The sequence below is a fragment of the Budorcas taxicolor genome, chromosome 9 (genome assembly GCF_023091745.1).
Source record: "Budorcas taxicolor isolate Tak-1 chromosome 9, Takin1.1, whole genome shotgun sequence".
NCBI classification, from domain to species: domain Eukaryota; kingdom Metazoa; phylum Chordata; class Mammalia; order Artiodactyla; family Bovidae; genus Budorcas; species Budorcas taxicolor.
In genome coordinates, this window is record NC_068918.1 from 6462362 (window position 1) to 6750719 (window position 288358).

Here is a 288358-nt window from a genome sequence, read left to right on the forward strand (position 1 = left end):
CAACCACTTGTAAAAGAATGAAACTAGAACACTTTCTAACACCTTACACAATAAATTCAAAATGGATTAAAGATCTAAATGTAAGACCAGAAACTATAAAACTCATAGAGGAGAACATAGGCAAAACACTCTCAGACATAAATCACAGCAGGATCCTCTATGACCCACCTCCCAGCATACTGGAAATAAAAGCAAAAATAAACAAATGGGTTCAGTTCAGTTCAGTCGCTCAGTCATGTCCGACTCTTTGCGACCCCATGAATCGCAGCACGCCAGGCATCCCTGTTCATCACCATCTCCTGGAGTTCACTCAGACTCACGTCCATCGAGTCCGTGATGCCATCCAGCCATCTCATCCTCTGTCGTCCCCTTCTCCTCCTGCTCCCAATCCCTCCCAGCATCAGAGTCTTTTCCAATGAGTCAACTCTTCACATGAGGTGGCCAAAGAACTGGAGTTTCAGCTTTAGCATCATTCCTTCCAAATAAATCCCAGGGTTGATCTCCTTCAGAATGGACTGGTTGGATCTCCTTGCAGTCCAAGGGACTCTCAAGAGTCTTCTCCAACACCACAGTTCAAAAGCATCAATTCTTCAGCGCTCAGCCTTCTTCACAGTCCAACTCTCACATCCACGCATGTCCACAGGAAAAACCATAGCCTTGACTAGACGGACCTTAGTCGGCAAAGTAATGTCTCTGCTCTTGAATATACTATCTAGGTTGGTCATAACTTTTCTTCCAAGGAGTAAGCGTCTTTTAATTTCATGGCTGCAGTCACCATCTGCAGTGATTCTGGAGCCCAAAAAAATAAAGTCTGACACCGTTTCCACTGTTTCCCCATCTATTTCCCATGAAGTGATGGGACCGGATGCCATGATCTTCATTTTCTGAATGTTGAGCTTTATGCCAACTTTTTTGCTCTCCTCTTTCACTTTCATCAAGAGGCTTTTTAGCTCCTCTTCACTTTCTGCCATAAGGGTGGTGTCATTTGCATATCTGAGGTTATTGATACTTCTCCCGGCAATCTTGATTCCAGCTTGTGTTTCTTCCAGTCCAGCATTTCTCATGATGTACTCTGCATATAAGTTAAATAAGCAGGGTGACCATATACAGCCTTGACGTACTCCTTTTCCTATTTGGAACCAGTCTGTTGTTCCATGTCCAGTTCTAACTGTTGCTTCCTGACGTGCATACAGATTTCTCAAGAGGCAGGTCAGGTGGTCTGGTATTCCCATCTCTTTCAGAATTTTCCACAGTTTCTTGTGACCCACACAGTCAAAGGCTTTGGCCTAGTCAAGAAAGCAGAAATAGATGTTTTTCTGGAACTCTCTTGCTTTTTCCAAGATCCAGCGGATGTTGGCAATTTGATCTCTGGTTCCTCTGCCTTTTCTAAAACCAGCTTGAACGTCAGGGAGTTCACGGTTCACGTATTGCTGAAGCCTGGCTTGGAGAATTTTGAGCATTACTTTACTAGCATGTGAGTGAGTGTGGTAGTTTGAGCATTCTTTTGCATTGCTTTTCTTTGGAATTGGAATGAAAACTGACCTTTTCCAGTCCTGCGGCCACTGCTGAGTTTTCCAAATTTGCTGGCATATTGAGTGCAGCACTTTCACAGCATCATCTTTCAGGATTTGAAACAGCTCAATTGGAATTCCATCACCTCCACTGGCTTTGTTCATAGTGATGCTTTCTAAGGCCCACTTGACTTCACATTCCAAGATGTCTGGTTCTAGATTACTATTCGCATCATCATGACTATCTGGGTCGTGAAGATCTTTTTGTACAGTTCTTCTGTGTATTCTTGCCACCTCTTCTTAATACCTTCTGCTTCTGTTAGGTCCATACCATTTTTGTCCTTTATCGAGTCCATCTTTGCATGAAATGTTCCCTTGGTATCTCTAATTTTCTTGAAGAGATCTCTAGTCTTTCCCATTCTATTGTTTTCCTCTATCTCTTTGCATTGATTGCTGAAGAAGGCTTTCTTATCTCTCCTTGCTATTCTTTGGAAGTCTGCATTTAGATGCCTGTATCTTTCCTTTTCTCCTTTGCTTTTCGCCTCTCTTCTCTTCACAGCTATTTGTAAGGCCTCCCCAGACAGCCATTTTTTTTGCATTTCTTTTCCATGGGGATGGTCTTGATCCCTGTCTCCTGTACAATGTCACGAACCTCATTCCATAGTTCATCAGGCACTCTTATCTATCAGATCTAGGCCCTTAAATCTATTTCTCACTTCCACTGTATAATCATAAGGGATTTGATTTAGGTCATACCTGAATGGTCTAGCGGTTTTCCCTACTTTCTTCAATTTCAGTCTGAATTTGGTAATAAGGAGTTCATGATCTGAGCCACAGTCAGCTCCTAGTCTTGTTTTTGCTGACTGTATAGAGCGTCTCCATCTTTGGCTGCATAGACTATAATCAGTCTGATTTTAGTATTGACCATCTGGTGATGTCCATGTGTAGAGTCTTCTCTTGTGTTGTTGGAAGAGGGTGTTTGCTATGACCAGTGCATTTTCTTGGCAAAACTCTATTAGTCTTTGCCCTGCTTCATTCCGCATTCCAAGGCCAAATTTGCCTGTTACTCCAGATGTTTCTTGACATCCTACTTTTGCATTCCAGGGACCTAATTAAAATTAAAAGCTTCTGCACAACAAAGGAAACTATAAGCAAGGTGAAAAGACAGCCTTCAGAATGGGAGAAAATAATAGCAAATGAAGCAACTGACAAACAACTAATCTCAAAAATATAAAAGCAACTCCTGCAGCTCAATTCCAGAAAAATAAACGACCTAATCAAAAAATGGGCAAAAGAACTAAATAGACATTTCTCCAAAGAAGACATACAGATGGCTAACAAACACATGAAAAGATGCTCAACATCAATCATTATCAGAGAAATGCAAATCAAGACCACAATGAGGTACCATTTCACACCAGTCAGAATGGCTGTGATACAAAAGTCTACAAGCAATAAATGCTGGAGAGGGTGTGGAGAAAAGGGAACCCTCTGACACTGTTGGTGGGAATGCAAACTAGTACAGCCACTATGGAGAACAGTGTGGAGATTCCTTAAAAAACTGGAAATAGAACTGCCTTATGACCCAGCAATCCCACTGCTGGGCATACACACCATGAAAACTAGAATTGAAAGAGACACGTGTACCCCAGTGTTCATCACAGCACTGTTTATAATAGCCAGGACATGGAAGCAACCTAGATGTCCATCAGCAGATGAATGGATAGGAAAGCTGTGGTACATATACACAATGGAGTATTACTCAGCCATCAAAAAGAATACATTTGAATCAGTTCTAATGAGGTGGATGAAACTGGAGCCTATTATACAGAGTGAAGGAAGCCAGAAAGGAAAACACCAATACAGTATACTAACGCATATATATGGGATTTAGAAAGAGGGTAATGATAACCCTGTATGCGAGACAGCTGAAGAGAGGCAGATGTACAGAACAGTCTTTTGGACTCTGTGGGAGAGGGAGAGGGTGGGATGATTTGGGAGAATGGCATTGAAACATGTATACTATCATATAAGAAACGACTCACCAGTCTAGGTTCGATGCAGGATAAAGGATGCTTGGGGCTGGTGCACTGGGATAACCCAGAGGGATGATATGGGGAGGGAGGTGGGAGGGGCGTTCAGGAGTGGGAACTTATGTACACCCATGGTGGATTCATGTTGATGTGTGGCAAAACCAATACAGTATTGTAAAGGAAAAAAAAATTTTTTAATTTTAAAAAATATTTTAAAAAAAGAAAAAGAAAAGAGTTTCGTGCAGTGTGTCCTATTGCCAACAAACATAAAGCCCAGATAAGTTGCTCTGGTTTCTCTATACCTAGAGGAAGCACCTGTTCTCATTAAAAGTGACTCTAGCTCAGGGCTCAGAGACAATATTCCATTCCATTCCAATTTGCGCATATATGATGGAAAGCCTGAGACCCCTTCTCCCGGGAAGTCATGAAATAAACAGTCTTTTGGCAAGTGCTCTCAAACCATGTACCCCAAAGGGCTCCACACCTCCAAGAAGAGAAGCCAAAGAGCTGTCCTTGTGGTCAAGACCCCTAACATCTGCAGCTTTCCTGTGGAAGGCATCTTTGTGGAGACAGCAGCCTTGCCTGGTTTTTGGATAGGTGTCTCTTTAAATAATAAATAAGAAAAACCCATTCTTTTGTCTCAAGGCAAAGATAAGTTTCAGGCTGGCTATGGCAATGGACCACCATTTCTGGCACAAAGCTGGCAAATAAAAGAGATCAGAGCACAACCCCACCGTCATCCCCACCCCACTTTTCTAAAACCATTATCCAGCTGCCTATGTGGGGGCTGGGCTGACAGTTGCTGGCAAAACCGCAGGAGCATTTGCTCTGCTGAGCAATCTACCTTTAGACAGACAGTGGAAGGCAGTGGGAAGTATCTGAATGTTGATCGACAAAGCATTTGGGGGAGGCTAATGGACAAGGGAAACCCTGTAACCAGTTCCATCTCTTGGTGTCTTGTAGGGACTCAAACCATGATATAACTCAGAGAAAAAGCCTCTCTCATTTTGGGAGATCTGCTATTTGACTTATATTTATTCACGTTGAAAAACACCATATTTTAAAGAAAATACGAAATGCAGAGGGGAAATCTATTTTAAAGCAAATAATTTTAAGTAAAAAGAAGGTCAAATATTCATTTTGAATGATTTTAATTTGATAACTATTATGTTCCAATTCAAAAAAGAATATTGCACAAATGCTTTTGTATCACAATCGTTATTTTTTCTCACCCTGGTGAGATTTTGACAAACATAGTTGGCTTTGGGAAATAACATAGAGAATGTCTTAATTGGCTTAGTAATATCAATAGCCTGTGAAAAAAATGAAAGTAGGATATTACATTCATAGAAAAGACAAGTATATATCCATAAATTCACCTGGGTGTAGTGAAAAATAATAAGCTTTTCATGGATTTAATAAAACTTACAGGAGACAAAATTGAGAATGCTGTGAAAATAGAATGCAGCTCACAAACTTTTCAATGCAATCTTTTGCTTTCAAAAATCCATTAAACCGGCAAGACTTCTAAGAATATTTGATCACATTATAAATCTCTTATATTGGAAAAGTTAACATCTGATATTTTTAAAGCAAAAAATCTAAATAAATACAGACCTGAATTGTTCAAATAACAAAATCTGTGAATGGTGAGGTAAAATTACCAAAATAACATAAACAAACAAAAAGAAAATAACACCAGGAAAAAAATGAATCTTGTCATGGCACCGATAAACATTTCTGTTGAAATTTATGAATATATGACAGTTTCTCTAGGTAACAAACACAGTTTTCATCAGTTATGTAGTAAATGCTGAAATTTTAAGAAAATAAAAATTTTAGTGGTCAGCAAGCAAAAATAATTCCACGAAACTTTCCCCATTTTTATGAATTCATTACAGCAATTTTTATTGTTCTTCTTTTTTGCCTTCGAATTAATATTTTTAGCAGAGGCATGGCACTGGAGTCCAGAGGCACATATATGCCTCAGGTGCCAGATGTTTTTTTAAAAAACTTCCATCTTGCATTTTTGGTGTTTTTAGAATTGTTGCTTATCACATTCATGAACACACCCTACTTTAGCTATACTTTTAATTTATTTCCAGGAAAATTCAACCACAGTATATAGAAAAAAGGCACAACCATATTAATTACATTGTTTAACACACCACTTTATACTTCCTTTGTCACTGGTTTTTAGAAGCTGTGAGTTACTTCAATAGTGTCGGTGTTTCTGTTAATCTTTAAGCTATATACTCCACATCATGATTTTTTTTCAAATGGTTGTCCTAAGATACAATTAATTCTTCACATTTTGTGACCATTCCAGGCATCTGATATCTGGAATATTTACAACTAACTTCATCAAACCTTAATGTTTTATGAAATACTTGAAAAAAACATCTTTGTAATCAGTACTGTCAGAACACATTCTCCTATCAAAAAGAAAGGGGCAACATAATGAATTAGTTCAACTACGCACCTTAATCTGGAAACACTGATTACAACTCTGCTTCAGAAAACATAATTATTCCATTGAAAATGGATTGTCATTCATACTGATGATTAGAGGTTTACTTAAAATAAAATATATAGAAATCATGTGAGCCTGGCCTGGGATAGTGCCAGGATTGAACACGGGGGCAGTTTTTTCAGTTGGATGTTGATAAGGGAATGGCAACCCACTCCAGTGTTCCTGCCTGGAGAACCCCATGGACATGGGAGCCAGGTGGGCTCCAGCCCATGGGGTCACAAAGGGTCCGACTCGACTGAGCAACTAACCCTTTCACACTTTCACTGGAGTATGACTATTTATAATCTTGTTTGTTTATTCACTAGATAAAGACTTCTGTGTTTATTTTCTATTCATTTTTTAATATTTTATTATTTTTGTCAAGACAATTTTTTATTAATGTAGATTAATTTTACTCATCTGTCACTCACATTCCATTAGAGTTTAAAGAAGGGACTTAATCATAGCAGGGGCGGAAAACAGCAACCATCTGAGTTGCCCTGATCACACCATCATCCCCTGCAAATTTCATTATAAATGCAGGAGAAACAAAATCTTTAGATCCAAATATACATAAGTTACTTGTAATATTTTAAGTTAACATCAAGTAGTATTTAAAGTTTTATCTTCTAGCCTTTTCACTCTTTGTGTAATAAAATTCTCACAAGTTAAGAAAGTTATTTGCTTCAAAATAAATTCTGTGGTATATCAGAATATTTTTGCCATCAGAAGTATAAGCATTGACAAATAGGGAATTTAACTGTGAGTCGAAAAATATAGCAATACTAAATAAAACCCCCTTCTCACTGAAATGGCCAGTTCAGAAACATTTTCAGAAATCAAAACCCATAACAACAGTTTTTAAAATCTTCACACATACACACTCTAGTTTCATCAATCAGTAATGAAAGCCCTGCATGTCTGTGATGCGTTCACAATTATTCATGCTAAGACAAACTTACTGTAACATTTCTCTTACTTACAAAACTCATAACTAATTTTACATAAAATACAGTTATTTAATTTTTAATACCTACTGAATGTGATTTGCTAATTCCATAAGGTATACCTTAAAACCTAATGTTTGTGTTCCATAGATTCAGTGCGTATTCCCCTCATGGCCTCAGGAACCTGGATAATGTTGTGGGCCAGAGAAATGGGCCAATAGTATTATCTGTGTACTTTCTAGTTATCCTTGTGATGCTAACAAGCATTCTTTCTTTAATCTCGATAAAGTGACATGATAGGTGATTTATGCTCCTAGAAACTGATGTGTCAACGCCTCATTTGTCTTCATAATGATCTTTTTAAAGACCTTATTGAAAACATATTCATATTAACAAAATCTTTTTTTTTTTAAAAAAGCTATACTATTAGAGTTTCAAGTAGTTTTCTGATGCATATTTTCACATAAACCTAAATTCAACAGCAGGTCTGACACTGAGATTTGATTAATGCATATTGTGCTTTGAATTTTTAAAGAATATATTATCTAACCTATAGGGGGTTATGAAAACATGTCCAAATTCTAGCTATCAAGAAAAAAAGTTTATGTATCGTGGGATTTCTTTTACCACTTAAAAAAAAATGCTGATAGTATCTAGGTCAGTTTTTATTTTTAATTTTTTCATTTGGATAGATTGTGAGAAATAATCTAATATCACAGTCCTTATTACACATCCTGTACATGTCAGTACATAATGCAAACAGAAATACAATAGAACTGTCAGTAAAAGCTGTCCCTTTAAGGCTTACTGGTAAAACTCACACAGCTCCTTCTATTAATTTGTTCCATATGAAAACAAATTCATCCAGGGTTTTGGGCACAGAACACCAGAAAGAGCAACTTTAGAAAACTGGCTTAAGTATTTTAAATTAAACTCTTAAATCACAGTGTTGTTTGTTAGTGGTGAACCATGATCAGAACCAGAGAATTGTACAAACAATAATAACAGATCTTCCAGGACCTCCTGCTCTGGTTTTACCTCTTGAATTTACCCTATAGAATGTTGTACTTTCTTTCTTTTTTTTTTTTTTCAGGAATAGCAAACTGATAGAAGAAAATAAGCAGAGCTTACGATTTTGAATACACCAATACCAATACTTTGGTGAACTGACAGTGTAGTCTACAAATATATGTGCCATAGACTATGAAGAAGGAAACACTTTAGGAAAGCTAATCACATTACAAAGTGTATTATAAAAATAAATTACACAGCATGTGCCCGTGGACCTGAAAGCTTTGCCAAAGGAAGAGAAATTTGACACAAAGATTGAATTGCTCTTGCTACCTGTTTTTATATTATCAGCAAAACCATTTTCAGCTTTTATGTTTATATCCTCAAAAAAAAAAAATTCACTGGAAGAAGGAAATTATTTCCAGTAGTGATCAGTAGCATGGAGGACCTTAGTGATGGTGGAGGGCTGGAGATATATTATCCATTCAACAGGGATTCAGAGGAAATACACACACCCAGTATGTGCTTGGTTTACCATTTCATCTTGAGTTCATACGTAACTGGTGGATGATGATGCTTTCTATAAAGAGAAGAAAGATACAGCATTTTCAATTAGACTGAAACTAACATCAGTAGTTTACGTGCAGGTCAACACCATATCATTTCACTAACAGACCATAGGCATTAAACAACAAAACAAAAACAGGTGCATGCACCCAGTAGCTTCTCTGGAAGTTCTGTCCTATTTTGGGGTAACTTCTTTATATTGACATAGGAGATCTACCTCTAACATTCTTAAAGCCTTTTAGAAACCATGTCTAATATTCTAACAACATTCAGTCAGTTTTACCCAAGGAAAGCCCTGAACACAAAGACAGTAATTACTACAGACAAGTTGCATAATGGAAACCAGACTATTTCCTAGAATTTCTGTTCTGAATAATATTCACATACTTTTATTTTTTTTTGTCCGTGGACTTGAATTTTAATAAGGAAATATTTATTTTATTCCCAGGAATTCACTAGATAATATTTATCTTTATTCTCAGGAATAACAATAATATTTATATGATTATAAATAATATTTATTCCCAAGAAGTCACCAAATACAGATGACTCATTCTTGTCTCTGCTTCTTTTTGTATACTCCACCTGGGAAGATGCTTTATAATTCTTCATATGCTTTTCAATTGAAATTCATTTTATAAAAGTAAATAAAAATAGATTGAGATAGTAATTAGAACAGCAGCAACAAGTGTGTAGTATTTATATTTATTTGATTTATTTCACTTTTATCTTAACCTTTATGCCTTTGTGAACATGTATCTTTTTTTTTTCTTTTTATTGTGTCATTGAGGTTCTATATGCCCATCACTGCTGGGCATGGGTTTCCCAGGTAGCCCTAGAGATAAAGAACCTACCTGCCAATGTGGAAGAGCTAAGAGATGCAGTTTGATCACTGGGTGGGGAAGATCCCCTGGAGGAAGGCATGGCAACCCACTCCAGTATTCTGGCCTGGAGAATCCCTTGGACAAAGGAGCCTGGCAGGCTCCAGTCCAAAGGATCGCAAAGAATCAGACATTGACTGAAGCCACTTAGCACTCATGCACTGCTGGGCATGGAACTACATTGGTGAGCAAAATGAAGCGTGATCCTGCATTTGCTGAGATTATAAACAGCAGAGGAAAGAAAGAACTAAGCCTCAAATGGTTTCTCTGCCTGAAAAATGTATTGCCTCCCTGTCACTGTCAGGCTTCCCAGGTGGATCAGTGGTAAAGAATCTGCCTGCCACTGAAGGAGATGCAGGAGACATAGGTTCAATCCCTGGGTTGGGAAGATCCCCTAGAGAAGGAAATGACCCGCTCCAGTATTCTGGCCTGGGAGAGCCCATGGACAGAGGAGCCTGGTGGCCTACAGTCCTTGGGGTTGCAAAAGAGTCCACACGATTTAGCGACTGAGCATGCGGTATGCTCACAAACATTAACTGAAACACACTAGTTCACTTTCACTTTTCTTCATTGGAGAAGGAAATGGCAACCCACTCCAGTGTTCTTGCCTGGAGAATCCCAGGGACGGGGGAGCCTGGTGGGCTGCCGTGTATGGGGTCGCACAGAGTCGGACACGACCGAAGCGACTTAGCAGCAGCAGCAGCAGCATGTTGTGGACCTAGAGGTTTACTTCACACTGACCACTAGGTGGAGATATTTCCACTCCGTCTCTTGACCTTTCTGAATTGAATTTGGGATAAACAGATAAGCAAAGTAAAATGAAATACATAAATGTTTTATATACTTAATAGTAACTAGTTATGAATGTTTTGCAAAACTTTTAAGACATATATGTGATTTTTCACTGTACCAGAAACTCGGAAAAATCATTAGCTCATTTTGTCTTTTCAAAGTTGTTCTAGCCTCAATTTTTTTCAACACTTAAAATCTTCAGGTAAAGACTAAAAACACTAAATAAAATATTATGTAGTTAAAAATCAGTCTCTTTTTTCACTTTTACAAATTAAAATGCTGTTTCCTACTCAACACTGTTTCTTTTTTTAATTGTTTAAAGTAGTTTTCAAAGAGTAAAAACACATAGGTCTCAGACCTCCCTAACAGAATGCAAGTATCTTCCCCATTTTCCTCCCCTAAGAGACTACAGGAAACATATGTTTAAAAGAGTGAAATCTAGAATTGTTCTTATTGCAGATGTAATTCAGAATGTGTTTGCCTTGTTTCTTCACTAAATTCTCTCTCAAGTCCCTGGCAGGACTAATATTTTGTTTTACTGTGATACCTTCTTCTCTCCTCTTGCATGTGCAAACCTCTAAATTCCTAGAGTTGTCTTCTCCTAATCCTAGAGTTTTATAGTCTTCGTAATAATAATAGCTTTTCAAGATACACGCACCCCAGTATTCCTTGCAGCACTATTTACAATGGCTGGGACATGGGAGCAACCTAAATGTTCACTGACAGAGGCATGGATAAAGGAAAAATGGCACATATATACAGTGGAATACTACTCAGCCATGAAAAGCACAAAATAATGCTGGATGCAGCAACATGGATAGACGGAAAGATTGTCATACTGAGTGAAGTAAGTCAGACAGAAAGATAAATAACAAATTATATCACTTATATGTGGAATCTTAAAAAAAAATGATACAAATGAGCTTATTTACAAAACAAAAATAGCCACAGATATAGAAAACAATTTTATGGCTACCAATGGGCAAATGTGGAGAAGGCAATGGCACCCTACTCCAGTACTCTTGCCTGGAAAATCCCATGGATGGAGGAGCTCGGTAGGCTGCAGTCCATGAGGTCGCTAAGAGTCAGACACAACTGAGCAACTTCACTTTGACTTCTCACTTTCATGCATTGGAGAAGGAAATGACAACCCACTCCAGTGTTCTTGCCTGGAGAATCCCAGAGACGGGGGAGCCTGGTGGGCTGACATCTATGGGGTTGCACAGAGTCGGACACAACTGAAGCGACTTAGAAAAAAAAAAAGGGCAAATGGGGAGGGGGGATAAATTGGGAGATTGGGATTAACATATGCCCACTACTATATATACAATAAATAATAAGGACCCACTGTATAGCACAGGAAACTCTACTCAAAACTCTTTAATGGCCTATATGGGAAAAGAATCAAGGAAATATATATATATATATTTCCTTTAATAATATATATATATATATAAAGCAGATTCACTTTGCTGTACACCTGAAACTAACACAACATTTTAAATCAACTATACTCTAATAAAATAATAATAATAATAGATTTTCAGATTAGTATTTGGTAAAAATACATATGGCAAAAGAGTCCATATATAGAAACAATGTCTTGGTTGGACCATTATATTTTATTATTATTTTTTAAGGTAACAAACTGGTAATCCATGCATGGTATTATATATTAATGCTATTAATCAGATTGTGTTACTAAAAAAGACTATCTCAAAAATACTTGATAATGCCAAATAAGAGAGCTTATTTTATTTAATTCAACTTAATAATAAAAGATGGCATTTAATATTTATGTACATACAATTTACTTAAAGGAATACAATTAAACCCAAGTTATTTTATTTTATATAAATAGGGACATATTTCACTTTGCTTCTAAATATAGTGAGACAAGATCTATATGACAGTGACTTTATCATTTGAAACTTATTAAGGATATTTATTAAATCTATGTTTGCTTGTTATCTACACTTTCTCCAAATCTATAAGCTGACTCAGATAAGAATCTCCCAGCCAATGCACAAACTTGTGAGAAATTTTTTAAAAGGTTGCTTTAACGCATTAAATTTTGAGGTGACTCATTACACAGCTAAGCTGTCTGATTCAGAAGGAGTCCAAGATTGCCAGCAAAAAATAATAATAATAATAAAATAAAAGTGCTTTAGGGATTCAATTCAGTTCATTTCAGTTCAGTTCAGTCACTCAGTCATGTCCGACTCTTTGCGACCCCATGAATCACAGCACGCCAGGCCTCCCTGTCCATCACCAACTCCCGGAGTTTACTTAAACTCACGTCCATCTAGTCGGTGATGCCATCCAGTCATCTCATCCTCTGTCGTCCGCTTTTCCTCCTGCCCCCAATCCCTCCCAGCATCAGACTCTTTTCCAATGAGTCGACTCTTCGCATGAGGTGGCCAAAGTACTGGAGTTTCAGCTTTAGCATCATTCCTTCCAAAGGACACCCAGGACTGATCTCCTTTAGAATGGACTAGTTGGATCTCCTTGCAGTCCAAGGGACTCTCAAGAGTCTTCTCCAACACCACAGTTCAAAAGCATCAATTCTTCGGCGCTCAGCTTTCTTCACAGTCCAACTCTCACATCCATACATGACCACTGGAAAAACCACAGCCTTGACTAGACGGACCTTTGTTGGCAAAGTAATGTCTCTGCTTTTGAATATGCTGTCTAGGTTGGTCATAACTTTTCTTCCAAGGAGTAAGCGTCTTTTAATTTCATGGCTGCAGTCACCATCTGCAGTGATTTTGGAGCCCCCCAAAATAAAATCTGACACTGTTTCCCCATCTGTTTCCCATGAAGTGATGGGACCGGATGCCATGATCTTTGTTTTCTGAATGCTTTAGGGATTAGTATCATTATATGTGTGTTTTTCTAAGGTGGGATTTCCAAGTCCCTTCCTGTTTCTTTATGATTTAGGACAATAAGATAATATTACAAACTTTATTGAAGTTATAAATTCTGTCAGCAAATCTTAATTTATCTGCAATTCTGTCCTCAACTCAGAATAAGACCCAAATAGAGGACCAAAGGCCACAGTTCAGCTTCTATCAGCAAACTCAAAAGAGCAAAGCACTTAAATTTGGGGCCCTCTGATGTGTAGGTATTTACCAACAATTTCTGTTTTTCTAACTGAAAGAAGAGCTGCTGCTACTGCTAAGTCACTTCAGTTGTGTCCAACTCTGTGCAACCCCATAGACGGCAGTCCACCAGGCTCCCCCGTCCCTGGAATTCTCCAGGCAAGAACACTGGAGTGGGTTGCCATTTCCTTCTCCAATGCATGAAAGTGAAAAGTGAAAGTGAAGTTGCTCAGTCGTGTCCAACCCTCAGCAACACCATGGACTATAGCCTTCCAGGCTCTTCCATCCATGGGATTTTCCAGGCTAGAGTGCTGGAGCGGGGTGCCATTGCCTTGTCCAAAAGAAGAACACAACTTCTAAATCTTAATCAACATATACACATGGGTTCATTGCATTCTTACATATAATTTTATATTAACAGTTGATCAAAGGACTTACAAACGTTTTCCATTATATATTTCTCTCAAGTGTTACCTTGAGGTTTTTTTTCTTAAGAAACTTCAGGTAACACATTAAATAATTGTTTGCTTTCATGATATTATTGTGAAATGATGTGGCTTATGAATTCATTCTTTTATTACACTAGCTGTTAAGTGACTTCCATGGAAAGGATGCATTGTTGTTGTCATTGTTCAGATGCTAAGTCGTGTCCGACTCTTTGGGACCCCATGAACTGAAGCCCGCCAGGATTCCCTGTCCTTCACCACCTCCCTGAGCTTGCTCAAAGTCATGTCCATGGAGTCAGTGATGCCAGCCCACCATCTCATCCTCTGTCGTCCCCTTCTCCTCTGCCCTCAATCTTTCCCAGCATCAGGGTCTTTCCCAATGAGCTGGTTCTTTGCATCAGATGGCCAAAGTGTTGGAGCTTCAGATTCAGCATCAGTCCTTCCAATGAATATTTAGGGTTGATTTTCTTTGGGATTGACCAGTTTGATCTCCTTGCAGTCCAAGGGACTCTCAAGAGTTCTCCAGCACACAGTTTGAAAGCATAAATTCTTTGGCACTCAGCCTTCTTTATGGTTCAACTCTCACATCCATACCAGACTACTGGAAAAAGCATAGCTTTGACTATGTGGACCTTTGTCAATTCCTAATTACACTTGACTTCTGTCCTTACAAGCATGACTTATTTATCCTCCATGGGTGGTATCCCCAAAACTCCTGGCCAGTCAGATGACTTGAGATCCAAAGCTGTATACATAAGACAGGATTGGGGGGAAATCTGGGGGAGAATGTCTCTTGAGTGCTAGAGTGGGGCAACCTGGCAACAAATTAAATTCTAATTCCTCCCAGGAGAGCCCCTTCAGCTAAGAAGTAAGAAAGATGTATTCCTTGCAAAGTCAGTGCCTTCCTCCTGAGCAATGCCTATGTTCACGCTCTGCCATACTCAAGGGAACCCTTGAGCTCTAAATTTTAAAAATCAGCTCTAGAAAATGAGACCACATCACTTAGAAAGCCTCCAAACTCACCCACCAGAGACAAAACAGAGCAAAAGTTCGACTGGTAGCAGGACTTTGCATTAGTAAAGAAGGGCTGCTTCACTCACAGGAAACCGCACACTAAGTTACAGGAAACAGTTTCTGTTGGTTTCTGCATCAGCTTGGCTGGCGGATGGCCTGTTCGCCTGTTCCATGGCCCCTGCTCCCAGGGGATCTGCCTAGAGAGCCAGACACTGGCTTAGGGCTCTACTGTTCCTCCTTTCTTCCTTCTTCCTGGGGTTTCCTTCTACCAAACCCCAGCTTTGAACTTGCTGCCTGCCCTCCAGCAAAAATGTCCTAGTTCTGTACACCTTTTGTAAGTAGGGGTGCCTGGATATTGTTTACTTTTAAGGTTTATTTTAATAAACTGCTTCAGTATTCACTCTTGTTATTATCACATTCAGACATTAATCAGAGTTCTGATAAAACATCTGTTTTAAATAGGAAGTCCAATAAACTTCCTCTGTGGACTTGGACTTGTAGTTCTTCTGGATTCAGCTCAACTAATTAAAAACACTTCTGCTAATCAGTTCTGTCATTTGTTTCAGGAAACTTTTGAAGCAGATGACACAACGTCTCTGGAGCTTTCTCAACCACGTAAGTTTACTTGCTTCCTTCCAGAACATTTCCCACTCCATCATCAGACCAAGTCCTCGTCCCCCCAATGCCCTCCCTGCTCCTAGGTGGCAGGAGTTACTAATCATCACAGTTATGACTGATGGCTTCTTTTCCAGGCAAGCTAGTTGCTCTCTCTCACACAGATTACTGTTCCCCAGATACAAACAAATTGGAACTAGTTATCCCATGCGTGCGTGCCTGATAAGTCACTTCAGTCATGACCAACTCTTTACAGCCCTATGAACTGTAGCCTGCCAGGCTCCTCTGTCCATGGGATTTCCCAGGCAAGAATCCTGGAGGGGGCTGCCATGCCCTCCTCCAGGGGATCTGTCTAATCCAGGGATTGAAACTGCATCTCGTACGTCTCCTGCATTGGCAGGTGTGTCCTTTACCACTAGCACCATCTGGGAAGCCCAGCCACCTGGGAAGCCCCGTTATCCCACAGGTAACATTAATTATAAATAAAAGTAAATGGTTGGAAAACATTAAGTGCTTGAGCCAAGCGTGCTCAGTTTCCACCTTTTGGACACAGGTGCTAGATACTGGATGCTGAGATCGACTTAGGTTGACATAAGTCTACAGCTGATCCTAGGATAGCACGGAATATAACATTACGTGTGAAAAATGAGTGGCAGCTGTGAGTTTTAGATAAGGCCAATATTTATCGAAGTGCTGTTTTGAGAACTTTAACACAGAGTTACCATGTGCTATGCTGTGCGACTATGCCAAATCACTTCAGTTGTGTCCAACTCTGCAACCCCATGGACTGCAGCCCACCGGGCTCCTCTGTCCCTGGAATTCGCCAGGCAAGAATACTGAAGTGGGTTGCCATGCACACCTCCAGGGGATCTTCCCAACCCAGGAATTGAACCTTTATTTGCTGCACTGCAGGCAGGTTCTTTACCTCTAGCACCACCTGGGAAGTCCCAAGAGTTTCCATGTAGATAGCTCAATATCTCAAACCTTTGGCAATATTATTTTGGCCCATTGAGTGGGTATTTTTATCTATAGATGAATATACACTTTGCTCATTTGAAGTGGTCTCATCATATGAAATCATGAATAAGATACTAGAAGAAACGGAAACCCTGGTTCCATCATCGAGAAGACAGACACTGTGAGCCTTGGGGTTTGTTTGTTTTGATTTTGTTTTCATCTTTAATAATAGGGATAGTTATCCTGTTGACTTCTAAAGTCTGGTTCATTTCTAAATAGTCCTTGACTTTGCAATTCTATCCATTACACATACATAGTATTAATACAAGTAAAGAGGTCAAAACTATTTTTGCTGGGTAAGCAACCTAACTATTAGTTTTTAGGAAAAGCATTATGACAGAATCTTTTAAATTGCTTACTGAATAAGAGTGAAGCATATCATATTATCGCTATAAGCAGGAATGTCAGAATCATAACAGATAATAGCTAAATGTAAGCCGGAAGCCAAGGTGAAGTGGTTTGCCAAAGGTTACACTGCCTTCCTCTGATCTCTGGTCAGTCCTATGTCCGTTCAGCAATCCACCTTAGCTCCCTGTTCACCTTAATAACTATCTGCAATCTAAATCCTGCATATGGTGGTGGTGTTCAGTCCTTTAAAAGGACAGCCTCTCTGATCTCTTCTGGAGGTCCGGCATGAAACTAAAGAGCATGACAAATCACCTGAAACCTTTTCTTTCCTGAACTCCTCTAGGGGAGTCAGAAAGGATGAGCTATTTGCAATTCATTCAAGTATGTTTATAATTCACAAGAAGCTCTCAGGTCCCCTTAGTTCTTCACATACATGATGGCTTCAGAGGTGAGAACTTCCCAATCTGGGACTCCTGTTTGTTTTGAATCCATTATCTGCGATGGTAATGATGCTTTCGAACTGTGGTGTTGGAGAAGACTTTGGAGAGTCCCTTGGACAGCAAGGAGATCCAACTAGTCCATTCTAAGGGAGATTAGTCCTGAATACTCATCGAAAGGACTAATGCTGAAGCTGAAGCTCCAATACTTTGGCCACCTGATGAGAAAAGCCAACTCTTTGGAAAAGACTCTGATGCTGGGAAAGATTGAAGGCAGGAGGAGAAGGGGACGACAGAGGATGAGATGGTTGGACGGCATCACCGACTACATAGACAGGAGTTTGAGCAAGCTCCGGGAGATGGTGACGGACAGGGGAGCCCAGTGTGCTGCAGTCCACGGGGTCACAAGGTCAGACACAACTTAGCGACTGAACAGCAGCCACCTGCCACGGTGCCTTTGAAGGGAAACAGAAGTGACTGACACCACCCAGGATGGCAGCACTTGGATTTTCCCCCAACTCCACCCACTCTTGCCCTCCGTGTCCTCAGGCGTGACGTGTTGGCACCCTCCCCGTCACTCTCACAGGTTTGTACTGCAGACCAAAGAGGAAGCAAGGACGCCTCTCTCTCCTCTAACTCCTAGCCATCCTTCAGCTGCTGGTTTTCTCCTCTACAGTCAAGTGCCTGGTTTTGTTTTGCTGACAACATTTTCCATAAAAATGTTAAAAAAAAAAAAAGGACAGGCTTTAAACCCTGACTTGGATTCTGAAAAAACAGTCTGTGACGAGACTTGTGACTAAACCACTGGCAGCCACCGCCACGCCTTCATGGAGGGCGATGCCTTTAAAAGAGACTTCGGAGAGAGAAAGACAGAACCACCCGAAGGAGATGCCGGAGGAAGGGCAGCTTCCACGGAGAGGAAGCAAGTCGAGCAAGTCAAGCGAAGGTGAGCTGGCTGCTCTGCAAGGCCTTCTGTGCGCCTGGGGGTGGGGGTTCAGCTGGGGGCAGGCAGGGCGGGGCGGTCAGGAGCCCGGTCACAGATCCTGGGCGCCATATGGCCTTTTAGCGCTGACTGATATTTTAACTATGCATGCGAATTACTTTAACAGAAATAAGGACGCATTAAAGAATAAGTGGGAAGCGGAGGCAGACAAGCCGGGGCATCCTGTCAAGGCTCCACGGCTCAGGGAAGACAGAGGAGTAACTCGCCATAGAGGATGGCGCGACTGAAGAATTGTGCTGAGATGGAGGGGGCCAGTGCACTGATGTCCTGTGTGGACATAACAGGTGGAAAAGGGAAGCTGAAAGAGCAGAGGGTGAAGAGATGGCCCATCATGAAACCCTGAAGGAGGTGGTAGCAAGGAAACGCTGACCATCGTCTGGGTTGGGGAAGTTGAGGAATGATACACTCTCGGGTCCTGGGAATCCTCCCTGGGCTGGTCTTGTTTCCTTTTCTCTCTGCCCTCCTGCCTCCCACATACAAGTGCCCTTCTTATCCGTGGGATTTTTCCAGTCAGGAAAGCCTCATTCTCTCCCCAGTATTTCCAAATCTATGAAGGAAGGAGAAATTCAGATCTCTGCACATCTTACATTCATGGGCAGGTTTTTGTTCCCCTGAAATTATACTCTTCCCACACTGCACATCAAAGCTATGTCTTCACTTCTTTCTTAAAGACATTCAAGTAAGAGGTCTGGTAATGCCCTACCCTGGATCAATACACAGAAACCTCCGGACACTCCAACTGCCCCATGTTAACCTGTCCTCACTGAAAATGTCATAAAGATGACAGTAGAAACTGAATGCCTCTGTTTAAGCAATTGACCCAGATGGGAAGGTTATTTTCAAGAAACTGTCAAGATCCTTTGGGCCACGCCTCATCTTGGAATGTTTCTGGTATATGCATGCTACATGGCCATGATCATAGTATGCAGAAACAGCCGACACACACAAATGATAGTTTGTGAGTGTTGGCTGTTTCTGCATACTATGATGGCCCATGGTAAAGAATTTGCCTGCCAGTGCAAAAGCTGCAGGAGATGCAGGTTTGATCCCTGGCTCAGGAAGATCCCCTGGAGGAGAGCATGGCAACCTACTCCAATATTCCTGCCTGGGAAATCCCATGGACAGAGGAGCCTAGCAGGCTACAGTCCATAGGATTGCAAAGAGTCAGACAGGACTTAGGGGACTGAAGAACAACAAGATCAGGGCTGCTCTGTAGCTCTGTGAATGGGGCCCCATGTGTCCCCACATTGTAATCTGTGGCAATGGTACCCCTCTCCCTCCCAGGATGATGTCTGATGGCATCTGTCCACAGTAGCCCTGGTGAGATCCCTGCTACACAATACTTTGTTCCAAAAGAGGGGGGGGGGGGGACTCTCACCTTTTCACCCCATTCACTCTTACAAAAGCACATGCATCTCAAAAAAAAAAAAAAAAAACATTAAATTCACACATGGAAGCCAAAGTTGGAGTGCACCGAATCCTCCACCTCCAACCCCCAGTGGATGTCACTTCTAATATGCAGTTTAAAACAAAGCTAGCCAATCAACGTGGAGTTGGAGCTAAAATTACGAAGGAAAACTGCCACAGCGGTTGCTCTTTATCATTTCTGAAAAGCAAATATGTGTGGTGCCGCCAAGTTTTCTTAGCGGGCTGTATCCCAAGACCCAGATGTATAAACATCCTGTCCATGCATGGTTAAGCGTCTTCTGGGCCTTCCCTGTGGATGGAATGAGCTTCCGGGCAGAACCCCTGTAAGCGTGACGTGTGCAGGTGAAAAAGCAAAACAGCAGCAGCGACAGTTGATTAGGAGGGCACTGAAGAACGGCAGGTAGAATAAAAAATGCAGCCTTTCATTCTCTGGACTCCTCCGTTTGTTCAGATACAACGTGTTATGGTACAACAACACGACACAGCCTAGATGCCAGGGAGGCATTTGAGTAATAGCGGAGCATCTTTGTTTTTGAAGGGGATGATGTCCACTCTAGAAAAGAGGGGCTCTCCCTTTCAAAAGAACATTGGGATGTCGATATTTCAAATGGCAAGACCTCTAGTTTAAACATGTTCCGAAAGTTTGTGTTTTCTTTTTTCTCATTCTCCCTCGTCTTCTACCTTGAAATTCCCTTATCAGGGCATGTCGACCATGGTTGCTTAACGTTTTAAAATACGTTTGCTGAGAACTGAGCTGTCGGCCACAATGATCTAACTGAGTGTGAATACGGAGACGGGTCTACCTCCTTCATCCACGATTTGAGTCCAGGTTCTGCAGGGAATAGGGTGTCCGGTGTGGAAAGAACTCAGAAGACAGTCTCTTTACCCTGAAGCTCAATGATTCCCTGGTGGCTCAGATGGTAAAGCATCCGCCTGCAGTGCAGGAGACCCAGGTTCAATTCCTGGGTCAGGAAGATTCCCTAGAGAAGAGAAGGCTAACCATTCTAGAACTCTTGCCTGGAGAATTCCACGGACAGAGGAGCCTGCCAGGCTATAGTTCATGAGGTCCCAAAGAGTCAGACTTGACTGAGCCACTAACACTTTCACTTTTTTTGTTTTTAAGGGCTTCCCTTGTGGCTCAGCTGGTAAAGAATTTGCCCACATTGCAGGAGACCTGGGTCTGATCCCTGGGTTGAGAAGATCCCCTGGAGAAGGGAAAGGCTACCCACTCCAGTATTCTGGCCTAGAGAATTCCATGGACTGTGTAAACTATGAGGTCACAAAGAGTCGGACATGACTAAGCGACTTTCACTTTTAAACAATGGGCTAAAAACTAATCATATATCTTAAAAAAAAAAAAAAATCTACCTTTACACAAATATCCGGAGCAGGGACTATCCAAATGATTTTGGAACCCTCACAACTGAGAAGTGGAAAATGGCAACCTGTAACTACTTACTGTGTTGTTGTAAAGTTGACCCAGTTGGCTCAAAGACTTGGAAAGGTGCTGGCTACCTGAGACTTCAGATGCTAAGCTGTGGGTTATCAGCCTTGAGCTCATTTGTGGTTACTCGACTATGATGCACCACGCCCACATCAACGCAGTTAATCTCATTGACAACAGCATTTTGCATTCACTCACTCTTCATGCATATTAAAACATGCTTAAAATAGACAACAACAATACAAACACAAGTAATAACACACTTCACCACACCACATCATACACACACACACACACACACACACACACTCTCATGAACTGGTTCCCTACTTGCAAAGTACTCCACTGTGAAAATGTTTCAATTCAATTAAGCTATGCATCATGTCATTTTATGTTGTGGCAACAAAGTGTCAAAATTTACTGCCGGCTATTTTCTATGCATTACAACTTCTGTTGAGTTATAAAGGGCTACTTGGCAGCACCACTCCACAATTTAAATCAACTGCACACTTGAATAGAGTGTGAGTCTGACATTAATGGTTCTGAAATTCCAAAATCTTTACAATACACACAGACACACACAAATAAGTAAAACTCTGTTTTCAGAATTCCATACATTATTTCCATTTTATTTCACATTCGAATTGTTCCCTGAAATTGGCTTCGGGGCTTTGTTTTTGCAAAACTTTAGAGGCCCAGGCCCTGTGGTAACTAGGAGATAGTTTCTGCTTTTTGTTTGTTTGTTTCCCACACACGAAGCAAATTTGGAGTCCGATAGAAGCAAATTACAATTGATAAACTATTTCCTATTTCAAAAAAGAGCTTCTGAAAAATCAATTATGGTGGAACAAGGCTTACTTAATTTCATTTACAATTAGGAAATAAGCCAGCAGCTTTGGAGAGGTGGTGATTCAGCTCCCCCACCCCAAGCCTCCCCAGTCTTACTGGTTCAACTGATGAGTCTACTTTCTTGAAGCAAAAATGGCTCTAGAGGTCAGGCCCTGCCTCAGGCCCAGCATTCTCTGCCAAGCACATAACGTACAGTAGTTTTGCTAGTGAGTTCTATGTCCCGGCCTCAAAACAAATCCACAAAATAGGAAAGACACATGGCTATTAGTTGATTATTTTATGAACAAGATATCGAAAACTCCAGTTAGTACACACAGCGAGTGGGCAGGGACAGACAGCAGCAGTAGCATCTGCTCGACCTACCCCCTCCGCCACTGCCCTCAGCCCTTCCCCCCTCCAGGAGAGGTAGCGCTGCTGGCTGCAGATTTCTTCAGCTCTATTTTCATAGACTGAGTCTCAGCTCGAGGCTCGAATTTGGTCAGATTTCCTGCTCCTGGGGCTGCCACTACTGGCTTTCCTGCTTTCATACCTTTTGACATAGGAATGCGGGTGGGTGTAGGCCGCTGGGCTGACCCGTCTTGTCCTGACTGCAAGAGAAGAAAAGATAGAGACACAAGGGCCACGTTGGTGAGTCTCCCCCTGGAAATGCCATCATCTGAACATAAGCACACCACAGGATCACCCACAAATGAGCCCGCCCCAGGAAGATTGTTGTTAGAAAGTCGGAGTTGCTTGCGGTCTAGCCCACTTTCGCCTTTTCCCTCTCCCTGAACGTCTATGCCCAGTGTCTTTCTGTTCTCAAGCCCCCAACCTTCACTCCTGTTTCGCAGAAAAACTACAGGCCACCTGCATACACTCGGGCCTTTGTAACCCTCCTGTCCCCAAACCACCTCCACTTTCTTTAGATGAAGCAGCTCTCCTTTCGCCTCCTACTGAGGCCAACTCCTCTTTTTTGTCACTGTTGACCACATCCTCCGTTTTGTTTTTATGGCCTTGTGGCAGGGCATGCTAGATCTAAGTTCCCTGACCATGAATCAGACCCCGTGCCCTCTGCAGCGGAGCCGTGGAGTCCTAACCACTGGACCACCAGGGGATCTCCCTACACCCTCCTTCTTGAAACAACACAGTGATCTCGGTTCATTTCCAAAGCTAACCATTCAACACCACGGTAATCCAAGTCTATGCCTCAACCACTAATGCTGAAGAAGCTGAAGTTAACAGGTTTTGTGAAGACCTACAAGCCTTCTAGAACTAACACCAAAAAGAGATGTCCTTTTCATCATAGGAGATTGGAATGCAAAAGTAGAAGTCAAGAGATACCTGGATGAACAGGCAAATTTTGCCTTGGAGTGCAAATGAAGCAGGGCAAAGGCGAACAAAGTTCTGACATGAGAACACACAGGTCATAGCAAATACCCTCTTCCAACAACATAAGAGATGATTCCTTCTTGAAGGAGTTCCTAAAACTCTCCTGCTGTGATATCTCACTTGGGTCTCACCCATTGCCCTCTTGTCTCTTATTCCTTTTCATTCCCAAATGGCTCCCAGTTCCAGCTTGCCTGCCTTCTAAATGTGGGTATCACCGTGCTCCACCCTCAGTCCTCTTCTCATTTTCCACACTCACCCCGAAAATTACCTGAGTTATCACCCACATGTGTCTGAGACCCTGAACCTTGGGCCATCAGTTCAGTTCAGTTCAGTCACAGTCATGTCCAACTCTTTGTGACCCCGTGGACTGCAGCACACCAGGCTTCCCTGTCCATCACCAACTCCCAAAGCTTGATCAAACTTATGTCCATCACGTCGGTGATGCCATCCAACCATCTCATTCTCTGTCATCCCCTTCTCCTGCCTTCAATCTGTCCCAGCATCAGTGTCTTTTCCAATGAATCAGTTCTTCGCATCAGGTGGCCAAAGTATTGGAGCTTCAGCTTCAGCATCGGTCCTTCCAATGAATATTCAGGACTGATCTCCTTTAGGATTGACTGGTTTAATCTTCTTGCAGTCCAAGGGACTCTCAAGAATCTTCTCCAGCACCACAGTTCAAAAGCATCAATTCTTTGGTGCTCAGCTTTCTTCATGGTCCAACTCTCACATCAAACTCTCACATAACAGGGCTCTTCTTAAATGCAGATCCAGATTTCTAACCACATGCTAGACATTTCCAGGGTCCCTGAGGCATCTCAATTAGAACATGCCCCAAACGTTATTTATCTTCTTACCCAAACAGTAATCCCCTGGGTTTCTCATTTTATCCACCCCTATGGCCAAGCCAGAAACCTCCGAGCTACCTTCTGAACTCACTGTCATGAAATCTTCAATTCTGTCTTCAGTATATCTCTGTGGCAACCCTCTTCAGTATTCTTGCCTGGAAAATCCCATCGACAGAGGAGTCTGGAAGGCTGCAGTCCAATGGGTCGCAAAGAGTCGGACATGCCTAAGCATGCACATATGCACATCCTCATTTTCACTCCCACAGTTCAAGCGTACATCTCCAGCCTAGAGAACTGCAACCATCTCTCTTCCCTCAGCCGCTGCTTCCTCCAGCTGATCCTTTAAATTGTTTTATAAACATATCTAAAACAGAAATAATGTCATTTTAAAAACCACTACCCTGTTTGTGGCTCCCTTTGCCTCCTCTCTGAGATTAAATGTCAGTTCCCTAATGAGACACATGCGTCTTCAGCATCCGATCCCGGCGTGCACCTCCTCTTCTGCTCCTGCACAGTGTCCCCAGGTCCGACCGCTGCAGCCCAAAGGGACTGCTCACTGTCTCCCACACGACATCTCCCCACACTGCCAACCCTGTGCACATGCTGCCCTCTCTCCGTATCTGTGAACAGCTCTGCCCCCGGGGAAGACTTCTCCGCTGGTTCCTTTGCACACCACACCCTCGCAGAACCACTAGGTGGGTTCCAATCCTGCCTCTCCCACTAAGCCAAGAACTTCAACAGTCCTCTCTACAGTCAGCACCCAACCTGGTGCCTGGAGTGCAGCTAAAATTGCACAAATGATCTAGTCACACTATTCATCCCAAACTTCTTGTTGACCTTGATTTTATGGAAGGTGATCTACCTAAAGTACGTGGGCCAGCATTTAGGCCTTAGAAATCTTAGACAGTTGTTTTAAAGTCCTACTTGCATATGGGCTTTAATCAGTCATCCAAAACGTTATTCCAGAAAGGAGGGCTGTTTCAATCTGACCCTTAAAATGGGAATAACATGTTCTAGCAGAAACTTTGCTCTAAATCACAACAATTACACCTCCGCTAACTTTTATAAAAAAAAATCCAAGCGATGCTGTGTTGTTTAAAAGAACAGTATTGAACCATTTGAGAAGGGTGAGCAGTTCTGAATGATATTTAGCTCCTGTGGAGCCAATAACAAAGAGCCTAACCAACAAAGCAGTTCATAAGTACTTCACTCTTTGAAGCCTGTTCTGGCCTATGCTTGTGCACAGAGAATTAAAGTAAATTATAGTGAAGATACAGGCAAATAAGCCACAGTTTCTATACTTAAATAATAAGCTTCCTGTCTTTTTAAGACTTTCTAATATCTGCTGCAGAACTTGCTCAGAAATTAGGGATCACAATTTCTAGTCTATTAGCTTAAACTTATACCTAAATAATACATGATCTTCTATAATTTCATCTACCAATTGTTCCCAATAAATGAAGAAAATCACTGGAGGTGTTTTGAAAAACAGAATTTATTTTTAAGTTCTGGTCTTTATACTTTGGACATGCTTTCCTATAATCCATTTAGCCTTCCAGCTGGTTTTAACTAAATATTTATCAAGCACCTGCTCTCTGCACTGTACTATTAATAAAATACAGTGTTTAGACATATAAATTCACTTCTTTTTAATTTACAAAAATTTTTTGATAGCATAATCTTTTAATCTTACTTTTCAAGTAAAGTATGACTATGACCATACATAAATGAATATCAAATGTCTCAGGTTCTAAAAATATAACCCAGGAATAGCTTTCATTTTTTTGCACATTGGCCAGTTTCTTCCAGCCTCCATTTTTAAAAATACTTTAAACATTAAAAATCAAATTCTCAACCTTATTATTAGCATAGGCTGAGGTGGTAAGAGGCCATCTTTGCAAAAGGGTTTCAGAGTCAACATGATTTAAGTGAAAAAAAGAAATTATCCCTCATAATTAGCTCAAATTAATAAAATAGGAGGTTCCTTTTTGTTCTCATTTCTTGGTGTAGACAGTCTCTTGGGAAACATCTGGTAGTGGGTTCCAGCGGAAGAGAGACATGTGCTTTGGTTCCCTTTTGGGCACTGGGTTATTCTGTCTTCACGTCCCCGCCTGACCCCCGCAGAGGCCTGAAGCAGGACCGCCCCCCCCACCCCCACCCCCTACTCACCACTGACTGGGTTCCTCTGGCTGATGAAGTCGTGACCGGGGTAATGGTGATGGTGCTGGTCACTTTGCTCGCACCAGGGCGTGGCGAGAGGTGGTTCCTGGGCGAGCGAAGGACGGTGCCAGTGGACACCTCCTTCTCGGCCGTCACGTTGACTGGTCTGACAGTGATCACCGGACTCGCCCCTTCAGCCGAAGTCCCCGGGCCTCGCTTAAACTGAGAGCCTAGGTGGATGTGGATTTTGTTGTCTTCCGTGGTGATGATATTGGCGTTGGCGTTGTATTTGCGGACTGGGGTTGGTCCAGGCTGCTTCTCCGGGGTGACCTTGAGGACCGTCCTTCCCACGGGCATTTCCTGGGATTCGGGAGGGACATTGATGTCTGTGGGGGCCGCCGACGTGGACACGGTCATGATCTGGATGGGGGACGTGGGCCGGTCGGCAAACGCCCCCCTCCCGCCCTCCGGGGTCTTCTCCCTGGAAAAGGTGGTGATGGTGACTGGAGACATGGCTCGCTCCGGGCCGAGGGTAGTGTCTGCGCCTTTCTGCTTCTGAGACAGGACGTTTGGGGAGGGGATGATGGTGATCCTCGGCTTCTGGTTGCCCAGGGTGGGGATGACGGTGGTGCTCGAGAAGAACTCTTCTGCCGTGGGGCTGGTGATCTCCAGAGTGGCGGTGCTGTTCTCGTGGTCCGGGGTCACGCGAATGTGCAGCGGCTGGCCCTGCTTGGGCGAGAGGACCAGCTCTCCCGGGTGCCCTGGGCTGGCACTGGCTCGGGGCCCCTTCTCCGGAGCCACCGGGGGCCCGTTCTCCCTCTTCCTCATCCACGGGATCCAGGACTTCCTCATGGTGAGCTCGTTGGCTGCGGGCGGATACCGGTCGAGAACCGACGAACGTTCCAGAGGCTTCTTCAGTCCTACCTGGCGAAGGTTGCTCATGATGTGGTTTTCCTCCTGAAAGGATTTCCGAATGAACACGGCCGGTGTGTCCTCCTCCGCCGCCTCACTGCCTAGGGCATCCGTCTGCACGCCCGTGGATGTCACAGGAACGTCCACCATCCTGCGCCCGTTCACGCTGGGGCGCAGGGCGCGGCTGTACCGCTTGGACAGCTCCAGCTCTTTGGTCAGATGGAGGACCTCCTGGCCCATGCTTTTGTTCTTATTTTCTTCTTCCATAAACCTCTGTTGAAGGACAGAGTAATCCACTTGGAGCTGAGAAAGCTGATCTTCTTTGTTCATCAGTTCGTGAATCTTCTCTTTAAGAGCTTGGACCTCAGCTTTTAAGTCACGACTCTTGGCTTCTTCCAGCCGAAATCTGTGTCTCAGCTCAGCTTCTTGGCTCACGGCCTCACCTTTCTCTATGGCTTTGTTCTTGGCGATTTGGTGTTTGATCTCCTCCAGTTGCTGAGAGAGGAAATTGGCCTTATCCTGCTCGGTTCTAAATTTCTGCTCCAGCTGATCATACTCATCTTCCGTCTTCATCAAGTCCCCTTCCACCACCTCCAGCTGCTGGAGACGGTTCTTCAGTCTCTCAATTTCCAGTGTTAGTTCCTTAATTTTGTTATCTTCGGGGCAGGTGAGCTCAGGTCCTTTTCGAGACCTTCCTCTTGTTATTTCCCTCTCCACTTCCTCTATTCCATCAAGTCTCTTCTTTAATAAGTCCACACTGCAGCTTAATTCAGAGGACTTTTCTTCTTCACTTTTCAGTTTGCCTATTAACTCATCTCTCTCTTTCGTTAAATTGTACACCTTTTCCTCCATTTCAGATTTCAGCTTTAAAAGCTTCTTACTTTCTTCGATGAGTTTTTCCGTGACGTCCATAACCTTTCCTTGCTCCACCTTAAAATTTTTGTTGAGTCCATCCACTTTTTTCTCCTCTTGCTTTATTTTTTCCATCATATTTTTCCTTTCATCCACCAGCATCACGGTAAAGGACTTCAACTTCGTAAGATCGTCTTTGAGGCTTAATTCAGCCTTTTCCAATCGACTTTCAGAACATTCCAGTTCTTTAACCCGACTCTTGACCACCTCCAATTCGTTGAGCAGGTCCTTGGTTAAATTCTTTTCTTTCTCCAGATTCAAGTGCAGCTGGGTGCACTCGGATTTACTCTTGCTAAACGCTTCTTCCAATTTCTCCAGTTCCGACATTCTCTTCTGTAACTTCTCAACTTCAAGTTTGAGCTCCCGGCTATGGTGTTCTTCCTCCTGCAGTTTCTTCCTCAGTTCCCGGCACTGGGACTCGGTTTTCGTGATCTCTTCGTCTTTACCCTCCATCTCAAGCACGCGCTTCCGTAGATTTTCCACTTCTGCCATGAGGCTGGAGTTGCCGCATTCCCCTTTGGCAATCTTATCTCTTAGTTCCTGAAGCTCTTCTTCTGCCTTCTGAAGGTTTTTGTTGGTCTCTTCCAACTCCTCGATTCTCTGAGTCAGGCCAACCAGCTTGAGTCTGAGTTGTCTGTTGTGGGACTCCTGACTGGCCAACTTAGCATTCATCTCTTCATGCTCCTGGGAAAACCTTGATGCCTTGTGTTCGAAGTCCACTTCCAGCTTGAGCAATTTCTGCCTGTCTTCTTTGGACTTGGAAGTGATGGCTTTGAGCTTTTCTTCCTCTTCCCTCAGTTTCTGAGTCAGGTCCTGTACTTTCTGGCTCTGCAGGCCAAGTTGCTCGATATGCATCTGCCTTTCATCCACAAGCATGAGTGCAAAGGACTTGAGTTTCACAAGCTCATCTCTCAGTTTGTTGAGCCGCTTAGCGTTTTCCTTTTCTTTGCGGGCTTGGTAAGCTTTTTCCTGTTCAAGGAGTTTTTTCAACCTAGAAAACAAAATATATTAAAATATCCTATTTTATTACATGATATTTTGTTTATGATATGTTTTTATACATATTAGAAGATTGCGTGCATGCTAAGTCTCTTCAGTCACGTCCAACTCTTTGTGACCCTATGGACTGTAGCCCACCTAGCTCCTCTGTCCATGGGATTCTCCAGGCAAGAATACTGGAGTGTGTCACCATGACCTCCTCCAGGGGATCTTCCCAACCCAGGGATCCAACCCATGTCTCTTAGGTCTTCTGCACTGGCAGGCAGGTTCTTTACCACTAGCACCACCTGGGAAGCCCATTGAAAGATTAATCAGCAATAAGATTGTCTTAGATATGAACTAAAAATAAATGTTATTGTAATAAATCCCCTGTCAATACTGAAATATGAAGGTTTAACATATAGCCATAAACTTACCCTTAGTGAGGGGTAGCAACTAGAAGGGTGCCTGGAGAAGGCTTTTCACTAGGTTCTGTTCCATAATCTGTGTGCCTTTTACACAGAATTATTCAGCTTCTGAAATTTCAGTAAGTTGAACCCTGATGAGTACCTTTCTACATATATGCTATACTTCTATAATATAAGGATGGAGTAAAATTTAGGTTTTGCAATAATAATGACTATTTATGTAGAATTTTCTGTGTTCTAGGCACTAGTCTTTATTTATCCTCATGGCAAGCCTCTGAGGCAGGTACCGCCACTGTCATCCCAAGGAAGATGAGACGGGACCAGCCCAGTCAGTCAGAAGGGAACGGGTCTGGGGTCTCAGGCGGTACAGCCCAGGATACTTGCTCTTCACCTTGCATCGTATGACTTCAAAAGAGAAATTTACTTTAACTGAAAGGGAAGGCTCAGAAAAGAAGGTGCTTTGGGTTTCCTTGTATTGTATGCAACTATCACCGGACAGGAACAGGGCAAGATGAGCTTTCTGATAGAGAGCCAAGCTACATAACTGACTTTAGTTAACACCAGGGCTGGCACAGCATCTTGTCTCTGTTTTCTGATTTAAACATTTCCTTTTAGATTGAGAGCTAGGTAGGGAGGAAACACAAATTCCTATCCATCCAAAAAGATGTGGCAGTCACAGGAATTACTGTTGTATATGCATGAAATGCATTTTCTCTATGGTGGTGGTGGTGTTTAGTTGCTAAATCGTGTCTGACTCTTTGCAACCCCATAGACTACAGTACTGTAGCACGCCTGGCTCCTCTGTCCATGGGATTTCGCAGGCAAGAATACTGGAGTGGGTTGCCACTTCCTTCTCCAGGGTTATGGTTTAATGTATAGATTTTAATGTTAATGTATAGCTTTAAAAAGTAGAAATATAAGTAGACCAAAGTATATTTACAGTACTTATGGTTGTCAGTTAGCTTACACCAATTTTTAACAGTTCTTTTCAATTATCCATAAAACAAAGTTAATATAATATTTACCATATGTAGTTACTAAAGTAATTTATGCTTATATGAGAAGCAAGTTATAAACAACCACTGATGTATTTGTTGTAAGTACATTTTTTTCTTTCAATATATTTTGAACTTTATTTATTATGAAAGATTTATTTCATAATTAGATGAACTTGGATTAGATTAGATTTACTTGGATAACAGCTAATCTGACAGCTGACAACAGCTAACAGAAGTTAATAGTGTCATATTGGACTGTTCAAGAAATGATTGAATGTACACAGAGTAACTATAATCAAACCCAGTGTCAGATAGTTACTATATAAATAGCTCAGCTGATGTCATTAAGTTTTTTTCATAGAATTCATTTCTGTAAAATATACCGTTGTATCTAAACATCTATTAACTGAAATGGGTAACTTCCATACTCATTATGGCTTTATTTATAAAATAAGACAAAAATATTATTTTCAAATCCATGAGTTGAATGAGTAATACTGTAATGGCATCACTAATTGTGGTTCTTACATGTGTAAAAGGGCATTTTATTGATTATCTTATCTTTTTACTTGGCGTCAAAACAACTGAAATGTCACCTTACTGTAGAATGAGACTTCAGGGGACATTTTCAAATCCCTTGACCTAACTAGATTGTTAGAGACAAATTCCTTTAAAATATCACTATTCTCAAATTTAAGGCTTAAAGTGTTGAAATTTCTAAAGATAGTTGTTGAAGAATCTTACGCTTCTGTGCTATTAGAGGCAGAGAGCTGGAATGGTTAAAACATAGGCTTTGGGGTCAGAAACAACTGTATCTGAATCCTGGCTCAACTGACACACTTGACCCTATGTTTTCCAGGCTGTAAAGGAAGGTGAAAGGGATACTAATACCTCCCTCACAGGATGTTCTAAAGACTGAGATAGTAACGTGACTGACACACAGACTCAACCCGCGGATGTAATAAAACACAAAAACAAATATAAGAACTAGAGAGTACAGTTTCCTCCACATGGGAAGTCTGTTCAATGCTTTTTGTGTGTAATCTGTAAGTATTTTTATGTCATTGTCTTGACTTTGATAGTAAAACCTGGGGCAGTGATGTTTCAACCAGAGAAAAGCATAGCGTTTTCTGCTCAGTAGACAATTCTGTGAGCCAAGGGCATAACCTTAGATCTTGGCTCCATAAAACCACATTTTTTCAGGTCCTCTTACCTGTGACTATTTCTCTTTTTCTAGGCCCATTAAACTTTCTCTCCTTCCCTCTTCTTTCACATTTTAAGCCATTCTCATCTTTTAAGGGCTTCCCTTGTGGCTCAGCTGATCAAGAATCTGCCTGCGATGCAAGAGACGTGGGTTCAATCCCTGGGTTGGGAGGATCCCCTGGAGAAGGGAAAGGCTACCCACTCCAGTATTCTGGCCTGGAGAATTCCATGGACTGTATAGTCCATGGGGTTGCAAGGAGTCGGACACCACTGAGTGACTTTCACTTTTACTTTCATCTTTTAAAGTGGACCTAACAGCAACACACAACCGATTCTCTGCAGGCGCCCAAAGCCCAGTTTCCCAGTTGGTGTAGCTGAGGGTTAGATCCAGGACTTGGTAGACTTGTGTGGCTCAGTCAGGACACTCTGGCAACAGTCTCTCTGCACAGAGACCTGCATTCAAGTGTCTGTAGGCAGGGCGTTGGGGATGGGAAGAATGGGATGAACTGCGACGACTTTGCAAAAGATAATGTGGACTTTGGGACTGCTCACTCACTGGCAGGAAGAGAGAGACAGAAAAAATTACTTCAGCCCTTTAGGTCTGAATAATTGCAAATAGTAGTGCCTTTATTAGAAGCAGGAAAAGAGATGAGAAAGGGTATTGGCAGAAATTGAGAGTTGAAGCAACACTAACTTGCAAAGTATACCAGACAATAGTTAACAATACTATATTGTATACTTAAGAAAAATTTTAAGATGGTAGATCTTGGGTTTTTATTTCAAGAAGGGAAGTGACAGTCCTTTAAACATGGGAACAAATATGACCACCAAAGGAGAAACTATGCACAGAGAGAAAAAGGAAAGGATGGAGAAAAAAAACTTTGGGAAATGCCCAGAAATAAAGGGCAAAAGGAGGAGGAGCTATGGGAACACATGTCAAGAGAGGGGGAGAGGGGACTGAGGTGGGGAGATATAATTTTCTTCAAATTATATCTGAAGAAAAAAACATTAAGAAAAAGCCCTGGAAAGTTTTCTAAGATGTCAGATAAAGGGAGAAAGCTGTAAACAAATACAAAGTGGAGTGGAGAGAAAGGTGCAAGGAGAGACCCGTGGAATAACACAGGGGCGCCAAAGAAAGAGAGGGCTTGTCTCCACTGACCTACCCTTTTGGTCAATTTTGGCATTGCATTTTCAGGTGTGTGTGTTTTTTTCCTTCTCCCATATCTACAAATCCTCCTTTTTACATTAAACAAGCATTGAGAAGTATTATCATATCATTGCACACACGTCACAAACCATAACGACTATGGCATGTTAGGTTTCTCTTTCAAACAATTTTCTAATAGTTACACTTTCACATTGTGCTTTAAACACTTAATTTGCTCTACATTACAGGGCACTATTTCCATGTAATTACATTATTGAAAGAGGAAATTAGGAGGATTTTGGCGCTTTATGTGCCCACTGGTCTTACTACCACCCTCTGCTCTCTTTTGTATCCGTCTTGCCTTTCTTCAACCATACCCTGGTTCTGAACATATTAACATTAAAAGGAAACAAACCAGAAGACCAAGACTAAGAAAGTGAATTAGTGCCTTAATTCTCATCAGCAGTTGCAAGCAGAGCACTAACTATTCTGAAATCAAATTTGTTCTTAGCAAGTTCTTAATTTTCTGCAAACATTTTATCTTATTTAGAGGACAAAAGGAAGACAGTAATCTAATAGATTCTTCAGAATTCTCTTGCCTTTCTTAATAACTATTCTTAAATGTATTCCTCATTTCTCTTCCATACCCAATAAAACTATGTGTTTTTTTAACTTACAAATTTGTCATTTATAAACATGTCCAGAAATTCAATAATTTTCACTAAGAAGATGTTAAAAGTAGAGGCTGAATTGTTCTGTTTATGAGGTACACATTTGTCAAGACTCATCAAAATGTCTCATTAAAATTGGTGAATTTTGTAATATATAAATTATATCTAAAGAAAAAAACATTAAGAAAAAGCCCTGGAAAGTTTTCTAAGATGTCAGATAAAGGGAGAAAATTGTAAACAAATATAAAAGAGTGACTTAAAATATGGTAGAAAACATAAAATAGGTTATTAATCTTAAGGCAGAAAAAGGTGAAAGCAGAATTTGAAAAAATTAAGAGAAGGCAGCCAAGATTTTCAGATGGAGTTTGGACTGACAAGAAAACTTGTTCTGGGGAAATAATGTTTCAAGTACTAGAAAACCTTTAGTTCTAAAATTAGTTCTAAAATTTCAAGAGGCTCTTAAAAGCACATCCCAAACTCAAATTTTTGCTAATACTTAATTCCTTAAAAAATAAGGGATAGGAAGAAAGGTGTTCTGATAATAAAACATTTTATTTACCAAGCGTCTATTATAATACATCCTTGGCTGTGTGTTAAGTGTTTTTATTAGTTGATTTCATTTTTATAACAATCCTTTGAGCAAAGGTTACTCATTACTATACTGTGTTATGAACAGGGAAGTTATTTGACTTAATCAAGGGAACAGGACTAAGAAGGTAAGATTGGGATTTTGGACCAGATCTGTCTGACCACAGTGCTTTTAACAATCATGTTATTGCTCAAGTAGGTACTGCTTGGAGAGCTGAAGTTTGCAAGACTGTTTAGGTTGCATGCGTGCGTGCTAAGTCGCTTTTGACTGTAGCCCCCAGGTTCCTCTGTCCTTGCGGATTCTCTAGCCAAGAATATTGAGTAGGTTGCCATGCCCTCCTTCAGGGATCGAACCCACATTTCTTATGTATCCTGTATTGGCAGGTGGATTTGTTATTGCTAGTGCCACCTGGGAAGCCCGTTTGTTTAGGTTAATTGTGTCTTATTTGATTTAGCCTATCTTTCTGGAATTGTCAAGATCCTCCTTGAACTGTTTCATCACCCAGTATATCAGTTTATATCCAGAATTTCGTCAATGGAAACGTGACCCCGGTGATTAATTAAAGGACAGGTCAATGCACAAAGCACTTTAAATACATTCAGTCTCTCCCTGCTGCTGACATCAACCCATTCAGCAGTAAGGACGTCACCACTGGGCACCCATGAGCCCGTGGGGCTGTTTTTCATCATCTTCCTGAGCTCCCAGTCCTCCCCATGTGCCTGTTCCAACCACATCTTCCTCACATCAGTCAACTACAACCAAATTCTCCCAGATGTTTGGGTCCCAAATCTAGTCATCCTTGAGTCCTAGGCATCCTCATTCAGTTCTTCAACAAATCTTGTCAACTCTACCTTCAAACTACAGCTCTACAAAATATAATCTACAGATGAATGGTTCTTACATTTTTAAAAGCTTGTAAAACATAACTAAGAAGAAGAGGCAGATACCGTATGTGGCCTGCTAAGTCTAAAGTAGGAGTCTAGTGGAAACTGCACGGTAAAAGCACACAATTGGGAAACAGACATAATAGGTGGCTTAACTGAAATGAAGGGTACCTGTGGAAGAGTATGGAGAAAAGAGGTTGGAAAGGAGGGACAAGCCACTCCAAGCCCTCTGTGGGCTAGCAGGATGGATCTGAACTTGGGTTTCAAAATATGAGGAAGTTCAACAGCTCTGGAGAAGCTGAAAATCAGGATGCTGCAAAAAAAGGAGCTGAGAAATACAATGAAGTCTGAACTAAAGTCATGTCATTGAAAAAAAAAGAAGGAGAAATAGGGTCACATAGTGATTCTTAGGAGACAGAGTTTATAGGGTTTGGTGACAGACTGAGTGAGGATGGAGAGGGGGAAATTTGGACAGACTCCCCACCTTCTGGACAGGGTTATTAGTTTGCTGTCAGTGCTTATCACATACAGGCTAGGAGAAGAGAACCAAACTTGGAGGGATAGCTCATGATGCTCCCAAAAAGGCACACTGACTTTGAGGTTGTCGAGAACCTACAAGTGAAATGCTTATTGGGAGCCTGGAGTTCAGGAGAGAAATCTGGACCAAAGATACAGACTGGGAGTGTCCAGTGACAGTGTAATCTAAAGCCATGAGAGAAGGACATCCCTGGAGGCCCAGTGGCTAAGACTCTGAGCTCCCCGTGCAAGGAGTCCGGGGTTCGATCCTTGGTCAGGGAACTAGATCCCACAGGCTGCAACTAAGTGTTTGTTTGCATGCCACAACTGCAACTAAGACCTGGCACAGCCAAATGAATGAATATTAAAAAAAAAAATTTTAAGTCATGAGAGAGGATGAGATGAATGAGAGGTATGAGACATCAGAGAGAAAGAGGAGCAAGGACAGAAAAAAGACATTGAGATGAGAAAACATCAAGGAACGTGATGAGAGAGGCTGAGTAGGGAGGGCCAGAGAGTTAGGAGGGAGTCCAGGAAATAGTGGGTTTGCAGACACCAACAGGGCAGGAAGGGGACATGTCCATAGCACAATACTCTGGAAGGATCAAATGAGAGATAGGAAAATGGCCATTGTTTTCATTTAAATTCAAATTTAAAGAAAACTCCTTCTATTGGATATGTCAGTATGCATATCGACAATTCTTTGCCTGAGCAGTTTTCATGGAGTTCAGGGGCAAAATACAGAATAAAGCTTAGCTGGGAAAAAAAAATAGAGACAAGTACCTGAGACAAATTATTTGAGATCTTGATTATGAAGGAAGGAGAAACAGGCAACTGGACACAGGACACAGGTAAGGTAGGGCCAATATCTTTAACGTCATATGTTGGATGTGAGATACTAGCTTGTTCCCACTTTAAAGCCCTTTGTTTTTCTTGATATAAACAGTTTAGTTAATAAATGAATAATTGTAGAATACATAAAGAGGTGATTATAAAATACCACCATTTTGCAATCTGCAATGAAATAATGGGCATAGGCAAGGCTCATCAATGTTTCCTACAAGATAGCCAGATACTGTGTACATATGTATAGACCTCCACCCAAGAAATATTCTTACCAAAAAATTGAACCTGAGTCAGATTGAGCTTCACAGGGGCAAGAAACATACTAAATGACATTATGATGATACAATCAGGAAAATACAAAATGTAGAGTCTATACAGTTAAAAAACCTAGTTTCGTCAATAAATAAATCCCAAGAAGAAAGAGTACGGGAGTTGAAGCTATGGATTAAAAGAAATTGAATCTGTTTCAATTCTCATCCAAATTTTTTGAAAAATGAGATAATTAGAAAAATTATGTTAGGAATTATTATTAAATTTTAGGTATGATAAAGGATCTTGACAATATTTTCAAAAGAATCTTTATATTTTAGAAATATATACTGAAATATTTACAAGTGAAATGATATGTCTGGAATTCACATGAAAAATAATCTAGGGGAGTTAGGATAGATGAAACCAGATTGTTCATAAATTGATTAATTGTTGAACTTAAGTACATGGGGGTTCATTATACTATTCTTTCTATTTTTGTAAGTTTTTTGAAGTTTTCATAATAAAATTTAACCCCTTATTGTATATAGTCTTTAGCTTTGCCCACCCAAGTCTCAGCTAGTTTGGAGACTGGCCAGATTTTCTCTTTCCTTACAGTACCACGTGACTCTCCTATTATTGTGATTGTGGGTGATTTTTTCATTCATTTCTATGTTTATTAAGGTAAGCTTGTTGAAGACTCTGACTTTTTCTTGCTTATTGGGATCCATTTACACTTACTCAAACTAACGCCAGGAAAAGCAGCTCATTCTGTACTGTTCCACAGATATTTGTTATTTCTTTCCATTTAGAGTAGAAAAATAGATTGTTTTGGAGGAAAAGGGGGAAATGAAAGATTTTTTAAAAGACTTCTTCTGCTTTTCCATCTTTGAGATAAACACCTTCCCTGAAATAATTGTCAGTCTTTCCTCCTAAAGACGCAGGGCCGCCCTGGACTATATTCATTCTCACTTTTTTCCTTGGAAGTAAACCACGTAAGACTTCACAGATCTTTTGCTCCGTCTTTCCTGGCACTCCCACTTTTTCAACCATTTCTCCAGATTTGTCAGCGTTAGCTCCAGACCAGCAATTCTAATTCTCCCTTTGTCTCCTGTCCCTCCATTGTCACTTGTCACTATCTTAACCCATCAGACCCCATTTGAAACTCTGAAGTCACCCTAGGTTTGTTTCTCATCCAGACCATGCTAATTTCCCTGCTCACTGTTTCCTTCCCTTCCACTATTTTTGCTCTTCACCTTTCCCTGTGCATGTGTCTGTCTTTCAAGGAAAAACACAGGTTAAAACCAGCAGGGGCATGATAGTAATTAGAGATGAATGAACCTTAGGAGTCAAGCTTGCCTACAGTTTGAAGTCTTAAATCACATGCATTTTCCCCCCAACTAGAACATATCAGTTCAGTTCAGTTCAGTCACTCGGTTGTGTCTGAGTCCTTGTGACCCCATGCACTGCAGCACGCCAGGCCTCCCTGTCCATCACCAACTCCAGAGTTTACTCAAACCCATGTCCATTGAGTTGGTGATGCCATCCAACCATCTCATCCTCTGTCGTCCCCTTCTCCTTCCGCCTTCAATCATTCTCAGCATCAGGGTCTTTTCAAATGAATCAGTTCTTCAAATCAGGTGGCCAAAGTGTTGGAGTTTCAGGTGCAGCATCAGTCCTTCCAATGAATATTCAGGACTGATTTCTTTTAGGATGGACTGGTTGGATCTCCTTGAAGTCCAAGAGATTCTCAAGAGTCTTTCCCAACACCATTCAAAAGCATCAATTCTTCAGCGCTCAGCTTTCTTCACAGTCCAACTCTCACATCCATACATGACCACTGGAAAAACCATAGCCTTGACTAGACAGACATTTGTTGGCAAAGTAATGTCTCTGCTTTTTAATATGCTGTCTAGGTTGGTCATAACTTTTCTTCCAAGGAGTAAGCGTTTTTTAATTTCATGGCTGGCGTCACCATCTGCAGTGATTTTGGAGCCCAGAATAATAAAGTCTGCCACTGTTTCCACTGTTTCCACTCTTTCCCCATCAATTTGCCCTGAAGTGATGGGATCGGACACCAATATCTTTGTTTTCTGAATGTTGAGCTTTAAGCCAACTTTTTCATTCTCCTCTTTCACTTTCATCAAGAGGCTCTTTAGTTCTTCTTTGCTTTACATAGTACAGAACTAAGTAGCTTGGTGGGCTTTCCAGGTGGCACAGTGGTCAAGAATTTGCCAGCCAATACAGGATATGCGGGAGAGGCGGCTTCGATCAGGTTCAGATACGTCAGGAAGACCCTCCGGAGCAGGAAATGGCAACCCACTCTAGTATTCTTGCTAGGATAATCCCATGGACAGAGAAGACTGGGGGGCTGCAGTCCGTGGGCTCACAAAGTCAGACGTGAGTGAGCGACTGAGCACACACACAACCTATCTTTAAAAGCCACAACTGGCAGCAACTGAAAGGCACGGGAAGCTCATGGCTGACAACAAATTCTTCTTCTTGAAGATGGTGAGATTTCCTCCTGCTAGGTGAGCACACGCTCGGCGCTTGCCAACATTTGGTAGCAACCAGACTCCACTGTAAAATTCAAGTTTATTCTTCATGAAAATCTAGTAAGATGCTAATTTAAATTTACAAATGCTATATTCAGAAATAAATCACTTACTATATTACTAGTATAATAAATTACTCTCAGTAACAGTAGAAATCAAAGTCTAGGAAATTATTTATTTTTGCCCCAAACCATTGAAATGACTGTTTTTCCCCTGTTAGTTTGCTGCCCAACAGGAGGCCCATATTTGAGAATCACTGAGAACATGCTCTCTATTCCTATATTCTGGTACAAAGCTCTCTGACTCACGCAGAAGATAGCTAGGATTCATTAATTCACTCAATAATTCAACAAAGATGGGTTGTAAAACATTATCATCATAAAACAATGTATCAGGTGCTTGGAATAAAGAAATAAATTGCAATGCTCTGTAAGAAATACCATTTATGCTCTAGAATTTAGGCTCCTCCATGCAACGGTGGAGATGCAATTGGAGGAAGTCATTGTTCATGTTCCTGTAATTGTTTTTCCATTCCCCTGCTGTGGGAGCAGCCCATATGGCCCCTTTGCGGGAACTACTTAAGGGTCACCCTCCTCCCTTGGGAACCAGGCCTGGCTTGATATGCTAAATGAGGACCAGATTTCGGCCCCATTACTGTTTGGTCAGGAGCTGCCACCTGCACAGCCACACACTATCAGCCCAGGTGCTCTTCTGTTTCATCCTTCAGGTTTCGGTTCACACTTCCTCCCCAGAGAGGCCTTCTCTAGTTAGCCTTTCGAAAACAGCTTTCCTGGCCACACTCCATCGGGACTCCATGTTTATTTCTTTTACTGCACTTGCCCTGTCTGAAAGGATCTGGTTCTTTTATTTGTGTACTTAGACACCGTCTGTCCACCACTGCACAAAACTAAAGCACCATAAGAGCAGAGGCCAGGGCTGAACACTAACCCTTCTCCTGCACAGTAGGTGCTCAACCAGTACTGGTACAATGAGTGAATAAACAAAGGTCGTTCTGAGGAAGAATGGAAAATACGCTATGCCCCGTAAAGGGCAAAGAGCATGCAAATGCAAGAAAATAGAACATCTGAAATTCAGTTCAGAACAGTACCTCACTACACACAGTAGGAGGTGGGACAATGTCAAGAGATGAGACTCCTGTGGAAGACGGAGGTCAGATCATCAGACAGTTTGGATGTGACTCCTAAGGAGTCAGGCACCATCCTGAGGGTTACACAGACTTCTCCAAGGACTTTAAGAACAGTGATAACAGCCAATTTCAATATTAGGATAGTCTGATGACAACATGGTACATGGATTGCAGAAAGGAGAGACTAGACGCAGGGAAATCGGTTGTGTAAGTATTGAAATTTTCCCAAGCCAAAGGAAAAGTAAAGACAAAACTAAGATAACACTGCAATATGAGAAAGGGAGATTATAGGAATAGTTAGGATGTAGGGTCCTACAGTCCTAGAGTACTCCAGTACTCCTGCCTGGAAAATCCCATGGACAGAGGAGCCTGGTAGGCTGCAGTCCATGGGGTCGCTAAGAGTTGGACACAACCGAGCAACTTCACTTTCACTTTTCACTGTCATGCATTGGAGAAGGAAATGGCAAACCACTCCAGTGTCCTTGCCTGAAGAATCCCAGGGACGGGGAGCCTGGTGGGCTGCTGTCTATGGGGTCGCACAGAGTCAGACACGACTGATGCGACTTAGCAGCAGCAGCAGCAGCAGAGTTGTCTAGTTTTGGTAACTGATAGAATGTGAAGGTTAAGGTAGAAAGAGACGGGATTCTTCCCACGTTTTGATATGGGTGAATATAGAAATGACAGTGCCTTTCCTTGATCACACTGGCCCCAGGAGCATCACAATCTAGCTGATTGATCTGATGGTATCACGGGAATCTTAGGAAGATGATTGCCCCCCTTTTCCTCAGTGCTTTACTGACTTGAGCCAAGGACAAACTTTTTGAAAAACTCAACTGACTCAGGATGGGCAAGACAAGTTTTGGGGTCTTTTCTAGAAATATGACTTTTTGAAACGTTCACTTTTAGACATCACTTTGCTTCATCTGTGAAAAAAAAAAAGCACAGTTTTCTCTTACAAACTTGTGAGGGATGCAAATTAGGGCTCAAAAACCTCTTGGGAGAAAGTATTTTTGAATAGGGACCCTGACTTAACTTAAAAGATCAATGTTATACACAGCTGTAGGAGAAAAAAAACCTATTATTAAAATTACTAAATTACCAAGCTATTAATTTGTATATTACTTGATAACATAAAATTCCACACTTCCCATTACCTTTTGTAAGACAGGCATTGTATTAATAAGCTCCTTCTAGCTTCGAGCTTGCTTTGGTCAGTAGGATGCACCAGGACTTCCCTGGCAGTCCAGTGGTTAAGACTCTGAGCTCCCAATCCTGGGAGCATGTTTGATCCCTGGTTGGGGAACTATGATCCTGCATGCCTTGCAATGTGGCCAAAAAAAAAAGGAGACACTGAAAGGAGATCAGAGAATGTATTAATTGCCTCTTGAGTCTTGGCTATTTGGCTTCATTCTTCTCCTAAGTGGAGACGGCAATGGCACCCCACTCCAGTACTCTTGCCTGGAAAATCCCATGGACGGAGGAGCCTGGTAGGCTGCAGTCCATGGGGTCGCTAAGAGTCAGACACAACTGAGCGACTTCACTTTCACTTTTCACTTTCATGCATTGGAGAAGGAAATGGCAACCCACTCCAGTGTTCTTGCCTGGAGAATCCCAGGGACAGGGGAGCCTGGTGGGCTGCTGTCTATGGGGTCGCACAGAGTTGGACACGACTGAAGTGACTTAGCAGCAGCAGTAGCAGCAGCTTCTCCTAAGGGCCACAGTCCCTGTTCAGAGCTCTTGCCTATAGATAGTTACTTTTGAGGGTTCTGATAATGACTGGTCCTGGTAACTAATTCTCTCTCTATGTGCATATTTTAATGATATTAAATTATCCTGTTTGAGTCTGCTGGGTTTGTTTTGTTTTTCTGTAACCTTGCATATTATACTGTATCTTGAACAGATCTTACAATATGTACGGTGCAGAGTTCAGGATCACTTCCCTTCTCTACCCCCAACATGCAACTGTACAAGGCATGATGTCTCCGAAGACAGCTCTAGAAGTTGGACTCGCAGGACAAATCTAAGAAGAGAGGAGTCACGGATAGCTCTGGTGGAGGTGGGTCCGTGGGTCCGTGAAGAACTGAGGAACAGGAAGAATGGCTGAGGTCAGCACAGGTGCACACGGCTAAGCATGGGGAGCTGAAGCAAGAAGCGGGAAGGCAGAGCAGTGCCCCACCTCCCCCAGACCAGACACAAAGGGGCCTCATCTGTCCCTGCCCTCAGGTTGGGCAGCGGGCACAGGCCTTGTCTGGGATCCCAAGGCAAAATTCCTGAAGCCTAGCTCCTTACCCTTTTTCATTTTGCACTGTGAGTTCTTTAGAGCTAGAACGTTTCTGGTTGATAAAGGTGAAAAACCACAAATACTGAAAGCTGAATGGGAATATCCAGGAAAATAAAAATAGGTAACAGCTGACAGAGGACCAAATAGGAAATCAGAAATATGAAATTGTGTATATAACTCATCTAACTCTGTAGAATTCCCAATCATGCCAATGATTTTCACTGACAGAGGATATATGCCTTTGGGGGGGCACTTGTCATTTCCGAGCTAACCCTCTGTTCAGTGTGGTAGTTCTGAGTACGTGCTCTAGAGCCAAACTATCTGGTTTGCGTCTCGCTCTGCACCATCCTAATTTAATCAAGTTTCTTAATTTCTTTCTTCTTCAGTTTTCTTCTGTATCAAAGCGGGATAATAGTATCTGAGCACAGGGTCATTGTCAGAATCACATAAATTATTATATGTAAAGGGATAAGTGCATAATAAATGTTAGATACTATTAGCAACAATGCTAAATTGAAACTCACTGCCAATCTGTATTCCCTGTCTCTCCACCTCTCCAATTCTCCAAAGCTATTGGGGGTGGGTGCCTCTACTATGCAAGAAAGATCACCTCATTCTTGAAACCTGAGAATGCTGTTGTTTCTTTGTGGACACAGATGAGCAGTTTCTACCCACAGTGTGTTAGTGTGTAAGTCACTCAGTCATGTCCTACTTTTTGTGACCCCATGGACTGTTGCTCACCAAGCTCCTCTGTCCACGGGATTCTCCAGATAAGAATATCATTTATTGTGTTTTCATATTTCCTAATTTGGTCAAAATACTACTCACACAACTTCAGGTTGATCAGATAACAGTAGGAAGAAGATGTCATTCTTTCCCTTTGATGTTGATGAAGAGTCAGCCAGGTGCCTACATTTACTGAAAGATTTTCAGGAGGAACAGAAAAAGCCATGAAGCAGAGAAATTTGTCTTTAATTGTGTGGCCTTGAGCTCTTTCTTCCAAGTGGCCCCTCACCCTAACCCAAAGACCCATTCCGTCCCCAAAGAAGATGTCACCAAGGTGCATCACAGCTAATTATGGGATGCGGCCTCTAGGTAACGAGGCTTTCCTGATGGCTCAGTAGTAAAGAACCCGCCTGCCAATGCAGGAGATGCAGGAGCTTCAGGTTCAACCCTGGGATGGAGAAGATCCCCTGGGAAAGGAAACGGCAACCCACTCCAGAATTCTTGCCTGGGAAAGCCCATGGACAGAGGAGGCTGGCCGGCTACAGTCCACAGGCTTGCACAGAGTTGGGCAGGACTTAGCGACTGAACACACACGCCTCTAGGTAACACTGTGCCTTATCACAAGAGATACCCTCAGACAACAAGCTAAAGGGACTGATTTACCAGGGGAGCCAGACAGTGGGGAGGGCTTTGAGGTCTCTGAAACCTCAGTATGAGGGGTCCTCGCACAGGCTAGAGAGGCCTCTCCTGTGTTCACTTAGAACATGCAGGGAGGGATGGAGCTGAAGTCAGATTTCCTGAGACTATTCAAACAAGTTGAAGATAATCCATAAGGGTACACACGTACCCCATTTTACCACTTTACTCTGTACATGTATTTATAGATTGCTGGGCAAAAGTCACATTTTAAGCTCATATATTATGGGAACTCACAATATAGAAACATATCCTGTGGCAAAGCCTTTTATTAAGATACGATTCGTCTGTCTCTTGGGTAAATCTATTTTCATAAATAAGATTTGTTTAATATAGACATGAAATAAGCAGCAACTCAAGTACATAAATCACTGATAGCAGTGCATTCACATGCATTTATTTACTCAGAAAAATAACCCTCTCCCTTTCAAAAATGCCAGTGGAATTTATTGCCATTGTATCCAAAAGTCTTTTTTAAAGTTTTTAAATATAAGCATATGTGAAATTGCATTAAATACTTTAAAACTTATTTTAGCATATATCTAATAATTACTTTATCCAGTTTTCAAGTTAACTTTAAAGCTAATTTAAAAAATAATAAGTCAAAACAAATAAAGTTGCAAAACTCAGACTTAATTTTTGTATTGATTCTATTGTTGATCAAGAAAAAAAGAAATGTGCCGTGCCCTTCTGTTGTGGAAAGGATATTTAGTCTTACAAGCAAACAGAAATTCATCCAGTCACATGGAATTAAGAATACAGGCAGATCAATGCAGTGAACCGAAGATTTTCATCACAGTTGAATTCAAGATTTTCATCACTTTAAACACAGAGACAAAACATTAACAATCAATCTTACACAAAATTAAATCTACACAAATGAAAACCATACCATCTGCCCTTCTGTTCAAATTTCTGTACAACAGGTCATATGGATCTGAAATCATGCTATAAGAATGATTAGGACCAAATGAAGGTTTTTCTTTTCTTTTTTTTTTTTTTGTGAAAGACACTACCTTCTAGCCCTATTGAATGCTAAACACAAGCTATTTGTTTTTATACACTCTGCTAAATTCAGACAGTGCTTTTTGGCAGTTTGAAAAATTACCAAAGCTGAACTTTTTACACAACTGTTTAACACGGTCCGAATTTTAATGCCATTTAGACTTTAAAATAAAACCTCCTGTTTGCTTTGTTATTCTTGTTATCACTGCCACACTGTTTCAGCATAAACACAGCTTTCTTTAGATCACTGTGCAATCCAATTCATTGCCAACTTTTGCAAGCCTCTCCACATGTGCAAAGAGACATCTGCAGAAAATCCGCATAACAAGAACAACAAAATCTTTGAAAATAATATTTTTACCTCAGATTAGTTTTTTGCTCCCCAAGAAATCATAAGTTAGAAGAGACATTTATAGCACATGGAAAGCTTGTTAAAAGCCTTCAGAACACATTAGTAGGACTGCTGGCAGCAAAATAAGAGATTTTTCCATTCTTATACAAACTCCCCAAGTTTCTGTAGGGTGAGATTACTGTTCCCCTCCATAGAAAAACAGGAGCACGCCTCATACCACAAGGTGCTTCTTGCCCATTTCCAATCGAGGAGCCTGAGGTACCAAGGAAAGTCACAGTAAGCTGGTCATTTTCAAGGGCTGTCACCGTCCACACTCAGTAAAACCTGTCGTGGAAAGTTGAAAAGGTTGTGGAGTCCTTACAGCCCTTGTCAGCTCTAGAAGTGTCCCAACTCAGCTTCCAAGATGCTCTTTGCACAAGACTGAGAAATGAGTTTACTGCCAAGGAAGCCTATGAACAAATGAAACGCGCACGGACCAAAGTAACTAGAGTTGCTTAAATCAGAACAGATCTTGACCTCCTTACCTTAATACTAGGAAGCATGGTAGCTTTTGGTTTTTTTTGTTTTTTGTTTTTTTTAAGGGGGTACTGAAGTTTGTTCAACAGCAGCTCAGCCCCTTACTCCATAGGGAATTACCCGTCACATTCCAGTCCTGTCATCAGAACAATGAAAGGTGACTGTTGTGCAAAACAGCCCGAGACCACTAACTGGTGATGTCATTCTTCCCTCTAGGGTTCATTATTGTGCAGATTTACTCTGGTCTGAGAAAAGGGGTGGAGCTGCCTGGGACAGGCGGGGAAGGCAGCTCTTAAGAAGCAAAATCAGTGAATGGGAATTACTTTCCACCCTGAGGGAAGCTCCCTGGGGAGAGTACCGAAGGGGAGGAGGAGGAAAAAGTTAAAGAAAGGACATGCATAAAATGTCAAATGGGCCTCACTCTGGATTTTTCAAACTACTTAAATGCCATACAGTTCTATTCAACCCACCCTGGAATTTAAATAAGCAGGAATCCCACTGGAGCCTTATCTACAATTCAGCCAAGAGGAGGGGATTCACTTTTCAACCAAAGTGCTGGTTAATTTATGTGTTATCTAAATGAAAACACTACAGAGTGTGCCAAAGAATGCCAAGTACCCATTAGTTTAAGAATCACTGTGTCTTGAAAAAAATGTTTACCTGTATTTCTTTCTTTCTTATAAGTGTTTTGAAATGAAAAAAAAAAAAAAAAAAAAAACTATGGCCATTCACACACACTCACAAAAGTCAGTGAATACATTCAGCCAAATTTCAAGGAGTATCTGTGACATTTACGTATTGTTCTCAAAATCTTCAATCACCTTCAGAACAGTTTTCTCTCTTTTATTCCCTCTTTCTTTCTTTCTTCCTCCCTCCCTCCCTTTCTTTCTTCTTTCATTCTTTCTGTTTTTCCTTGTTTCCTTTCTTCTTTCTTTGCTGAATCTGCATGAGTATTCAGTCAAAAAGCCATTAGGTAACTTAGAAGTTCCAGTATAATTTTTTCTAACCAATATGCATAGAATATGTATATCATTTGTGTTAAATTATATTTTTATTATAGAATAAAAGCATAATACCAGATAAATTAGTCACATTAACTTTAAAGTTAACAATGAAATGCTTGCAGAGCATTTTTAAATCCTCAGATAATTTTCTATTATAAAAATATAAGCTATTATGTTGTGGCATAGAGAAAAATATGAAGGAAAAATAGTTAAAGATAAATGTTTTCCTACCTCCCTGATGTTCACTCATGCTTTTTGCTTTAAGAACTTGTCTATCGTCTTAACAGCATAAATTAAGTATAAAGATTAGTGCATGTTGTAGGGTTGCAGTTCTGAATAAATGGGTTTTGATTATCAAGTTATTTTGGTAAAAGTTACATAAAGCAGCATTCATGATTAAGGTAAGATTACAGAGACTGAACCAATTAGTTGTTGTTTATGATTTTTTGGTTTTTTAATTTTGAGGAGGGTTCTTCCAAACTGTTTTCACATTGATAGGAAATTCAAGAAGAAAAGAAGAAACTGTAGCCATCACCTGTCGTACAAGTTCTTGTGAGTGTTGCAGAAAGGGGCTTCTTGGCAACTAATAGACCCAAGACTGAATCTTGGTTTGGCATCTACTTGGTAGGTCACTGAGAATATGTTTCATAACTCCACTGACTTCAGTTTATCCAGCTGTATAACAGGGATATGGGTTCTAACTTACAGGGTTATTATGAGAATTAGGTAGAACAATGTGAGCCAAGGCCACAGAATCTGATAATAGATAGTTAGTAATATGCTTATGCACAGTTTATTCATGCTGAAAATGGGAGGCACTTGGCAAAAATACAAAACTGTGGTTTAAATTTGACACAGACAACACAAATCCATGCTGGAAAGGGAATGAAAGAGTCAGCATCGATTACGTAGTCAAGTGGTATCTTGCATTCAGTCTGCGTAAGTGGTAGTCCCAGGACTTCCCTGGCGGCTCAGACTGGAGACCCGGGTTGGATCCCTGGGTTGAGAAGATCCTCTGGCGAAGGAAATGGCAACCCACTCCAATATCCTTGCCTGGAAAAATTCCATGGACAAAGGAGCCTGGTAGGCTACAGTCCATGGGGTCGCAAAGAGTTGGACATGACTGAGCAACTCCACTTTCACTTTCAGGAGTCATTGATTATGTTAAAAACTATATCAAATCAGGGACTTCCCTGGTGGGCCAATGGTTAAAAGTCCATCTTCCAATGCAAGGGAGATGGGTTCAATCCCAGGTTGGGGAACTAATATCCTACAAGCTATAGAGCAACTAAGCCTATGCTCCGCAACAAAAGCATGACCCAGCAAACACCAAGAGCAGCCTTTTGAGATATACATATCTCAAATCAATATGTAGAGACATATGATGTTAATAGCAAGAGAAAAGTCTTATCATCTTTGAAAAATCACTAAAACAATGCCATAAGTGTCAATCACAGAAGCAATTTTTTTCTTTCTGGCTTAATACCACTCAATAGTTTACATTCAAAATTAATTTAAAGCCTTATGATTAAGACTCTCCTAAAATAGCTGTATTTATCATAATTAATTAAGATTCTCTAGACAAATGATGTTACTTATTAGAAGCTTCTTAGAATGAGAGGAAATATTTAAATGGGCAATAGAACCCTCTTTAATGAGAGTCACAGTAGGTGTTGATAGAAATGTCCCATTATTGGATCCTGAAGGGGAGGGACCACACCTTTTATTTTTTTTAAAGCTTTATTTAGGTATAGTTGACAAATAAAATTGTAAGATATTTAAAGTGTACATCCTGGTGATTTGATATACATTGTGAAAGATTCCCCCCATCTGGTTCATCAACAGATCTCTCAAATCTCTCTTTTTTTGGTGAAATTTTAGTTCTATTGTCTTAACAAAGTTCAACTTTACAATACAGTGTTGTCAATCACAGTCCTCAATGTTTTATGTTATATTCTCAGGCATTACTCAACATACAGCTGAAAGTTTGTACCCTTTTACTGCTACTGCTGCTGCTGCTGCTAAATCATTTCAGTCGTGTCCGACGCTGTGCGACCCCAGAGATGGCAGCCCATTAGGCTCCCCCGTCCCTGGGATTCTCCAGGCAAGAACACTGGAGTGGGCTGCCATTTCCTTCTCCAATGCATGAAAGTGAAAAGTGAAAGGGAAGCCGCTCCATCGTGTCCGACTCTGTGCGACCCCAGGGACTGCAGCCCACCAGGCTCCTCCGCCCATGGGATTTTCCAGGCAAGAGTACTGGAGTGGGGTGCCATTGCCTTCTCTGACCCTTTTACTAACCCCTCCCTATTTCCCCCACCTGCTCAACTCGTGGCAACCAGTCCTCTACTTACAGTTTCTATGAGTCGACTTTTTTTTTTACGTTCCACACGTAAGAGATATCGTGCAGTATTTATCTTTGTCTGGCTTATTTCACTTAGCATAATGCTCTTAAGGTTCATCTGTGCCATCAAAAATGACACAATGTCCTTTTTTTGCATGGCTGAATGGTAATATTTCATTATGTACATATGTATATCACATCTCTTTATCTTCTTTATCCATTTACCCTTTGATGGACACTTAGGTTGTATCCATGTCTTGGCTACTCGGAACAGTGCTGCAGTGAACGTGGGGATGCAGTTATCTCTTTGATATCCTATCTTCATTTCCTTCATTTCCCATCCAGAAGTGGGATTGGTGGGTCATACGGTAGTTTTATTTTTAATTTTTTTGAGGGACTTTCCTACTATTTTCTTTAGTATGAAAGTGAAAGTCTTAGTTACTCAGTCATGTCTGACTCTTAGTGACCCCAGAGACTGTAGCCCGTCAGGCTTCTCTGTCCATGGAATTCTTCAGGCAAGAACACTGGAGTCGGTTGCCATATCCATAGAGGGTAAAGCAATTTACATTCCCACCAACAGAGATTCCTTTTTTCTATATCTCTGCCAATAATTGTCTCTTGTCTTTTTGATTGTAGCAAATCTAACAGGTATGAGAAAATATCACACTGTGATTTTGATCTGTGTTTCCCCACTGATTAGCATATTCACTCATTCTGAGTTGGCTGCCCACCAAGAACCAGGAATTGTATTAGGCACAGGGGATGTGGTGCAAATAGGACAGACAAGAAATATATAAATGTATTTGGTCTTCATCCTGATTCTGGCACAGAACTCCTAAAACTCTTAGAATTTCCTAAAGGTGTCTTGTTATGTTAATGAGGTATCTTTTGGAAAGCCTTAGGTAACCTAAGGATTAGGACTGGTTGTCAGGGAACTAACCCCATGACTAGAGGGTTAGGATTTTCAGTCCCACCTCTTGGACCCTTCAGTTCAGTTCAGTCACTCAGTCATGTCTGATACTTTGTGATCCCATGGACTGCAGCATGCCAGGCTGCCCTGTCCATTACCAGCTCCAGGAGCTTGCTCAAACTCATATCCATCCAGTCAGTGATGCCATCCAACCATCTCATCCTCTGTCAACTCTTTCTCCTGCTTTCAATGTTTCCCAGCATCAGGGTCTTCTAATGAGTTGGCTCTTCGAGTCAGATGGCCAAAGCATTGGAGCTTCAGCTTCATCTCAGTCCTTCCAATGAATATTCAGGACTGGTATCCTTTAGGTTGGACTGGTTTCATCTCCTTGCAGTCCAAGGAACTCTCAAGAGTCTTTGCCAACACCACCATTCAAAAGCATCAGTTCTTTGGTGCTCAGCTTTCTTTACGGTCCAGCTCTCACATCCATACATGACTACTGGAAAAACCATAGCTTTGACTAGATGGACCTTTGTCGGTAAAATAATGGACCCCTGAGGGAGGGGAAAGGGGAATGGAGATGGAGCTCAACTGCTAGTGGCTAAAGATACAGCCGATCTTGCAGGTGTAATGAAGCCACCATACAAGCCCCAGGGATGAGCCATCTGTTTTGGTGACCATGTGGTGACTTGGAAAGAGTGGCACACCTGGAGAGGGTTGAATCTGTCTGCAATGCAGGAGACCTGAGTTCAGTCCCCGGGTAGGGGAGATGCCCTGGAGAAGGGAACAGCTATCCCACTCTAGAATTCTTACTGAGAATTCCACAGACAGAAGAGCCTGGTGGGCTACCGTCCACAGGGTCAAAAAGAGTCGGACATGGCTCTGTGACTAACACTTTCACTAATAAGTATTAATAAAATGTTTCTCTGAATTCTGTGCAAATTAATGGAAGCCAAGGAGAAGTTTATTGGAACCTGCAATCTATAACTTCTTGGTCAGAAACACAAGTGAACAGGAGACGAGAGAACATGTGTCCTGAACATTTCTGGAAAAGATCTAGTTTAGCATATGGCAAGCTGGAATTTTCTCAGTGTGTGGGTGATCACTGGGCCTGCCAATTCATTGTGCTTTCATCACAAGAGACACATTTTGCAGCAGAGGGGGTTGTGTTCCAGAACTCTTAGAAGTGGATATCCTGAGGGATTGGAGTGGCAGGCTCGGAGAAGAAAGTCACAGGATGTGCTAGAAGCATTGTATTTGCATTCCTTAGTTGGGGCAGAACTATCTTCCAAGATCTCTCTCTGGAGTTTTGGTCAGGGTGTACTAAGTCCAGGCAGTAGTTTTGTACACAATTATCTCCTTCTTTGGGAGAAATATAATCCAAAACTTCTCAAATATTGCAGATTACAGAAGTCAGACAAATCTGTGAGCACTGGAGAGCTGAGAAAATCAGAGAGTACTAGAGGGAAGAATGATGGGTATAAACAAGTAGGTAAAGTTAGAACATCTGCATCCTTAGTATACTGCAGGATTTGGTGACATTCAACCCTGAATATTCATTGGAAGGACTGATGTTGAAGCTGAAGCTCCAATACTTTGGCCACCTGATGCAAAGAGCTGGCTCACTGGAAAAGACCCTAATGCTCAGAAAGATTGAAGGCAAAAGGAGAAGAGGGCAACAGAGGATGAGATGATTAGATAGCATTGCCAACTAATGGACATGAATTTGAGCAAACTCCGGGAGACAGTGAAGGACAGGGAAGCCTGGCGTGCTACAGTCCATGGATTGCAGAGTCAGACATAACTTAGCGACTGAACAACAACACGTACACCAGAGCATTCCCCTTTTCTAATAGCCCATTTGGTGTGGAGCAGTCAGAGGTCACCTCTTCAAGTTTCCTTCACATTTCAGGTCAGACACAATTACATCCTTAAGTATTTCAGAATGAAATAAATAACAGTAATTCTCAGTGAAGTCCTGTAGGATAATTGAGAGCCACACAGAAAATTTAACGCCAATCCTTTTAGGCACAGTATTTCTGAACTTAAGAGGAATGAGTTAAGATTAAGTAAAGTTGACCTGTAGTTTGTAGTTGAAGCTCACATTCAGCCCCCAACTATTATTTGAATAGTTCCTTAGCTAAGAGTTCACATCCAAGAACTGAATATGTTACACACTGAGTATGAAAGACCAAGGTTTTGATTAATCTTTTCTGTTTAAACTTTTCATCACCATGAAGTACTTTCCAAACACAAGCATTCTTGGGAAAAGAATGTACAGTTAGTCAAGGAGCCAGAAAGGAGCAACCCCCAAACACTGAAAACACACCTTCCCAAATTCCAACTCCCTTTTTGAAATCCAGGATTTGTAATGCTAATCTGAGTACTTCCTCCATCCTGGAAAAAAAAATTAATAGTTATTCATTATCGGTGTGAAGAAACAGCACGTTTTCCCAGGACTTTCTTAACTCTTTCCTGGAGTATGAATTTGTGCCAAAAAAAAAAAAAAAAACACCCCACTTTGCCTGGTATTTATTATGGCTGCCCATTTAGGGCAATATTCCCAAGGCTTTTCATTCCAGAAATTTTTCATTCCAATCTTACTTATTACTTTTCAATACTTTATTTTGTCCATGATGCTGAAATAAACTAATAAATAATTAGTTCAATTAAAAACTCAATCCAACTAACTTGGAATTTGAGGACCAAAATCAGCCAATCAGTTGTTAGAAATGTTCACTTTTAACCCACTTGTTTTTGCAACCTTGATTCAGGTGTTTTCTCTGGAACTTACATATCTCACTAATCCTTCAATTAGCTAAAAAGAATCTGTAGATTTTTATTTTGTATTTTCTCACTTACAGAATGCCTGTCAGAATCGATCAATTACCTAGTATTACAACTGCCTGAATTACAATGGACAGTCTCAGTGTATTGATAGATCAGAAATAATTTTTTTTTAATTTGTCACTACCTTGGAAATTATTCACTGTATTTTGCCACTTGGGTAGACTCTGAGGCTATAGTTATTGACTGAAAATCTGCCAATTAAAGTTCCATTCTAGCTTAGCTGTTTGATATTTCCTAATGATTTTTTTGGTGTGTTTCTTAAAACTTCCCATCTGCTCTAGTTCCTGAAAGCTTTCAGATTAACTGTGAAGATAGGCATGAGTTTTTATTTTCATACATATACTGTACCACTTACAATCAACTTTTTTACCTCAAAATTACAAGCTAAATCTGCATTAACTTTCAAAAGAAGTGAATTTGTATCCAAACTTCATTTAATAACTGATAATAACTTCTCTGAAAAATACATGCATTTAAATCCCTCAGTTCGATAATTAGATATAACTCTTTAGATTAGCTTTATTTTTTTTTTCTCATTGTTCTATGCAGCTGTTGGGGAAAGAAAATAATTATTCCCCAAATTATTCTAGTAAATCAGTCCAAACTGGGCTTAAGCTTTTATTCTTTTCACTTAATAAAATGTGTTGTCATTTCTTTTTAGTGTATTAATTTTTTAAATATACAAAGTTATAGAAAAATAGCTGTAAATTTATGACCTCCACAAAGTTACTATAGTAGTTTTTCTCCCAAAGGATACCTATAGTTACCACATATTTCACTTCTCATAAAATTTTATGTGGCTAAAAATCAAAACACTGCTTTTTTTTTAAGAAAATCATTTTCCTGCTATATATTTTATTCTTCAAATATATATATTTTTTATTACATGGGATTTATCTATCCTTTGGAAACTTAAAAAATAAATGCTAAATCTTCCCTTGAGATGAACCACAGCTATTAAATTGATGGTTCTCCTGAAATGGTAGAAACCAAGTCAGGACAGAAAAAAATAACCTTGGCTACAATGAGCAAGTATCCTCATGTTTACAAATAAGTCACCTATCCTATACATTAAAATGACTATAATTTAGTAATTAGTAATTAGCCATTACTAAGAGACCCATTACTGAGACCCATTAATAAGAGCCATTACTAAGAGATCAGTTTTTTCCAAACTGATTTGGAATGCTATCTTTAACAGATATTAAATTTTTATATGTACTATAATCTATTTCCTAAAATACATCAGCTCCATTGATCTGTCCATTCATGTACCAATGCCACACTATTTCACTTACTGTGGTTTTAATATGGGTTTTTTTTTTTCTGGCAACTTTTTTCCTGGAAACTTTTCTTCTCTTTTTTACTTTTCAACATTTGACTATTCTTGCTTGTGTATTTTTTTATATGAACTTTAGAATAACTTCACTAGTTCTCATGCTTAAAAAAAACCCAATGATATTTTTATTAGGACCACAGTAAATCTGTGGATTAATATATGGAGATGATAGCTTTGCAATGTTAGTTCTCCAGTCCTAGAATGATAAGCCTTTCTGTTGGTCTCAATATTTTTCATATCTCTAGGTAGCACTAACGGAGAAGGCGACGGCACCCCCCTCCAGTGCTCTTGCCTGGAAAATCCCATGGACGGAGGAGCCTGGTGGGCTGCAGTCCATGGGGTCGCTAAGAGTCCGACACGACTGAGCGACTTCACTTTCACTTTTCACTTTCATGCATTGGAGAAGGAAATGGCAACCCACTCCAGTGTTCTTGCCTGGAGAATCCCAGGGACAGGGGAGCCTGGTGGGCTGCCGTCTATGGGGCCGCACAGTCGGACACGACTGAAGCGATTTAGCAGCAGCAGCAGCAGCAGCAGCAGCAGGTAGCACTAAAACCTTTTCTTTATGTAGCTCTTTCACATTCTAAAGTTTATTCTTAAATAGTTAATATTTAATACAGTTCATACTATTTTGTCCTTTGGAAATATGAAAACTTGATAGTTGAATATTGACAATATGTAGCTTTATACTTTGCCACCTCATCTTTTTTTTCCCTCTCAATTTTTATTTATTTATTTGGCTGTACTGGTCTTTGTTGCTGTGTGTGGGCTTTTTCTAGTTGCTATGTTTGGGCCTTCTCTCTAGCTGTGGTGAATGTTCTCTTGTTGTGGAGCATGGGCTTTAGCGCGCACAGGCTTGGTAGTTGTCTTGAGCTGGCTTCTCCAGTTGCAGCCTGAGGGCTCTTTAGTCGCATTGCACAGGTCTTAGTTACCCCGAGGTCTGTGGGATCTTGAACTCATGTCCCCTGCATTGGAAGGTGGATTCTTAACCACTGGACCTCCAGGGAAGTCCCACTGCCTCATCTTATTGAATTCCCTCTTGGTAGTAGCTTTTCAGTTTTCCTATAATCTAAATACAAAACAGCAACCCCATGAGACAACAGTAGAGTTTACTTTTCTACTATTTTGCATTGTTCTCAAAATGTCTTAGTTTGAGAAAATATAAATTGTGATTTAATGGAACTGTCATAGTTTTCTTCTGAGTGTGTTTGATACACTAAGTGTGTTCGAGTGAGTTTGTAAGCAGAAGAAATGACCACCCTTAGGCATTATACCCTATGCCTTGTGGAAAGGGCTTCGTATTCATTGTCTCATGACCATAAACAACTTTATGAGATAGATTATCCCCATTCTATAGATAAAGAATCAGAGAGGTTAGATGCTTGTCCAAGACTTATCTGACTGGTCTAGTAAGTGGCAGTCAGAATTTGAATCCAGGGCTCTCTGGCTCCCAAAGTAAAGCAGGTGACTTGAGAAAACAACTTGTGCCTAGGTGGCAGATATTGAGGGGTTCTAGTACCACGTAGCTAGAGTAACCCAGGCAAGAAGTTAACTGTGACTGAAGAAGTTAAACTTAGCTCAGATGACCCTCTTAATTTCACAAAACATTCCTACGCCCACCCGCAGTACTCTGGTGCATGTGTGGTGCATGCTCAGTCATATCCGACTCTGCAACCCTGTGGACTGTAGTCTGCCAGGTTCCTCCATCCACGGAATTTTCCAGGCATGGATACTGGAGTAGGTTGCCATTTCCTCCTCCAGAGGATCTCTCCAACCCAGGGGTCGACCAGCATCTCCTTTTGGCAGCAGATTATCACTGAGCACCTGGGAAGCCCCCAGTACTCTGGAACCAGCCACGTGTGTGTGGGTTAAGTTCTTTCAGTCGTGTCTGACTCTGCAACCCCATGGACTGTAGCCACAGGTTCCTCTGTCCACGGGATGCTCCAGGCCAGAATGCTGGAGTGGGTTGCCATGTCCTCCCCCAGGGGATCTTCCCGACCCAGGGATGGAACCCGAGTCTCTTATGTCTCCTGTATTGGCAGGTGGGTTCTTTACCACTAGCGCTGTCTGGGAACCAGCCACGATACTACTTCTTTCTCCTTAGTACACAGGCACACAGAGGGATTATTACTAATGAACAGTGTGCTAACTGCAGGCCTCGAACTCATGTGTGCAAGAAATGCGATTATCTTCATATTTCTGTATCTCTTTATTTCTGTTATGAGCTCCCATTCCATTTTATCTTTTTTTTTTTTTTAAGTAAAACAGCAGTTCTTTCCTCCTTTATCTCCGAAGCAGGACCAGGCTGAGCCCCTGAGAAATCACGTCTGTGGATTCACTGAAGGATGGGTAGGTCAAGGCGGGGTGTCTGGCTGGAGCAGACACAAGCACGTGAGTGGCCGAGGCCCAGCACCCAGCTTCCTGTCTCGGGCCCCCTTCTGCCAGCGGCTGCTCCCGCTGTCCCAGGCCCAGCTGCCTCGCCCGCTGTCATCTTACACTGGCCGGCTGCTGCCACCACCACAGCCTCTGCCCCATCCTACTTTATCTTAGTTAATTCTGGGTAAACTCAGAGGTTTTTCTTTGCAAATCTAAAGACCCCTCGGTCAATCAGAGTCCCCTTCAGGACTCCATTTCTGGAGCTGGGGCTGGGTTCTGGGGCCATCGGGGATGAGGGAGAGGTCACGGAGGCATCATCCTTCCACGCTGGCATTCTCTGAGATGCACACTGTGGTCTCTGGCCTCAGTTGTCCTCCTGCTCAAACTGCCGATCCAAATGGGTCACAGTTCTGTTCTCACATCTGGCCCTGAATCAGCTATTCCCATGGCCTTTCGGGGACACAGGGGGAAAAAAGTCTGGATATCTCTTTAGGGTGGCAGGATACTGAAGCTATGCCACACTGTCTCCAACTAGACTCATCAAATACCAAGTTTTCTTCTCCTTCTCTTGAGTTATGGGAGAACCGCAAGTTTTGCCATGCCCTTTGCTATTTGCCCCTGAAATTCATAAATTGAAGGCGTACCCCCAGTGTGACTGTGTTTGGAGATACAACTTTATAAAGGTAATTAAGGTTAAATGAAGTCATAAGGGTAGGGTACTAATCCAATAGAACTGGAGGCCCTCTGATAAGACCTCTCTCCACGTCCACACGCAGAGAAAAGACTATGTGAGAACACAGCGAGAAGGTGGACGTCTGCAGGTCAGGAAGTGAGGCCTCACCAGACCCTGGCAGTTCTGGCACCCTGATCTTGAACTTCCAGCATCCAGAACTGTGAGAAAATAAACTTCTACTATTTAAGCCACACAGCCCAAGCAGGCTGAGACACTCTTGGACTCTACCTAGTGATGGCTCCATTCTCAAATTCTTCACACCCATATATCTGGGGTTTATATTTCTCTCCACTTTTCCACCCCCAACCCCACACCCCAAGTAAACTCAGAACAGAGCCTCTTCTTTCACACTGTCTTTTCCTGTGACATTGACTTCTCTTGCTGTCTTGCTCTTCTCTTAAGAGAAGCAGCTTATCTAAACAGGAAAGGAGGAATGACAAAAATTGAATCAACTTGATTATTTATTCTATCTCAAGCTACACCTATGTACTTGCTTCTGGAATCCAGGAGGCAGGCTATTGACTTCCCTCCTCCAGCTGTGGCCACTTTCCCTAGAGGCGATCATTTCTCTTGGCTGGCTGCTCAAATGAGGACCAGGTCACAGGGTGACAGAAGAAATTAGGTTAAAAAATCCAATTATTATCACACTGCAGTAAATTCTTATAATGGGGTTGGCAAATGAAAAGCTGTAACAATATTAAAATTGAATGACAGTCTTTGAAGTAGTAAGGGACAGAGTCACCCAGGGAATTCTGGGAAAGAATACCCCCGAATGATTTAATGCAGAAACCTGTCTCCACAGCCACTCAGGCCCTGGGAGAAGTGGAAGATTGTGTACCTGCGGAGCACACACCCGCAGCGGCAGTAATATTGAGAGCACTCACTTGTGACCCAGTGCTTGGCACCTGGTCAGAGAGAGGTGTCTACTGAAACCCAGTGCTGTGAGGGAGGTATTCCTTATTCTTCGAATTTCTGTCTCTGCTGAGCTTTTCCTTGGCTTCTGTTGTCTTTATTTCTTTCTGTTTCATATGTTCCAAGAGAGTGTCTCAATGAGCTAGTTCATCACCGTCAACAGAACACACTATTCAGCAGGATGCTCCTGTCACGCTTCCTCTGAGGCCCTAGCCTCCCTAACGTCTGGGTTATCAAGGTTCAAACCAGCTGCATTAGAGACTCAATAGCCAACAGGTGAATTCTGTTCACTACACATTGTTTTATAAATTTGAGTGAACAGTGACTTAGAAGATTTTACTCGAATCAGAGTTCTTCCTTTTCCTGAAAAATCTGAATTGGAGACCCTGAGCCAGGGTCAGCTGGACTGAGCTGGATGGTGACTTCTCCCGGTAGTCAGAGCTGGCTCTCTGCATCCCGGGAATCCCTCCATGTATGCAGTGTGTGCTAAACAGCTGGACCTGTGCCCTTCAGCTATTTCCCTGGCACCCAAGGCATCTGAGTGTGTGACCTCTGTGATTTCTGTCCAGACAGCTGTCCACTTCCGGGCTAACGGGGTGTGACCAGCATTGACAGAGTCATTCAACAGAAGGAAGGAAAAAAAGTTCTGTGAAAGAAGCTGCCTCTGTTTCTCGCAGAAGAGGCCCCTTCAGTGGCTCAGGTATCTAGAGTTTCCAGAGCTGTCTGGCAACTTCCTGAAATCAAGAGAACAATTTGGTGATTGATTCTGGTCCAGAGAGACTCTGATGAGCTGGCCACCCTTTATCTCTCACATTCAAACTACAGATACATTCCCTATTCTCACATTTCCCAGGACTTTCCTTTAATAAAGTGTATCGAATAACAGGACTGATGTATTCTTACATGCTAAAATCTTAGGCAGTAAAATACGTTTCTTGCCTGTTGTCTCTCAAGCCCTCCCTTTCAATATGTTTCCTTTCTCCTGGCCAATTTTCTTCAGCTATTATCCTGCCCTTTAGATTAGTATCAGAGTCCCTCTTGGTTCACGTTCTGTTGCTGTTGTTGTAAAAGTTCAAATATGCTGAATCTAAATTAACTAAAATTTTTGGTTAGCCAGGTTAAACCCTCATATCTGGAAAACATCTTCCACCATCCTATCCACAGCAAAATGCAGCCATAATTGACATTTGGATTTGAATCTAATCTAATAGGCCCTGAGGTTGTAACATACAGAATTACTCAGGGTGCAGCACTATAAGATCCTGAATCATCAAATACGACTTAATTGGATCTTGTGATATATTCAACATTTTCATAAAAAAGTAAAATATATTTGAGAAATATTTTCCAAAACAGAAAAAGTAAATTAATTCATATCATAACCTTTGATTAGTTAGAAAATTACATTGATCAGATAATCAATCTTCCCTGGTATATCTGTTCAAAGTTTTATTACTAAAACTGAAGAATCTTAGATCAGAGGCTGTTAATTCAGTGAGAATGAGAACTCTATAAAGCTTGGAAAACAGTTGCATCCACTGAAGGCTTGGCATTTCTGTATAGCTGGGATCTGGTGAAATGAACCTCAAGGGCATTTTTAGTGGGCTTATTCATATTTCATCCATGGAGTGCCCAGTTCAGGATGAGTAGCAGGCTCCTAGTTCCAAGTGCTAATAGTAGATAGGTTAATGACTGGGGTCTTTTCAGAGGACCAACTCCTTTTCCATCTTGCAACTTTGGGAAGTTATCTGAGTCACTGATTGACTGGTCCCTTTAAGTAAGACACATCACTTCCTTTACACAGTTCCCACTTACCCCTCAACACAAATGCCCTAGCAGTGCGAAGTCTAAATCACCTCAACCTCCATCATTTCAATCACATTTTCCATTAGGATTTGCATATCACAAGGGTAAGAGGAATTGGAAGGTGGAGTTTGGTCCTGGCATCGTTTCAGAAGGTCAACTGTCAAACTGTGATTGAGTCTCTGAATTCTAATTCCTCTCCTTTCTTAGAAGCTGTCTATTCCTAGTAATTTTCTTAGTCAGTAGGATATTGATGCTGCTGCTAAGTCGCTTCAGTCGCATCTGACTCTGTGCAACCCCATAGACAGCAGCCCACCAGGCTCTCCCATCCCTGGTATTCTCCAGGCAAGAACACTGGAGTGGGTTGCCATATCCTTCTCCAATGCATGAAAGTGAAAAGTGAAAGTGAAGTCGCTCAGTCATTTCCAACTCTTAGTGATCCCATGGACTACAGTCTACCAGGCTCCTCCATCCATGGGATTTTCCAGGCAAGAGTACTGGAGTGGTAGGTGGCATATCTCATGACAAGTTAAAGTCTATGAATTTGAATCCCAAACCCACAGACAGAATGGATGTGCCATCCAAGGAATCAACATTTTAAGTCATCTTTCCTTCCTCCAAACATTGGAGAAATGAGGTGTTCATTTCAATCAGAAGATAAGAACTTGGAAGTGGAAAAGGTTTCTTTTGTTGTCAGTTTTTACTGTAAGAAATTCAGTTCAAACATTGATTCTTCCAATAAACTGTTGGCAAGTGACCTTGGTGGAAGGAATTTAGTCTGCTTTCCCATCTTCTAGGGATAGTCACTACACTTCATACAGTTTTAAAAGATTTATTTATCTATTTTTAATTCGTTAATTTGGCTGCCCTGGGTCTTCTTTGCTGTGTGCCAGCTCTCTCTAGTTTCAGAGAGCGGGGGCTACTCCCGGCTGTGGTCAGGGGCTTCTCACTTCGGTGGCTTCCCTTGTTGTGGAGCACGGGTTCTAGAGCAGTGGCTCAGCCATAGTTGTGGTGCACAGGCTTAGGTGACCCATAACATGTAGAATCTTTCCGGACCAGGGATTGAAACCACATTGGCAGGCAGATTTTTTTTTTTTTAACCACAGGACCACCATGGAAGTCCCTTCATACAGTTTTATAAGGATTAAACAAGACGTGTGTGTGTCCAATGTATCAGGGGTGTCAATGACAGCTAACCCACTAATGAGCAGCATAAAGCCTCGGGCTAAGCACAGACAAGAAGGCTCTGCTGTCTCCTACCAATACCTCCCACCTATCGATTACTGTCTGTGTGATCAAACTTGATGGTTTACATATCAGCAGCGATACTTTTCTACAAAGTGCTACCAAGGAGAAAAGTCCATTTTATTGTGATAGAGATAAGGCAGCTAAATCGGAGAAACTTAAGGGAAACGTGCCAGGGAACCAGATGTGCATCTTCTATAATGTGGGCCAAGAATACCTCCTAGGATCCCAGGCCACTAGAGCGACTTCACAAACCTGCTCCGGTCATTCCTGGACACAGGCGAGAGCAATGGTGGAGCCTGTCCCCGCTTGCCAGGCCAAAAGGAACACCATCAGAACAGGGCTTGAAAATTTCCCCTTTATCAGGCCCCTGCTCCTGCATGCACTAGTGAAGAGATTTCTCTTGAGATGCTGGTTTGTAGTTTTTTTAAAAAATCAAACCTATACTTGGAAGGCTTGCTGCAATACTACACGATGATGTAATTATTTATATAGGCCCAGCTGAGCCTATAGAATCCAAAAGCTTTCAAATTTATAACTCTGGTTAAAGATTTAAGACAGCCCTCCTCACGTAATTTACACACACAAACATGTACATACATCCCCCTCAAATATTTCTGTAAGTTCCAAACTACTTTTTGATGTAACTGTATATTCTGTATTCTGACATTCTTGAGCCCTAGAGCAGTGCATGATTAAAATTACCAGTTTTTCAGTTCATACAGAGAATAAAGTTATAAACTCGGAGGGTGATCTCATGTGCTCAGAATTATGTCTTCTAAGGTCAAGCTGACTCAAAATATGGAGAATATAACAGTTAAAAATGGTCTTTATCTAATCTTAATGCAACGAAGGATACTTTCATGTATATTGTAAATAGTGCTAGCTAAGTGAGTGCATTTTTTATGCTATTTTCACTTTTTGATTTGGGAATATAATTATTCCCAACTTGGGAATATAACTGTAACTATTTGTAAAAATAAACATGAAGTAAATGATGGTAGTAGATTATGATCAGTCTTTTGATTTAGAGTAAAGGAAGCCCAGAGAAATATATTGGCCATGTTAGGCACTTAATTTGTGAAATTTTTATATAGGATGAATTTAACAACTTCTGAAAAGTGAAAAATAACTTCTGCTTCCTTAGTTTTTACACTTTCAGGGTCCCGGTCAGTGGCCACAACATTGGGGTAGCTTGGAGGGGTGCTTTATTTACCCGCGCTATAACCAGCATCAGTCTCCCATCAGAATGCACCAGAAGTGGAGTGTGCTACTCAAACTCTGCTCCAAAACAAGTCCCCAGGCTGCTCCTTCCAACAGATGCTGTTCCAAAGCTTCTCCTATCTTGACAGTGTAAAGACACCACTGGTCCTAAAATATCTGCTTATATCCTCCTGATAACCATAAGTCTGCCTTTTATTAATAAGATTCTGTGTCATAGTTTGGACATAAGAGCTTGGAGGTGGGGAGCCTACACGTACAAAGAAAACATAAAACAAGCCATTCTGCACAAGGGACTCATTCGTACAACAGTGCTGGCCCAGTGGTCTGCTCTGTGGTCTCAGTTGAGCCACGTCATTTATCCTGGGCCCCAGTTACTCAACCTGTAGAATGAGAGACTTGGAAGGGCTGACCTCAGAAGTCTTTTGCAATGCTCATTAAGCCAAAGCTTTTTTTTTTTTTTCAACCAAGGATTTCTCTGAATCTTGGTTGCTACTGATCCTATCTGCCTGCTGCTGCTGCTGCTGCTGCTAAGTCACTTTAGTTGTGTCCGACTCTGGACGACCCCATAGACGGCAGCCCACCAGGCTCCCCCGTCCCTGGGATTCTTCAGGCAAGAACACTGGAGTGGGTTGCCATTTCCTTCTTCAATGCATGAAAGTGAAAAGTGAAAGGGAAGTTGCTCAGTCGTGTCCGACTCTTCGCAACCCCATGGACTGCAGCCTACCAGGTTCCTCCGTTCATGGGATTTTCCAGGCAAGAGTACTGGAGTGGGGTGCCATTGCCTTCTCCGCTATCTGCCTGGGTCCCTTTTTATTATTTTTAACCATTTTCCAGAGGATGTGAGAAACACAGAGTCAGTTCAGTTGCTCAGTTGTGTCTGATGCTTTGCCACCTCATGGACTGCAGCACACCAGGCCTCCCTGTCCATCACCAACTCCCGGAGTTTATTCAAACTCATGTCCATTGAGCTGGTGATGCCAAGCAACAATGTCATCCTCTGCCATTCCCTTCTCCTCCTGCCTTCAGTCTTTCCCAGCATCAGGGGCGTTTCAAATGTAGGACAAGCACAGACAATGGAGCCTAGGTGCCGTGCATCTCTGGCGAGTCCCCTGGCTTTGCACCCCTTCCTCTGGCCACCACCTAATCAGAAAGCTGTCTAGATGGAGGCAGCCTGTAGAGCCGCACCTGCCGTAGAAGCTGGGTGATTCTAAGGAGCAAACCACCTGGGCTTATCTCAAGTCTCACTTTTTTCCTTCCCCGACTCATGCTCACAGGAAAAACAAAGGGAAATGTTTCTGAAGGAAAGTTCTTGGCTCTCTTTCTCTCTTCTCTTTTTTTCCCTCACAAAAAGGACTTTTCTGGACAAAGAGGGAAGGAAGAGCAAAACAAGCAAATGAAGTACTCGGAATAGTCTATGCCGGGACTCCCACTCAGGCTCGGAAAAGCCAGCTCTCCGTCAGCTGTAGTCCAGGTGCGGCAGCCACTTGGGGCGCTGGGGCCTCCCTGAGTCACGGCCCAGGGCCTGCGGGGGACAGGCCCCTAGTGACATTGCCCACAGGAAAGCAAGCCCCAGGTCAGCAAACTGCCAGCCCCCATAAGCAGATCTAATTATGATCGCTTACTTCAAAGAAGGATTTAACCCCAAGCAGATTTAGTAGGGCTGCTTCCAAAGGGCAGCAGGATTCCCGGGCCTGACCTTTGAGAAAATCCTAAAGGCTTCACTGCTCCAGGAATTCAGCAAAGCCAGTCACTGTGGCTGCTTCAGAACACAGAGAAATGCAGAGAATGCCACCTTAAGTTATCACAGTCCTCCTAGTGAGGGTGTCTAATTTAGCATAATGAGTGTCTGCTGAGCGTGGACCCACAGCATGTGCGCTGGCAATCAGTCGGGGGGTGGCCTGGACAGGAACACTAACAGGAAAATATATAAAGCACTGAAGTCTAACCTGTTGAGTCAAAAATACTATTTCAAAGCCGTGGAGTAGTTGGATAAGCATGTGCTTTTGGCGACATATCCCAGTAGTGGTCATCAGTGTATTACTATGAAAAACAGCTTGAGGCATATAATTTTTAAATGCAATTTTGATTTTTAAAACCTTCTACACAGTACTTTTGGAGGAGGAAATGGCAACCCACTCCAGTATTCTTGCCTGAAGAATCCCATGGACAGAGGAGCTTGGGGGACTACAGTCCATAGCGTCACAAAGAGTCAGACCCAACTGAAGCGACAGCAAGCACACACACGACACTTTGCTCATGAGAGATCATTGTGTACTTGCTCTAGTAAAATTAAACAACTCCAATGGAGGGATGGGAAATTGGAATTGTTAGTCTCGAATTGGTCAACATGAAGTTAGAAAATAAATACACTTGGGACAAGCTCATTGTATAATGACTATAAAAGTATTTTGTGAACTATAAAGCTCTCCATCAACTGTGATTATTTCCATGATTCTCATAATACACAAAAATTAGGAAAAGAAAGAAAAAGAAACAACTAGGTAAGTACAGTCTCTCTAACCACATGCTTCATTTATATCAGCCACTGTAGGTGAATTCACCTCAGGCATTTAGCTTAGATGGGAAATTGCAGAAAAAAGCAGACATACCTGATTCTAGACCAAATGGTTTACAAACAGATCAAAAAATAATTCACACAACTGTTCTCTAAAATTATTTGATTTCAGATCTTTAAAAGAAATATCGAATAAGTTGCTATTATTAGCTAACCACAGTCCAATACAAGACACCTAGATATACGTGATTTTACAACAACATTAAAATCTTGTTTTCACTACTTATACTTGAGGTTGGAAAGTTCATAGAAGTTGAGGAGGTGGAGTTTATTCTGGTTGGTTTCCCCAAAATATCAAATTAGACCATCTATTTATCCAAACAAGAAGTTGCTAAACTTGAGCCTCTAGGAACAGAAGACAGGCTTAAAGAAACGGGGTGTGTGTGTGTATGTGCAGGCGCACGCATGCATGCACCAGGTTCCTCTGTCCATGGGATTTTCCAGGAGAGAATGGAGTGGGCTGCAGTTTATTCCTCCACTGGGGATGGAATCTGCATCCCCTGTGTCTCCTGCATTGGAAAGCTGACTTTTTACCAGCTACACCGTAAGAAGAGGGTATGACACGTACTACTTCAGCCATTGCTCCCTCATCCATTTCTCCTCCCTCAAGGGACGTGCCAAGTCCAATAATGAGTAAACATAACCAATGACTTCCAAAAATTTTAACACAAACCTATTGTTTCAGGCTTTTAATTACTCTGTTATCAGAATAACTTTTTCTACAAATAAACTAATATGGGAAGATCAGATCTCCTTTTTGTAACTAAACAGACACAGCAAAGCTGGGACCGGTGAAGCTCTTTCCACATGGCTCTTATTTGCAAGCCCTAAACACAGACGCAGACACAGTTGGTAACTCAAAGCATCACGATTCAATGTTATTGGTTCAAAGATCGTGGAATTCACAGATGTTACCATTCAGCTGAAGGAAGGAAAAGGAAAAGAATAAGCTAAAAAGAAGATGCTGAAAAAGCTGGATAGTATAAAAGCCTTTCTATTTGAAGTTTCTGCTTCAAATGTGGCAATCCCTGCTCTAAGAAAACTACCTACATATTTGACGTCTGTGGGGTTGCAAAGAGTCGGACACGACTAAGCAACTAACACACATACACTGAATTTTTAAATTTGTTTTGTTTTACACCGAGTTTTAAGAGATACGCAACCCTGAGAAAGTTAAACAGGTAATTCTATTTAAGTAATTTATAACAACCAAATAGTAAGATTTTCCATAACCGTGTTAAGAATGGATAGGATTCATTTTATTAATAAATGGTTAAATTTTTAAATTTGTTTAAACAAGTAATTTGTTTCTCCAAAGAAGTGGATTTTAACCCCAAAGAGGAAAAATAGATTATTTCTAACAAACGGCAATTAGTAGAGAGGCTTTTCAAACGGAGGTGCTTCGTTGATCAAGTTAAAATGGAAGCTCCCTGAACATGGCTTTCTGGCTTTTCACATCAGTGTGTTGTCATACTTGTATGAACCCCCAACATGGTCACATTAATAGTTCCAGGCAAAGTCTGTCTCACTCTCTGCAAACCATTCAGAAGTTAGGAATTAGGCCCCACGCAAACGTCTCCGGAGTCACTGGATGGAAATCTGACCCCTGGCGGGAAGGGGGCAGGATGAGAGCACGGCCCCCCGACGAGCATGCGCAGTTACCTCTCCCGCTCCTGCTCCAGCAGGTTGGTGAAATCGTCGCTCTTGTTCATGTAGTCCGTGTGCTTGTGCTTCTCGTTCTCCAGCTCGTACACCGTGCGCCTGTGACACTTCTCAGCCAGAAGCAGCTGCTCGAGCATGCGCCGGTAGGTTTCCTTCTGCTTTTCCTCGAGTCTGTCCAGCTGAGTAAGCCAACATGGGAAAGAGCTTAATATTTTATTTCATTTACACACGACTCTAAATAAATAATCATTTGTCTCTTGATTTATCAGGGCCTCCCTGGTGGCTCAGATGGTGTAGAATCCGCCTGCAGCGTGGGAGACCTGGGTCGATCCCTGGGTTGGGAAGATCCCCTGGAGGAGGGCATGACAACCCACTCCAGTATTCTTGCCTGGAGAATCCCATGGACAGAAGAGTCTGGTGGGCTGCAGTCCATGGGTTCGCAAAGAGTGGGACATGACTGAGCAACGAAGCACAGTGATTTATTACCTGAAGGGGAGGGCATGGGGTCTGCTCCTCTCTGCTTTCCCCCCTATTCCATCATGTTCTCTGGGTCAGCTGACTATGAACTAGCGGTGGTAAAGCTATAGTAACTTCTGGCCTTTGATCTTTTTTCTATGAACCTGTGTGTGGTTCCTAAACAGACTCACTGTTTTGATGAGACAGTGCAAAGCCCTGTACTCAGAAATAAAGAGAAGAGCATCCCACCTAATCTCACAAAAATAAAGAGCTCGGCAGGCACATGTACCAAATTCCTCCCCTGGTAGAATGAAATTATCATCATTGCAACCATTTTTTTTTTTAAAGCCTGTAGTTAAGTGAATTTCTAGGAAAAGTATGTGAAGAACCCATAATCCTCTCCTTTTAAGAGATACTAAATATAGGGAGAGTCTCAGAATTTGTGGAGAGCACATATCTCAAACTAAGAGATCTTAAAAAATATTATTACAGAGCTTTTTGTGCCTATGTCTCTGGCCAGGCTATAAGATCTCTAAGGGACCATGGCTGGATCATCTTTTTAGTTCCCGGTGCTTAACACAGAGCTTGGGACAACGTAAGTGTTCAGTAAATGTTTGTTGAATAGGACCCAATCTTACAGTACTGATAGTTCCCCATCCTACTCTCCTCTCCAAACCCTGGTGCAGGAGTTCACAACCCTCAGCACTAATGACATTTCTGGCCAATTAATTCTTATTTCCTGTGCATTGGAGGATGCTCAGCGGCATCCCTGGCCTGTGACCTCTAGACGCTGGTACTAAAACCTGCAGTGGTGACAAAGCTATCCACAAACATTGTCAGATGTCACCTGAAGGGAAAGTCCCCATGCCCCCCCAACCCCCTGTTGAGAATCACTGCTCTGGGTGAATCAGACATATTTAGGATCCATTCTTTTTTTTTTAGCTGCACTGGATCTTTGTTGCTGAGGGCAGCCTTTCCCTAATTGTGGAAAGCAGGGGCTACTCTCTAGTTGTGGTGCTTGAGCTTCTCATTTTAGTGGCCTCTCTTGTTGGCGAGCATGGGCTCTAGAGCATGGGCCCAGTACTTGTGGGCACACTGGCTTAGGTGCCCTGCCACGTGTGGTATCCTCCCGGACCAGGGATCGAACCTGTGACCCCTACATTGGCAGATGGATTCTTAACCGCTGGATCACCAGGGAAGTCCTAGGACCCATTCTTAATCCCACAGCCAACTCCGTAAGACTCGGTGGAGTAGCTCCGTGGGGGTCAGCTCCAGAGCTATTCCTTGGATGTTCCATGTTTGCCCTTCAGTCATAAGGAGGATCTGAGGTTCCCTCCACAATTGTATATATCCCTTCATTGTGAATGAATCATTTATGGGGCCCAAAGTAAAAGAGATATCACCCCCACAATCCTCAGTGCCTTCTGATTAGACCTCCACCCCCCTTGCCTAAGAGCACGTGACCAACAGACTGGTGAAACCCAGGCTACCTGGTGGCCTGTCAGGCCTGAGATCATCAGGGAGGCTAACTGTACTTTTATGCATTCTGATAATGGGACAGTCTGTACAAGAGCCTTTCTCACTGAGACAGCTCCTATTACAAAATATTCTCCGCAAGCACTCTGCATCTCTCCACAAGTGTGATTTTTACCACATGCTATAGAATTTGTCAAGCATTGCTGGAACATCGTCAGAAATGTAGAAGGAGCAACTCTTTCTCCTTTTTGATCCTTCTGACTTCATGAAGCTGAAACTCCAATACTTTGGACACCTGATGAGAAGAGCCGACTTATTGGAAAAGACTCTGATGCTGGGAAAGATTGAGGGCAAGGAGGATAAAGTGGCAACAGAGGATGAGATGGTTGGATGGCATCATCGACTCGGTAGACATGAGTCTGAGCAAACTCCAGGAGTTAGTGAAATACAGGGAAGCCTGCTGTGCTGCAAGGCCGTGGGGTCACAAAGAGTGACCTGCTGAGACCAAGCGGCTGAACAAGAACTGAACAACAACTTTGTTGTAAAGTAAGGCCTTCCCTCCTTTTGAGACTATTTGAAAGAACAGCTTCTACCTGTTTCTTGATACCCTGACCCACTCCTCCCTAATGAAGGAAGGGTGACATCTTTGAAGGTTGTATTTGGGACAGGGAGCTGGGCATTAGAAGTCCAGCCTTTTCATTTCTCAGTTTTGACCCTGTCTACATAAAATGCTACTCTGTGCTCTGAGGATTCAAACTCTCCCTCACGGCTCCCTCCAAAGTTTAGGAGAGAAGCTAATAGGAACCTGGTGGTGGTGATCTGTCTATTTATGTCAATGCTAAAGCTAATCTTTCAAGTCATATGTCAGACTCCTGCAGTTATTCCTCCATCCTTTCAAAAGAGGAGAAGATGGGGGCGTTGTTAATTGGATGGTTGACTGAAATATCCAGAGAGAGACGCATTGTCGGGGCATCTAGAGAAAACACAGCGTATGCTGATATTAATTGCTCTGGGGCAGCCTAGGTGGGACTGCTCGGCCCTAGCTTAAATATGTTCTGTCCCTGTGGGCCTTTGGCTGTTCTGTTCTCAGCAGCTACCACGCTGGGGCTAGGCCCCTAAGTGGCTGGTGTCAGGGGCCATGTGCACCTCACCCGCATCAGCACTGCTTGACCTCAGTACTGACTGCATAATCAGGAAGACGGTCTTTTTGTCCCTGAATGCCTATGGAAGGATGCTGAGACGCTGATGTGTACACTGCATTTTCCACCCAGAACAGCACACCCAGATTTTAAACTGCAAAGCTAGTAAATTCCTCTTTGGCAACAAAGCATTAGCATGTGAGGATTTAGCTTTCAGTTTTAAATTCTGGATGTAAGAACTGACACGCGTAGCGATAGAGCAGCCCTGCCAGACCCTGTGACTCGTTACTTTGTTTGGAACGGCACGGAGCTCCTAGGAGAGAGCTGAGGTGGACTAACCTGCTGTATCTGTGTGGCTTGTCCTGAGACTCTGAAGACCGCCTCCCATAACTGTGAGCTCTGTAGATTCATTAATTGTGTACACTGTGTCCCATGGCTTTTGGTTTTCAGGCTCCAAACGGTGGCTCAACCACAGAGGAATGAGAGTTCTTATTACTGAATAGTGAAAGTGAAACGGGCACCGATTCCTTTGGAAATGTAGCTTCCACTTGGATGGAGGTGGAAGGAAAATTGAATGAGATCATCATAGCACCAAAAGCCAAGATTTACTGAGAAAAGAGTGTACCTGAATCAAGTTGGTGGAGAAGTTCAGAGACTTGAGATGGGGAGAAATTTCAGTATGTTTCAGATGAAAGAATCATGATTTAGGAACTGATTTTTAGTCTGTTATCAACATAGGGCTAAGGGGAAGAATATTAAGGAATTTAGGAAGCAAGAAATCTACTTGAAAGGAAATGGGAGGTCCTGAAAGACCAAAGTGTATTTACACAGAAGGAAAATGGATCTAAATGCTCTGAAAGATAAGGCTATAGAAAAGGAGATATTTTAGTCTTTGTTGAATCACAGTGGGTGACAGAGGAAGAAGAGGCTGGAGAGCCTAGAGAGCAGAGCAACATGACACCCGCCTTCACCAAGAATAGATGGAGTCAGGATCCAGGAAACATTTGAAGAGCACGCTGTAAAACTGCGGAGGTTCTTCATGAGATCACACGGGGCCCCTCTCTTGCAGACTGCAACAGCTATTCAAACTGGTTACATAACATGTAGACAGACTTAAGAATTAAAACTTGAAAAGATCAGGGTAGGATATTTGAAACAAGTTGGGGAGAGTCCCAGGGTGTCAGCTATGGCAGACGGGCTCTGAGTGAACACGCACAAGAAACTAAAAGATGTAGATTTTGAGGGAAAGATGAGAGAAGTGAAAGGGGAGTGGGGCAGGACAGCAGCAGGTGTGTCCAAGCACAGGTGTGTTGTGGAAAAACTCCTTAGGGGGCATCATCCAACTCAAGAAAGTAAACGTAGATAAGATTTGTGTTAAACAAGGGTTCCTTTTGGCAGACTCATTACTCCTTGGTTTTGCTTCTCTCATGGAGGGTGACCACACGATGCACAATGTGGAAGGTAATATACAGAAAACAAATGTCTGGGTCTGAAAGCATAGGGGGTGTGTGTGTGTGTGTGTGCGCGCGCGCACTCAGTTGCTCAGTTGTGTCTGACTCTTTTGCAACACCTTTGACTGTAGCCTGCCAGTCTCCTCTGTCCATGGAATTTTCCAGACAAGAATGCTGAAGTGCGTTGCCATCTTCTATGCCAGGGGATCTTCCTGACCCAGGGAATGGACCCACGTCTCTTGAATCTCCTGCCTAGGCAGATGGATTCTTTACCACTAGCACCACCTGGGAAGCCTGAAACCATAGGGTAAGTAGAGGCAAAAAAAAGAAAAAGGAAAAAACTGTACAGTCCCTAAAATAGTGATGGAGGAAGAGGGGGACCATTTGAAAAACTAGTCAAAATGTTGAAGACAACAGTAACAGTAAAACTCAGCTGAGCCTTCCTACTGGAGAAAAGTTGTGACAAAAGGAAATTCTTTTGTTGCCTTGAGTAGGACACGTTACTTAAGAATTAGAAAGTTCAAACACGAGAGAGAAGGGAAGTTCTGAGGAATGGTCACCTGGGTAAGGTATGGTTCCCACTCGGCACCAAGACAGGCAGGTTTCAGAAAGTCACCTGGGAGAAGGGGTGCTACCGCCTGAAATAAGGGGGCAGTAAGAAAAACCACTGGTATGAGATGGGCTGCCTAGTTCTGGGCACTGTGAATGAAAAAGGCAAATGATTTTAGAGGTTTTAAACATGCAGGTGGGAAGACCTAGGCATGTAGGATGTCACCACTCAAACATCCCTAAACTTTGAAAAAAGAGAGATGTGTTTCAAGTGTCACTGAGGGCAAGGATAGTACACGCAATCAGATTCCTCCACCCCACCCAAGGTTCGCCATGCCCCACAGTTATTAAGCTCTTGGCGGTGGCAGACTCCGTCTGATGGGGACAGCTGCCCCCATGCTGACTGGCATCCTGTCGGAGCTAAAGATTTCCTCTATCCACACTCCTTTCCTCAGACATCCCTGAAATCTCTGCTTCAGTCTTGGTAAAACTAACATGAGTCTGCGTTATGCTGAGTCCTGAGGTCAAGAAATATCATTCCTCTTGAGATAAATTGACCTTGGAGCTGCGGCTTTTCTTGCATTTTTAATAATTTATGAATGTGAGATTGATACTATGGTAACTGCATGTGTCTTAATAATCTTCAGCCTCTTTGAATAAACAGAATAGAGGACTTCATCTTTGAAAGATCTTTGAAAATGCCTCAGATTAAAATCTCTCTGGCTGAGGCTAAGCAGAATAAGAATTTGGGAAGGAAAGAAACCGAAAGCTTAATTTCTTTGAAATTTTGCTTAAGAATTAAGAATTTTGATATCTTATAATGTAATGTACAAGGGAGTTCTGGGGGATTTACTATTCTCTGTTTAATTTCTCCCCAGATACCTGGCAAGGGGGGGATCTACCATATTGGGTTCACTGCTTAGCCTTTAGCGGGTTCTGTTGGATGACCTAGTTGGGCCTAATTTGGTATGAAAAGTAGAATGAGCAGTGGTTTTTGGCTTGAGGTACAGCATGACTTCTGGGCTTCCCAGGTGGCCCTCGCCGTAAAGAACCCACCTGCTAATGCAGGAGACATAAGAGACACGGGTTTGATCCCTGGATCGGGAAGGTCCCTTTGAGGAGGGCATGGCAGCCCTCTCCAATATTCTTGCCTGGAGAATCCCATGGACAGAGGAACATGATGGGTTACAGTCCATAGGTTCACAAAGAGTCTGACAGGACTGAATTATCACAGATGCACGCAAATACAGCATGACTTCTAGGAACAAGAGCTAGGCTATCTGCTCATAGTCCCAGGAGGTAATGGAACAGTGACATATGAGATTCTTGCATCATGAACTTGGAAGCAACTCCCTTGCTCCTGAGTAGCAAGAACTTGATTATAAAGCCCAAAGGGTTAAGAAACCAAAAATCTATAAATGGTAGAAGGGAATCTTTTCTCCTTGCAGCATCCTCTTTCCCTCATTTTTGCCAGTGTTGGGAAAAGTAGCTTCTGTTTTTCCCTCTTCCTCATCATTCATTCCTCCCCAGGGAAGAACAATGCTTCAGACTGTTGAGGGGGGAAGGAACCAAGAAGCATCTTTATGTGGGCGGAAGGCAGTGATTCTGGGTGTGCGTGCTGTGAAGACCTATCTCTCCCCTTAGGGGTCATTCCAAGCTCTAACTTGGGAGAAAAGAATTAAGATGCCCAAATGATGCTCTTTAACCAAGCCGAGTTCTTCAATCCAGGTGGTTATAATGCCAATATAAAATTGATCCTTTCCCCTATGTCTTTTATTCCTCACATCCCTCCAAGTTGGGAACTGATAAAGACTGTGAGCAATTATCACCCTCAGCTCCCAGCAAATACTGATATTTGTTCAGTAGCTGGTATATTCCAGAAACTATGTTAAAAGTTTTCCAGTCATTGCTTCATTTAGTCCTCGCAAGTCTATGAGATGTACACGTGACAGAGAACCCCAAAGCTAAAAGAGCTGAAGTGACCTGCCCAAGCCACAGGCAGCTAATCACTGTGGATAATCTCAGATGTGAAATTGGATCCAGCCAGGTGACTCTATCCTATCATAATATGCATGCATGCTAAGTCGCTTCAGGCGTGTCTGACTCTGTGACCTTATGAACTATATAGCCTGCCAGGCTCCTCTGTCCATGGGATTCTCCAGGCAAGAATATGGAGTGGGTTGCCATGCCCTCCTCCAGGGGATCTTCCCGACCCAGGGATCAAACACACATCTCTTATGTCTCCTGCATTGGCAGGTGGGTTCTTTACATCTAGCCCCACCTGGGAAGCCCATCCTATCATATAATTATCTCTTATTGTTTACAGAAAAGATGAGAACGGAGCTCCAGTTCATTCTTGTTGCAGAAATTATAAAATTGTGGAGCCATCAATCTGTTGTGACTGCTTTCTAAAGCAGATCTTCCTGAGATCTTTCAAACTGAGTTGCTGCAAAGGCTTGTCTTAAGTTAAATTACAACAACTTGCTTCAGATTTTAATTCGGTGTTCATTATTCATTTATAATGGTAATTTCACATCTATGATTTTTTTACATGAATTCCAAAGGGTCAGTTTGGCTAGATCTATCAATTGTTCCCTGATTCTGCATCCAAATCCAACTTTGATGTGAGAGTATTTTTAACATGTACTATTATGAGTAATTAACAGCAATAGTTTCTAAGACAATCCTGTATAAAAATGATTAAATATTGTCCTATTAGATTCCCTGCTCTAAACCTTCCATTGGGATTTTGCCTCAACTTTTATGTTTTAGCCACTCACATGAGACCATTTAAATTATGACCAAGTCTTTTATAAGATATAAAAACCAAGTGGCTTTATAACCATAAATATCAATAATAAAATCAATTTAGTTTTAGGCTACCAGTTTGATAATAATCTGAAAATGCAATGGTAAAACCCATAAGCACCTCAAATTTTTACACATATCACCTGTTGGAGAAATAAAAGAATAAAAAACTGAAGAGCAGGTAACTATCATAACCACATGAGAAATATATTTTGGGCTTTAAGTATATTTAAGAAAATACTTCTACAATTCTTATCAGTGAACTGTATCCACAGTAATTCATGAATTATTAAATTATACTTTAATTCTAGATTGCATGCGAAAGTGTTAGTCAGTCTGTCTGACTCTTTGTAACCCCATGGACTATAACCCACCAGACTCCTCTGTCCATGGTATTCTCCAGGCAAGAATACTGGAGTGGGTTGCCATTCCCTTCTGCAGGGGATCTTCCTGACCCAGGGATCAAACCCAGGTATCCTGCATTGCAGGCAGATTCTTTACCATCTTAGCCACCAGGGAATAGGGCATCTTAAAGAAATGTTTGCCTTTGAAAGGAAATGTTGAAGTGTGTCAAATGGAAGGATGCAGAGACCTCCCTTTGAGGGTCCCTGCTCGGGGACTTGTTGGGGTAAGTTTTTACCTCTGAGATGGGTTTCTCATACACATCTTCTCCTATGGACTTCTCCTGGGCCAGGATGGCATCTCGGTGCAGGACCCGGAGCACTTTCTCTGGCTCCGCAGACCCGTAATGAGCCTCCAGAACCTCCGGCTTAGTTTTCTCCGTCTTCAGCATGTGGATCACATCTTCCCTGGCCTGTGATAGAAAGCACAGCAAGGTCAGACGGTTGACAACATGTATCCTTTGCAGGGCTCACAAAATCAACACGGAGTTTATTGAATACATCCCGTGTCTCGTCATGGTTATTGGCAAATACACTGGGTGCTTTTTGTTCTTCTTTTTTTTTTTACCAAAAGCAGATTGGCAAGCAGATACTCTGCTTCAGGTTGCTAGGAAGCAGGCAAGCAGAGAAAAGGGTTTGTGCTAATATTAACTACATAAAAATTGCTGTAAGTAGCAATGATTCTGAGAAGGGGCAGGACTGCTCCTGGGGGTACTTAGCCCATTTCAGTGCTCATGAGGTCAACGATGATGTAAAGTTTTCTATTTATGCCCTCAATGTAGTACTCAAATCTGGCTTAAAATAAAACCCTGTTCTCTCCCCTTCTGGTTCTTACTCCATGTATAATTAACAAAAACAACCTTTATTAGCGATTTCCTGTTTCCCATCAAGTGATTCATCTTGCACAGTAACACATGGTTGGCAGCTCACATGATGCTGGGTGGGGCTTCTCAATTTAATGTATTCCCACTTGAAGATGAAAAAAAAATTTTTTTTTTATAATAACGAAGGCATTTTGTATTGGGATATCAGGGACGATCCCCTGGAGAAGGAAACAGCAACCCACTCCAGTACTCTTGCCTGGAGAATCCCATGGAGGGAGGAGCCTGGTAGGCTACATTCCACGGGGGTCACAAAGAATCGGACACAACTGAGCGACTTCACTTCACTCACAATGAAGTCGATTAACAATGTTGTAGTTTCAGGTGAACAGCAAAGAGACTCAGCCATACATAAACATGTATATGAAATTTAACTCCTGTGATATCCAGACTGCCAGTCAGAGGAGTCAGGTTGGTGGAATCAGAGTTGTTCTTTTGTTTTTTTAGCGAAATTTTAAGAGTCTTATTGACGCTTTTGAGAAAACCACGTGATTATAGGCTTTCAGTCCTGTTGACTATGGTCCGCATCACATAACACAAATATATCTGAATATATTTCCTACTGATGAGGACTGATGAGCTTTGTAGCTATGATGGAACTGACATTTACTAAATGTACTCCCATTTGGTGGTATACCTGACTTCATCCTTGCTGCTGCTAAGTCGCTTCAGTCGTGTCCGACTCTGTGCTACCCCATAGACGGCAGCCCACCAGGCTCTGCCGTCCCTGGGATTCTCCAGACAAGAACACTGGAGTGGGTTGCCATTTCCTTCTCCAATGCATGAAAGTGAAAAGTGAAAGTGAAGTCGCTCAGTCGTGTCCAACTCCTAGCGACCCCATGGACTGCAGCCCACCAGGCTCCTCCACCCATGGGATTTTCCAGGCAAGAGTACTGGAGTGGGGTGCCATTGCCTTCTCCCACGGAGGAGCCTGGTGGGCTACAATCCCTGGGGTTGCAAAGAGTCAAAGAGTCAGTCTAAATTGTTAGGCTGAGCGACTAAGAATTCAACACCTGTGTGGTGTGAGGCCAGAAGACTGGACAGAATAGACGCTGGACTGTGGTACAAGCCCTGCTCACCGTCCAGAAAGCTCGGAAGCTATCCCAGCTTGTACCAAAGAACAAACTGGAAGCAACAGAATTTCAGTCTGTGACAGTGGCGGAGATTTTTTCCCCTGTGTTATGCTAATGGTGGGTTTTAAATCATAAACCTAGCTCATTATCACAGCATTCTAAAGAAAGGAGCTGCCTCTTGTCTATGAATGAGGACCCCTAGTATAAAGTTTGTCTTTCATGAGATTTCTTGCTTTTATTGCTTTTTCGTAGTCTCTGAATTCATCTAATTCCAAATGGCCAAAGATGAATTTATAACAGAAACGTCAGTGGACTGGAATTTGCAGATTTTCCCCATATTGTTTCTGCCACATATACATGTGCTCTTTAAAGACAAAAATGGAAAATATTAATTTTGAAGAAAACAGTGGTTTGGGATTAGTGAGAACGTGTAAGTCAGAAAATAGTTTAATGGACAGGCAATGTGTTTCCGTGCAGGGCAAAAGGACAAAGCACAGACAGCGTCAGGCTAGCTACACAGAGTTTTTTGCAAATTAGAAAGAGGTGCCTGCTTCTTCCAGGAGTCACAGCTCTGAGTCAGGGTGCAGCCTGCCTAGCTTGCAAAGTGTACTCCTACCGGGTCCCTTGCCAGGCACCCCTGTACAAGGCCCAGCTCCACATCTGTGTATGGTGATCTTGTCCTGAAGGAGTCCAAGGTATGTCCATTGTTATCAGACAGTGTAAACAAAGAGCTTTACAACTGTAAATAGGTAGCTATTTTAGTTTAAAAGTTTAAGCTATCTGGTTCAAAAATATGTAAATATTATTGGTATGTTTCTTTTTAACCAAATCTTTTGAATTCTCTTAGAAGAAAACACCCATTTCTTCTCTCCCTAAAAAATGTGCTTATGCTTGAACTGTATTGATTGTGATACACTACATATACCACACATTTCATTCTGAGTTCAATTACCCTAGACACCAATAACCAAAGGAAAAGAGGTTATGGTTATGTAACACTGTGCATTATATATTTAGAATCATATTATTCAGCAGGAACTAAAAGCTTTTTAATTGATATAATAATAATCATGGAAGGAATATACATGTTGCCTATAAATCACTGCTATTTAAAATGGTTTAATATGGTAAATCAGTCATTCATAATTCACCAATTAAACCATGGTATCTGTTTCATCAGTGAAATAATGAAGATGTGATCACAATAAATATTTATTACTTTAAAGATGATTCAGTAATTGAATCATGATTCAATTAAATAAAACCACTTTAGATCTCTGCTTTGAGAGTCTTGTTAATTTTTGTAGAAAGGAATGAAATTCAAAGTGTAAGGAAGTTCCTGTTGTTGAACAGGACTGTTTTCACATGGAAGTTTTACCACAAGCAAGCAGTTAAAGTCTTAGGGTTCTGGGAAGCTGTTAAATAAACCACTGTATTTAAAGATGTAAAACAACACAGAGGGAGAAATATTTTGAAGAGGGTTTAAGAAAGGAGAGAGAAGGAGATCAGAGGAAGAAGAGACAATGAAAATATTTAGTTGACTTAGCCATGATGATGGAGAATGAATAGAAGATTAGGGTACAGAAACAGGCACAGAGGGATCCCATCCTTTCTTCCATACTACATGGTCACCCTTCCCGCCAAGAGAGGCATACAGAGTCCAAGAACAAAAATGTCCTTGCTGAATTGAAACCACACTCCAGGGAACAAGGGGTTGTCTCCACTGGCTGCATAAAGAGCTGATGCAAAACATTTGAGGGCAGCAGAGAGCCGCTCTGCAGAGCCCAAGGCCAACAGTTGAATGTGCGATTCATTCACAAAGTGAAGGGTGGGTCCCTGGACTTCAGGGCTTCCTCAGTGGCTTAGCCATAAAGAATCCACCTGCAAGTCAGGAGCCGCAGGAGGAGTGAGTTCAATCCCTGGGTCGGAAAGATCCCTGGAGGACGGCATGGTAACCCACTCCAGTATTCTTGCCTGGAGAATCCCATGGACAGAGGAGCCTGGTGAGTCCATTGGGTCGCCAAGAATTGGACATGACTGAAGCGGCTTAGTGTGCACACACGCTGCGGACTTTGCTGTCCAAGTAGGGAGGGAGGCAACAAAATAAGACATAGGAGAGGTGGAGCCCACACAGGTGACACAGTTCGAAAGAGGGCTGAATCCAGTCATCCCTTCAATAAATATTTGTGCACATTCAGTATTGGAGATATAATTGCATTCTGAGGCATTGAAGTCTAGAGGGAAACCACAAAAACAATTGAAAGGCATTTACATTATAACATGGTAAGACTTAGGATGGAGGAGATATCAGAGACTAAGAACTTCAGAAGAATCTTTATGACTTGAATCTGAGCTGAGAGGAGGCTTCCTGGAGAAAGTGACATGAAATCTCACATGAGTACTTCAGCTGGAGAAAGAGGGGTGGAGATAAGGTAAGACTTCTTGGCCAAGGGAAGCCTGTAGGCAAAGGTCAAACTGAATAGATTTAGATGCCTGTGCTGGGGCCACAGGAGGCTAGGGTGATAAAAGGGACAACTCATGAAAAGCCTGTAAACCAGACAGTGAGTGTACATTTTATCATGGAACAGCAAGAAACCTTGGACTTTGTTTTTGTTTGTTTGTTTTATATGTGGCAGGTCACACAGGAACCTAGCATCCTTTTGGTTGTTTGTTTTGTTTTGGCTGAGCGGGGTCTTGGTTGCTGTGCCCAGGCTTTCTCTAGTTGCAGTAAGCCTAGTCTAGAAACTGGACTACGGGGGCTTCTCTCTAGTCGTGGTGCGCGGGCTTCTCACTACGGTGGCTTCCTCTGTTGCGGAACGCAGACTCTGGGTGCATGGGCTTCAGTCGTCGCAGCTTGCAGGCTCAGTAATTGAGGCTCGCGTGCTCTAGAGCGCAGGCTCAGTGGTTACGGCGCATGGGCTTTGTTGCTCCTCAGCTTGTGGAATCTTCCCAGAGCAGGGATTGAACCCGTGTCCCCTGCACTGGCAGGCACATTCTTATCCACTGGGCCATCAGGAAAGTCTGAGCCTTGGAATTTCTGAGCAACAGAATTGTGACATGGTCAGATTGGTGTGGTAGAAAGCCCATTCACTGTGTTAAAAATGCACAAATTCTGAATCAGCGTGTCTAATGGTGCAAGCCAGGAACTGTGATTAAAGCAGAGCTTCACTTAGACATCACTGTGTATGTGTGTTTGATCATGGCCAACTCTTTGGGACCCCTATGGACTAGAGCCCGCCAGAGTCCTCCCTGGGTGCATGAGTGCTAAGTCGCTTAAGTCATGCCCAACTCTTTGCGACACTATGGACTGTGGCCTGCCAGGCTCCTCTGTCCCAGGGATTATCCAGGCAAGAATATGGGAGTGGGTTGCCATGCCCTTCTCCAGGGGATCTTCCCAACCCAGGGGATCAAACCTAAGTCTCTTTACATCTCCTGCATTGGCCGACAGCTTCTTTACCACTAGCCCCACCTGGAAAGACCAGGCTCCTCACTACTTTAGGCCAATTCAACACCAAAAGCACTTAAATTATCTGCTATGTTAGCTCAAGCCCCCCAGCAAGATGTGCTTGCCCCAGAGGTTTCTCCTGTTCTCATTGGGTCTTCAATCCTACTGATCTTCACCAAGGAATCGTGGTCACTTGAGACCACCAGTATAAACCAGGAGGGTTGCAGGGAACTGGTGAAAGTATTTGCTACCTCTGTGCAAATGAAGGTGACCAACTCTCTCGTTTTGCCCGGGACTAAGAAGAACAAAATCTCACAAAGCTGGACTTTGGCAAATCAGGACAGTCCCAGGCAAACTGGGATGAGTTGGTTATCCAAGAGCAAACAGGGAGTGGACAGGAGACTGGATATTCCAAAATGTTCCTATATCTTACAGGGCAGCCATGATGGACTTACTCTACTCAAGAACTGAATTTCACTGACAGTGTTTCCAAAACTTAGCTTTCTTTAAAGGCAAAATTCCATTGTTGATGACTGTGTCTGGTGACAACTTTAACTATGTTTTAAACTTGTGGGATTTTTTAATCTTTGGGAAAATCCATAATGAGTAAGAAACAATATTTTGTGTTTATGCCCATATGACAAAGCCTTTCCGCACTTCTAAATAGGTACGTGTCTAACTCTGGGAGGATGGGGAATCAAGATGAGCCGTTGAACTTCAGATTCAACACTGTACCTCCTCTTGAAGCTCTCAGATTAGTTAAAGACTTGGGGTGGGTGGTAAGTAGTTTAAAACTCTTCCAGAACATTGATACAATGTTAATATTGACTTGAATGTTTACGGCAAAACAGAAGACTTAGAAAACATTTGCTTGAGGTGAACAGCTTGGGACAGCTTCTTAGATGGTGATCCCCATGATCCCCAGCATGATGGCCCACTTACTTGAGAGGGAACACAGCCAGGTGGGAAGTCTGAGATGCCTGCTCCTAACTGCTGACATTGCACACCTCAAACCAGCCATTCCCTGCTAAGAGCAGTTGACCTTGAATGAGGGATATATTTTGAGGACAGAATAAATTTATTTCTCTGCTTTGGAAGAACCAGAATGTCACAGTTTTTAAAAACTATCACTTTTTCATATATTTAATTTGCTACCTAAATAAGAATATGAATATCACTGCATTGAGCTAAGGGACCCTAGGAAAGATGGTCCTGGAAGACTAACATATACCCATTCTGTAAATACTTTCCCATTCTGGGAACTCAACTCAATATTCTGCATCTGTTTAAATAAGGTAATTGATTAGTTTACTTGGCCTACTTGTTTCCTAGGCTGCGAGCTGCTTTGAGGTCAGGGACTATGTCTACAATGTCTACTGAAAGAGTGCCTACCCGCATGATAGCAACTCAGTAAATATTTGTTAAAAGAAAGAAAATTAAAATTAATTGATGTGAAGTAAGAGAGGCATAAACTGACACTGAAAAGTTCAGAACACCCTTAACTAGCCTTGTTTAAAAGATCTAAACAATTACATTTTTCAACTTCTGCTCTTCCATCTGACATTCTTGTCTACAGTTTAGGAGTCACTTTCTTCTTCTGAAGTTTATTCCAAAAAGAAAATATGTAAACTGAATAAAGAAAAACAGTACATTCCACCAGACTGTCACTACAGGAAACAAACTATCTTTAAATCTCATACAAATTGAATTATACTCTTCTCTCTAGTTAGGTAAAATGGAATATTATAAACGTATTGGAAGAATAAAAGCTATGTAATTTATGATAGTATTAGCTATCACTATAGAAATTAGTGATTTTTTTTCCTTTTTTCCCCCATTTTTTCTTTCCTCCTCAATGTTAGAAAGCAAAGGGAACATAATTAGTGCCACAGCAACATACAAGGAGAAGATTCAGACATGGTTAAAGGGCCATCAGGATTGAAAATGTGTCTTTAAGTTTTTCTCTGGAAATTTCTCTCTATAACTCTATGGTTAATAGTAGCCTAAAAGTCTCTATACAACTTGTTCATTAAAGATCACTTCTTTGTAGCACTTCAGCTGAATGATCCAAAAAAAAAAAAAAGCTTTTATTAAAATATCACTCAAGACGGAGGGAACATATGTATACCTATGGCTGATCCATGTTGATGTATGACAGAAGACAACACAATATTGTGATTATCCTTCAATTAAAAATAAATACATCAAGAAAAAAGAAATATCACAAGCAGGATTTCCCTGGAGATCCAGTGATTAAGAATCTATTTGCCAATTTAGGAGACATGGGTTCAAACCCTGGTCCAGTAAGATCCCACGTGCCTCGGGGCAGTGAAGCCTGTGTGCCGTAACCACCGAGCAGGCTCTGGAGCCCGAGCCCCGCGGTGAGAGAAGCCGTGCGATGAGAAGCCTGCACACCGCATCAGGGCAGTCCCTGCTCGCCACAGCTAGGAAAAGCCCACGCACAGCAACAGAGGCCGACTGTGGCCACAACTAAGTAATAAAGTTATGTTTTAAAATCACAAGCAGATGCTATTTTCATATTAAAACTTGCTTTTATTAATATCATGATAGCTTGAATTATTTTAAAGGAAAATTCCTCAAAATTCCAATGGTTTTTTTTTTTTTTTCCCAGTAATAGAAGAACCCATTCTAAAGTGCATATGGAATTTCAAGAGACAACAAATATCCAAAGGAACAGCCAAAGAGCCAGTCACGAAAAAGAACAAAATTCAGGTCTCATACTTTCTAATTTCTAAACTTACTACAAAACTACAGCAATCAAAACATTATGATACTGGCCTAAATACAGGCATTTAGACCGGTAGAACAGAAGAGAGACCCCAGAAATAAAACCTCGTATACATCGTCACATGATTTTCAGTAAGAATGCCAAGGCCGTTCAGTGGAAAAAGGATAGTCTTTTCAGCAAATGATGCTGGGAAAACTGGATACCCAGAATGAAGATGGACCCTTACCTTATACAAAAATTAACTCAAAACAAATCAAAAACCTGAATGGAGAGCTAAAACTCCTAGAAGAAAACATAGGGGAAAAACTTCGTGATATTGGATTTGGCGATGATTTCTTGGATATGCCACCAAAAGCACAAGCAATAAAAGAAAAAAAAATAGATATATTGAACTATATCAAAATTTAAAACTTCTGCGTATCAAAGAACAGAATTGACAGAAAAGCAACCCATAGAATGGGAGAAATTATTCACATATCATATGTTTGATAAAGGATTAATACCCAGAATATATAAAGAATTGCTATAACTCAACAACAAAAACTGACTTTACAATGGGCAAAGGACCTAAACAGACATTAATTTTTTAAATTTTACTGAAATATAGTTGAGGTACAATGTAAGTTACAGGTATAAAATATAGTGGTTCACAATTTTTAAGGTTATACTCCATTTATAGTTATATAAAATATTGGCTATATTCCCTATGTTGTACAGTATATCCTTGTAGTTCACACCTAATAGTTTGCCCCTTTTAATCCCATGCCCTTATATTACCCTTCCCTTCCCCTACTGGTAACCACTAGTTTGTTCTATATCGATGTGAATCTGCTGCTTTTTTGTTGTTGCTATATTCACTAGTTTGTTGTATTTTTTCGATTCCACATATAAGTGATATCATATAATATTTTTGTCTTTCTCTGCCTGACTTCTTTCACTAGCATAATGCCCTTCACGTCCATCCATGGCGTTACAAATGGCAAAATTAAGGGGGCTTTTATGGCTCTGTGTGTGTATGTATGTATATGGGCTCAGTCCTGTCCAACTCTTCGCAACCCCACGGACCGCAGCACGCCAGGCCTCCCTGTCCATCACCAATTCCCAGAGTTTACTCAAACTCATGTCCACTGAGTCGGTGATGCCATCCAATCATCTCATCCTCTGTCGTCCCCTTCTCCTCCTGCCTTCAATCTTTCCCAGCATCAGGGTCTTTTCCAATGAGTCAGTTTTTCGCATCAGGTGGCCAAAGTATTGGAGTTTCAGCTTCAGCATCAGTCAATTTTCCTTTAGGATCGACTGGCTGGATCTCCTTGTTGTCCAAGGGACTCTCAAAAATCTTCGCCAACACCACAATTCAAAAGCATCAATTCTTTGGCACTCAGCTTTCTTTATAGTCCACTCTCACATCCATACATAACTACTGGAAAAACCATAGCTTTGACTAGATGGACCTTTATTGGCAAAGTAGTGTCTCTGCTTTTTAATATGCCATCTAGGTTGGTCATAACAATATGGTATATACATACAAAGGCTTTCCTGGTGGCTCAAATGGTAAAGAATCTGCCTGCAAGGCAAGAGACCCAGGTTCGATCAAGAAGATCCCCTGGAGAAGGGCATGGCAACTCACTCCAGTATTCTTGTCTAGAGAATTCCATGGACAGAGGAACCTGGTGGGCTACAGTCCAGAGGGTCACAAAGAGTCAGACATGATTGAGTGATGAACCCACACATATACATAGAATGCAATGTTAGTCATTCTTTTATAAAAAAGGAAATTCTGACCCATGCGCCAACATGGATGAACCTTGAAGACACTATGCCAAATGAAATAAGCTAGTCACAAAAGGACAAATACTATATGATTCCATTTATATGAGGTACTTAGAAAAGTCAAATTCATAGGACAGAAAGTGGACTGGTGGTTGGCAGGGGCAGCGGGGAAGGAGGATGGACAGTGGTTGTTCAGTGGGAACAGAGTTCCGGGTTTGGAGATGAGAAGCTTTCTGCAGATGGATGGATGGTCGTGATAATACACAAGGTGAATGCATTTAATGCTGATGAATGGTACACTTAAAAATGGTTGCAATGGTAAATTTTATATTATGTATATTTTGCCACAGTTTTAAAAAAATTAGAAGTACCACTTTGTTATCCCCATAAAAGTGCAAATAAGAAAATATAAATCACCCTCAATCCTTTATCTAGAGAATACCACTTTTTTGAATAAAAAGGTAAAATTCCATGTAATAAATTATAAACATAGTCATATTTTCCTTGTGGTTACTTAGCTGAACATCACAGTCATCCATGGATTTAAACATTTTCATGACTTGTGTGGTTTTTTTTTTTCTTTTTTACCACATTGGGATATTAATAGCCAGACAGCTGCTATGTCCCAGATTAGAAATTAGATAAGGCTACAGGTTGCCCCCTGCAGTGCTGTGATTCTGTAGTGTGTAATTTCTTAAATTCTGAAAGACTCCAGGCTCTTGGTACTGTGCTAATAAAGACCCTGGGCAGAGACCTTACACGACCCACCTCTATATGTAATCAGGTCCCGCAGACAGGGTCCAGCTTTCTGTGAGCCGGTTGAGAAGCTGAATTCCATAAAACGTGGGCGACGTGATGGCTAAGGCGCAACTACATGGTTGTTTTCTCACTGTGGCTCTTCATCCAGCTCCTTGAATTTAACCCTCTCAACAGCAGCCAGCCAGAGGAGACCCAGGACTGACGGAGCATCTATAGCAGACCCGACACCAGGCGTCTCTCTGCAGACCCCTCTGGTCCAACCCCGCTATTTATTTATGTAAATTTTGTTCACTTCCCCACTTCATCCTGTGATTGTCTCCTCCACAGATGGTCCCTCCAAGAATTTCCTCAAGCTTAAGTGAAATCCCTCTCTGTAATCTTGTCTGGAGGATTGACTGGCAGGGCTATTTGCATGAGGGACCGAGGCTCTTCCTGGGAAAGAGCTCGTCCCCGGTGGGGAGGAAGGGCGCCATTTTGGCCAAAGGACAATGGGGCAGGGTCAGAGGGCAAGGGTCAGTCTGAGTGCAGCCCAGCGCCTGTCACTCCAACGCGCCGCTCAGCCCAGCCCCCTCGACCCACGCCTGGGTCCCGGGGTGAAGGACTGCCGTGAAAGAACCCGGTAAGAACTAGAGGAATTGGTCAATTAGAACGCAGCAGTAAGCAGGAAAGGCGGGAAGGGGCAGCCCCTCTCTGTCGGGCATCCTGCTCTCAGGGTGGGCGCATAGGCTGAACCCCCTCCAAGAAGACATCAACTGACAGACACGGAGGAGCGAGGCCTGGATCGCAGGCAGCCGTGTGGGCTGTACCTTCAGAACAGCAGGCCTCATTGCAGTAGGCTCGAGGGGGAAAGAGCAGGGGCAAAGGTCAAATGGTAGCCCAGAGCAGGGAGCGCAACACGTGCGGTCCACCCACTGAGGACTCCCTGCACGCTCCGGAGAAACCTAAGGGGCCTGGCATCCCCACAGAGCAGGTGGGGGCGGTAGCAGGAGAGGGAAACGAGAGTTTCTTTGATCTTATTTTTATCCTCCACTGGTGAGGACTGGGAAACACAAGTAATACTCTTTCAAAGAGAAATTATTGCCAGTCAACAAGATAAGGACATATCGCCTAGATAAAATTTATAGGGGTGGTTTGTTTGAATCGTATAACACGAAATTCCTTTGGATTTGTTGTGCTTTTTGATGTATTCATTTCAGTCTCTGACCTAAGTGAATTCTATATTGATGGCATTTGACCAAATTAGAACAACTAGAGTTTCATTTTTTGAACAAAAACACAAGAAAATCTCAGCCATTATGAACCTACAGGGCATGAAGTAACTCAAAAATACTTACTTTAAAAAACAGAGATTTTTTCCATTGTAGGGGTTTGGGAGTAGGATGAACTCCCAAAGTGAATTCATTTAGAATTCAAATGATTTATGAAGGCTCTCTTCTCTTAAAGAGAATATAATATGTATAAGTTAATGTCTTTTTGAGAACTTGGAATGGTCATTCTAAGTATCAGCTCTTCAGATGTACTGAAGATGTTTATTGTTATATGCTTTCTTAACCCACTTGCTTTTTTGACTTCATCTTTAAACAAATTGCTGATGGTAACTTACAGCTAATTTTTTCTCCTACTCAGAGAAGCAGTGTGGTGAAAACAGTATGCGGTTGGGTCTCTTGAGTTGGGCTTCTCTTGTGGCTCAGCTGGTAAAGAATCCACCTGCAATTGAACCTAGGTTCAGTCCCTGGGTTGGGAAGATCCCCTGGAGAAGGGAAAGGCTACCCACTCCAGTATTCTGTCCTAGAGAATTCCTTGGACTGTATAGTGCATGGGGTTGCAAAGAGTTGGACATGACTGAGCGACTTTCACTTTCACCTTTGAGTTAGAAACATACATCAGTACTGCTGCTAGTGTGACCTTGAATGAATGAGTTAGCTTCTCTGAACTCAGTTTCTTCATCTGTAAAATGGGCACAGCAGTAGTTCCTTTGCAGATTTTACTTGAGCTGATGTATAAAAGGATCTGGCAAATGTTAGCTACCCTGCCTTTTGTGACCCAGTCACACTGTGGCTCTGCTAATGTGACCTTCAGCCGGTTGGCTCTGAACTTCATCTTCCCCATCTGTAAGAGACTGAAATATATGTGACGTGATAAATATGGTGCCTGGAGTACTGTGGCTGCCCAATAAAAGGCAACTTCCTCTTTTTTCTTTTCTCATAGGACTAAATTGACTGATGTGGAACAGCTAGATCTACTGAGCAACACAGCCAAAAGCCTTTCCACAGGGCCTTCCCTGATGGTCCAGTGGTTAAGAACCCACCTTACAGTGCAGAGGACGCAGGTTCAAACCCTAGTCAGGGAACTAAGACCCCCCCCACCTGCCTCAGGGCAAGTAAGCCCACAAGGCACAGCTAGAGAAGCTTCTGGGCCACAATTCAAGAAAGCCCGTGTGCCACAACGAAGACCCAGCAAAAAAAAAAAGCCTTTCCACAAACTGCACCAGTTAGTCCTCGTCCCGGTGGCTGTCTGTCCCTGTGACTCCCCAAACCACTCATAACAATCCTGTGATTCCCGGGCCTCCAGCTTCCCAGACAATGGCAGCCCCCGCGCCTCCGGACCTCCCGCACAATTTGTTGGTTATTTGAAGGAGCAGCTTCCTGTCTAATTCAAGAATCTGGACTCCACGGTTTATGCTAGAGTCTGCAGTTTCTTCATCACCCGATTCAAAAGTTTATACTGCAGCAGAGATGACTTGACAGTTTTTCCTAAACTTCTCTGGGTATTCTATTTAAAACCTGGCATCAATAAGAAACAATGTCAAACAGCGTGTCTTGTGCTAGGACTCAAGCTGGAAGCAGGCATTGCCTCTAAATGAAGGTGCAGCCGAAGTCAGGCCCTCTGATTTAGGGAAAAGAAAATAAAAAGAAGTGAAGAAATAGAAATGTTAATTTCTTATATTGCATCTTTGGTGTTTAATAAAATTCCTATGAGTTCCTAGTTGGAAAGCCCTTGTTTTTTTTTTTTTTAAAGAAAGGAGATCCCTGAAAAAGTCACAGTATCTGTTTGTGATTGGCTAATAGCTTTTATGGACAACATTTGGCTCTCTGCTGCCAAATCTCAGGTTGAAATGCCACATCTACCTTTCAAAAGAAAGAATGTATTTGATCATATCTGCTTATACAATTACCGTGCTTTTTCACTCTCTTGGGCCACATTCAAAATTTTTTATTAAGAAAACCTCATGTGTGCTGTTATAAGTGCTAGTGTTTAGGAACACTAGCTCTGCGATTTGAGAACAGGTGTGAAATGTGTAGACCTGCCCTTCCCGTCGCCTGATACTTCTCTAACCCTGTACTCATCACTTTGTAACCACCATTGCTTGTTTCTCCCTCTGGGAAGGACTGGGAGGTCAGAAGCCTCTTGTTCTCTTGTGGACCCAGCTGCTAGCACAGGGATCAACTCATTAACTGTTTGTTAAATGTGTAAGTAAAATGTTTGTATGTGTGTTTTGTGCATGTATCCTCTTTATTTAACACCAATGTCCTGTGTTTCCACACTTCTAAACATGTATATTTTCTCTTCTGAGGACAGAAGAGTTTCTTTAAAATCTACCTTTTACCTTTCACTTGGGCTTCCCTGGTGACTTTAGTAGGGAAAGAATCCACCTGCAATGTGGGAGACCCCAGTTTGATCCCTGGGTCAGGAAGATCCCCTGGAGGAGGGCATGGCAACCCACTCCAGTGTTCTTGCCCGGAGAATCTCATGGACAGAGGAGCCTGGCGGGCTGCAGTTCATGGGGTCGCAAAGAACTGGACACGACCGAGAAACTAAGCACAGCAGACAGAAAGCTTAGACCCCAAAGATGTTAGCTTATTACTTCTGCACATGTTCATGAAATCTCCATCAAATCTTCCCATGATTCAGGTTCCCTGTTGTATACAAGGAACAAATAGAAGTGAACAGCTGTTGATTTTCATTATCGGCAACGGTTGTTTTCTGTAAAGTTACCACAGATAGTGAGTTAGGGCACACAGAATCATTGCTCCTGGGAAAAATGTAGTTAGGTTCCCACAAGTCTCTCATCACAATAATTTCATCATCCATCAGTGTATAACCTTGTTTTATGTGTTTCTTTGTTTAAAGACAGATAAGTGAATGATTGAGGGAATATACATTTCCCCCTGACTTTTCAGAGGAAAAACTTTTTCCCTGAAATGACAAAGAAAAAGATTAGAGATTCTACTTGTTAAAAAAAATCATAGCTAATTAAGTGCCTACAAAACATGTTTGTAACAACTATGACGAACTTCTCTGGTGGCTTAGTGGTAAAGAATCTGCATGTTTTGTAGGAGACATAGGAGATGCAGGTTTGATACCTAGGTCAGGAATATCCTCTTGAAAAGGAAATGGCTACCCACTCCAGTATTGTTGCCTGGAAAATCCCATGGACAGAGGAGCCAATTCACTATAGTTCATCAGTTCAGTTCAGTTGCTCAGTCGTGTTCGACTCTTTGTGACCCCATGGACTCCAGCATGCCAGGTTTCCCTGTCCATCACCAACTCCCAGAGTTTACTCAAACTCTTCTCCATTGAGTCAGTAATGCCGTCAAACCATCCCATCCACTGTCATCCCCTTCTCCTCCTGATTTCAATCTTTCCCAGCATCAGGGTCTTTTCAAATGAGTCAGTTCTTTGAATCAGGTGGCCAAAGTATTGGAGTTTCAGCTTCATCATCAGTCCTTCCAATGAATATTCAGGACTGATTTCCTTTAGGATTGACTGGTTTGATTTTCTTTCTGTCCAAGGGACTCTCAAAAATATTCTCCAATACCACAGTTCAAAAGCATCAATTCTTCAGTGTTCAGCTTTCTTTATAGTCCAACTCACATCCATATATGTCTACTGGGAAAACCATAGCTTTGACTAGACAGACCTCTGTTGGCAAAGTAATGTCTCTGCTTTTCAATATGCTGTCTAGGTTGGTCATAACTTTTCTACCAAGGAGCAAGCGTCTTTTTATTTCATGGCTGCAGTCACCATCTGCAGTGATTTTGGAGCCCCCCAAAAAAGTCTCACACTGTTTCCATTGTTTCCCCATCTATTTACCATGAAGGGATGGAACCAGATGTCATGATCTTAGTTTTTCTGAATGTTGAGTTTTAAGCCAACTTTTTCACTCTCCTCTTTCAACAAGAGGCTCTTTAGTTCTTTGCTTTGTGCCCTAAGGGTGGTATATATCTGAGGTTATTGATTTTTCTCCCGGCAATCTTAACTCCAGCTTGTGCTTCATCCAGCCCAGCATTTCGCATGATGTGCTCTGCATATAAGTTAAATCAGCAGGGTGGCAATATACAGCCTTGACGTACTCCTTTCCCGATTTGGAACCAGTCTGTTGTTCCATGTCCAGTTCCAATTGTTGCTTCCTGACCTACATGTAGATTTCTCAGGAGGCAGGTTAGGTGGTCCGATATTCCCATCTCTTGAAGGATTTCTAGTTTGTTGTGATCCACACAGTCAAAGGCTTTGGCATAGTCAATAAAGCAGAAGTAGATGTTTTTTCTTGAACTCTCTTGCTTTTTTGATGATCCAACAGATGTTAGCAATTTGATCTCTGGTTCCTCTGCCTTTTCTAAATCCACCTTGAACATTTGGAAGTTTATGGTTCACGTATTGTTGAAGCCTGGCTTGGAGAATTTTCAGTGTTACTTTGCTAGCATGTGAGATGAGTACAATTGTGCAGTAGTTTGAGCATTCTTTGGCATTGCCTTTCTTTTGGATTGGAATGAAAACTGACCTTTTCCAGTCCTGTGGCTACTGCTGAGTTTTCCAAATATGCTGGCATATTGAGTGCAGCACTTTCACAGCATCATCTTTTAGGATATGAAATAGCTCAACTGGAATTCCATCACCTTCACTAGCTCTGTTCCTAGTTACACTTCCTAAGGTCCACTTGACTTCGCATTCCAGGATGTCTGGCTCTCGGTGAGGGATCACAGCATTGTGGTTATCTGGGTCATGAAGATTTTTTTCATAGTTCTTCTGTGCATTCTTGCCACCTCTTCTTAATATCTTCTGCTTCTGTTAGGTCCATACCATTTCTATCCTTTATTGTGCCCATCTTTGCATGAAATGTTCCCTTGGTATCTCTAATTTTCTTGAAGATACCTCTAATCTTTCCCATTCTATTGTTTTCCTCTATTTTTTGCCTTGATCACTGAGGAAGGCTTTCTTATCCCTCCTTGCTATTCTTTGGAACTCTGCATTCAGATGGGTATATCTTTCCTTTTCTCCTTTGCCTGTAGCTTTTCTTCTTTTCTTAGCTATTTGTAAGGCCTCCTCAGACAACCATTTGGCCTTTTGCATTTTTTTTTTCCTCGCGGGTGGTCTTGATCACTGCCTCCTGTACAATGTCACGAACCTCCGTCCATAGTTCATCAGGCACTCTGTCTATCAGATCTAATCCCTTGAATCTATTTGTCACTTCCACTATATAATCATAAGGAATTTGACTTAGGTCATACCTGAATGGTCTAGTGGTTTTCCCTACTTTCTTCAATTTAAGCCTGAATTTGGCAATAAGGAGTTCATATTCTGAGCCACGGTCAGCTCCCAGTCTTGTTTTTGCTAACTGTATAGAGCTTCTCCATCTTTGGCTGCAGAGAATATAATCAATCTGATTGCAGTATTAACCATCTGGTGATGTTCATGTGTGGAATCTTCTCTCATGTTTTTGGAAGAGGGTTTTTGCTATGACCAGTGCATTCTCTTGGCCAAACTCTATTAGCCTTTGCCCTGCTTCATTCTGTATTCCAAGGCCAAACTTGCCTGTTACTCCAGGTATCTCTTGACTTCCTACTTTTGCATTCCAGTCCCTTAAAATAAAAAAGACATCTTTTTTGGGTGTTAGTTCTAGAAGGTCTTGTAGGTCTTCATAGAACCATTCAACTTCAGCTTCTTCAGCATTACTAGTTGGGGTATAGACTTGGATTACTGTGACATTGAATGGTTTGCCTTGGAAATGAATAGAGATCATTCGGTCGTTTTTGAGGCTGCATCCAAGTAATGCATTTCAGACTCTTTTGTTGGCTATGATAGCTACTCCATTTATTCTAAGGGATTCCTGCCCACAGTAGTAGATATAATGGTCGTCTGAGTTAAATTCACCCATTCCAGTCCATTTTAGTTCACTGATTCCTAAAATGTCAGTGTCACTCTTGCCATCTCCAGAGTGCATCACACGCATATAATTTAAGTAAGCAGGGTGACAGTATACAGCCTTGATGTACTCTTTTCCTAATTTGTAACCAGTCAGTTCTGTCGTTTATGAGATTGCACCCAAGTACTGCATTTTGGACTCTTTTGTTGACTATGGAAGGATTCTTGCCCACAGTAGTAGATATAATGGTCATCTGAATTAAAGTCACCCATTCTTATCTGTTAATGTACAATGGTTTTTTTGAGGTGCACAAACCATTATGAAATTTAAAAATTCTTTACCCTTCTCTATGAACTAATTTTTAAGGGCTTCCCTGCTGGCTCAGTGGTAAAGAATCTGCCTACTAACGCAGGAAACTTGAGTTCAATCCCTGGGTCAGGAAGATTCCCCTGGAGGAGGAAATGGCAACCACTCCAGTGTTCTTGCCTAGAAAATCCCATGGACAGATGAGCCTGGGGATCACAAAAGAGTCAGACATGATTAAGAACTAAAACAACAACAAAGAACTAATTTTCACCCTATTGAGACCAATAGTGCTCTCATTGAGGACACATTTTTCTAAATGATCCATATTGAACTAGTTTTACTTTGATAATTAGATACAGTGTTTTTTAAAAGAAAGCTCTGGAATGGGTAGTATGAACTCAGAAGAATAAATCTCTAATAGTATAATTTCTCATACTCTGGTACCTGAAATTTTGAAGCAATTATCTTTTAATCATATGTAAAATTGCTTATATAAGTAAACATCTATTCCCACAAATATGTCTGTCTCTAATATGAAATTACTACGTATTTTTCAAAGAAGATAGAGTTGAATTTAATAACAACCAATTCTTAAATTATATCCAAGTGTGAACAAAATTATTTTCATGGACATTATTCATTTCTCTTAAACCCATTCTATAGATGAAGAAAATAAGGCTCAATGGATTAAATAGCTTGCCCAAGGTTACATGATTTGTAAGAAACAGAGTTATCTGATTTCAAAATATTTATTCCTTCCATTACAAGTTGTTCTGGGAGTCAGTACCAGTTTTCTGTGATAATATGTTATAAACACAAAGCAAGGGAAGACCCTGGAATGAAACTCTCTGGGCAGTGTTTCCTGTACTAACATTCATCCACAAATGGTACCACCACCATCTGGTCCAGTTTCCCCACACTACATAACTTGATTGGCTTTCCATGATCCTGCCAATGTTTTTTTAGCACTGTCATTTTTTTAGTAACTTCCCTAAAAATGTCACACTCCTCTCTTCAGGCCAGGGCACATGAGGTCAGTGAACCCAGTCCTGCACATTTCCTCCTCTGACTCTCCAAGACCCCTTGCCAAGCCACTGCTGCTGGGAGACAGCCTAGAGTTTGACTTCTTGCAGTGTCCTTTGAAGTAGATAAAATATGCACTCATGGACATCTGTCTGTTATTTCCTGCACTCACAGCTTTGTTCTTCTTTATTGCCAGAGAATTCTATGGATGATGTCACTTTTCTCTGAAGAGAACAGGCCATCAGAGCTTTTCACTGACATAATTCATTATCTGTAGCCTGATTCTGAGCCAGAACATTCTCAAGGCACAGCCCCCAAAGAATTAACTCTACTGTGCTTGCTATTCTTAAACTTTTAAAGAGACAGGGTGCCGTATCTTTTTTTTCTCAGCCCCTGATAATGGTATTTTTGTTCAGTGATATCAAGTAACAGAAAGTGAACCGGGGCAGGATTCTATGATTTCACAAGGAAGACCTCCGGTTCAATAGGCAGCAAACTCGAAAGGTCGCTACAGATCAAGCATACAAAGCAAAGCTTTTAGGCTTAGTCTTAATGGCTACAGGACCGCATCACAATTACTGAATAGACTCTTTGGGGGATCCTGTGAATCTGAAGCTAGAAAAATGAGATTGCAAGCAAAAGGAACCATGTTAAATTATTCACAAGGTGAAAAGTTTCATTTTATTAGTCACAAAGGCCTGGAACATCAACATATTTAAATTTTACAAGATATAGGAAGTTACCAGAATGATCATATATTTTGAGTTTTCACCTATGTCTTGGTATCAGTATAAGGCAAACTAGCCAGTTCATCAGAAAATGTCACTCACTACTCTGCTGGGTTTCAAGATTGTGTAAATGAGCTATTGTCTCTTTAAAATTGGGGCTCCATGGGGAAGGATCAAGACAGCACATTTCTGTGCTCTGAAGGTATCCAGGTCCTGAGTTCTGGTCCCCTCTTCATGGGGTGAGTGATAACATAAGATTCAGAAAGTCTCAACTTTCTCAACTTGGGTAGAAAGAGCAGTATCCTTTCTGACTCCAAAAAGTTTCTAAGATTGAAGATTTGATTGTGTATGTAACAGTTGCTGCCCCCAGAGGAATGATTATTTATGGCCTCTTGCTGCCTTGATTCTGCAAAAACTAGTTTAAATTGTGCTCTCTCTTAATTATTTTAGTTTGGTAAATTATCTCTTTAGATCTAGTGTCAACATTTTAAAAATTATAATAAATGTTGATGATTTTGTAAAGATCAATGTTACAGAATCAAGAGCCAAGGAAAAGTGAAGCTGTATGCCACTTTCTCACAAATTCTACTCCCCAGGGCTAATTCTATGAATAATTTGAAGTGGGTCTTTTCAGGATTGTTTTTCTCTATAAATATGGAAATGTAAGTGTCAGCACAGATGCACTGTCTCTGTCTCTCTCACTCTCTCCCTAGGATAATTGAGCACTTACTCTATGCCAGAAAACGTGCAAAGTGTTTTGGAATCATTGTCTTGTTTAAACTTCACAATAACTTTAACAAATAAGTATATTGTTATCACCATTTTGTAGATGAGGGATATGAATTGGTACTAAGCTTGGTAATTTGCCCAAAGTGGGTAGCATCAGGATAAAAATCTAGGCAGCCTAACTCCAGAACTGGCAATCATAACACTATGAATTCTCCCTATGGACCTATTAATACAGAGCCTCTCATATATGTACCATTTTATTTTTTCAAATAGAATGGAAAGCTTAAGAACAATAACATTCTTTTGATGCTAATGTTCATTTCACTGAAACTAACAGTTATGTCTTGCTTATTTGTTTTTCAATAAAGTGATTGTCTCTTCTATTTATACATGTCTGGCTCTCAACCGAGTCTTTTTCAGTTTTCTTAATTTTTCCTACCTAAATCTATAACCCAAAGTTTAAATTAAATACCAGTTATGCCCCGCCCCACCAGTTCTGAAGGAAAGACCAGATAATTGTGTTGGACTAGAATTCCACTGTGTTGAATTTGTTTGAAATAAAGATCTCTACTCTGATTATGCCTGTAGTAATTAAATAAAATCTCTACCAAACATCTCTCTGATTTGTTACCTTCTCTGGATGACAACTGCAGGGCCTGGTTACTGCTTCTTTTCCACTGATACGGGCACAGAGCACAGATAAAGCAGATAACTGTCTTTTTTCCCTCTCTCCTTCCTCCTTTCCTTGTTTCTTTCTATTTACTCATTTATTAATTTAGCAGCTATGTGTAAAGCTGTTTTGTTTTAATATTAATTTGTTTATTTGGCTGCACCGGTCTTCGTTACAGCATGAAGAATTTTTTATTTGCAGCATGTGGGATCTAGTTCCTTGACTGGGAATCGAACCCAGGCCCCCTGCATGGGGAGCTCAAAGTCTTAGCCACTGGAGCACCAGGGAAGTCTTGTTATTTTGTTAGCTGTTATGATGAATCTCACATGAGTAGGACATAACCCTATTCTTGCTGGAAACTTTATAATCCAGAAGGAATGTGAGTTGGAAAGGTAACTTAGAGCTACCTTTTGAGAAGAAGGGTAGAAGGAAAGTGCTACAGCATAGGGAAGTTAGGAGAAATGCATTTTAATTTCAGTTTTTTGACTAACATAAATGGCTTCAAGCCATAGCAGAACACTTAATTCAGAGGATCACAGGAATTCTGAGTAGGAAAGACTTCGAACCCTTTAATTGACAGCTAACGAAACAGAGGTTCCTAGAAGCCAATGACCTGCCCAAGGGATACAACTGGTTGGTTGTTGATTGTATACTGGCTGCCAGGTCTCTTGATTCTCAGACCAGAGAGCTCTCCATTATACTAAATCACTAATAAATATGTGGCAACAATCTCAAGTAGGAATTAATCTGTATGCTAATTAATTAGTTTTTAAAATGTGACCTGATCAATTTTTAAGCCAAATCAATTTTTTAAATAAACATGTGAATGCTGTTGGGCACACTTGAAGGAATCTTGGCATGCTATAAAATCAATGCCCTAAAAAAATACCTGATATTTCCCTGAAATTTGTTTATATATTCAAATATCTGTTCATGTATTCAAATATTCAAAAATTATTTGTCCATTAGCAATAGGAATATTGATATTGAGCTCAAAATATTGGATTCAACATTTTACCTAATTATCAGATCAGAGAGTACATATATAAAGTATTATTTATAGCATGCTTCTTCCCATATGCAGTTTCTACATCAACAAATTTTTTTTTATAGTCCTCTTGAGAGATGTTGGAAAAACTTGATTTTGTTATGTTATCAACAACTACTGCCAATAACCAATCATCAATCAAAGTGGAGAGCACTCTGGTTAAGCATGTTATATATCATTGTTTCATTACTTGCAGTCCCTTAGGATTTTTTTTTTCATGATCGCCTATCCTTGAACTTGATCTGACAGCATGACATTGATTCTGTTGTTTAAAAATCTGTGCCTTATTAACTTGTATAGTGTTTCCATTATATTAGCTTTTTCATAATAAATGACCAAAAACACCTGGCCAAGATTCATATTAATTCCTGGGAACTTCCAGGGGAAAATCTTTGATTATGTAAGAGTGAATAAAATGGCTTATGGTCCCCCTCATCTACTTCAGACCCCTGCTGCTTATCTGTAGTTATCAAATGGCCAAACACTGTTGATTCAGACAATTGTGTTGACCTCTACTGAGTTTCTGTGGTTAGGAATCTTATCTGAGCTGTCATTATCAGGCTTCATCATCCAAAAGCCAGTGGTCAGATGAAAGCATGGCGAAGATGACTAGACAGAAGAGGCAGGTGGATGACATCAGACAAGCAGTGTTGCCAGATGGCTCAATGCTGAACTCATCATTGCATGTTCTACTGTGGTTAGTCTTAAATAATATGATGGGAATATCCCCAGATTTCCAACTCTGTAGTCTGAATGGCCTCTTTCTATAGCCACTCTTCACACACGCTTAATCCCAAGAGCTAATTTAGCAAAACACCATGCAGCTGCAGCAATACGGGCTCACTCTTTCCAGCTGAAGCCCTAGTGGTCATCTCACAGATGGGGCCATTTGCATGGGGATCAGTTGAAAGGCCTCCATCCCAAGATGACTTAACCACAGCAAAACCATTCGAAGAATGTCTTCCTGACGTGTCTGGTGTGGCTCCTAAGGACTCACTAAAGTCATAAATAAAACAATTGTGACCTTCTGATATTGCAGCTGCTAAAGTGAAGGCACTTGGTACTTAAGGTACCACAAGTAAAACCCAGAGAAAACTCATCTCCCTTACCACTCAGACTCAAGACTGCATTTGGCATCTTTGATAATGCTGTATCTCACCAAATCCCCATCTCCTGAGACTCTTTCACTATGCTCTTTGAAATGCACTTTCAGCCACAAGCCACTTCTCGGTTCACAAACTCTTCTGAAAATGTTCCCATCACCTCCTTGCTCTAAAAGCAGTGATTCTCAAATTTGACAGCACACTGGAATCATGTGAAGCCTTTTAAAAAGTACAGATTCCTGTCTTCCACTTCCAGTGGTTGTTATTTATTTGGTGTGGGTGTGGCCTAACCATTTGCAGCCAAGTTGGCAAATTACTTCCCTAAGAGAACCTGGCTCTTCCCTGAAGACCCTACTTCTGTAAGGGCCCTCAGAAGAAGTGGGTAAGTTTCTCTCTCACTCTCCTTAGATTTCTCCTTGTTCCACATCACCACTTCCACATCATTCTCTCTCCCTTTTCCTTAAAATGTCCTAGCTTTGAATCTCATGACAATATCAGTTTGTATCTTTCTGTTTGCAATGACCCCATTCACAGCCCCAGAGCATTCACTCCCCTTTCCTTCCTTGAAGATGTGAGCTCCTGGTTTGTTGTTATGCGCTCTAACACTGACTCTGTCAAGTTTCTTGCTGATTTCGGTGTTCCCTTAGATGATTATTCTCATACCCTAACCTCCCAACTCCCCAGACTTCTCTCTTCTAATAATTCTGTCCTCCATACTATTTCAACCCCTCATTTCCATCGTCATCTATAGTCCTTGTCATTATTACCAAAAATTGCAACCAACTAGATCCACTGATTTTTATCATATAGTCACTGCCCTTTATACACCCGCCCTACATGTGCCCTTTTCCTTCTTATCCAGCTTCAAACTCAGCTGCATACCATCCTCAATTTCATGCCCCTTCTCTTACTTGCTTGTATTCTCTTGGTCAGATCATGGCCTTGGTTAAATCTAGTTCTCGGTTAAGTTCCATCTCTGAGGTACTCGTAGGCAGAAAAAACACATCATGCCAATCGATCTCATTAAAAAAAATTTTTTTTATTGATTTGGCTGTGCTAGGTCTTCGTTGCGTGCTGCGGCAGCACATGGGATCTTTAGCTGTGGCATGCCAACTCTTGGCTGTGGCACATGAGACCTAGTTCCCTGACCAGAGATGAAACCCAGTGCCCTGCATTGGGAGCATGGAGTCTTAACCACTGGATCACCAGGGAGGTGCCTGATCTCAGTTTCAATTCATGACCACTAACTTGACCCAGGCTGTTAATGTTACCAAGAGATCACACTATATCCCTCTCAGTTCAGTTCAGTTCAGTCACTCAGTCGTGTCCAACTCTGCAACCCCATGAATCACAGCATGCCAGACCTTACTGTCCATCACCAACTCCCGGAGTTTACTCAAACTCATGTCCATCGAGTTGGTGATGCCATCCAGACATCTCATCCTCTGTTGTCCCCTTCTCCTCCTGCCCCCAATCCCTCCCAGCATCAGGGTCTTTTCCAATAAGTCAACTCTTCGCATGAGATGGCCAAAGGATTGGAGTTTCAGCTTTAGCATCAGTCCTTCCAGTGAACACCCAGGACTGATCTCCTAGTCCACCCTTATTCAGTACAATTTAATAGCTTCTCTCGTAGCAAATCCTTCATACATCTTTCCTCTTGCCACCAAGAAAATTGAAACAATTATAGAAGGACCACCATAATCGCCCACCATCTCTGTACACTTACTGTATCTTTGTCCATATACACATAACCTTCTCTTCTGTTACTAGAAGTGAACTGTTTGTGTCTCTAGTTAACACCAAACTTCTTGACTTATCCATTAGATGCTATCCTCTCTTTATGAACTAGGACACAGTTCCAGCCTTTGCCCACCATTAATGTTCTCCATGCTAGCTCTTTTCATAAGTATGCAAACATATTGTTATTTCTACCATCATAATAAAGCCCTCTCTTGACTCCTACAATTCCCATTTCATTTTCTCCTTCTCTCTATAATAAAACTCACTGAAAGAGTTGCCTATACTTTCTGCCTCCAATAATCTCTTCTCCCAAATGAGTGGCACTCATTTGAGCCCACTTCAATCAAGTTTCTGTTCCTATCACTCCACTGACACCTCTGTTATCAAGCATATAAGCTCCCTGTTACTAAATGCAATGGTCAATTTTCATTCCTCATTTTCTCTGATCCATCAGCAGCATCTGACACCTGATCTTTCTCTCCACCTTGGAAAACTGCTCACTTTGACTCCAGAAAACTCTGTTTTGCTCATTTCCCTCCAACCTCTCTAGCTGCTCATTCTCATTCTCCTTTCCTGATTCTTCCTCCTCATCTTCTCAAACTCTCAGTGCTAGAACTTTCCCCGAGGGCTCAATCTTGGACCTCTTATCTTTTCTATCTAAATTTACTTTCATCATGATTTCACCCAGTTTCATGGCATTAAATACCACCCACACACAGGTGATTCCAAACTGATAACTCCAGACATTTCCCTTGATCTCCAGATGTATATCCAGATGCCTACTGGATGTCTCTCTCTACCTGAATGTCTAACAGCATCTCAGGCATAATGCAAAGCTACATTTCTGGTCTCTACTTGTCTACTTAGCTCCCCAGATCAGTAGATAAAGACCTGCTGACAAAAGAAAAGATCTCTGCATTTTCCCCATACACTACACCACTGTCAATACAGTAAAATTAAAACTGGCTTGGAGTTCTCAGAAATGGAATGAAAGAAGACACAATGACATTTTAAAATGTTAGACAGTGATTCCGTAAGTATTTAAGTGGCAATACTTAATACATAGAGGTCCTGATTACCATGAACAATGAAAATTATTCAAAAGAAAATAAATGTCTTTTTTTTTAATAACAAAGAGTTTTGGTTTTTAAAATCCTTTAAGATCCTTTGTGTATAGTGACTTCTTTTGCTTGCAAGGCATGCGAGATCCTAGTTCCCTGACCAGGGGTCGAAGACATATCTCCTGCACTGGAAGTGTTAACCACTTAACCACTGGACCATCAAGGAAGTCCCTAGAGTCGCCTCTTTTAAAAGGAAATAAGAAAAAGTATAATTAGAAAAGATTGGCCTTTTCACATATGAAAGTATAGTCCTTGAATAATTTAAACATTGTGGCATTGTGGCACTAAAATAGAGAAATTAGTAGCATAAAACGGAGAAATCTATGGACTAAACTCTAACTCAGAAATCGATTTAAATATTATACTATAGGATAGACCCATGGACATGGGTATGAGTAAACTCCAGGAGTTGGCAACGGACAGGGTGGCCTGGCACGCTGCAGTCCATGGGGTTGCAAAGAGTCGGACACGACTGAGCGACTGAACTGACATGAAAGTGAATTGTCTCATCTTAAACAGAGAGGAATTCCAGATGGATAAAATATTTTAATGGGAAAACTGGGGCAGGGGGGAGTACTAGAAGAAAATTTGAAAGAAATCTTTCATAATCTAAGAGTAAGTCACCCTAAGTTTGATACAAACCAGAAGTCATAAAAGAAAAGACTGATGTCCTACTAATAAGACTAATAATTCTTCATGGCAAGACATGCTGAAAATAAAGTCAAAATAAAAATAATGAGATGGGAAAATATTTTACTTACTCATATCATAAGCCAAGAACAAATTTCTTTACTAGCTAAAGTGCTAGTTCTAATAGGGAATGTTCTATTAGGGAAAGATGTTCTAACAGAGAAAGATGTTCTAGCGTTCTAATAGGGAAAGATTTTCAAGGCATATTTGATATCTGAAAAAGGCCAGTTGCAGAATGGTATATATTATATGCTCCATTTGTGTAAAAAAACAAGAATATATACATACTTACGTACATTATACCTTTTTCTAGCTTTTCAACTGTATGTGTGAATTAACTGTTCCAGTTTTCAAATAAAATATTTTTAAGTTACCTAGATTTACTGTGGTGACCATCTCACAATAGACATAAATATCAAATCATTACATTGTACAATTGAAACCAATACCATGTTATATGTCATTTTACCTCAATAACAATAAAAATGAAAGATAATAAAGATAAAATAAAGATAATTTTATCATACAAGAAGCATTTTTAACATAATATTTTTAAAATATATAAACTTTACCCCTAGAATTATGTTCCTATACCTGGTCTGATTTGGGACCTCAGGTTTACTACTGAATCAGGTCATGGCTCCATGCATACACTTATTTTATAATTAAAAGGTGATTCCTGAGCATGTAACTACAATCAGACTCCACCTTGGAAGAGGCAAAGAAATTACACAATCAAAATAGAAAAACCTCTGAACACCTGGACAGAACAGAACTTCTCTCCCAAGAAAGTCCTCAAGGAAACATGTGAACAAGTTATAACAGGTAATGGAATAAGCTTTTTAGCACAAACTTGTAGGTGTTTGTCTGGAGAATTGTTTTCCCTGCTAAGGACCTTCACTCCATGTGGAAAAATATTAAGAACAGAGTAGGACAAAATCAATGTATACAATTAATGCAATGCTCCCATTAGCCAACCTTAAACATGTGGAATGTTAGTGCCTTTTAGATCATTTGCATAACACACAATGAAAGAGAATAGTCCTCAGTAAAAAAAGGCTCTAACCATTACTGAGGACAGAAAATGTTCAGGGAACTGCAGACAAGTCTTTAGGGCAGAACCACAGACAGGAGATGCAATGAGAGATGAGCCTGAAGAGGGGAGCAGATGCCTGTGCAAGAAAGCCTCTCAGAGCAGCAGGGAGTGTGTGTGTTTTCAGCAGAGAAAAGACTTCACTGATGCGTGTTTTAAAAAGCTCATGCTAGCCATGATGTGGAGAACTGTGGGTGCAAGACAACAGGAAGGGAGTACCAGCTAGGAAGCTGTTGCAGTTAACCTTGTGAACGGAGGTAAGGATGCTGAAGTGAGGCACCGACGGTGAAGGTCATGTCCTGCAGTTATTTCAGGTCAGGGACCCTGTGGCTTTATTCCTCCCCCTCGCATTCCCTCTGCTACCCCGGCAGGATTCCATGACTGCCTGTCCATTATTCCCTGGTCAGCTGAATCAACTGTCATACGGTGGTAGATAGTCCACGGGAAGGACCAGGCTGTTGATCCACTCTCTGCTATAGAGGACGGCACAAGGCAGTGAGACTCAGGAGCATAAGGAACCTTATGGTCACTGTGTCTTGTCTCTTAGGTGAAGAAGGGGACCCTATTTCCCTCCCCCTTAAGCAATTAGAGCTCTGGAGAAGGGGAGTGGGACGGCAATGTTCACAGCTTCCTGTGTTCCACTCTTCAGTGATTCAGAAGTGCCTTTTGGGCAGGACATGTAAATTTCTTTTCAGGAGACGTCTGCCCAGTTATTTTGCAGCCAGCGAATCTGGCACTTCAGGCTGGCATGTTAGATCACAACCACCTACAAACAAGTAATATCAAATATTGCAAAGATAAATACTCAGGGCTCACCCTCTGTAGCCAACACTGATCTTATCTGCACACAAATGATTGTCCTTTGTAAACTCAAAGCCAAGAATTTACATTCCATTTTTTGTAAAGGCGTGCACATTTTGATTGTTTTGGCACACAGTTCATCTTACACATTGTTTGTTTCCAGGTTTTAAAAAAAGCTTGTTTTTTTTTTTAAAGTTACATGTATGTAATTCACATCATACATATATCACATATTAAATTTTTTCACAGATCCAGGATGGCAGGGATTATAATGTTCCACTTCAGGGTAGACCCATTTAAGGCTCAGAAACAGTAACACCTCTGTTCAAGGGACATTCAGTTTCATTGGTCCAATTGTTGGTTTTGAGCCCATTAGGCTATTTCCTACATCTGCTCAGGGACCTGCAAACACTTGGTTTATCACTGATTTTCCTCCTAAATTACCTATTCCCCACAGAGCCTTGGACTTGCAAATGTGCTTTCATTATTGCTATTTTTAAAAGGCAGCCAGGAGCAGAGTCTACTAAAATTTGTGCACATTGTTTCTTGTTTCCTTTCAGGCCCTTGATCAGGAAATGTTTAACATGGGAGTAAGTATTGCCAGGGATTAGTGGCTGCTGCTTGGAAAGGTTGATGGAAGTTCTTTCCTGCCAGTACAAAAATATACATCATCAAAGCGCAAGACTGTGTCCACAGACAGGATTACATGTGAGCTGAAAAGACCCAGGTGACAATGTTTTTCTTGAATCAGTCCATATTCTTTCTTTTGCTCATCCACTAATATCACTGTGAAATAATTTCAACAATTCTCATGAGTGCCCTGATTTCTCTTTTACATACAGATGGTTTGGAGACAAATAGCTCTCTGTTGACAGCCATGTGACTTGAGTCTCTCTGAGCCCTTCCTGTGTTTTGAGACTGGTCTATGACTGGTTGACGTGATGCTTATGAAGTCAGATTTCAAATCCCAAGTGAGCCAGTCAACTTTGCAAAGAAAAATTCTCCACACGTTGTCTGTACTTGAAACCCCATCTGGCAAACCTGAGGATGCCAAGGTCACTCGAGGTTCAGAACAAACCCCCTGAACCATCACCACTGCCCCAGGAAAGGTCTCCTGAAGGTCACTGGAACTGAAACAAAGGAAGATGAGGAAGGAAGTGCCTAAAAAAGGCCATTCTTTATTCACTAAGTCTTTGTCCGGTGAGTTTCAGAAGTATCACCATAACTGCTCAGAAGAGAAGAGGGAATGAGGAAGAGGTTACAGGCTGGCCAGGGAATTTGTAAACTGCTAGCAGTTATAAGCAGTGCTGCTACAGTGATTCGCACTAATCTGGACACCATCAGTTTAAATTCAATGTGGTACAGGTATGCAGCTGTGCTTTTGACTCTTAAAAACATTTAATAACTATAAAAATGTGTTATATGAATTTATGAACCAGAAAAAAGCACCTAAACTTAAAGTGAAGATTTCACTTGACTTTTCATGAAAAATGTTTCCAATCACCAGCTAGATGATGGTATTGGCATCATCACGAGTGGGTTCATTAGAAGTGATTGCAACTGTTCAGTTTGTTATGATTCTACCAAGAAGCATGAAAAAAGAGCAAATGCAGGTGAGGAGATAAAGCAGTCTCCTGATGATAGGGATAGTGCAGGATAATCAGTTCAGAAATCCCACTAGAGGGTTAAAGACAGTAGTGATATTTTAAGGGCATTTGGGAGGCTGTAGGCTAATGATCTGGAGAAGGAAATGGCAACCCACTCCAGTATTCTTGCCTGGAGAATCCCATGGACAGAGGAGCCTGGTCAGACATGACTGAAGCGACTTAGCAGCAGCAGGCTAATGATCACTCAAGAAAAGACTCCAGTATACCACCCTGAAGGAAGACCAGGTGCATCCAAGCGCCAGATACACTCAAGCCCCAAACCCTGAGAGGTATAAAGCACAGGACAACAGATATGGAGTCTGAGTCTTGTTACATGGAGTCAGGGATCTAATGGTTCTTGAAGACTAGCATTTCTGCATGTAGGAATATAGGTGAAAGGGGAAAGAAACTAGGTGAAAGGGGGACATTGTTCTCAAACTGAGACGAGTTACCACATTTTAGCATAGGTTACGGTGCTCAGTTGCTTCAGTTGTATCCAGCTCTCTGCAGCTCCATGGACTGTAGCCCACCAGGCTCCTCTGTCCCTGGGATTCTCCAGGCAAGAATACTGGAGTGGGTTACCCTGCCCCCTCCAGGGTATCCAACCGGGGTCTCCTGCATGGCAGGTGGATTCTTTACTGCTGAACCACTGGAGAAGCCCATATGTTACCACTCTTCTGCTAATAAACGTACGATTTAAACGGCGCCATGACAGTCCTGGTTAGATCATACAGGGTCAAAGGAGAAAGTAATGATATAAGCCTTGACGTCTACTCCAAAATGAGGAAGATTTTCTCACTTTTCTTTTGGTTATAAAAATGCAGCCTTTTGTTCTGGGGCTGCCCTCCCTGCCTGTATCTTCCATAACTGTCCTATGCTAATAAGCCTTCTCTTTGCCTATTACTTTGCCTCAGGCCGAGTTCTTTCCGCAACTAGACAAAAGAACCTTCAGTAAATCCTGACATCAGGTGAGTGGTTTCAGTTAAAAGACAGTAGGTTCAAGTCCCCTCCTAAGTCAGGGATCGTGGGTTCAAGTCCCAGTCTGAGTTTTGGCTGGGTTTAATCCCATCTAAGAAGCAGTGTGGTTTCCCTAAAAGGAACCTAAACATCAATTCAAGTTGTGATTTAGCAACCCCCCAAATTATCCCAAGTTGTACATTTTAAAATTAACTGTTTTACATGGAAATAATTATGCTGGCAAATAGCAGGTGCTTCTGATCCCTTATCTGTGAAATGAAGTCCTCTTTTCCAATGAGTCTGTTCTTCCATTTGGACTTAAAAAAAACAACAGGGGTATACTATTTTTCTGGCACACAATAGGCACTGACTTTAGGGTCAGAAAGGCATGGTACACCTTACTAGGTCATCCTTGGGTGAGCTTCCTTAAGCCAGCTAAGCTTCTATTTGTTTCTTGTCTAACTCTTTAGGGCTATTGTGATTATTAACTCAAATATGAAAGTCCTGGCATATAGTCGGTAGCACAGAAAGGAAAATGGGCAATATAGATATTTTTTTTTTCTCTATTTCATTGTCATTTATTCATTTCTTTAACTTCATTTTATGTTGTTGTTCGGGGGCTAGGTTGTGTCCAACTGTTTGCAACCCTATGGACTGTAGCACGCCAGGCTTCCCTGTCCTTCACCATCACCCTGAGTTTATGCAAACCATTGAGTCGGTGATGCCATCCAATGGTCTCATCCTCTGTCATCCCCTTCTCCTCCTGCCTTCAATCTTTCCCAGCATCAGGGTCTTCCAACAATTTGGCTCTTCAAATCCAGTGGCCAAAACATTGAAGCTTCAGCTTCGGCATCAGTCCTTTCAATGAATATTCAGGGTTGATTTCCTTTAGGATTGACTGGTTTGATCTCCTTACTGTCTTAGGGACTCTCAAGAGTCTTCTCCAACACCACAGTTCAAAAGCATCAGTTCTTCCGTGCTCAGCCTTCTTTATGGTCCAACTCTCACATCCATACATGACTACTGGAAAAGCCATAGATTTGATTATAAAAAGTTTTAAACACACACCAAAGTGAACAAACTAGTATAATGAAACACTATCCACCTCTTTATATACTTTTTTTAGGGAGGAGAAACTGAAGCATGTCAAAGGATATGCCAGACCCTTTCACCTAGCAATAAGGGGCTGAGGACAACGGGGTTTTCAGCGTACCATCTGGTCCCCAAGTGAGAGATGGTTCTGCCACTAGTATTGGCCTGCACATCCAACGAGAAAATGCATAAAGTGCCGCAGGGCACAAGGTACCATGAAATGTAGAACACAAAACCACAAAGTCCACTATCACCTGATGTTTCCTTGGAATATCCTCACTCTTGAGCACTATGCTGAAGGTTCTACCAAAACCAGGATTTAACATGAAATACTTCTAGAAAAAAAAAATTTTAAATAGTAATCCACTTAAAAAAAAACTATATTTCCCAATTGGGACTAAAAGTAATTTTTAAAAAGCATTTATCAAGTGCTTTACAGAGTCTTATCCTCTAGGAATTTATACTTTAAGATTGTTTTTAAAAAGAAAAATGTGGACAAATAGAAGTTTTGTTAAAAATAGCCAAGCGAGATAGAAAATGGTGGAGGTGAATGTATCTGTGTGAGGAGATTTGGAACCTGGATAGGATGCAAGGAGAAAAGGGAGTGGGCATGTAGTCAGGAGAAGACTGGAAAATAAGTGACCTAAATATTCCACGTGCAGACTCCCTGGGGGATGGAGACCATGCTGACAGACAACAATTCCATGTCTAAAGAAGCCCAGGAACTCTGGTTATTTTAGCTCCTCTTATGTGGAAAGTGGTCATGCGCCCAACAAGTTGCAGATCGTGGGAAGGCAAAGAGGGAGATTCGGGGATGGGAGCGGGGAGGGGAAAGAGTTGTATAAATCCATCTGGGAAGAAGGTAGGATCAAGTCAGCAGAACTAACCTTGATATAAAAGGATACTTCTCTCTGAGTGAGGACTTCCCTGGTGGCTCAGATGGCACAGCATCTGCCTGCAATGCGGGAGACCCGGGTTTGATCCCTGGGTTGGGAAGATCCTCTGGAGAAGGAAATAGCAACCCCCTCCAGTACCCTTGCCTGGAAAATCCCATGGACTGAGGAGCCTGGTAGCCTGCAGTCCATAGGGTCGCAAAGAGTTGGACATGACTGAGCGACTTGACTTTCCGTTTCTCTCTGCGTGAAGGGGAAGGGGAGAAAGGGAAGGTGAAGGGTGAAGATGGGGGAGGATGGAGAGAACTTGAGAAGACCTCCATTGTGTAAGTAAGAGAGAAGACTAGAGCATCCGGGAGTTATGAATCAAGGGAGAGCAAGGCATGGAGTCGGGGGGAATATTTGGGGAAGACATCTGTGTCTAACACCTACAAACCTGTTCAGGTATTCCCTTCCAAGACAGAACAAAACAAATGATAATCCTCCCCCCACCCCTACTATCCCCTGAGAGCTACCCCTGCCATCTTTCCCCATCCACAAACTTCTCATGAGCAAAGTTGGCCCAGGCACTTCCAGACACCAGCAATCTGACACCAACACTCACCATTCCTTTAAAGCTGCACCTTTTGAATGCTGGCTCAATAAAGGGCTGCTCTCTAAGTCTTCTTCCTGAAGTGCTCTCCTTGGCACCCACAAGGCATCAGGTCCAGGTGGTTGAGGTCTGTCTTCCTTTAACTCTAATCATGCCCTCTCTTCGTTTTTGGCCAGTTCTTTTCTCTCTCCCCATCTTTTTTTTTTTTAACTTGCCATGCAGTAATTTATTTAGCAATATCTATTATTAATTTCTATTTGCAATCGGATTAGATATATAAATATATCCATGCCTTGCAGTGCATCAGGATGACAAGACAAAGCAAAGATGTGGTTTCCAGTGAAGTCCACTGTATAGGTTTCATGTGAATGATGGCCTTGTTACCAAGTTACTATGCGAAGCAACTGCTTTGAGTTACATTGAACTGTCATATCATATGCCATCTGAATCATAGTTGTTCTCTAAGGCAGTGTCTGTCTTTGGACTTGACTTTTTCTTTTGTTCTCTATCCCTTGGCTTCAACGACTCTCTCTCCAGGTGAGGGCCCTGTTTTTTGTCCCATTTCCGTGATGTAGCCATTACATGTGGCTATTTAAATTAATTATATTAAATAAAGTTTAAATTTCTGTTCTTCAGCCATCTTAGCCATATTTCAAATATGGCTAGTGGCTACCATATAGGACAGAATAGATTTAAAACATTTTCTTTTTCGAAATGGCAACCCACTCCAGTACTCTTGCCTGGAGAATCCCATGGAGGGAGGAGCCCGGTAGGCTACAGTCCATGGGGTCGCAAAGAGTCGGACATGACTGAGCGACTTCACTTCACTTCACTTCTTCATAAAAAGCTCTTTGGGACACCACAGGTCTAGACCTCATCTCTCCCCTGAAACTGTCAGTATTCTAACTGACATCTTTCCTGGAATCACACATCTATTATGCCCCAAATCTTACTCCATTCAGTGCATTTTTTCTCACTACAGTGATCTATACAAACTCTGATTTCACTGAAAAGCAGAACATACTCCAAATAATTGAGAAATATTTACATAGGTGAGTTGGATATTAAGATGTAGTTTGTTTACAAATGAGGTCAGTTTCACTGAAAAAAAAAAATACAAGCTATTGTCATTTATAGGACAATTCTGTGTCTTTCACATACTACTCCTGTATAGTATTTCCCAATGTCCAGAGTGTCATAAATAATAAAAGATTTGTTTTACAGGGCATTTTCTTCATTAATTTTTTTTTTACATTTCTCATAAAATCACCCTTCTCCCCTATAGCATCAATGAGTATCTTATTCTCACTGCAGAGAAGGCAAATTTCTGATTCTAACAGGAGCACTAAAAATATTCTGCCTAACAGTGAAAATCAGCGGCCAAAGCTCTTTGGCAAAATACTAACAATACTACTGGATACATGAGATTCTGAACCATCACATTCAACAAAGATCAGACTTGGTCCTGATTTTAATCAGAGAGCAACCTGTCTCTTTGCTGCCTCCTAAACTTAGCAAAGACATACCATTCTCAGCATGCTGACCATTTTGACGGTGTGAGATTTCACTGGGCAGCCTTTCTCAGAGTGACCTCAGCCCCAGATTCTAAAGATGGAGCATATTAAGTACAGGTGAGTCATCAATTTCAAAAGCCAGCAGAGGAACTAAAAACCTCATTCTTCAGAAGCACAGAGATTCTTTGGGAAGTCCTACCATGTAACAAATGGAACTCAGGAAAAGAAAAGCCATCTCTAAAGAAAGAAATGATAAGTGGCACTCTTGTAGGATAAGCCTATCGTGCTTGGGTGCTCTTGGTAATTCCATCTGAACTGACTATTAGCATCCCCAGTGGAGTTATGACATCTCTTGTTAAAGATGACAGAAAGGTAGAATCATAGTATTGTAGTAGGAATATCATAAACATTTGGGACCATTACTATAAAATCAGTAACACTGTGTATACTAAGAATGCACACTTTATATAGTTCAAAGTCTTTTGCAGACATTAAAAAAATAATCTTATGACTGTCTCATAGGGTGTACAAATATTAGCATCTTCTGAGAATGATCATTAGTTAACAGTAGATAAACAATGATGTCCAGCCCTTTTCTAGGTGCAATGAGGCTCAGAAAAGAAGCAGAAGACAGAACCCCTTCTCTCAAGCTGTTTCAGGCAACAGATATAAGTAAGTACATAAAACACGTGGGAAATCTGTATGTGATGGGAACTAAAAGAACTTTGTGTAAGGTTGGGGGAGAGATGAATAGGTGGAGCACAGAGGATTTTTAGAGCAGAGAAAATATTCTGTAAGGTGCTAATAATAGTAGATACGTAATATCATGCATACTAAGTCATTTCTGTTGTGTTTGACTCTTTGTGACCCCATGGACTATAGACTGCCAGGCTCCTCTGTCCATAGGATTCTCCAGGCAAAGATACTGGAGTGGGTTGCCATGCCCTCCTCCGGGGGATCTTCCCAACCCAGGGACCAAACCCACATCTCTATATCTCCTGCATTGGCAGGAAGGTTCTTTACCACTAGCATCACCTGGGAGGCCCACATTATCATCATACATTTTCCAAACCAATGTACACACCAAAAGTGAGCCCTAAGGTAAACTACAGGCCTTGGGTGGTTATGATGTGTCCATGTAGATTTATCAAGTGTAACATGTCCAACCGTACTGGGGGATGTCGATAATATGGGAGGATATGCATGTGGGGTGGGGCGGCATAAATGAAAATCACTGTACCTTCCTCTCAATTTTACTGTGATCCCAAAACTGCTATAAAAAATTAAATCTTTAATTAAAAAAGGAAAAACAGAAATATTGACTAGTACATGAGGGAAGTGTAGGATAGAACAAGGACAAATACATGTCCTCAGTTTTCCTAAAGATCTTCAGTATCTGTTCTGTAAGTGGTCTTAAGGTGGAGAAATATAGAGAAGCCAGGGGAAAAACACTGGGATGGTAACAGTATTTGAGATTGTACATGTGAATGTCTAGGTCAGGGCTGGGGGACAATTGGAGACTGCCTGATTTGATAGGCAGGGTCAAGTTAAGGAACATGAAAGATAAGCTTTCATGGTTAAGCAGAAGCCTGTTAATAAATAGATTTTTACAGACCAGTCTGATCAATTTAGATTTCAATCTGATAGGGTCTAGAGATCTCTTGTAAATTCCTAAGCACCTGCATGACAAGATCAGAGAAGCACTTTACAGAAAATAGGCTGGCAGCAATTATCTGCTGACCTTCTGCTCCCCAGCCCTCATAGTTACTAAAGGAAACAGACTAGCTCTCCGCTCCAAATCCCACCATCATCCTAGGAGGTTTCAACACTCATAACTTTAGACAATATCCTAACTTTACCATTCCTTGACCTCATTCATTCCAATTGCCTTCACTTCCACTCCCAGGACCGCACCCAAGACTGTACATTAGTAAAACCCACACCACACAGAAAATTTAAGTGTGAATAGCCCAGCTTCATCTTTCCAGCCTTCTCTGGCCCATCTTCCCATGGACATGCTTACTCTTCCCAACGTCACTTTCTTGCTGGATGCTGTCTCGCCAACACATGCCACTTCCTTTCACTTCTGTCTCTCTACTACATCCACTGAGACGACTTCAACCCCAGATCCAGAGCTATAAGCTATAGCGCCCCAGTACACTCGGGCATCTAGTCCACTGCACACACCCGGTCTTTCTGCTGGCTGAGTCCTCAACTCCAGTCATTAGTGTTCCTGTTTGTCCATAATCTCCTTCCTCTAACATCCCCCTGGGTAGCAATGCTGCTGCACATCATTATCCTTAAGGCCATGGCTTGGCCCCGGTCTCGTTGCTTTCAGTAGCATATCACTTTGTCTTTTCCTTGCTGTGAAAACTGAGGCTTTGGGCATATCTCCCTCAGTTGTCCACCCTTCCTCTACAAATGGTGTATTTACCCCCACCCATTCTTCCTTCTCTCTGTCACAGAAGAGAAAGTCTCACCCTAATTTTCAAGGGCAAACCCCAAAGTCAGCCTCCAAACCACACTTTTAATTCCCTCCCTCCTGCTTCCTTTAAGACTTTGGTTCATCAAAAATCCTTGCTGTTTGCTGTATCTTTGACCCTGCTCCTTTTTGGTCCCTAGCCCTTTAACCCATAAAACACAGTAAAGTCTGTTTCATCATTCAAAATACTCCCTTCACTTGAGTTTCTTTCTAGCTACCATTCTATCTTTCTTCTCCTTCATTACCTAAGGTTTTCCAAATAATTTCTACATTGGCTGACTGTAGCCACCACAACAGCCCAGAAAGTGGGGAGTACACAGACAGGGGGCTTCCCAGGTGGCACTAGTGGTAAAGAACCCATCTGCCAATGCAGGAGACGCAAGAGACGTGGGTTCTGATCCTTGGGTCGGGAAGATCCCCTGCGGGAGGGCATGGCAACCCACTCCAGTATTCTTGCCTAGAGAATCCCATGGACAGAGGAGCCTGGCAGGCTACAGTCGGACACGACTGAAGCTGCTTGGCACACATGCACACACGCACACAGACAGGGAGTAAGCTGCAGCTCAGAGGCAATGCTAATAAGGTCAAGTACCAAACATTTCGCTGCAGGACTTTCCATTCAAGTCACACTGTTTCAGTCTTTTACTTTTTAATACTCCCATGTTTCACTTAAAGCCCAGAAGTAGAGCAAAGCAACATGGTGATTTCAAAGCAGGAGGTCAACAAATGTACTAACGGCATACTCTGTGCCAGACAAATGATTTACTACAGTGCGAAAGAGAAGGGAAATTTGGCTTATTTGGCTGGGTCCAAAAAAAAGATCTGATTAACTCTTCAAGACAAAAAAAAAAATCATGGATTTTCATTAGAACATGTTACTCTATTGCTTTAATTCCCTTCACTTCTCAAACCACTGACAATAGACTTATACTCAGTGAAACTTCTCCGGCAAATGTTCCCAATGACCTCCAGACCCACACACCCAGCAAACACCTTTCAGTCGCATCCAGCTGAAATTCTCAGTTGATCTGACGACACAGTTTCTCTCCTCTCCTTGACAATCTTGGCTCCGCTTCTGCATCCTCCACTCCTCTGGGATCTTCCCACCTTCTGACTGTTGTTTTTCAGATGCCTTATTTGTGGTCTCCAAATAGAGCTGCAGTTTTACCTCCACCAAATACTTCTCCACAGAGGGGAGACCATTCACCATGAACAGGCCCCATACTTGTCCACCTGCTGTCTGTCTGATTCTGCCGAGTTAGCTCCTGTGCTCCTCTGTGCCCGTCCAAGACCTACAATTCTTGGAGATCTAATTCTTCAGTGAAGCTTTTCTTAACTCATCTCCTGGGATTTTCACAATCTTTCCCGTGTTTGTACTCCCTAATATGCTTTGCAGCAGGGGAAGAGATAGTTAGATCGTATTACCAACTCCATGGACGTGAATCTGAGCAAATGCCAGGAGACGATGAAAGACAGGGAAGCCTGGCGTGCTGCCTTCCAGAAGATTGCAAAGAGTCAGGAACGACTTAGTGGCTGAACAACGACAACAGCAATTTGCATTGCAGCTACCCTAAAAAAATATTTATTCCTATACATTCTCATCGGTCCTACCAGATCATGAGCTCTTTCCTCATGACTGCCATGAGGAAAAGTCATGCCAAAACCCTGCTTGGCACATAGCAGGAACTCATCAAATTTTAGCTATGAGTATTATTATTACTCACTTTTGCATTTTTCAGGCTTCCAGTAGGGCAATGTTTCTTAAATATTGCGAGATCAATCAATTTTAAGTTAGTTAATTAAAGAATGAATGGCTTCCCTGGTGGCTCAGATGGTAAAGCATCTGCCTGCACTTTGGGAGACCTGGGTTTGATCCCTGGGTCAGGAAGATCCCCTGGAGAAGGAAATGGCAACCCTCTCCAGTAGTCTTGCCTGGAAAACCCCATGGATGAAGGAGACTGGCAGGCTACAGTCCCTGGGGTCACAAAGAATTGGACATGACTGAGTGACTTCACTTTCACTAAGAATGAATCAACTCTGTTGGTGAGAAAAAGAGTGGACACAGGTAGTGGTATGTAGTAGGTCCCTTAGAAGGCAGTAGAGAGGTTAAAAAAAAGAGAGAGAGTAAACAGTAAGGAAAAGGGCTGGAACCCCCAAAGGAGAGAATAGAGGAAACTTCTAACAAACCACAAGCATATTATCTATTTCATAAATTACCTTGGAAATACAACAACTTCTTCTGCCAGGCATCCAAATGAAGGAAGATTTCTCAGTGTGTGGTGATTGCCTCTGACTCAGCCTGGCGAACACCAAAGCCCAGGGGAATGGTGGTGATAGGAATTGAATATGGTATTGATGGTTTTGAGCTGTGGTGTTGGAGAAGACTCTTGAGAGTCCCTTGGACTTTAAGGTGATCCAAACAGTCAATCCTAAAGGAATTCAGTCCTGAATGTTCATTGGAAGGAATGATATTGAAGCTGAAGCTCCAATACTTAGCCATCTGATATGAAGAGCCGACTCGTTGAAAAAGACCTTGATGCTGGGAAAGACTGAAGACAGGAGGAGAAGGGGCAACAGATGATGTGATGGTTAGATGGTATCAGCCACTCAATGGACATGAGTTTGATCAAGCTCCAGGAGTTGGTGAAGGACAGGGAGGCCTGGCATGCTGCAGTCCATGGGGTTGTAAAGAATCAGACACGACCGAGCAACTGAACAACAATGGTAGTTATTATGCGGTTAGCTACAGAAGTCCCAGGAGGGGACTATGGATAGAGAGGGAAACCTAGGAAACTTGGAAGACCACTAGAAGTTAATGACCACTCAAGGAAACTGTTGGAATGTCATGGAATGAAACAGTCTTGCTTAACTATAAAGCCAAAAATAAAAGTATGACATATGCCCCAGGCCATTAGATGGAAGAAAAATGTCACCACCCTTCTACTGATTTGAATACAAATGATACCACTCTAATGGCAGAAAGTAAAGAAGAACTAAAGAGCCTCTTAATGAGGGGGAAGGAGGAGAATGAAAAAGCCAGCTTAAAACTCAATGTTAAAAAAAAATAAGATTATGTCATCCAGTGTATTTGCCATCAAGAGATGCCAAATAGAAAGGGAAAAGGAGGAAGCAGTGACAAGTTTCCTTCCTTGGGCTCTAAAATCACTGTGGATGGTGACTGCAGCCATGATATTTGAAGACAACTGCTTCTTGGCCGGAAAGCTATGACAAACCTGGACAGTGCGTTAAAAAGTAAAGATATCACTTTGCCGACAAAGGCCTGTATAGTCAAGGGTATGGCCTTTCCAGCTGTCATGTACGGATGTGAGAGCTGGACCATAAAGAAGGCAGAATGCTGAAGAATTGATGTTCTCAAACTGTGGTATTGGAGAAGACTCTTGAGAGTCCCTTCAACAGCCAGGAGATCAAACTGGTCAATCTTAAGGGAAATGAACCTTGAGTACTCATTGGAAGGACTGAGCCTGAAGCTGAAGCTCCAGTACTTTGACCACCCGATGCAAATAGCCAGCTCATTGGAGAAGATCTTGATGCTGGGAAAGATTGAAGGCAGAAAGAAGAGGACAACAGAGGATGAGATGGTTGGATGGCATCACCGACTCAACGGATATGAACTTGGGCAAACTTGGGAGATGGTGAGGGCCAGGGAAGCCTGGAGTACTGCAGCCCATGGGGTCACGAGGAGTCAGACACAACCAGGTGACCGAACAACAACGAAAATCCTAGTGTGACCTCGTAGGGTCAGACTCTCTCCTGCCTGATACACCCCTAGCTCCTCCTTCGTATCTAGAAGCTTCACTCCTTGAAGAAAGTGGTCTTCCCCCCTGCCCCCTCCCCACTTCCTTTGACTATGAAACTGTAGCCCACTTAATCCTCAGGGCAGAGCTCCCCAACCTGCCCACTTGTGTCTCTTACAAGCAACCTATATTAATAAATCTATATCTTTTCTATCACTTTGCCTCTTGCTGACTTCCTTCTATGCTGAGACACAAAGCACCTGAGCCTCAGTAAGTCCAGACAGCAGGTGAGTGATCCCAATTAAATGATGGTGGGTTGGAGTCCCACGCAGCGTTTTGCCCGGGTCTGAGTCCCAGGACATGGGTTTAAATCCCAATCTGAGGTGCACTGTTTCAGGGGTGCCTTGTTGAGTTACATTATCTAATAAACCTATTCTCTGAGCTTCCTTATACACAGGTAGAAGAGAACTACCTACATAGACAAGAGGGAAAAAAAATGATGAAACCCAATTTGAGTTTTGTTTTTCTAACAGTATTTGAGTGGTTATGTCAAAGGAAGTTACTGTATAAAAAAGCTAGCTATTTTTTGCATCAAGAAAAATAATTAGTATTCTCTTTTTGAATTATCCTACAAGAATATCCTTCTGCCAAGTATTCTGTATTATGGCTTTTTGATGTGAGTACCATTTCCTTTGAACTTTGGTTGTTTTAGTTCAGCCAAATTGACTGGCTTCTTAAAAGTGCTATTTTTGGACAAATACAAGGGGAAATTAATCATGATGCCCAAATGATGGCCTGGGAGTACTATTTCATTATTTTAAGTTTAGTCTGGGAAATATGTAACCAGTTTTTCACCCAGAGAGTAAAAATGTTTCAATTTATTAGAGAGTACACATTACTGGAAGCAGTCGAGAACAGAAGTGTAATCATGGAAACTATTCCGGCTGCTTCTATGCAGGCCATGCCGTCTGACATTGTGCTGAAATGACAAGCTTGCATCTGCTAAGGTGTGGCTTGAAAAGTCTGGAAGGCTGTCCCTGTTGACGACCAGGGGCATGACATCACCAGTTCCAGACAAGACTCCCTAAAATGCAAAAATCCCTGTGAGGGGCAACTCCATTTCTAATGTACACCTTTAGACTGAACTTCATGAGTTCCCTGGACACCTCCTTACTGGCAAAAAGCAAGCAAACAAACAGCAACAACAACAAGGAAAACCCAGCAAGTCTGCAAATTTTGCAAAAAGCCAGCGCTAACAATAAGGGGAAACAGTGGAAACAGTGTCAGACTTTACTTTTTTGGGCTCCAGAATCACTGCAGATGGTGACTGCAGCCATGAAATTTAAAGACACTTCCTCCTTGGAAGAAAAGTTATGACCACCCTAGATAGCATATTCAAAAGCAGAGACATTACTTTGCCGACCAAGGTCCATCTAGTCAAGGCTATGGTTTTTCCTGTGGTCATGTATGGATGTGAGAGTTGGACTGTGAAGAAGGCTAAGCGCCGAAGAATTGATGCTTTTGAACTGTGGTGTTGGACAAGACTCTTGAGAGTCCCTTGGACTGCAAGGAGATTCAACCAGTCCATTCCGAAGGAGATCAACCCTGGGATTTCTTTGGAAGGAATGATGCTAAAGCTGAAGCTCCAGTACTTTGGCCACCTCATAAGAAGAGTTGACTCATTGGAAAAGACTCTGATGCTGGGAGGGATTGGGGGCAGGAGGAGAAGGGGACAACAGAGGATGAGATGGCTGGATGGCATCAAGGACTTGATGGACGTGAGTCTGAGTGAACTCCGGGAGATGGTGATGGACAGGGAGGCCTGGAGTGTTGCGATTCATGGGGTCGCAAAGAGTCGGATACGACTGAGCGACTGAACTGAACTGAACTGTTTATAGGTTGAATCAACGGATTCCCACAGATTACATACAACAGATTCCAAAGGCCACGGAGTGCTGATACCAGAAAACACAGAAAATTGTCTGTAGCGTTCAGAACCCTGGCTGCAGAGATGAAAAGAATGAGAGAGATCACAAAGAAGTTTGAGAAAGAGAAAACTGGCATGAAGCTTATAAGTAAAACTGCATCTCCTCCTTTGCCTGCAAGTCACTTCCAAGGTACACCTTCTACAGGCAGTAGGCGAAGTCGCTTTAGTTGTGTCCAGCTCTTGGCGACCCCATGGACTGTAGCCCACCAGGCTCCTCTGTCCGTGGGATTCTCCAGGCAAGAACACTGGAGTAGGTTTCTATGCCTTCCTCCAGGGGATCTTCCTGACCCAGGCATCACACCTGCACCTCTCGGTGAGTCTACTTGAAAGAAATCCTGGAGACTGAAGAATAAATACGGAGGCCCTGGATACCCTACTTGCACGTCCCCTGGTTAGAAAAGAATATTAAAGGAGGGACACTGGACTGAGAAAGGGAAGCTAGACTTGGAGTAAATGCTAACTAAATTGCCGTGTGACCTTGGGCAAGTCACCTAACTCATCTGAGTGTCAGTTTCATATTTGTAACATAAAGGAGGTGGGTAGACACCTCAGAGCTGCTTGTCCGCCCTGACACTTTACAGAATCTTGGACCACCACCTGCAGAGGAAGGTGTTTGAGTCATTTCACAGCTGCTCCATAAAGGGAGGGTGATAGATAGCCTTTGAAGCTCTGGGAGACAACTCGCGAAAAGCTCATAAAATACTCATCAAGCGGCAGAGCATGCAAGCCTGAGCTGTGGGTCCCTAAACTCTCTGCCTCTCTCCTCAGCAACAGATCTTTTCTCAGATAGACCTTTTTGGCCCCTTGTCTCTAGTGTGGCAAACCTGGTACGTAGCTGTCACATTTCCACCAGCCCACTCACAGTTGCTGATGCCGACTGCCTCCCACTCTCAGCTACAACACACACTCACTCTCCTGTGACAGGAGCTCTAAATAAAGGAACATTGTCATTTTTAACAAGTCTGGTATTGTGAAATCTACATTTAAAAGTGCATGTCCTTATGTTTGCATGTGTGTGCATAGAAATGCACATGGGGGGTGGATTACTTGCTTTGCAAATGAATTCACCATGGCATTCCTTACAATATCAAGCTCATTTCTCTTTTCCTCCACTGCCTCTCCTACAAATATCTTACACTCTGTCCTCGTTTATTGCTGCTCAGGAATACATCTTGTGTAAGGTAAGGTACCCTGTATTCACAAAGTTTAAGGGAGAGCAAAATGCATTTCTTTGTAGCCTTCTGACTAATTTCTTTGTCCCAGGTGTGTGGACTTTTATTTTGCATACCTAGGCTCTAGAACTATATCTGGCAATACCACCAACATAAAAGCCACATGAATCTTAAATACAGTCCACAGTCTACCATGATATAACAGCCTTCTACAGAAATTATTAGAGTCTAGAAAAACCATAAGCTTCACATAAGCCAACAGGTCTGGAAGAAATAAACTGATGACATTCCTTTGTAATGATTTCTTAGATTACTGTTGTACCTCCCGCTCAGGTCAATAGCTGTATTCTGGGGGCAGCTTAAAATTTTGGACTAATATATTCTGTCTCCTGACACAATAAACATTACTAGGCTGAATAATAACCACATTTCTGGCAGTGGTGAAGCTATTTTTAGTAATGGTGGTGCTCTGGAAAATTTCATCTTCTGCTCTGAAACGCAAAGGTGATTTTTCTCAGCCCGTAAATGGTAAGCTCAAGCATGCTCGATTGGTTTTAATTTGAGTTTTGCATGTTTTCCATTTCTCTTTACCCCAGGGATTTCCTTATCTGAGGGCACACACAGATTAGAACAGGAACAGATCAGATCCCCTGGTTTAGGGTAGGTTGCAAATAATATGTCTGATACTAACGGCACCAAACAAAGGCTTCATCTCATTCAATTGTTTATTGTTCCCCTCGAGGCTTAGGCAAGCTAAGAACCGAACAAAAACAAGAAGGAAAACAGCAACCTCACTTTTAAGTCATCCTTTCCTCAAAAAAAAAAAAGTTGTTGTTTTCCCACTTCCAGAAATATAATTTTCCAGGGTTCAGAAACTCAGGAGAATCCCAGCTCCCTTTTGAGTGCTTAAAAACATTCTCTTAATGGGGGACCTGGCAGCCACAGGAGGTGGGAGGATGGGCAGTGTTAAATGCCCAGGATCAAGCATCAGAAGGCCTAAGATGACATCTGGCCAACCCATTAACCCTTCTGGGCCTGTTTCCTCATTATAAATTATAGATACTGACACCCACATTTTTACTGAGGTCAAATGAGAGAGATAATAGACTTGAAAATGCTTTGTGGAAGGATTAGGTTTTCACAGCACTATGTTCTGCTTACTTGAGTGCATCTCAACTCCTATGACACTGTAGAAAATTAAAGCTGAAAGTCACCCCCCAAATGAGAAAAGTGTAAGACTGCTTTAAATGACGTTTCCTTCTCTTTCTCTCTCCCTCTCTTCTTCCTTCTGTCTCTTTATCTCTCTTTTACCCTACCTCCTGGAAAAAAGCAAAAGTAACAATTGATCTTAGCTCTGCCTTCTAAGAGTCATGACTTTGGACTTCCCTGGTGGTGTAGTGGTTAAGAATCCACTTGCCAGTGCAGGGACACAGGTTCAATTCCTGGTCCAGGAAGATTCCACATGCCTCAGAACAACGAAGCCGGTATGCCACAACTTCTGAAGCCTGCTCACCCTAGAGCCCGCGAGCCACTGCGACGAGGAGCCCACCTGCCGAAAGTGGAGCTGCAACTAGGGAAAAGCCTGCGCTCAGCAACAAAGACCCAGAGCAGCCATAAATAAATAAAAATAACTTAAAAACAAGAATCATGACTTCTCCTCGGTTTGCAATCATAGCCAGTGGCCCTAAATTAGATAACCTCACTGATTACCTACTACTAAGTGCTATTAATAAATTATTACCAAAAAGACGTCATGTAATTAGGGAGCTTAGGGTGGTTGTGTACACACTGCTGTATTTAAAATGAATAACTGATAAGGACCTACTCTATAGCACATGGAACTTTGCTCTGTGTTACATAGCAGCCTGGATGGGAGAGGAGTCTGGGGGAGAATGGACACATTCTGTATGTATGGCTGAGTCCCTTCACTGTTCACCTGAAAGCGTCACAACATTGTTACTCATCTATACCCCCTTACAAATTAAAAAGCTCAAAAAAAAGTGTCATGAAAAAATTTTCTGCTTCTAGAGAAGCTTGACATTGAAATCAGCTCTATCCATTTATCCGATCATTCAACAAGAATGTATTCAGTGAAACTTGCGCCAGGCACTAGAGGCTTAGGAATGAACAAGAAAAAACATTCACTTCCCCACGAAGTTCACAACCCAGGGAGGGAGACAGGTTCACGGTCTCTTATGTTACAGGTTCAAACTAAAGACACAGCAACTGAGAAAATTTGACTCTACCTGTAGCTCCCCTTCCATTATACTGAGCAGCTGGATGAGGTCTTCCTTGGACAACTCCAAGGATTTCTTACTTTTCCGTTCACTTTCTCCAGATGGTTTTAGGTGTCGTTTGACAGTTCCTGAAGCCATGACATCCTCCTCCTTTCTGTTGGATTTGTTCTTCTTTTTCATATCTTCTGAGAGACTTTTATCAGCAGCATTGCTGATTGTGGAGGTCTTGGGGCAGGAGACATGCCCGTTGGATGAACTTTCACTGCCCTGGTTTCGGGATCGCATTCCCACCTACAGCACATGAGAAAAGAGAAGATGTCTTTACCACCACTGACATGATTTTTGCCTAAGTGCTTAGAAATGAATAGCAGCTTTACAAGAAAGAAAGAAAGAAAGAAAAGAAAGAAGAACCAGGAGATCAATCCCGAGTCAGCTTCCTTATAGCTTTAATGATCCCATCATTAGAAACTTCAGGAAAATACTTTGACCAATCTTCAGGGGAAAATGAAAATGTGATTCTAACGTCACAAACATCCGAAGCTGAGTAATAGGGATCAACATCAAGCAGCGCTAATTCACGCTGATGGTATGTATCTTTGATAGCATGGGATAACAATGGCACTTTTCCTATGTGGTCGCCCTTCCCCAAAACATGACCCAAGGCTAATAATGGGAAAAACATCAGACCCGTCCCAACTGAGAAACACTCTTCAAAATGCCTGACCCGTGATTTTTAAAACTATTCAGGTCATCGAAAACAAGGAAAATGTGAATAATTGTCACCACCAAGAGGAAGCTAAGGACACATGACAACTAAATGACGTAATGTGGCATCTGGATGGGATCCTGAAACGGAAAAAAGACATTAGGGGAAATTTGAGGAAATATGAATAAAACATGGACCTCAGTCAATAGCAATGCATCACTATTTGTTCATTAATTATAACAAATGTACCATACTAACATGAGGTTTTAATTAGAGAAGAAACTGGGTATGGGGTCTATGGGATCCCCCAGTATTATCTTTGCAAGAATTCTGTGAATCTCAAGTTTTTGTAACATAAAAAGTTTACTTTTTTAAGTGATTCTAAATTATCTATCAGAAAATACAAACCTCAAACCCTGCCAAGAACAAGTCAGAAGTCACAGTGTGCAGAAAAATCCACATAGAGTCGGGGGAGGGGGCTTGAAGTGAAGAGAGAAAAAGGGAAATGCCAAGGGAAGAGGGCAGGACCATTTTTCGTGATATGGAATTCTACTTTTCCATGAACTCTTTTTCAAAATTGGGTGTTGCTGTTCTTTTTTAATGTCAGTCATTTTACAGTAATAAAAGTACAAAGAATTGGGAGGAAAAGACCAACTTCAAAATCAAGATTTTTTAAAAATACGTTGAGGTAAAATAAAGAAAAAACCAAAAGAGCAATTAATTTGTCCATGGGGAACTCACTTGAGTCATTCTAGTTTGAATGTTTATGCAGTCTCTAAGCAAAAGAACTTGATTAACAGACACATTACAAACAAACACACTGAACTCAAAGGCAAGGCCTCTAATTAAAGTTCAGGGAAGAGCCCTCTGATATCCTGGGGGCTGTACTACAAAATTTGCCTAAATCCTTAAATACAGGAGCTTAGTGCATGGGTTTATTTAAGAGTCACAGTATAAATAGTTCTTCCCTTGAACAGCTCAGCAGCAAGGTTTTCATTACCCATTCCAGATAAAATACAGAGACTTCTTTTCTGGAAGTAACTTTCCTTTATGAACCCAACCATAGTTAAGAAACCAAGAAAAGCTTTCCAAAATGCCAGGCTTATAATAGAAAAATAAACACACAATGTGATGTTTCCTTTTAGATAGCGAACACTTAATTCTTCTAACAAATCTTGAAATCTACATTCATGCTCCTTTTTTGAACTGAACCCTTACGACAAAATGAACCCTTTTGTGTGTGTGTGTGAACTTTCTATAGCACCCTAATTTTGAAGACTATAAACCAGAGAAGTGGTCCTTAACACTAGCGCTATGTTTTTTGCTTCATTCAGTGATTAGGTCCTAAAATTTTAGAGCATCCTTTGTGCTTCCTTGGTGAACAAAGAATAGATGCTCTTTGTAATGGAAGCCAGAGCACTTCAGAACAGACCTACTGTATTTCATCACAGCTTGTTTGCAGGCAGAGTGGGCTGACTTAAGTTCCAAGCCAAAAAAAATAAAAAGATGTGACAAATAGTTTTGAAGGGGAGCACGATATACCACCCCAAAAAATACCTCTTTGGCATACTTTAAGCTCATTATTTTTTAAGAAACAACAGGGACCTGTGAAGCTCTGAAACCTGGGTGGAAATGGCCCTTTCCTAAGACATGTTTACATTTATAAAGAAAGCTTCCATTTGTAAGGGTGTCTCCCTGGCTATACCAGGAAGAGAACTATTAACTCTAAAATCTCTAGAAACTCTTAACCGATGCAGAAGGCAGTGACTTAAATCTGTATTTACTATGCTTTCCTTGTTTACTGTGCTTTCCTGATAACCTCTCATAAGTGGCTCAACATCTTTCTTTTGCCTTTAACTGAAGCTGGTATATAAGGTAATGGCTTGGGTCATTTCAGAGAGTTACTCGGTTTTCCCGTGTCTCTCCCATGTAAACAGGAGGTATGCATGTTATTAAACTTGTATTTGTTTTCCTCCTATCAATCTGTCTTTTTAATACAAGGGTAAACAGCCAAAGACCTTAGAAGCGTAAAGCAAAAATTATTTTTCCTCCCCTACAGTTTCAAACTTAACACATCACAACTAGGACACATGGGCTTCCCAAATTGAACTGTGATTCCCCACGACTCCTGCCACGCGTGCACTTCTTTGATCTAAAACAATTTTCTCTTATGGCTCCTTGGGATGGAACATCAAATATTGATCTAACAACTTCAATTTAGACCACGCGTTACTGGAAGTTCCAGGCAGTATTTCCCAAGGTGGTCATGTTTTAAACTTAATCATACACAGCCTTAATCACACACAACATTTGTATTTGACTCTAACATATGCTTGTGTCTTATTCCTGGATTTTCTGTATCTTTGATAGCATCTATGGGATTAGGATATTTGTAAAATCATACAAATGCATAACTATCTATATATTACATGCCCTTAATTATATTTGCAAACACACAGAAAATGGCATTTACCTAGTACCAACTCTATCTTTGGGCTTCCCTAGTAGCTTAGCTGGTAAAGAATCCGCCTGCGATGCAGAAGACCCTGGTTCGATTCCTGGGTTGGGAAGATCCCCTGGAGAAGGGATAGGCTACCCACTCCTGTATTCTTGGGCTTCCTTGGTGGCTCAAATGGTGAAGAATCCGCCTGCAATGCAGGAGACCAGGGTTCAGTCCCTGGGTCGGGATGATTCCCTGGAGAAGCGGTTGGCAACCCACCCTAGTATTCTTGCCTGGAGAATCCCTGTGGACAGCAGAGCCTGGTGGGCTATAGTCCACAGGGTCGTGAAGAGTCGGACATGAGTGAGCAACTAAGCACGGCACACACAGCAATTCTATATTTAACTGTTTCTAAACCATCTCAGTCTAATACTAAAGCTAAGCAAGATCCTGCGGGGCCTTCCCAGGCACAAAAGTCCATTCACGTTCCCCATTTCTTGTTTGTAGAAAAAGGCTTTCCTCTCTTAGGCATTCCGTGAGCGCCAAAGAGCAGACTCAACCAATTAGGGAATTGAGGGATGGCAGAAGCAAAGAGTTAAGCTAGAAAAGTAATGATAGGGACTTCTCTGGCATTCCAGTGGTGGGGAGCCTGCCTTGCATTGCAGGGGATGCAGTTTCGATCTTCAGTTGGAAAACTAAGATGCCACCTGCCTTAGAGCCCCTAAGCCCTTGAGCGGCAGCTACTGAGCGCATGCCCTGGAGCCCACACCCACAACTAAAGAGTCTGTGAGCTGAAATGAAAGATCCCACATGATGCAATGAAGATCCTGTGTCCTGCAACTAAGACCCAGATAAAAAACTAATTTTTTTTTAAGTAATAATATCTTAAACAATAATTCAGCAATAAAACAGAATCCTAGCTCCTCCTCAAGGGACACACAGAAAATCTGATACATATTTTTGAGTTGTTATGTAGAAACTAGGATCTCCCCCTACTCCAGGTGGAGGGTGGTAACTACATGCTGACCACAAGCAGGTAGACCCCAGATTGTTTAGAACTAGAAGGTTGATGATGAAGATTCCTGAAACATCACCCCATTACCTCACCACCAAGCAACCAGAGGAAAGTAATGCACCCTACAACGCTCACCCCAAATGTTACCTTAGGAAAACCTTCCCTGAAAACCATCAGGGAGCTTGAGTCCTTTGAGCATAAGCCACCCATTCTGCTGTGGGACCCTGCAAAAAATGTGCACTTTCCTTCACCGTAAAATAGTGTCAGTTAGATTGGCTTTGCTGTGCAGTGGGCGAGGGGACTTGAGTTAGTTCGGCAACAATATTAATACTTTTAAATGAAGTGTTTTTTGTATTATTAGTCTTCATAGAATTAACAGAATTACGTTACATAATGAAGATTGTAGATTGAATTACTTGTAGGATTTTTATGGAGAAAAACACGTTTTAGAATTATCTAATTGTTTTATATCACTAATCAGGTCAAAAGCTTGAATTCTGTATTCTCTTTCACATTAATTCACTTTCACTGATGAACTATCGCATGTACTAGACCTGTGATGTTAATTCTGTCTTCAGTTCAGTTGCTCAGTTGTGTCCGACTCTTTGCGACCCCATGAATCACAGCACACCAGGCCTCCCTGTCCATCACCAACTCTCGGAGTTCACCCAAAGTCATGTCCATTGAGTCGGTGATGCCATCCAGCCATCTCATCCTCTGTCGTCCCCTTCTCCTCCTGCCCCCAATCCCTCCCAACATCAGAGTCTTTTCCAATGAGTCAACTCTTCGCATGAGGTGGCCAAAGTACTGGAGTTTCAGCTGCAGCATCAGTCCTTCCAATGAACACCCAGGACTGATCTCCTTTAGAATGGACTGGTTGGATCTCCTTGCAGTCCAAGGGACTCTCAAGAGTCTTCTCCAACACCACAGTTCAAAAGCATCAATTCTTCGGTACTTCTGTCTTAGCAAGTATTTTTTTCTCTGTGACACTGAAATGTCACATTAATTACTTTTGCTTTGACACGTGCACACAGATTTTAGTCCTTTCCTAGTCATCCTAGTCCTTTTTAGTCCTTTTCCTAGTGATTAAATATCTTTTTCTGGATCACACAGCTACTCCTAGTGAATAGAAGACCTAGGATTTGAACCCAGGTGAGACTCTGAATAAGGTCTTCTGTCTTTACCTCCACAACAAAATCAGCAGTCAGCACCTGTTCTATCTCAGAACTGCAGAAGTACTCAGAGACAGCAAACGAATCAAGACATGTTTTAGAACAGAATTGGACAACATCTAACAGGGAGAAAAACTTAGGTTCTCCATAGGGTAACCAAGTCTGCCCTCAATAATATCCACTTTAAACCACTTTATTCTCTCAGTAAGACAAAGTATCCAGATAAGAACAGACTTTCATGCTTCACATCTAGTGATATTTAAACTCTTCCTTGGGGTTCCCAGGTGGCTCAGTGGTAAAGAATCTGCCTGTCCATGTAGGGGCTGCAGTAGACTTGGGTTCGATCCCTGGGACAGGACGATCCCCTGGAGCAGCGCATGGCAACCCACTCCAGTAGTCTTGCCTTGAGAATCCCTTGAACAGGAGAGCCTGGTGGGCTGCAGTCCATGAGGTCGCCAAGAGTCAGATGCTTATGCAAGCACACGCTTCCTTATTTTAGCAGCTCTCACTGTTTCTTAAGTGTTAAACAATGCGCTAGGCATTTTACATCATACAGCATCTCACTTAAATTAATATTCACATCAGCACTAGTAGGTGCTATTATTCTCAGTTTACAGATGAGGTCACTGAGATTTAAAGAGATTAAATATCTTTTTCTGGATCACACAGCTACTCCTAGTGAATAGAAGACCTAAGATTTGAACCCATGTGTGACTCTGAATAACTACTCTCTATATGGCTTTTTTCTAAGTTCTTAAACAGATGTAAATTAGAAGGGGAGGGATCACCCTGAGAAGCAGATGACTCAGAAAGTTTTACAAATGTTTTCTAAAATAATGTTTTTTCACTTTATATCCCAGAGTTGGAGAAATCTGTCTGTCTTCCTCCATAGGCACTCTTGCAAAACTCACACAGCCACTGAAATTAGGTTGCTGAGCAAAAATACACTTTCTGAAATCAACCTGCTGCAGAACTTGTAAAATGATGAATCATTTAAAAGCCTTGCTGAGAAGCAACTAAGCTAATTATTAAGGATACAGGTTATGAAAACAGGATGCAGTCTGAACAGGGATTATTACAGACTTAATGTGTTAAAAGTCCCAGAGCTGAACAATAGTAAACATTTAGTCAGAGTTGGCCAAGATCTATCCTTAATGCTCACAGGGGTAGCAGGAGGTAACAGAAAAGGCATCTGGCGCTCTGTAGGCCTCTTGCTACTTGGTTGGCAGGGGGCAGAACACATGACTCCCAAATATGCCACTTTAGCATGTGGACTGTTTTGAGCTGAAGGCAATCAAAACCCAGCAGATTCAGGTAAAGCTCTCTTCGTCCTCATCAACTGCCTGAATTTACACGGGAAAGTGGGCCTATAACAGGAGAGCTATCACCAGAGATACATTTTTACCAAAGAAACATAACTGATAACATGGCAAAATCTGTTTTTCAAACCTTTCCTCTGCCTTCCTGTGAATAGTCTTCCTCCCCTTCTTATCCACAGACCCTCACCCCTCTCCTTAGCTCAAGATTTTATGCAAGGTTCAATTACCTGGCTGCTGTTGAAGTCTCAGATTTTCACGGGACTACTGGTGGTGCCAGCGGTAAAGAACTTGTCTGCAATGCAGGAGATGGTAAGAGGCTCGGGTTCGATTCCTGGGTCAGGAAGATCCCCTGGAGGAGAAAATGGCAACCTACTGCAGTATTCTTGCCTGGAGAATCCTAAGGACAGAGGAGCCTGGCAGCCACAGTCCACATGGTCGAAAAGAGTTGAAGCGACTTAACAAACTCATGCACTGTACATATAACATTAAACTCGGTTTTCTCCTATTTCTCCAGGCCAGAATACTGGAGTGGATAGCCATTCACTCCTCCAGGGGACCTTCTCAAGCCAGGGATAGATCACAGTTCTGCTTTGCAGGTGGATTCTTTACCGTCTCAGCCACCAGGGAAGCCTCTTTCTCCGATTATTCTATCTTATATCAATTTCATTACTAAACCAGCCAAGGCAGGGCTTCCCTTGTGGTCCAGTGGTTGAGACTTCACCTTCCAGTGCACGGGGTACAGGTTCAATCCCTGATTAGGGAACTAAGATCCCACACGCCTTGTGGCCAAAAAACCGAAGCAAAACACAGAAGTAACACTGCAACAAATTCAACACAAGACTTTAAAAAAATGGTTCACACACCCCTCAAAATTATTTAAAAAATAAATAAATACCAGCCAAAGAACCTTTTAAAAAGAGAGAAGAGAGAATTTCCCCCTCCCCTTCAGTTTAATCGCTGCAAGCATGGGACATGGAAATAGCAAACTTTCTGAATGAAGCCAAGGATGCCTTTGGTTCTTCTCAGTGTATATCCTTTCAAGAAAGTCAAGACTCACATCAGATTTGGAACTTTTTTTTTTTTTAAACAGTGTTATTTGAGGCACAGGTTCTTCTACTTAACAAGAAAATTATCCTAACATAATTCATGAAATACACTTACTTTCTCTTCCTTTCATAGTAATTAGTCAGCAATATTTTGCATAGAATTTTCTGATTCTCATGTGAAGAAAAGAAAGACCAAATTTTACCCCAAACCTCCCTCTTCTATGTCTTTTATGTCAGTGTGTACTGTCAGATGAATAATATCCTAGGAATCAGAAGATATTTATAACAATTTTGACTAATTTGTATGGAACTAATACATATTTCTAGAGCCTTTGAACAAGTAGAGAGAGAATAACAGAGGGAAAAGGCTACAGCATTAAAGACTCATTCTAGTTTCCATCTTTATTAGCTCCTATAAGACCTGACCTTGAATTTTCCTTACTAGTCTCACTCCTGCTCTTCCCTCCTTCCAGGTTTATCTTTCCATGTTACGATTCAACACTGGTCACAATATTCTCCATCCCTACCACCAAGAAAAACTTCTTTTCTGCACAAGTTAGGTCTTGGCATCATTCCTGTACTTGTTAAGTATCCAACTCCTATCTGTTCCTGATTTTACTTATATTCTCTTTTAAGAACCTACCCAGTATACAGGGTGAGCTAGCACAAAAATTTTATTTATATAACTTCAACTTTTAATTACTTTATAGAATTATAAATATGACATATAGTAAAAGGGAAAGCACAGAATCACAGAAAGTGTACTTTTTACAGTACAGCTTGGCAAAAAGTTTCCTTCAAGTGGGGCTTCCAGAAAATCAGTCTGGATCTTTTAGACATAAATGACAGTACACACAGCACCCAAGATTAAAGGCAAAAGAAAACATTGTTCTAGTTTCATGTGAAGTTTAAGAAGCAAAAGACCAATCAAACCAACTAGTTTATCCTCTATCAGTGCCTGATGATTCCCTCTGTATATCTAGTTACTTGGTTAAGTCTAGTTAGAAATGTTCCAGCTCAGGAAATGTTCAAACATTTCTCAGGAGACTGTTCATTCTAACAGCACAGATTGTTAATAAACGTTTCTAGGTTTGCCCTTAAATTTTCTTTACAATTTTCTTTCATTTTCATAATCCTATTTATGTAGCAAGCCACATCAAATGGTTTTTCATTTCTCATTATCTACACTTATAAAATCCTCAGAATAAACTAACGCTTTTGTTTATGTAAGACATTTTCATTCGACTAGGACAGCTCTATCCAGACCAACTGAAAATTCTTCTAAATAATTTCACAAAATATTAGAATTCAAGAAAGAGAATTCTCCTGGAGTCACTACAGTGATGTTGTAACCAAAACTTTGAGGAAAATATAACTGTGGCAAAATAGAAAAATATTATTCTACTCTAGCCTAAAACCATGGTGCAATATTTTATGAAGTTCTGCTTAATATTTTTCAAGGAAGATAATAGCAGACCTGGAAAAGGTTTCCAGAAAAAAACAAAAACAGAAAATAACAAAAGAACAGATCAGGAAACAGCCATGAAAGAATTTTTAGTTATATATTGAATCTGAAAGGATGTACAATTTGAAGGTGTTAAAGCTTGAATGTAAAATAGATTGGCCTCCCTTATCATCACATTGATAAAAGAGGGTTTTGGTTTATCTCTTTATACTAATTTCTAGCATTTATAACAAGGCTTGAGTTTTTTTTTTTCTTTTCTTCACAGAAATAAGGCTACTGTCAACTGTATAAAAGAGAAAAGCATTTAAATACCCAGAAATACACTATTATATAAAGTAATGGTAACATATAACAGTTTTTGACATTTTTCATATCAATGACTCATTTTTGAACCTCAAATACATTTAAAGTATTTTTATAGTCATAATACTTTATTATAATTCTGATGTCACTATTCTACTAGACATAGAATATAATATATAGGTATTGGTTATATAAGAAGGTTATATAAGACCTTCCTTCAAATTTAAGTGATTAAGATAACTCTAGTTTTCTGGTAAATTTTACCTATATTCTCTCTACTTGACCACTATAATTTGTTTAGACATTTAAACAGTACCTGTGGCCTCTGAAGAATGTCACCATTAGTTTAATTAAAGTTGCTTAATATTTGTTTTATCTGACAAAGAAAACATCTCTGGAAAATTACCAGACTCTTGGTTAGCCAGAGTTGGAATTCCTTTCTGTATTTCATCACTTCTGAAAAGGCCCAGCCCCACAAACGACAAGAGTCAGTCATTTCCTTTCACTCACAAAAGAGCCAGGAAGAAAAATACCTTAGGCTTTCTCTCAGCAGTCTATATGTGATGAATTGTTCTTAAATATTACTTCTATTCACAATAATAGTAGCTGACTTTTACTAAGGAGCTTATGCTCTGAACACTTGGTGAAGTGTCTGTCATAGCTAGTATCATCTCATAGAATCCTAATAACAATCCATAAAGCAGATGCTATAATTACTTCTCTTAAAAAGATAAGGAAAGTGAGGCTTAGAGACCTTTAGACATTTGCCCAAAATAGCATAGCCAGTATCTGGGAACGCCTGAATGAGAACACAGGCTAGTTTGCCATTCTCTACATTCAAGGAGAACCCAAAAGTCAGCTTTAATCTCCATATCAGAACCACTGCAACACGAATGTACTGGTAGCCCTCCCTTCCTGGGGCTGATATAAATTTAGTCACAGCGTATAGCATCCAGCAAACAGTCTCAAGCAACAATTAATATAGAATTCTACTATTTCAGCAGACTTTTTTCTTCAATTTCTACTTATGTAATACCTTGTTCTTCTAAGACCACATTCTTTCCACCCTGCTCCCCTGACACTGTCTTTCTACTGCTCAGAGCCTGAGACTCTCAAAAGGGCTGAGAAGTAACTCTGACCTTGCAGCTTTTTGACTTATGACTCCTTGAATTGGAAAAGTCACTGACTCCAGGAATACAGCAAACACTATGCAGTTGGATATGAATTGAAATGATTTTTTTTAATTAGGCAAATTAGGAAAAATTCCAGTTTGCACAGTAGCTGATTATTCTAGTCAGCCAACTGTGCAAGGTCTCCTGTTAGGAAACAAAAAGTTTGTCTTTATGCAAAAAATATTCTCAAACAATTTAACTGCATTTTTCAAGAAACCCAAGGCATATCACAATTGCTGGATGTTAATAAGACGGGTTAAACTCCATGGGGAGAAAGACGTACACTGATTTGGATGACATCATGGCTTCATACTGACAAGGGAGAAGATGGAACATTGCACAGATCACCCCATCCATATGCTGACGATGACTTCATGCATTCTAATTGCCTGTACTACGTCAGTGGTATTCAGGTGTCCTTTAAATGCATTATATTTTAAATGTTTCAAACATTTCTTAACATAGAAGAACAACCTAAAATCTGTTGTAATGTAGGGAGTCATGGGTTATGTCTGTTTTAAACTTCTCCTGACTTCAATCTTTTCTTAATATCCCTGAGCATTCCTTCCTTGGGACAGATCAGGGTATTCAGAGTATAGGGAGTCAGAACTAAAAACAAATAGCACAATGATTGTACTTTATAAACCAAGCCAAGAGAAAGGTAAACATGATTCCTATTGAAATATACACCATGAATGCAACTGACACCATGATTGTCAAAGACGTTTGCCTGATGGTCAAAGATCCTCTTCACTCTGACGCTCTGTGAAGAGGCCATGTGTTCTATGGCGATCAACCAAATTCATAAACTTAGTTGCTACGCTTGTGCAAAAAAGCTGGCAAGCACAGTCAAGAGGAGAACTTCATGATTCGCTAATTAAGGTGCATTAGAAGTTGGCTCTATCTAAAATGCCACTCTACCACAGTGCAGAAGTTTCAGACTCACTGTGTGGGCAGGAAGCACGTAAGACGATGAGTCACCACCTTTTGGAACAATTTTCTCAAGTGCACAATGGCCCCAGCCCCCCCTTCTTCTCCGCCCTCAGTCATCCTATCTCAGCACAGCACCCAGCTCCACAGCGGACCTAGAGGTGTCCAGTGACCTCACATATTAACATCCTCAGCATTTGTTTTCTAACATGCTGCATCTTCTCAAAGATGTCCGCCATTAACCCCAAGGAATCAAGAGATCTAACTCCCCATTGTTAATCTCTTGAACTCTTTTTCATCTTTAAAATGAGGATAATAATGTCTGTTCCACCCACTGTGTGTATGTAAAATCGTAATGCCTGTCTTACTCTCTGTGTGAAAGTATTTACTAGCAGTGGTAAAGCAGGAAGCATTAATTTATGGCAGATTAACCACTGGCATCATCAAACACCTCTCAAGCCCCATTGTAGGTCCCACCAGAGATAGGCACTTTACTTTCTGTTCTCATCACATCACAGAAGTCAGCAAACTTTTTCTGTAAAGGGGTAAATATTAAATATTCTGGGCTTTGCAGTCCATGTGGTCTCTGGTCCATTCTCTGGGCTCCAAAATCACTGCAGATGGTGACTGCAGCCATGAAATTAAAGGACGCTTACTCCTTGGAAGAAAAGTTATGACCCACCTAGACAGCATATTAAAAAGCTGAGACATTACTTTGTCAACAAAGGTCCAACTAGTCAAGGCTATGGTTTTTCCAGTGGTTATGTATGGATGTGAGAGTTGGGCTATAAAGAAAGCTGAGCACTGAAGAATTGATGTTTTTGAACTGTGGTGTTGGAGAAGACTCTTGAGAGCCCCTTGGACTGCAAGGAGATCCAACCAGTCCATCCTAAAGGAGATCAGTCCTGGGTGTTCATTGGAAGGACTGATGCTAAAGCTGAAACTCTATTACTTTGGCCACCTGATGAAAAGAGTTGACTCGTTAGGAAACACCCTGATGCTGGGAAAGATTGAGGGCAGGAGAAGGGGACAACAGAGGATGAGAAGGTTGGATGGCATCACCAACTCAATGGACATGGGTTTGGGTGGACTCCAGGAGTGATGGACAGGGAGGCCTAGCGTGCTGCAGTCCATGGGTTCACAAAGAGTGGGACACGACTGAGCGACTGAACTGAACTGAACTGACTGTATCATGAAGGCAGCCACAGACAATACATAATTGGGTGGGTGGGGCGTATTTGATCCCTAGTCCTTAGTTTGCCAACCCTGATTTAGACTGTGTGACAAATATGATTGATGGTTGCATTTAAACTGGGAGAAACTCACTCCCTACTCAGAAATTTTCCTATACAGAAATTTTTAAAAAATAATGATGGAAATAAGGGAGAAGAAAAAAATTAGGGAAAAAAATAATGTAGTAGCTATGCCATCTCCCTCCCCGTTCTCTTCCTCTCTTGCAGGTAAGTTGAGGAAGTGCAGCTTAACCTGGTCTTTTCCTTTCCTTCCCTTCACGAAGTTTGAGGAAGCTAAGGCAGAAGAAACTGACAGGCTAAAATTTGAGAGTAGGATTCCCCCAGGCACTAGTCCTGTCATGGGACACAGACAGAGAATGGAGACTTAGCAGCTTGCTGCTAAGCAGATGATGGAGACTTAAAAGTGAAAGTGGCTCAGGCGTGTCCAACTCTTTGTGATCCCATGGGCCATACAGTCCATGGAATTCTCCAGGCCAGAAGACTATGGTGGGCAGCCTTTCCCTTCTCCAGGGGATCTTCCCAACCCAGAGATCAAACCCAGGTCTCCTGCATTGCAGGCGGATTCTTTACCAGCTGAGCCACAAGGGAAGCTGAGGTTGTGAGTAAGGCTTCCCTGACACCTCAGTTGGTAAAGAATCTGCCTGCAGTGCAGGAGACCCCAGTTTGATTCCTGGGTCAGGAAGATCTGCTGGAGAAGGGATAGGCTACCTACTCCAGTATCCTTGGCTTCCCTGGTGGCTCAGCTGATGGAGACTGAGGCCCTCTAAGTGTGTGGAGGAGACAGAGAAGTGGAGATACATGTGCCCAGCAACGGTGGACACGAGAGCCAGAAGGGACAGCCAGGGGAATAACGGAAGAGTCATGAGGCAGGGGTCTTCACGGCAGATCACTCAAACAGGATGAGAAGGAAGGCGCAGCTACCCTCAGGGAATCTGCAGCACCGGAGAGAGTCACTGAGAGACATGAAACAGCCCAGAAAGAGCTGCAGCCCGGCTGGGAGATGACAGCCACGAGCACAGTGACTGGCTCCGCAGCTGTGTGACCTGTGCAGTTGTACCAGTTTGATTTGACTTGTTGTTGTTGTTCGGTTGCTAACTCATGCCCAACTCTTTGAGACCCCAGAGACTGCAGCACGCCAGGATTCCCTGTCCTTCACTATCTCCCAGAGTTTGCTCAGATTCATGTCCATTGAGTTGCTGATGCCATCTAACCATCACATCCTCTGCTGCCCCCTTCTCCTGTTGCCCTCAATCTTTCCAATAATTCGACTCTTTGCATCTGGTGGCCAAAGTTTTGGAACTTCAGCTCCAGCATCAGTCCTTCCAATGAATGTTCAGGGTTGATTTCCTTTAGGATTGATTGGTTTGATCTCCTCACATTCCAAGGGACTCTCAACAGTCTTATCCAGCACCACAATTCTTCACTGCTCAGCCTTCAGTATGGTCCAACTCTCACATTCATGCATGACTACTAGAAAAATCACAGCTTTGACTATATGGAATTTTGTCAGAAAAGTGCTGTCTTCGCTTTTGAATACGCCTCCTAAGTTTGTCATAGCTTTTCTTCCAAGGAGCAAGAGTCTTTTCATTTCATAGCTGCAGGCAATGATTTTGGAGCCCAAGAAAATAAAATCTGTCACTGCTTCCACTTTTTCCTCATCTACTTGCCATGAAGTGATAGGACCAGATGCCGTGATCTCTGTTTTTAGAATGCTGAGTTTTAAGCCAGCTTTTTCATTCTCCTCTTCCATACTCATCAACAGGCTCTTTAGTTCCTCTTCACTTTCTGCCATTAGAGTGGTATCATCTGCATGTCTGAGGTTCTTGATATTTCTCCCAGCAATCTTGATTCCAGCTTGTGATTCATCTACCTGGCATTTTTCTCAAGATGTACTCTGTGTATGAGTTAAACAAACAGGGTGAAAACAGCCTTGTCATAATCCTTTTCAATTTTGAACCAGTCAGTTGTGCCATGTCCAGTTCTGGACCTACATATAGGTTTCTTAGGAGACAGGTAAGGTGGTCTGGTATTCCCATCTCTTTAAAAATTTTTCCACAGTTTGTCATGATTGACACAGTCTGAGGCTTTATCATAGTCAGTGAAGCAGAAATAGATGTTTTTCTGGAATTCCTTTGCTTTCTCTATGATCTAATGAATGTTGGCAATTTTATCTCTAGTTCCTCTGTCTTTTCCAAATCCAGCTTGTACATTTCGAAGTTTTCAGTTCATGTACTCCTGAAGCCTGGCTTGAAGGATTTTGAGCATTACCTTGCTAGCATGTGAAATGAGCACAATTCTGTAGTAGTCTGAACATTCATTGGCATTACCCTTTTAGGGATTGGAATGAAAACTGACCTTTTCAAGTCCTGTGGCCACTGCTGAGTTTTCCAAATTTGCTGGCATATTGAGTGCAGCACTTTAACAGCATAACCTTTTAGGATTTAAAATAGCTCAGCTAGAATTCCATCACCTCCACTAGCTTTGTTCATAGTAATGCTTCCTAAGGCCCACTTGACTTCACACTCCGGAATGTCAGGCTCTAGGTGAGTGACCACACCACTGTGGTTATCCGGGTCATTAAGACCTTTTTTGTACAGTTCTTCTGTGTACCCTTGCCACCTCTTTTTAATCTCATCTGCTTCTATTAGGTCCTTACTATTTCTGTCCTTTATTGTGCCCATCCTTGTGTGAAAAGTTCCCTTGGTGTCTCCAATTTTCTTGAAGAGATCTCTGATCTTTCTCATTCTACTGTTTTCCTCTACTTCTTTGCACTGTTCATTTAAGAAGGCCTTCTTATCTCTCCAGGCTTCCCGGGTGTCTCAGCTGGTAAAGAATCTGCTTGCAATGTGGGAGACGGGTTCGATCCCTCTGTTGGGAAGATCCCCTGGAGAAAGGAATGGCTACCCACTCCAGTATTCTGACCTGGAGAATTCTGACCTGGAGAATTCCGTGGGCTGTGTAGTCCATGGGGTCACAAGAGTTGGACACAACTGAGCGACTTTCACTTTCTTATCTCTCCTAGCTATTCTCTGGAATGCTGCATTCAGCTGGGTATACTTTTCCTTCTCGCTTGCCTTTCACTTCTCTTCTTTTCTCTGCTATGTGTAAGGCCTACTCAGACAACCACTTGGCCTTCGTGCATTTCTTTTTTCTTGGGGATGGTTTTGGTCATCCCCTACTGTACAGTGTTATGAACCTCCATCCATAATTCTTCAGGCACTCTGTCTGCCAGATCTAACCCCCTGAATTTACTCATCACCTCCACTATATAATCATAAGGGATTTCATTTAGTTCGTACCTGACTGGCCTAGTGATTTTCCCTACTTTCTTGAATTTAAGCCTGAGTCTTGCAATAAGGAGCTGATGATCTGAGCCACAGCCAGCTCCAGGTCTTATTTTTGTTGACTGTATAGAACTTCTCTACTTGGGTTTAATGTTCTGCTATTGCTGCCTTTAAATTCTTGTTTTTTAAACTTGAAGCCCCACATTTCCATTATGTCTTGGATCCCCTAAATTTTGTGTCCAGTCCTGACAGCAGCAGGGCCGTCCCTCTGGACCAGGCGTGAACGCCGGCAGATCCCCGCCACCCCGCAGCCCCAGAAGCACAGTGTCTGTGGGACACCAGATATGAAGGAGGAACATTCAGCTGGAGGAAAGGAAAGACGGAAATGGAATTCTGATTCGTTCTAGGATTTAGCCATCATATTGAATTTACCAGGAAATAAATTCACCTGATAAAGTTGAATTTAGCAGGAAACAGCCAGGTTAAGATCTCTGCTTCAGGTGGGGATGGGAGGCAAGGACAATGAGAAGAGGGAAGCAAAGAGCGAGGAAAGCTGAGTTCAGTCACAATGAAATGAAGTATTAGAATTACGTCCTTGAGTTTTATGAGGTATGTTGGCTGTGAAATATAATGCTGGTTATAGTTTTATAAGCCATAAAGTACCACAGGACTTTGGGGCAATATATGTGAAGGAATTTTCCTTTAAATCACGTTGCTATTGCTCCTGCTCTGGTTTTGAAAAAGAAAAGCAGGGAATAGACTCTTACCACGGCAGGGGAGCCAGAGCTCAAGTCTTCCGGGAAAGACGCGATCACACAGCACGGATGTAGAGAGGAGACAGGCAGGGAGCTCTGTCCTGAGGCCCCGCTGCCTTCCCTGCCCGCATTTCACTTCCCTCTCTAGGCACCTTTCCTGGTTTCCCAGTAGGCTCCTCCTTGTGCCTTTCATTGAAATTATAAAAATCAGACCCTACTGATCTTATTCTGATCCATAGGGGGCTTTCCCAGCCCAGACTTGCCTATGATGTTCCCCAATCCCAAACCTGACCCATCCATCAAACTCCAAGTCTTCTGGGTTCTAAGGACATAGTTAAGAAATCACCTGGCTGATGATCACATCGCAGCATCAGTACCTAACTCTATATTTTTCAGTCTTTATTAACCCTAGTGAACATTCAAAATTAAGAGAAGTAGTCATTTTAAAAAGATTTGATTGAAGGTTTTGACAGCTTTTCTTTAAACCAAACTGCTAGGTGATTTTCCTCCATAAAATAAGTCATGGCAGAGGGAGGGTAAGAAGCACTTTGGGAACATATTTTTTTCTTCTCTCTTGTTGTTGTTGTTTAGTTGCTAACTTTTGTCTGATTCTTTTGACTCCATGGACTGTAGTCTCCCAGGCTCCTCTGACGGCTGGATTTCCCAGGCAAGAATACTAGAGTGGGTTGCCGTTTCCTTCTCCAGGGTTTCTTCCCAGCCATGGGATCGAACCCACGTCTCCTACATTGGCAGGTGGATTCTTTACCCCTGAATCACCAGGAACACACATAATTACCCAATTCCCCTTTCTCCACTACTAAATGCCAACATCCTCTTTGGTGTCCTAGGCCAATATTCTTTCTTTGGAGAGCCAAGATGAGCCCAACATTGACACAGCAGACAGGTCTTGGCTCCTAACACCTGGCGCTGAAGCTAGGGTGGGGGTTAGGGGGTGGGGGAGAGAGGGGTCGGGGGGAGGCATGGAATCCAGGGTTGCGCCGGCGGCCAGGGCTCCAGGAGCACACCTCCAGTAGAGGAGCAAGTCCAGGGCAGCGATCCTCACACTTCAGAATCACTAGAAGTGTATATTAACGCACAGACTACTGGTCCCCATGTCCAGAGCTTCTGCTTCCACGGGTCTAGGATGGGCCTGAGAGCTTGCATTTCTACCACATCCCAGGCAATGCTGTTGCTGCTGGCCCCAGGACCACACATGGAGCACCCACGCCCTAGGGCTAAGACGGGCCCAGAACATTGCAAAGTGGCCTCAGAATATCTACCTACTTCAGCTAGAAATGCTCTGCTTTCCCATAACTAAACTAGCAATAGTTGACTTGGCTGGAAAAAATGTTACTTGTAACTGTTTACATGACTGATTACATGGCTGATGATCATTTTTCCTCCAACAGAGGCCCTGTTTGAGCATTTAGATTTGTGGGGTTACAAAGAGGCCAAAACCCTTTTGCAGATATAGGGTGTGTGTGTATGTTTAACAAGACATTTTTTATCAGAAGATTCACGAATAATCTACATTTTCAGATGTTACTGAAACAAATCAGAAGATCTGGCACTACTGAGCCTTCTTTTCACATATCAACGTTTAGCTGGGGTTGAGTGGTGGCTGACCCACTGAGATGAAGAATTTACTCACTAGGTCACACATGTCCTTACCACTTTCCATTACCTCTTGAACCCTGAGACCCAGGAGTCAATTGCTATATATTTATTACCGTAGTTGCACTCTTTTTCTTCTAGTACCAAAGGAAAAGAGAGTTACATCCAGAAAGTTCCATGCTTCAAGAAAACAAATATTTAGTACTGACTACTCTTATGGCTGAACATGCCAACACTCTGCCAGCTTTACTTGTTTCTACCCACCTGTCTTCTGAATCCATCTGAGTCTGAGTCTAGCCTGGATAAGCCTGGATGGCAGGCAGAAATGCATGGGGAGGGACTAGAGACAAGAAGCAGACTCTTGGGAATTTCACGGTGGCCCAGGGGCTGAGACTCCATGTTCCAAATGTTAGGGGGCCTGGATTCAATCCCTGGTCAGGGAACTAGGTCCCACACGCCACAACTAAAGATCCTGCCCACCACAACGAAGATCATGTGCTGGTACAGTCAAATAAATAAATTTTTTTAAAAAAGCAAATATAGGTTAAATCAATCTAAAGTGCAGACACTCGGGTTATTGGTGGCGGGGTGGGGTGGGCAGGGAAGCAGACTCTTGAGTGGGATGGTCAGAAAAACTATCTAAAAAGGAATTATCCAAAAGGAAGAAGCTGCGACATCGCAAGCTTGATGGAGGACAAGGTCACTTAGCCAGGGGAAAGAAAATGTTGTGCACGGCGGGAACATGCCCCCACGATGCTGACACAGACATGCAGCCAAAGTCGTAGCTGATGGGGCTGCAGTGAAGGTATGCGTGGAAAAAAGACGTGAACCAGGAGAGGGTCTGTGAGGAGCTGGGGCCTTGCTTTGAGATCCAGCAAAGCAGGAGGCAGAGGGAGGATCTGGGGAACTTCTGCAGCACCACTGGCGGAACAAGCAGAGGTGGCAGAGGCATCAACAGTCAGGCTATCTCAGGGGCAGGACAGCAGGGGCCTGACAGTTCACCCCAGGGGACCACCCCTTGAGTTAAGCTGAGCAGGGAGGAGGTTCAGAAACTGTGTGTGTATGCACGCTCAGTTGTGTCCAGCTGTTTATGACCCCATCAACTGTAGCCCACCAGGCACCTCTATCCATGGGAATCTCCAGGCAAGAATATTGGAGTAAGTTACCGGTTCCTACTCTAGGGTATCTTCTTGACCCAGGGATCAAACCCACATCTCTTCACCACTGTGCCATCTGCAATTATTTAGGTAGAAACTGAGACAAGGAAATTCCACGCTGGTCTCATATATTCACTCCCTGGCTTTCTCAGCTTGAGAACTTTGGGCTCTATTTCATCCCACAGACTTTTTTGTGCACCACTATACCAAATAACAAGCTCACAAAAACCATGCTGGGTGCCAGGATACACACACACACACACACACACACACACACACACAGAAAAACACGTTCCTTCCCTCAAGAATGTCATGGTCCAAAATAGTGGTCTATAATTTTTTTAACAGTTCAATCCATTCTTTAAAAATATAATCACTTATCCTAACATTTGTATATTTATCTAAAAAGTATGTCTCATGCTAATCTTCTAATGTATTAAGCGTATTGTAAATTATATCCTGAAATAGAAAAAACCTAACTAAATAAACAACAAACATGATCAGTAAATATAATGGAAGCTCATACCCCAATGACTTCTCATGTAATAACTGATCTACCACACAGATATTTAAACAGATTTTAAAAATAAAAGGAACCTTAGGAAAGGCTTTAATAGCCATCTTAGATCTGAAGAGTGACTGATCTTGAATAACTCCTTAGACTATGAAGAAACTGGAAACATGCACAGACGAGACGGTTACCCAGGACAGAGGGATAGGCTATGAGGACCAACCACTGTTCAGATCACGGTGCTTGAGCGGGCCCAGGAGGGTGAGTACACTCTTTTTGGGGAGGGGAAAGAGTATAAACAAAAGTCTGTAGCTGTTCAGTGGACTTAGGAGGACTTCGAAATGGAGAACAAATGCAGCACAATGCTAATTATGTGCGTCACAAAACTTAACGGATTAAGTCAAGCGAGTCCCATCTGATACTGACTACACTCTGTGTTGGCATGTTACAGATTAAGTCAAGTGAGTCCCATCTGATGCTGACTACACTGTGTGTTGGCATGTTCAGCCTTCGGTTTGTCCCTCACATGGCACTGTTATTCTTTCAAATCAGAAAAAATAAAAGTGAAGCTTGGTAACTAAGTAGTGGGAGTGAGGGCATTGGAAGGTCAAGGAATGTTCTATAGTTATGCATGGAGAAAGTACAAAACACAGGTTATTTTTAATTTTGGCTCTGTTCCTATGATTTTCATGTCTGAAAATTAAGATGTACATAAATAGTAAAGTCTGTTTCTCATGCAGTCATGAGAAAAAATACTTTCCCAGTAATTCAATACAACCTCCTTATTTTGTTGATGTTTCATTTTCATCAGCTGCCATTCAAGCCAACAAAAATGCCCAAAGTGAGTATTTTCCACATTTGTAACCAGGGAGGGTGGAGGGTGTCCTTCGTCCTCCTCCCCTTGTTTCCTGTCCTCCTCTGTCCTTTGTACACTAGCGTGACTCACCGTCCACAGGACACAGACTGGGAATTGCTTTTCTAGGAGTGGTGATGTGTTTGCTTTCAGTCACCCATAGTCTCTCATCTAATGACACTTGTGGCCGAGGACAGAGATGTGCCAGGCAGCTGACACACCAGAGTGGGGAGGTGACGTAGCCCGTGAACCCCGGGTTTTCCCCCACACAGGGCCCAGCCAGCTGTCCCGGCAGAGAAGAACCTGGTAACTGGACTCCAGGGCCAACTGAGGGGAAGGGCCTGATGCTGCTCTGGCCTCTCCACACCTCTGCTCGAAGGAAATGTGCCCAAGGACCAGCAGGAACAGAAGAATAAATATAAAACAGAAAGAAAAAGAAACATCAAGACCTCGGAAGATAAGAGAAATTTTAAGAGATTTTACCTCTGAAAAATATCTCACAATACTTTATGCAAAAGATGGTAACAGACTGAATTGTGTGAAAATAGTTTCTCTTCAAAGGATTACAAATAGTTGGATTTTACTTAAACAAAAGGCCTCACCAAGAACACATATTTAGAAATTATCTATGTCTCTGTAGATTTCACTTAGATTATAAACCAATCACAACCTATACTCTGCAGGCTGTTCTCATGAAATCATTTGTCACTTGTATATTTATAAATGCTGCACCCTACATATGAGTGTCACTGAAAAGGAAATTGTAGAGCTGACCTTTCTTTGTCACTTTAAAATGTAGACTTCAAAACTAAATTTAAAGATAGAATTCATGTTACCGCCATCAGTGAAAGTATTTTCAGGATCCACTTTCTTATTTTCATTCAGTACATACTCATTACACAATTCCATGGTGCCAGGCCTGGGTAAAGGAAAGGCCTGTTAGGGGCGTCTGTGCCATCGTGCACTCACAGTCTAGTGAAGTTGTCCAGTTGAGTAGGTGAGTCACAGAGGGAGCTGGAAAAACTAGGAAGACCTTTCACCTATGTTATCTGATTGGCTGAAGTATTTCCAGGTCAATTTTTTTAAATTGAGTATATTAATTAAAAAAAAAAGTCAATATTTCTATCTCAAAGTCAATTGCACAAAAATGTTTCTGAGCACCATCCCCATGCAAGGCAGTATAGGTTTCATCCACAGTGGCTCAAAGAGAAAGATCTTTCAAAACATGAAAAAGGCACTCTATATTCCAGCAGTTGATTTTTTCAAGGCACAAAATTATATCATACATGCACTGGTGACTCAGTGGTCCCCGTAACTTTGTCCTCTTCTCTCCCGAGGAGTATGTTAAGTCATTGGGGATTTCTTTGCTTTTTTTTTTTTTTAATCTTAGAATGTGAAGGAGTAGATAGATGATTGTTCAGGGCTTAACCAACAGTTAAATCATGTGTCACTGAATTCAGATTCCACATTTCTATGCTATTGCCATTTCACAGACAGAGAACTTAAAATCAGGTCCCATGGAATAGAGTAACGTGGCAGCAAAGCTGTGGCCTCTCAAAGTCTGCTCCCACTCATGACTGGGGATCTCCAGACTCTCTTCAAAGACCCTCGCTCAGCTGTTTCTAGAAGTCCCCAGTGGAAGGGGTGGGTAACAGTTCATCAATGCTATTCTGATAGCTAGCAGGAGAATTTCTGGCACTGCCCTGTGTCTTGCTCTTGCTGCCACTGGCCTCTGCTGTCGTCAGTGAAGCTGCTGTGAAGTTCTCAAAGGCAACAAAGGAGAGATTGCAGGAAGAGCATAAGCCTCAAATTTTAACCCCAACGCTCAGGTACCAAGCAAACTTCCCACACACGGAAGGCAATGGTAGAGTCAGAATCGCTGATGCTTTGGAAGTCCTTATATCACTGAGGCCCCAAGAGGCACAGAAGCCACGGCACACAAGGCCACCACAGCTGGAACTGTGGCTGCACCAACGCTGGGAGCAAGGGGGTCTCCTGAGACGACAGGAGACACAGCGGGAGTGACCTGCTTGAAAGCGGGAACCAGGGGTTACAAGCGACATCATAAAACTGCATTTGCTTAAAAAACACACTTTTATGGTTTATAATATTGATTCCTATTTGGTGCCTCTTTAAAGGGCTGCTTACGGAGAATAAACGTGAGATAAAGCCCTGTCCCCCAGATACCTTTCGATGATGGCACAGGTGGAGAAATCATCTATTTCTAGCTCCTTTTGGATTGTCATTTTGTGCCCACAATGAGCTTCCCTGGTGGTTCAGATGGTAAGGAATCTGCCTGCAGTGTGGGAGATCTGGGTCAGATCCTTGGGTCAGGAAGGTCCTCTGGAAAAGAGAATGGCAACCCACTCCAAGATCCTTGCCTGGAGAGTTCCACGGACAGAGGAGCCTGGCAGGCTACAGACCACGGCGGGCGAAAAGGCGACACGCCTGAGCGACTAACACTTTCACACGTGTCCACAATGTGTCCGACATTTGGTGAGGTTTTGCTGGACATTGGCAGAAATCCTTCAGATACAGATCAAGGACAAAAAGCAGTAATGTGCTGGTAAGCCAACTCTTCAGTGAAAGGAAAAAAAATCCTTGACTCGTAGGTAGCATTTGCAGATTTCCATGGTGTAAATTCCCCCATCAGGGCCAAGTTCAAGGTACCAACATCACGTCACTGAACACAGCCAGGGCCACTTGGCTCCAGCATAGGACTGAGGAAGGGCCAAGTGACTGCTACAGCCTCACTCCCTGGCTCTTGCTTCTCCCTGCAGACAGAATTAGATTGGAAAAATTTCCCTGCATTCCTACACTAAATATGACGAAGGCAGAAGTAAGAAGTGAGTAAGAAGGCAACCGGTTATCAGACAGACCTAACATGAATTGCCTTTAATGGACCCTCTGTCTGCCTGACAAGGATAATAAGCACATTCTGACCAGCTAAGCCTCAGTCCCAGGAAGGCAGTGTTGCAAAGCAGACAGAGAAGCAGGAAGAAGGGGGAACAATCAGGAGAAGAATTTGTCTTCTTAAAGCATGTGACAGTAAGCTAGGGAGAAAACACATGAGTTTGTATGGACAAAATTAAAGCAAATGGCCTCTTGTGAAGAAAATGGGCTGGATTTTGAACTAAAGTCAATGTTTTGGTCTTGTTCACTTTTCTTTTACTAGAAATACAGCTAAGTTCATAAGGATACTGGCTCTCTCATCTTCCTCACACCCCTCTGCTTCAGCAGTCCTCTTGGCCAGAGAGGCCTCATGGGAAAGCCCGAGTCTGTAATGCTTCTGTTAACAGTTGCTGATGTCTTGACGCAGTGAGGGATCTCCATGGAGATGCTCGCTGTGAGTTAACTGCCTCGAGCACAGTCCAAAAGATGACATCAAAGATATGTACAAGCAAACAGTGACCTTGAAGGCCATCTGATGGACTATGCAGAGCAGTGTTCACTGGTTATGAGCTTCATGATTTGCTGAGGATATATTTGAGCTGGGAAAGAACTGCGGTCAAGAACCAAGAATTAGTCATCAGGAAGGTTGGCTAAGAAGCTAACTGGACGTTCCAAAGAAATTAACTGCTCACAGAACATGTCAAAAAAACGTAACTACTTGCTTTGTGCCTCAGTTTCTCCATCTAAGACAGTAGATCACTAGCTGTTATCGTTTTCAGAGGGGTAAGCTATGAGATTTCCTGAATTAATTATTTCCTGAATTAATTAATTTATTTGTGAATTAAAAGGATAGATTTTAGAGACAGGGTCCCATGTATGATGGTTGTCTTAGCCAAGTCACATTGTAACGATTCCTGCATTATCTCTGTTAACATTCTACGACTGGGGCAGGCTGACAGTCCAAAGACAGCCAGTTTTACTGCCGTGAACCGAAGAATATGCTTCTTCCAGCTGTGCTAGGTTGTATGCCTGCCAGTAGATCCTTTGGGGCACAAAATATTAATCAAAGAGGGTTAATGCTTCATCATAGGCTACTTGTCGATAGTGAAGCTACAGAAGATATAGCCTCAGAATCTTTGTCATTCACTGAGCTGTGGGATGAACCCAACATCCGGACTTCATACCTTAGAGCGAGGCTATTCACAGCACATGATGAGCAAATTCAGCCCAGAGACTGTGCTTTTCTCGTCTTCCTCTCCTTTATTCCACAGGGCTTTGATTAGAAAGCTTTAGATAAATTTAACCCAAGTGAAGAATAAAAACAGAAACAGAAATAAAAATAGAAATGAAAATTATACTTATTTTGTCTGCATATTACAGCTTTGGTATACTTTTGATCCCACAAGATCAAAAATTGCTTGAGGGCAGAAACTTGCTAATTCACTCTTGTAAACCCTGAAGCAATTAGCACAGGGCTTACACAAAATTTATGAGCAATATATCTTTGTGTAATTGAATTAAAAGAATGGGGGAAAAGGCAAGGTATGAGAAAATGCAATGGACATCAGCATATTCTACTTGATCTCCTAGAAACATTGGCCCCATTCTGGCTGAAATAAATTGAAGGAAGCAAAAAAAAAAAAAAAAATGTAGACTGATGTCTCAAGAAGTCCTCAGAAATCGTAAGAACCCTGTAGAATGATGCTTCTACTCATGAGCTCTTCATTCAGAAGATGGAGAATTTACAGGATTTCTCAAATATTACAGAGAAACAGGAAAGCCAAAAAACTGCTGAAAGGTTCAGAAACTAGAGGAATTTTGAATGACTCCAAAGGAAAGCTCTGCTAGAGATGGGGATTACAGACAGGCTGCTGACCAACTTGCCCGGCTAATATTACCTTCTCCCCAAATACCCTCTAAATGAAATACTCCAGACCTCTAAATACTCACCCTCAGCATGTTAACCCAGAGGCCCTACATCATAGCAGTTCCCCAGCTTGTTGAGAGAAGGACAACTAAATGCTCTTGAGAAAAGGCGATGGGAATAATGAGCAACTATGGATTCCCTGGTGGCTCAGCTGGTAGTGAATCCACCTGCATTGGGAGAGACCTGGGTTCGATCCCTGGATTGGAAAGATCCCCTGGAGAAGGGAAAGGTTACCCACTCCAGTGTTCTGGCCTGGAGAATTCCATGGATTGTATAGTCCATGTGGTCGCAAAGAGTCAGACATGACTGAGCGACTTTCACTATCATTATCACTATGGTTATGACTGGAATGTGCAGACCTGTTCTCTGTCTTTTAAAATACAGAACAGTATCAGCGTATGCAAACACAGTAGAAGTCCTTAAAGTACGCAGGAGAGCTGACAGGAAACAACGAAAAGTAAGCTAATCCTAACACTGTGGAACTAGTAGACTATGTGCACCCCTTGGTATTAGTCAAGCATATCAATTTTGAAAAGGATTTAGATAAATAAATGGATGTTCAGAGGATGCATGCATACTAAGTTGCTTCAGTCATGTCCAGCTCTTTGCAACCCCACGGACTGTAGGCTGCCAGGCTCCTCTGTCCAGAGAGATTCTCCAGGCAAGAACACTGGAGTGAGTTGCCACGCCCTCCTCCAGGGGATCTTTCTGACCCCGGGATCAAACCCACATCTCTTACTTCTCCTGCATTGGCAGGCAGGTTCTTTACCACTAGCACCACCTGTGAAGCCCTGATCAGTGGATAACAGGATGCTAAAAAGAAGGCTATGCATGGCACTAGCCTTTGAGTGTAATGTCCTAGAAAGCAACTGCCACACCCTTCTGGAAAGGTCGTTGAGGATCTGCTATGGTTTGAATGTTTGTATTCCATAAGTGAAAAGTGAAAGTCATTCAGTCGTGTCCGACTCTTTGCAACCCCAAGGACTATAGCCTGCTAGGCTCCTCTGTCTATGGGATTCTCGAGGCCATAATACTGGAGTGGGTAGCCATTCCCCTCTGCAGGGGATCCTCCCAACCCAAGGATTGAACCCAGGTCCCCACATTGCAGGTGGATTCTCTACTGTCTGAGCCACCAGGGAAGCATAATGTCAGTGTGGCGGAGCTAGGTGGTGGGGCCTTTAGGAGGGGCATAGATCATGAAGATCAGTTCCGTTCAGTCGCTTAGTTGTATCCAACTCTTCGCGACCCCATGGACTGCAGCACGCCAGGCCTCCCTGTCCTGGAGCTTGCTCAAACTCCTGCCCATGGAGTCGGTGATGCCATCCAACCATCTCATCCTGTCATCACCTTCTCCTCCCACCTTCAACCTTTCCCAGCATCAGGGTCTTTTCCAAGGAGTCAGTTCTTCATATCAGCTGGCCAAAGTATTGGGGTTTCAGCTTCAGCATCAGTCCTTCCAATGAATATTCAGGACTGCTTTCCTTTAGGATGGATTGGTTGGATCTCCTTGCAGTCTAAGGACTCTCAAGAGTCTTCTCCAACAGCACCATTCAAAAGCATCAGCTCTTCAGTGCTCAGCTTTCTTTATGGCCCAACTCTCACATCCATACATGACTACTGGAAAAACAATAGCTTTCACAAGACAGACCTTTGTCAGCAAAGTAATGTCTCTGCTTTTAATATCATGAAGATGGAGCCCTCCATTTTCATCCTAACACTGTAGAACTAGTGGAATTTATTCACCCCTTGGTATTACACTCAAAGGCTAGTGCCGTGCTTAGCCTTCTTTTTAGCATCCTGTTAATCCACTGATTGGGGCATCACAGGTGGCACTAGTGGTAAATGAGAAAAGTGCTCTCTTATAAGAGATGCCACAGAGCCCCCAGGCTCTTCCACATGGAGAAAATCAGCAGGGAGATGTCAGCTGTCTGCAGCCCCAAAGAGAGCCCTCACCAGAACCTGGCCGTTCTGTCACTTGGGTCTTGGACTTCCAGCCTCCAAAACTGTGAGAAATACATTTCTGTTGTTTGTGAGCCACCCAGGCTCTGTTGTACTAAGACAGGGAGCCCTGTGCAAATAGAGCTCTGGGTTAGAGGGACCACACACCTAAACTACTGCACACTAACACTGGAGTACAAACTAGGCCATTGCTAAGTAATTCTCAGTTAAAGAGGGAAGACGTGTCATCAAACCCTCCCTGTTATATACACCAGTCAACACATATTTCTTAAAAATCTACTGAATCAAAGTGCTATGGACATCCTCTCTCACCTGTGTCAGTTTAAAAAATACATGAATTGGTATGACCATGTGTTATTGCTCTGATGGTTTACTTTTCCTCTCAAAAGTAAATATATATTATAATAACATCAAGTAAATGATAAAGAATGGGCTTCCCTTGTGGTTCAGATGGTAAAGAATCTGCCTGCAATGCGGGAGACCCAGGTTCAATCCCTGGGTTGGGAAGATCCCCTGGCGAAGGGAATGGCTATCCACTCCAGTATTCTTGTCTGGAGAATCCCATGGTCAGAGGAGTCTGGAGGGCTCTAGTCCATGAGGGCACAAACAGTTGGATATGACTGAGCAACTAACACACACACAATGATATAAATAGATAGGGAAAAAATTTCTAGGGTTTTTTCCCAAACAAAATTCATTTGAAAATGTGCTGCGGGCTCTTTTGACGAATTTTGTGTAAATCTAAAATTATTTCAAAATAAAAGGTAAAAAATACATTGTGGCAAATGCAAAAATGAGATATAAATGATCTTCTAAACGCAAAAATGAGATACGAACTGATCTAAAATGAGCTATGACTTGGAAACTCCAAGTCAATACAAGTCTAAGAACCTGGAAATTCAGGATTCTATCTGCCTTCTCTATCCTTCAGGACAAGTCAGCGTGTTTACTGCCAGGCCTCTGACAGTGCAGGAAGCAGAGGATAAATTGCAGATGAAGAGAGGTTTCACTGTGGCTGAGCTTACTGGAGATATTTAACGTGTGTACCCTTAAAAGCCGCACAAGCAGCAACAGGGAAAGACGGAGACCCATCGACATAGTGTAATGGCAGGCAGGATCAGCTTCTTCAGTCAAGAATCATGACTCCATGATGTTGAGGACCCACTGAGAACATCCCCTGCCACTCTAGCCTTTGACTCCCCTGACTTCTTTTAATGTGATTCTGGTCAGAATGGTCATCATTAAAAAGTCTACAAATAACAAATGCTGGAGAAAAGGGAGCTCTCCTACACTATTAGTGGGAATGTAAACGGGTGAAGCCATGCCACTGTGGAAAACAGTATGGAGATTCCTCGGAAGCCTGAGAGCAGGAGTACTATATGATCCAGCAGTTCCACTCCTGGGCACATAACCAGACAAAACTATGGTTCAAAAGACACACACACTCCTGTGTTTACGGCTCCATGATTCTCAGGAGCCCAGACATGGAAACAACCTAAACGTCCATTGACAGGTGGATGGATAAGAAAGATACGTATATATGTACAGTGGAATACTACTCAGCCATAAACAAGAATGAAATATTATCCTTAGCAGCAATGTGGATGGAACTAGAGATTATCATACTAACCGAGATAAGTCAGAAAGAGACAGACAGGCAACATATGACATCATTTGTCACAGACATAGAAAGCAGACTGGTGGTTGCCGAGGGGGAGGAGGTTGGAGGAGGGATGAATGGGAGGTTCGGGTTAGCAGATGTAAGGTTTATATATAGAATGGATAAACAAGGTCCTACTGTATAGCACAGAGAACTACATTCAATATCCTATAATAAAAACTATATTCAATATCCTGTAATAAACTATAATAGAAAATAATACTTAAAAAGATGTATATATGTATAACTGAATCACATCACTGTACGGCAGAAGTTGACACAACACTGTAGATCAACTATACTTCAATTAAAAAAAAAAGAAATGGATGTGATTGACAAGGGAAACTTGTTCCATTCTCCACTCCATTTCTCTTACATTCTTTCCCAAAACCCTCATCCACGTAAATTCATATCTGCACACGTGCAGACCTTTAGCCGGTGCTACCAGTGGAATAGCCCCTCCTGCATTCCTTGAAGACCCAGCTGATGAAGAGAGGACCAAGGAGCTCTCCTAAGAGCCATCTTTTCACCATTAGATAAAATGGTAATAGTTAAGCTATAGAATGACTCTATAATTGTTGTGGTCCACAATGAGAAATTTTGAAATAAAAGTGGAAAGTTTCTGGACTTCCCTGGTGGTCCAGTGGCCAAGAGTCCACCTGCCAATGCAGGGGACAGGTTCCGTTCCTGGCCCAGGAAGATCCCACATGCCTCAGGGCCACTAAGCCCACACACTGCGACTCCTGAAGCCCACGCGCTGTAAAATCCAGGCTTCACAACAGGAGAAGCCACTGCAATGAGAAGCCTGTACAGCTCATCTAGAGAGTAGCCCCCACTCACCGCAACTAGAAAAAGCCTGCTAAAGCAATGGAGACCCAGTGCAGTCAAAAACAAATAAACTAATTAAATAAAAGTGGAAAGTTTCTTAATTGTTTGGGAAAATGATTCCCTAACTCATTTCTCCAGTTTTTAGATCAAATGAAAAATGAAGACTATTAGAAGATTTGCAGTTAGAAGTCATTATGCTCCTGAGATATCCATTAAACAAAAATTAAAAGTGAACTCATAGGTGTTTTTCTAAGAAATTCTATTCTCCAAATTACACTGTTTGAAGCTCTTTATAAAATCATGAAGCAAAAGCAATCAGCAGAAGGAAAAGCAAATATTTATGTTAAAAGCATTAGAATTATATCAATTTTAAATATACCATATTAAGAAAGTAAACAATCTGTAAATGCCTTTCAAACATTTGTAGTCAATTTATTCCCTGTCATTTGCTAGCTCATTTCCAAGCTACATGCTTCAAATTTTTCTGAAAAATGTAAAGAAGTGTTTTGGTAACTTATAATCTAATGCGATTTCAAGGGGAAAAAATGGAAGCAATATATATTGCATGCTGATTCCCAGAAATACCACTGACTTGTTGTGTGACATTGGACATCTCGCTTCACCTCTCTGTGCCTCATTTGTAAAATAATGCTATTGTGCTTAATTAGAAGTTGTTAACTGGCACCCCTTTGGCCAAATCTAATCTTTGGACGTAATTTCTTAGCCCAGCATGTTTTAAAAATTGGTAAAAATGACACATTCAAATCCAAACTCCTGATTTCTCTATAAAATTATAAGGTCAGCAACAGTGAGCTTACATCTCATGTGGCAACAAAGGCTGTCACTGAATAGCAGCTGTCCTTTGTAGATAAGGCATTGTCTTTGTGTTATTAATCCTTAGCTGCCTGTTTAGCAACTAAGTTCTTGATGCAATAGATGACCTCAAGTTTCTTTCAGCTCTAATATTTCCACATTGAAGGTGAGTCATATAGCAAAAGGGCTTCCCAGTTGGCGACGGTGGTCAAGAACCAATGCAGGAGACATGAGTCGCAGGTTCGATTCCTGGGCTCAGGAAGATCCCCTGGAGGAGGGCATGGCAACCCACTCCAGTACTCTTGCCTGGAGAATCCCATTGACAGAGGAGCCTGTCCAGAGGGCTACGGTCCAAAGGGTCACAAAGACTCAGACATGAGTGAAGTGACTTAGCGTGCATGAATATAGCAAAAAGTCCATTCAATCTCTCTAAGCTTCAGCTCTATTGGAGCGTGGGGATAATAATTACCTTTGACTACCACTTGAGCTTTGGAGAGACAGCATGGAATTGTGGATGGTGACTGCTTCGCCCAGTTCCATGCACGTAGAAAGTGCTTGATAAACAGCAGAGGTAAGAGCATAATGACTCAAATTCAATTCTTCTCTGATGGCGATCCAATCTAAATCACCATTGACATTCTGCTTCTTCTCTTCCAAGTGCACCCTTGGTCCCATCCCAAACCAACTATTTGCCTCTAATCTTCAGATACACTTTGTTCAGTTAATAATAAACAGGTGGAGATTCCTGAATGAGATGCAGCAATGTAAAGAAAACAATGTTAAGCGTCTCGCGTTCTCACAGTCCCCATTTCTGATTGAACCAGCTGTCAATACGAGATTTGCTATAAGCTTTGATGCCACTTACTGCTCTTGCTAGGTACACAGTGTACCATCGGTTATTACTGTGAAACACAAGTAACAGAGAGCTCACGCTGGGCTTCTCTTTCATGCAAAAGCCACCAGTGAGCCCTACAGAGCGAGCTCCCACGGGAGCATCTGTCAGAATGTCCCTACCGCTCCAAGTTACTCTGAAGTCACTCACACACAGTGAGTCACCCTGCCACTCACTAGCTCATTTCCTCAGCCACACACTTCATCTATCAGACTGCTTTATTAATCTCGGAGCCGAAGCCAGCCTGTTCCCATATGTGATCGCCACAGATGCGCCCATACTTTAAAGACTCATATCCAAGTTAATTTTGACACACACATAACATTACTGTATGTGTACAGTTGTTGCAAAAAATTTTCTTCTAATTTCTTTCCAACAAAACTTTAGGTTAAAAAAATATAACAAAAATAAGATAATCTGTACCCTCCTCAGAGTTTGTTTGATTGGGATTTTTACCCACAACTGGGTGTTATTTATATGACCTCAGAGCATGCAGCATTCTTCTGACTTTCAGCCCAGCTGAAGGCTGAAACTGAGGCAGATGGTAATGGGGCTGCCAGAGGGAAGCCTACAGTCAACGTGGTCAGACCTGCATCCTCTAACTGGATCTCCTCTCCTCCCAACTGCACAATGACCACCCTCCCCCAAGCGTCAGTCCCTCCAACTCATACTCTGCAGAGCTCTCAGAAAAAGAGATTTAACACAGAAGTGTCTTTGTGTGACTCCCCTGCTCAAGACTCTTAAGTCATTTGCTGTTACCCAACAGTAGATCCCAGGATTCCCTGGTGGCTCAGATGGTAAAGAATCCACCTGTGAGGCAGGAGACCTAGATTCCATCCCTGGGTTGGGAAGATTCCCTGGAGAAGGACATGGCAACCCACCCCAGTATTCTTGCCTGGAGAATTCCAGGGACAAAGGAGCCTGGCAGGGTCACAAAGAATCAGACACAACTGAGTGGCTAACACAACACAAAAAATTAATCCTACAGTCCTGCATGACCTAGACCCCGACAAGTTCTCTGCATCTTCTTCCTGTCCTTGCCCTCAAAGAACCAAGCCCAGCTCTCTTCCTGAACACACTACCTTTTCTCCAGGCCTGTGGACCTCTTCTCCTCACCGTTAATTCCACTCTTCCTTCAAGTGTCAACTCAAGCATTGCTCTCTTCCGTGGTTCCCTTAGGAAAACTTAGCTGCCTCTTTCTTGACTCTCCTGAATGTTGTTCACACATAACTATGGCAACCACCATGTTTATTTGCCTATGTGTGAGCTTCCTGAAAGCAGGAACCGAATCTTTAAATATTTTTACTCCAAGCGCCTAATACAGTGTTAAGCATATTGTAGGCAACTGGATATTTGCTGAATATTGAATAAATGAACCTGCTTTGTTTCCATGGCCTATATATTTACAGATTCCATTTTGTAAAGTCATAAGCCTGTTCTTATTACCACTACAACTGATTAACAGTGTATTTCTGCACATCTTTCATTTCAAATACATTTTACTTTCATTTATTCCTTTGGGGCAGTTCATCTGTTGTGCTTAATATCTATTAACAACAACAAACTGTGCGATCCCATCAATACAGTGAGATCATTATTTTGCTGACTCTTACAACATGAAACTTTCTAAGCACCCATAGTATATTTGTTATGAAATTTAGAGGGTGATTATGCCACAGAGTACTTTGAGAATTACTTTAAAAATATCTAATCAGACTAGTTAGATGACAAAGATTAAAAAACTAAGAGGTTTTTACTTATAATCACCCAGTTCTAAAAAAAAAAAACACAATTTCTGTTTTCTGAATCTATTGATACAGCTCAATTTTTATGAAAGTCCCCTCCTTGTTCCATTCACTGTTTAAATCTTTTCACAGCTAAAGGCATGCACTCTGCTAACCACTATGGAGAAGCAGTGTTTGCAGCTGCAATCATTATAAAATATAATAAACTCTTACATTAAATGAGCCAACGCCTGAATTCTTTACAGTGACATAACTGTGTTTCTTCTTAGTTAAATTCTGAAGATGTAACCACTACCTACCTTGGTGAAATCACCCTCTTGCATGTTTAGCCCGAAACTGAAATGAGCTAACCTGCGTTTCATAATCATTCACAGAGAAAATTGTGGCTGTAGAGAATGGCATGCTGTCTGTGAACAGCACCATGCACCTCAGCGGTTTCCAGTCCACAGTGGCTGCTTTGGTGGTGAACATTTAGTTTACCTGGGTTCACACCCTTGACTTTCACTTGGACAAACCTGAAAGCTCCAGCGAGCTAGAACTGCCAACTTTTGCATAGTTTTCTGTCCACAACCATCAATCTCTCCCTGGCAATAAAAGGAGACTAAACCTTGGTTTGCCCCAGCGTCACCTGGGAAGATGATGAATCTTTCATTGCATCTGAGCCAAGGATGACGTTACCCAGCAAAGTAAACTTAGTGTACAACGTTCTACCAGTTCTATAATTTGGGGAGTTGGATTCTCTACACACAATATGGCATATTTCCTGGAGAGGCTAATGGAGCCAGTTGCTTTTACTGGTGCCAAGTGTCTGCCCAGTGATTTAAAACACCTTCCCTTTTGGTTTTTTACTGTTCAGTGTTCATTCCCTTGGTTAACGTTGGTGTCATATCAAATGAAGTCACCAAACCTCAGGGAGGAGACAACTTGCCTCCAAATAAAGTAGCATATTATGCTGAGGCGATGTTTGGTCAGAACTGAAAAAGAATGCCTGGGGCACAAAGCTGGTATGAGTACAGCTGGTCTACAGATGTGTGCAGTGTTCATTAAGAACCTATACTGTACATATTTTAAGCTAAAATCAGGTTTCAATTAGGTAAGGATATTGGCTCAGATGGTAAATAATCTGCCTGCAATGTGGGAGACCTGGGTTCAGTCCCTGGGTTGGGAGGATCCCCTGGAGGAGGGCATGGCAACCCACTCTGGTGTTCTTGGCTGGAGAATCCCCATGGACAGAGGAGCCTGGAGGGCTACAGTCTGTGGGGCTGCCAAGAGTCGGATATGACTGAGCAACTAAGCACACACACATATGAGAGAAACCTGGGTTCCACCAATCACGTGAAGAGGATCCCATCCCTGAGCTTACAGACTTGAGATCTGCTTTGTCAAGCTGATGTTAATTTAAATATTCATAGGACAGAATAAAAGACGAAGGTTAGTCGTCTAGGGAATAAAGAATAGTAGATTTTGAAAGCTAGTAACGGGACCTAAGAGGAGCTGGAGTTATTTCTGTTTTATAGGTGTTATGGGGCTTTGACCAAGGAAGCTTTGAAAAGATCTTTATGTTACAATTAAGGCCCAGGATCTTTTGGGTGTGCCCTCAGGTAAGCATCCATGTGAGGTTACATGAACTAAACCGTCATCTTGAGAACAAAGTATTTTCTTTTTTTTGGCTACACCAGGTCTTAGTTGCAGCACAAGGGACCTCTCTTGCATCATGCGAGATCGTTCAGCTCGCTTACTCTCTAGCTGCGGCATGGATTTAGTAGTTGTGGCATGGGGGCTCTCTAGTTGTGGCACACAGTCTTAGTTGCTCCAAGGCATGTGGGATCTTAGTTCCCCAACCAGGGATCATGTCCCCTGCATTGTAAGGTAGATTCTTAACCATTGGATCTCCTGGAGAAGGAAATGGCAACCCACTCCAGTATTCTGACCTGGAGAATCCCAGGGATGGGGGAGCCTGGCAGACTACAGTCCATGCAGTCACAAAGAGTCAGACACAACTGAAGCAACTTAACACAGACCACCGGGGAAGTCCCCAACAAACTGTATTTTTAAATCTACACAGACCCAGATATTGTCACAGATGCAAATTGGGCCTCTCTTCCAATTCTTTGAAGACTGAGTCCTTGAGGAAATCAAACTAGGCGTCAATATGGAAGAAAGCGAATTTTCTCAGCATTCTTCAACATTTTTCAAATAGAAAAAGAATTTAAATAGTTGTAATATTGAACTCTTTCTACAGAGAGCTGTTCTCTGCAGAGTAACACCTTCTAAAACAAATGAGAAAAAATATCTTTGTAATTTTATTTCAAAGACAGCATTCCAGAAACTAAATAAATTAGAAAATCAGTGTGTATTTCAACTTTCAAATTAGTAATTACATTTCGTTTAACCTGGGCTGGTAAATACACAGCATGAGTTTTGTCAGACCTCTCTCCCACATCACGAATTGGCTGTGGCATTTTTGGCTGTTGAGCCTGAATACATTCCCGGAATTCGCAACACTTCACCTGAATCACCTCGACTAGTAGATTAGATTAGATTAGAGTTCCTGGTCACAGAATATATGTTTAACATTTCTGTTCTCAATTCCTTTAAAATAAAAGTGATTAATTCTTACGTGCTGTGTGTGTGAGTGCTAAGTCGTTTCAGTCGTGTCTGACTCTGTGTGACCCTATGGACCATGATCAGCCAGACTCCTCTGTCCACGGGATTCTCCAGGCAAGAATACTAGAGTGAGTTGCCATGCCCTCCTCCAGGGGATCTTCCCAGCCCAGGGATTGAACCTACGTCTCTTACATCTCCTGCATCAGTAGGCAGGTTCTTTACCACTAGCACTACCTGGGAAGCCCTTTTATGTGCTACTACTCTGTAAATTAGGTAGCAAGTGAACTCTTTCATGATTGATTCACGTTGAGGCTGACAGAAAACAACAAAATTCTGTAATTACCCTTCAATTAAAAAATAAATAAAATTTTTAAAAATGATGCCTAAGTAGTCTGGCTAAACACAAAGCTGATCAAACCTCACCAAGGACACAGTAGTGAAGGAAACAATGATGCTTAATTGACTGCTGTGGTGAAAGTTCTGAGGAAGACACTCCCCAGAATGCATGACTATATCTTCCGCTCTCACCTTATATCTAACTTAAACGCTGAAGTTACGAGGGTTGATGACTCATTCAGAATCATCAGTGGAGTCTGGGATTTCACTCAGAGCAATATGATAACCAGTTAGAACCTGTTACTCTGGAATGAAATGCACATAATTCTGAGTACTAAGTTGATATACCGAATTACTCTAAAAGAGAATTCACTGGTGGCATTATTAAAAATCATAAAACATTTATAGACCACCTCTTAACTAATGTGATCAATTTTTACCACTTTGGAATAATATAAGTCCAAATTAGTAACATCAAGTCCCACTAGTAGACTTTTTATTCCATGTTGAGGCAGCATGGAATGAGCAGGAAAAACATGCTTGGGGACAATTTTCTTAAAAAGCCATTGACTTGCTGTGTTTAGGTTGGTTTATTACTTTGAAATGTGGATGCTGCATAAATGTCATAAACAAAATTCAAAGGCAAACTACAAAATGGAAACATTAGTTGCAGGTACTATGTACAAATATGTCATTAATATACTTATTAATTATTAATATGGGAACAATATCAACAATTAAAGACAATTATTAAAGAGCTCCTATAAATCAAAAACACTAATACATTAAAAAGTAGGAAAAGAGCAGCAACAGTTGATTCACAAAGAGAATAAATGAACTTTTCCTCTAACATGAAAATACATTAATTTTATACACATACAAAAGTATGTTTAGAAAATTAGTGAAATTTCCAGCAGAACAACAAGAACATACCATTAACAGAGAAAGCGTTAGAAAACTAATTGCTGGTGAGGGTATGGTGAGATGAGTACTCACACACAAGTCAAGAAAATGTAAATTGATATGAGGTAGTACACATAACGATCTCCTCTTCCTCTTTCTGCAGAGTAACTTGACAAATCGTATAAAGACCTCTCAAAATAGTCATTCATTTTTATCTGATAATCCCAACTTCTGAGCCTTTATTCTTAAGATATAATTAAAGATGCAACCAGAAATTTATTCACAAGGATTCTTATCAGTGTTTCAATAATAGTATTAGATTCAAAATCCCAGAGCGGTAGAGATGACTTATTAATAGATGACCAATAATGTGGTCATCACATTACTTACCATTAAGTAAATTATGGTTATTGATTGATTGATAAGGTTCATTAATTCATAAAATAAGAATTACATATAAAACTGTATCTATAGTATAATGCTAATTTTGTGAATTATTTGATAAATTATTGATTGTAAATTATGATTTATAATCATAATTGATTGATTGTAAATTATGGTTATTATTGATTGATAAGATTCATTAATTCATAAAACAAGAATTACACATAAAACTGTATCTATAGTATAATGCTAATTTTGTGAATATAATAGCTAAGTTACTCAAAAGCACAGAATTCAGGAAATACATCAGATTATTCTGCAATTCTTTATGGGTGGTGAAATTGTGCTTGATTTTTTTCTTTGTACCTAATTTTTCCAAATAGTCTAGAGTAAATCTATATTACTTTGGCAAATGTAGCTTTTGAAAGTAAGATATGAAAATGTCATATTATTATGAGCGAGAGGGACAAACAGAAGGATGAGAGGACTCGCAAAGAATATTTTGTCTTGTTCTGTCGTGCCTCTTTTTCCGGTCTTGTCTGGCATGTGGGATCTTCGCTCCCTGAGCAGGGAGGGAACCCATTCCCCGCTGTGTTGGAAGTGTAGAGTCCTCGCCACTGGACCACCAGAGAATTTCTTGACAAGGAATGTTGATGACTGAAATTCTGGTGTAATGTATTATAAAATATGCACAGTAATTCCCAGCAAGGCGTGTGTGATGACACAGCAGTCTTCCCAGCACAGTAAAGCCAAGAGTAATCACCACCTGGCCATCTGGAATGACTCTGTGTAGAGTGCAGGCTACCTGTTCTTCTCTTGCTCTGCTCCTCCTACTCTATTTCCTTAATTCTCTTCTTACGTGAAGCCTCATCTCCCCCATGAAATCCTTATGCACCTCAATGAACTGCAGCCTCTCTTCCACTAGAAATCTAGGGTATACATTGTCTATATCTCCCATTTTGCACTTAAACTTTATTGTCCTGTTTTTTAGTCTTTTTCTTTACCTGGGAGATTTGATGTCCCAACTGGATTTTTAAACTCCACCAAGAAAGGGAGAATATTGAAAATTCTTTTGTAGCCCCATTTAGGCCTTCAAGAAATATCTCATGAACACATAGTACGTGCTACACACGAGCTCCCCCCAATCTAGTGGGATACTTGGTGCCATTCATACTCAGTGCAATCTGCAACAAACTGGGACAACATAATGCAAGCAGTGCTGCACTCAACATGCCAGCAAATTTGGAAAACTCAGCAGTGGCCACAGGACTGGAAAATGTCAGTTTTCATTCCAATTCCAAAGAAAGGCAATGTCAAAGAATGCTCAAACTACCACACAATTGTACTCATCTCACACACTAGTAAAGTAATGCTCAAAATTCTCCAAGCCAGGCTTCAGCAATACATGAACCATGAACTTCCAGATGTTCAAGCTGGTTTTAGAAAAGGCAGAGGAACCAGAGATCAAATTGCCAACATCCGCTGGATCATGGAAAAAGCAAGAGAGTTCCAGGAAAACATCTATTTTTGCGGATTACAATAAACTGTGGAAAATTCTGAAAGAGATGGGAATACCACACCACCTGACCAGCCTCTTGAGAAATCTGTATGCAGGTCAGGAAGCAACAGTTAGAACTGGACATGGAACAACAGACTGGTTCCAAATAGGAAAAGGAGTACGTCAAGGCTGTATATTGTCACCCTGCTTATTTAATTTATATGCAGAGTACATCATGAGGAACGCTAGGCTGGAGGAATCACAAGCTGGAATCAAGATTGCCAGGAGAACTATCAATAACCTCAGAAATGCAGATGACACCACCCTTATGGCAGAAAGTGAAGAACTAAAGAGCTTCTTGATGAAAGTGAAAGAGGAGAGTGAAAAAGTTGGCCTAAAGCTCAACATTCAGAAAACTAAGATCATGGCATCCAGTCCCATCATTTCATGACAAATAGATGGGGAAACAGTGGCTGACTTTATTTTTCTGGGCTCCAAAATCACTGCAGATGGTGATTGCAGCCATGAAATTAAAAGACACTTGCTCCTTGGAAGGAAAGTTATGACCAACCTAAACAGCATATTAAAAAGCAGAGACATTACTTTGCCAACAAAGGTCCATCTAGTCAAAGCTATGGTTTTTCCAGTAGTCATGTATGGATGTGAGAGTTGGACTGTGAAGAAAGCTGAGCACTGAAGAACTGATGCTTTTGAACTGTGGTGTTGGAGAAGACTCTTGAGAGTCCCTTGGACTGCAAGGAGATCCAACCAGTCCATCCTAAAGGAGATCAGTCCTGAGTGTTCATTGGAAGGACTGATGTTGAAGCTGAAACTCCAATATTTTGCCCACCTGATGCAAAGAGCTGACTCATTTGAAAAGACCCTGATGTTGGGAAAGACTGAAGGCAGGAGGAGAAGGGGACAACAGAGGATGAGATGGTTAGATGGCATCACCGACTCAATGGACATGAGTTTGGGTAAACTCCGGGAATTGGCAATGGGCAGGGAGGCCTGGCATGCTGCGGTTCATGGGGTCACAAAGAGTCGGGCACGACTGAGCGACTGATCTGAACTGAATGAAGTAACGAAGACAGAAATGACAAAGAACAAGGTATTTATTTCCTATTGCTGTCATGACAAATCACCACAAAATTTAACAACACAGAACAACATTCATTTATTAGCGCAGAGCTTTTGGGTCAGAAATCTAGGTGTGGTATAGTTCAGACAGGTCTTCTGTTTAGTTTCACAAGAATAAAATCACAGTGTCAGCATGGTTGCATTCCTTACTGGAAGTTCTGGGAAAGAATCCACTTCCAAACTTATTCGGGTTGTTGGCAGAATCCAGTTTCTTGAAGTTGTAGGAGTGGGGTCCCTGTGTCTTTGTTGGGTTTCTGCTGGGAGGCTCTTAACTGCCTTAAGAACTCTCTGATTCTTGCACAAGTCTCCTTACATCTCAATACCAGCAACAGTGTATTAAATCCTTCTCATACTTGGACTCTCTCTGACATCTTTTCCTGCGTCTTTCTTGCCTCCCATTGGAAAAAATTTATCTGCTTTTAAGGATGCATGGGATAAAGTTAGGTCTACCTGAATGATCCAGGATAATCTCCCCAGTTTCAGGTCCATAACCTTAATTACATCTGCAAAGTTTCTTCGCCTTATAGCAAAACATATTCACAGGAGCCAGAGATTAAGGTGTAGACATCTCTGGGGGCCGTTCTGCCTACCACAAATAGTAATAACAAAGAACAAGTGTATGGAATACTCCAGACTGAAAAGGAGTCAAGATATGGACTCAAGAAATTAAACTGAATCCCAATGTTTTCTCTTCTTAGGAGAAACATTTCTGCTATGAGCCTGATTTCCTGATAATCGGATCTAGAACACATCGGTGACCTTTTGTTTGTCAATGTTTTGAATTAGCAGAAACCATTTTGAGCCATAGCTGAGTTTTCTCCCAATTACCTAAATTCAAATTTTATTGGTTCAGCTAATTTATTCTCATTTTTGTCCTAACATCCGTGAGATGCTGAGAAACCCAAGGAACAAGAGAAGTTTGTCTGGGGGTGTTGCAGGCAAGGAAATTCGAGCTGTGTGTGACCTCATAACACCGAATTATGCAATTTCTCCGCAAGACGCAAGACGAGATCAGCTCCTGCGGTAAATAAAAAGAGCACCTGGGATGTGGGAGCATTAGAGAATGCTGTCTGGCCTCTTCGGGAATGGAAAGAACAGAGTGGTCAACGACTCATCCCATGGCACCACAAACAGACTTTCAAGAGATTGTGGAGGGGACAATGCCAAATTCATATGACAGACAGCTCTTTAATGCTTATACAGTGCCACTTATTCATCTGAGAAGGCAAAAGGAAATGCTTTCAACCCTGATCCCAGACACAGAAAGGAGCCCAGGTTCACACCCCTCCCTGCCAAGAACAGAGTGCCACTCAACTTCATCTTGCCCATGAGATGAACCAGCCACCCAGGCCTGTAAATGACATCACATCTTGAGGGGTGAAGAAAATAAAACTGTGGGATTTTTTTCCTTAGCGTGAAATGCATTCACAGTCCATTTCCTCTGCAATGTCTGGGCACTAATGTTAGCTGGGAAGAAAGATAAGTAGGGAAGAAAAATTTTCAGTAGTTGATATTTGATTTGGGAAGGCAATCAAATTAGAAAATGTGGGCAGAGGTGTTTTGTGAATTTGAAGCAGAAAAAAAAATTTTTTTTAAGATAGTTGCAATTACTATGCTCAATTCCAACTTGTTCATCTCATCAATGAGATAACTGACTCTAGAATAGCCTGACTTTCTCAGTATCATTTCCTTGCCCTATTCTAAGAATTGTCAAGGCTTACCTATCACCCATTAGGGGGGAAAAAAAGTTTAAATCTTTTAAATTTTCATTCAAGTCTTTTTCATCTTGATTCAGATTATCTTTAACATGAAATCACCAATTAATTACTGAGCAGCTACTAAGGTCACTCAGATGGTAAAGAATCTGCTGCAATGCAGGAGACCCAGGTTCTGTCCTTGGGTTTGGAAGATCCCCTGGGGAAGGGAATGGCAGCCCACTCCAGTATTCTTGCCTGGAGAATTCCATGGACAGAGAAGCCTGGTGGGGTACAGTCTATGGGGTCGCAAAGAGTTGGACACGACTGAGTGACTAACACTTTCACTTCATTTTTTTTTAAGGTGCTGTGGGCATAGGCAGAATCACTAAATTTATTTCTTAAAATATGTTCTATTTCCCACAGGAGCAATAACTCTATTTAAACTCATCGGCTTAACTACACTCTAAGCTGAAAACCTTGATTTTCCACCTTGGCATCTTATTCATGCCATCTCACTCCCCTAAAATGCTCTCCTCCTTCACTACCTCTTTCAAAACCTTACCCATCCTCCCAACGCAGCATGAACATTCTTTTAGGACGCTTTCCCAAACACTACTAGACCAGTGGTCCCCAACAAGGGCAAATTTCCTTCTCAGGGGACATTTCCCAATGTCTGGGGACATTTTTGATGATCATAATGGGTGGAGGGTGCTACTGGTTTCCATAGGTAAAGGCCAAAGCTAGTGGTAAACATCCTATAATGCATCAGTCACCCCCATGACCAAGACTTCTCCAGCCCAAAACGTCAAGAATGCTTAGGGCAAACCACCCTGTATGAGAATAAAGTCAAAGCTCCTCCTCTCAACTCCTATAACACGGAACGTGTAAACAATCTTTTAGCATTTAGCATATATTTTGTGTTCTTTTTCTACTTTCTCTGTCAGCATGTATACTTTTCCTAAGTGATTTGGAAGTTTGTAAAAGAGGGGAACAACTACTTGCTGTCCGGCATGTCCTTCCATGTTTGATCTCATCCCTATAGCAAGCCCTGAAAAAGCTCTATCAAGAACAGTGTTAAAATACACTTTCATCTTCATCTCCATCCTTTCCTTGTAAAGAGATTCATCAGCACCTTTTTTCTAGGTTCCATATATGTGCATTAACATATGATACTTTTCTCTTTCTGACTCACTTCGCTCTGTATAACAGGCTCTAGGTACACTGTGCTATGCTTAGCTGCTGGGTTGTGTCTGACTCTTGTAACCCCATGGACTGTGCCTGCCAGGCTCTTCGGTCCATGGGAATTCTCCAGGCTCATGAGAAGTTGCCATATAGGTCAGGGAGCCCAGCCTAGCTCTCTGTGATGACATGGAGGCGGAGGGGCAGGGAGGGCTCAAGAGGGAAGGGATATATGTATAACTATGGCTGATTTGTGTTGTTGTACGGCAGAAACCAACACAACACTGTAGAGCACTTTTCGTCCAATTAAAAACTAAATCTAAAAAAAAAAAATACACTTCACTCTTCAGTACCAGTGAGGACCCTGGCTTAGAGTTATCTCTGCCATGTCTAACGAGCTCCAGCATCTTCAAGACTCCCTCATTTTTATGCTACATCTTCAGCCGTCCCTGCTTTCATGAAGATAGGAAATGTTAATTTAAAAAAAAAATGCCAGAATCCTAAACTGGTGAAAAGAGATGGGCTCAAGTTGAAAAACCAGTGTTAAGTTTGGCACAATCCAAAGACATGGCCTTAAATCTTTGTTTCATTCATTTGATTATCCCTTTTCCCACATGCACAGTTCATTACACTACTCCGCTCTGCCTGTACAATCCCTCAAGAGACTGGACTAGAAAAGAGAAAAAGTCAAGTCCAGGAGGCAATGGCCCAACTTCACCTGTGCCTGATGTAGGATAAAGTCTCCCCAGAGTTGGACAGGGTTAAAAACTTCACATGTCCTCAGCTCTGACGAGACTATCCCTCACCCTACTCTTGTCTGGAATTCAAAGTAAGTTCAATAGAGTTATAATTTCCCACATGATGTCTGCTTCTACACTCTTGTTTTTAAAAAATATCTAATTCTCCAAATAAAACCTTTCTCTCTGTCTCTTAAGTTCATATTCTCTCTGGCACACTCTTTCTCTTCTTCTTTCTCTCGCTCTCCCGCCCTCCCCCACCCCCGCCCCCCATCTCTCTCTCTCTCCCCTGCTTTGACTATGCCCTCAGCATATGATTAGTCTTCCCAGAGGAAAATCAGTAATGGTCAAAAGGAGTGATCATGGTCTAACACCACTACTCTGCTGTTGCTGCTAAGTAACTTCTGTCTTGGCTGACTCTGTGCGACCCCGCAGACAGCAGCCCACCAGGCTCCTCTGTCCCTGGGATTCTCCAGGCAAGAATACAGAATTGGGCTGCCATTTCCTTCTCCAATGCATGCATGCATGCTAAGTCGCTTTAGTCGTGTCCAACTCTATGTGACCCCATGGACAGCAGCCCATGGACAGGCTCCTCTGTCCACAGGAGTCTACCCTAACAAAGCTGAAAAATATTATTTTTTAGAACAAATATTTCTACAAACCCAAGATTAACCAAATAGGAAATATTTCTAAGATTCTATTCGATTGGGTGCCTGGCCTATCCTTATAACTAATCCAAAAGACTCTAGGGAGAACAGAACCACATCTTCATTGAAGTTTTTACTAGACAGAGATTTTGAGTTGGGGGAAGGAGAGGAAGTGATTTTGCTCCCAGATAGGGTTGCCACATTTAGCAGATGAAAATACTGGAGGCCCAGTTAAATCTGAATTTCAGATAAAGAACAAAAAGGGCTTTTAAATAAGCACTTCATATGAAATTATTTTTATTTACTCTCATAACAACTTTAAAAGATACATATGGGCTTTGCAGGTGGCACTAGTGGTAAAGAACCCACCTCATGATGCAGGAGATATAAGAACCACAGGCGTGGTCCTTGGGCTGGGAAGACCCCCAGAGGAGGGCATGGCTGCCCACTCCAGTGTTCTTGCCTGGAGAATCCTATGGACAGAGAAGCCTGCTGGGTACAGTCCATAGGGTCACACGAAGTCGGACACAACTGAAGCATCTTAGCACACACGCATTATGCATGGATGGAGCTTTGAGAGGTTAAACAGATTTTCTCAGACTCAAAGCTGACAAGAAATGGACTTGAATCTAGGTCTGACTTCAGAGTCCAATGGCTTGAAAATTCTGATATTTACCAAGTCAAAATATACTCCTCATGTCATCAAAATAAAGTTTTTAATATAAATACGTCCTATTCAGAAAAACATATTTAAAAATCATTCATTTTCTTATCTAATGTTCAGATTTTACTGTGGTTGCTTTTTTTGTTCTGTCGCTCAGTCATATCTGAATTTTTGCAACCCTATGGACTGCAGCATGCCAGGCTTCCCTGTCCTTCACCATCTCCTGGAGCTTGATCAAATTCATGTCCAGTAAGTCGGTGATGCCATCCAACCATCTCATCCTCTGTCATCTCCTTCTCCTCCTGCCTTCGATCTTTCCCAGCATCAGGGTCTTTTCTAATGAATCGGCTCTTTGCGTCAGGTGGCCAAATTATTGGAGCTTCAGCTTTAGCATCAGTCCTTCCAATGAAACCAGCATCCTGTGTTTTAGCTGATTAACTATCTGCAGGGGACATTTGGCAAAGTCTAGAGATAGTTTTGGGTGTCAAGACTAGGGAGGATGAGGCTTCCCAGGTGGCACAGTGGTAAAGAATCTGGCTGCCAATGCAGGGGACACGGGCTCAACCCTGGGTCCGAGAAGATCTGACAGGCTTCAGAGCGGCTGGGCCCACGCACCACAACTCCTGAGCCTGGGAGCTGTAAGTACTGAAGCCTGCGTGCCCCAGACCCTGCTTTCTGCAGCAAGAGAAAATGCTGCAATGAGAAGTGCTTGTGCTGCAACCAGAGAGTGGCCCAGGCTCATTGCAACTAGGGAAAACCCTGCCTGGTGACAAACACCCAGCATGGCCAAAATAAATAAAATTATTTTTTAAAAAAGACCAGGAAGAATGGGGTCTTCCCTGGAGGTCCAGTGGTTATGATTCTGTGCTTTCACTGCAGGAAGTACAGGTTCCATCTTGGTCAAGTAACTAAGATCCCATATGCAGCACTGTGTGGACCCAAAAAAATCAGTGGGAAAAAAAAAAAACAGTAAGGAGTATGCTACTGGCATGGGTAAAGGTCGGGGCTGCTAAACATCCTACAATGCATAGGACAGCCCACCACAACAAAGAACTGTCTAGTCCAAAATGGCAGTAGATTTAAGCTTGAAAAACTCCGATCTAGAATCACTTTTCAGAACATCTAATCTGCCCTCTTCTTTTAGCGTGAGAGGAACAGAAGACCCAGGGGACTTCAAGACGCAAGCTCTAAGCCTCACCACTAATTACTTGCAAAGTTGGTCAACTTGGAGGCACAGCCAGAACACTAGTTCCATTTCTGTGTGGCCCGGAAATGTTACCTACTAAAGCAGATACACTTAAGCCTTCCAAGTGTATTCCTTCAGGCTTCTCCAATAGAGAACACCAGTCAAGCCCCTGGGTGGCCTCTGGCTGGGAGGAAAAGGAGGTATAGGGCTTGGGACAAAATTTTTGTTCAAATATTTTTCCAGATCTTTTTCCCCAAACTTAATTTTATTTATAGGAAAGGAAGGGACGAGTGAAAAGTCTGGCTTGGAATGAGTTACAATTGTGCTTCTTCCCTCCCCACCCCCACTCTCACTTTTTCTTTGACCTACAAAGGTACATTGTCTGAGTCCTGGAGAAAGCTTAACTTTTCTTTTTCAAGATCTCTCTGCTCTTGGATGAGGGGAAATGGCTTAAATGGAAAGCAACCCAAAGAAGTTAGTTATTAAGCATTACAAAGGGAAAATGAAGTTATTGATGAAACTTACTAGAGATTATTTGGGGGGTGGCCAGATGTCAGAGGCCTGTGGAATAACACGAAGTGGTGTACTGAAAATGTATTCAGACGTCAATTCTTGCCACATAAGGTTTGCCTGGAGGCCCCAAAGCAAGCAGCATGGCTCATCTAAGTGCAGAGCCGGCCAAGATAATCCAATGACCTAAGAATCTAATGACACTATACTCTGTCTCTGATCCTGCTTGGTTGTATTTTAACAGACCAATTTTTATTGCTTCTCTTCTGTGAGTGTCTGTGATGATTCCCCGCCACTGGCTTACTGAAGATTTCTTTCTTATATTATGACTTGAGGTTTCTCGAATGCAGTTTTTAAAAATGTTCATTCAGCATGTTATTAATTATTAATATGATTTTTTGGCAGGTCTGAAGAGGAGCAATTGCTTTAACCACATCATGTAACTAAGGAAATACTCATCTTACAAAAAGAATTTTTACATGAAACATAAAAATGAATTTAAGAAAGGCATATACTATTGGAGATTTGGGGGAGTTTCTCACTTCCTTCCCAGTCTGCTCAGCTCGTTGTCAAGCTTGCAAACAAAAGTTTAAAACTTTGCCTTATCCTCGCCCTTTCCAGCCCTGGTACAACTAACTTCTGAATCAACTGCTTTTTAAAATACGCTTGGAGCATTCACTCTGTCACTGTTATTTATATTAACATCCACCTTCCCTTGTGTGCCCTGCTTAGTCACTTCAGTTGTGACCACCTCTCTGCATGGCTATCCATGGACTGTAGCCCACCAGGCTCCTCTGTCCATGGCATTCTCCAGGTGAACCTAGAACCTATTGTACAGAGTGAAGTAAGTCAGAAACAGAAAGATAAATACCATATTCTAATGCATATATACGGAATCCAGAAAAATGGTACTGAAGAATTTATTTACAGGACAGCACTGGAGAAACAGAGAATAGACTTATGGACATGCGGAGAGGTGAGAAGAGGGTGAGATGTATGGAAAGAGTAACCTGGAAACCTACATTACCATATGTAACAAAGACAGCCAATGGGGATTTGCTGTATCGCTAAGAAAGTCAAACAGGGGCTCTGCATCAATCTAGAGCAGTGGGGTGGGGAGGGAGATGGGAGGGAGGTTCAAAAGGGAGGGGATATATGTATACCTATGGCTGATTCAGGGTGAGGTTTGACAGAAAACAAAATTCTGTAAAGCAACTATCCTTCAATTAAAAAATAAGTAATTTTTTTTTTTTAAGAATACTGGAGTGGGTTACCATGCCAAGAATGCCAAGATCCTCCTCCCGGGATCTTCCCCACCCAGGAACCGAACCTGTGTCTCTGTGTCTGCTGCATTAAGGACAAATTCTTTACCCAGTGAGCCAACTGGGAAGCTCCCCATATTTCCTTACAGACAAATTTCCAGTTCCTTTTTTTTACTAGAGTGCATTTCAATGGCAGCTTTGCAATTGTCAGATGGTTCTTGTCTCTTAATATTTAGGTTACCTGTACACTTTGCATTCCCAAAAGAAATACAAGATAATTTTCAGACCCCTCAAGACAGTTGTGCGTTTCCTAGAAGCCAACATTTCCAAATATTTACATTAACTCCAATCAAATGTTATTTTGAGAAGTAAATGCTACTGACTCATGGTTCTAATTTTCATCTTATTTGGGAAACACTTGGGCCCCAACACAGCCAGTGGAGAAGGTAGTGGTCCTATGACTAGGAGCCCCCCAGAATTGCCTCTGCCAGTGGCTCTGGACCTAAAAGACAATAGGAAATCTCCCCAGCCCAACAGATTAAAGCATGTCTAATGATTCTCTGCTAAGAATCACAAGTATCTGTTGCGTCCCCACAACTATAACCTTTTTCAAAGAATATGAGGCACCATCAAGTTGAGTAGAATTGCCATACCTCTTTGCTACACAGCAAATATATAAAGATTTTAAAGACATTAAATTACTTCCCCAGAACGTAATACCTTCTGGAGAAAGTCACCTTCCAGCCATTCTAAAGACACTCAACTCCTAAACACTTTTTTGATGACTTAAGATCATTTCATGTACACTTATATATTTTTAAAAAGAAACAATGCCCTGAGGAAAATCTGTCATGTCCTAAGCAAACAGCTGAATTTTGTCCAGGAGTAACATTAGACATTAAATTACTTCTGAAGTTGAGAATTCAGTATCAACAAGTTATCTTACAAAGCAAATACCTTAGAATTTCAGCTATCTTAGAGGGAAGTAATTATCAGAATAATTGATAATGATTTTCACTTTCCAGTAAGGCTTGACTCAATACCTAAATGAAAAGTTCTTTCCAAAATGAAAATTCATCAACTATTTCTGAGATGCCATTTTGAACTCCAGAAAATAATTATGTTTTTACACATGTCATCACAGAAGATAATGAAGGCCATATGGCCAAATTCAGTATACTGAAATTCATAGACTGAGCTTTTCTGTGTGTTAAAAAAAAAAAAATCATTGAATTAGAATATTTGTTAGCATTTTAATTTTCCAGCTTTTGTGGACGTGATTTATTTATAAGAGAGATAAGATGTGTTGGTAAAAATAGAACTGGTCCAAACAAGCTGGTTTATGAAGAATTATTTAGTACTTTCAAGTTGTTCTGTGGCCAAGATGTTGGGCACATAACTCATGCGGTGTTTACTGTAATAGCTGCCCTCCACTTCCCTTTCTATCTGAACTTTCAACTTTGTTACAGTCATCTCAACAAACCCAGTTCCAGTAAATCAGTTCTCTCCTACTCTGTTTTTTGCTTTGTGGGTTTTTTAATCTCTTTAATTCCTCTGCCCGTTTTTTAAATATTTATTTATTTTTGGCTGCATCGAGTCTTAGTTGATGGCACCCAGGCTCTGTAGTCGTGGTGCACGAGTTTTGTTGTTCTGTGGCGTATAGGATCTTAGTTCCCTGACCAAGAATTGAACCCATGTCCCCTCCATTGGGAGGCAGATTCTTAACCACTGGACCACCAGAGAAGTCCCCCTCTCCTATTCTTTGAATATAGTTTTTAGATAACTTCAACCTACCAAAAATTTATAATAATAACAATAGCTAACACATACAGCCTTACTATGCCCTAGGCATTGCCCTAAGCTAAATCATCTTGCATGATGATCAGAGCTAGCTTATAAAGTGGTGCCATTACCCAGATGAGGAAACTGAGGCACAGATAAGTTAGGCCTTTGAAACCCAGGCAGTTGGGTTCCAAAGTCCATTATTTTACTGCCTATTTAACATCATAGACATATGACATCATAACATATGACAAACCCAGAAAAGGTATTAAAAAGCAGAGACATTACTTTGCCAGCAAAGGTCCATATAGTCAAAGCTCTGGTCATGTAAGGTTGTGAGGGCTGGACCATAAAGAAAGCTGAGCACCAAAGAACTGATGCTTTTGAACTGTGGTGTTGGAGAAGACTCTTGAGAGTCCCTTGGACTGCAAGGGGATCAAACCAGTCCATCCTACAGGAAGTCAGTCCTGAATATTCATTGGAAGGACTGATGGTGAAGCTGAAGCTACAGCTTCAGCTGAGTTGAAAGGCTTTTGACCACCTGATGCAAAGAGCCGACTCATAAGAAAAGACCCTGAAGCTGGGAAAGACTGAAGGCAGGAGAAGAAGGGGACAACAGAGGATGAGATGGTTGGATGGCATCACCGACTCGATAGACCTGAGTTTGAGCAAGCTCCAGGAGATGGTAAAGAACAGGGAAACCTGGCATGCTACCGTCCATGGGTCCCAAAGAGTCAGACATGACTGTCTGAAGAGAAACAACAACATAACAAAAGAATATTTATTGACTTGGACCTAGAATTTTCCCTTTGTTTAAAATTATGTTTACATATAATGGGATCATATTTTTTAACTCAACACAACATTATGAATATTTTTCAAAGCCTTCATAGAACAAAGAGAAAAACTACATCTATTATTCTTAAAGCACAGAGCCAATTGAGAAGCTTGTCCTGATTGGGATACCATTTCCCTCAGGAAACTTGCAGTCTGAGACACATGGTATAATAGGAGTCACGACTGGACTAGAATTTGATCCTAGATCCTGGGGGCGTGGGCAATTATTTAATTTCTCTGAACCCCTTTTATTCTCTGATTTTCAACATAAGGGTGTTAAATGAGGTAATCTACAGATTCTTTGCACTGAGGTGCCTGGACACACACACTGGAAAACAAGCAGTGAAGAATCCTTACTGAGTGTGTGCATGTGACACACGGGCTTTTTGGAAGGTAAGACAGGGTGTGAATGATCAGGCAGGGTAACAGAAGGCACCTATATGAACTTCCAGGGGGCAGTGGGGGACAGTGGCTTGTGCAGAGGCATATGGCAGCCCCAAGGTAATCAGGGCGTGATGAGCTGTCGGCAGTGCCCCTTCCCAATCTGTGCATCTTTACCTCTCTCTCTGCCTGCACCCTCAGTCTCCTTGTTCACGCCCCACATTTGACACAATCCTTCCTGTCGCTTCTCTTTCTCGCCCCACCAGCGTGAAGCCCACAAGGACCTGCCCTTTCTGAACATCTCATTTCTTTAGGGCCCGGCTCCAGATGCATTACAATCAGAAGTGATGTTTGAAACATTTAACCACCAATCAGAACGATGCCAGCTACATGGCTGAAATGAGGTTTTGAGGCTCCCTGCAGCCTAAGTTTGAATGGTCTTGTTTCGGCATCGTAGAGAGGCCCAGAGACTCCCAAGGGAGGGGCCGCACAGCTGCAATGGCAGGGTCACCAGCCAAATGGGAGCTCACTGGCTCCATTAGAACAGACAGCAGCTGTAAACAATCAGTTCACCCATCCTAGCACGTACCAACTTCGTATAAACTCTGCCAAGAACAAAAATAATTGAAAAGAAGATTAAATCTTTATCAGTTAAATCATATATATGCAAGCACACATCTGTGTGTACATGTGAATATGTGCATACACAGACCAGTAGACATGGATATATATAGCTGCGCACAGCACCTGCTTCAAAAAAATCCCCTTCTGCTCTCACTCTAAACTCTAGAAAATTCTCTTTGAGACGCAAGCCTAGCCTACCACCAGCTCTGTTCTCCCTCTGCTGCCACCCCGGCTACCTGGGGTGCTGAGGTGGGACAGGTTCACACCAGTGGCCACCACCCGTTTACTTGCTCCTCCCTTCTAGTAACGTGGGCGGCATTTCCTCTTCTCCTCCACCTCCATCGGGACCACAGCAGCTCTGGAGCCATCTAGGTGGTGAGAGGAGGCTTCAGGAGAGGGGGCTGCTGCGTGGGAGAGGGTTAAAGACAGCAGCCACTCAAACGTCTGGTTATTTTCCTTTGTCACCTGACCTCATCTGTATGTGAGCGCTTCACAGGGGCAACAGAATAAAAGATGAGCACATTGTGGGACTTCCCCGGTGGTCCAGTAGTTAGGATTCTGTACTTCCCCTGCATGGGCTGTGGGTTTGATCCTTGGTAGGGCAACTAAGATCTCACATGACCTATAGGGTGGCAAAACAAACAAACAAAATGAGCACATCGTATGTGAGAAAAGTACAGTCAAAATATTAAATGTGTAGTACAGAGTAAGGGCTTCCCAGGAGGCGCTAGTGGTAAAGAACCTGCCTGCCAAGGGCAGGGTTGGGAAGATCCCCTAGAGAAGGCAATGGCAGCCCACTCCAGTATTCTTGCCTGGGAAATCCCATGGACAGAGGAGCCTGGTGAGCTACAGTCCACGGGGTCACAGAATTGAACATGACTGCACACACACACACATCCAATATGCAGAATAAGCAACTAATCACGGACTTATCTTGTTCTATTATAACCTAACTGGCCACAGTGTGTGTGGATTTTAAGTGTGGGGAGGGTTAGGGGTGAGCCTAAAGAGAAGGAAAAAGAGTTAGCTAATTATGCTCCAGTATAAATTTAGTAAACATATTTTTAACATAAATATCTAGTTTGGGATTATGCAATTAAGAAAGCAAATCAGCTGAAAATAAACATACTGAATGAGTTCTCTATGTTAACTTATGATTCTTCTAAAACTTCCAAAACTTAAACAGCTTTCTGGGTATCATTAAACAAGGATCCTTGTGCATAACATGGGCCACTATGATATATTTGATTTAGAAAACAGCCAAAAAACATGAGTCTTAACAAAAGAGAAACATTAGTAAAAGCATTATGAGTTAAACCCAGAATAAACTCTCTAATGTTTATCTTAGTTTATTCATATTAGTTCCTTTAGCTCTCATGACTCTTACTGAGAGTTGATGAACTTTTTCTTAGTGTGTTTCCTTATCCAGAGATGTTTATAAATGGCCACACTTCTGAAAGAAGGTGCTAATTGAGTTGTTCATATTAGGACTGGTGAGTATTTATTTAACAACAAACTAGAGATAAAAGCAAAGTGGAGAAAGAGGACAGCTGAAAAAACTGCTGTGCTTCTGTGGTTTTTTTTAATCCATGTTTTATCAATTAAAGCTACAGAAAACTATCTTGAGGTCTAAATATTTAAAAGGAAATATTATACTTCATAGAGGTCATTCTGGCATAGATGATGGACTGTTTCATGTCTGATCATAAGAATCCAAGACATCAGACCACTGATGTCATCCTTTTAAGGTTATAAGGCTCCACAGTTTTGATTAACTCAGGACTGATGTTCAAATACTTACCTTTAATTATTTCATCTTTTAAATTAACAGCAAAATTTCTACCCTATGACTTAAAAAGAAATTATTTATGCTGCAATTATAAATAAAATATACTTAAAGTACAGTAATTTGGGTTTAACTGCTAAAAATATTATGAGATTGGGAGGAAACAAATGCCAGTATATATCCTAATATGGCATCAACATTAACAATAATAACAACAACAAAAAACCGCTGAAGTGCTTTCTGCAAAAATCACAGAAAAACCCTGTGCCTGAGAGGGCACATCTCCATGCTGGTACCTCCCCACCTGTGGGGAAACATTTCCTTTTTTAAAGCCAAAATTAAGGCCTGGATATTTTGTGAATGTTTGCAAAGCAAAATTTATGGACAGGTAGGTCTTCTCCTAGCTCTTGTTAAGATCAAAATGATGACATTTTTATCCCATCTCACAGCTGACAAATTATCACCTTCTGATGTACAAAAGCTTGCAGTTAGTTCATAAACAGAGAATATATTTCCTTGCCCATCAGTAACACTATTTCCCTCCCAGACTGTTCTCCCAGTCAGGACGTTCTTATCCAGTAGCCTATTCAACTACTTTAACAGACATCCTAAATCGTGGGATGTCCGAAATTCAGTTTCTGGTCTTTCCCTTGAGGTGCTCCTCCTCAGCTTTCCCTGGCTCTGTGAATGGCATCTCCATCTTTCTGGTTGCTAGGTAGGCTGAAAACTGGAATCCTAACTGACCACTCCCTTTCTCCAAATCCACTTCTAACTCATCCTGATATTTATTGTTGTACTTACACAGTACATCAGGGTCTGACCACTTCTTACCACTACCACCCTAGCCCCAGCCACCATCAGCTTCCCCGCAACCCCACCTCAGATATTGCAACAGCCTCCAACTGGTCTTTCTGCTACTGTTCTTGTACCACTGCAGTGTCTTCTTGACACAGAAGCTACACTGAATCTTTTAAAACTTTTCAGATCATGTTCCTTCTCTGGTCCAGCCTTCTTGGAGTCAAAGTTCTTACAATGGCCTGCAAGACCCTATTGATCTGTTCATCTGTTACTGCTCAGACCCCTTCTCCAGCTACCGTCTCACTCCAGCCACTTATCTTGCTATTTCTCAAACATGACGCTTGTGCCCCCAGCATAGGCCTGTGCCTTGGTATTCTCTCTGTCTGGAATATTCTTTGCCCAAATATTCGTGTACCTTACTCCACACCTCTTTCAAGCCTTTACTCAAATGTTACCTTCTCAGTGAGGCATATCCTGACCACCCTATTTATAATCCATATTTCTCTACCCACTCCCAGCACTCCTGATTCCTCTTGCTGCTGCTGCTAAGTCGCTTCAGTCGTGTCCGACTCTGCAACCCCATAGACAGCAGCCCACCAGGCTCTGCCGTCCCTGGGATTCTCCAGGCAAGAACACTGGAGTGGGTTGCCATTTCCTTCTCCAATGCGTGAAAGTGAAAAGTGAAAGTGAAGTTGCTCAGTCATGTCCGACTCTTAACGACCCCATGGACTGCAGCCCACCAGGCTACTCTGTCCATGGGATTTTCCAGGCAAGAGTACTGGAGTGGGGTCCCATTGCCTTCTCCACCTGATTCCTCTTACTTTGCTTTATATTTTATTCTTCATAGCATCTGTCACCTTAAAACTTGTGGTATGACTTATTTATTATGCTTATTATTTATACTACCCCTCACATTCTGGCATAGAAGTTCCACTAAGAAAGTGATATTTGTCTGCTTAGGTTACTCCTATATTCCAAGAATTTGAAGCTGTAACTACTACATGACAGATATTTGATAAATATTTGTTGAATTCATAAGTGGATGAATGAATGCTATGCTTTATCAAATTCACCACTATTCTTCATATCTGTATTCATTCATACATTCATTTACCAAAAATGTTGTCAATCACCCAGTGTGTGCGTGTGTGCATACTAAGTTGCTTCAGTCATGTCCGACTGTTTGCAACCCTATGGACCTTAGCCCAGACCAGGCTCCTCTGTCCCTGGGATTCTCCAGGCATGAATACTGACTTAGGTTGCCATGCCCTCCTCCGGGGGATCTTCCCAGCCCACGGATAGAACCCAGTCTCTTACTTTGCCCACACTGGCCAGCAGGTTCTTTACCATTAGCACCACTTGGGAAGACCCAAGCACCCAGTACCTAGTCTAATTTAGTGTGTAGCCATACTTCATTTCCCCCGTAGACAATCAAAACTCTGGGATCATATTTGATATACTAATCTACAGAGATAAAACTATTGGAATGGAAAGAATGTAAATGAAGAGGTTGTCTAGCTCAGAATTGTCCAATGGTGCATTCTGTGATGACAAAAATGGTCTCTATCTGTGCTGTCTGCTGCAGTAGCCATGAGTCACATAGACTTAGGCACTTGACACACAACTGGCATGACTGAAGAACTGAATTTTTATTCTGTGCTAAGTAATTTAAATTTAAACAGCCACATGTGTCTAACGGGTCTTCCAGTGGACGGGCTAACGGGTCTTCCAGTCTTACATAGCATCTTACACCCTATTTTGTCCCTCTGCCTCCACCTAGAACTTTCCCTAAGATACCCAAGGCAGGTGGTTAGCTCTACTACTTTCTTTCTCTCATAAAAGATGACTAGCAATTAGTTACTATCACATATCATTTCTATGATTCATAAATATCTCTTATTTAACAATTATTGTTATTTTGTCAACTGAGTTTTGATAATATACTAATCAGTTTATAAAACATGAAAACTTCAGGATTTACCCACTAAACCCAATAGCACATTCTATCTACTTCACTATCTGCGTGACATAATTTAATTTTCTAACTTTATTTTACTGCTTTACCAAGGTATTGTAATTGATGTACAATTAATTGTGCATCTTTCAAGAGAAGTATTTGGTGAGTTTTGACATAGTATATATCCAGGGAACCATCACCATATATATGTTAAAATTCAAATGACCAGCACCAATGCTGACCCACAGGATATCATTGTGTACACTGGGGGAAAGAGCACATTTTCTCTGCCAGGAAACATGCTACAGTGAAAAGTGGTGAGCTCAACTTCAGCTCTCATCTACCTTCTCAGCCAGAGCCTTCATACAGTGAACAACACACACGACCATAAACGGCAGTCCTGAAAACTGGTCTTTTAAACTTATTTTTAAAACATCCTCCTAAGGTTTTAAAAAGCATGCTGGTTTCCATTTCAAGGTGACAGAATGGCAATAGATTATAGCCTGTTCTCACTGCAAACTTAAGATTTTAGAAAGGATTTTTTTAATCCATATAACTGGAAAATAGTATCAATGTTTGGAGGATCATAAACTTTAAGAAAACACTGGAAGACAGAAAGCAGATGGGATTAAAATGAAGATTTAAAACCACAGCTTAAAACACGAATAGGAGAGTGCTACCAAAAATGTTAGGAATGAATAGCAAAGACAAGGGAGTTTGGGGACAGCAGACAGTGTGACTATCAGGGAACAGTAGCACAAATAGCCAAGAAGGTTGGACTGTGCAAACCCCCTCTACCAACCCAGGCTACTACTGAGTCAAAGAGCAGAAACAACAATTGTTGCCTTCAGCTGAAAGCAATGAGTATGGGAAATTAGGTCAAAGAAGCAAAGCACCATATTGGATGTCCTGGATGGCTGCAGTTACCCAAGAGAATGGAGCCACCCTCCATTGGAAAAGACTCTGATGTTGGTATGGATTGGGGGCAGGAGGAGAAGGGGACCACAGAGGATGAGATGGCTGGATGGCATCACCGACTCGATGGAGATGAGTTTGAGTGAACTTCGGGAGTTGATGATGGACAGGAAGGCCTGGCGTGCTGCAATTCATGGGGTCGCAGAGTCGGACACGACTGAGCAACTGAACTGAACTGAAGTGAACTCTACTATGAACTCCTTCTAGAAAACTGAATGATTAACTAACAAGTACTTGCCCAGTTAGACCAACCGAAAGCACCACTCAATGAAAAGTGCCCAAATTTAGTCAACAGAAAATGTATAATCTTCCATCAGGGAAGTTTTGTATTAACAAAACTCCAGGTTTCTTTGATGACCAGGCAAAAACTGTAACAGCTTGGCTGGGAAGTTCTGATTCATTACCTTATTCACCAGATATTGAACCTTCAGATTTCCATTTATTTCAGTCTTTACAAAATTCTGTTAGTGGAAAAAATGTCAATGCCCTGGAAGACTGTAAAAGGCACCTGGAACAGTTCTTTGCTCAAAAAGATAAAAAGTTTTGGCAAGATGGAATTGTGAAGTTGCCTGAAAAAATGTCAGAAGGAAATGGAACAAAATGGTGAATACATTGTTCTATAAAGTTCCATAAAGTGAAAATGAAAAATGTGTCTTTTATTTTTACCTTAAAGCTGAAGGAACTTTTTGGTCAACCCATTAGATATCAAGCATATTAGAAATCTATAGCAATTAGAACTATGAGATATTAATGTTTAATATAAACAGAATAGAGTCCAGAAACAGACCCACATACAAATGGGAATTTATTATACCATGTACTCATTAATAGTAAAGACCTTATACTGGCACAAAAACAGACTTGTAGGTCAATGGAACAAAATAAAGAAATAAACCCAGAAATAAACCCACCCTACGCTCAGTTAGGCTGACAAAGGAGGCAAGAATATACAACGAAGAAGACAGTGTTTTCAACAAGTGGTGGTGGGAAAATTGGACAGCTTCATGTAAATCAATGAAATTAGAATACCTCTTAACACCAAACACCACAAAAATAATCTCGAAATGGTTTAAGACCTAAATATAGGACATGATACCATTAAACCCCTAAAAGATAACATAGGCAAAGCATTCTCATATATAAATCATAGCAGTATTTTCTTAGTTCAGTCTCCCAAGGCAAAAGAAATAAAAGCCAAAACAAAGGGGACATAATCAAATGCTAAGCTTTTGCACAGCAAAGGATACAGTCACCAAAATGAAAAGACAACCTATTAAATGGGAGCAAATGTTTGAAAATGATGCAACTGACGAGAGGATAAAATTCAAAATATACAAAGAGCTCATATAATATCAAAAAAATACAAAGAACCCAATCAAAAAATGAGCAGAAGATCTCAATAAGCATTTCTCCAAAAAAGACATGAAGGCAAAAAGGCACATGAAATGATACCCAGCACCTCTAATTTTGAGAGAAATGCAAATGAAAACTACATTGAGGTATCACTTCATGCCAGTCAGAACTGCCATCATTAAAAAGCCCACACACAATAAATGCTGGAGAGGGTGTGGAGAAAGGGGAAAGTAAATTGATACAACCACTATGAAGAACAGTATAGAGGGTCCTTCAAAATCTAGAAGTAGAGCTACCTTGTGATCCAGCAATCCCATTACTAGACATATATTCAGAAGAGATGAAAAATCTAATTGAAAAGATACCTGCACCTCAATGTTCATAGCAGCACTATTTGTAATAGCCAACACATGGAAGCAACCTATGTGTCCATCCACAGACATATATGGGCTTCCTGGGTGGCCCAGCAGTAAAGAATCTGCCTGTGATGTATGAGACACAGGAGATGCCACAAGTTCAGTCCCTGGGTCAGGAAGATCTCCGGGAGGAGGGCATGGCAACCACTCCAGTATTCTTGCCTTGGAGAATCCCATGGACAGAGGAGCCTGGCAGGCTACTGTCCACAGGGTTGTAAAGAGTCAGTCAAGACTGAAGCGACTGAGCACATATACTTATATACATACAAACATGACTCAGCATGTGTATATAAGAAACTATTAGAAGAAAATATAGGCAAATATGTGCAACCTTGGAGTCAATAAAACCATCTGAAATAATATACGAAAGAGCAAAAGTCATAAAAGAAAGTACAGTAAATGTGACTAAAATGACTAAAAATTTAAAAACCTAAATGACCAAAGCATATTAAAAGTTAGAAGGCAAGCGGCATAAACAACAACAAACGGTTAGAATTGATAAATCACTTAAAGAAAGAAAAAGCCCAAAATAACTGAAAAATGGGCCAAGGATATAAATTGGTAATTCACAGAAGAAGTAATAAAAATGGTCAAGCTTTATGTAAACTGTTTCTCAACCTCATTTTAACAGAGGAAACTAAAATTCAGTGAGTACACTCATACACAGCTGGAGAGAATATAAGTACAAGGACAGCCACTAAGAGGTGATTTTTGCATATCATCTTAAAATCCTACTGTTAATATCTCCCCCAGAGGGCTACATACCCAAGGAAGAACATAAGGATCTTCACTGGAATGTTATTTGCAAGAGTGAAAAATTCAAAGCAATCTAAATATTCATAACAAGAGGAATGTCTAAGTAAATAATTGTGTACCCTTTCTGTGGAACATCATGCTGCAACTTTCTAAAAATGAGGTGGACCTGTAAGTACTGACATGAAAAATTATCTAAGTCATATCATGAAGTGAAATAATGGAGCCATCATTTATGTTAAAATACATATGCACATAGATAGGGGCAACCCCATGGAGAAAAATCTAGAAGCATTGTTAATGGTGACTGTTTCAAGGGAGAGGACTAAGACAGGGGGCACTGGAGAAGGGACTAATCAGAGGTACTTTCGTTTGATCTATTAAGTTCTGATTTTTAACAAGGAGAATCTACTACTGAGGAAATTTTAAATGATTTTTTAATGTACAGTCTATTTTTAATATGCGTCACAAATGTGGAAGTGATGAAGTTATAATAAGCTGTAAACTAAGTTGCTTTAAACCAGTGAAATGAATGGAACAACGGTCATTAAAATCTAGGCTTTTTCTTTCTTTATTTAATCTTTCTTCCTTTCATTCACAGTACTAGAGCATCCAAAGAAACCTCATGTCACACCATATTCTTCACACTCTGGTCTTAAAAAAATGACAAGTCATCTTGGGTGGGGCTTTATTTTTTGTGGCTGTTTTCGGGATGAGGTTTGAATTACCCACCCAGGATGCTGTGACGAAAGCGCTCTTTCATTTCTAATATGATTCCTCTGAAAGCAAGAGTCATCCTCTCAATGCAATTATAACATGTGAATGTTAATTTAACAGAATAGTCCTTCTCAAGTCTTACTTTAATATACATTGGGAGAAAAATTGTGTAATTTAAGAATGACTTGTTTTTTTAGAGTTCTGACTCTCACATTTACTGTTTTTGATAGGGTGTTAAAAAACGGGTTGAATTTGGCTTTTAGTATGAAATGTAAAACCATGAAGGCCAAACATACAAACATTTATTTCTTGATAACCACAAGTGGCCTATGATTAAGACAGAACCTGATAATTTAAGGAAAATTAACTTGTCTAAAGTGAGAACAGAGAATAATTCATGAATGTACTCATTTTTCTTTCTCCTTCCCCATTAGTCTACATTGGTCTTTAGCTCTGACATGTAAACCAGTGGGAAAACATTAACTATGGTCAATGGACTGAATGGATTTATTTAAGAAGAAATATTTAAAGAACTAAAAGCATCAAATTATCTCCACAACACATATATTGGTCACAGAGACAAAATATAAAATACATCATAAATCTTACTTCTTCCAAAAACCTCATCTCAAGCCCCATAGATATTGAAAGAAATAGCACATATCCAAATTTCGAAGTGTCTTAGCCACATTTTTACCTTTCTTTTCCCATCACTTATTTCAATATTTTCTTACCTTTCTAACTAACATCTATATTCTACAGGGAAGACTGGGCACAGCAGAGCTTCGGGCCTTTTCAATCAGTAGAGTCTGGATTAGAAATCAGGTATGCCTATTTTCAAAATGACTAAATATGAGAAGATTATGTGCTGGTGTTGCTTTCAACTTAATAGAAGATCCCTGAGGAAGGACGTATCTGAATTTGCTTTGCTGTTTCCAAAGTGCCTATTTACGATACAACATTGTAGGTCCTAAAAATATGTGACAAGTAAATGAATAATGAAAGCAAAATTAAAATTACTAAATACTTCTTTACAGTAACAGAAAAGTAATAAGTAGAAAGTTAATTTTTAAAAAATTAAAATGGAAGCACTGAGTTTACTATTAACTATTACACTTAAAGGAAAATAATGGAGCCTCTCCTGAAAGCCATTTTTATTTATAATAATCAATAGCCAAATATGATATAGGTGGAAATTGAATGTTAGGAATTTTCCCTGCCTTCATACAACAGTTTCTCAGAGAAATTTTAATCACCACAACAGCCTCCAAATGGGAAGTTGATTTATTCAAAAAGATCTCAACAAGGACAAGCAAAGGGTTTATGGTCCTTTAACTTCTTTTATATAAGTTAAAACACAGGAATTGAGGAACTTGAAGGCTGCTGTGCAGAGTAGGGCATCCGGAGGTTCCCCTGTGATAGCACCAATCTTCCTGGTCTTCAACCTCTACAAAGGTACCCCACTCTACTGAGGTCATTTAAGATGCTTCCTGTTGCTATTTCTAAAGATGTTTTATGTCCTCTTGCCTTCACTCCCTTCCCTGGGGGCTGTAATCTTTAATTAGAAAAGGTAGGAAAACTTTGGAATAATTGTAGAGAAAAGTAAAAATACCACCCAGACTGACCTTAGCAATGTGCAGTTTCTTCCAATCTCTATGTTTCAGAAACTTAGAACACTACCTACCTCTGTACACATATAATTGATGACAACCCCAGCATGTTTTCTGAGTTCATAAAGACGAGGTGAATGCAAGGTCAGCTTTCCAGGTGTAGCCCTGGTCAACAGGCCCAAGCCCCAAGCCTGCCCAAGATATATTTCTGCAGTTACTACATTTATAACTATACTGGTTTCTATTTAAAATTATATAATGCTACATGACAAGTGAAAAAAAATACTGTCTTGGAGAATATATCTGTTCTTTCTTCCAAATTCAGTAAAATACTCACTAACAGCTATTTTAATCTTTCTTTTTTAAAAAATGTGTTCTTAAGACATTTTCATGCCAATCATATTAATTATTAAAGATTTCACCTGATTTATTTGGTGAACATTTGGAATGATTAGACATATTTACATTCACATAGAGATTTTAATTTCAAAAACCTATTTATTGTTGAAATACTACAGGTACTGCAAGGAAGCTTACCAGTTTGGTACTGGAAGACCTAGTTTGTAGTTAATTTTAACAAAATGTCTTTTTCTCACTAGGCCCAAAATAAAATTTTTGGCAAAATATATTTTGTGTTCCTCTGAGTATTTGGCCATGATAACAGCTTAATTTTATATGATCCCTATATATGTCAAAGTGTGTAGAAATGTCTTACCATTTCTATAGTTAACAAAAAATAAAACATAAATATCCTGGATGTGGTGAAAGCTAAACATTGCTTTTGGAAAAAAAAAAAAACAACATAATATGCTATAATTAACCAAACTTACCAACTGAGAGAAAAATTCAGCTGATTGCTATGGTAACTTTCAAGTGTTGATATATATCCAGAGTCCATCATTCTGAAATGGGTGAGGGACAGTTGGCCACATTTTTGTTCACAAAATGAAAATACTGTGGAGCAGAAAAGAACTCCTTAAGGTAGGACAGTTCAAGTCAGAGCATTAGCCACGTGACACAGTTTACAAGCAATAAGCCTACTTTTCACTGACAGATGGAAATAGGTTCATTTACGTCACAGGAATACTAAGACCGTGCATGTGCACGCTAAGTCACTTCAGTTGTGTCCGATTCATCGAAATCCAATGGACTGTAGCCCTCTGGGCTTCTCTGTCCAGGCAAGAATACTGGAGTGGGTTGCCATGCCCTCCTTCAGGGGCTCTTCCTGACCCAGGGATTTAACCAGCATTAGACTGGCAGGCAGATTCTTTACCTCTGAGCCACCAGCCCATACTAAGTTCAATAACTAACAAATAGAAAGCACTGGAAAAGTTAATATATTTTAGTGAATTTCTTTTCTGTAGTTTCTAGGGGTAAGCTTGGTGAGAATCCATCATATTCCAAAATACTCAATTTTTAAACCACTTGCAGTGTAAGCAGCTGAATTATATCCTGTATTTACTGAGTATCCACTCCATGTAGTCCAGCCATATGTCAAGTTTGTAAGGAAAAACAAAGAAGATACATCTCTGCCTTCAAGAACTTCCAATTAAATGGGAATATGAAACAACAAGGTGAAAATGAGCAAACAAGAAGGTACAAAATCAAATACAAAATGGAAAAGAATTACTTGCGAAAATGTATAGACCAGATGAAAAGTGCCATTAAGGAATAAAGGTAACATATTATGGGTTTGTTTGTTTTTTTTTCAAAATCAGAAAGTCCTATTTATAACAAGTTCAGTTCAGTTCAGTCGCTCAGTCATGTCCGACTCTTTGCGACCCGATAAATCACAGCACGCCAGCCTCCCTGTCCATCACCATATCCTGGAGTTCACTCAGACTCACGTCCATTGAGTCCATGATGCCATCCAGCCATCTCATCCTCTGTCGTCCCCTTCTCCTCCTGACCCCAATCCCTCCCAGCATCAGAGTCTTTTCCAATGAGTCAACTCTTCGCATGAGGTGGCCAAAGTACTGGAGTTTCAGCTTTAGCATCATTCCTTCCACAGAAATCCCAGGGCTGATCTCCTTCAGAATGGACTGGTTGGATCTCCTTGCAGGCCAAGGGACTCTCAAGAGTCTTGTCCAACACCACAGTTCAAAAGCATCAATTCTTCGGCACTCAGCCTTCTTCACAGTCCAACTCTCACATCCATACATGACCACAGGAAAAACCATAGCCTTGACTAGACGGACCTTTGTTGGCAAAGTAATGTCTCTGCTTTTGAATATACTATCTAGGTTGGTCATAACTTTTCTTCCAAGGAGTAAGGGTCTTTTAATTTCATGGCCACAGTCACCATCTGCAGTGATTTTGGAGTCCAAGAAAATAATGTCTGACACTGTTTCCCCATCTATGTCTCATGAAGTGATGGGATCGGATGCCATGATCTTTGTTTTCTGAATGTTGAGCTTTAGGCCAACTTTTTCAGTCTCCACTTTCACTTTCACCAAGAGGCTTTTTAGTTCCTCTTCACTTTCTGCCATAAGGGTGGTGTCATCTGAATATCTGAGGTTATTGATATTTCTCCCAGCAATCTTGATTCCAGCTTGTGTTTCTTCCAGCCCAGCATTTCTCATGATGTACTCTGCACATAAGTTAAATAAGCAGGGTGACAATATACAGCCTTGATGTACTCCTTTTCCTTTTTGGAACCAGTCTGTTGTTCCATGTCCAGTTCTAACTGCTGCTTCCTGACCTGCATACAGATTTCTCAAGAGGCAGGTCAGGTGGTCTGGTATTCCCACCTCTTTCAGAATTTTCCACAGTTTATTGTGATCCACACAGTCAAAGGCTTTGGCATAGTCAATACAGCAGAAATAGATGCTTTTCTGGAACTCTCTTGCTTTTTCCATGACCCAGCGGATGTTGGCAATTTGATCTCTGGTTCCTCTGCCTTTTCTAAAACCAGCTTGAACATCAGGAAGTTCACAGTTCACGTATTGCTAAAGCCTGGCTTGGAGAATTTTGAGCATTACTTTACTAGCATGTGAGATGAGTGCAATTGTGCGGTAGTTTGAGCATTCTTTGGCATTGCCTTTCTTTGGGATTGGAATGAAAACGGACCTTTTCCAGTCCTGTGGCCATTGCTGAGTTTTCCAAATTTGCTGGCATATTGAGTGCAGCACTTTCACAGCATCATCTTTCAGGATTTGAAATAGCTCAACTGGAATTCCATCACCTCCACTAGCTTTATTCGTAGCGATGCTTTCCAAGGCCCACTTGACTTCACATTCCTGGATGTCTGGCTCTAGATGAGTGATCACACCATCATGATTATCCGGGTCATGAAGATCTTTTCTGTACAGTTCTTCTGTGTATTCTTGCCACCTCTTCTTAATATCTTCTGCTTCTTTTAGGTCCATACCATTTCTGTCCTTTATCGAGCCCATCTTTGCATGAAATGTTCCCTTGGTATCTCTAATTTTCTTGAAGAGATCTCTAGTCTTTCCCATTCTGTTGTTTTCCTCTATTTCTTTGCATTGATCGCTGAAGAAGGCTTTCTTATCTTTTTCTTTCTTTCTTATATCTTTCTTTTCTCCTTTGCTTTTCACTTCTCTTCTTTTCACAGCTATTTGTAAGGCCTCCCCAGACAGCCATTTTGCTTTTTTGCATTTCTTTTCCATGGAGATGGTCTTGATCCCTGTCTCCTGTACAATGTCATGAACCTCATTCCATAGTTCATCAGGCACTCTATCTATCAGATATAGGCCCTTAAATCTATTTTTCACTTCCACTGTATAATCATAAGGGATTTGATTTAGGTCATACCTGAATGGTCTAGCAGTTTTCCCTACTTTCTTCAATTTGAGTCTGAATTTGGCAATAAGGAGTTCATGGTCTGAGACACAGTCAGCTCCTGGTCTTGGTTTTGTTGACTGTATAGAGCTTCTCCATCTTTGGCTGCAAAGAATATAATCAATCTGATTTTGGTGTTGACCATCTGGTGATGTCCATGTGTAGAGTCTTCTCTTGTGTTGTTGGAAGAGGGTGTTTGCTAGGACCAGTGCATTTTCTTGGCAAAACCCTATTAATCTTTGCCCTGCTTCATTCCGCATTCCAAGGCCAAATTTGCCTGTTACTCCAGGTGTTTCTTGACTTCCTACTTTTGCATTCCAGTCCCCTATAATGAAAAGGACATCTGTTTTGAGTGTTAGTTCTAAAAGGTCTTGTAGGTCTTCATAAAACCGTTCACCTTCAGCTTCTTCAGCATTACTGGTTGGGGTATGGACTTGGATAACTGTGATACTGAATGGTTTGCCTTGGAGACGAACAGAGATCATTCTGTCATTTTTGAGGCTGCATCCAAGTACTGCATTTCAGACTCTTGTTGACCATGGTGGCTACTCCATTTCTTCTGAGGGATTCCTGCCTGCAGTAGTAGATATAATGGTCATCTGAGTTAAATTCACCCATTCCAGTCCATTTTAGTTCGCTGATTCCTACAATGTCGACGTTCACTCTTGCCATCTCTTATTTGACCACTTCCAATTTGCCTTGATTCATGGACCTGACATTCCAGGTTCCTATGCAATATTGCTCTTTACAGCATCAGACCTTGCTTCCAAGGAAAGTGTGAGGTATAAGTTTTTTGTGGGGTTTTTTTTGTGTGTGTAGATTTCTATTTTTAACTGAAGTATAGTTGATTTACAATGTTGTGCCAATCTCTGCTGTACAGCAGTGACTCAGTATACACATATATATCATAAAAAAGAATGAAATAATGCCATTTGCAGCAACATGGATGCAACTAGAGATTATCTTACTAAGTGAAGTAACTCAGAAAGAGGAAGACAAACACCATATGAAAATTAGTTTTTGGTTTGGGTTTTTAAATAGACTTTGAAAGATGAATAACATTTAAAGAATCACTGTATGTATGACTGAGTCTCTTCACTGTTCAACTGAAACTATCACAACACTGTTAATCAGCTATACCCCAATATAAAATAAAAGTTTAAAATAAACAAATAAAGAGACACAAACACGAAAGGATTTAAGTAAGATGTTCACCAAGACTGGTGCTTGCTAGTAAAATGGCACTTTACCTCACAAGCAAATCTCTTATTCTGCCAAGGTCCCACTGGAAGCTAAGTTAGAACTAGTCATATTTAGGATTCGACAAATATTATTGTTGGAATATGACAGAATGTTCTGGTTATATTTATTAAATGATAGAACTCAACTAGAAGAAAAGAAATGGCCTATACGATTCTGTTTCATGAAGATTTTAACACCAACTGAGTTCAGATCAGCTAAAGAAATGAGCTTTCTCAACCAGAGGCAATTTCATCTCTCAAAGGTTATTTCTTTTAATGTCTGAAGACATTTTTGGTTGTCACAACTTAGAGTGGGAAGTGCTACTGGTATATTGTGGTTAAGAACCAAGGATACACAAACATCCTACAACACACATGACAAACCTCCACTACAAAGAACTATCCAACATAAGTATCCCTACGGCTGATTCATGTTGATGTTTGGCAGAAACCAACAAAATTCTGTAAAGCAATTATCCTTCAATTTAAAAAAAACTAAAATTTTTAAAAAAGGGAAAAAAGATTTATCCAACACAAAATGTCCATTGCTTTGAGGTTGAGATACACTGAGCTAGACCAGAAGGGCAATCAGTGGGGAGATACCCTATCACAGTTTATGCAACAAAACAGGCTGGATGAAGGTACAGAAAAAAATGATGTTACAGTTACGAAGGATAGAAACGTGGAAATCCAAACTTAAGGTACAGTCTTCTTCTGTCATTAAAGTTATAATGCCGGTGTCAAAGATTTTGGAGGCGCGTTAAAAAAATGTTTTGTGATGCAAGAATGTATAGTGGAGAAAAGACAGCCTCTGTATAAAATGGTGTTGGAAAACCTGGATAGCCACGTGCAAAAGAATGAAACTGGACCACTTTCTTATACCATACCCCAAAATTAACTCAAAATGGATTAAAGACTTAATATAAGACCTGAAACCATAAACCTAGAAGACCTGAACCATAAACATAGAAGAAAGAGGCAGTGCCATTTATTGACGAGGCTGTATTTGCTCCATTGTATATTCTTGCCTCCATTGTCAAAAATAAGGTACCCATAGGTGCATGGGTTTATTTCTGGGCTTTCTATCTATATGTCTATTTTGGTGCTAGTACCATACTTCTTGATGACTGTAGCTTTGTACTGTAATCTGAAGACAGAAAAGTGGATTTCTCCAGCTCCATTCTTCTTTCTCAAGACTACTTTGGCTATTCAGGGTCTTTTGTGTTTCCATGTGAATTGTGAAATTTTTTGTTCCAGTTCTGTGAAAAATGCCATTGGTAATTTGATAGGGATCACATTGAATCTGTAGATTGCATTTGGTAGTATAGTCATTTTCACAATATTGATTCTTCCTACCCAGGAACATGGAATATCTCTCCATCTGTTTATGTCATCTTTGATTTCTTTCAAGAGTGTCTTATAATTTTCTATGTACAGTTCTTTTGTTTCCTTCAGTTCAGTTCAGTTCAGTTCAGTTGCTCAGTCATGTCCGACTCTTTGCGACTCCATGAATCACAGCACGCCAGGCCTCCCTGTCCATCACCAACTCCTGGAGTTCACTCAGACTCACGTCCATCAAGTCAGTGATGCCATCCAGCCATCTCATCCTCAGTCGTCCCCTTCTCCTCCTGCCCCCAATCCCTCCCAACATCAAGGTCTTTACCAGTGAGTCAACTCTTCGCATGAGGTGACCAAAGTATTGGAGTTTCAGCTTTAGCATCAGTCCTTCCACAGAAATCCCAGGGCTGATCTCCTTCAGAATGGACTGGTTGGATCTCCTTGCAGTCCAAGGGACTCTCAAGAGTCTTCTCCAACACCACAGTTCAAAAGCATCAATTCTTTGGCGCTCAGCCTTCTTCACAGTCCAATTCTCACATCCATACATGACCACTGGGAAAACCATAGCCTTGACTAGATGGACCTTAGTCGGCAAAGTAATGTCTCCGCTTTTGAATATGCTATCTAGGTTGGTCATAACTTTTCTTCCAAGGAGTAAGCGTCTTTTAATTTCATGGCTGCAATCACCATCTGCAGTGATTTTGGAGCCCCCCAAAATAAAGTCTGACACTGTTTCCACTGTTTCTCCATCTATTTCCCATGAAGTGATGGGACCGGATGCCATGATCTTCGTTTTCTGAATGTTGAGCTTTAAGCCAACTTTTCCTCTCTCCTCTTTTACTTTCATCAAGAGGCTTTTTAGTTCCTCTTCACTTTCTGCCATAAGGGTGGTGTCATCTGCATATCTAAGGTTATTGATATTCCTCCTGGCAATCTTGATTCCAGCTTGTGTTTCTTCTAGTCCAGCGTTTCTCATGATGTACTCTGCATATAAGTTAAATAAGCAGGGTGACAATATACAGCCTTGATGTACTCCTTTTCCTATTTGCAACCAGGTAAGTTTATTCTTAGATATTTAATTCTTTTTGTTGCAATGGTGAATGGGATTGAGTCCTTAATTTCTCTTTCTGATTTTTCATTGTTAGTATATAGAAATGCAAGTGATTTCTGTGTATTGATTTTGTATCCTGCGTTTGTTAAATTCACTGATTAGCTCTAATAATTTTCTGATACTGTCTTTAGGGTTTTCTATGTAGAGTATCATGTCATCCTCAAACAGTGAGAGCTTTACTTCTTTTCCAGTCTGGATTCCTTTTATTTCTTTTTCTTCTCTGATTGCTGTAACTAGGACTTCCAGAACTCTGTTCAATAATAGTGGTGAAAATGGACACCCTTGTCTTGTTCCTGATGTTAGAGGGGATGCTTTCAGTTTTTCATCATTGAGAATAATGCTTGCTGTAGACTTGTCATATATGACCTTTACTATGTTGAGGTAGGTTCCTACTATGCAATTTTTTGAAGAGCTTTATTCATAAACAGGTGCTGAATTTTGTTAAAGGCTTTTCCTGCAAATACTGAGATTATCATATGGTTTTTAATCTTTCAGTTTGTTAATATGGTGTATCACATTGACTGGTTTGTGTATATTGAAGAATTCTTGCATCCCTGGAATAATCCAAACTTGATCATGGTATATGAGCTTTTTGATGTGTTGCTGAATTCTGTTTGCTAAAATTTTGTTGAGGATTTCTGTATCTATGTTCATCAGTGATATTGCCCTGTAATTTTCTTTTTTGTGTGTTGTCTTTGTCTGGTTTTGGTTTCAGGGTGATGGTGGCCTCGTAGAATGAGTTTGGAAATGTTCCTTCCTCTGCAATTTAGTGAAAGAGTTTTAAAAGGATAGGCATTAGCTCTTCTCTAAATGTTTGGTGGAATTCTCCTGTGAAGTCATCTGGTCCTGGGCTTTTGTGTTTTGGGGAGATTTTTTATCACAGCTTCAATTTCAGTGCTTGTAATTGGGTTGTTCATAATTTCTACTTCTTCCTAGTTCAGTCTTGGAAGACAGAACTTTTCTAAGAATCTGTCCATCTCTTCCAGGTTATCCATTTTATTGCCACATAGCTGTTCATAATAGTCTCTTATAATCCTTTGTATTTCTGCATTATCTGTTGCAATTTTCTTTTCTAATTTTGTTGATTTGATTCTTCTTTCTTTTTTTCTTGATGAGTCTGGCTAAAGTTTTGTCAATTTTGTTTATCTTCTCAAAGAGCAGATTTTAGTTTTATTCATTTTTACTATTATTTCTTTTTCATTTATTTCTGCTCAGATCTTTATGATTTCTTTCCTTCTACTAATTTTGGGGGTTTTTTGTTCTTCTTTTTCCAGTTGCTTTAGGTGTAAAGTTAGGTTGTCTATTTGACGTTTTTCTTGTTTCTTGAGGTAGGATTGTATTGCTATAAACTTCCCTCTTAGATCTGCTTTTGCTGCATCCCATAGGCTTTGAGTTGTTGTGTTTTCATTGTCATTTGTTTCTAGAAATTTTTTTATTTCCCTTTCTGATTTCTTCAGTAACCTGTTGGTTATTTAGAAATGTGTTGTTTAATCTCCATGTGTTTGTGTTTCTTACAGCTTTTTTTTCTTGTAATTGATACCTAGTCTCATAGCAATGTGGTCGGAGAAGATCCTTGACCCGATTTCAATTTTCTTAAATTTGTTGAGGTTTGATTTGTGACCTAAGATGTGGTCTCTCCTGGAGAATGTTCCATGTGCACTTGAGAAGAAGGTGTATTCTTCTGTGTTGGATGGAATGTCCTGAAGATACCAATGAGATCCATATCATCTAAAGTATCATTTAAGACTTGTGTTTCCTTATTAATTTTCTGTTTTGATGATCTGTCCATTGGTGTGAGTAGGGTTTTAAAGGCTCCTACTGTTACTGTGTTACAGTCAATTTCTCCTTTTATGTCTGTTAATGTTTGTCTTATGTATTGAGGTGCTCCTATGTTGGGTGCACAGATATTTACAATTGTTATGTCTTCCTCTTGGATTGATCCCTTGATCATTATATAGTGTCCTTCCTTATCTCTTGTAATCTTCTTTATTTTAAGGTCTATTTTGTCTGATATGAGGCTTGCTACTCCAGCTTTCTTTTGCTTCCCATTTGCATGGAATATATTTTTCCATCCTCTCACTTTCAGTCTATATGCGTCTTTAGGTCTGAAGTGGATTTCTTGTAGACAACATATATATGGGTCTTGTTTTTGTATCCATTCAGCAAATCTGTCTTTTGGTTGGAACATTTAATCCATTTACATTTTATGTAATTATTGATATATATATTCCTATTGCCATTTTCTTAATTGATTTTGCAGGTCTTTTTTCTTCTCTTGTATTTCTTGACTATATAAGTCCCTTTAACATTTGTTGTAAAGCTGGTTTGGTGATACTGAATTCTCTTAACTTTTGCTTTTCCAAAAAGTTTTTTATTTCTCCATCAATTTTGAATGAGATCCTTACCAGGTATAGTAATCTTGGTTGTAGATGTTTTCCTTTCAGTACTTTGAATATATCCTGCCATTCCCTTCTGGCCTGCTGAAAGATCAGCTTTTAAGTATATGGGGTTTCCCTTGTATGTTACTTGCTGCTTCTCCCTTGCTGCTTTTGATATTCTTTCTTTGTGTTAGTCTTTGTTAGTTTGATTACTATGTGTCTTGGTGTGTTTCTCCTTGGGTTATCCTGTATGGGACTCTTTGTGCCTCTTGGACTTGATTGACTCTTTCCTTTTCCATGTTGGGGAAATTTTCAACTATAATCTCTTCAAAAATCTTCTCATAGCCTTTCTTTTTCTCTTCTTCTTCTGGGACCCCTATAATTCAAATGTTGGTGCATTTGATATTGTCCCAGAGGTCTCTGAGACTATCCTCAGTTCTTTTCATTCTTTTTACTTTATTCTGCTCTTCAGAAGTTATTTCCACCATTTTATCTTCCAGCTCACTGATTCATTCTTCTGTTGCAGATATTCTGCTATTGATTCCTTCTGAAAGTGAAAGTGAAAGTGAAGTCGTGTCTGACTTTTTGTGACCCTGTGGACTGTAGCCCACCAGGCTCCCCCATCCATGGAATTCTCCTGGCAAGAATACAGGAGTGGGTTGCCATTTCCTTCTCCAGGGGATCTACCTGACCCAAGGATTGAACCTGGGTCTCCTGCATTGCAGGCAGACACTTTAACCTCTGAGCCATTGATTCCTTCTAGAGCATTTCTAATTTCTGTAATTGTGTTGTTTGTATGTTTATTCTTTAATTCTTCTAGATCTTTATTAATTGATTCTTGCATTTTCTCCATTTTGTTTTTTAAGGTTTTTGATCATCTTTACTATCATTATTCTGAATTATTTTTCAGGTAGTTTGCCTATTTCCTCTTCATTTATTGGGACTTCTGCATTTCTAGTTTGTTCCTTCATTTGTGTAGTACTTCTCTGCCTTTTCATTAATTTTTTATTAACTTATTATGTTTGAGGTCTCCTTTTTCCAGGCTTCAAGGTTGAATTCTTTCTCCCTTTTGGTTTCTGCCCTCCTAAGTTTGGTCCAGGGGTTTGTGTAAGCTTCATATAGGGTGAGATTTATGCTGAGTTTTTGTTTGTTTTTTTATTTGTTTGTTTTTCCTCTGATGGGCAAGGCTGAGTGATGTGGCAATCCTGTCTGCTGATGATTGGGTTTGTATTTTTGTTTTGTTTGTTGTTTAGATGAGGCATCCTGCACAGGGTGCTACTGGTGGTTGGGGGATGCTTGGTCTTGTATTCAAGTGGTTTCCTTTGTGTGAGTCCCCACTATCTGATACTCCCTAGGGTTAGTCCTCTGGTAGTCTAGGCTCTGGAGTCAGTTCTCCCACTCCAAAGGCTCAGGGCTTGATCTCTGGTCAGGAACGAAGATTCCACACGTGGTTTATTACAGCATTCAGTGAGATTAAAACAAATATCCCAAAACAAGTAACAAAAAATGAACTCCAAACAAATGGCAGTTAAAAATCAGGCAAATAATAATTAAAATAATGGAATATACACATATACATATATACCCATGAACAAAATCAAAACAGTCCAACAAAAAGAAAGTACAGTAGACTGACCCAGCAAACAAAGGAAATAAAAAATTATATTTACCAGTTAAGAACAAAACTAACTGAAGCACAAACTGGAAAACAAAACCAAAGCAAGGTGCCAAGTGGGATATAAAGCAATGAAAACAAAGCTTACAAATATGTTGAAAGGAAAGGAAAGAAAGAATAGTTATCAAAGTTAAACAGAGGTAGATAAAGAAAATTTATATACATTAAAGATTAACTGCAAGGGGGAAAGAACAGTAGGAAAACCAAACAGAGGAATAGATGTAGAAAAAAATAAGAGGCTTAACAAATTAAAATTTAAATTTTAAAAAAAGAGAAAAGAAGAATAATTGGAAAACTCCACAGAACTGCAAAAGTCCAATGTAGAGGCAGAGGTTTATAACAACAATAAAAAATGTGACTGAGAAAGAAAATTTAAAAAGCTCAAAAGCTTAATTAGATTTCACAGTGCCAATAAAACTGACAACTACAACAGAGTAGGGGTTGGGGGAGGAAAAAGAAAAGAAAAAAAATCCAAAAGAATCTATAGAACAAGTGAAAACATCAGAATAATAAATGTTTTTCTTGGGTCACTGCTGTCGGAGTCCTCTCCCTCACTGGGAGTCACAGTCCACCTCACCTCCCTAGGATGCCCTCCAACACTGTGCTGATCTCTCTGGCCCTTCTGCGGGGGCAGTTCAGATTCTAATCTAGTCCTACTCATGTGTGTTCTTGCTTCCAATGTCCACAGCCATGAGAACTAGACTGCTTTCTTTTGTGGGGGCTCTCAATGATCTTTTATATATTCCATAGACCTGAGTCTGCCTAGTTGATTGTGTGGATTTAATCTGCAGCTGGTGGGAAGGTTTGGGACCTTCTTCCTTAGCCACACTGCCCCTGGATTTCAATTGTGGTTTTATTTCCACCTCTGCATGTGGGTCGTCCACTGGGGTTTGCTCCTGAGGCTGCCCTGGAGAACTTGGGTTTGCCTGTGAGGGCCAAGTGTGGAGGTGGTGCAGCTGCTTGGGTCACAGGGGTTCTGGCAGCACCAGGTACTCAGGGGAGTTGGCAGCTAGGGCAGCAGGAAATATAGTGCTCTAGAAGGGTATGGCAACCAGTATTGGCCAATATGCTCCAGTATTCTTGCCTGGAGAACACCCCCTCCCTGACAGAGAAGCCTGGCAGGCCACAGTCTACAGGGTTGCAAAGAGCTGGACACTACCAATGCGACCCTGTGTGCATAGACGCAAGACTCTTTTTGCCTGTGGCAGCTCTACCCCAGTGAGAATTGAGCATGAAGGTGGCACAGCTGCTTGCTTGCAGGAACCCTGGCAGCGCCAAGTGTGCCGGGACACAGACTGCCTCCACCATAGGAGTTAAGGCCCTATCAGGGTCTTTTTTGGAGCCTCCTGTAGCTGGCAATCAGAAGGCCTCTTTGGCCAGTCTTTCTCCATAGCTCTGCCATTTCAGGCACTTAGAGGGCTCCCTTGCCTGGGGTCCTTCTCTGTTGTTTGGCACATCAGGCACATAGAAGGGCATGCTGGCTGGAGTCCTACTCTGTAGATTGGCACATTAGGCACTTAAAGGAGCACCCTGGGTGGGGTCCTACTCTGTAGTTCAGTGCATCAGGTGGTTGATGGGCCAGCCTCTATTCTTCATCTGCAGATGCTGGCATGTGTGGGGAGAGAGGCTATGGTGATGGCTCTACCCCCTATGCGTGACTCAGCTGTATTGCCTTGCTTTCATGGCTGCCTGGCTTTCCTCCACAGGCATTTCCCACGATCTCCTCCCTCACATCCCCTCAACCTGTCTCTCCACAGTCAACAGCAGCCCTTGCCCTGGGATTGCTCCACAATCTCTAAACTCCAGCTCCCAGCCACTGCGCCTTCCAGGGGACCTGTGTCCCTGTCCAGGGTATGTATGGCTGTGGCAAGGACTGCCTGATTCTCATTCCATTTAGGCTGCCACAGATCAGCTGTTTCACTCTCAGCCTTAAATGTTTCTCCTCTGACTCAGACAATTACCCCGCTGTGGGGATCAGACCCCTGCTTGTTCCCCCACCTGCCAAGGGCAGGTCCAGGCCTACTAAGACTCCTGTTTCCCCCTAGTTCCTTCACCCTACTGAGTTTTGTGTATATTCTTTTCCCACTGGTCAGGAATTCCTATGCAGTCTCTGCTGGTGTTCTGCATGCACGTCTGTGTCTGGAGGTGTATTCCTGACATATCTGTGGAGAGAGATGTACTCCACGTCCACCTACTCCTCCGCCATCTTGTTCTCTCCCTCCCTCATACACTCTTGTTGGGAATGTAAACCGGTGCAACCACTATGGAAAACAGTATGGAGTTTCCTCAAAAAATTAAAAATAGAGCTACCATATGATCCAGCAATTTCACTTCTCGGTATCTAACTAAAGAAGATGAAAACACTAATTCTACAAGATCTGAATCCCTATGTTCATTGAAACATTATTTATAACGACCAAGGTATGGCAACAACTTAAGTGTCCATTGATAGATGAATGGATAAAGATGGGATATATGCATATGCATATATAGATGCATGCTTACTGTAGAAATTTTAAGTCATGTATTTATCCAGAGATGATCATTGTTAACACTTGGAATGTAGTCTAATTTTTCCAATAGAATCTTAAAGTAGATATTTTTGTAATTATTTTTATTAAATAGTCACTTTTTCTAATTTGATGTCAGAACAACTCAAATTCATTCTTTTCCTGATTAAGAGGACTCTGCTATTAAACATATATGTTTGCCTCTAAGTTTTCACTACAATAAAAAGGCTGCACTCATATAGCTGTTACTCATTAAATGTCTGCAGTTAAGAACCCATGCTGTATTTAAAACTACCTTTCACTCCCCCAAGTGGTTATCATATGGTAACTAAACCCAACAATCTTTGCCTTCCAGCACAGTCCATGCATGCAAACAGAGGGAAGGAGGTAGGATCTCCCTGCTGTAACTTGGTACCGCTGAGCTCCATTTCCTCCCAGGCAGTGTTTCCTCAGGAGGTCTGCAGTTTACATGGAGGCAGTGGGTGAGCTGTCTATTTGGTTCCCCAGAGGAGGCACAGAGCTTCCACAAGACTAATATATTCACTAGCTATTTTAAGAAGATAATATCAGACAAAAGTTTAATTGACCTCCTTTTTATAGTGAGTGCAATTAAAAGTTTCCTATAAAATGGATCTCAAGTATAAATCAACATTATTTGAACTGTAAGTCACACACAGTCTAGGCTGGTCAGTTGTTCTAGGCTGGTCACATAATTTCTAGATAAGCAGGAAAAGATTTGATGTCACCAAATGTGGTTAGCCTTCCACGAAGAAAATTTTACTTTATAATCTGAACTAATCACGAGGAGAATCTGACATAAAGCAATGGGTGGCTCAGTGCTAACTCAGTTCCTCTCCTGAAATTGCCTTATAGTTCTTGTTGTGTTTGTGGTGGCCTGACATTGTCTACAATTCTCTACACAGGATTACCCAGCACATGGTAATAATATAATCCAGTATTACACTATTATGTCACATATAATATATAATATTAATACAGTATTAAAATAATTAGAATATTTTCTGTGGTTTAACAAGGTAAAATGGCTTTGAATATTACTTATTTTTTTGATTCTGATATCTTTACAGGTAATTTTTTTCCATAGGGAAGTCTGTGTACAAATCAACCCTATCAAATATCAGAAAATCCATGAGAGAAAAAAATTATTTCATGGGCTTACACCTTGGTTTTCTAAAATGTAAGGTAAGCCCTTTTGTTTTAAGTAAGCCCAAATTTTAGATGACAAGTCAGAAATTTCATAAGTAAGAATTTTTTAAACATATAAAACAGGGATAATAATAGCTATTTTTATACTATACACATAAAGCAGCCAACATAGATTCTGGTATGTTGGAAGCACTCAGTAAAAACAATTTTATTATTATTATTGTGCCATTTATTTTCTTCCCACAGTCAGTAGGTATAATAATAGCTATATATTAAAGTTAACATTAATGCATTAATGATTGTAATATTTACATGACAATTTATCAGTTCAGTTCAGTCACTCGTGTGTGTGACTCTTTGTGACCCCATGAATTGCAGCACACCAGGCCTGCCTGTCCATCACCAACTCCCGGAGTTCACTCAAACTCATGTCCATCAAATTGGTGATGCCATCCAGCCATCTCATCCTTTGTGGTCCCCTTCTCCTCCTGCCCCCAATCCCTCCCAGCATCACAGTCTTTTGCAATGAGTCAACTCTTCGCATGAGGTGGTCAAGGATTGGAGTTTCAGCTTTAGCATCAATCCTTCCAAAGAACACCCAGGACTGATCTCCTTCAGAATGGACTGGTTGGATCTCCTTGCAGTCCAAGGGACTCTCAAGAGTCTTCTCCAACACCACAGTTTAAAAGCATCAATTCTTCGGCACTCAGCTTTCTTCACAGTCCAACTCTCACATCCATACATGACTACTGGAAAAACCATAGCCTTGACTAGATGGACCTTTGTCGGCAAAGTAATGTCTCTGCTTTGGAATATGCTATCTAGGTTGGTCATAACTTTCCTTCCAAGGAGTAAGTGTCTTTTAATTTCATGGCTGCAGTCACCATCTGCAGTGATTTTGGAGCCCCAAAAAATAAAGTCTGACACTGTTTCCACTGTTTCCCCATCTATTTCCCATGAAGTGATGGGACCAGATGCCATGATTTTAGTTTTCTGAATGTTGAGCTTTAAGCCAACTTTTCCACTATCCTCTTTCACTTTCATCAAGAGGCTTTTTAGTTCCCCTTCACTTTCTGCCATACATCTGGTCTTCTATGTCGTTATTCTTAATTTGTCATTCACTTTAATTGGGCTGTAAGTAGAAAAATGCATAGACAATTGCTTCTATAGTTGGGTCCAGACCATAAACAGCACACCAACCTCAGGTTGGTGTGAACCAAATTAAACAAATAAATTGACCACAATTAGTGAGGAACCTAAGTTGGGTACAAGAAACCAATTACACACCATCACTATATAGAACTTTCTCAAGAATATTCCACATACATATTTTAAATCCACATTTTATAACTCTCCTTGTAAATAAAGCACTCATGAAAAATTTCTGGAATTTATTTGAGGATTTTACATAACCAAGATTCTGACCTTTTTTTGGTATATTAAACACCCTTTACAATCATTGTACTTATACCATGTTCTTCTAATCGGTTCATGGAGTAGACACTATTCCCCGTTAAGTCACCAAATTCCAGAATAGAAAAACAAACATTAAAAACTGAGAGGAGAGTCAAGTCAGACCGTCTCCTTGTTCCCAAGCATCTAGTCTGACCTCCCACATAGAGTGGTAATTTGTGCTTCAATCTCTGCCCTGTTGTACCACAATCTAGCAGAAATGGCAGTTCCTGGTTCCAAGATGGATATTTCTCAGAGAATGAATGGGAATGGAAAATAAATCTTGAGGTTGAAGGTTAATTATCGACAAAAATTATCCTTTGGCAATAACAACGTTCTCTATATTAATAAAAGTGTCTTGTTTTATGTAGTTTTGATGTATATTAATGTTGAAAGATGTTCTAGGACTGGCTGAAGCAGGAGAAATGACAGAAAGAGGGTTCTGAAAAGAAAATAAAGAGGAATGAATGAAGAATAAGCCCAGAAAGCATGGAAAATTGAAGGAGAGGACAGAAGTCATACATATCAGGGTCTGAATCCAGATGGGGATGGAAAAAAAGAGGAAACAGAATTCCCACAATCAGAGTGTGAGTATGAAAGGGAGGGTATGAGGGATGATAAAGAAGCAAAGACATGACTTCCCTGGTGGTCCAATGATTAAGAGTCCTTGCTTCCAATGCAGGGGGTGCAGGTTCAATCTCTGGTGGGGGAACTAAGGTCACACATGTCACACGGTGAGGCCACACACACACACACACAGAGCAACAGCAAAGACATGAGCATGTCTTTGTATTGGCTGTTTAAAGAAAGTGGGCTTCCCTGGTGGCTCAGATGGTAAAGCGTCTGCCTGCTATGAGGAGACCCAGGTTCAATCCCTGGGCCAGGAAGACCCCCTGGAGAAGGAAATGGCAACCCGCTCTAGTACTCTTGCCTGGAACAGTCCATGGACGGAGGAGCCTGATGGTCAACAGTCCATGGGGTCACAAAGATCGGACATGACTGAGTGACTTCACTTTCAAAGAAAGCAGGGCTACAAAAGGAGAAGTGATGAACTCGTTGAATAATGCATTGCTAGTGAAATCACCAAATAGAAGTTGGAGATTCAGCATAATTGTGCTATTATTCACACTTACATTCTAATTAACAGAATTATATATAATGTGTAGGCTCACTTTATCTGTGGGTATGAGAGAAGTAAAGGGAACTCATTCACTTGTACCCAATGTACCAAAAAGAACGCTCGGAAGGACCACCAGAGTCACACAGCACCACTCTCGTCTCAGCACATCCGTTATAGGACCAAACGACACAAGACGGCGTGAAATGCTTACTGCCTACCTTCACTCTGGGAATCTTTCAGAAGCGGCTTTTTCCAAAACTGGACTTCCCCAGAACAAAGCCCCAAAATATTAGCACAGAAGGTCTGGGTGTGGTTTTACTCACATTACTGCTCCCTTCGCGTTCACAAACTGTTTCTGTTCTTAGACCAGTGAGAAATAGCTGAGCACCACAGGCACCAGGTACCACCCTCACAAGACCCCTCACAGGATACATGGACACCACAAACCACTCTCCAACCAGCTTCCCTCCATCCTCTGGAATAACAGACAGAACTGACGAAGAGAGAGCTGTTGCTCTTCCAAAATGCCCAACATCTAGAGTGCCAGAGGCAGGATGAGACAGAGAAACCACGAGCTCCTACCCAACAAGTATCTTGGGAATTAACCCGAGACCGATAATGTTCTGGCTTCCAAGAAGATAAGCAGCACTATGCTGTGGCTTGTCTATGAATTCCTGTATCTGAATTAACAAGCTATATGACTTTAGCTTCCCTGGTGGCTCAGATGGTAAAGAATCCCTGCAATGTGGGAGACCTGGGTTTGATCCCTTGGTTGGAAAGACCCCCTGGAAGAGGGCATGGCAACCCACTCCAGTATTCCTGCCTGGAGAATCCCCATGGACAGAGGAGCCTGGCGGGCTACAGGCCACGGGGTCACATGAGTCGGACCAGACTGAGCAACTAAGAACAGCACATGACTTCAAGAAAGATAAACTTTCTGGCCTCAGTTTCCTCGTTTCATAAAAAGCAGTCGAGTCAATCACCTCTTAGCATCCATCAGTATCCAAAAATATTATGGTAAAAAATTTTTTTCAGAGTAATTCATGAGTTTAGCAGATTGCCAAAAACTTGAGCCTTAATATCCCTTTCCTGGATCAGTTTAATCTTATAATTCTAATGAGCTTAAGCAGTTTTATGTCATGATCAAAGGCAAGGTCCTTACTCTAGCTCGCTGTTTTAGCTACCTGCCTCTTGGTCCCCCCACTCTCATGATCCAGTCAAATGTGTCCATTTTGGATATTAGCTTCTGTTTTGATAATAACATTACTCAGGAAATACACAGCCATCAGGATGTTCTTGGCACTTCAGTGATAAGGCAGAATGGACTTCTGTGATTAGGTAGTCTTGTTTCCACAATTCTAATCGAGTAAGATCCCTCCTAGGAAATCCTATCGAGCTACCCAGAACGAAGTATGTGGCTTTTCTTTATAATAAGAGCCTCTAGGTCTGCTGAACTTTTAGAAGTCAGTAAGCAGTATTTGAGAACAATAGGAGGAAAAGAAAACAATGCATTCTTAAAAGCATCACATGTGTTTGGGCTCCTATTTTTCAAAATGGAAATGGCCTTATTTTTTTTTCTGATTACTAAGACTTTTACCACATATTGTCAAATTGCCTTTCAGGAAGCTTGCCCTAGTTGATTTTCTCACCCATTCCATAGTGGCTACTTCCTCACACCCTCACCAAACAGGTATCAGATTCTGCTGTGTCAATCTGTTGGTTGAAACAATACGATTTTCTTTTCATTTGAATTTTTAGTTATCAGTGAGGCTAGTTTTCACACATTTATTACAAATTGTTTACTTATGCCATTTGTCCATTTTTCTTTTGTTGTGTCTCTTTTGCTTTACTCATGTAAAAGAGCTCTTTATGTTAAGGATATTTGTTCTTAATTATTTTTGTTCACGTACTTTTTTTCCTGCATAAAAGTTTTCACTCTGCTTTAAGGAGTAAAATATTTTAGTCTTTTGCTTTACTGCTTTTTTTTTTTTTTTTTTTTTTTTTTGCCCTGTTTAGGAAGTTATTTCTTACCTCATCTACCTATATTTTTTTCAAGTGTTTCACTCTCAATTGTAAATTTCTGGTGAATTTAAGTGTATTTTGGTATGTATTTTGGTATAAAGGGTGACATAGAGATTTCATTTTTTTCCAGTTTTCCAACCCCATTGACTGAAAAATCCAAATTTTATTTTCTGATTTGAAATGTCTCTCCTTTCTAACACTAAACTCTTCATATACAGGTTTCTGGAGTTCTGACTGTTTTCCTTTGATCTCCTCATCTGATGTGAACTTATTCTGACACCACTACCAAAGTGTTTTTAATGAGTGTGGTTTCAAAATTCATTTTATTATGTGGTAAGGCAATGCTCCCAACTTGTACTTCAAAAATTTCCTGGCTATTCACACAAGAGTTTTGCTCCAGCAGCAGCTGGGCACTTGAAGTGAAGTGCTGAATATATGTAAGTATTTTTCAAAGTGCACAAACTTGTGAAAGCCCTAAAGCAAATAATTTTATAGGAAATATCCATTGCTCCCTTTTAGACTTATTAAGATCAGTCACTGCTATTTTTTTTTCAACCATGCAGTTTATAGGATTTTAGTTCTCAGACCAGAGATTGAACCCACACCCTCAGCAGTGAGAGCACAGTGTTCTACCCACTGGACTGCCAGGGAATTCCCATTAAGATTGGTCACTGCTTTGAAAGAATGCTCAGGGTGTAGGTGGTGTTGGGCATCAAGAATTTTCTAGCTCACAAGATGCACATTTGGCTGGCATATTATGACCACAACAGTTTTAAGTGTGATGAAAATGTTGTATCCTCTTTATCACACTATTATTAAAAACATTAAAATTATCACATATGTGGAAAGAAAGCAACTTATAAGCACCCCACCATTCGTAAAGCTATGTGGACTTGTTGAAACAAATCAGTTATTGAGCCTTTCAGTCACATTCATTTCCTCTGCTTTCCCTTAGACCTTGTTTGTCAGTCCCTATCTTGCTTTCAGCCTCTAGGGTCCCCTTTCCTTACACAAGAGTCACTTTCTCACCCCATCTATGATCTCTGAGTCAATTACTCACCACCCAAAACCAGGTGAGTGCTCCCACCATCCCCTTCACTCCCTAGTCATCTGGCATTGAAATTGCCATTGGTTTTACCTGGAACCCAGTTAGAGAGCAGAGATCATATGCTCTTCACCACTGTACCCAGTCCTTAGCTCAGTCCCTGACACAGGCAAATTTTGGTAATATTTAGTGAGTGGGTGAACACTAGAAACTAAATGTGAAGCAGGAGGGATCCAACGAGCTCTAGCCCAGGACTCTGGAATTTAGCGTCATCTTAATTGTTCCAGCATTGCATTAGAGTCTCTCGGACTGCTCCTCCTCCACGATGATTCTGTCCCTGAACCCCACATCCCTGCTTTCTTCCCTGGTCCTGCTGCAAGGCTTGCCCCACCTGCCTACCAGAACACCCTATAACTCAGGTTAGATCCTCAGGTGCCAGGTGTTAGCTTGAACTCCTTGTCATTTAATGCCACACCATTTGGAACCTGTGTTCTACCTGTTCTCAGTTAGCTACGTGCATAGGCCCTGTCTGATGGAGCCTAAGATATGTTCTTCAGGATAAGCAGATTGTGTGCCTCTCACTTCCAAATCAGTTGCTTTCATACAGCCCAAATCCTTTTAATTGCACACAACGCATGCTACACAACTCTTTGTAACCCCATGGACTGCAGCCCTCCAGGTTCCTCTGTCCATGGCATTCTCCAGGCAAGAACAGGATCTCCTGGAGGAGGGCATGGCAACCCACTCCAGTATTTTTGCCTGGAGAATCCCATGAATGGAGAAGCCTGGAGGGCTGCAGTCCATGGGGCTGCAAAGAATTGGACATGACTGAGCTACTAAGCACATGAGTACATGAGTGCAAAGTTGCTTCAGTCGTGTCCAACTCTTTGCTACCCTGTGAACCATAGAAGCCCGCCAGGCTCCTCTGTCCATGGGATTCTCTAGGCAGGAATACTGGAGTGGGTTGCCATCCCCTCCAGGGGATCTTTCCAACTCAGGAATGGAACTCGAATCTTTTATGTCTCCTGCATCCAGCAGGTGAGTTCTTTACCACTAACACCACCTGGGAAGCCCTGCCACACAATAGTAATGATAGCACTGTTGAGGTCCAACTCCTATGAAACATCTGAGAACAGAAATCAGAACAATAATCCACATATAAATCAAACTGTAGGATTTTTAACCATACATTCATACTATGTGGAAAAACAAGAGCTCTTTCCCCCCCTCTAATCTCTCTCTCAAAAGGACAAAATTTTTCACTTTCTGGGAAACCACAAGTCACTTTCATCTGGTTTTCCCCCTAGTCCTCGCCTCTTTTTGAGTTCAACATTTCACGTGTTCATTTTGGGGAGATTCCATTGCAATACATCACCAGGAACACATGTGTTCCGCTGGGACCTTATTCCCTGGAAGATGTGAATGGTGATGTAAATAACAGCATTTAACAGCATCATTGGAATTTGGAGTAAGTAATGCAGGAAAGAAAGTTATGGTGAAATAAGGCAAAATCAGGCAACTATAATCAATATTTCCTCTTGGGGTAATGCAGAGAGTATTGATGCTGATAGAGAACTTCAGTGGTATTCATCAGCTGGAGCTGTCAGCAGAACATTAATTAAATGGCAGCTGTTGCTTTACCACTTGTAGGGGAGGGGAGCAATGCTGACTCCAAAATAGATTTCCGAGGATGAGAACATTTCCAGCTAGTAAACCAAATAAGAGCCCGGTTCTGGGTTTGTTTTTTTTTTTTTAATGAGTTTTGCGGCACATGAGTGAAGAGATGAGGAACTATTAGACTTGCATTGATAGTTGGGTCTTATGCCACTACATTTAAAGTAAGAGTTCTAGTCTGCTGTTGGAAATACACACATATCATGCTAATTGCAGCTACAGAGTCTAGCTTCGCTTACATTCAGCTAAGGATTCATTATTCTCTGATGCTCTAATGAACATTTAAGATGTCTGTTGATTTTTAACTTGTAATAAAAACAATATGTGGCCATTAAAGGTTTAGAAGCAGAGAAATAAACAGCCTTGGTCACAGATTGTTATGCTCATGTTTTTATAAAAATTATGCTCCATCCAATTACTGATCAAAACTGTTCAGTAATGTTTATTCCTCAATTCCATGATATTTAACAGATTTACCTTCTTGAGCACTTGTTTTGTGCCATGTGCTAAAAAGAGTCCCAAGTCATACCTGGATCTATTTATCACATTAGTGTTTTAAATTTACATGTAAATATTTATCATGGACTATTTTTAATAACTCTTCACTTTGTGTTAACTTGCTATTGCTCTGAGAAATAGGTGCTACAGGATTTGCATTGGTGATTTTCAACTTGGTAAAATTCATTTAACAGACAATGCATATAGATTTTCCCCAAGGTATGAAAAAGCCTTCTCTATAGAATTTCAAACTTACACAATCAATCAGAAAATTAATTCCATATATATGACCTAAAAATGTAGACTTCGAGAGGTCTTTGGAATACAACGACCCTCCAGCCAATCAGTTCCATGGGAAAGACCAGCTTGTTTCCAGCACACCTGCTGCTATAGAAGTGAAGTGATTAATCCCTTCCTGTTGTTGATGTCATGAGAAATTAGGGGGCGGTATGAAAGTCCAGACTGGGGGAATCCCAGGGAAAACAGTGAACACAGCCAAACTCACAGCATTAGGGGGAAAGTCAAGGTCTGAACAAGAGAGTAAAGTCTGCGGTTAGGATTTCCACGTAAAGGTAAAAACTATGTGTCCGAAGTTAAGACAGAAAATATTATATTGGTGTGCAAAAGAAAGATAAAATAAAAGGAACAGTCACTGGGAAACACGGAATACATTGGAACAGCCCCTAAGAGAATGGGTTGCTTCCAACTGGCCCACTTATTGGGCAAATAAAGAATGCAAGGACCCAATCTCTAGTCAAGCAGCAGACCAATTAGTGGGACTCAGAGTACCAAGGCCAGCTGCCGCAAGACCCCTGATGCTGAAACAGGGAAGCAGCTGCCGTTCAACACCTTACATTCTCAGAGTTGGCTCCAGAACAGCAAAGTGATGAAAAGATTAAGAGCACAAGCTGAGGAGTCCAGTTGCCTGGACTCTAATCACAAGTCCACCACCTGCTTGTTGGAGAGCCTTTGGCGGTTCCCTCAGCATCCTCATCTGTAGAATGTAGCACATATGGATATCTACCTCATATCTGCCTTGTTAGTGCCTAATGTATAGAACACACTCATTAAATATCAGCTACTTTGTTGTTTATTAGGCTCATGTGATAGAAAAGTTAATAGACTAGGACTCTGTATCTTCCACCAAGTGACCTCTCTTTCCCCTTCCTAATACCTTCTTCTTTAAAATGAAAAGACTCTGCTTGATAACTGGTTCTCAACCCTGGATATACAGTAAAATCACATAAAAGCTTCTAAAATAGGTCTGTACTTGGGCATCCACTCAGGTTAGCTTGAATCAGAACTTCTGGGGCTCTGCCTGCACATCTGCACTTTCAAAGCATCCCAAGTGATTCTGCTGGACAAAGAGCACTCAGGACCGCAGACTCAATGGCCTGATGACCCCGAGGGAGCTCAGAGTCTAGCGGTTTCCACTGTCTTTGGTATGGGTGACCCCAGGACCAAAGCTGTTTAATCATCGACAATCTGAGACTCACAGCCCCCATTCCTGCTCAAAATCAGACCAGGTATGACAGTGCTGAGAGCTAGAAGCCTCACAGAATGTCTTAATTATCACACAGTTTGGGAGCCAGGAGGAATTTAGAATAACTGAATGAGGAAAAAAAAAAAAAAGTACTTCCAGAAGCCAACCAGTGAAGCCCTTTTTCTCCAAAGGATATAAGCACTAATTCTTTCCCTCCGTTGACACTGTTACACCTTTTTACATAAAGACAGGGAGGACAAAAGAGAAATTCATGGTTTGTTGTAAGAAAGCCAGAAGAGATCACGTGAATGAAAAAGAACACCTTGATGAAATATACCACTGCCTCTACTTTGGATTAACTAGATTCCTGCCACAGAGGAGAGAGTGTATTTGCTCCAGGTGTTTAGCCTGTCAAGTCAGTAGCACACAAGTCCTGGGTGCTCACCAGTACTGAAAAAGTAGGAGCAGGAGCTGGGGTGTGTTAGTCTAGTTGTGACAAGATGCTGTTGGTAATTCATAGAACTTCTCATGACGCTAGGGATGCATTCTGTTATATGTTTACTTCACATGAAACATTCACCCTCCTGGGATATTCAATCCCACCACCTGGCGTGCTGCAATTCATGGGGTCACAAAGAGTCGGACACGACTGAGCGACTGAACTGAACTCAACTGAGGATATTTGATACACTGAAAAAGTGAAGTATTTATGGCTACTAGCATAAGAAAATGCGAAGTATTATCCTCTCCATCAAAACCTCTCCATCAAATACTTCAGACAATGCAAAAGTTAAGTCCCATACAAGCAAACATAAACTCAAAATTTCCAATTCTATCCAGACAGTCAGATTTTTAGCATCATTTCTAACTCTTGATTTTATTTTTGGGGGTATAGTTGATTTACAGTGTTGTACTACTTTCACGTAACTTTTGGTTTTAATAAAGATAAAGGAATTAAACAGAATAACCAATAAAACATCTCATACCATTGTTCCACTGTAACAAACCACTGACTGCAAGATATCAGGTAATTTTCCTTAAACTATAGCAAGCTCTCTGTTTTTCAGAAGGAACAACATGCTGCCAGACTGACAACTCATTACCTAAGCCAAGTCACTGGGAGCCAATAAGAGCTCTTATGGGCTTCCCAGGTGGCGCTAATGGTAAAGAACACACCTGCCAACGCAGGAGACACAAGAGATGCCAGTTTGATCCCAGCAACAAGAAGATTCCCTGGAGGAGGGCATGGCAACCCACTCTAGTAGTCTTGCCTAGAGAATTCCATGGACAGAGGAGCCTGGCAGGCCACAGTCATTAGGGTCATCAAGAGCTGGTCATGACTGAAGTGACTTAGCATGCACAAGAGATCTTATACAGAACGAGACTTTCTGTCCCCTTCCTCACTGTTTCCCCCAACCAACTTACACACACCACCAAAGGCTTCTTCCAGAGCTACTGCTACCAGCAGCTGGAATAAGTATGTTGCAGGACTCTCTCTTGCACCACTTAACAAATGGAATGCCCATGACCAAGACAGAGATCTACAGAAGGTGGAGTTCTAACTTGTCAACAGGAGCAACAACATACCGAAACCTCCAACAGCATCAAAGGATTTGGCTACAATAGCACACATGATAGATCATAAATTCAAACACTCCAAGGCCTCCTCTTTCAGAGAATCATCTCAGCAGTGTAGAAGCTGAACACTGCATTGTGCCATCGCCACTGGAATAAGAGTTTCTGTGTTCCAAAGACCGCAGGCCTATCTCCTCCTGGGCTGCCCAGTTCCACTGGCCACTGCAGCTTCTGGATGCACTTCAGGACTCACGAGAAGAGCCCCAAATGGACTTTCAACCTGAGTTGCTTTGTTCTTTGTCCTTTGTGACTTCAGACTGCAGGGGCAACTGACCCCCTGCAGGGTCATGTCTCAGCAAAACCTCTTGACACAGGAGGAAAGAGGGCAGGGCACAACTTTTGAAAGAATGGCATAGCCCAAGAACACAACATAAAACAATTAGAATCAAACAAGTCCAAGATGGCAGACAAGTCAATGTCGACCAGACCTTGATCCTCAATAAGCAAAGCTAAATGACATACCCAGAGGTGCCATGACAGTTCCAAGGCAGCATCAAAGGACCAAAAAAGTGGGCAGTAGCCCAATTCCTGGACATCACCCCTTCCCCAAAATAACTGGAATAATCCTCCCACTCTTTAGCCTATGAAATTACCCAGCCCATAAAAACTAACCATGTCACATTTCATGGCCTTATACTTGCCCTCTGCAATGGCCCACACTCTGCCTGTGGAGTGTGTTTCTCTCTGAATAAATCTACTTCTTACCTATCACTTTGTCTCTCACTGAATTCTTTCTGTGATAAGACATCAAGAACCTGAGCTTCATTACTCTGCCTTTTGGGCTGGGTTCAAGTCCCAATCTTAGGTAAAGGGCTTCAGCCTCACAGTCACTGAAGTTCAGGTCCTCCTTGAACAACTTCCTCCTTTACAAGAAAGTGGTGAAAATATGGACTAAATAAAGGCAAATTGCTCAGGTTTGAACCTCAAATCTACCACCAAGTTACTTCTCATCTATAACCCTAATTTTTCTAATCCACAAAACAAGAGATAAAAATAGTGCCTCATCAGGTTGTTATGAGGAGTAAATAAAATCATCCAAAATGCCTGGCACAGAATGATCTCCAGTGTCTGCGATTATTATCATCACTTACGTATATTAAATAATTATGCACAGCTCTATAATAAAACATTATGTAGATAATCTATACTAAAAAGTACCTATTATTATCATTATATTGTCTTTTATATCACTATAAAACAATTGGGATTCAGATGTCCCAGTCATTAGTTGGAACACCTGGCATTCTGAGCAACTATCTATGGAATGAACAGAATATGGAAGGTGGGGATTTGTCACCAAAGTTGAGGGGCCCCCGAGGAGTGAATTCTACCAAAGCAGCTGGCTTCCTTGAGGGCCAAACAGCAGGCTGGGACCAGAGCAACTGGCCTGGTGGTGTCCAAACCAGAAGATGAGCTCTGTCAAGACAGCATGTGAAAGTCAAGCTTGTGTGTAAAGGCCACGCCCTCATCCAAATTCCAGACTGCCCTTGAAGCATGTGTCACTCACTAAACAGTTAATGAAACACAAAGAGCCCTGAATAACTCCAGTGTCACATTTCAAGACTTATAGAATAATTAGGAAAAATCTGAGCTGGCAAAAGTCTTCCTGGCTTGCACTGGCAGGCAGACCATCTTTGTTTTCCATTAGTGTGTGCTGTCGTCACAGTAACTGCAAGGCTCCCAATACAGGCCCGGGGTGTCATTTCCTCATGTACTTAGGCTCCCACACTGAAATAGCATTATGAACTCAGCAATGCCTCTTCCTTTCCTGTTGTGCTGTGGTGCCTCAGTCAAAGAAGCAGGCCCTAAAATGAGTTACTGAAGACATAAGTATATTAAAGAGATATAAAGAAAAATAAAGTTCATTTATCCCTATTACTGTATTGTCTATGATTCATGTGTATGTCAGGGTTGCGGGGGGGGACCTTATTTTTGCAAAGATCTTTTAGATAAACAAGGCAAGTTGGCAGTAACTTGATTGTCTTGGTGATGTCAGTAGTCTACTGTTTTCAATCAAATTGTCTTTTGGCTTTAAATCTGTAGCAAATCATTTTTCAAAGAATGCACTTGGCCAACTCTAATATGTCCATTTCATGGCTTTCTTTCACCTTTCCCTTACAAAGATAAGCAACAGATAATTCACTACTTCAAAGTAACTTGGAAAGACTGAAAGATTGCCATTACAATTATTGAAAAAGCAAAAATAGACTACTTTCAAGTGTAGACATAGAAGGTCTTTGGCCAGTGAAGCAAAAACCATCCTCATCTATGTTTCAGTGAAGGCGGCGGATGACAGCATTTAAGCAAAAACAGAAAAGTCCCTGAACCTTAAGGGCTCAATGAAAGTCAGACCACTTGAGATAAATTCTGCATTAGCTTTAAAAATTCTTGTTAAAGTCTGTCTTTCACAGACCTCGGGAACACATAAATCACACAATATTATGCATGTTGACACTATTTCCCAAAAAGGAAACACAACACCAACCTTCTCTTGACTTTTCAGTGCTGCTGTGGCTTAAACAAAGCTCTCGGGGACTAGAGTGCTGGTTAATATCGTGTTTCTTCATCTCTTTGCTGGGAGTTTCTCAAGTTCTGCAATCAGCTGGTCAAAAGCCAACTAGAGCTGCCCAATTCATGTTGGACTTTCCTAATTCTAAGTTCTTACACAACTCGCTGCCTAGCCTTTGAAATTACACTGCCTTAGCTGCCGCCACGAGGAAAGCTGCATTCTGCCTGCAGCCTTGTCTCATCTCTGAACAGCTAGAAAGTAGGACTGACCATTTAAGGAAAAAGAAGAACATGACCCAGTGTATTTTCCTGAGGTTCCCATATTTTTGCTCTAGAATCTTTATAATGTATTCTATAAAGCCAAGAAATTTCTTTTATTATTTTTTTCCTTTTCTTTCCTTCCTTTCCTTTTTTTTTTTCTTTCTAAAACAAGGTCTTCATTAGAGAATGATCATTCTGAAATTCAATTTGCTTTATCTTTTAGAAACTCATCCTTTCGATCACAAAAAATAAAGCAAAATGGATACGTCTAAACTGTAAGTACCCTGCATAAGGTTTGTTGGCACTAAAGTTACTAAGAAACTTCTCCACTTATAAGAGTGCTTCATATATTTTTGGTTAAGTTAAATACACAGAATAATAAGCAGCCCATAACATACTTGTACATCTTTATGCTGGAACACTTTTTTTTTGCCTTGGAATACACTTTCTTGTCATGTTTAAGAAGAATGACTAGGATTAAGCGCAATGAATAGCAAGAATTCACTTGTATTTGGTGAGGTTGATGATAGTGTAAAATGACCTTTTCAGTCTTTTCATTTTTATCTGTTACTAGGTTAGTAAAACAAAACATCTAAAGGAATAAATAGAGAGTGATAAATTTAATATATATCCCTGCTTGAAGGAGGAAGTCTCCCTTACATACATTACCAAGCATAGTTGGCTATAAAAGAGACACCCAAACTCTATGTATAAACATGCTTTATCTCCAACTGCAAATATAGAAACCAGGGAACCATCTATGCTGTGCGTGATTTCTTGGCCTTCTTAGTAATAATTCTATAAGACAGCGCACTGCTGAGTGATAAGGGAGGGAATGAAATATAAATTCCATACTAAACTATTGGCTGGAGCTCAAATTATGTCTTCTTAGAATACCCAGCCGCAAAATATGTCACTAACAGGATTCCACATTTGAACAATATATTCTTCCACCTTTCCTATGTTCTATGAATTTGATCTATGAATCTATGGTGTGCATCTAAGAACCTCATGTGCAACAAAGAATAAAATAAATGATGACTATATTTAAAGCATAGTAATAGAGAAAGAGTAACTTAAATTTATTGAAAAGTATTGGGAAACTATAAGTTTTATTAACTCATTTAATTTTCCAAATAACTCTGAGGAAGATAGCACTATTATTCCCATTTTACAGATGAGAAAACTGAGACACAGTGGGTAATTTGCCCAGGGTCATGGTGAGCTGAAATCTGAATCCAGGCCATCTGACTTTGTATGCAATTAGCCTTTCCTGTCGCCTCCACATCCATGACATAACCTTTCTGTTAGCTCTTCAACTCAGACACAGTATAAGGAAACAAAACATGTATTTTTTTTAAGGAAACAAAATGTATTTTATTAGCTTAGCTTTTATTCTATTGCTGTATATCTTAAAATAATTAATTTATAAACAAATGTATGTTGCAGGTTTTTAAATGTTATTTTTCTAATAAGGTGTTACCAATTTTAAACTTTTTGCTGAAATATTAATAGATCTCAACCTAAGCTTACCATTCACTTCCCATGATGCTGCTTTTTAAAAACTTACATGTTAGGAGACAAATAAGTGAAAATGTTGATTAAACAAGCTCTATAAAATCCTATTTCTTAGGGCACTTGTTTTGTGAAGAAATGCTCATCTTTCAAAAAAGATAATTAGCATTAGTTTAGAATGTATATTTTATCACAAAGTTTCACTTCTAAAGAATAACTAAGGGACTTCCCTGGGATCCAGTGGCTCAGACCCTGCATTTCCAATGCAGGGGGCTCGAGTTCAACCCCTGGTCAGGGAACTAGATCCCACATGCCACAACTAAAGATCTCGCATGCCGCAACTAAGACTCAGTGCAGCCAAATAAATAAATAATTTAAAAGAATAAGTAAAAATCATAGCCACTGAGAAAGCATTGTTAAATGAATATATTAAATACTTCATAAATTTCGTTGGGAAAATCCCATAGTGGTTCTTGCTGAACACCCATTTAAAAGAGTAATTTTAACTTCCTTGGTTATCTCAAGGAATATATAAAGAGAATATATAATAATATATATATAAAGAGAATGCTTTTCTTTTGGTGAACATAGAAAAAAATTGGTTCAAAATCAGGATTCACACTTTATCTCACACAGTAAGGCTATAGGTCTCATAAGTGATTTAAAATAAAACTGAGAAATGTCTCTCTTTAAAATATCGAGGGAAATTTTTAAAAAGATAAGCACAATATTTAAACATTTTAATGTTCAAGGCCAGATTTAATTCATGATGAGCCATAAATGGAAGGAATTGTGATTTAAATGAACAGTGCCAAAAGTAACTATAAATAGAATCTGGTACCAAAAGATGATAAACATATATGAGTTACAGTATTTTGAAGTCTAGGTATATACACAGGAGATGCATGTATATTCACATATATATATATATATATATATATATATATATATATATATACACACACACACAGTGTGTATATGTCCCCCTTCGTATTTCCTTCTTGAGTTGTACATTATCTCCACAATCAAGTATATGAGCATAGTTACAATCACTTGTAATTTTTCTGTGCTCGTTAAACTATGAAGACCTTTCTTGAGAAATTTTTGAGATAAAAAGCTATTAACTGCATTTATAGTTGTTTGTCTTAATTTTATACTAATCTATATGTTCTCTCGTGCTCATCATTAGAAATCCAGAGCCAAAACTGTTCGTAGAACATCCATAAGATGCATGGCATGGAACAGCTTCAGAGCCAAAGGGTGTTTAGGATAATGCCTTGTACCTGGTCACTTTCATAAAATTGTTCTGAATTTAAAGAGGTAAACCCCATTCTGTGCATGCGTGCGTGCTCAGATACTTCAGTCCTGTCTGACTCTTTGTGACCCTATGTACTGTAGCCTGCCGGACTCCTCTGTCCATGGGGATTCTCCAGGCAAGAATACCAGAGTGGGTTGCCATGTCCTTTTCCAGGGGATCTTCCCGACCCAGGGATTGAACCTGCGTCTCCTGCATTGCAGGTGGGTTCTTTACCCTCTGGGCCACCTGGGAAACCCAAACCCCACTCCAAAAAACCCTAATTCTAATAGAGCACCACAAGATCCAAACTAAGAGGGAATCACTTCTACAAGGTATGGCCCAGGAAATCACCGTGAAAGGGGAAGCCACTGTTGTGAGTTTTAAATAGTGGACAAAGTCTCTTCAGGAAAGGGGAGGAAAAGTGTTCCAGGCAGGAGGGCACAAAATGGGCAGAGGCGGGGCACTGAAACGCACGTATGTAGGTGTTTGGAGAAGGGCCCAAAATCTGACCTATCTGAAGCAGAGGGACATTTGTTGTTGAGTAGTGGGAGCTGAGACTGGAAAAGTTAAGTACGTGCCAGATGATGGAAGGTTTTCAAAATACACAGCCTAGGTGTTTGGCAGCAACTAGAAGTCGAAGAAGATAACTGAGGAGTAGAAGAGACAAGCATAGGAAAATTAACCCCGCAGTCATGGGGTAGTGGGGGGGCTTCCCATGTAGCTCAGTGGTTAAGAATCCACCTGCCAAGCAGGAGATGAGGTTGGATCCCTGGGTTGGGAAAATCCCCTGTAGAAGGAAATGACAATCCACTCCAGTATTCTTGCCTGGGAAATCTCATGTACAGGGGAGTTTCATGGGCTACAGTCCATGGGGTGGAAAAGAGTCAAAGACACAACTTAGCGACTAAACAACAACAGCGTGTGCAAGGTGGTCTGCATGGTAATGAGGGGTGGAAGTGGAGCAGAACTGTCATGATACAAACCAGACCCAGGATGAAGGGAATAGATCTTACGGTGGTGGAGACACAGCAGTGAAATCTTTCATGGTGAAGGGGAAAGCGCTGACTCCAAAATAACAACAGAAATGTGAACTTGAATGAACAGAGCACACAATCTATGCAGTTGATTGTTCATATACTGGAGGAAAGCACGTGCTCTAACCTGAGCTATTTTTGATTCTCAAGGGTAAACTTACAGTCATGAAGACAATGATACTCAAAACTCAGTCTATCAGGAAACATGGCTTTCACTCAGAGGCAATTGCTGCACTCCGTTATCCTCACACTGTTCCACTAACTCCAAAAGAAATTACCCGCCTCCAAAATCTACTAATGGCAGATTTTGGCAGTACACATACATTTGTAAGCCAACAGTGTGACCCTTCCTAAGATAAAAACAAGAAAAATGTGAAGCGTTTAGTTCAGATTTTTCAAAACTCTTTAAAGACAAAGATGCTGCATCTCCACTAAAGTATTAGAAGTTTCATTCTCTGACACCAAGTTTCAACAGGGTGCATTTTGCACTGTTACATTCATTATACATGATTAGATGCATTTACTTTGTAAACTAATGGCACAATCAGAGTCATGAAATATAATACATACTTAAATGATGTACTGTTTCATTTTTCTGAGCATATGATATATAACCTTTAATTAGTTTTTCTTAAAATGGGAACATTTACTGGAAGAGTTGATACACTCTGGTCAACAATGTGTTCAAAACTGGCCTTGGGTAAATTATTTTTCTAAAGTTGACAAAACAGATTCAAATGGTTTTTTAAATGTGCATTTGTATCTTCTTTGAAATTATCCTTGGTTTAGAATATTCATTCAAACAATCATGTTCACCTAGAGGAACAAACTTCTTATGCAAATCCAACCCAACTACAGACACAAGTTATCAACTAACCATGTCATCAATGTGCAGCCATAACTTTTGTCAGAGGCAGTGTGATATTGATCACTCTAAGCAATTTTGATAAAACTGCAGGGCAACTCCCGGAAGCACAGACAATACAGCAGATGAAAAGAGGATGTCCTTCACACTATGGTGAACACATTCATACTCAAATATGTGCAACTTGAGAAAGAATTTTTCTAATACACTCAATTTGATTTTTAAAAACCAAGATCTATCTTATCTGTATACAAGCAATTACTCAAAAACCACACACACAAAATAACATTCTCCTGCATAGTTTATATTCAACAACTGCAAAAGCAGTGATTTGAAACCAGGCATATCTTGTGCCTAGTCAGAAGCGCTTGGGGTGACTGTAATGTAACGAGGTCAGAGCTAGCACAAGGTGTACCAGTGAAATCAGAGAAGCGGCCGGGCGAAAGTACAGCAACACAAACACACAGGGGACTTCCCTCTCATTTACCACGCGAGCTGCTCAGCGAGTTTCATTACATGAAAGTGCTTTTGCTTCTAGGGAAAATATCCCCTCCATTGGTTAGCCATCCTCACTGTGAAAGAACCGTGAAGTTGTCCTTTGTCAGATTTCTATTACCTGCCAGAAAATGATAACTTGGCAGAAATACTTTGATGGCTATTAAAGCATCATAACGATCTTTGTGTTTAAAAAGCGATAGGGTAATTCTGAGGAAGAGATGACTTTCTGATTCTTTAAAAAAACAATTCAGTGATTGTCCTCAGTTTCAAACGTGTTATCAGGTAGTGGAACAGTGAGACTCAAAGGAAACAGACAACACAGAGTCGGAGAGAGCTCTCTTCTTGTGGAAGCAGAAATGTCTTAAGAGAGTTAAGTAGCTGGGCATTTCGGTCTTACCTGACTGGCAGGCAGCTCTTCTAAACCAAAGGTACGTCCTTTACGGAGGTAGCTTATCCTTTGAAGAACCCAGTGGCTTGCCCCACAGCCCAAGAGAGACTGGAGTCCTGGAAAACCATCCAGCCCAAAAGAATACAGAGGAAAAAGCTTTTCCCACTTTCTTTCCTAGGACTAGCCAATAGCTGAAGTCATGCAGGAAACGGGGTAGAAGAGGAGGGAAAGCGGCTCCTTCTCCCTGAAATCCCGATCAGCAGCAATTGGAGGCTGTTGTATCTCTCCCACCCAGACTTTTGTTTAAAAGTTTTTTCAACTGTTGCTAGGTGTTGTTGGGTTTCTGAGATTAGGTTTCTCGTCTTCTGCCCCCTTCACAGCACTGTCAGAGCTATGACTTTGTCGAGGAGCTGAGCTCGCGTGTGCTATATTTAACCAGTGTTCTCAGCAAGTCAAGCCTGTCAACAGCTGAGGAGTTTGGAGCCGGCTCTGCTCAGTTCCTCGGCAGCCGGGTTATCAGTGGATACGGCTCTGCTCGCCCCGGAAAAGATTGCGGGGAAACGGCAGACCCATTTAAGGACTGCTGCTCATGACACAGACGTAATTATTGCTGGAAGCCCTTAAACGCCGAGTGTGATTTGGAGCTCAGGTTTTTAAAATCAGAAAAGTAGCAGAGGCAGTTGCCTCGAGCAGAGCGATTTACCAAAGCAATATTCTCCTCAATTAGGCTTTCTGAGATCAACCTTCTTGGATAGAAAAGTCTTTTTAAAAAACAACTGTAAGGCGATTGTTGGGGAAATTCACAGTAAGAGATCGGTCCCAAGCAATTTTTTACATTGATGTGTTACATACACATTTAAATTACATCCATAACTGTCATAGCAGACGTAATCAGCTTTTATACCTGACTGTTATTAAGGTAGTTTTATCATAAAGGAATGTCTGTAACATAACGTTTTTGAAAGGAAAATCTTAGTGTTCTTCTTGAGATCATTCATTCAAAGCAAGAAATGGAGAAGGCTCCAGGAAAACCAGGACTTGAGACACCCCTGGTTGTCCACAGCCTTGTCTGATCATTAACCCTCAAGTCTCCAAGAGTGGTCACTTCTACCCAGAACTCCAAAATGAAGAATGCCTTCAGATATTTTTATTTGCTTTATTCTATGTCAGAAAATAACATGAATCTGTCAAGATTAAGAATCATGAAAAAATGTGTTTAAGGCTATTCTCGGAAATGGCTAATTACCCATGTGGAATTAACAGTAAGAGGAGCTAAGAGAAGGAAGGGAGACACACACACACACACACACACACACACACACACACCCCCCATTATTGGCTAACACATGAGAATATTGCCCTGACCAAAAAAAAATCTCATCAATATCGCTGAAAATGTTGACCCCTTTCCTAAGACAATTTTATCAGTTTAAAGGTATCCTTTCTTTTGACATGGAAACTAAATTTGGACCAAGGAGGCATTTAATATTTTAAGTACTACATACCTGCAGCAAGAGGCTTATATGCTGGAGAACTCTAATGTCTGTCTGGGAAAGGCTGCCACTTTTCACAAGGGGTGTGTGTATCCTTCTTTTTAAAGAAATGACACTCACCTTCAATGTTAGCTGATCCCACACCTCAACCCCTTAGAAAATGTCTCAGCTGTTCCCATGCCATCCACCTCACTAACAGCATTCATCTTCTCTCCCTAATTTATTTAGTACTATTCACATATAAAATTTATTTAGTACTTTTACTACATTTATTTAGTACATATAAACACATTATTTAGTACATATATTTAGTACTAATTCCTTTAGTATTACTTACTACATTATGTAGTACTATTTACTACATATAAAATTTATTTAGTACTATTCACATAAGAAAAACAGAGACATTAGTTTGCCAACAAAGGTCCCTATAGTCAAAGCTATGGTTTTTCCAGTAGTCATGTAATGTGAGAGTTGGACCATAAAGAAGACTAGACACTGAAGAATTGATGCTTTTGAACTGTGGTGTTGGAGAAGACTCGGGAGTCCCTTGGACTGCAAGGAGATTAAACCAGTCAATCCTAAAGGAAATCGATCCTAACTATTCATTGGAGGGACTGATGCTGAAGTTGAAGCTCTAATAATTTGGCCACCTGATGCAAAGAACTGACTCACTGGAAAAGACTCTGATGCTGGGAAAGATTGAAGGCAGGAGGAGAAGGGGATGACAGAGGATGAGATGGTTGGATGGCTTCACCAACTCAATGGAGAGGAGTTTGAGCAAGCTCTGGGAGATGGTGAAGGGCAGGGAAACCTGGCATGCTGCAATCCATGGGGTCACAGAGTCAGACACAACTGAGCAACTGAACAACAATGTATAAAATTACATTTGTTCAGATTCTTAGTACTTCTGGGTCTGGGCCAACCTTGATTTTTTTTAAAAAGACTTCTATTAAGATGAAAGCATTCTTATCAACTATACTACAATGGAAAAAAAAAAGATGAAAGCATTCTTAGAAGAAATTAACTTCCAGAACGCTAATGGATCTTTCAGAGATAATCTATCCACAGTCCTCTAATAGGAAATGGAAGTGTGCAACAGGGCTGTGAGACCGTTTAGAACCACTAGGAGAACTTTGTGAAAAATTACAAAGGGGTGGGCTGTGGGGAGATCATTGTTCGAAAAATGCCCACATCCTACACATACCCCACATGCAATAGCCCCCAGTTCCCTAAAGAGGACTTGGCGAATGTATATTTCATACCTCCTGGGAGTTCACTTTACCAATTTACCCAGTCCAAAAGGAAGCAGAGAAGGAAGTTAGCCAAAGTCAAGAAAAACAGGGGCAATAACCCACTTTGCCTTTATGGTCTAGATACTTCCATTATGAGAGAGATGTTTATTTCTTCCTTAACTATCCAAACAATTACAGGTTTTAGTGGGGTATTTTTCCTTTTCTTATGAAAACCTAGTCCCCACTGTTGTTCTCTTTAACCTTTGGACTAGCTGTTCATTGTCCGCTGTTAGTTTATTTTTAAAATGTGCTGAGATGCAACAATATAGAGTATTTCATATAGTTAGACACTGTTGCTACCTTCAAATCATGTTCTTTAATTATGGTAGCATGTGTGCTGGTCTGACATGACTGAAGCGACTTAGCAGCAGCAGCAGTGTGCTGGTCTGACTTGGAACTTCAACATCATCAGTCTCTCTCTCATTTTTCACACAGACAGACTCACACACACACACTCTCTCCCCCCCCCCCCCCCCCCCCTCTCTCTCTCTCTCTCTCTCAAGTGAATCTATTTTGAAGCCTTCCCTCCCACCCCCTGGGAATGATTATTCAGACAAAAGCATTTCCTACATTATCCACAGAGGAAGTAGTGCCATTAGGAACTATTAGAGATTTCTGTTTTGTATACAGTCAACAAGGAACTGATTTTTCAACACATATTGTTAATGTATTACCATTCAGCTGCATTTTTTCCCAGTCTTAAGTGTGAGCATTCTGAGAAGCTCTGATAAACTTACAACTAAAGCTGAATTTCCCAACTTCAAGAATGAATCATGATGAAACTTCTGATAAGAAGATAGATTAATGTTATCAGTGAGAAAAAAAGCAGTATTTTTTTTACTTAATATTTTTACTTAAATATTAAGTAACTTGTCCAAGGTCACAAGTTAGTATTTGAACTAGGGAATCTGGTTCCAAAAAGTTCTGGCCTATTCTTATCAGTCACTGAGAGTCAAAACATATAGACTTCTCTATATTGTACCTGAATATATATGCTTCTGAGAAAAAAAAAAATACACGTAAAGCTTCACAGCTTTGAGGCAGATAGAAAAAAATGGCATAATTTCATGATCAGCATAGTAAAATAAAAGTTTATTGGAACTGAAGTCTTGTTGAATACCAGAAAAGAGAAAATTGGACTGAAAAGAAGATAATTGCTTTGAGGGGAAAAAAAAGTCTATTTTTAAGCAAAGGATATGAGCTGTTCAGTATTCTCTCTAAAACAAACAATGCGTGATGAATGAGTTCACTGCTCAGTGAAATTCTAAAACTGCATTCTAAAAATATAATTCTGGTCTATGATTTGATAAGCTATTGAAAAATGTTTATGAGCTATGCATTCACAAGCAAAACTTCTCAAAGACAAGAATAATGGGGATGGAGGGATTATTATACACTAGCTAGTTCTTTGGTATCAAAATGATATTCTGATACATTTGCTATGGTCAGGTTTTACTATTTTCAAACAGTTGCATTTTCTGTTAATCTAGCTATGCTTCTATTTAGATTTTATAAAACTTTAAAAGATATAGTACTGATACATATATTGTAGTATATACATTCATAATAGAATAACTACTTTGTCCCACTTACAAATAAAATAGTGTCACACCTACATATATTCGTAAAATTATTCACTAAATTATTTTCCCAATAGCTTCAGAAAAAAAGAGAGGCAAGACTAAGTTCTAAAAGTTACAAGATAATATTTTTGCACTGGATGAAGCACAGGCTGGAATCAACATTGCTGGGAGAAATAGCAATAACCTCAGATATGCAGATGACATCACCCTTATGGCAGAAAGTGAAGAGGAACTAAAGAGCCTCTGGATGAAAGGAGAGAGAAGAAGCTGGCTTAAAATTTAATATTCAAAAAACTAAGATCATGGCATCTGGTTCCATCACTTCATGGCAAATAGATGGGGAAACAATTAAAACAATGACAGACTTTATTTTCTCGGGCTCGAAAATCACTGCAGATGGTTACTGCAGCTGTGAAATTAAAAGATGCTGGCTCCTTGGAAGAAAAGCTATGACCAACCTAGACAGCATATTAAAAAGCAGAGACATTACTTTGCTGACAAAGGTCTGTCTAGTCAAAGCTATGGTTTTTCCAGTAGTCATGTATGGATGTGAGAGTTGAACCATAAAGAAGGCTAAGTGCCAAAGAATTGATGCTTTGAACTCTGGTGTTGGAGAAGACTCTTGAGAGTCCTTTGGACTGCAAGGACATCAAACCAGTCCATCCTAAAGGAAATCAGTCCTGAATAGTCATTGGAAGGACTGACGCTGAAGCAGAAGCTCCAATACTTTGGCCACCTGATGCAAAGAAGTGACTCACTGGAAAAGCCCCTGATGCTGGGAAAGATTGAAGGCAGGAGGAGAAGGGGACAACAGAGGATGAGATGGTTGGATGGCATCACCGACTGGCGGACATGAGTTTGAGCAAGCTTTGGTAGCTGGTGACGGACAGGGAAGCCTGGCGCGCTGCAGTCCATGGGGTCGTGAGGAGTCGGACATGACTGAGCGACTGAACTGAACTGAGCAAAGTAAGCAGCTTACATGCATGTATTAGACACTAAAATCCCTACTTCCCTGTTTGTGTGCTTGAAAGTAGGTTAGTAGAACTTAACCCTGAGAATTACTACAGGACCATACTCTGCATATGCATACAGTTCACAAGCATCTTATTTTTTGACAAGGTCAGATAGCATTTGCCTGAGTGTATTTCCTTCCTCTTTTCCTATTCTAGAGTCATCCTCCACTGTTGCTCAATACTCTAAATCTCAGTTGTAATGAATAAATTTTAACAAATTTTTTTTAACGGAATTTCCTCTCCAAGAAATAGACACAGAATAGGAAAACCAGTGATTGAGGGCAACAAAGCCATGCAGAATAATGCGCTTTTCTCCATAAAGCTTATGGGTTTTTATATATACACACTTTGTAGATAATTATAGTTAACTGGAAAAAAAAAAGAAAGAAAGCACAGTAGTTAAGACCTCTGACTCTGGAGTCAGGCAAAGCTAGTTTGAATTAAGACTACACTGCTTTATTACCTGTGTGAACTTAGCGAATTATTTTATTTTACACAAGCCTCCTTTTCCCATCCTATAAGATTAATAAAAGAAGTTAAGACTGTTCACAATAAGCAAACACTGCTGCTGCTGCTGCTGCTAAGTCACTTCAGTCGTGTCCGACTCTGTGCAACCCCATAGACAGCAGTCCATGAGGCTCCCCCATCCCTGGGATTCTCCAGGCAAGAACACTGGAGTGGGTTGCCATTTCCTTTTCCAATGCATGAAAGTGAAAAGTGAAAGTGAAGTCGCTCAGTCGTGTCCGACTCTTAGCGACCCCATGGACTACGGCCCACCAGGCTCCTCTGTCCATGGGATTTTCCAGGCAAGAGTGCTGGAGTGGGGTGCCATTGCCTTCTCCGAAGCAAACACTAGAAAGTCTCTAAATGCTTTCCACAATGGAATGGTTACCTTATGGCACAGTTGCACAACAGCATGCTATACAGTAATGAGGAGGAACATGTAAAAATACAGAGAAATCACTTGAGCAAAATGTTACGTGAAAGGAGCCAGACCCCAAATAGGAAGTGCCCTGTATGAGCCCATACATACCAAGTTCAAAGACAGGAGCTGGAATGCGAGATAGTAGTTACCCTTGGGAGGTGGGGACACAGCTGGAAATGGACAGGGGGCCTTCTGTAGCACTGCTGATGTTCTAGATGTACCAATACGTTCAATTTGCAAAAACTTTGAGCTGTACACATATGATTTTTGTATTTTTTGTCTGAATTTAGTAAAAAAATTTAAAAATTAAAAATAATTCTAACTATATAATTCCTAAAAGTTCATATTGAAATATTTACAGATAAAATAAAATGATATCTGGAATTTCCTGCAAAACAATGCAGTGTGAGGGAAGGAAAAGAAGTGGGGAGAGGCTAATGAAACAAGGCTGGCCATAATCTGACAGTTATTGAACTGTACAATGGGTATTCATCACAGCATTCTCTCTACTCTCACACTTAAGTTTAGTATAATAAAATGTCTTCAAAATGGTGCTTAAATGCTAGTTATTCTTTTCATTATTAATATTAATGTGACTGTCATCTTAAAATATCTCTGTGAACTGAACTCTTTGGACCCAAGTGAGTCTTTACTTGGAAAACACATGGAATTCCCCTGATGTCATGAGCTAACTAAGAAGACAACTGGATTAATATTAAAGACACACTATTAGGGACTGAGATCAAAAGTTGAAAGAGAAAAGAGCAAGAAAAGTAAAAAAAGTCCTGCCTGAGGCAAATTAGTCCTTAAACCACTGGGGAAACAGGCTTCATTCTTGCTTTCATCAACATACGGATTTGCCTATCTGATAATGAAAGAGAAAACTGTGAAGAAAGTAAGATGTCTAGGCTTTAAAAGCTGTAGGCCAATAGACATGGTTACTAACAGGAAATTTCATTACAAGGGTGAAAGACTCAGGGTGAACAATGCTCAGAAATACTTAAAATTGATATCCATTTATAGCTGAGCAGGCCCTCATGTGCATAATATTTGCATTCTTTACCCCTTTCATCTGAAAATGTGGTAATAATTCATCTGGGAGAGCTGGAACAAACAATCAGGGATAGGAAAGTGTTTTGAAATGATAAAATAACTAAAACTTTTGTACCTCAAAGCTTTCCTTTTAGACACCTCCCTTGATGACTATGAGGTAAGTCAACCATATGATGAAATTATGAAGAAAGTTCTTTAAATGCCTAGTATCAAATAAATATAAAAATCTGAATCTACAGAATGTAGAAATCAAAATCATTAGGTAGAGTGAGATCATAAAAAAGAAAATGAAAATCCTAAAGCAATTGTTTTTTAAGGCAAACTTAACTCTATACCTTAATTGTACATTCCTTGGTTATCCCTCAGTCACGTCTGACTCTTTGCAGCCCCATAGGCTATACAGTCCACAGAATTCTCCAGGTTAGAATACTGGAGTAAGAAGCCTTTCCCTTCTCCAGGGGATCTTCCCAACCCAGGAATCAAACCCAGGTCTCCCGCATCGCAGGCGGATTCTTTACCAGCTGAGCCATAGAAAAGTCCAAGAATACTGGAGTGGGTAGCGTTTCCCTTCTTCAGTGGATCTTCCGACCCAGGAATTGAACCAGGGTCTCCTGCATTGCAGGCGGATTCTTTACCAACTGAACTATCAGGAAAGCCCAATTATAAATCCCTTGTAGAATTTTTAGCCATAAAAATAACATTGCAGAAGAATATTATTTAATGAATCAGAAAGAAATTCCCCAAAATTTAAGTGAAAACAACAGATAATAAAATAGCATTAATGAATTATTGTATTATCACATGGCAGTAGATATATTGAAAATAAGTATGATATAGATATAAATATTCCATCTCAAACCATGACATGTATTTCTACAGAAGTACATACATATTATGTATATATGTGTATGTATATTTATATCTGAAATACATAAATGACAATAATTGTAATCACCTTTTCCTACATTTTTTATTTTTTTAATTGGTGTTTTGTTTTCACAGTAAAAAAATAAGATTGCTTAAAATCATTTTTCATTGGTGATTTTCCAGTATTTTGCTGAGGTGGGACTTGAAGACCTGTGTTTGGTATGACTTGCCTTTCATGTTACTATTCAGGATTTCAATAAACCAGCCCTAGAATAACGTAATGATTGAACAAAAGAACACAGCTGACTTTTGCCTGGTGTGGGTCTGGCATTCATTAATTGAGTTCCTCTCAATATTTGCTCACAAATAAGGAAAAGAAAAAGGTCATATTTTCATGATTCTCCAAAATGAACTACAGTTGCTTTGCGTGCTTTTTCTACTTTATTATCCTCACAAATGTCTTCATTCTTCATACCATTACATCATTCCGTTTGCTTCTCTAACTTTCTCCCATGACATTTTCCCTCTGAGCCATAGATTGTGTCTGGGCTCTGCCTGGACATTCTGCATGGTGCCAGGAGGAAATATTTTCAGTTTTGGGGCTTACCTGAGGAAAGGTTCCAGCCATTGCGCTGCCATAGACTGAGGGCGATTGGGGACAGAGAAACACTTTTTGCTCTTCCCCAGCAATGTCTGGAATATGACATCACTATCTGAATATGTCTCATGGTAGACAGAGCCCTGGGAAAAAGGACAATTTGCTCTGACTTCAGCTAGTGAATGATGTTTTTTAAGTGACTTAATCCCTCTAAGCCTGTCTCTTCCATGGGCAAGTGGAGATAATGGAGTTTCATCTGCACACCCCACCACCGCTTGGTACCCTCCACCACTGTGCCAGTCACATTACACGAGCTAACGGTGACCCAGTGCCCTAAGAGTGGGCACGGAGCGCAAGCGGGAACAGGGGCTAGCCGCCGTCTATTCCCACTACCTAAAAGCATTTTCATTGCCTGAAATCACTTTTGTTAACTAAAATGTGTTCCTTGTTAGAAGCTTTGTTTCTAACATAAACATCTTCTTTACAAAACATAATTTACTGCCTAGGGTTTTCTGTAACTTTCTAAACTGTTGCCATGTAAAAATAGGAAATCAGGAATGTTTGTTTTTCAAAACTGTTGATCAAATTAGTTGTAGCCTTGCTTAAGGGGAGAAAAAAAAAGTTACAGTTTCCAGGCCAAATTTTGCTCCTTTATGCCAACAAATAGTATTCTAATCCTCCGTCTGCGTGTGCTTAGAAATCTTGTCATCTGTAAAGCAGGTGCATTTGCATGTAAATTTGACTGACAGCCTTTGTCAGAAAATGAATGCATGCATTATGGAAGCGGTGGATGTAAGCCACACACCCGATCTCTGCACCTCCAGATGTTTTCAGATTGTAAACAACTAGAGGGAATGAGAGGACAGGCTTTGAAGAGGGAGCTGACAGTGAGTGGTGGCAGACCCATAGCTCATCTCGGTGCCAGTTCAGACCTGCGGGCAAGAAGGCTGGTCCAAACGAGATCAGCCTCCTCAAGAACACATGGCCTCTATATTTGCCTTTGTGGACTTCGATCATCGTTTGCTATAGAACTTATGTAATAATCAAATGGGGAGCATTTACTCTGTGTGAGGCATTTCCTTTGTGTGATGGTTTTCGGTTGAGAGCCTTTCCGTCCTCCTCCCCACCCCCCCAACGGGACATTTGGCAACATCTGGAGACATTTTTGGTTGTCACAACTGAGGAATGTTACTGGCATCCAGTGGGCAGAGGCCAGGGATGCTGCTAAATACCCTACAATGCACAGGACAGCTGCCCAAAGCCAAGAATTATCCAGCCAGAGTGTCAATAGTACCCGGGTTGAAAAACCCAGCAAGCAGTAGAGGATTAAAGACAAGGATACAGGATGAACTGCCTTCAAGACCTTAGAGTCTGGCAATGAAGATGAGGCGATATACAACAAAACAGGCAAAGCAAGAAGGGTTATAAAAACTAGACAGAAAGATTACTTCAAACTTCAGGGGTCAGAGGAAACTTTGAAAAAATAAAACTGTAAATATCCATCTTAACATTCCGATAATAACTAAACATAAAAGAGTTGCTTATTTTTATAATTCTGTTTTCTGTAAGGATAAGTTAACCACCAAATACTTAGAGAAAATATGCCCTCTGTCCCTGAAACTGAGCTTCCCTGGTGGCTCATACGGTAAAAGCATCTGCTTACAATGCGGGGGACCCGGGTTCGATCCCTGGGTCGGGAAGATTCTCTGGAGAAGGAAATGGCAATCCACTCCAGTACTCTTGCCTGGAAAATTCCATAGATGGAGGAGCCTCATAGGCTATAGTCCAGAGGGTTGCAAAGAGTTGGACATGACTGAGTGACTTCACTTTATCCCTGAAACTACATTAAATTCCCTGGAAAAATGAGTAAAACAGAGTCACCATTCTCTGGCGCTCAGAGTAGAGTTACATCTCCAAATGCATGTTAACATTATCAAGATTCATTTCTCCAAAGAGATCATGAGAGCAAATTATGTACAAACACTGTGTGTAGCACAAAACTCAAGCAGGCAATGTTCCTTCCCTTGTAGAACATATTATCTCTTGTGGGGAAGAGACAGAAATCAAACTAGCAAATGAATGATTTCAGTGTGTGCCTTCTATTTCTAAAAATATTAGACTAACCTCCAAAAATCCTGAAAATCTCCTCCAACAAAGCACCTAGAAATGCTAGCTAAAATATCACTAACAATCTTTTTGAAAACCAGCTGAGCATGAAGGGAACCATGGGAAACCAGTAAGTGCCAAAAACAAAGAGGGAAATGAAATCAAGAACAGGGAATGTAAACTGACAGTGAGATGCCTGTGGTTTGAGAAGGGGGGTGTATTAGTCTCAAAAACCAAGAGATCTTTTTCACTGAAATAGGATATGAAGCCCCAGATCTCTGAGATTAAGATCTGGAAGTGAGACCCCTGAATAAAGCTAGGACACTTGAACTTCAAAAAGAAAGATGAAAAGAAAATAGCAGACATAGGGAAATAAGAAGGAAGCTTATCAATCTTGGTCTGGGCTGGACAAGGGGAAAAAATAGCCTGTGCTGAGAGTTCATTACCATAAGCCAGGCTTAGGTAGGTTTGATGAGCAAATGTATATCACTCAGGTTATCTGAGAAACCCCAGTCCAAGATGTCACTGTAAGAAGTTCCAGATTGGTGATCCCCGCTGATTATCTGTCCATCCATGCAGCCCACCCTTGGGGCCAGCCACATACGTCCCTGCAGGGCTTGTCACAGAACATGGTCAGCACTATGTTGCCCCACCTCACATGCTTCCCATCCTTCCTCCTTCCTCTCATCTCTTAATCTCACGCCCAGGAATGATACCTAGCAAGTACAGCTTCATATAGTCCTCATCTTGGGTCTTGCTTTCCAGGTTGCTGTCCAGTTGCTAAGTCGTGTCTGACTCTTCATGACCTCATGGCCTGCAGCGTGCCAGGCTTCACTATCTCCTAGAGTCTGCTCAAACTCAAGTCCATGAGTGACTCGAACTCATGAGCTGGTGATGCCATCCAACCATCTCATCCACTGTTGCCCCTTTCTCCCTCCTGCCCTCAATCTTTCACCTTCATCAGAAGGCTGTTTTGTTCCTCTCCACTTTCTGCCATTAGAGTGGTAACATCTGCATATCTGAGGCTATTGATATTTCTCCCAGCAGTCTTGATTCCAGCTTGTGATTCATCCAGCCCGGCATTTCTCATGATGTACTCTGTGTAGAATTTAAATAAGCAGGGTGACAATATACAGCCTTGACATACTCCTTTCTCAGTTTTGAACCAGTTCCATTTCGAGTTCTGTTGCTTCTTGATCAGCATACAGGTTTCTCAGGAGGCAGGTAAGGGAGTCTGGTATTCCCATCCCTTAGAAAATTTTCCACAGTTTGTTGTGATCCAAACAGTCAAAGCCTTTAGCGTTATCAGTGAAGCAGAAGTAGATGTTTTCCTGGAATTCCAGGTAACCTGAGCTAAACTGAGGACTCTTGTAAGAGAAGGCTTATTTGAGGAACTGCTGTTTTAACCCGAGACCTGGAGGGTAAGAAGGCCATACGGACTATAGCAGGGAGAAGTAATCCATGTCCAAAGGCTCTCATGTGGACGAAAGCACAGAACCTTCAAGAAACATAAACAAGGCCACAGCAGGACAGAACATAGGAGAGAGGAGGCTGGAAAGCTACACTGAGTCCAGTCATGTAGAACAGAGGTCTCGGGCCTGGATCTGGTTCACAGCTGTGTGTGTGTGTGCGTCTGTGTGTGTGTGTGTGTGTGTGTGCATGCATGTGTGTTTATTAGCTGCCAGAAGTTGAAAATAAGGAGATATTGCATAACCCTCCAGTTTGAAAGATCTGTCAGCAGTGGGCCTGTATTCTTACATGGCAACCGTCAGCTGGACCCAACCCTCAAGGTAATGGTTGTCTCAAGACAAGGCCTGTGACCTCAAGTTTACCATTGTCCCAACCTAGACTTTTTCATTCATTTGTGTTGCTAGCGTGGCCTCCATGGGAGGTTGAGTTTGTAGCTCCTAATTTAGAGCTTTATAGGTTATGGGTTTAAAAAAAAAATATTTTATTCTAAGACAAGGATAGTCCTTGAAGTATTTTAAGCAAGAGAATGATGTGATCTGATTTATATACACTCCATTCACTGTAAGGGTTGGGGGGGGGAAGACTGGGGAGGACCAAAAATGGAAAAGAGGATACAAATGGGAAGACTATTGCAAGAATCTGGGTGAAAGATCACAGTGGCTTGAAATAGAGAGGTAGCGAAGGAAATGAATATGAGAAAATGGTTTAAAGGGTGTTTTGAAGGCAGAAAATATAGTATTTGTTGATATATTAGATGCTGAAGATGAGAGAATCAAAAATAACTTGTATTCGGAACTCCCTGGCAGTCCAGCAGATGGGACTCAGCACTTTCACTGCAGGGCCTAAGTTCGATCCCTGGTCAGGGAACTGAGGTCCTGCAAGCAGTGAGATGTGACCAAACAAAAAACAAACCAAAAAAAACAAAAAGATTTGCACTGTGTTATGAACACTTTGAGCTGGAGTCACCCTTGATCCGGTCTCTTAGCTGACTATAAATGTGGCAGCATCCCCTAGCTGACAGAGCTTGAGCTCAGCTCCCAGCAGGGCTGTAGGCGGCCCACATGATGGCATTTCCTACATCCAACCGTCTGCCCCCACAGCCCACCTCCTGCTCTTCTTCAGAGCCTCTTGCATCTCAGCGGGCTCCACGGCGAGGCTGGCGATAAAATTTGTCAGCTGCATTGAGACACTCATGAGAGCGACAGAAAGGTATATTATAATTACAGGGGAACACCTGGGGCAAACTAGGACAATCTCAAACTGGGACACAGGGCAAGCCCACCAGTTCTCAAATTAGCCACTTTGCCTGTTCCCCTTTCAGAATTTCAAGAGCTCCTTGAACTTATTTATGCAACAACGGATGGGGGAGGGGTCTTTGGAAAAGCTAAACTTTGAGCATCCCACTAGGGACATTGCACAGCCAAGTTCAGTCTGTCAGGGCTGAGTCCCATGTTAGCTCAGAAGGCAATTGCCTTCAGATGATAATGGGAATAGCCTCCCACACAGCTATTTAACACAACCCCTCCTCTTCCAGGAAAGCTCCAGGAAGGACATGGCTCAGATGCCACATGTGTGTGTGCTAAGCTGCTTCAGTCGTGTCCGACTCTTTGCGGCCCCATGGACTGTAGCCTGCCAGGCCCCCTAGTCCATCAGATTCTCCAGGCGAGAGCACTGGAGTGGGTTGCCGTGCCCTCCTCCAGGGTCTCTTCTCGACCCAGGGCTATAACTTAGTCTTTTAGTCTCCTGCATTGGCTGGTGGGTTCTTTACCACCTGCATCACCTGGGAAGCCTGGTATCACCGGATACCACCGGTGAAGCTATCTCCTCTTTACTATGGGAAAACCCTGTGACCCAGGTTTCCCAGATTGCCGGGGGCCAGCGTGAGGAACTCCGCCCATGGCAAAGATCATGAGGAAGGAGGCTTGGCATACGGAAAGGTGTGATCAAGCCTCAGGAAACCCCCTGTTCCTGAGCATCTACCCCCAAACCAGAGTCTGTTTTATGGTCTCACCTACACCTCTGACTTTACGGGGGGCTCTCCCCCATAACCGTTTCTCTCGGAGAAGGAGTAAACGTGCAGCTCCAAGGCAATAAAAATTCCTGGGAGTGACAAGAGTGTTTCAGCTTACGGACTGCTCTGAAGGTTATCTAGCCCACCCGTATAGGTTAGTCCAGCCACATGTGATTGTTTACAGCCTCCCAATCTGAGAGGCACGAGATGTTTTAGACTTATTAAAGGCAAATTATTTTGGGGAGTTAGAAATTATTAGTATAATGGGTTGGTTAGGAATTATTTGGTGAAGGGTTTTTCACTTGTTGTGTCAATAATTGCTGCTAATTCCCTGCTCTGGGTGGGACAAGGATGTCTCAGGTCAAACCTCTCTGCTGACAGACTAGCTTGTGTGACAGGATTATCCATACTCCTGCCACATGATTGTTTACTACCTCTTAACCATAAACAGCACAGAGTTTTGGAGTATTTTGAGAGTCTTAATTAGCATAGGGCTTTTTCTTCTTGTTGAGTCAATGATTGCCGCCAGGCCTCTATATCCTTAGGCACTTGGGAATATATTAATCAAGGTATTTGGAATATAGCAAAGGAAATATAGTAGTTTTTGATGTTAGCAATACTAGACTTTTTGAGTTAATGGATTTTCTCTTTTGTAATAGATCACTGTACTTTGTTATATATCACTGTGTCCTTGCTAGGTAAAAATGTAACTTTATCATATCTTAAGACTAAATAGATCTTAAGGGGAGCATTGGTGAAAGGATTTTCATTTGTTGGGCTGATGTTTGCTGCTAAATCTCCATGTTCCCTACCCTTATAATGAATATAACTAACATATAGAAGAAATAAGTATTAACCTTTAAGCATATAGGAGAAATAAGTATTAACCTTTAAGACTAATCATGTTAACCTTGGGTTAAATAAATTCCTTTCTTGATTGTAACTCACTACACCCTCACCCTATAGGAATGTAACTTTATTTGGAGGGTGGTGCCTGGTTTAAGAAAAACACCTTTGGAAGAAATAAGTTTTTTTGGTTATCAGAAAGAAAGGATCATAAAATGTCAGCAGGTCTCACTCATGGCCAGAAGATGATGTAATATCCCTAAGACCTTTTTTTTATACATTTATGTGAAGCACCTGATTTTGATGAAGGTCAGGACTGCTGACCCCCGCGTGACTCTGTATTCATCCCTATGTGTAACAAAAGGTATATAAGCAAACCCAAAAATAAAGAAATCACATCAGTTTCCGGAAAGACTGATTCCCCCATGTTGCTTCTTTCTTGCTCCCGTTTTTCGGGCTGAATTCCCATCTGGAGCATGGATGCTATTCCACGTAATCCAAGTTATTCAGCCTCTTTTTCTCCACTAATCTTCCTACTGCACTATCCATTTCTAATCTCTCTATATCTGTGATTAAATACGTATTTTTCCAAAGACGCCGACTCCGTCCCCACCTTCGAATCACCCTGGATCCACCGGGGCTGGTCCCCGGCACCAGATTTTCTTTCTAGTAAGTTAAATCACAGCTAGAGAAGCTGGGAAAACCCGCAGTTTCAGAAAGCCTTGCAGTCATCCCTACTGTCTTGCTAAAGAAGCCCAGTGCCAGCATCTCCTCCCGGAACTCTAGATCTCAAGACTCCGCTTTAGAAAGAGAAGACTTTGAATGAAAAACAATTCAGGGAAGGGGTGGGAATGAAACGCATTGGCTTAACATTTGCAAAACAAAATAGCTAACATACAGCCATGTTCTGTGAGAAAGTACCTAATGCCCTTCAAAATTAAGATTCTTTACACAGACTTGATAAGCCAGATAAACAGATGCCTCCGTCAGATACTCTGTCAAGATTCAGCTGATCCTCAGAGGTCAAGGTTCAGCTGATTTTAGAACTGAGATCTTGTTCTAAATACTCTGTGGTTCTCTGATCTTATCTTTGACAAGCCAAAAAGTAAATTTTTAAAAAAATTGAAGTATAGTTGATTTACAATGTTGTACTAATTTATGCTGTACAGAAAAGTGACTCAGTTATACACATATATATCTTTTTTTATGTTCTTTTCCATTATGGTTTATCCCAGGAGATTGAATATAGTTCCCTGTGCTACACAGATTTTCATACATAGAGAATAGACTCATGGTTGCCAAGTGAGAAGGCGCAAAGGAGAGGGACTGACTGGGAGTTTGGGGTTAGTAGATGCAAGCTATTACATTTGGAATGGATAAACAACAAAAAGTATTTTATATTAGGTTTCCACTTAGGGATTTGTTTACTCATTCAAGTATCTCAAACCTAAACTACAAGTTTTAATGTTTTAGAGTGGCATTAAATGGTTTTCCAAAATTGAGCGAGGATTATTAAAAGGTCCCCAAATCTTGTGATGTTTCACGTTTTAATGGGTTCTAGTGCCAGGCAGTGGCAACCATTGCATTTCATGTATATTGTTACTTTAGTTGACTTTGGATAACCCTGAGTAAAGAAAAGTTCTCTCTACCAATGTGCAGGTTTCCAAACAAAAGCAGAGAAGTACACAAATGCTGAGTAATCAGAGTTACGGAAGGACCAAATAAGAAGAGGCCAGGTGGAGTTTGTCTGGAAAGGTTTTATAATGCCTCTGTGATTAACAAACCTAAGGAAAACATCTGAAGCTTCTTTGAAATGCCAAGAATGAACTATTGGGGAACAACTGTGCTTCAAAGAGTAGCAAAGTATGTGAGGCCATATCTCATGGGGTAGGGGAAGGAATTCTATACCGTCAATAAATTGTTTAGAAAGGAGTAGAAGGTTGAGTTGGACAAATTTAGAAGAGCTTCTATTAATTCATCAACTCAAACTACTCCCTCCAAAGCCTAAATCCCTGGATTCCCAAAGGAAGTTCCTGGGACTTTGTGCTGCACACTGGATAGTCTCAGAAACGCATTTCCAGATCAGATGGGACTTAAAGAAAGGAAACTGTATGGAAACCTAGATAGTTCTGAAAAATATCTTTAGATGCCTCCTATGCATGAAAAGGGGCTTAAGAAATGAAGTAAAGGAGGAAACATTCTGCTTTATAAATTATAATAACATTATCAACACACATTCACTGAGTATCAACAAGGAGCAAGACTTGTTCCTGGAAACAAAAAGTTGTAAGTTTGTCCCTCTTATCAAGATATTTCATCTCACTGATGTGATAGAGAATTAGAAGGCACACAATTGTCATAAAATCAACACAACAGAATTAGGACAAAGGATCGTAAATATTCTTCTCTAGTGCAAGAGCTTGGGAGAAAGACAAACTTTTTGAAAGGGTTGGTTAGTCAAAGACGCAGACAGATAACTATTAGACAACGAGTACACCACACACATAACAAAGACTAGCCATTTCTCAAATATTCATGATTGTGAGGACAGAAACTATGCAGGTGATTGAAATATACCTATGAGAGTCTCAAGTTTTATAGTTAAATTTCAAAAATCTCACACTTTCTTACATCACGTATCCATCTTCCCAAATCACAGGGCCTAACTGGAGTTTCACCAATCACTTGACTAAAAATTATTTTATAATCACAAGGTGGTACCATCTGCAAGCTAGTGTCACTGGGAGAAAGAGCCTGGCTACCATTAAAAAGGCAAGAAGTGGGGGTTTCTCACCGGCCCATGTTTGTGGGGACCTATAATCTATAACTTAAGAAGCCCCCTCTGGCAGTCCCCTACATCTCATGTCAGATAGAGTCACAGACACCCTCTCTGCTTCTAAGCTAAATAATTGACTGCTTGCCTCTCTTCCTCCTACTAAATAAACTCGACTTCTTTGATGGAAAAGAACAGTGAAGGGGAAATGAATGAAAGTCATCACAGGAAGTCCTACAATTCCATATATAATAAATTAAAAGAATAAGTACCGCCCCCCCACCCCAAGCTCCCAACAGCTCCACCCAAAGGCCAAGGGGCAAAAATCTGCTTTTCCACAGTCACCTTAACGCAACCTCCCCTCCCACCACCACACTCCATTTTCCTGCCTCCCCCATCTCCGACGGAGCAGCAAGCAAGCAGTAGATGGAGGAGTCTTGCCACGTGTCACAGACGCACCAGACAGCTGTTTGTGATCGGACAGCGAAAGATCATCTCTCCCATTGCTGCTCTAGGAACCTATTGAGACCCGACGCTGGATTTCCATCAGGCTGACTGCACAGCCATCTGCTCAGGTCACTACAGAAGAGCAGAAGACCCCTGGGAGAGTAGACGATACCCCCTTCAAGGAACAGGCAGCCTGGGCCAGCACCCACCATCTGGGTCACTTCAGTTCATTCAGTTCAGTCCCTCAGTCGTGTCTGACTCTGCAACCCCATGGAGTGCAGCACGCCAGGCCTCCCTGTCCATCACCAACTCCTGGAGTTTACTCAAACTCATGTCCATTGAGTCAGTGATGCCATCCAACTATCTCATCCTCTATCAGCCCCTTCTCCTCCCACCCTCAATCTTTCCCAGCATCGGGATCTTTTCCAATGAGTCAGTTCTTCGCATCAGGTGGCCAAAGTATTGGAGTATCAGCTTCAGCATCAGTCCTTCCTATGAATATTCAGGACTGATTTCCTTTAGGATGGACTGGTTGGATCTCCTTGCAGTCCAAGGGACTCTCAAGAGTCTTCTCCAACACCACAGTTCAAAAGCATCAATTCTCCAGTGCTCAGCTTTCTTTATAGTCCAACTCTCACATCCATACATGACTACTGGAGAAACCATAACTTTGACTAGATGGACTTATTTTGGCAAAGTAATCTCTACTTTTTAATATGCTGTCTAGGTTGGTCATAACTTTCCTTCCAAGGAGCAAGCGTCTTTTAATTTCATGGCTGCAGTCACCATCTCCAGTGATTTCGGAGCCCAAAAAATAAAGTCGGCCACTGTTTCCATGGTTTCCCAATCTCTTTGCCATGAAGTGATGGGACCAAATGCCATGATCTTAGTTTTCTGATTGTTGAGCTATAGACCACCTTTTTCACTCTCCCCTTTCACTTTCATCAAGAGGCTCTTTGGTTCTTCTCTAGGTAGCTTAGAGCCCCAACAGCAGCATTTTCTTAAAATATAGCTCCAGATTGTATGCCATTGCTTATGATCTGAGAACAGAATCCCTTCTGTGATATATCAGCAGACTGGGGACTTTCAGGCATTTTACTTTCTAGAATGGATTAAATGTACTCATTCTTATAATTATGTATAGAATTGTAGAACTCCCTGTGGTGACATTCATTCATTTCCCTTTCACTCTCTTTTCCAATCAATGAAGCAGCAGAGTTTATTCAGTAGGGGGAAGAGAGGCAAGCACTCAGTTAATTAGCTAAGCCTCCATTCAAATATACGCTATTGAAAAAAATCATTCCCAGGTGGTACTAGTGGTAAAAAAAAAAACCTGCCTGCCAAGGCAGGAGACATAAGAGAGGCAAGTTCGATCCCTGGTTCAGGAAGATCCCCTGGTGGAAGAAATGGCAACCCACTCAGTATTCCTGCCTGGAGAATCCCATGGGCAAAGGAGCCTGGAAGTCTACAATCCATAGGGTCGCAAAGAGTCAGACACAACTGAAGCAACTTAGCACGCACAATGAAAAACCAAGACACTGAAGTCTACGAATGTACAAAAATATGAGTGAGAGCAGGGAAAGTGCTGGGTAAGTACATGGTTGCATGAGGAAGATGTGGTGAAGAGAAGAGAGGTTGTGACATCCAAGCCCTTGTCAATAGTATGTAAATAGCTCTGTGACTCAACTTCAGTGAAAGACACCAGCTAGGTGGACAGGTTCATATCCTGTCCTCTCTCTGTGGTTAGTGAGATTTACAAGAAGCTCAATCAAGCCTAAAATAGATGCTGTACTACCAAGATGTGGCAGACAGTGCTGCTTGGACACTGAGTCCCCTTCTCCCCTTTCCCATAGTAACTGACCTGTCGCTGGACACTGATCACCCAGCTGGCTGGCATCCCTAGACTCCCCTGCAGTGAGACACGGCTTCGTGACCAAGCTCTCTCTTGAGAGCAGGAACGATGCGGACACTTCTGGGTCTGGCTAAGCCTGAGGCAGTGGGAAAACAGTCTTCTCCCCTCTTTTCTGCTTCCCACTGGCTGGAACCTAGACATGGCGCATTCTACTTTGATCATGTAAACAAAGACATCACCCTCATGTCTCCTCCTGCTCCTATGGTAGAGCCGGAGGACAGAAGGAACCTGCTTCCCTGTGAGTCTGTCCTGCTGAATTCCTGGACTAATACATAAGAAGGAAATATCTTCATTCTTTAAACCACTGCATTTGGGATCTTTTTTTAAAGCAGCTTAGCTATGCTAACTAATTCAGAAGAGAAAGTATGTTATAAAGAGAAAAGTATACTGTTCAATAACATCTTCCAATAAAAGGTAGTTAAACTTTTTATTTCCATAGCTATCTTTTATTATTGTTGTTTAGCCACTAAGTTGTGTCTGACTCTTTTGAGACCCCATGGACTATAACCCGCTAGGCTCCTCTGTCCATGGGATTCTCTAGGCAAGAATACTGGAATGGGTAGCCATTTTCTTCTCCAAGGGATCTTCCTGAGCCAGGGATCGAACTTGTGTCTCCTGCGTTGGCAGCAGATTCTTTACCACTGAGCCACCAGGGAATCCTCATCTTTTGCTGAAGCCTGGGAAAACACTGTACTACTGTAGAGGGCACATTAGTGCCCAGCCCACATTCCTGAGGAATTTTTGGTGTGCTCCAGTGAGATTCTGATGCTGGCATCGGCATCCCATGGGGCTGTTGTTCAGGAGCAGGATAAAGTGCTAAGGAAGTAATACCCGAGGGAGAAGCCCTCAACCAGTGGCCTCCCAGAAGCTGGTGTATTAATATCGCAACTCCCTCACTCCTCAGGTGGAAATTTCTAACATGTGTGCTTTGCACATTTTCCCTACAGAATTAAGCTCTGGGTGCCTTTTGTGTAGCCAACTGACCCAAGGACATACTTTTCATTGGTTACCCCCCATCACTAGATTCCTTCCTCCACTTTCCTTCTCTGAAGTTCCAAGCAAACTATTTTACTGGAGTCCTTGCCTTACAATCTTCTTTTGGGATAACCCAAATTCAGACAGCCAGACTTCATATTTGCCATCTCAGCTAAAACAATCTCCAACACAGCTATTATTATTAGTCAGGAATTATGCTATTTTATGGGTGAAGAAATCAAATTTATGAGAGCGTAATAGACCAATAGTTGGTGTCAGAACTAAAATAAAAACCCAAGAGTGTGTCACTCAGAAGTTTACAAGTTCTAATACACTTTACTCCATTTGAAGTGGAAGTTTTCCAATTACATGTTGATATGTTGTTTTTGTTGTTCATTCACACAGTCATTCTGACTCTTTGTGACCCCACGGACTGCAGTACACCAGGCTGCCCTGTCCTTCACTATCTCCCAGAGTTTGCTCAAATTCATGTCCACTGAGTTGGTGATGCTATCTAATCATCTCATCCTCTGTCACCCCCTTCTCCTTTTGCCTTCAATCTTTTCCAGTATCAGGGTCTTTTCCAATGAGTTGGTTCTTTGCATCAGGTGGCCAAAGCATTGGGGCTTCAGCTTCAGCATCAGTCCTTCCAGTGAATATTCAGGGTATATTTTCTTTAGAATTGACTGGTTTGATCTCCTTGCAGTCCAAGGGACTCTCAAGAGTCTTCTCCAGCACAATTCGAAAGTATCAATTCTTGCGCTCAGCCTTTATAGTCCAACTCTCACATTCGTACATGAACTGGAAAAACCAGAACTTCGACTATAAGGACCTTTGTGGGCAAAGTGATGTCTCTGCTTTTTAATATGCTGTATAGGTTTGTCATAGCTTTTGTCTAGGTTCTGTCACAGTTTTTCTTCCTCCTCCAGTGGGCAGCGTTTCATCAGAATTCTTCACTATAATCTGTTTGTCTTGGGTGGCCCTGCACAGCACTGCTCGTAGCTTCATTGAGTTATGCAAGCCCCTTCGGAACAACAAGGCTGTGATCCATGAAGGGGAACTATTGGTTTAACTTTTAGTAGATGATGATGTTGGCAGTTTTATGGTTGGAGGATGTATTTCAGGGAAATTAGACAAAACAGTTTCTTACAGCAGCCTATAATATTTGTTTTCAGTAAAACACTCCTGATAACATTTTGTTAAACAGATGTTTTTAGCCTGAACAGAAATCAAAAGAGGTAATTTTAGGCTACTTACTGACACAAAGTTACTTGGTACTTTTTAGTTAGTCAAATTCTGACCAGAGGTAATTCTGTTGAATAAACCTGCTTCTTAAGACGGCCCATATGTATTCTTTCTGAGAGCAACCTAGGTCTGCTCATGTTCCCATCAACATCAAGACTTGCCCAGAGAAAAGGATAGTGGGTGAATACACATCAAGGTATAAATAATTCCCAAGGCTTAGGGCTCAGGAGTTGTATTTGAACAAAGAATTCAATCTCTCTACTATAGAATTAATAGAACTTTGGTTTTAGAGTTTCAGAAATTAGTCAACAAATAAAATTTAGAGATATCTGATGAGGCTGGAGAAGGAAATGGCCACCCACTCCAGGATTCTTGCCTGGGAAACCCCATGGACCGAGAAGCCTGGCGGACTATAGTCCATGGCGTGGCGACGAGTCTGACACGACTTAGCGACTTAAACAACAAGAAATATGATGAGACAAAGCTAACTTTCCTATGCTTTTCCTCATACAAGTTCTCCCAAGACTAATTCCATGTAAAGCTGGCATACACAGAAGATAGGAAAAATCTGAGGAAATAACAGTTACTTTCATGTTTGCAATTGAATCTGTACATTCTTTTAGATTTTTAGTTAACCATCTGCCAGGAAAAACCCTGCAAGGTTGTCACACACAGGCAGTATACTGGGTTAATAGAATATTGTAAATAGCGTGGAAGAATTACAAGTCTTAGAGGGAAAAAAAGCTGTCTGTTTGTTCTTCACCACCACTAGATATAATCTAAACATTGCATTCCTTAAAGGATATGCAATATCAATTACATTCATCTAGGCGATAGCCTGCCTCTCCTGGTTTTAACTAAATGCTGCGGCATGATCTTAAGCTTTAGTTATTTGAGGTAAACAAACGCCTCACGCCTGCTTCAGTTGAAGCTAAGGTCAATATGGGCAGCCCAGGAGGAGAATACTAACATCTAACAACACTGATTATCTACAGAAAATGTTTAAGGAATCTGATCCTACCCATATTGATGTCAGATTTTTATAGGGAACATTACATCACATAAAGTCTGAAAATGAAAGGAAGCCAGAATAAACAGAGCTGAGCATCAGAAAGTCTTAAGCCTCATGGCAGACATAGTTTAACCAATGTAGCTATATTTGTATAACTTTTACTGGGACTGTGGTAATAAAACAGAACTAAGCTAATTGGAACACACTTATCTTACTTATAAAAGTGTACAAAATTTTATATACACATGCAAATAAAAAAAACTTTGCCTATCTCTAGAAATGTATATGCTTTTCATATGTACAATGACTCACACATGAGGTTTATATAGTTTAAATAATGGAATGCCTCTCTATCAGTTCAGTTGCTGTCGTGTCCGACTCTCTGCAACCCCTTGGACTGCAGCAGGCAAGGCTTCCCTGTCCATCACCAACTGCCAGAGCTTGTTCAAACTCATGTCAATTGAGTCGGTGATGTCATCCAGCCATCTCATCCTCTGTTGTCCCCGTCTCCTCCTGCTTTCGATTTTTCCCAGCATCAGGGGCTTTTCCAATGAGTCACTTCTTTGCATCAGGTGGCCAAATTATTGGAACTTCTGCTTCAGCATCAGTCCTTCCAATGACTATTCAGGACTGATTTCCTTTAGGATGAACTGGTTTGATGTCCTTGCAGTCCAAAGGACTCTCAAGAGTCTTCTCTAACACCAGAGTTCAAAAGCATCAATTCTTTGGCACTTAGCCTTCTTTATGGTCCAACTCTCACATCTATACATGACTACTGGAAAAACCATAGCTTTGACTAGACAGAACTTTGTCAGCAAAGTAATGTCTCTGCTTTTTAATATGCTGTCTAATTTGATTATAGCTTTTCTTCCAAGGAGCAAGCATCATTTTATTTCATGGTTTCAGTCACCATCTGCAGTGATTTTGGAGGCCAAGAAAATCAAGTCTGTCAATGTTTCCACTGTTTCCCCATCTATTTGCCATGAAGTGATGGGACTGGATGTCATGATCTTAGTTTTTTGAATGTTGACTTTAAGCCAGCTTTTTCACTCTCCTCTTTCACTTTCATCAAGAGGCTTTTTAGTTCTTCTTCACTTTCTGCCGTAAGGGTGGTGTCATCTGTGTATCTGAGGTTATTGATATTTCTCCCAGCAATCTTGATCCAGCCTGTGCTTCATCCAGCCTGGCTGGATGTACTCTGATGTACTCTGCACTTTCACATGATGTACTCTGCATATTAGTTAAATAAGCAGAGTCACAATACACAGCCTTGACACACTCCTTTCCCAATTTGGAACAAGTCTATTGTTCTATGCCTGATTCTAATGATTGATTCTTGACCTGCATACAGATTTCTCAGGAGGCAGGTCAGGTGGTCTGGTATTCCCATCTCTTTCAGAATTTTCCACAGTTTATTGTGATCCACACAGTCAAAGGCTTTGGCATAATCAGTAAAGCAGAAGTAGATGTTTTTCTCGAACTCTCTTGCTTTTTTGATAGTCCAGCAGATGTTGGCAATTTGATTTCTGGTTCCTCTGCCTTTTGCAAATCCAGCTTGAACATCTGGAAGTTCACGGTTCATGTACCACTGAAGCCTGGCTTGGAGAATTTTCAGTGTTACTTTGCTAGCATGTGAAATGAGTGCAATTGTGCAGTAGTTTGAACAATCTTTGACTTTGCCTTTCTTTGGGATTGGAATGAAAACTGATCTTTTCCAGTACTGTGGCCACTGGACTGGCCAAGGCTGAGTTTTCCAAATTTGCTGGCATATTGAGTGCAGCACTTTCACAGCATCATCTTTTAGGATTTGAAATAGCTCTACTGGAATTCCATCATCTCCACTAGCTTTGTTCGAAGTGATGCTTTCTAAGGCCCACTTGACTTTACATTCCAGGATGTCTGGTTCTAGGTGAGTGATCACACCATCATGGTTATCATGGATCATGAAGATCTTTTTTGTACAGTTTTTCTGTGTATTCTTGCCACCTCTTCTTATATCTTCCACTTCCATTAGGTCCATTCCATTTCTGTCCTTTATTGAGTCCATCTTTGCATGAAATATTGCCTTGGTATCCCTAATTTTCTTGAAGAGATCTCTAGTCTTTCCCATTCTATTGTTTTCCTCTATTTCTTTGCACTGATCACTGAGGAAGGCTTTCTTATCTCTCCTTGCTATTCTTTGGAACTCTGCATTCAGATGGGTATATCTTTCCTTTCCTGCTCTGCCATTGGCTTCTCTTCTTTTCTCAGCTATTTGTAAGGCCTTCTCAGACATCTGTTTTGCCTTTTTGTATTTCTTTTTCTTGGGGATGATCTTGGTTACCACCTCCTATGCAATGTCATGAACCACCATCCATAGTTCTTCAGACACTCCATCAGATCTAATCCCTTGAATCTATTTTGTCACTTTCACTGTATAATTGTAAGGGATTTGATTTAGGTCATACCTGAATGGTCTAGTGGTTTTCCCTATATTTTTCAATTTAAGTCTGAATTTGGCAATAAGGAGTTCATGATCTGAGCCACAGTCTGCTCCTGGTCTTGTTTTTGCTGACTGTACAGAGTTTATCCATCTTCAGCTGCAATATATACTAAATGTATTTAAAAACAGTTTGCCTATTTTTCAAAAATAAATATTTATTCAACATTCTATAGCATATCCTCATTTTAAGCCCTCAAAACTTAAATATTATTTCTTAAGGATGTCATATTGATCTTTGAAACAAAGTTAAATATCAAGTGCTCCAGTAATGGGATAGTGGTGTTGTGATTATGTGGTTGGTGTTTTTCTTTTAAATTTTCAATTACTGATGATACAAACAAGTGTTCACAAGATAAATGATATGATCTCTTGGGTTTACTTTAAAATGTTTCAGATACTTGGAAAAATAAAGGTTGGAGAGAATAGGTGGAACAATAGTGCAGAATGTTGGCAATTATTGAAGCTGAAATAATATAAATGGGCTCATTAAATTAGTCTCTCTTCTTTTGTATATTTTTTTTTAATTTACAGAATTAAGACATGAAACAAAAAGATATTTTGACCAAATAAAAATCACACAGTGTCTATTTAAAAGAGAAAGGAACAGTAACAGTGAGACCAATCAATTTATATCAGTAAGGATGATGTGATTTTGATTTTATGCTTTAAAATGTTCACATTAGTTACTTTCTATGATATAACTAACTTACCAGAAAGAGTCGCTCAGTTGTGTCCGACTCTTTACGACCCCATGGACTGTAGCCTACCAGGCTCCTCTGTCCTTGGAATTCTCCAGGCAAGAAACTGGAGTGCATAGCGTTCCCTTCTCCAGGGGATCTTCCTGACCCAAGTACTGAACCCAGGTCTCCTGCCTTGCACCTGGATTCTTTACTGTCTGAGCGACCAGGGAAGCCCAAGAATTACTTTAGCATGGATCTAAACAGCTTTAATTACATACAGAGACTCTATTTAGTACATTTAAATGCTATGTTAGATATTTATATCAATCAAAAGTTAACTTGGGACTACAAATATGATCTTTTTTAGAAAAGTAAAACTGTCTTATGTTCACCAGTTCGCCTCCTTCTGAACTGGGCTTGAAAATTTGCACACCCTCTGAGGTGACAAGGAGGCCTCTCCCAGGCAATGCCAGGTAGTGGTACATCGTGATAGCTCATCAGTCTTGCTGCAGTTCCCTTTGCACAAAAGAAGTTCTGGACATTTTCCTGTCAGAAGACTTTTAGGCACTATTTATTGACATGTATTTTCAAGCATATGGGCAATAATATGTAATAATTACTAAATAATATCCTTTGTTTGAAGTATGCAAGAGAAGGGCTACCAGGTGGTTCAGTGGTAAAGAATCTGCCTGCCAATGTAGGAGACACGAGTTCGATCCCTGGGTCGGGAAGATCCCCTGGAGAAGGAAATGGCTAGCCACTCCAGTATTCTTTCATGGAGAATTCCATGGACAGAGGAGCCTGGTGGGCTGCAGTCCATGGGGTCACAAAAGAGTCAGAGAGGACTTAGACTAAAATAATAATAACAACAAATGCAGGAGAAGTGAAACTACCTATTCATAGCAGAGAAGTAATAAACTTTTATCTTAGTTTATATGGATTTTAATAATAGTGTTTGTGGTCTATATAAGATTTTATCTACATATGAGGCAGAAAATTCTTAAAATTAAACACGTTTGTTTTTCAACAAAATCCATTGCTTCACCATCATACGCACTAACCTGAACGCAGATACTGCTCTTATGTTAATGGGTAGTGCTTGACTGCCACCTGATGGCTGGCCTCCTCCTTACAGAGGGATTTTCCTCTGACCCTCTGGCATGAGGAAACCTTACACCAACCTGACCCTCCAGATGCTAAATTAAAATAAGACATTTTTTGCAAGCCAGATGCACCATTCTACCAAAATAGTGGACTCCTGAACTTTCTAACACAGTAAGATATATATTTTGAAATATATAACCAGTTCTGTTCTATAATGGTCAAATATGCTCTACTAATACAAAAGCAGAAAGGCAAAAACATTAATAGTTATTTGTTGTTTTTAAATAATCTCTTGTGTTTTAACATCTTAGTTTAGTCACATGAGTCACCAAAGGATTAGGAAATTTGCAATCAGAAAACCAGAAAATCAGAAAACTAAAATCACACGTTTAGTGTGACCTTTGAGCTAGCAAAGGAAGTTATCCTTGTTTTGAGTAGAAAAAGATAATTTTGAAATATTCACTTTTTTCCTCCATACTCTCTTGCCTCCCCTATGCCCCAGTAAGTAAGAGCTGTTAAAAGGACAAAAAAGAAAAAAAAAATCAATATTCAGTGCATTCTGGGTCATCAGGTAGGCAGCCATAAAGTTTACACCATACAAGTCTATTGAGAAAATAGTAGACTCTTTGCAACCCTATGGACTGTAGCCCACCAGGCTCCTCTGTCCATGGGATTCTCGAGGCAAGAATACTGGAGTGGGTTGCCATGTTCTCCTCCAGGGGATCTTCCCCACCCAGGGATCAAACCCACATCTTTTACGTCTCCTGCATTGGCAAGGAGGTTCTTTACTTCCCATCTGGGAAGCCCAGAAGCAAATATGTCCAATCAACTCCTTCCTCTGCCTAAGAGAGGAAATATGAGGTCACCTGGACCCTAAGGTGGTGGGCAAAAGCCTGGGGTGGAGAGGTCTGGAGAATCCTGACTCATCCTCAGGGGACCACAGGGAAAGGAGGAAGGTCAGAGTCAGATGTGGGCAGCACCACTGGTGCTCAAAATTGTGTGGCTTGCAGTATTTCTTCTACTGGATATTATTCTTCCTTCTCATTTCTAGATCAAAAAAGTTAACAGAGATATTGGTACACCCATCATCCTGTCAGATCATTGCCTTCTATTTCTGAAATGCCAAATGCATTTTCTGCTGCCGTTTCCTTCCCTAACCCACCATCTGACCTGAATTTTCTTTTATTCTAAAGTGAAGTGAAGTGAGAGTCGCTCAGTCGTGTTCGACGCTTTGTGACCTCATGGACTATACAGTCCATGGAATTCTCTAGGCCAGAATACTGGAGTGGGTAGCCTTTCCCTTCCCCAGGAGAATCTTCCCAACACAGGGATCGAACCCAGGTCTCCTGCATTGCGGGCAGATTCTTTACCAGCTGAGCCACAAGTGAAGCCCAAGAATACTGGAATGGGCAGCCTATCCCTTCTCCAGCGGATCTTCCTAACCTAGGAATCAAACTTAGGTCTCCCGCATTGCAGGCAGATTCTTTACCACCTTAGCTATTCACCACAACACGACACAAACTTCCTGCTGCCTTCATTTTCATCACATACTCCTGTCCATGCATCAGTCACGGATCCAGTGCTCTAGCCCACTTCCACGTCTTCCTCCTCTCAAAGTCATATCCATCCTCTTATTTCACTATTTCACACTATTCTGTATGCTCTGTGAGTCCAAATATTCCCAGCCCAGGAGACTCTTTCCCTCTCCTTCACACCCTTCATTCACATGTTGTGATGCCTACCTTGTTATTCCCATCTGCCTACAGATCAGTGGTCCTCAACCTTGACTGTAACTAGAATCACACTGAGAGTTTTGTTTTTTAATGTTCTCTCTTAAACACAGAGAATCTGATTTAATAAGCCTAGAAAGGAGTAACATGGATCAGTATATTTCAAATGCTCACCAAGTGATTTTAATTTGGGCCAGGTTACACACAGCAACAAAGGCCCCATGCAGCCAGAAATAAATAATTAAGTTGTAAAACCAAACAGAAAAAGGTATTAATTCAAATAACTTTTGAACCCATTACTCTACGAGCTTCACTGGATACATTCTAAGGACAAAAAAAAAGAAATGTTAAGATTTTGCTTGGTATTGCCTTGTTATTAGTGATATTGTATTAAAACTCTTGAAACTATTTTACATACTTTTTCAGACATTCTAAATAAGTTAACGTTACTGCTACTAATGAACGAAGATTTTCATTGTAAAAAATTTAGCATATATATTTTAAAAAAAACAAGAATAAATGCTGAAATGTTCATTTTGACTTGTATTATTAGTTTTTAAATTAAATGAGAACAATCTCTAACATGTGAAATTAGGATTATATCCAATTCCAGAAAATAACTTTTCCAAGTGACTTTGTTTTTCTTTCAGTTGTATTGAGATATAACAGACATGCAACACTGTGTAAGTTTAAGGTGTATAGCATAATGACTTGACTTACATCATGAAATGATGACCACAATAAGTTTAGTGAACATCCATCATACATATAGATACAAAACAGAAGGAAAAAAAAACTTGTTTTTCTTATGTTGAGAACTCAGAATTTACACTCTTAACAACTTTCTTATATAACATCAACAGTGTTAATTCCATTTTTTGTATTGTACATCATATCTTTAGGGCTTACTTATCTTATAAGTGGAAATTTGTACATTTTGACTGCCTTCTCCCAATTCCCCCTCTCCCTATCCCTTACCTCTGGTAACCACAAATCTTGTCTATTTTCTATTAGTTTTTTTGTTTGTTTGTTTTGGGAGTATAATTGACCGACAACAGTGATTCACAATACAGTGATCGAATATTTGTATATACCACACACTGATCACACAAGTCTAATTACTATCTGTCATCAAACAAGTTATTATAGTATTATTAACTGTATTCCCTATGCTGTGCATTACGTTCATGTGATTTATTTATTTCATAACTAGAAGTCTGTATCTCTTAATCTCCCTTATCTATTTCACTTATCCCTGCAGCCCCCTCCCTCTGGCAACCACCTATTTGTTCTCTGTATTTATGAGTCAGATTGATTATGTTCTTTACAACCAAAGATTGAGAAGCTTATACAGTCAGTAAAAACAAGACCTGGACCTGACTGTGGCTCAGACTCATCGACTCCTTATTGCAAAATTCAGGATTAAATGGAAGGAAGTAGAGAAAAACCACTAGGCAATTCAGCTATGACCTAAATCAAATCCCTTATGATAATAACAGTGGAGGTGATGAGTCAATTCAAGGGATTAGATCTGGTAGACAGAGTGCCTGAAGAACTATGGACGGAAGTTTGTAAATTTTACAGGAGGAGGACACCAAAACCATCTCCAAGATAAAGAAATACAAGAAGGCAAAGTGGCTGTCTGAGGAGGCCTTACAAAGAGCTGAGAATAAAAGAGAAGCAAAAGGCAAAGGAGAAAAGGAAAGATATACCCAATGGAATGCAGAGTTCCAGAGGATAACAAGGAGACATAAGAAGGCTTTCTTCAAAGAACAATGCAACGATATAGTGGGAAAAAATAGAATGGGAAAGATCTTTTCAAGAAAACTGGAGCTATCAAGGGAACATTTCATGAAAGGATGAGCATGAGAAAGGACAGAAACCACAAGCCTAACGAAAGGAGAAGAGACCGAGAGGAGGTGGCACGAATACACAGAACTTACCAAAAAGGTCTTGATGACCCAGATAACCACAATGATGTGGTCGCTCACCTAGAACCAGACATCCTGGAGTGTGAGGTCAGTGGGCCTTAGCAAGCAGTACTGTGAACAAAGCTAGTGGAAATGACAGAATTTCATCTGAGCTAAAAGATAATCCTGTTAAAGTGCTGCACTCAATATGCCAGCAAATTTGGAAAACTCAGCAGTGGCCACAGGATTGAAAAGGTCAGTTTTCATTCTAATCCTAAAGAACGTTCAAACTATGGTACAATTGCACTCATTTAATGGCAACCCACTCCAGTGTTCTTGCCTGGAGAATCCCAGGGATGGGGGAGCCTCGTGGGCTGCCATCTATGGGGTCGCACAGAGTCGGACACGACTGAAGCGACTTAGCAGCAGCAGCGGCAGCACATGCTAGCAAAGTTATGTTCAAAATCCTTAAAGCTAGGCATCAGCAGTATGTGAACTGAGAAATTCCAGATATACAAGCTGGATTTAGAAAAGGCAGAAGAACCAGAGATCAAATTGCTGACATTCGTTAGATCATAGAGAAAGCAAAGGAATTCCAGAAAAACATCTGTTTCTGCTTCACTGACTACACTAAAGCTTTTGACTTTGTGGATCGCAACAAACTCTGGAAAATTCTTAAGGAGATGAGAGTACCAGAGCACATTATTTGTCTCCTGAGAAACCTGTATGTGGGTCAAAAAGTAGCAATCAGAACAACGGACTGGTTCAAAACTGGGAAAAGAGTACAAGACTGTATATTGTCACCCTACTTATTTAATTTCTTTGCAGAGTACATCATGCAAAATGCTGAGCTGGATGAATCACAAACTGGAATCAAGATTGCCAGGAGAAATATCAGCAACTTCAGATATGCATTTGAATACCACTCTAACGGCCGAAAGTGAAGAGGAACTAAAGAACCTCTTGAAGAAAGTGAAAGAGCAGTGTAAAAAAAGCTGACTTGAATCTCAACATTCAAATAACTAAGATCATTGTATCTGGTCCCATCACTTAATGGCAAATAGATGGGGAAAATATAGAAGCAGTGATAGACTTCATTTTCTTGGGCTCCAAAGTCACTGCAGACAGTGACTTCAGCCATGAAATTATAAGATGCTTGCTCCTTGAAAGGAAAGCCATCACAAACCTAGACAGTGTTTTATAAAGCAGAGACATTCTTTTGCTGGCAAACATCCATCTAGTCAAAGCTATGGTTTTTCCAGTGGTCATGTATGGATGTGAGAGCCGGATCATAAAGAAGTCTGAGCACCAAAGAATTGATGCTTTTGAATTGCGGTGCTGGAGAAGACTCTTGAGAGTTCCTTGGACTGCAGGGAGATCAAACTAGTCCATCCTAAAGGAAATCAACCCTGAATATTCATTGGAAGGACTGAAGTTGAAGCTCTAATATTTTGGTCACCTGATGCGAAGAGCCAACTCATTGGAAAAAATGTTGATGCTGGGAAAGACTGAAGGGAAGAAGAGAAGAGGGCAGCAGAAGATGAGATGGTTAAACAGCATCACTGACTCAATGGACGTGAGTTTGAGCAAACTCTGGGAGATAGTGAGGACAGAGGAGCCTGGTGTGCTACATTGCATGGGGTCACAAACAGCTGGACATGACTTAGTGATTGAACAACAACATCTATGAGTCTGTTTCTGTTTTGTTATCTTTGTTCACTTGTTTTTTAGATTCCATATGTAAGTAATATCAATAATATTTGTCTTCCACTGACTTATCTCACTTAGCACAATACCCTCTAGGTCTACCCATGTTGTTTGAAAATGGCAAAATTTATTCCTTTTCGGCTGAGTAATATCCAAGTGACTTTAAAATACTAGATGTGATTGTACACCTTTAGAGAGATATACCCTGGATATACCTATATACCCTAAGGATGAAAATAACTAAAAAAAAAAAAGAAAAATTCATTAACTATTTTTAGTAATTGTATTGTGGACAGTAAGTGTTATTCTGAGATTATTATGCATGTAATGAATGATAAAGCAAATGGGTCATTAGGTGACATGCTAATCCTTTCATTCTTGGTGTGACTGAGAACCAGAATTCTTGACATGGGAGAGAAGAAATAAAAATGTCAGACAGAGCAGTTGGCAAAAACCCCATAATCTTAAACTTAGATATATTATTGTAACTAACTATATCATTCTTCTTAAAAAGAATTCCTGGCTCTCTCTACTGGAAAGGCCTAGAAACAACAATTATCCCATTGGCAATGAGCATTCCTAGGAGAAGGCAATGGCACCCCACTCCAGTACTCTTGCCTGGAAAATCCCATGGACGGAGGAGCCTGGTAGGCTGTAGTCCATGGGGTTGCTAAGAGTCAGACACGACTGAGCGACTTCACTTTCACTTTTCGCTTTCATTCACTGGAGAAGGAAATGGCGACCCACTCCAGTGTTCTTGCCTGGAGAATCCCAGGGACAGGGGAGCCTGGTGGGCTGCCGTCTATGGGGTCGCACAGAGTCGCACACGACTGAAGCGACTTAGCAGCAGCAGCAATGAGCATTCCTAGGGCAGAGACTGTGTTAACTGAAATCCCATTTCACACTGAAAGAAACCAAGACTCTTTTGGAGAAGTGGTTCGTCCCAGGTTTAGGACAGAAAGACTCTTTTGGAGAAGTGGTTCGTCCCAGGTTTAGGACAGAGAGGAACATAAGATGAGACTGAAATATTTTACACCACAAGGAAAGGAGGTGCTCAAAGACTAGTGAAGTTGTGTCTTGATTTGAAGAGGCTTCCACTGGCTCAGTCTGGGATAACCTGAGCGTCAAAAAGACTAAAAACAGTGAAGTGTTAAAGCATGTCAAATTAAAAATGGAGTCCCTGAAGGCACTCAGAAGAAGTAGAATGAGCAGAGGGAAAAAAAGAGTGGAGGGAAAAACTCTTCCTGATAGAGAAATGACAACTAATATCTCTGAAGGATTGAAAGAATTTTTTAAAACTAACCATTTGCCTTCCCCAATGTAATAATTAATTTAGGCAAAAGTCATTAATGGATGATAAAATGACTGGCTAAAAATTGATGAGCAACAGTTTGCATGGTCTCTAAGTTCTAATTTCAAAGAGGAAAATACACCTTCAAAATGGAGCCATCTGGTAGTCTGCCCTTAGCTAAGTGATCACGTTGTTCACCACTGATAATGAGATAAAGGGACTTGCTGAGCCTCTTGTGCAATGCAGTAAGTGCACACCAACTGTGATTCTGCTCTGCCAGAAATGTTTAATCTAAGTTTCATCAAAGGACACCAAACAGCAAACTCAGAATGTGAGACATTCCAAATGATAATGGCATAGTCTGTACTCTCCAAACACAGCGATGTCATAAAAAGCCACACAAGGTGGAGAGAATGTTCTACGTTAGATCACACGGCAAGAAAATATAATTCATCATCCCTGATCATAGCCTGAGTCAAAAAATCAAAACCAGTTGTGAGTTACTTTGGGTACAATTGGGGAAATTCTCATATGATCTATATGTACTCAGTTGCTTCAGCTGTGTCTGACTCTTTGCAACCCTACGGACTCTAGCCCATGGTGGGACTCTAACTCCTCTGTCCGTGGGCTTCTCCAGGTAAGAATACTGGAATGGGTTGCCATGTCTTCCTCCACAGGATCTTCCCGACCCAGGGATTGAACCTATGTCTCTTAGATCTCCTGCACTGGCAGGCAGGTTCTTTATCACTTGCAATATGATAATGGTAGGAGAATGTTCTTATCCTTAGAAAATGAATGCTGAGTGTCATGATGCCTTCCACTTATCTTCAAATGGATTAGCATGTGTATATATACATATATATGCACACATATATATAAATTATCCATAGATAAAATATATAGTTCACATATTAACATACATAACATATGCATTTATATAGAATTTAGAGATAGATGGGTGTTCATTGTACTTGTCTTTCAAATTCTGGTAAGTTTAAAATTTTTCAAAATAAAAAATTAGAGGGGAAAAGCCCTATGTTATTTGCTAGGACTGTTACAAAATTGAAAGCTTATGTGAGGCAAAAAAGCCTACAAATACCGTGAGTTTTGAAAGATGGGGGTGTCACTAGAGATTAGGAAAGACGTCATGGAAGGGACTGCTTTTTTAAATGTAAAGGTTTTGAGTTAGGAAGGACCTTATAAATCATCTAATTCCACTCCCTTCTTCTGAAGACACGACAACTGAGAGGCTACAGGGCTCATGAAATGTTTAGCACAAAGCTGTGAAATCTAAAGCACTGAACCCATGGTGGTTTTCCCATGAATTTGCTTATTGAGCAACTCCTGTACACAAGCCACCCTACTTCCCATCTCAGATGGGCCCAGAAGGACACTCTAAATAAGGAAACGCACATAGAAGTTAACCATTCCAAGTTCCAAAATAACATTTAAATGCTAGAAAAATTGCTGGCCTTGAAGATGCAAAGGGTTCGTGGGCAACTTCTAGAAGCTGGGAACACACTCCGCTGACAACCAGCCAGGAAATGGAGTCAGCTTCAGCCCACGACTGCAGGAAACTGCATTTTGCCAACAATCTATTAATAAATAAGTACAAAAAAGTCTTCTCCCCTGAATTCTCTGGAAAAGAATGGAGCCCTATTGACGCTTTGACATTAGCCCCGTGAGACGCAGGAACACGGCAATGCAGCACCCCTGCAACACAGGAAGCATTAAAAGACTGATGAAAATCCCGTGGGTTTTAAGCTTTTGTATAAACATCCCAAATAAGAGCAAATCCAATTTATAAAATTTAAGTTTTTCTTTCTCATATATAATATCTGTACTGCTCCAGAGAATTTTAAAGTTATTCCAAGTTTTATTGATGCTTCTTTTCCCAAGATGTGTATGCAGTTGGGCATATAACCTCAGCTAGACAGTGGCTATAGATTGTCACCATCAGCTGCTATATGGAAAAAAATGCATTTTCAAAGTTAATGAAAGCCATGATTAGTGTTTTTTTATAGTCAGTTATGCCTTTTAATTATAAAGCCATATAAAAATGAGCAACGTATAATGAAGTAGTCTCATGGCATGAATAGGGGGAAAAAAAAGAAATTCTAATTTTTAGGTGATTGGATGAAGGATTGGTAAATACATGCATCCCTTTTTTTCTCACTTGGCTAAGTCATAAATCTAATTTTGACATTCAACTAACCTCATTCAAACATCTGTTACTAGTTTTCAAATTAAAGTAGAGCAATATTAGCATAACAAATACTTATAGAGGTTGTTAATGAAAGACAACAACAGTAAATGGAAAAATAATGAAATAAAATAATTGATGGAAACTCTTACCACAGCCACTGTCACTGCTTTCCAAAAGCTTCTGGGCATTGTATTTTGCTAAGGAATTCAAAGATGGAAAAGTTTAGAAATCGTTTCTCTATTTTGAAGTGTACAACAGAAAACTGTTCAAATTGTCTTCCCTTGGTTAGTTCAAAAGCAAAGTAAAATGACAGTGCACAAATATTTTCATCCAGTTTGCAAGGTTTCATTGTACATCCAGCCTATCGAATACATTACTTTAATTATGTTTTTGTGTGGGAAGTATTGTCTCATACCCAAGCATGCTCTTTATTTGGTCAGACTGGAGATTCAGAGAAAAACAAGTAAGACAATTTTCATTTTTTTATTTGTGGGCGTCAAGTCTGCATTGAGGAAATATTTGTCATGCTCACCACATTTTTGTCATATACTTGTTTCACAGAACCAGTGTACAACTTTGAAGAGGGAAGAATGGCTGCTGTGTCTCACACTGGAGAAATGCTCACTGCCACCCATCTGCACTTCTGGAGGATAGCCAAGCCAATCTTCCTAAAACAACTTTTCAATTCTGAATCTTGCCCCAAATTTCCCAACATTTCCCTTTTGTCTCCTGCCTGAAATCCAAGCTCTCCAACCTGCCCCTAGTGATTCCCCTCCTACCAAAAACACCCCAAAACACAGCCAAACAGCCCACCTCTGTCCCTTTGCTTGTCCTGCTACGACTGCTTAGAACGCCTGTTACCCCCAGTCACCTCTCAGGACCCAACTAAAGGCTTCTCTCAGTCACAGGAACTTTCTCGATCCTTGTGTTCACATACTAACTGTCTCTGAATGCCCATAGTATCTCGTCTGAACTTTTTTTTTCCTTTTGGCATTTAATAAAATACTCCTTTGGACCCTTGCCATTTTTATGATCCACCTTCTACTCTGGTTGTTGGAAAATTGTAACTATGCCATGGGAGCAGTAATGATTGTTAAATCTTTGGTAGATGGTATTATTGTGTGCAGTTATTCACACCCTCTTTCTTCATGAATAAAATGTTTCCCCTGTCCCTTTTACTATGGGCTTGAGACATCTGACTTGCTTTAGCCAATGGAACATTTTGCTATGTATTACTTCCAAACAGAAGTTCTTTCAAAACTCTCCTAGCTTCTGTGCCCTCTGTCATCAGAAAAGCATGAGGCTTTCCTTTAGTTTAGGTCTCAAAATAAGGATATAGGTAGAGGCTGCTCAGCTTGCAGTCTGGAGTAAAATCACATCTAAACAGTAGCTGACAAGATGAACCTGAAAAAGAAATAAATATTTGTTATTGTAAACCATTGAAAATTTAAGATTGCTTACCATATAGTGAAAGCTGATGGATATAATATCTAATATTTTATAAACACTGTGTCCTGTATCCACAATATCTCATTTAACTGATAAAATAATCCTATGTGTTACGTACCTTATTATCCACTTTTTATAGGTGAGAAAGCAATGATGAAGTAAAGTAACCTAAAACGCACTATGCTGTAAGATTTTAGAATCAGACACATCTAGCTTAGAAGTTAGATTCTACCACTTATCAAATATAGTGTCAACAGTCATAATACAATCGCACTAAAAATCAGTCACATGTAAAACAGAGATACAGTTAAGCTCTTCTCACAGTATAATTCTAAGGGCTTTGGGGGAATTAAATTATGTGTGAATGACCAAATGATTTAATGAGCAAGTAAATCTTAATTTACATCACCCCTAAATTAGACCCTGAGATAAACACTTGATGTAGATAGTTTAGAAAGCTTCACAAAGCTTTTTTGTGAAGAAGTGGGGAATGAGATAAAGGATAAGAAACCAGGATCTTAAACAAATAACTAAAAACTCTGTACAAAAAGAAAGAAAGAAAGAAAGACAAATAAGAAAAACTGGAAAGTGAAGTCAATGGAAAGTGAACAAGCAGATTCTGGAAGAATCAAAACTTGGAAAAAGGATCAGAAGAGGATGAGTTTTCCATCATTACAAATTTTACCCTGAGGGCAGACCGAAGTTAGCACTACACAGCATGCCTAAAACTCTAATAGAAAACAGTCTTTCAGGCCTAAAGAATTAGCAGATGGAATTTAGAGCAACCACAGGTCCTGAAAAGTTGAGAGGATGAGGAGAAAGATGTGAGCCAGGAAGAGAGAGTCCTAAATTCTATTTATAAACTCTGCTCAAGTCTCTGAACTGGGGCATATATGAAGGGAGCAGACTCCAATACCTCAGCTAAAGGCAAAATAGGGGTTTGAAGCGGCTGCCCAAGAAATGCCTTTACAGTTTGAGTTTGGCCAAGTTAATTTCTCACTTTAAAAAAATGGGGAACTCTTTGGAGAAATATAATATAGAGTCTTTACTACAGAACATCCCACAATGTCTAGCATAAAATCCAAAATTGCTCAACTTGTGAAGAATCAGGAAAATGTGACCCATTTTCAAGAGACAAGACCATGAAACAAGTCTGGTCTCAAAATGATCTAAATGTTGAAATTAGCAGACATGGATTTTAAAAGCAGATTTTTATAACTGTGCTCATTGAAATAAGAGAAAATACGCTTGTATTAATGAAAATGTAAAGAATCTCAGCAGGGAAAAAAAAGAGAAACTATTAAAAAATAACCAAAAAAAAAATTCCTGAACTTAAAAAAATGCAATTTTGAAACTAAAATCTCACTGAACAGACTTAACAGCAAATTGGATATGACAGAAAAATCAGTGAACTTGAAAATAGATAGAAAGTATCCAATCTGAAGGACAAAAATATTTTTTAAGTTTTTTTTTTTTAAGGTAATTCCCTGGTGGTTCAGTCGGGACTCTGCACTTTCACTGCAGAGGGCCAGAGTTCAATCCCTGGTCAAAGAACTAATATCCTGAAAGGCACATAGTGCAGCCAATTTAAAAAGTGCTTTTTAAAATTAAACTATTTTTTAAGTTCCAGAGTCTTGGAAACCTGTAGAGCAGTAACGGAAGTTTAACATACTTATATCAGGGTCCCAAAAGGAAAGCATAAAGAAAAAGGGGAAGAAAAAAATGTTTGAAATATAAAGGCCCCAAAGCTCTATATCTGGTGAAAGACAAAAATGTAAAAACTCAAGATGCTCAGAAAGAAAAACACAAAGAAAACTACACCTGGGGATTCTCTGATGCCCCAGAGGTTAGGGTTCCACACTTCTAATACTGGGAAGTATAGATTGCTTCCTAAAGCAATCACAGTTTAGATACCTGGTCAGGGAATTTAGATCCTACAAGCCAGGCAGCCCCATCCTCCCAAAAAGAAAACTACACCTGCACACATCATAGTCAAACTGCTAGAAAGCAACATTGAAGAGAAAATCTTAAAAGCAGCCAAAAAACATGATACATTGGCAAAAGGAGGACAACCATTTGGTTACACATTGACTTCTTACCAGAAGCTAGAGAGATCAGAAGACAATGAGACAATATATTCAATGTACTGAAAGAAAAAATAAGCTGTCAATTTAGAACTCTATATCCAGTGAAAATGTCTTTCAACCATAAAGGCAAAATAAAGACATTTTCATACAACAGAAAACTAAAAGAAATTCACTACAAGAAATGCTTTAAAAAAATTTTTTCTGTAGGTTGAAAGAAAAGTGAAATCAAATGGAAACTCAAATCTTCAAGAAGAAACAAAGAGCTTTATATATTGTTACTATGGGTAAATATGAAAGACTACTTTTCATCTCTTTAAAAAAATACATGACCATTTAAAACACTTATTAATCATTGTCTTGTGGGAACATTTAGATATAATACATATGACCTTTACTGGAGGGGATACTGGAGGGGAAAGTTAATTGATTTATAAGAAAGTTTCATGGTTTATACATTTTTATGTCAAGCAGTCACCAAAAAAAAAAATAATAATAATGTTAAGAGACCTAGCTTAAAAGTCTGTAGATAAATAAAATAGAATTCTTTAAAATATCCAAATATCAAAAAGAAGGCAGACAAGGAAGCAAAGAGGAATAATATAGGACACAAGCAGAAAACTCCTCTGCTGCAAATGTCTAAAAATTTAAATTTAATTTAAATGTCTCAGCAAATTTAATAAACATGTTTTTTAGATGCATAATTGAGCTCTCCAAAAAGGGACCAGAAACTAAAAGTCCAAGTGACAATCAAGTGGCTCAATGTTACAGCTACAGGGGAGGGGAATGAAATTTCCAGGTGGACAAGAAAAGATTCCAGGTGGACAACTCAACAGCTTTGTGACTCCTTGGTTGATAAAGGAGTTTAGTTCCCATAACTGCCCATCTGCAAGGTGGCGCCTTTCCATTAAGACATTCTTGGCCTCTCCTTCATTCTCCAAGTCCCTGTCTAACTGGAGATTCTGCCTCTGTCATGTTTCTCTTTATTATAAGCAACAGAATACTGACATGAGGGTTGGGGAAGGGTGAGTGTGGAGAAGTCCTGGACCTGACTCTAATTCAAACACGGTGATTTGCCCGAGTGCTTAGACATGTCCAACTCTTTGCAACACTTTGGACTCTAGCCTGCCAGGCTCCTCTGTCCGTGGGGTTTTCCAAGCAAGAATACTGGAGCAGGCAGCCATTTCCTTCTCCAAAGGAGTCTTCCTGACCCAGGGATCAAACCTGCATCTCCTGTGTTTCCTGCATTGCAGGAGGCATTCTTTACCTGCTGAGCCACTGGGGAAACCCAGGGTGACATGCGTTTTCCTAAAGCAGTCACATAGGGGACACAATATTCTGATTTTCCATTTAAATTATATTCCCACTCCTGGAACAAAGGGGGAGATCAATACCCCATAAGCTATTGTAGGAGACACTTCAGACTTCTGTCGCATCACCTTGTCCCTCCTATCTCAGCTTCAACCGTGATAGAAACTTCTGTGCATCCTGAATCCATCCCACCTCAAGCAATTTGCCCTGTGTTTCTGTACTTTTCTGCCTAAAAGCTTTCCAAAGCTCGAGGAGTTTGCTCAACCCACACACACTCACAAGCAAGAAACACAGAGGAATTAACATCCCTAGTTGCAATATTCAACCAAATAGAGATGAGGATAACAGATTAATTCCCCAACATCCCAACTCAGAGGATCTTTGAAAGTGTTGAAACCCAGTTGCTTACAGTAACCAGCTTGGTAACTCATTCTTAATCGGCTTTTCCTCATTCCATATATCATTCTTCCTAATCCCTCTCCCCTTGAAATTACCTCCCAAGTAGACCACCTGTACCAAGTCCTAATCTTAAACTGTTTAGGGGAATCAGCTATGTGGATTATGTAATTATTATGTAATAAGTTATGTGGATTAGAAGTAAGATGGAGGATGATTTCGCTAAAAAAAACTAGAACGTGATCACTGAAACGGTGAGTGTATCTGAGTAACACGAAACAACAAAAGTCTACCACAAACCTACAATCCCCCAACCTTCTCCCACCTACTTAGAGGAGATCAAGCTTTCTCATCTACTCTAGAGAGACTCCCAAGAGCCTTGCACAGTCTCTGGCCTAAGTGGTAAAAGGTGACAAAATGTGGATACTGATGCAGGTCCTCTTTTTTTCTTTTTTTCCCTAAAGTCATGCAAACTCAAATTCATCAACTTTGTGTTCTTCTGAGGGTCATTTCCACAAAAATATTCATCTCTTTTCAACTTCTGCCTCTTTTTTGGCTGCTTGTACAGCTTGTGCTGGCTCCCAAAATTTTTGTCCTTGTCTCTGGCAGAATCAGCTTTGAAAATAGACCTCTGTTCAGTTTACCTTGATTTTATTGCCTTTTGATTAGTCTTCTCAACCAGGAGGTCCAAAAAAAGTAAAACACTATCTTTCCTTTCTTCTCCAGTGTCAGATTTGTTGTTGTATAGGATCCAGAGAATGCAAATGAGAACAAACAGTACAGGAATTTGTCTGCTATTGATGGGAATGTAAATTGATGCAGCCACAATGGAAAACAGTATGAAGAGTCCTCAAAAAAACTAAAAATTGAGTTGCCACGTGATCCAGCAATACCACTCCTGGACATATATCTGTAGAAAACTCTAATTTGAAAGAATTCATGCACTCCAATGTTCATAGCAGCACTATTTACAATAGCCAAGACATGGAAGCAAATGAAATATCCATTAACACATGAATGGATAAAGATGCAATATATATGCACAATGTAATATTAATAAGCCATAAAAAGAATGAAATTCTTCATGGGAAATAGATGGGGAAACAGTGCAAACAGTGTCAGACTTTATTTTGGGGGGCTCCAAAATCACTGCAGATGGTGATTGCAGCCATGAAATTAAAAGACGCTTACTCCTTGGAAGGAAAGATGATCAACCTAGACAGCATATTCAAAAGCAGAGACATTACTTTGCCAAAAAAGGTCCATCTAGTCAAGGCTATGGTTTTTCCAGTGGTCATGTATAGATGTGAGAGTTGGACTGTGAAGAAAGCTGAGCACAGAAGAATTGATGCTTTTGAACTGTGGTGTTAGAGGAGACTCTTGAGAGTTCCTTGGACTGGAGGGAGATCCAGCCAGTCCATCCTAAAGGAGATCAGTCCTTGGTGTTCATTGGAAGGAATGATGTCGAAGCTGAAACTCCAATACTTTGGCTACCTGATGAGAAGAGCTGACTCATTGGAAAAGACCCTGATGCTGGGAGGGAATGGGAGTGGGAGGAGAAGAGGACAACAGAGGATGAGATGGCTGGATGGCATCACCGACTCGATGAACATGAGTTTGTGTAAACTCCGGGAGTTGGTGATGGACAGGGAGGCCTGGCATGCTGTGATTCATGAGGTCGCAAAGAGTTGGACACGACTGAGCGGCTGAACTGAACTCAACTGAAAAAAAAAGAAATGATGCAATTTGCAGCAACATGGACGGACATAGAGATGACCATACTAAGTGAAGTAAGTCAGAAAGATAAAAACAAATATTATATGATATCACTTCTATGTGGAATCGAAAATATAACTCAAATGAACTTATTTACAAAATGAAAAGACTCAAGGACATAGCAAACAAATTTATGATTACTGAAGGGGCAAGGGGATAGGGATGTATAAATTAGGATTTGAGATTAGCAGATACAAACTACTGTGTGTAAAATAAACAATGAGGTCCTACTGTATAGCAGAGGGAACTATATTCAGTATCCTATAATATACCATAATAAAACAAAATAGAAAAATATCAGATAAATCCAAATTGAGATGGTCTATGAAATAAACCAAACTGTTAGTCAAGAGCAAAGAAGACAAAAAACATTTCCAGATTAAAGGAGACCAAAGACACATGACTACTAAATGCTTACATGTGATTCTGGACTAGATCTTGGGCTAGAAGCAAACAAAAAGTTATATAAAGGACATTATTGGGACAGTTGACAAAACTGGAGTATGAATTATAGATAAAAGCATTGTATCAATTAACTTTTTAAAGTTTAATAACTGTACTGTGGCTTTGTAGGAAGATATCTTTGTGCTTTGGAAATTGGCACTGGGGTGTGAAGAAGTAAAGGGGTGTCAGCCATACAGCCTACAGTCAAAAAAAAAACCTGAAATGAATTTATTAACAGACACAAAAGTGGCCACCCATACAAAACTCATCTGAATGACCATTTTCTACAACTACAGAGCTGTAAAATTTCTCTGTTAAAGAAAATGAAAGGAGAAAAACACTGTAGAGAAGAAAACTTTGAAAGCTGTACTATACAATACATAGAATTCATTGAAATTAAACCCACTAATCCTTTTTAGCCCATTTCAAATATTTTCTCTAACAATCCCCTTTGTCCACCCTTGTGATCATAATAATCTCAAAAATTACTTTTGTACACATCAAAAAAAGTTCATCTCCTATTATACAGAGTGAAGTGAGTCAGAAAGAGAAAGAGAAATACTGTATTCTAACACATATATACAGAATCTAGAAAAATGGTACTGAAGAATTTATTTACAGGGCAACAATAGAGAAACAGACATGGAGAATAGACTTATGGAAATGGGAAGAGGGGAGGAGAGGGTGAGATGTATAGAAAGAGTAACATGGAAACTTACATTATTATATGCAAAATAGATAGCCAATGAGAATTTGCTGTATGGCTCAGGAAACTCAAACAGGGGCCCTGTATCAACCTAGGGGGTGGGATGGGGAGGGAGATGGGAAGGAGTTTCAAAAGGGAGGGATTCATGTTGAGGTTTGACAGAAAACAGCAAAATTGTGTAAAGCAATTATCCTTCAATAAAAATAAATCAACTTTTTAAAAAAGGGCCATCTCATTAGACTTGGCCTAATTATTCACATAGATGTAGGGCTTCCTGGGTAGCTCAATGGTAAAGAATCTGCCTGCCAGTGCAAGAGACCCAGGTTCGATCTCTGAGTCAGGAAGATCCCCTAGAGAAGGAAATGGCAAGCCGCTCCAGTAATCTTGCCTAGAAAATCCCATGGACAGAGGAACCTGGCAGGCCACAGTCCACAGGGTCACAAAACAGTCAGACATGACAATGATTAAATAACAACAACATATAAAAAAGGCTCATCTCATTAGGTTTGGCCTAATTATTCACATAGATGTAGCAAGTGCTAATTAGCCATACAGGCCTCCTTGAGATCTTGCAATGCTACAGCCATATGGTACTGAACAAGTAGTAAGGCTGCCATATTAACTTCTGTCTGGACATTTTCATAAGGAATCGTGGACTGAACTTCTAAAAGCCGTTCATTTGCTCCCCTGAGATTATGAAATGAGGCCTAGGAAGTTCCCTTCACCATGTTAAACCTGAAATATCTACAAATTTGGGTGAATTTCTCTCTAGAGGTCACTAAAATTATCTTAGTTTCCTGACCTAATTAGCCACGTATGGTTTTTCCAGTAGTCATGTATGGATGTGAGAGTTGGACTGTGAAGAAAGCTGACTGCCAAAGAATTGATGCTTTTGAACTGTGGTGTTGGAGAAGACTCTTGACAGTCCCTTGGACTGCAAGGAGATCCAACCAGTCTATTCTGAAGGAGATCAGCCCTGGGATTTCTCTGGAGGGAATGACACTAAAGCTGAAACTTGGCCACCTCATGCAAAGAGTTGACTCATTGGAAAAGACTCTGATGCTGGGAGGGATTGAGGGCAGGAGGAGAAGGGGACAACAGAGGATGAGATGGCTGGATGCATCACTGACTCAATGGACATGAATCTGAGTGAACTCTGGGAGTTGATGATGGACAGGGGAGCCTGGCGTGCTGCGATTCATGGGGTCCCAAAGAGTCGGACACAACTGAGCGACTGAACTGAACTGAACTGAACCCCCTGTGAGGCTGGGATCCTATATACAAGTCACCAAGCCATGCTTCCTTGAAGGATTCTGTAAGCATGTCTTTCATAAGTAAAATCAATTTTTTCTTGATGTGACATGTCATGCGTGAATAAGCATTATTCCTGAATATGCTAGGGCCTTGTTCTCACAATCAGTTTGTCAAACTGTATTCTGGTAAAGAAAAAAAGAGAGAGAGAGAGAATAGATTCTTATTGAACTTATGCAAATAGTATTTTGTCATGAAAAAGGAGACTCGGTAAATTTTAATTGCATTTTTTAAACTTTTTTTGAGATATAACTCAAATACCATTAAATCCACCTTTTTAAAGTATAAGATTCATCAGTTTTGAGTATCTGCAATGTTGTGCAACTATCACCATTATCTAATTTCAGACCACTTTCATCACTCCAGAAAGAAACCCCATATCTATAAGTAGTCACTTTCAGTGACTTCAGTCCCACTTCAGGCCCTAGCAACAACTAATTCACAGATAGCCCCCAACTTAAAATGATTCATTTTACAAAATGTCAACTTTACAATGGTGTGAAAGCAAAATGCATTCAGTAGAAACCAAACTCCAAATTTTGATTTTTTCCTGAACTAGCAGAATGATACTCTCTCATGATACCTGGCAGGAGTACCAAGCCACAGCACCCACTCAGTCATGTGATCACAAGGTTAAATAACCAAAACATTTACAAGCATTCTGTATCCAGACAACTATCCTATTTTCACTTTCAGTGCAGTAGTCAATAAATTATATGAACTATTCAACGCTTTATTATAAAATGGGCTTTGTGTTAGATGTTTTTGCCCAACTATCAGTTCAGTCACTCAGTCGTGTCCAACTCTTTGCGACCCCATGAACTGCAGCATGCCAGGCCTCCCTGTCCATCACCAACTTCCGGAGTTTACCCAAATTCATGCCCATCGAGTCGGTGATGCCATCCAGCCATCTTATCCTCTGTTGTCCCCTTCTCCTCCTGCCCTCAATCCCTCCCAGCATCAGAGTCTTTTCAAATGAGTCAGCTCTTCGCATCAGGTGGCCAAAGTATTGGAGTTTCAGCTTTAGCATCAGTCCTTCCAAAGAACACCCAGGACTGATCTCCTTTAGAATGGACTGGTTGGATCTCCCTCCAGTCCAAGGAACTCTCAAGAGTCTTCTCCAACACTACAGTTCAAAAGCATCAATTCTTTGGTGCTCAGCTTTCTTCACAGTCCAACTCTCACATCCATATGTGACCACTGGAAAAACCATAGCCTTGACTAGATGGACCTTTGTTGGCAAAGTAATGTCTCCGCTTTTGAATATGCTATCTAGGTTGGTCATAAATTTCTTTCCAAGGAGTAAGCATCTTTTAATTTCATGGCTGCAATCACCATCTGCAGTGATTTTGGCGCCCCCAAAAATAGTCTGACACTGTTTCCACTGTTTCCCCATCTATTTCCCATGAAGTGATGGGACCGGATGCCATGATCTTCGTTTTCTGAATGTTGAGCTTTAAGCCAACTTTTTCACTCTCCTCTTTCACTTTGATCAAGAGGCTTTTTAGCTCCTCTTCACTTTCTGCCATAAGGTTGGTGTCATCTGCATATCTGAGGTTATTGATATTTCTCCCGGCAATCTTGATTCCAGCTTGTGCTTCTTCCAGCCCAGCATTTCTCATGATGTACTCTGCATATAAGTTAAATAAGCAGAGTGACAATATAGAGCCTTGACGTACTCCTTTTCCTATTTGGAACCAGTCTGTTGTTCCATGTCCAGTTCTAATTGTTGCTTCCTGAGCTGGATACAGATTTCTCAAGAGGTAAGTCAGGTGGTCTGGTATTCCCATCTCTTTCAGAATTGCCCAACTATAGGCTGATGTAAATGTTCTGAGCTCACTTAGAGTAGGTTAGGCCAAGCTATGATGTTTAGTAGGTTAAGTATATTAAACACATTTTCAACTTAAGATATTTTTAACATATGATGGCTTATTGGGACATATCCTTATCATAAGTTGAGAAAGATCTGAACTTCTGTTTCTAGGGATTTGTTTATTCTGTATGTGAAAGTATGACAGTGAAAGTGTTAGTCACTCAGTCATGTCCAACTCTGTAGCCCCATGGACTATAGCCAGGCAGGCTCCTCTGTCCATGGGAATTTTCCAGGCAAGAATATTAGAGTGGGTTGCTGTGCCCTCTTCCAGGGGATCTTCCTCACCTAGGAATTAAACTCGGGCCTCCTGTGTTGCAGGCAGATACTTTACCATCTGAGCCACAAGGGTATCCCCTATTCTGTATATTCTATGTAAATTAAACCATGAGCATGTAAATTAAACACGTGACCTATTGTGTCTGATTTTTCCACTTACCATAATATATTCAAGGTATCTCCATGTTGTAGCATGAATCTATACTTCATTTTTCTGCATGTGGCTGAATAATATACCATTGAATGGATATACCACATTTTGTACATTCATTCCTCAGCTCATGGACATTTGCATTGCTTCCACTTTTTCATTATTATGACTAATACTGCTATGAACATTCATGCCCAAGTTTTTGTTTGTACAAAAGTTTTCATTTCTCTTGAGGGTATATCTAGAGGTGAAATTGCTGGGTCATATATATTTACCTTTTTGAGGAATTTCCAAACTGTTTTCCGACGATGTGCCATCCTACATTCCTTCAATATATAATGGTTCCAATTCCTCTGCACCCTCACCAACATGTGTCATTGTCTTTTTTTATTATATCCAGTGAGTGTGAAGTGATATTTCATTGTGAGTTTGATTTGCATTTCCCCAATACTTTGGTCACCTGAGGCAAAGAACCTACTCATAGGAAAAGATCCTGATGCTGGGAGAGATTGAAGGCAAAAGGAGAAGGGGGCAGTAGAGGGTGAGATGATTAGAGGGAATCACCGACTCAATGGACGTGAATTTGAGAAAACTCTGGGAGAGAGTGAAAGACAGGAAAGTCTGGTGTGCAGTCCATGGGGTTGCAAAGAGTCAAACATGACTTAGCGACAGAACAACAACAAATGGCAATAATGTTGAGCATCTTTTCAGTGTGTGTTTACGGGTCATTTGTACACCACCTTTGGAAAAATGTCTATTCTGATCTCTTGCCCATTCTAAACTGTGCAATTTGTCTTTTTATTTTTGAATTATAAGAAATTTTTATATATTCTGGGTACTATACATTTATCAGATGAATGATTTGCAAATCTTTCTCCTGTAAATTGTCATTTTGCTTTCTTGGGTCCTTGGAAGCACAACTCTTAATTCTGAAGTCTAATTTATGTATTTTTTCTTTTACTGCTTCTGTTTTTTTTAAGTATAGTTTATTTAGAATATATTAAATTCAGTTATACATGTTGACCCAGTATTTTATAGATTATATGTCATTAAAAGTTATTTAAAATAATGTTATAATTCTCTGTGATGTATAATGTATCTTTGTTGCTTATCTATTTTATACATAGTGGTTTGTATTAATTACTCTCATACCCCATTCCTCCCCTCTCCCCTTCCCTTTTCCCCACTAGCAAACACAAGTTTGCTTTCCATACCTGTGCATCTTTTTTTATTTTGCTATATACATTCATTTTTTTTTTAGATTTCACATATGAGTGATATCATACAGTATTTCTCTTTCTCTCTTATTTTGCTGAGCATAATATTTTCTAGGTCCACCAATATTGCTGCAAATTTCATTCTTTTTTTGGCTGAGTAGTACTCCATTGTATATGTATATAACGCATCTTCCTTAGCCATTCATCTGCTGATGGACACTTAGGTTATTTCCATATCTTAGCTACTGTAAACAATGCTGCAGTGAACATAGAGATGTGTGTATATTTTTGAATTAGTATTTTCTTTGAATAGGTACTCAGAAGTGGAATTGCTAGATTTTACAGTAGTTCTATTTTTAATTTTTTAAGGAAATGCCATACTGTCTTCAATAGTGGTTGCACCAATTTACATTCTTATCAACATTGTGCAAGGATTCCCTTTTCTCCATATCCTCACCAACATTTGCTATTTGTAGACTGTTTGATGACAGCCATTCTGATGGGTGTGATGTAATATCTCATTGTTGTTTTGATTGAATTCCCCTGAAAATTAGCAATGTTGAGCATGCTTCTATGTAACTTTTAGTCATCTGTATGTCTTCTTTGGAAAAATTCAAAGAATTATTCAGATCTTTGCCCATTTCTTTGTTTGTTTGATATTGAGTTGTATGAGTTGCCTATATATTTTGAATACTAACCCCTAAGTGCTTGTATCATTTGAAAATATGGTATCCCATTCAGTAGATTGTCTTTTTGCTTAGTCAATAGTTTCCTTTGCTGTGCAAAAGCTCTTTAAGTTTAGCTAGGTCCCATTTGTTTATTTTTGCTTTTGATTCCTTTATCTTAGGAGACAGATCAAAAAAATATATATATTGCTACAATTTATGTCAAAGAGTATTCCGCCTATGTTCTCTGCTGACTGGTTTATGGTTTCATATCTTACATTTAGGTTTTTTATACGTTCTGAGTTTATTTTTTTGTATGGTGTGAGGAAATGTTCTAATCTCATTATTTTATGTGAAACTGTCAAGTTTTCCTAGAACCAATTATTCAAGAGACTGCATCTTCTCCATTATATGTTCTTGCCTCCTTCCTCATAGATTAATTGACTATACATGGGTAAGTTTATTTCTGGACTCTATTCTGTTCCATTGATCTATTTTTTTAACCAATACCAAGCTGTTTTGATTACTGTAGTTTTGTAGTATATTCTAAAGTCTGGGAAGCTGATACATACAGTTTTGTTCTTTTTTTCTCAAAATTGCTTTGGCAATTTGAGATCTTCTGTGGTTCCATGTATATCTTAGGATTATTTGTTCTAGTTCTATGGAAAATGTCATGTGTATTTTGGTAGAGATTGCATTAAAGCTGTAGACTGCTTTTGGTAGTATGGCCATTTTAACAGCATTAATTCTTCCAATCCAAAAGCATGGGATATCTTTCCACTTCTTAGAGCTGGAGCCAAGTGTAGAGCAAGGATTTCCCCCTGGTTGGTGCCATCACAGCCCTGCAATGAGTGGGGTTAATCACAAGTTGCTGGAGTGGAAGCCCTGAGGGTCTGGCCCAAGCTGACTCTGTTCCCGTTAAGTGTGTGCTTTCCCATTTTCCAGCACCAGGACCTTTGCCCAAGAAGTGCTGAAGCAAGCAGGGCTCATTCACATTCCCAGTTGGTGTCAGCAACAGACAGTTCTAAACTGTCTCCAGTGAACAGTCTGTGCAGGCAGCAGGAATTTTCTTTGCTCTGCTCAAATGCAGCCTGAAGTCCAAGCCTCCTTTCTGCCTCACAGCTGATCACTTCCCACAGCCTCTGCAGCCCTTGCCCTGCTCTGAAGCTGCACTGCAGGGCAGGTGGGGCCCAAGTGGACTCATGGCATGTATCTGGGCATGAGCTGTGATGGAGCAGCCACCGTCAGAGATCTAGGCAGATTCTGATGCACCGCTGGGGTGAAAGATGCTCAGTCATGTATGACTCTGTGGCCCCATGGACTATACAGTCCATGACATTCTCCATGCCAGAATACTGGAGTGGGTAGCCGTTCCCTTCTCATGAGGATCTTCCCAACCCAGGTATCAAACTCAGGTCTCCTGCATTGCAGGCAGATTGTTTACCAGCTGAGCCTAAATGCCAACAATGGCCAGCGTTGCCCCACTTGGATTCTGCCCTGGGATCAGGCAGCCTCTGCATCCCATAGAAAAATCTGACATGGTACCCCTAGGTTCTGTGCCACCCATGTGATGTGGAGTAAGCAGTGGTGGAGCATTTGCTCAGCTAGGGTTGGGGCTTATGTCAAGAGGGTCAGGGAAATCCACAGCCTTCAGAGCAGTCCTCTAATCACCCTCACCACCCTGCATCAGGGACAAGCCAGCACATGAGCTCCACAGGAGCAGAGTGCAGGCTTCCCACAGCCCTCCTGTTAGTCCCAGTCATCTTCCAAACAGCCACAGGGGCTTGTCTCCCCCATGTAGGACCCCAGGACTGGGGCATCAGATCTGGGGCTGTCACTGCTCACTCCCCAGGGCAGGTATCTACCTGTACAGTCTCCTTTTCCCTCCGAGTCCCATCCCAGAGACACAGATCCCAACCTGATTGCTTTTCTTCCCTTCCAACCTAATTACATGTATACCTTTCCTACAGCTTTGGTTGTACAGGCATCTTTTTGACAGTTTCCAATTAATTTTCAGTGAGAACTGTTCCACATGTAGATGTATATTTTTTGTATTCATGACGGGAGGTGAGTTCTGTGTCCTCTGTTCCACCATCTCTTCTCTTGCTTCTGGTTTTGATGTCATAGCTAGATCACTCATCACCTAATCCAAAGTCATAAAGATTTAGACTTATATTTTTCTTTAAGAGTTTTAAAGTTTTGGTTCTCAGCAAGAGTTTTTTAATTCAAGGAAGGTGTCTATGAGACTCAAAAATAATTTTTAAATATTTCATTTCATTTCATTTACATAAGGAAAATCTAATAAATCACAGATTGAAGATAACTTACAAAGAAAGATAAAGGGCTTTTTCCTATGCCCAATAAGTATAGAACATTAAAACAATAATACTTCATTATTTCATTTTAAAATGAAATTTCCCATACATTCATTCAACCTATTAATTCTTATTCTGCTTAATATTGAGGGTAAAACATTTTGTGGACTGAAGGTAATTACATAGATTACACAGAATATAGAGAAAAGTCTTTCATATTGCCATTTGGCAAATGCATCAGTCAGTAAACCAAGAAAGCAAGCCCTTTGAAACATGATAAACTATGCCAAAATTTTAACATAGTTCATAGCTTCTTTTCGAACTTCGATGTTATAAGCCAAGGCAAATAAAATTCACTTTCGAAGTTTCATATCTTAGAACAAACTGATACTTTAGGACTCTTATATTCTTAAGTGTGCATTGAAGCTTTCCAGAAGTTACATGACATGTGATATCACAGACTGAAAGCCGAAAGAGGTAGGAGACCCGAGCTGAGCCCCATCAGCCAGACACCAGAGATTTACAGAAATCAGTTCTCCTCATTAGTTTTTTAAAAATACAGTCCTCATTAAATATGCTCCTTAGGTTAGCATGGGATCAGTTCACTGTTGCTATTTTCAAAAATCAAATATTTAAAAGACTTATTGGCTTTAGTTTCTAATATGGTAAATGCTGACAAATGTAACCTACTTAGACAAAAGCTCATTCATTGTGCTTTCAGATGTTCAGAATGTAAAAGAATCCTGAGACAAAAGGATTTGATAATCTCTTCATTAAGATAAAACTATTCTCTTTTTCCTTGAAAAAGAAGGCACATAAACCTTTGTATTTCTCACCAATGTTCACAGTGTAGTTTCAGCTACTCATATGAATTATAACTTTCAACCAAAATAGTTAACTTCCATTTCACATATAAAATTGAAGGACCATAAATAATTGAAAATTATTTAATATATATAAGCATGAAGCAAACCAGCAAAGCTCATAAACATATATAACACAACTTTTTACAAAAACTATACACATTCTTGTCACGTCTTATTGTAGCAAATGTGAACATATTCATTAGCATGACCCAAAGATGTAGCCTCTCTATAGCATATTTTTAAAAAACAAAAAGCATATAAACAAGATAATGTTTAGTAACCAAAATTTCAGAATTGTATCTTAGTTAGAGCTATTTAGGTATTCCAAGATTAACACACAGATTAGGCTAATGTTAGTTTAAAGTTTTTAACTACCCAAAGATCTTGGAAATTATATTTAAATTGGCACATTACAAAAACTTAATTATTATTAATATATAAAAATAAATTTTGTCAAGGTCATAATTCAAATGTTATTGCACACAAATTTATATTTTTTTTATATTTTTAAACATTATAGAGGGGTATGTGTGTGCTCAGCTGTGTCCAACTTCTTGCGACCCCATGGACTGTTGCCTGCCAGGCTCTCTGTTCGTGAGACTTTTCAGGCAAGAAAACTGGAGTGGATTGCCATTTCCTCCTCCAGGGAATGATCACAACCCAGGGACTGAGCCAATGTCTCCTGCGTCTCCTGCACTGCCAGTCAGATTCTTTACCACTGAGATCCCTGGGAAGCCCATAGAGGCTAATATTTATTTGATTAGAAAACCTATATACATTTAGGAAAAACAAACTCAAGTAAAACAAATATATCAATACTGATAAGTCAAGAAAATATATGGTTGTTATTTTAATTAATATTACAAAATTACACTAATCTCATTGCCAAAGAGTTTTGTTAATTATGTGAACTAAAATTCTTAAAATATTCTGAAATTTGAAGTTTCTGTAAGAATTCTTTCCAAGCTTAGCATATTAAAAATGTTAGTAGTTCAGCATTTTTATTTTATGGGAATTTTAGAAACGTTTTATTTATATAAGTGTTATCTAACTCTAGAAATCAATAAGAACAAAGTTTCTTAAAGAGCTTGTACAATCTAATTTATTAATATTTTCCAGAGATAGGAAAACATTTAATAGTCATGAAATCAGTTCAGTTCAGTTCAGTCACTCAGTCATGTCCAACTCTCTGCAACCCCATGAATCGCAGCACACCAGGCCTCCCTGTCCATCTGTATTACAGACATATAAACACACAGGCGCATAGGCATAGATAGACATAGAAAACTTAGTTTCAGTTCAACAGGTTTAGGGTAAACATAGAAACACAAAACCTCACCAGTGCAGATATCAAGGAGTTGTTCTTGTCAGTGAGCATAAATATTCTAAATTGCTTTGAACTCAAAATAGATAGACACACACACACAAAGACTAAAAAAAAAAAATTACTTTTATCTGTCGCCTCATAGCAAACAATTGCCATCATCTATCTACAGAGATCATCAAACAGACCATACCGTAAGACCAAATTCTCAGTCATTACTGCCACCAACAAGAAATATTTATTTGTCATGTGCAAACCCCAAACAAAAACAAGGCAAAATATCAGCAAAGGAAAAACCTAGACAAATAGAGAAACAGCCAAATTTAAGTTCTACTGTCACTTGGAATTACTCTAGGATCCAAGAAAAGCAATGCCTGGGCTTAAATAACCCATGAAATGCACTTTTCAAGCAATGCAGTTCACCTGGTTTTGTCATTGGGCAATTCAGTGGATGACCACCAAAGCTTTTAAGGATTATTTTTTTTAAAGGTAAAGTTATGACTATCATACAAATATAAAATTAACACATATCAAAGATTTAACTCATTGATTGATGAGAGAACCAGTAGGATGTTGCAAATGGTTCTGAGAAGAATCTAAAGGACAGATACAGGTATTGGGATAGATAGAGCATCAAAAATACTAAAATAAATTTGCTAATAGATATGAAAATGAACCTAGGAGTTGGGGGTGGAGAAGGAAATCAGTTGCCTTTCACCAGACAAAATTCATATCCATAGCTTTCAGTTTTCTCCATCTTACAGTGTCTAAAATAGCTCTGTTACAGACAATGAAAGACACAGGCTTGTACTGAATCAGCCAACAAGGAAGAGCTCACTAAAGGATGCTTAATGTTGCATTGAAAAGACAGTCAGTAATCTTTTTTCTTTCTTTCCTCTTTCCCTTTTCAAAGTCTTTCACAATTTTGCCTAACAAGCCATGAAATGCTATTGAGACGTAGGGAAGAGCAAGAAAAAATATTATGTAAGGATGTGGACAATTCTCCACTATTTTTTAAAATGTTTATTTCATTTATTTCTTTATTTTTGGCTGCACTGGGCCTTTGTTGCTGCAAGAGGGCTTTTTCTGTTACAGTGAGAGGGGGCTACTCTCTAGTTTCGGTCCATGGGCTTCCCATTGCAGTGGCTTCTCTCGTGGAGCAGAAGCCCTGGGGAAGAGGCTTCAGCAGGTGCTGTGTACAGGCTTAGATGCCCTGCAGCATGCGGAATCTTCCCGGACTAGGGATCAAGCCTGTGTCCCCTGCATTGGCAGGCAGATTCTCAACCACTGGACCACAAGTCCTCCACTATTAAGTCATTAAAACAAGTAAGGAACAGAGGTGGTTGCATAAGTGTAAAAAGAATATGGGAATAGAGAATATATGCCTTTTGATATATATATGAATAACATATCTCTGGAAAGATTTTTTAAATACTAACACAATCAGTTTTTTCTGGCAAGGGAAACAGGGTGATGAGGGATTACCAACGAGAATAAGTATATTTATAAAGTACATATATGTATGTGTATATGTATACATATATATATCCTTCTATATTAATATATACAAATATGTATATATATATCTTTCTGTTATATATATCCTTCTATGTTTTATTATATGTATATATATGTCCTATGTTTTTGGATTTTGAAATTATATTTCCTAGTCAGTCAATACGGAGAAGGCAATGGCAACCCACTCCAGTACTCTGGCCTGGAAAATCTCATGGACGGAGGGGCCTGGTGGGCTGCAGTCCATGGGGTCGCTAGGAGTTGGACACGACCGAGCGAGTTCACTTTCACTTTTCACTTTCATGCATTGGAGAAGGAAATGGCAACCCACTCCAGTGTTCTTGTCTGGAGAATCCCAGGGATGGGGAGCCTGGTGGGCTGCCGTTTATGGGGTTGCACAGAGTCGGACACGACTGAAGCGACTTAGTAGTAGCAGCAGTCAGTCAATAAAGTAATATTTTTTAAAGAAAAAATAACATAAGGCCTACATATTTCTATTTTTCAAGTAATCATAGAAATCACCCTTTTCTTTTTAGAGTCTCTTTTCCTTACCTACTTCTGAATTCTTCATATTTGTTTTTACATAAATAAGATATGACTGAATAATCATATTTTTAGAAGTCAATTTTCATGAAAATTTCACAGCAAAAACTTTGAATATCATAGGCAAACACTTAAGAATACCTTGATGGTTAAAATGGGCAAATTTTATGTTATATATATTTTACCAAGATTTAGAAAAAAAGAATATTTGTGTTTTTCAGCTGCCAAGATGACTCTCTACCCTGCAATATGTCTGGACTGAGTGTCTCCATAACAGATAATTTTCTCCCTGTATTTGTCAGATGCAGGACGTGTGAGGAATGCTGCCATAGATAAAACCTCAGAGGAGGCTAAGAAGAAAAGCTGACATCCAGGAAAATGTCCCCAAACCAGGGCCTGGCACATTATAGCAGATCAATAAATCTTTATTGAATGAATTAATGAATTACTTCTAATCATCATGTAGCACTGTTTCTATATTTGAAATCCTTGATCTTTGCATCCATTATTTATCCCGCTTCCCTTATCCATCAGTCAGAGATGAATTTGTCATAAGCCTTGCAAGGTAAGTCCTTTTGGATTCCACTTAGAAGGATAAAGGAGTATTCAAATAGTTTCTGAACAGAGGATTAATCCAAGAGACTGATTTACTCCTACTTCTTACAAAGATTTGAAAAGCTCTTTGAGCCTCCCGGAATTCTCTCATAAATTTTCTGGGCACTTCTTATGGTAATAATCTTCTCTTCCAATCTGGCAGTAAATGCAATTTAACCTAAAAATATCAGAGAAAGACAAAGGTAATATTTTGTCTCCTCAGTGACTCTGCAAAGAACAGCTATGTTCTAAGAAAAGTCTTAGAGCACGAAAAACTTAAAACACACAAACCTCAAACTTCTTCTACATGCACTAATATAGTCAAATAGTATAAGTCTGACACCAAGTGGTAAAAAAAGGTATAAGCACTTTAACTAGAAAATATAACTGGTATTGTTGTTACAGGGTATTTGACAGACCAAAAAATGTATCTAGTCAGTGTTATGTACATGTCTAAGACTCACCATCAATACCATCATCCATCTAATCATATTTTTTAAAGATACATTAAAATTTCTCTCTACATAGAGATGCTATAAGAATTGAGTTAATTTTTTAAAATTTTCGTGCCTAGCCTACAATAAGTGCTAACTAAATATTAACTCTTATAATTTCATGTCAGCTAGGTGTTAGGGATACTGAGCAAGCTGTCCTTTTCCTCAGGGTTCAGGTGTGAGGAAGGGAAACAAAGGAAAACCAAATGAAACCGTGTTAACAGGCACTGTAACAGACATGTTAAGTATGTTCTGGAAATGTATACAAAAGGCAGAGATCAATTCCTTCTGAGTGTTTTCTCTAAGAACTGCTCCTTCCTCAGATACAGACCCTTACATTAGTATTCTGTGACCCTGCTTTCTGTCCATGCATTACTGACCCAGAGTTGGACATCTGTCTCAGGCTGGGACCGTCAAATATTTTCCTCTAGGAATTTGTATTTGAGAATTTGATACTTTCATTAATCTGAGATGTCCGCTTGAGCCAAGGATGTAAACTGTTATCTGGTTAGGTGGTCATGTGTACAGAGAAACAGGAAAAGACTGGCTGAGGGGAAAAAAAGAAAAAAGCAAAACTACAGAGAGAGGCAGAGGTGAGAGAATTCACGTGTCACCAGAGAAACAGCAGATCTTCTTTTGAGGAACAAGCTGTAAGGAATCCTAATGGTTTTCCAACACTTGGTTCAAGATCTAAAAACGGCCTGAACTGTACCCTGACCTTGTGTTTTGAGAGACATCCCTATATGCTTATAATAAATTTGCCTTCCTTGCTAAATCTTGCCTTAGTGAGTCTGTTATTTTCCACTAAAACAATCTTAGCTGAGATACCAGATAAGCTCAAACATTAACTTTCTATCCAATATGTTCTTTAGTAATTCAAATTTTATTCTTTTAAATATTGAAGTACCAGTTACATATAATTTTATACTAATTTTTCACCAGTGAAGTGACTGTATTTTTATAGGATATAAAGGCTATCAATCTTGATTCTTTGTGAGGAAAATATTTATGTAAACTTACAGAGAAAAAAGATCATTTGAACTTAAAATTTTACAAAAGTTGTGGTCATTTCACAACATATGTTACTATCAGATTATCATACTGCACACCTCAAATGTTCAGTTCAGTTCAGTTACTCAGTCGTGTCTGACTCTTTGCAAAGAGTCAGACTGAGCGACTGTACTGAACTGAACTGAAGATAACAAGGAAAGAAATGTATAACACATCTTTGAGGAGAGTAGTGACAGCTAGTATTTAAACCACAATATAGTTAGAGGAGAGGCCAAAACTAGAGAAAATAAACTAAAGCCGGAAGTAAAGAGCGGACGTCTGTTGCTGAAAAGCTCAGAAATAAGCTGCAATATATAGTGCTCATAGGTAAACAACACATGGTTATCAGAGTTCTCAGAGAAAGAAGACCAGTAGATTGTTATATATATACACATATGCATATGAATATTATATATATAAACAATTATTATTCTGCTCACAAATATATGAATAAATAGTTTTTAAAATAAGAAATTGGCTCATTGATTTATGGAGGCAAACAAGTCTTAAGATGGGCTGGGTCAGTTAGAAAGCTAGCGACTCAAAAAGACATTGGTTTTGTTTCAGTCTAAGTCTAAAGACCTGTGAACTAGGAGGGGTAATGGTGTAACTCCCTCCCAAAGGCCAACAGGCTGCAATCCCAAACATACGTTTATGTTTGTGTGAAAGGCAGTCACATAAGAATTCTTACAGGGGGTAGGGATAGTCTTCTTGTTCTGTTCAGGCCTCCCACTGATTGAATGAGGTCCATCCACATATGAGGCAATTTTAATCACTCTACTGATTTAAAAGCTAATCTCACCCAAAAGTATCCACAGAAACACCTCAAATAATGTTTGACCAAATAGCTTGGCACCTCATGGCTGAGTCAAGTTGACACATAAAATTGACAGATATATTGAGGTATAAAACTGAAGTCATTTGCCAAAAATAGGAGGCACAGCATACATAGATTTGTAACAACATCATTCCATTTGTTCCAAAAAACAGAAAAGGAAGAGCTAAATGACAAATAAGACAGACAAACCAAATTTGTAGGAAGAAGTCTGACCCTGGGCAAGTGGGACTGGAAGGCAGGGAGGCAGGAAGGTAGTAAGAAAAGAAGGGAGGGAAACAGGGAGGGGAACTTCGAGGGAGGTGGAGAGGCAAAGAGAAAGGGAGTTTCCAGACCTGGAATGAGCCCTGATGCCTTTCGCACGGAGGCCTCCAGCAAGAGCTGGACCTAGAAAAATGCACTTGTTTCACAGATGAAAAATAAAAAATGAACCAGAAGAGAATTCACTCTCATGATACTATATCAGGAAGGGGGTGAGGAAATGAACAATAAAATAGGGGAGATGAGAAGCATTCTCCAGATAACATTGCTACAGAGCATTTGAGAATGACAATAAAGCATTTTGCCACAAGTTTTAAACCATAATGAAATCATGCTTATATTAAGCAAGAATGCAAAGCAAAGATGACAGAGCTCTGGAGAGAGATAACAAGACAGTCATAAGCCATTACTTAATAAGCCATTAGCCAATTTAACAAGAAAAAAGGGATAGGCAAAGGTATAAATATAGAAAATAAGTGGAAAATAATCATAGGTTAAAAAGAAATTAAAATTATCTTGAGACTGATTTGTTCATGTCAAATACATTTTAAAACCCAGATAAAATGGATAATTTTCTATGACAGTAAAATTTACCAAAATAGACTCCAGAAAAAGAGAAAATCTAGATAATCGATGATCATAGAAGACAAAAAAAAAAACTATTAAAGAGAATGCTCAAGAAAGCAAAACACACTGCTCACCTGAAACTATCACAACATTGTTAATCAGCTATACCCCAACACAAAACGTTTTTGGTGTTAAAAAAGATTAAAATTAAAAAAAAAAAAAAAAGCCCTGATGAATGCACAAGGAAATATTACCACATCTTTCAAGAATAGATTATTACACTATTTAAATTGTTCTAGGCCATAGAGAAGGAAAGATTAACATTGATTTTTATGACCCAAACAGGACATTGACTCTGAAACTTGATACAGATTGCATAAAAAAGAAAACTATTGGCCACTATTATTTATAAATATTAATTCAAAAATGCTAAGCATACTATTAGCAAAGAGAATCAATCAGCACATTGAAGGGAAAATACACCTTAATCAGTTGTGGTTTATCCTAGGAATGCAAAAATGAAACAATATTTCAGAAAGTCTTTCCAAATACGACACAAACCCAGAAATCAGAATATAAATGGTTTATAAATTCAACCACTTTTCAAACACCTGCTGCTCCTGCTGCTAAGTCACTTCAGTCGTGTCTGACTCTGTGCGACCCCAGAGACGGCAGCCCACCAGGCTCCCCTGTCCCTGGGATTTATATCTAAAATATTGCAAATTAAAGCCACTACAAACACAAATACATTGCAGAACAATAATTTGTATCACTAAAAATGACTAACGTATCTATATTTATATCTGTGTTTTATAAATTGATAAGGAGCCCAACGACCCTATAGAAACGTAGGCAAATGATATGAGGAGACAGTTCACTAAAATGTAAATACAAACGGCTCCTTTACTACTATAAAAGTGGTCCACCTCTCTCATGATAAGAAAATAGCAAAATGACTCTGAGTTAAATTTTCACCTATCAAAAGGGCAAAAGTAAAATTATTGATACACTCCATTTATCAAGCATGACGCACCACTGCCAGACAGCAGATTGCCACACCCTGTACGAGCTGTCGCGCTACTGGAACTTATCCTCCAAGTATACTCACTGACTTGCAAAATGATGGCTGTCCAAGGTTAATCACACCAGTTACTGTCAACACTATTAACCGTTTAAAAATAAATGCTCACCAATAGGGTCTAGTTAATAGACGATAGTGCATGATATAGTGGAAGACCAGGCACCCGGGAAAATGTGGATTTACCATAATTCCCAGAGAATACCATGCAGTTAAATGAATGGATTACTGCGTGAATAAAAGGAAGAAAGGAAGCAAGGAAAGGAGGAACTAAGACAGGGAACAAGGAAGAGGGCTCCTTGTTTGTACTGATACATCAGTACTTTATATATGTACTGACATAAAGTAATTTCCAAGACATATTAAATGAAAAAACTAAGGTACACAAAAGGACATATAGTATGCTGAGAAGTGAAAAATGACTTGTCAACATATTAACTTTATTAGGTATATGCCTCTGGAAGGATACCCAAGAAAGTGATATGATTGCCTCTGAGGAGGGAACTCAGAAATTGAGACATTAAAGTAGAAGACATACTGCTCTAATTTTGAATTTATAACCACAGAGTGGTAGAATATACTACCCAAAAAGTGTAATAAAGATTTTTATACTTTTTAAATTAAAAAATAGAATCTATATTCATTAAAAGGTAGTTTGAGTTATAAAGACATATTACCTGCAAAAGAGACTACTAGGAACCTCCCCTCCACCCAAATCATAATCTATGATAAACCCATACAAAAGGAAATAAGCAAATGAGATATTTATGTTCTCTGCTAAGTTTTCCCACTACAGCCATGTCTTGGAATCTATCTGTGCTTTGGTTGTCTTTTCTGATCCATTCTCCACCTTCCCTTGGGTTCAACAGGAGAGTTGAGGGAAAAAAGAATGGTAACCTTTGCTTATTTCTTTTCCAGCCTTTGCCTTCTAGAGTCCACCCCAAGAAGGGCTGCCTTTGTCTACCACAGGTCACAGCTCCTGTTAAAAGTCCTTCGCAAACAGCCTGCTGTGTCCACATACCATTGCCAGCCGCTTCATTCTCTCACTATCCCCACCACACCCTCAGTCATGGGGATGGTAGCAGTCCCATCACACTCAGCACAAGATTACTCCTCTATTTTTTTTAATCTTCCTTGTTCCCTAACCACATCTTTGTAAACAGTTCCTTTTAAAAACTGTTCTCAAATTATATAATTAAATATGTTATTTCATGGCAAACTCTGACTGATAAATCATTTCAACATTTACCATTAGTTCTTCAACTAATATTTGCTCTTTCTGTGTCTCAACTCTTCTCTTTCTCCCGAGATGCAGTTCAAGGCTCACTTAACTTCACACTGTTATTCTTCTTTCGTCACATTTCACAGAATTGACTAAAATATGTGCATACTCTTAGTTTTCTTCATCTTTTTCTTTTCAACATTCAAATCATCTTGCATTTGGAGGATCATTCTTAAAGGAGAATTTTTCATTTCTTTATAAGTCATTTGAGATGTTGCTGGCCCCAGGTTTTCTACGGCTTTGCCTGACTGAGCGAGGGACCAGGGTGGAAACTAACATCTCTGTGGTAGGCAGCAGGCAGGGCCAGCTTCACAAGCTGGTGACCTGTGTGATCAGACAGGAACCTGTGCTTAGAAGAATCTCACACTTGGTTTAATGTAAAGCTCTCACCAACTTGAAAATATCAACATCTTTTTAGCAAAGAGCTCTGTATTTTTATTTTTCATTGAGCCTCCCAAATTGTTTAGTCAGTTATGATAGCAATATTTAAGATGGCCCCCAAAGATCCCACTGCCTGAAAGTCATATATATGTGCGTAATCCCCTCACCTTGAGCATGGTTGGACCTTGTGACTTTCTTCCAACCAGTAGAATACAGACATAGTAATGAAGTATCACATCCAAGATTGGGTTACAAAGGGACTATGGTTTCCCCTTGGTTCTCTCTTTCTCTCATTCTGTCTCTCAAGAAGCCACCTACTATGGTATAAACTGCCCTGTGGAGAGGCCCACGTGGAGAGGGACTAACGTCCTCAGCCAGCAACTCACCATCAAGGAGAGTGAGCTTGGAAGCAGACTGTTCCACAGTCAGGCCTTCAGATGAGACCTCAGCCCTACCCACAATTTGCAGCATGTGAGAAATCTTGAGATAGAGGCACCCAGATAAGCAGTACCTGGACTCTTAGCCCACAAATGCAGTGAGATGATAAATAAGTATTATTTTAAGCTGCTGAATTTTTAAAATAATGCATCAAGCAGCAATAGATAGCTCATTAAAAATCCTTAAGAGAAGATCTCTGCCACATGTAATTCTTTAAAAGATTATAGACGTTTTCAATGAGGACATTACAAAAATACAGCATGTCAGTTAATTTTTAGGATTACAAAAATCTGCTCCATACTTGTTTCCTGGTACAACCTCGCTTTTTCCTGAATCACCCTCTGACAGAACCTCAGCAAAGTAAAATCAATGCCCTCCCCTATCTTTTCTATTATTAATGAAGAAGTATGTACATTGATAGCTGTTTTTCATTTTATTAGCCCCAGAACCCCACGTTTATATCTTCTGACCTAGGTGAGTACAGCAGTGATCCATTTCCAGAGCTCTAGGCTACTGAGCAGGAGTCACACACTGCTTGTTCTCTGCAAGTTTGTTTCAGGTAACCCTTTGTGACTTCTATGCCATTCACATCCTATGTTTTAGTGCTGGTCTTTTGATTCAGGGAAATTAGTTTGGTTATTTTCCAAAGGATAAATAAAATATGAAAATGCAAAACTGCCAGCAGATGTATCACAGTAATCCAAGTCTATGCCCCAAAACAGTAATACTGAAGAAGCTAAAGCTGAATGGTCATATGAAGACCTACAAGATCTTCTAGAACTAACACCCCAAGAAGATGTCCTTTTCATCATAGGAGACTGGAATTCAAAAGTAGGACGTCAAGAGATACCTGGAATAATAAGCAAGCTTGGTCCTGCAGTACAAAATGAAGCAGGGCAAAGGCTAACATAGTTTTGCCAAGAAAACACAGTATTCAAAGAAATATCTTCATCCAGTGACACAAGAGATGACTCTACACGTGGACATCACCAGATGGTCAATACTAAAGTCAAATTGATTATATTCTTAGCAGCCAAAGATGGGGAATCTCTATACCGTAGGCAAAAACAAGACAGGGAACTGACTGTGGGTCAGATTATGAACTCCTTATTACAAAATTCAGACTTAAATTGAAGAAAGTAGAAAAAACCACCAAGCCATTCAGGTATGACCTAAATCAAATCCCTTACAATTATTAAGTGGGAGTGACAAATAGATTCAAAGGATTAGATCTGGTGGAATGACTGAAGAACTATGGATGGAGGTTTGTAACATTGTACAGGAGGCAGTGATCAAAACCATCCACACACACACACACACACACAAAGGCAAAATGGTTGTCTTTTAGCTGAGAAGAGAACCAAAAGGCAATGGAGAAAAGGGAAAATATACCCATCTGAATACAGAGTACCAAAGAATAGCAAGAAGAGATAAAAAATTCTTCCTAAGTGAACAAAGCAAAGAAATAGAGGGAAACAATAGACTGGCAAAGACTAGAGATCTCGTCAAGAAAATTAGAGACAGCAAGGAAATGTTTCATGCAAAGATGGGCACAATAAAGGATGGAAATGGTATGGACCTGACCTAAGCAGAAGATATTAAGAAGAATACACAGATATTAAGAATACACAGAAGAACTGTACAAAAAAGATCTTCACACCCAGATAATCACGATGGTGTGATCACTTACCTAGAGCCAGACATCCTGGAATGTGAAGTCAAGTGGGCCTTAAGTAGCATCACTATGAACAAGTGGAGGTGATGGAATTCCAGTTGAGCTAGTTCAAATCCTAAAAGATGATGCTGTGGAAGTGCTGCACTCAATATGCCAGCAAATTTGGAAAACTCAGCAGTGGCCACAGGACTGAAAAAGTCCATTTTCATTCCAATCCCAAAGAAAGGCAATGCCAAAGTATGTTCAAACTACCACACAATTACATTCATTTCACTTGTGAACAAGGTCATGCTCAAAATCCTCCAATATAGGCTTCAACAGAATGTGAACCGAGAACTTCCAGGTGTTCAAGCTGGATTTAGAAAAGGCAAGGAACCAGAGATCAAATTGCCAACATTCACTGGATCGTAGAAAAAGCAAGAAAATTCCAGAAAAACATCTACTTCTGCTTCATTGACTACACTAAAACCTTTGACTGTGTATACCACAACAAACTGTGGAAAATTTTAAACAGATGGGAATACCAAACCAGTTACCTGCCTCCTGAGAAACCTGTATGTAGGTCAAGAAGCAACAGTTAGAACTGAACATGGAAAAACAGATTGGATCAAAATTGGGAAAGGAAGTGTCAAGACTGTAAATTGTCATCCTTTTATTTAACTTTCATGCAGAGTACATCATATGAAATACTGGGCTAGATTAATCACAAGCCAGAATCAAGATTTCTGGGAGAAATATCAGTAACCTCAGATATGCAGATGACACCACCCTTATGGCAGAAAATGAAAAAGAACTAAAGAGCCTCTTGATGAAAGTGAAAGAGGAGAGTGAAAAAGCTGGCTTAATACTCAACCTTCAAAAAACAAAGACTTGGGATCTATCTGGTTCCATGACTTCACTACATATAGATGGGGAAACAACTATACGTTAACACAAAGTCTGTTTTATGTTCTTGGGCTTTATGTTCTTGGGCTCCAAAATCACTGCAGACGATGACCGCAGCCATGAAATTAAAAGATGTTTCCTCCCTGGAAGGAAAGCTATGACAAACCCAGACAGCATGCTAAAAAGCAAAGACTTACTCTGCCTACAAAAGTCCATCTAGTCAAAGCTATGGTTTTTCCAGTAGTCATGTACGAATGTGAGAGTTGGACTGTAAAGAAGGCTGAGCGCCAAAGAACTGATGTTTTTGAACTGTGGCGTTGGAGAAGACTCTTGTGTGTCCCTTAGACTGCAAGGAAATCAAACCAGTCAATCACAAAGGAAATCAACCCTGAATATTGATTGGAATATGGAAGGACTGATGCTGAAGCTAAAGCTCCAATACTTTGGCCACATGATGCTAAGAACCGATTCATTGGAAAAGACCCTGATGCTGGGAAAGACAGAAGGCAGGAGGAGAAGGGGAAGACAGAGGACAAGATAGCTGGGTGGCATCACCAACTCAATGGATATGTGGTTGAGCAAGCTCCAGGAGATGGTGAAGGATGAGGAAGCCTGGCTGCACTCCATGGGGTTACAATCAGACAAGACTGGGTGACTGAACAACAACAACAACCAGCAGATGTTAAAATTAGGTACATTTTCCTAGGATTCCTGGATAGTGAGTAGTTAAGGGTTGTGTGTGCTATGCTTAGTCGCTCAGTCGTGTCCGACTCTTTGTGACCCATGGACTGTAGCCCACCAGGTCTCTCTGTCCATAGGGATTCCCCAGGCAAGAATACTGGAGTGGGTGCCGCCCTCCTCCAGGGGATCTTCCCAACCCAGGGACTGAATGCAGGTCTCCTGCATTGCAGGAGGATTCTTTATTGTCTGAGCCACCGGGGAAGCCCAATTCAGGGTTATGCCAAGTTAAAATCACAAACTCTAAGCCAAATGTTGATCATATTGACCCCTGTATTCATTTTCAAACCTAGTGTTTCTGATACAATTTCCCAGGTTATCTCTGTATTAATAACCCCTTATGGCAAAGCAACCTATCCTTTTAAAAGAATTTATCTAATTTGAAACATCAACATAAACTAAATAGAGACAAACCATAAACACAAATACTATACCCATAAAATATACTTTCTCCGTCTTGTATCAGCCCTGGACTATATTTTTAACTTCTTGCTTTTAATCTCCTATCATGCCTAATCCAGTCTAAAGAAAAGACTTACTAGTAAACCATTGTGGGAGGAAACAAAGTGAGTGGGGAAGAAAGGAATGAGAATTTTACTGACTTGAAAAATAAATGTGATCTTAACATTTTGCTTAAATTTGTTAATTCTATTTTATGCTTTCTTGTTTATCTAATTTTCATATCTCCAAAGGTAGTTTAAACTTTAAATAAATAGAGATTAGTAACATTTTAAAGACACAGAGCATAAGTCTATATGTTTACATACCAATGAAATTATTTGCACCAAAGTTTTTTGAATTGTCGAAAGAAACATATGTAAGGTATTATTTCTATCATAATTATTATTTATCATTATCAAAATTGACCTTCTTGTGACATAGTCTGTGTAAAAGAAGTCTTAAATTTAACATCAGATAAAGCAAGGAATTCAGAAATGCATATTTCCTCTATTAAAATTTCATATCTGGAAGTGACTGCTTTGTGACACCAAAGAGTGTATATGTGTATATACTTGATGCTTAGCACGTGGGATTCTCTGGATAGACTTCAAGGGGATTCATAAGCCCTCTTTGCCTTTTTTAGTACCAAGAATATTTTCCTTACTTTTAAAATATCAGCTCAGACTTAAAACCTAGATATCATATTTGATGAAAACTCACAAAATTATTGCTGTAGTTAAGGTTAAAAAAATAAACAGACCCTGCCATAATGCAGATAAATTAAGGATTGAGTTGTGGCTGCCGCAGAAATATTTAGTCATAATAGTGTGACGTTTGTAGACTTAAAATCTTGAACACAGGCATACAGTTAAACACAACAGATTGAAAATAAGAATTTACTTCCTCTTCCCCACAAACCCCGTTAAAATGACAGTAGGCAGATTTTTTAAAACCGCAAAGAGAAAGAGGATAAATAGATCATAGCAACATCGTTTAAGAGGCTGGAAAGCAGATAGATGAGTGGTAACTGCTTTAACAAACAAGAGAATACCGAAACCTAAGCCAGCATAAGAGAGATACAGAAACAGACTGCAGGATGCTAGCAATGCTGGGAAAGTTGAAGTGAAGTCGCTCAGTCGTGTCTGACTCTTTGCGATCCTGTGGACTGTAGTCTACCAGGCTCCTCCGTCCATGGGATTTTCCAGGCAAGAGTACTGGAGTGGGTTGCCATTTCCTTCTCCAGGGGATCTTCCTGACCCAGGGATCGAACCCAGGTCTCCTGCATTGCAGGCAGACGCTTTGCCCTCTAAGTTGAGGGACCAG

General features: G+C 40.8%; 1 protein-coding gene across 1 annotated transcript; it reads right to left on the reverse strand.

Moving 5' to 3' along the window:
• Window positions 1-8191: 8191 nt before the first annotated feature.
• Window positions 8192-219721, reverse strand: FILIP1 (filamin A interacting protein 1). The gene is made up of 7 exons (XM_052645710.1): window positions 219370-219721; window positions 122404-122685; window positions 75434-75607; window positions 66915-67093; window positions 26339-29144; window positions 22320-22543; window positions 8192-8594 (listed from the first exon to the last, which is right to left on the reverse strand). Exons 2-6 carry the CDS (start codon window positions 122677-122679, stop codon window positions 22337-22339), a joined length of 3642 nt encoding a protein of 1213 aa, XP_052501670.1. The 5' UTR covers window positions 122680-122685; window positions 219370-219721; the 3' UTR covers window positions 8192-8594; window positions 22320-22336.
• Window positions 219722-288358: the final 68637 nt, after the last annotated feature.

What these genes read in the sequence shown, in the direction of transcription:
- FILIP1 (XM_052645710.1), bottom strand. Translation starts at nt 122,679, where the DNA reads ATGCGATCCCGAAACCAGGGCAGTGAAAGTTCATCCAACGGGCATGTC. An exon ending in ATGAGAAACCCATCTCAGAG is followed by an intron (nt 67,094 to 75,433) that starts GTAAAAACTTAC and finishes TGGCTTACTCAG; the next exon opens with CTGGACAGACTCGAGGAAAA. An exon ending in CTGGAGCAGGAGCGGGAGAG is followed by an intron (nt 29,145 to 66,914) that starts GTAACTGCGCAT and finishes TTTGTTTTCTAG; the next exon opens with GTTGAAAAAACTCCTTGAAC.